Raw genomic sequence first — 288,358 nt, forward strand, 5'->3', positions numbered from 1 at the left:
ATACATCCTATGTTCTTAAGTAGTTAAAATTGAGATTTGGCATTTAGTATGTGAGGAAATGAGGGAAAATAAAATTTAGGAGATGGAGGTTGGGGTTGTTGTTTTTGTTAACTTTTATTTTGCAAATCATTGAAAAAATACAATTTTGAATGAAAAATAAATTAAAAAAATTCTGGCTGTATGGCGACCTTCACGTCGGGAGTTCTGGCAAGAAATTCTAGCCACTTTCACCTCTGGTTATGCTGTTATATCGTCCCTACCAATGTTGAGACCAAACATACGCCCTTGAGTTTTGGTACGCAGAAGCGAGCATTTCACCACAGCTGGTTTGAAAAGCACAACTGGTTAGCTGTTTGTGAAGTTTTGAGTTTGTACGCTACGTTCACTTACATTCTGTGTATCTCCCGGGGGCTAAGCCCCCCCCGTTCTTAAAACCTAGTGACGCCCCTGTGGAGTACTTTTACTTCGTTAATTCCACCACTGATGATAATTACCTCCTCATAACGTTTACGTGCTGTGGATGTTTGCCTAATGTAATGACAAGTTTACATGATCATTCAGTATTTATGAGGTTTAAAAATGGCAGCGGTGTGCAAGTGGACAGGTGTGATATCCTGAATTTGATGATAGTTGCGTGCGCGTGCACGTGGAATGATCGACCACGTGACACACTCTCTCTCTTCCCGTCTGTTTTTTTCCTTCATTTTTTTCGTTGCCTGCAGCTCAATTAGTCAGACAGCCAAACGGTGTCTGATCATCGTCGGCTTCACAGTTACACACAGAGAACACGGAACTGACTCTTCATCCTTCCTCCCCTCTCTCCCCCCGCCAACATGCCCACTTTGGAGCTCCTTTGTGGCTTTTGTTTCTCCCGCTAACTCCCCTTCCCAGCTCCCGGTCGCTGCTGGATTGAATTAAGAAAAAAAAAAGAGCGCAATGCAACATCGGACCCGAGTGTTCTCCTCCCACTGATTGCAACGATTGTCGTCAATTGCCGCTTTTGTTCAGCGAGCAAACGTCGCAAAGCTCTGCAGTCTCTGCAAGAAACGCGGATCCCCTGCACGGAGCCACTGGAGCGCTCGACTTGCAGGCTCTCAGCCATACAAGCAGGATGTCCTCGTCCAGGTTCAAGAAAGACAAGGAAATCATTGCGGACTACGAGACCCAAGTGAAAGGTGAGCGCATGTTTGTGCACGTCACCTCCATTCACGTTGACTAAACGCACACACCTAACTTGCTTTGCCTAACCTCTTGCGACTTCCACTTTTTAAATGGTTGTCATTACTTTTATGTGAAAGCACCCGCTCCTTGTTGTAATCAGCTCAACCTTGCAAACTGCAATAGCATACTTCCTATCAGATCGAAAAATCGAAAAATTTGTTCCCTTCGTGTGCGAATGCATGCTCTCATGTAATCATCCACAGGCTGTTAGATTTTTGCGGTGGATGATGATGACAATGTGGTTAGAATCCTGCCTCTGCACGCTCGTGTTGCCGGGTAAAATAATCTCTGTGTTGAAATGAATGTAGGGTGGCTACATGGCTGCACCTTCAACTCAAAATCTTGATGCCTGTTTGGCTTCCAGCACTGATTTGGGCAATGTTGATGACATGTTTGTTAATGGGGAGTCAAATGTACTGTGATCAAACATTGTTATTTCATTTGAGCTCTCATAATAGTTTCGGGTGAAAATGAATCGGATCATCAAACTGTGATCACGTTTTTACTTGTTTGATCATTATTGGGCTGTTAACCTTCCTGTTACAACATACCATGATGCAAAATTAAAGTGAGATGTTATTTGATTAATTGTGAGGTCACAACTTGAAAAAAGTGTAATGTGTTATCATGGATTTTGTATAACCTTTGTGTAAGAAACCGGTTAAAAATTGTGATGAAAGCTATACATTACTAACATTGCCAAATGACAATCATTTTAGACACCTGTGATCTACAGTATTTCATAGCATTTGATCTAATGTAGACCATTCACAGATGCTGAAAATATAGCAGTTGCAACAAACATAATGACACCGACTTGAAGTACAGTTGAGCTAAAATCACAATACAGTGGTAGCTCTACATACAAAGTTATTTCTTTCCAAGTCCTTGTTTGGAAGTAGAAATGGTCATATGTCGAGCATGATTTTCCCATAAGAATACATTATAAATCCATTAATTCGTTCCACAGCCCGAAAACCTACACTAAATCCTTAATAAATGCTGCTGGTACTATTGCAAATAGCAATTACACAGAGTAAAAAAAATAAATTATGAATAAAAATCGGAATAATAATATAATAATAGTAATATTAATAATAATATCTTTAATAATGTAACGAATCAGGTTCTAATGTGGCGGATGTTTTGCGTGGTGTATATGAACACACCTCGTGGCTGACTTTTTACTTTCACTTTCTTCAGCTGCGGCGTACAGTGGGCATGTTGTGTAGCACAAGTTCTGAAATAAATGATTAAAAACATGACGAAGCTGGCAATTTTTTGGTCATGTTACCATAATAATAATTGTCACCGTAACTTATAAACACTGGCGAAAGGAGTTCGGCGGAGGACCGTCGAGATCGTAGACATTCTACAGCATACTGTCAAGCCACTTCACAGACGCGCGCACCACGCTCATATTTTTCTATCATTTCCATCTTCATTTCAATGGTAGGCCTCACCTTTATACCTTTTTCACCACCTGCACTAACATTTTTGGAACCCATGTTGATTTCCCTCACAAGAAAATCTGCCGTGTGTCCGTTTTGCGGGAAAACAAAGAAACTGCAGCACTGTCATAAATCGTAATATTTCGAGCATGTCGTCGGCTTTAGAAACAAATAGCGAGTCAAGTCTTACGTCGGACGTCGAAAAGATCGTGTGTCAAAGCGATCGTATGTCGAGGTACCACAGTATCTGTTTCATTCCATGCCAAAGGTCATGATTGCGGTTGAGGTGCTTGGAAGTTCCTCCATATCAAACAAATCTCACTAGATTTTCTGAATCTTTCACTAGCCAATGGGTTACTGCAATGCTGGAATGGGTAAAGTTCTGTTATGTTTCCATAAAAAAGTCTGACGGAAAATCATCCTGATTTTGGTGAGAAATGCTTGTAGGTACGAGTAGCCCAACCATTGTTTGATCATCAATTGATTTTGCAGCCTCTCTGAATCAAAATTAGTCACCGTTGTCAATAATGACTAACCTGATTTGATGAAATTGTGGATTTAGAATTTGTTTTCACCCTCAAATTGACCAATTTTGAAGTAAAAAGAAAAAAAGAAAATTCCAACGCAATATACCTGACGGGCTCAACATGCTTGCTGTTTTAAAAGGTGCTATTTGTACCAGCTGATGATATGATATATGATATGGAGGGAAAAAAAACATTAATATGGTAATGTGATGCTGACAAAGATGGACATTGTGAAAGCGTAAACTAAACACACCATTAAATTTGATCCAACTGTATAAAAATGTCAGGTGTCATATTTCTAACATCACACTTTTCTGTTCTTTTGAATCTACTCAATCCTTTCCAATTAGGCAACAATCGCTACCACCAATCAGTAATTGTGGTTAGTCTTGTTTCCAAACTGGCTAGGATACAGTAGCCTAGCTGAGGGGATTGAACATGATATGGCATGGATGATTAATTTGATACCCATCACACGTAAAAGGAAAATGGTGCAATTTTGGAGACTATATATACAGTGCAATTGTGAATGCACTGATCTTAAGCCAGCTTTTCCCGGAGTTGTGCTTGGCTTCAATTTCTAGGCAGTCGTTCCTTTATTAAAACCCAGTGGCTCCATTTTATGTGACACTAGATCCAGGTCCAGATTTATGATCTCAAACTCAAAGTGTTAGAGTTTGGATATTTTCTTTGGAAAAAGTGCCACTATGTCAATGCCCATCTTATTTTCCTTTTCACCGATTTACCAGAGGCCAGTTTTGATGATTCTTTCATCAATTATTCAGCTCTGATTCCACCATGCTTTGGATGTTATACTCTTGTTTCAGTGCCAGGCCCTGTCTGGCCCGGTTTGCATTAGCCAGGGTCCTTGAACAGCAAGAGGAAGAGGGATGCTAATTTATGGATAATTTGTCATTCACTTTGCATAGACCACATACACAGAGGGCTCTCCACCTCCTCGTAACAATGGCCCCGTTTGAGATGAACCAGCTAGTGAGTGAACGCTAATGAAATTCATATTGGAAATTGCACCTGTCTTATTGTGACTTATGGCTTAATGGTTCATATGGACATGGCAGAAGGGGCCCTTGTCATCAGAGTGTCATTGATTGGGTCATTCCAAGATCACAAGGTTGCTTTATTATGTATGAGGCCTATTAAGTGAGCAACATGAACAAATAACCAGTAGGGAAATGGCAAAGCAGAATGTGGCAAACAAAGTGAACACCATGAAGTCAACTTCATTCATGTAATTGTGAAGTGCAATAAGGCGACAAAGTCAAAGCCTCCTTTCCTTCATTCAAGCCATTTATTCTGCTACATCGTGCATTTCCATCTCAATAGTAAGGCTTGTTGAGTGTGAATGACTCAGAATGCTGTGCAGCACTTTGGAGCTCTGCCTGCTTATATTTTTTGCAAGATTTAGGTGGTTTGCTCTTGAGCTTGACATTGAGGATTTTAAGAATGAAGCATGGTGCCATGAATAGTCCTACGCTTTTGCAAATTTACCTGTGTGTAACTCATGGCCTGCGGGCCAAATCTGGCCCTTTGTCATTTATCTGCTCTACAAAAGCTTGCTACATCAAAAAAACCTAATGAAACATGGGAAAAATATGGCAGGGTTCCCACAAAGAACAAATTGGAGCAGGAAGTGTAACTGCCTAAAGGAGCTGATCAATATATATAGAGCAGAAATAATTACTCGAATGATTTGAGTAACTTGATTTTAAAAACTGATTCAGGAATTTCCTCCGCCTCAAGTAATTGTTTAATTTTGGCAGCTCCAAGCATGACGTTTTGCCCGGACTACTTGTAATGTGGCACAACGCGCTGACGTCACGTGCATACAGGAAGAACACAGAAGCGTTGGATCTATTTGATTCCAACCATGCATGTAGATGTAAAAAGTGTGGGAGCATTTCAAGCTGGACAGGGTGTTCAGCCCTTATATGGTGATTTTTTTTTTTTTTTCTTTTGAAATTTGAAGTGGCTAAGTGCTTAATTGATTCCATTTGATAAAGCTATTAACTGAGGAAAATACCAGATTTTTTCATACACCCATTCCCGTGCCTCACTATACCCAGGAATGTGATAACAACTCCCCTTGCATACACAGCCAGCCGAGCCCAGTCGAGTTTGCTGCTCCTAGGTGAAAGCTTCTATCACGCGGCTACAGGGGCGAGAAGCTGATACCTTTATTTTCACATTACATACATAGGCAGACACCACAAAACCAACTGCCGATACGGCGTGCAGCTATAGTGTGAAGGTGCGTTCACTGTTTCTTCAGTAATTAACTGTTGTAAAATAACTGTTTTGTTTGCTTGTACTGTTTGTTCTTTGTTTGTTCAGTATGCCCACTCGCCATACTGAACACGGACCATAAAGTCCAGAATGAGGTCACTAGCGTATGTTGTCACAAGCTGCGATACATGCTAGGCTGATGTAGTGAGGCACGGGTTAGGGATGTCTGAGGTCAAATCATAAACTGTGGTGCAATTGACTTGGGTAGTAGAGCTGACTTTAAACTCAGCCCAACGAATATCACGGCCGTTTGTTTTTCCGAACACCCTACTGGACATCAAGGCGAAAACTGTTTCATGTATTCATTGTAAGACAGCGCTTGCATAACACGACAGAACGTCTTCAATGCTGCAGCTCTACGGAAGGCACCCGGTTTACTCCGAGAGCGGAGGAGTGATACTCGGGACAAGGTAACGTAGCGCGAAAAAATAGGATTAACGTTACTGTACCTTGCTAATATAACATAGATTTCTATTAATTATGACTACTGTCGATGCGTGGCTAACGTGTCTTTCATACAGGCTTTATTTAAGCTGTAAAACACAGCACGGTAGCGTGATGAGGGAGCTCCTTAGTCATTGATGGATAGAACACCATGTAGCACTGGTACCTAAAAATACAGCAGGTATCATACATTTATTTTGAACACTGCAAAAACTCAAAATCCTATCAGGACTTACCATTTAGACTAACTTGAAACTTAAGTGATGTGTGTTATCAAGCGTAATGACCTTTTAAGGTAAGAAATAAGATTTTAAAAAAAAAAAAGTGAAAAAAAAAGTTTTTTAAGTGAAAAGCAGTGAATTTGATTTTTTTGTTGTTGTTGTCACATCACTTATTCATTTGACTAATTTGAATCAACCTCAAATTCCATCGAGTACCGAGATACCTACGAGCTGGAGCATTTGTGAACGAGCATATTTCTTCAGTTGTTTACATCTTGATCTTGACACCTTGTTGGTTAGCCTACAAGTCATTCAAATACAGCAAGGTATCTGACTGACCCTACTGTTTGTCATGTTGGAACCAATGTTGAAAAGACACTGTGGGCATTCTTTCTGTGTCCAGTGTAGGTAAACAGCTGAGTGTTCTTGTGCCCTCCCACTAAGCGTGTTAGACCAATTGTCGGTCATTTGTTTGACCCATGCAAGCAGGTAATCTTAAAGGGATTTGTGCTATAGTGTGTGTGAACAATGCCAATCCATTCGCAGCCAACAAGTTGCCACCTTCACAGTCCCTTTAACAAAATTTGTGTGCTCGTGGGCCACTGCAATTATTTGACATGATGGCACAAGAGGCTGAGGTGGTCTAAATAAAACTATGAGGAAGCAAGAAAACCTCCACTACAAGATGATATAAACTTAAAGAGAAATCAAAGATCTTGAATTTCACCTGGAGACCTCCTTCGATCTTGACTATTTGTATCCATGTATGGCTGCAATGCCCCGTATAAATACATGAAATAGTGTGACTTGGCTACTACCAACTGGGCCTTCCTTGGTACCCCCAGATTTAATCTTCAATGTGAAGGGCTATGTAACATTGTACAACAGGGCATTTTTGATTGGTCATCAATAACATTGTAGCTCCTTTAAACTGCAAACATTGCTCTCTGTGCTGCGGTGCTGTGTCAGAGGCAGCTGCCACTATTTAACTGGATATTTGACCCACACATAATAAGCCTTTACACTAAGTGACAAAGATTAGCTTTTCACACAGCCTCAATCATTTTTGGGTTTGTACGCCACTATTCATAAAATGGACAAAACTCAACTTAAACAGAAGTGGTTTCCATTGCTTTCTCTGTTGTTGGTGCCAGTTGCTCACAATTTCACATAAACACTGAATGTGTTTATGTTGAACTAATCCATAAAACACTGTCTGAATTAGCATTTTACTCCTCAATCAATGTGACTCTTGTGGTACTAGTTTAATATTGCCAAACATTATGCAAACATATAATCATAAGCTATTTCTTGTTCCTCAAACCACCAGCCGGTCAACTACTGGTTATGCACATGCAAAATGGCAAATATTCCTTGACATATTAAAACAATCTCATTGATGAGACATTTATTAGATAGTCCATTTTTGTAGTTTACTGTTTACTTTTTTTTTTTTAATAAAAGCCATCCAGTCATCTCTTTTCTACTGTGTTAATCCTCATTATAGTGGCGGGTGTGCTGGGCCCTCACAGCCTTTGAACTGCGATGACTTTAGTGCTTCATCTGGTGGAATTGATCAAATGCAGAGAATAGAGATGAACAGCTTTCAATTAGGTCTGCAGCTATCGATTATTTAGGTAATCGATGAATCAATCAATTGGTTAGTTCGAATAATCGAGTAATCGAATAATGCATTGCAGAATAAATTATAGGGATATGTAAAACAAATAAACAAACGTTTATGTTTTTAATAATGTTTATTCTGGCTTGCTAAAATAACACTTTCAAAAGAGCATCAAATTATGCAGAATTGCACTTTCATTTCTCAACAGCAATACATGCATTTAAAAATAAATTAGAATACCTGAGCTTAGCTTCATACAATATAAAAAATAAATAATAAAGAGGATCGAAGTACAACAAAAGAACAATTGGCTAACTTGCAGAGCAAAAGTCCACCAGTTTAAATGCTATAAAATGCGCACGTTTTTTTTTTTTACAATGCTTTTAACAAATCGTTCAAACACATATTCCTACTAAAACTGCTAAATATACTTCTAAACTAAATAATGAATGCATAAACAAACATTAGCTCACACAAAAACATGCCTTGTGTTAGTCTTAACAGGGAGCAGCTGGATTCAGCCATGTTAGACGCGTTATGGCATATTCACTGTTGCCACTAGAGGGCAGTGTAACTATCCAAATCAATAAAACTATATGTAACACTTTCAAAACGAACCATTACAATGTCACTCTAATCAAACGAATTCTCGAAGCAGCAAAATTTGATTCGAAGCTTTTTTTCTAATCAAATTACTCGAGTTAATCGATTATTTGTTGCAGCACTAGTTTCGATTCACTTATTTAATCTTAACTACAACAATATAACTATAATATTTGCGAGAGATGTCCTTTTAAAATTCAGTGTCATCTTCGAACAGCTGATCTATAGCATTTAATTGGGTTATGGTATCCATTTAAATGAAGGTGATTATTCTGGGCAATTGGATAACTGTTTTCTCCCAATGACCATAGAACCAAGCTTCTATTTAACTAATAACCTGCAGATGTAAAAAAAAAAAAATATATATATATATATATATATATATATACTGTATATATACTGTATATATATACAATATAGAATTGTCAATGTTTCATAGTAACTATCTTTTAGAAGCTATTTAAGAGGTAGTCGGTAACATTCAACAGGGACACTGTACGTATAGAAATAACGCTCAAACGACTTTGAAAGTCTCTTCATAATTAGGCAAGTTCACTCACATCCGTCAGGTTTGGGACCTGTGAAATTGACGTTATTATCAAGCGTAAGCCTCCACCTCAGTACTCTAAGGATAAGTAAAATATAGGGCAGCTATTCGCAGCTGACAAGTCACTTAACCATCTTTCATGGTGCAGGCATAAGCATTGGACTGCCATTTTTGGCATACTGTTTAAAATGGTTATTAAATACTACCAGAATTACAAGATGAATCATGCACTGGTATTCACTGCTATTAAATTTAATTGGACAGTAGGACAATATTATCATTATGTCACTATACTATAACCTTTGTGTTGTCACAGATTACTTTTGAGGCGTAATCAGTAATTAAAAGTAATCTAGTCACTTTACTGGTTACTTTATTATCAAAGTAACTAAGTGACTTTAAAAGTAATTTATCAGTTACTTTTTACCAATTTTTCTTCCTGTGCTGCCTCAACAGAAGAATGACAACAGAAATATGTTATCGCATGTAATTGGCTTTCCGATAATTGAATTTAAAGGGGAAGATCAGAATTTTTCACATAAGGCTTAATCTTTGTGTTAGCGGAGGTTTAATTAGTTGATAGAGTTGATTTCAACTACCATTGACTTGCGCTAGCTTGGCCACTCCGGAGCCCTGAAACTAACAAATAACTGACAAACTGCATGAAATTTGAACTCCACTGACTAACCAAATCCCACTAATTTGAAGATTAAGCTTAATGTCAAAATTTCTGAATTTTGAGAAAGGGTTTAGGAGTTGGGATTAACAGTGCCAATGTAAAGCAATGTGAATTGACTGAACAATTATCAACAAAACACAAATGAATTGCACAGTGCAATAAACACAAAGGTGTGAGGGAGGGCGTTGAGGTGCGCGCACAACCCACAAGTACTTTGTACATACACGCAGTCAACTTGGCTACAAAACGTGGCGGCAACTAAGCACTATACACTCAATCGGAGTTACAGTACAACACATCCCAAAGATGCTAAACGAAGACGCCACCTCACGGCATAAATGTGCAACACGAATATGATGTAAACAATGCTTGCCAACTTGGAGCAATGACTACCCCGGGCACGGCAAAGCTACGAAACAACTTCACATGTAGGGGATCCAACCTATCGCTGGAACCTTCCAGAATGAAGAAAAACACTCACATTTATTCATGGACGCACACAGATCAACATTCCCTCGCACATCTCAAGAGATGGCTGCACTCGGCTTGAATGTGCACCCGCGCTGGTACACTCCTTTCTCAGTCCAAAAAAACTTAGCACGTGTGACTCAAGACCAAAACAAGAAGTAACTGTGAACGGTTACCATGGAAACGAACGCGTAGTGTGAACCTTTCTAATATTTTCTATTCAAAATGGTCTTCGTACATGACTCCAATATTCTTCATTTTACATACATTATGAGGCAATTACAAAATAGTAACACACAAACACTATGGAAACCAACTTTAATCAGATTACTGGTTTGGAAAGATGAACGCGTTTGATTACTCGTTACAGAAAGAAAGTCATCAAATTGCAGTTAATGATGACACTGACTGTAACGCATTAAACTTCTCATTTTTCCACTCAATACCAGTATGTCCACAAAACATTTTCAGTCAATCAAACAATCAGTCACAAACCTCTTTGTTTTTGGAGGTATGTCCTAATTTATTGGACAGTCTTTCTGAGAAATGTACATATTAACACATTTTCCTTGTAATACTCATCTCACTGATGCCTCAATGGGAAATTAAATTTACACTTATGAGTCCACTGTTTGTTTGGGTGACGGGCCGCCCAAATAAACACTGTTTCATTGTGTTAACTGCCAATCTGAAAGGCTCCTCGATGGTACTCAGAATGTAGCCTAGCATTTCTGTAACAACTTGTTTCAATTTCCTTTGCCCACAGCTGGGACTGGAAAAGTGAGCAGTCAGTGCATGAAATGCCATACTCACACCCTTTCATCAATGCACACCAAAGCAATGGTGTCACTTTAGCTTGACACAGTCCACAAAGAGGGCAGGCATGCAGTCAATATGTTTTGCTATTTGGGCATTAAGGTTATGGCTTATTATTATGATAGCATTAATAAAAAAATTTCTGGCATTCTTGGTACATTTTTATGTGCACAATATAATGACAAGTACAGTGGTTCATCAAAGATTGGGTGATAATTCTGTTTAACCTCCAGCTTGTTCGTATTTAAATTTGCATGAAAGACTGCTCTTTGGTATTACGGGATACAAGTCAGTGGAGCATATTATGCAGGCTGAGCATAATGTAGTTACACACTTTAAATAGTTTTGTTGTTTTACATAGGCACTTATTAATTAATTACAGTATAGCTGAGGGATTCATGTGATGGAATCTTAAGGTATACCAGTGTCATGCATGGGTAGGTTTGCTTTGTTTTGGAGATGTTTAAATTGACGGCTTCTATTTTTCCATCCTTTATGCTTTCCACCTTTACTTTTTTACCTTCTTTGTTTTCATAGATGTTTTCTCCCGAAAACATGTATATTTACTATTAGCTTACTCTGTATTTTAGTATATAACTTTTACTACTCTGTACTTATGAAAACAGTTCTGGTGCTTAAACTGTTCTTGAACCAATAACCCCACCATCCCCACCTCTCATAAAATTTGCACAAACTTACTCAAAAATACTACATACAAGTATGCTGTATAACACTCATGTTACATGAAACAAAGGCAAAATATAGCTCACAAGGGATGCTTCTCCAAGCCACAATCAGCGAAAGGGAATGGTATGGACCACCGTAATTTTCAGACTATAAGGCGCAGCTGTCCTGATTGTATTACGGGATAACACTTTATTTGACAGCGTCGTCATGAGACTGTCATAAGACCATCATGATTTTGACATGACACTGTCATGAGAATTAATGAATGCTTATAACAGATGTCATGTAGCTTCATCCAGCAAATTATCTCACTTTTGAATGGATGTAAAGGATCCAAGATGGACATAAATGGAGTTAGAGACAAAATTTGCCAGATGACACTTAATGGCATTTGTCACAAGCATTCATTAATGCCCATGACAGTGTCATGTCATAATTTGTCTTAGGACAGTTTTATGATGCTGCTGTCCCAAACTGTCTTCAACCCAAATAAATCAACAAATAAGTCGCACTGAACTATAAGACGCAGGATTCAAAATGAGAAAAAAAAGTAGCTGTTTATAGTCCGAAAATTATACAATTGTACAATTATACAATAGCTGTCAAAGTTAGCTCTTCTATTATCAATGACTGGGTACACTATGAACATAAGACGTCATGTGATTACATCTACTTTGTACAGAACGACCTGGAGTTTAGCAAATTAGCGACAGCAAACTGGGAGGGGGGGGGGGCGGCAAAGCACTATGGATACATGTAAGCAATCAAGAACATGAGACAGGGTTTAAAAACAACAACAAAAAAACTCAGGCACCGAAATGTACGTTGTACGTTTTAATTAGGTCCAGTTGCTGTGGAACCAGTACCAAACTGAAACTGGGTTCCAGTACCCAACCCTGAAAATGTAGCTTGGGCAGAGAAGCATCTACACATTTTGTCACATACCTATTCATCCTTCCAAAAAGTTCCATTTCTGGTTCTGTGGTCATGATCACTATTTTGCTCTTTGTAATCACGGTTCAATTCCGCCCCACAATAAGGCAAAAGCAAACCCCGTGTGAAGATAGCTACTGAGATATTAGAACTGAAGTCTAACATTTTAACATTCAAACATTGACCTTCTAACTACTTTTAACAAAAAATGTAATAAATATTGGCAGTATGCACACATAAATGCAGCTATTCTTCACAGATTTTGTCCATAACTATATGTAAAATGGTTCCAGTACGTTTGAAAATTAACGTTGAAAGTATAACACAGTTACACACCAACATCCCTTAGCCTGTGGTTGAGTATACACAGTAAAATAATGCACACACCCTAAGAGTTTGACACGGGACAGGTCAATACAAGTCTTCAAAGCTAAATTCCATAGACTTGCCTTTTTAACTCTTTAGGGTAGCTGTGCACTACTAATAATTAAAAAAATAATAATAATGCACTCCTACCATTGATAATGTACTGTATTTACCATGGTGGCAGTCGGACAACATGGCACTAAATGAATTGCAAAGTGGTGAAGGGGATTTCTTTGATTCACTTATGTCAGTTTATGCCTCCAAGTTTTACCCACTGAGGTTGAATTTATTCTTGAATGGCAGATTTTATAGACTGTTGATCAAGTTGCAACGAAGTGGAAGAGGTCATATTAATATTAAGTTTACTGAACCAGAAAGACCACATTGAAAAGTATGGGATGACGATTCATACTTAATATATAGCATATAAATGTTTTATTTTGTTTTTTTATCATGAAAAATGTTTCAGTCAACAAGGGAAGCAGATCTTTAACAGTGGTAAATTGTAATGATTAATGAAATGTCCTCTTAATTAAGGATCTGCTAATTACTGTAGGTAATTGGCTATTCAGTGCTCTAATTGAGTTGCTTCAGTGAGGTTGCAAAGCTTTTTACTAACTAGGTGTTTCTCTGTAAAGACTTCACCAAATTCACAATAGTTGTTTATTTTCAGATAGCATTGTAGTTTTACCATGATATTTCATTTTCCTGTGCTTTAGTTCCATATTTAGGGAGAATTAGTTGCTTTTTGCATCTGCTACTAGTTTATTTTTTGTTATTTTATAAGCATGATTTCTACATTTTCAAGTAATTTTTTTCTCTGCAACGCTGACACGTGACTTTTCATCCCTTGCTGCCACCTCTCCTCATAAGACACACTTCCTCTCTTCTCCAATAAGATGCTCCTGAGGCGACTGGTGCACACCCATGTTGCCATGGAGACATGTCGCCTGGCCCCACGGAACTGCATCTTGGATACAGTGGTGCTGGAGCGGGTTGTGGCTCACGTTTGGGCTTCCCTGAAGCATTGGGCTCATATAACATGCTAACGTGCTGATGTTTCTGATGATAAAAGCAGTCCAACAGAAAATCAATGGGAGACAGGCCAACTAGAAAATTGAGGCAGATTCTTCTCAACCAATTCCACGATGTATTGGAGATGGCTAATAGTGGAAATTCTGCAAGCTTTTTTGAAACTAATATGTTGATCAAGCATCAGCTAACAAGGAATGAGAAATGGCCAAAGTCTAACGTCACCTCTCGTCTTCTATTGATTTGCTCTCGGCTTATCTATGAGAGCATGTGCTGCAGCCCTCCTAGCTAATGAGGGGAGCAGGCGAGATGGAATGACATCAATGTGCACGCCTTTCTGAACGCAACATTGCCTTTATCAATGCGGGACTGAAAACAGACCAGAGAAGTGGAGGATTAGCACCAAAGTCATTTAATGTCAGGCTCGTTAGAAGATGTGCAGAAAGTGAATTAAAGGTCTGGATAAAGGTTGCTTTTGCATGTGTGTCTTACTTTTCATTTGAATTTGGCACTGCAGCCTAGAGCCAAGATGCTGTGGAGCTGGGTTGGGGATTAAGCTTGCAAATTTGGCTTAGAGTTGCTCTTCTCTCATGTGTATGTGTATTTATATTATACACATTTTTCAAGTCTTTCTTCAAAATAATTTAGTCAGTTTTAAGGAACGTACAGTTGAACATCTGAGGTTCATTGCCTTTGTGTATGAAAAAGGATTTCTCACATGGAGTATTGAAAATAATTCATAATGTCACCTTCATAAACTGAATGGTCATTGTTTTAATTAAATGTATTCTTATATTTTTAAATGCCTTAGTATCGCTAAAATAAAAACGCTAAATTCTATCATGAGAGTTTCTTGTTGATGTGAAATTTCACAAGATTTGCTGCAGTCTCACACAATAAACATGCAAGATGTGAATTTAAAATAATGTTGAACTAGTTATCAAATTGAAATAGTACTTTGATGTTAGACAACATCATGTTGAAATCACCAAAACCACATTTTTTTTTTCATTTGCTCGTGACTGACTCTTTTGTGTTTTTTAAACTTCTTTCGCCTCGATGGACTACTCTATGTAGTACGCACCGAAATGAGCTGCCACACACGCGTCATTGTTGTATTCCACCATAGCACCAGTAGCAGCCAATGACAATTGAGCAGGATTTAGGAGAGATCGAATGAAAGAGAGTTAGAGTGCAAGCAATTATTTTGATATTGTTCTCTCTCTGCTGAGCCAATCATTTGTATCACAAAATGCTGAAAAACAATGCAGCGTAAAGGAGAAGTGCAGACAGGATGAAGTTAAATCTGCAGTGGCTATTGAAGAGGTAATCAGGCAATCAGGTTCACTTAAGAAGTTCTGTTCTACATTGTTGCGTGTAAGTATGTTACAGGAGCAGATTTCCCACTGTCTGGGAGATATATAAAAAAGTGGAATGCTCTTAATAACATGTTGAATATATGACCAGCCACCAATTTTAGTATTTGCAACACGGACGCTTCAGAGAGCAACATGTGGTTGGTCCATGCAACAAAGCAGCGGCGGTGCCTCGAGCATCTGAACATATTTTACAATTCTGCAAAGCAGAGAAGGTGATTGAACGAGCGAGTTGCTCTTAATGTTAGTAAAATTGAGGCCTGAGAGTGATCTTGTTTTCAGAGGTGAAGGTTAGGGTTAGGGTTTACGATACGATATTGGAAAAACTATCGTTTTTTTTTTTTGGGGGGGGGGGGGGGGGTTGCGATATTATATTGTGAATATATTGTGATTATAAAACTAGATGTATTTTCACCAGATAATTTGAATAGCTCCGTTTGGGATAGGCCTGAACGATATTGGAAAAAAATTAACATTGCAATATACGGTATATTGCAAAGGCTCTACACTTACTTTTTGCATTGGTTGAACTGGTTCGCCTAACGTTTTTCTTAAGGTGCACCAGCACAAAATTTAAACGCGCACACATTGCATAACCTTTAATGCCATACATTTAATCTCTCTCCATGACATTCATATTCCTCTTTATAATTTTTAAGAAGTGTAGTTAACTTTAGCCTAAGCCAGTACTTCTAAAATAGTGGGGCGCCTTCCCAGAATGTGCTTTTTTTTGGGCCGTTTGCCTTATGGCTTTGATACAGTGGGAGATGAGGAAAGACCACTGTTTACTGTGTCTAACAATTATTATAGTGGCCAGCCAGAAGCCAAATCAATAATGACGCCACTTAAAGACATTAGACCTCAATCTCATTGATAAGCGGCTTGATTGTTTTTCAGCGAAAATATGCCGAATAATCGTCATGCTTTGTCAGTGTTATCAGTAAACCAGTGAGCACTGTTAGCATGCTCAGTGCAAAATAACCCCACACCATTGCATAGGAGGAGATACTGTGAGCAGCGAAAATAAAAGCTGCCCCTTCTGTCCGAAGACACTTTTTTTTTTCTTCTATTCAGTTTTTTTCGGTCAAATTTTTTGGCATTTTGTTCTCATGTGTTAATGTTTCTAATCAATTTGAATTTGTTATTATTTACTGATTTTATTACATTTTATTTTTCAGTATAAAATGGTCAAAAATGTACCTTGAGTGTATTTTTACAGTTTGAATTTGAATTTTTTTTTAAAATTCAGGCAAATTAATGCTCGTTCAGTCTTTTCTGTTACAAACAAAACAATGTTTATAAAGTTTACTTTATTCTAAGTTGATCTGTTAATTTTTTCTTTAATAGAAAAAAAGGACCAATGTAAGGCAAAGGTGTACTTATAATATTAATATTATAGACAAATGATACTATTTACAGTGGCAGCCGAGAGTTGGGGGGGGGGGGGGGGCGATACATTTTAAAGTTCTAGTCCTAGGCAACCCCCATCCTTAGACCCTCCATGTCGGCAAGGAAAAACACCAAAAACCATTTGGGGAAAAATGAGAAACCTTGGGGTTAACCACAGTCAGGAGAGATACATTCCCAGGAGGGACAGGCTATAGATGCACCATATATACTATATACTAAGAGATAAGCGTTCTTGGACCTCTTGGTTTCTGTAATTGAAATAGTTACACATATTTGCAGTGAGGCAATTTTGTTTATTTCAATCCATATCACAAAAACTGTTCAATCACTTATTGGTGATATCAACCCATCTGACTGAATAGCTTACAAATAGCAGTACAAATTTCTGTTGTCTGTTCCCTATTATGTAGCATTGTTGTTTTATGTTGTGCTATAGTCTTATCGGTGAATCATACAAGCTCTGTATTGTGATAGTATTTCTGATGTTTGATAGTGTCAAAAAGCTGTCACTTCATTACCACTGAATTGACAGACAAATCAGAAATCACAGATTTTTATGATAAGCAGATCGCTCGAGCATTTTATCTTTTCTTTTGACCTCTAAAGGAAAAACATAAAACAATTCAAATACAAAGCCATTTATGGTTGGATGACATTTGGTCAAAAGGCCACCACGCTGTGATGCAGTTGTTAATGCAGGATTCTCTTCTGTGAGTGTCAAGGGTCATGGATTTGATACATCCTGCCTTTATTTCCAGAGGTTTTCCTGTTCTGCGAGGAGAGCAATAACCACCGTGTTACTTCTGCATAGAAACACAGTCAAGGAAACAATGTCATGGAGCAGGTGTTCAATAGAGGGTGCGGGTCACTTTTAATGATGATGTACTGCCTTAAGGGCTGGAAGTTAGTCACTGGCATTAAATATACTACCGGCACTAATAATGTATCATGATGAGCTTTTAGCGATCACTAATTTAAAGCTGGCATAATATATTTGACATTGACATTTCAAACTCCTATAAAGACTTACAGATACTCAGCACATAGAAGTGTGTGTAGAATGATTCGAATAATACAAATACACCTTTTTTTTTTACCCATTGTAAACTGTCTTAGGGAATTGGGCAACGTAAGTCCTTAACTGGTTGCCAATTGCAGGGCACCTAAAGATTTTGCAACACATTTACACCTAGAGAATGGATGACTGGAGGCACTGGTGAATATATCATGCATCAATTGGGGAAAGCGGGAGGAAACCAGAGTACTCGGAATAACCCTCGAAAGCATCAGAAGAACATGCAAACTGTACATAGAAAGAGTAGAGCTGAAATTTGGACACCGAACCTCAGAACTGTGAGGCAGTTGTGCTAACCACAAGGCCCGTCATGCAGACCAAACTCTTCCATCATTTGGCCAAAATCTTTGGTGGAGGAATACATGGTTCTCAAGTTGCACACATTTTTAGCTGTTGAACTACAAAGTTGATGCTTTTGTGTCCACGTTTTTGAGACACCTACAAGAAACACCTGCCATAAGATGAATACTGTATAAACAATAACTTAAGTAAAGTAAGCAGAAATTCTTTTTCCCACATGTTCAGCAGTGCATCATCATCATTGAAGTTGACATTTGATTTCATTTACATTTCCTACATGACAAAGAAAGAATCCAGGCAACCAAAGACACAATTACACAGGAAATGACAAATAAAGAATAAATGGCAATTGCATAATATACATTGATGAAATTTGACCTTTCAGCCAGATTGCTGGAATCACGCCAGCCAAACCACCGGAAACGCGCAAGCGCAATTCCAATGACCCGGGCTGGCCCAATGCCAACGACCCGGGCTGGCGCAACTCTAACAACCCAGCCAAAAGGCCAAACTCAGCGCGTTGACCTTAGTTTCACCCCCTTGTACTGGCTCCATTTTAAAAGCTGCAAAAAGGCTTCGAAACACAAGTTAACAATTTATTCCAAGTCGACAACAACCAGACAGCAAGGCAAAAAAGCAAACAGACCCAGACGAAGAGGAAGGCTGGATCCAGGCTCAACTAAAGATTCCCGAGCAAAATGACAACGATTCGTTTAAACATTCAGTCTTTTAAAGGCTCTGGTGAGGCGGGCTGTGGTACGGAAGAAGGGTGTGTTTGGGCGTTGTTAAGTGTTATTATCTGTTGTGGATTGGGTAGGAGAGTTCAGGCGTTACTGTTGTCAGGGAAATGAGAGTTGAGGATTTTGCCAGCCTCAGCGACACGTGAGTGCTGAGTGTCAACTTCTCAGTTGCGGGTTCCTCCGTAGACAGATTTTCCTTGTGGGAGGAGAGGCTGTCCTTTTCTTGTTCTGGGCTGGCCATTGTTTGGTTACCAGAAGAGCTGATGGTGGGATTTGGTGGTCCAGACCAAAACCATATTCTACTTGTTTTCTTAAACTATCATTTAAATGCTATTTATTTTATATTGGGAAGCCTGGTTAATGTCATACAATCAAACAGGATTCAATCAATAATAAGCTAAATGCATCCTATAGGCAAACAGTTTACTTCCCCCCCCTGTTCAAAACAATATAGTTCAGCCAACTATTAATCTCAGCATCTCATTCTTCCCTCCATCCCTTCTCCCTCCCCCCTTTCCCACCAAACAGATAGCAGATGGCTCCATCTCTAAACAGAAACACAGAATACTGCAGGTCTGCCAGATAACCCGCAGCTTAATCAATTTAAAATGTTTGTTGTTTGCACAAATTCAAATGTGAACTTTGAATAAGCTCATCTGCTCATTTAGTATAAACATTCATTCAAGAATTAGCTTTATTTTTGATTGACTTTTCTCTTCCCTAAGAAACTCGATGTACATTTCAAAGGGGTTCTCTAACTATACTGAATAAACGTAAAGCTTTACAATGTCATTTAAACCAACATAAATTGTGCATTAAAAACCCTCCCTCCAGCTTTAGTGGACGTAGAATTAAAAGTGTAACATTTCAGTATCTTCTTCACATTAATTGCGAACATTCATTCACATCAATTATTGCAAACCACACTTTAGGGACTACCAGCGAGCATCCGTCACTTTGTAGAAACAACAGCTAAAGAAGCCCTCGAAGATATGGGAGTCATTCTTCACAGTGGCTCAGAATTTCTTAACACACTTTTCGTGTGGGTGACCTATTTTTCCAATCTCGTGTTGAATGTAACGCTGCAGCTTGTAGTTCAGAGTTCCTCGTTTTCAAGCATATTCCCTTTCAATCACCCACGCCACTGTCACATGTTTTCCCTTTCGCCTTGCCTGCTGTGATTTGCTTTTTGGGAACTAAAACACAAAAGTAGGGAATGGAGCGCTTGTATGAATAGAAGGCATTCCTGGAAGCTGTATCCCCATGCGCTTTCATGCAGAAGTTGCACACACTTTAAAAGCAAAGCTGTGAAGGGAAAGGGAGGCCCCCTGTATTAAAGGGAGGGCTGGGACAGTGGTTAACCACAGGGTTGAAGCAGGCTGCTCCGAGCTGAACATCACAGGCAGAGAGGGGAAGGCTCCCCTGCCCAACATCAATGTTGCACCTCAAATGACAAGCTTCCTCCGAGCCCGCGTTTATCCACACGGAGGGCTTGGCTGACCAAAATGACACCCTCAGCAGCGTGGAAATCTCGCCTGCTGTGTCACTGCTGCCGTGTTGCTCACCAGTCAGCAACTTGTCTTGCTGTCTGAGAAAATCCAAAAGATTTACAGTTGTTTGCAAATGTCTTCAGCCACTGACTTGACATTTTTTTTTTTTTTTTAATAGGTCTGAACACATAATAGGCGAATTAAAGAAAATAGAATATATCTAAAGAAGGCAATTAAAACATTTGGATAAACACACGTAAACTTACTCAGCTTTCCTTGTCTTGCCCACTTAAACATTGTACATTTAAACCACAAAGTCTCCAACCAAACCATGTCATTTTGTCTATTGAAAGTCTGCTATTTTAGTGCTAATATGAAATTAGCTTAAAACTTATATTATTTATAAACCTTCAAGCCTACCAAGAACATCAGCTCGTTCGCAAGTCTGCTCTGTTGGAAATTTAGTATTTCCATAAATAAGATCCATGACATAGCGGAATGTAAACCATGAACTGTAATTAAAAAATAATGCCAAATACAGCTTCAGTGCAATTTTCAACAATCGTGGCACAATTATACCGTATATGCACTTTGTAAGATTCACATACGAACTCAGTGCAATAACTCCACATTGCCCTGTTTCCACTGACCAGATGTTAGATCATGAAGGTTGGGCATTTGACCGTAGTTCCTTTAAAGGGGAAGTTCAGAATTTTTTACATTAGGCTTAATCTTCGAGTTAGCGAGGGTTTAATTAGTCGGTGAAGTTGATGATAAAAAATTCAGTGCAGTTAGTTATTTATGAATTTCAGGGCTCCAGAGTGGCCAAGCTAGCGCGAGTCAATGAGCCCGTCCTAGCATGCCAATAAAAAAAAAAACATATGCGCGTATTAAATTCACAGATGACCCATGCAATCAATAGTTCTGGCTGTGTTTTAAGAGAGAAGTTATTAAAACTTACCATTTGCATGTCAATAACTAGTATGAACAGCAACATTTTGTAATCCAGTAGCTCTGTAAGTAACAAGCTGCAGAGCGGAGTGATATTTTTTCCACCGGTGTGTTTGTCAGCAGCAAATATCTACAGTTTATATTGTCCCTCGTTCTTCATAGGGAATTTGTGGAAACTCATTTGCCCATTTCTTCTGTTTCCACAGCCTTTAATTGAACGTTTCACTATGTTGCCGTTCTTCAGTCAATACTCCAGACTGATGTTGCATTCGAGCAAGGTGGGAAGTCGGAGTTTTCCAACCTCCGACTTGGAAAAATATCATTGGAACACCACTCCAACTAGGAGGCCCTAGTCGCAAAGTCAGATACCTCGACTTCATGAGTTGCTTCAATCAGCCTTCACTCGACAAAATGTCGAAAAGCCGAGCGTCAATAGTAAAACTAAAGAAGGCAGTTTACAGTGTCGTCTATTTACCTTAGCTGTCGTTTTTCCCTCCACTATTTGAAGGCAGATTTGCTGGAGGTCAACATGTCTTTTAATGGCCAAAATAAAAAATGCTTGTAACACTTTGCGTTCGCAACTGGTACCATACGAGTGGGATAAGTCTGACTTCACACCTTCCTAGAATGCAGCCTGAGTACGGGTGGCCGAAGTTCTACCCTCTATTGTGGTCACAATCCGCAATTAAAAAAATAGTCCCACAGAAATAAATGAATTACGGCAGTTTGGTGTGACATTGTTTTGGCCGCATAGGTATTTTGAACAACTATCTGCATTTTGAATTTATTTGACTATGTTGAATCTGTTAATATCGTTTTTTATTCGCATGCTAGGAAGGGACCATTGACTGGCGCTATCTTAGCCACTAGCAATGCATGGAATTTGTTGAAATCAACTCCTCCAACTAATTAAATAGCCGCTAACGCAAAGATTAAGCCTAATGTCAAAAATTCTGAACTTCGGCTTTAATCAATTTGTTGGCAAAAAAATAACAATTCAGTCCCTATCTGAATGTTTTCAGTTCCCGTTGCCATGCCAGTATTGTATTAGGCGGATTAATGCTGTCTTTGGGAGTTCATAATGCATAATGTGGACGTCGGTCAACTTTTAATAACTGTCATAAAGTTGTTGTAACTTTAAATTAATGTTTGTAAATAAATTTAATTGGTAATTTTCATAATTTATCTCTGTCAAATACCCTGTACTTGCTGACTAGACTAGTCCTATGCTAAAGTGGCTTTACCATTGTTCTTCGCGAGTCGCGACCAGTACACGCTTTGTATTGTGTACCGTATTATTCTGACTACTGCTAGTTCCTGGTTTACGAACGAGACGTAACCAGGATTTCCGCGTAAATTGGAAGTAGTCCTTTATATACCTCTAAACACCCTCTAAAAATATATATCCCAAAACATGTATTATATGTCATTGTACTGTCGTTGCCAAGACGTTGGAGCTAGTCCCAGCTAGACAGTGAGCTAAGCTCTGAACTGACGATGTCAGATGTCCAAATTGTTTGCTGACTTTATTCATCTGCTCATGACATCAACACTTGCAGAATAAAACTAATATAAAATACAATTATATGAAATCTAAAATTTGCGTTTGCATGTAGCTGCTGATACAGCAATGACAAACGATTAGCATGGATCCATTAGCGTCCGCACATCATCAAAAAATAAAAATTACATAAACTCGCCCCAAGTATTCGACCACAATTGAAAATGCACAATAAACAGTACAAAAGGGGTTATACAGTATACAGCCGTCGCCTCTGGATGCTTCACAAGCAACAATTGTGCGCGCAGGTTGTCACCTCTGTCACTCGGCTGCTCTGTGTATGCGTGTGTGAGGTGGGCGCGTCTACATGCGCTCTCGTGTGAAAGGACTACCTGCCCTATGCTTCCTGTGCCAAAATGAAAGCATGCATCACAAAAAAAAAGTCAACACATTACAAAAAAAAAAAAAGAAAAAGAAAAAAATGACGTGACTCCTCAGGCATCGTAAAGTCGAAATTGTGTAAATTGGGTCTGTCGTAACCCGGGGACTATCTGTATAAGGCACACTGTATCATAAAATGAACTATCAATGAACAAGCTTGTTTTCAGACATAAGGCACACTTGATTATAAAGTGCAATATTGCATCAATGTACTGCATTTGTCATTTGCTCTTTATCGTTCAGCATTCTAATGATTGTTTTATGTATTTATTTATTATTTTATTAATGGGTATAATTCATGTGTTTTTATTTTTTGCACTTTATTGGAGCAGTATGATGCAGTCATGATCCAAAAAATAGGTTCGAGGTCATTGAGCACAACCAGAATTCCTACATAAAGTGCACTGAATTTTAATGCTCTCCCTCAATTTTGGGGAAATATAAAGGATTTTAACTGGTGTTATAGTAAAAAAAAAAAATTATGGTATATTTCGGTGCATTGCAATTTATAAAGAAATAAAAACAAAGTGCGTGCACATGTATGTTTTAGCTCGTCTGCATGGAGGAATTCATCTAACTTAAGATGTCACAAGAGGGCTTGAAAAGGACATGATAGAAGTACATCACAACAACTGTTAGAAACTGGTTCCCTTAAGATTTTCTTTACACATGAAGGTACTCAAGATGTCAAAATGACGGGGATAAAGAACATGCCTTTCATCTTTCTCTTAGTTCACAGAAAAACGATGGACGTGCTGCGAAATATTAAGTCTCATTCGGTTCTGCAAATGAGGGCTAAACATTTTATGTGATTATAAAATACTGGTATCCAAGGGCTACGCATTAGTAGCTACCCAGTACTTCATCTTGCCTTACAGGCAGTGTTTTTCTTATGCGAAATGGACCTTTCTCGCTTTCTTGGACAGCATCAGTGATTGTGGCTGATGACAGCCCGACAAAGAGAGGTCAGGTTTCTCTAGTGGGTTCCCACTGGCATCAACTGCAGGAGAAATTTTACTCCACCAGCAGTGGAGCACATACGCTTCTCATTACTTCCCTTCTCACACATTACATGTCTATACTTTGTTTTATTTTCAATCATGCATGAGAAGATATTCTATAACCTGTATTACTGCTTAAAATTAGAGGTGTTACTTATAAAATATATTACAGTATATACAAATGATGCAATGGCCACCCTCCTTAAAATGTAATTTCTATTACATGCATTTATTGTCTGTCTTTTAAAGCCGGATGAACTGAATTATTAGTAGTCTGGCCCCCGGCTATCAACTATACGCTCAGTTGCAAAGAGTACCAGGCATCCTTTGGGGAAGGCGATGTCCTTCAATTCATTTTCTATGGAGCTTATCCACATTAGGGTCACAGAGGAGCTGGAGCTAATCTCAGCTGACTTCTGGCAGGAGGTGTGGTGCACCCTGGACTGCTCACAGTCAATCGCAGATAACTCAACCACCCACCTTCACATGGATAATTTAGTGAATTATATGAACCCAACATGAATATTTTTGTACTATAATGTTATCGTGATTATTACCATATACAGTGGTAGCTCTACATACGAATTTAATTCGTTCCAAGACCTGGTTATAAGTCGAAATGGTCGTATGTCGAGCGGGATTTTCACATAAGAATACATTACAATTTGATTAATTCCTTCCACAAACCCCAAAACTTATGCTAAATCCTTCATAAATTCTGCAGGTACAATTACAAATTACACATAGCATAACAAAATGTACTTTTGCATGCAGTTCCTGAACGCACAGTGTGACTGACGAGAAAGTGAGAGAGGTGCGTTAGAGTGGGAAGATTTTACTTTCTCTTTTCATGTTCTGTTTTTGTTGGCGTCGGCTATGGCGGACAGTAGGCGTGTTGTGTTGTGTTGCACACATTCTGAAACGAATTAGTAAAAACTTGACGAAACTGGCAACTTGCTTGTCGATGTTACAATATTAATAATTGTCACCTTAACTTATAAAGATGAGCGAACGGAGGTCGGAGGAGGACAGTCGAGATCGTAGCCATATTCGAGCCAGTTTACTGAGGCGTACACCATGCTCATATTTTTCTATCATTTCAATCTTAATTGCAATGGTAAGCGTCACCTTTTTTCACCACCTGCGCTAACCTTCTTGGGACCCATGTTGATTTCTTTTACAAGAAAAATCTGCTGTGCTGCCGTCTCGCGGGAAAACAGTGGAATTGCGACGCTGTTGAATATGGTCAATATGGTTGAATATGATACAGAAATTACGAGTCAAATTTTACGTCTGAGGATCATATGTCGAGGTACCACTGTATTGTATTTTTTTTTTTTTTTTTATAATCTCCCTTTCAGCAGATATCAGGTCTTTCCTGTTTTAATTTTTTAACTCTTTTTACCCAAAGCAGAGTGGCTCTTGACCCGAAAGGCGAAAGTCGAAAATGTATGGCGACACAATGTGAATTGACTCGTGAAGTGAACATTAACAAATTAAGATTCCACTGATGAATATATCTCATTTGTGGCTTGTCACAACTCTGCTTTGAAAGCAACAATAATATTAAAATAAAAAAAAATATAGAAAAGCTGTGAGGAGATGAAAAATATTGCTTGTGCTGTGTCAAATTTTAGTGTCATCTAGGCTCCAACAAGACCCTGCTTTTTTATCGTAAGTGGGTAAATGGAGATGCAGCCACGAATTTGAGCTTTTTTTTTTTTTTTTAATTTCATCTCTACAGTCATGTGAAAAAATTAGGAAACTCAATTAAATATTCAGTTCTTTATTAAGAAATGTTCACATATCAATGTCTGACCTTGTTTTTATCACTGGAAAAGAAATTGATTTAATTGCAGGTAAACAACAAAAATTAGCATTGTTTTACTCATTAAACCAAATATATCAACAAAAATGCATATTTTAACTGAGGAAAAGTTATGACACCCTACCACATAATAGCTAATGTTACCCCCTTTGGCTGAAATAACTTCAGTGAGATGCTCTTTGTAGCCATCCACCAGTCTTTGACATAGGTCTGAAGCAAGTTTGCCCCACTCCTCAACGCAGAATACTTTCAGCTGTGAGAAGTTTGAGGGGTTTCTTGCATGTACAGCCCGTTTCAAGTCACCCTACAGCATCTCAATGGGATTAAGATCTGGGCTTTGACTCGGCCATTCCAGGACTCTCCATTTCTTTTCAGCCAGTCCTTGGTGGATATACTGATATGTTTTGGGTAATTGTCATGTTGCAATGTTCAGTTTCGCTTCAGCTTTAATTTTTTCATGGGTCATTCATGTAGCAGGGTCCAGTTTTGCTTCAGCTTTAATTTTTTCACAGATGATCTCACATGTTCCTCAAGCACCCTCTAATACACGATTGAATTCATGCTGGATTCTATTATGGTGAGCTGGCTGTAGCAAACCATCCCCAAACCATGACACTTCCACCTCCATGTTTCACAGTTGAGGTTCTTTTCTAGGAAAGCTGTATTGAATTTACGCCAAACATGTCCTCTGTTCTGGTGTCCAAATAACTCAATTTTAGATTCATCTGTCCAAAGAACATTATTCCAGAAGTCCTGGTCTTTGTCTACATTGACACTGGCAAACTTCAGTCTGGCCTTCGTGTTCTTCTTGGAGAGCAAAGGTTTCCTCCTTGCACACCTCTCATGAATGTTACATTTGTGTAGTCTCTTTCTGATTGTTGAGGCATGCACTTTCACATCAACAATAGCAAGAGCTGTTGTTTTGAATGTCTTCCACTAGACTATTTTCCGGACAGTGGAATGGCAGATTTTATATTCTTTTAAGATCTTTTTAAATCCCTTACCAGACTCATAAGCGTCTGCAATCTTCTTTCTGAAGGCCTCAGATAGCTCCTTTGATCTCACCATGCTGTTTTTTTCTCACTTCAACAGTCAGTTACTGTTGAAAGTATTCTGCGTTGAGGAGTGGGGCAAACATTTTTCAGAACAATGTCAAAGACTGGTAGATGGCTACAAAAAGCATCTCACTGAAGTTATTCCAGCCAAAGAGGGTAACACTAGCTATTAGGTGGTAGGGTGTCCTAACTTTTTCCTCGGTTAGAATATGCATTTTTGTTGATATATTTTGTTTAATGAGTAAAACAATGTTAATTTTTTGTTGTTTACCTGCAATTAAATCACTTTCTTTTCCAGAGATTAAGAAAACATCAGACATTGATATGTGAACATTTCTTAATGAAGAACTGAATATTTAATGGGTGCCCTAATTTTTTCACATGACTGTATGTATGACTTACCTAGAAGAAGAGAGTTGGTTTTACATACTCAATTTTGGTATGTTAGCCTTGTTGAACAACTTCCTTAATCTGATAATGAACATGGAGGGGAAACCTCTGAAGAGCTGAACTGGAATTAGGATACTGAACATTAGCTATTGGTTGCAAACTTAATCTTTTTGTTTTTTTATTCCTCTCTTGGACAGAAATCCGTAACCAGTTGGTGGAGCAGTTCAAATGCTTGGAGCAACAATCAGAATCTCGCATCCAGTTGCTGCAGGACTTACAGGAGTTTTTCCGTCGCAAAGCAGAGATTGAACTAGAATACTCCCGCAGTTTAGACAAACTCTCCGAGAGGTTTTCTTCCAAGATCCGCAGCTCACGGGAACATCAGCAGTTCAAGTAAGTCCACCATTGCTTTTCACCTCTGTCCTCCTCCGGATCACTGCACTTACAGTATGACTCTGCCTTGTTTTATTACAGCGCAGAAAACTAAATATTAAATTATGCTCATGTGCTGGAGTGGAATATCGATTATGATAATCAACATCTTTAAAAGTTGGTCTTACTGGGGCGTATAAAGCAGGACAAGGCTCATTAAAGATGCTAGCAGTGGACAACACAAAGTGTGATTTAGTTTACCACTTCACAAAACACTCTGTGCTGTATCAAATCACATTGTCCATCTAAATATATAAAAGATGCTCCACATTAGAAATTGTGAATTGTATCTCCCTCAGTACTTAAGAGGGTCAAATCAAATCACCTTGTCATTTATCCAAGACAACAGCTTACTGCCCGCACAAAGAGCGCAGTGATGATAGCAATATGTAATATGTCCAAATCAGTGTTGTTTTTGGCAGCCCTTTTAAATGTAGTCCTTAGTCTCCGTCTTTTGGACGATGATACTTATTAGTCTTAGATGTATTTTAGTCATCTCAAAATGTGTGTCTTCGTCTAGTTTTAGTTGATGTTTACTAAAAACGTTTACATCTGTAAAATTTTACTCCAAAAATGAAGAAATAAATAAAGGTTTGACTTTTGTGGCGGGGTGGGGGCAACGTTGATGACCCTGAAACACAGTGTCAGCAATAAAATTAACTTACAAGATATATGCTCAGTTAGTAGCTTAGCCCATGCTCGTAAATACAGGCATCCCGGCTATGTGTGGGTTTGCTTGTCTGAGCACGTGTGTTTTTCTGTGGAGAAGTAGACGCTGATTTTTGCGTTCCATGGAGATATACAATTTAATGCCAAGTTTTTCCAGTCACTCACACCCTTGCGAAACGAATCCTCACTGTGGGGAGTCTGAAAATGGTGGCAGGCAAAACAGGAGACTGCATCCTTTTTGACTGAATATTCCAGCCAGGAATATTTATAATCATACATTGAAAATGAGCGTTTTTTTGTTTGTTTTGTTTCGTTTGTTTTTCATCGTTTTTGAGGGGAATTCTAAATAAGGCTGCTTAGGACAGCTATGCTTTTGGTCTAGGATATTGTCCATTGAATATGGTACGCCTGGTTGTGGCTCTGTTGTACAATTATCGTCTTTAGTGGGACAAACAAACTCTGCTCACCATTTTGGCGGTGCTCTCCAGCGTTTCATGGTCCACATCTTCAATCCTTGGTTCTCGCTCAGGAGTTGTTGTCGCTTATGAAAGCTTAGGTTTGAAAAAACAAATACATACCGTATATCCATTTTGTTTCTTTTATCCTGAGGTGGTTTTGACTAAGCGAAGCAAATGACTCCCTCTAAGGTGCTAGTCACATGAACTGTTCAAAAAATTTTGACCCATTATAAAAATATTTTTTTGTACATTTCGCTCATTTTTGTTGTTTGTTTTACTAGAACTTTTATAGATATAATTTTACCGGTAAAGTCATGCAATGATATCACCCACTCCCGCTCCCTTAATCTCGCGTATGGTCACAGCCTGTCAAATGAGTAACACAACCAGACACTGCTATGATGCAGGCTAACTACACATAAAATGTCACACATTGTTAACATGTGATGGAAACTATTGTGCATTTTAGTCTCGTTCCCATATCGTCGTACGAAAACTGGCATTTGTCTCATTATATTTTAGTCTCCTAAAAACGTTTTTAGCTCATTATCGTCTCGTCATTGTCATGAAAAAAAATGTCCATTGACGAAACATCTTTGTTAATGTCATCGTTGACGAAAACAACACTGGTCCTAATTAGTACAAATTCTGAGGAATTCACACTTCTGAATTTGTGTAGCTATTAAATATATTTGTATCATAGTTGTCCATCTGCCAACCACAGTTATTAGTATATTTTTTATTGTTCAATGCTTCCTCCTCATAATGTAAATCAAAACCAAGCTCTTAAAATGTAATGTTTTGATCGGATATTTTGCTAGAGGTCAGAAATTATCTAAATTTTGGTGTATTGTACTGAGCACACGCAATTGGAGGATGCCGCTTGAGATGCATTGAGGTGATCCGAAACAATACCTATCTCGGTAACTAAGTGGTTGAGCCTTTTCCTGCTCCATGTACTTATTGCTTTTATTCTGTTTTGTTTTCTATCACTTCAACATTTGTTGCTGCGTTATGAAGATGGCTGAAAATGTTATTTTTTAATACATTTGTGCTCTAGTCAGTTCCATTTTATAAATAAACAATGATGTAGCGTCGAGCGTCCAAACTCGCTGGCAAACCAACCCACTTAGTATACCTTCAGAGAGAATGTTCTGATGTCATATTATCATGGCCAAGTTTGCATACTCTGTGGGGATTGCTATGATATGCTGTAGGGATGTCCCGATCCAGGTTTTTGCACTTCCGATCCGATACCGATATTGTTTTGCACTTCTGATCCGATACCGATACTGGCCGATACCGATACTGACCTATCTGAGCATGTGTTAAAGTTTAAAGTTATTTAGCCTCCTTACTTAGTTGTCAGACTCATGTTGAAAAAGGTTTTAGTACTCTTGATAACAACTAGCCAGCTGAATTAGGTGAGTTTGAATAACACACAACGGTTGGTAACAAGAAACTGACCTGTTTATTCAGTGACAAACACAAAACATTATAAATAACAAACAGAAATGGCATAGTCAGTCAGTAGAACGTGCAAATAATATTGTAAACTGTCTTAAAAAAGCAAAACACACCAACAACCTCAGTGGAAAATCCCACAAATCCCCCAAGCTATTAGATGCTTTTAATGTTTCGTGCATTAGTTACAAAAATTGTATAAAAAGCCCCTCAGGTTTAAATAAACGACTATTTCAGTATCAAGTTAACATTTTAAAACGGTAAATAAAATACTCAAGTCCCCATTCTGTATCAGCAGCTTTAAACTACATTCAATTCATTTAATTTTGCAAAACAACTGTTAAAGTTGTTATTCCATAATTTCCCTTCTGTCTACTTTCGACATGTGAAAGTTTTAAAACTGTTTTGAAGATAGTCAAGTCAAGATTTTGCTGATTTAGGAGTATTTTAGATAAAAAGTTAATTAGGTTTGCTTGGAAGATTCACAACAGCCTACTAGGGAAGTCTTCTGCTTTAAGATGGCGGCTGTTTACTAACGCATCTGGTTTTCAATACTTGAATGTTGCTAACGCAGTCGAGTCTGTCGTTTAGCATCTAGTTCTATATAAATATGATATCTATTATCTCCAGTAAAACGACGTTGACGTAGTTTGTAGCGGCTATCAGCAGCAGTCAGGTATTCTTGTGTTTTTTATCCAGCGTAATGAGTTGAGCTAAAGCCGTGAGTTGAGCATTGGCATTACCCGGGTCTATGACAAGCATTCTGTTTACTTTCGGGACGCAATGCGGTCAGTTTCTCATTGCGTCCCGAAGACCGCGCTGTGTATTAGTTCCGCTTTACTTGACATATTTCAATAATCGGAATTTGGATGTTTGTGAATCGTTCTCCAATCTTCCACGGCCGAAACACTCAAGGACGTAATGACGGCTGGGCATGTTGTACCGTGGTTCTAAGTGTTGGATGGTGCGTCTTTACTCATGTGAGATAATGGCTCGTCATCCAGAATGAATTCTTCGGCAATGACTCTTGTTATTCACTGGGCTTTGGGACTGTCGAGTGCCAGTTTGTCACGCATAGCAAAAGTTTCTGCCAGTGTTAGTTGCGTAGGACCTTTCTTTTTGTCTTCGGTTTTCTTAACATACTCCTCATATTGTTTGTGTCGGTATTTCGCTAAATGCTTGATTAGGTTGGTTGTATTAAAACTTCTTACAGCTTTACCACTACGCTTGACTTTATTGTGACTTTATTGTATTATATGTTACACTCTGCCTCTTCGTCTTTGTCGTCCTTTAAGGTGAAATGATCCCACACAGCTGACATTTTTACCGATAGTCTCTCGGTAAATTGGGAGACGGTAATGTAAATGTAGTGTGTTGAAGGTGTGGCTTAAAATGCGGACGGGATTTTAGGGAAACCGAAGCAAAAACTGGAATGGATTATGTAAATCGGTGCGCTGGAAAACCCGGACCGGACTTGAAAAAAAAAAACTGGATCGGAAGTCTGGATCGGAATTTTTCCATGTTCCGATCCGATACCGATGCGCATTTTTTGCCCATATCGGCGTGCGCTCCGATCCAAATATCGGATCGGGACATCTCTAATATGCTGTATTAACCTCATTTCACGTATGTATTTTATTACCATTCAAACTCAGCAACAGGATTTCAAGGTGTGCTTGCTACATTAATGAATATTACCCTTTGTAATTTAAAATGTGATTGCTTGTACAGTTCGTCACTGCTATGAACAACAGGGTCTTTTCAAATGAATCTTTGTGGTGTTGGGGTGATCGTAATGAAAAACGATATGGAAGTGCTTTGAACAACAAGGTCTCTGCGAATGAATATGAGGAAAGTTTCTTCACTGAGAGCCCTAGCAACACATTGTCACCCGACTCACGCAGGCCATGAAATTAAGCTCTGCCACTCCCAGAATCAAGCACCTCAAGGCATGTTGATGTTCTTCCTTCTGAAAACTGGAGCAATAAGCCAGTTGAAATTTGTCAGGAGATTGAACCGGTGCCAACCTGTCATTTCACTCTAGCTCTTATCATAGTGGTGGGAAATAAGGCAACAGAGCAACCTGAACATTGACATACTATATGGCATATATTAGACCTTTTAAAAACGAACACCTCCATCAATGTCGGCGTGATTTTGCTAAGATAAGATCATTATTATTTTTGGTCTGTGTTGCATCAGTCAGGCTTTAAGTTATAAGAAGGATGCACCTCAATGATTCCATATGAACTCACAATGTGTTTGTTATTGCTCCCTGATGGGCAGTAACAGAAATCATGATAAAAATAAATCATTTAAAACTCAACTTAGTTTTAAAAGCAACTGCGGCTGGAACAGTGATGTAAAAAGATGCATACCAGTAAGATATAGAACGATTTACATAAACCTAAAACAGTTCAAACAAAATAAATTCCAAACAAATGACTAAAACATAAGTTGAAAGGCAAAGAATAAGCCTTTTTTTCTGATTTTGTGTTCAATCCCCATCTAAGCTTCAACATAGCTACGAGAAGGTGAGCCCATTGTTAGAGATTGTAAAACTAAACAAACATGAAATGAATGAATGAGCAGCTCCTGAAAGGAGCCAGCATCAAAGGGATGTGCTTCTTCTTTTGTGTTCCAGTTAAGAGTCAAGCAGCAGCATTTATAGTCTAGGTGAGTCAGTGGCTTGACAAACCAAACTTTTTGTAAAAAATATTTCACCTTAATAAGTCCAGGTAAGAGAATGGAGAATTTATTGTATTTTGCAATGCCAATCAGGCTGCAGACAGCCACTTTGATGTCGCTTTGGAAAAAAAATGGAATTCAACACCAGGTCACCATAAATCTAAAAGAGAAATTATGTTAGATTCTGCTTGAATATAATATTTTGGCATACTTGGCACTCCATATTCATAGAATTGGTGCACAATGTGAGTGTTTGTTTAGCAGGGAAAGGTTATGACTGGATAATTGAATCCAGCTGTTCCAGCAGGTTAGATTCTGGAATCTTAAGAATCTCGTCTGAGTTGACAGTACACTTTTGGTGCTACCTAACTGGCTTAACATTTGACCTATACAATGTGTATATATATATATATATATATATTTTTTTAAATCATTATAAATGCATTTACACAGCGAAATAACGCTGGAAAAGTACATACATACATACATACATCATTTTAGTATAAATATATTAATATATATTTTTTGAAAAAAGTCTGCCCGTGGCGACTAGTCTAAAATTGTGCATATACGGCCAACAACAGAACACGGAAAAGTGAAAGTAAAAACTCGAATACACTCTCCCTCACCCTGTCGTCAGCCACGCGGTGCGTTCAGGTACACCAAACAAAATACATCCACCACACCACCAACCCCGATTCGTTACATTATTACAGGTATTATTATAATTATTACTATTATTATATTATTATTCTGATTTCTATTTATAATTTATTTGTTTTGCTCTTTGTAATTGCCATTTGCAAAAGTAACAGCAGTATTTATCATGGATTTAGTGTAGGTTTTTGGGCTGTGGAACGAATTATTGGAATTATAATGTTTTCTTATGGGAAAATCCTGCTTGACATACGAACATTTCGACTTACAAACAAGGTCCTGGAACAAATTAACCTGTAGGGGTACCTAGGCCTGTCGCGATACCAAATTTTAGTGTGTGATAATTTACCTCATAAATTATTGCAAAATGCGATATTATTGCGCCCACCCCCCAATTTTTTAAAACCAATTTACAATAATACAGTGAGAATTCAATATATATTAGTAGACCAAGTACATCCATTTAAACGCAATAAGAAATCACAACTAAAAACAATAGACCATGCCTCTTAAGTAAAAGACAACAATATTAATACCGCACAGAAATACAGAATAAATAAAATGTGTTTTTCAAGAAAAAAAATTGCAGTTAATAACTTAAGCATTTAGGCAAATGAAAACTTTTCCCCTCATAGCTTCTCCAATGGTGTTCCATAGGGATGCAACGATACAGTTAAGTCACTGTTTGGTACGATTTTCGATATGGGGGACACGATTTTCGATCTGATTCAATACATTTAATGCTCTGGTAAAAAAAAGAAGCTATTTTTGTTTTTCTTTTTTGCATACGAGCAAAAATTAAATTGCCATCATATAAACATGAATATAAAAGTGCTGAGAACAATCTTTACTGTTTTAGATTACTGGTTTCTGGTGTCTCACATCACTCTATAAAGATGCGTCTAAATCCCACTTTACTCACGAGAGATAATGGCTCGTCATCCACAATGATTCCTTCGGCAATGACTCTTCCCTGGGCTTTGGGACTGTCAAGTGCCAGTTTGTCACGCATAGCAAAAGTTTCTGCCAGTGTTCGTTGCGTATGACCTTTGTTTCTGTCTACGGTATTCTCCTTTTACTCCTCATATACTCCTCATACTCCTTGTATTGTTTGTGGTGGTATTTCCATAAATGCTTGATTAGTTTGGTTGTATTAACACTTCTTACAGCTTTACCACCACGCTTGACTTTATTGTGGCATATGTTGCACTCTGCCTCTTCGTCTTTGTCGTCCTTTAAAGTGAAATAATCCCACACAGCTGACATTTTTACCGAGAGTCTCTCAGTCATTTGGGAGACGGTAAATGTAGTGTGTTGAAGGTGTGCGTAAAATGCGGACCGGAATTTAGGGAAACCGAAGCAAAAACTGGAATGGATTATGTAAGTCAGTGCACTGGAAAACCCGGACCGGACTTTCAAAAAAACTGGATCGGAAGTCTGGATCGGAATGTTTCCGTGTCGGCCGATCCGATACCGATACGCATTTTTTTGCCCATATCGGCGTCCGATCCGATCCAGATATCGGAAGGTTGGATTTTTGGCACTCGCCAGGTACAATTTGGATTCCTATATTTTGTGTGCGACAAAAAATAGATTAAGTGGACTAAGAATTGTTGCAAAGGCAAGGTTAATAATACATTAGATTATATCATAGCCACCCCAAATAGTGGTTCTGAGCAGCACGGGGAAGAAATCTGATAGAATGCTAATTAATTGCTTTGATCTCCCAAGGATGCCATGTGCTGATCACTGCCACATTTGCGGCCTTTGTGGCCATTATCATGCCTTTTATCTATTTCAATATAAGTGGGGTTTAAGATCGTTGTCCCTGACAAGCCCATCAAAGTAATGGAGCACTGTTAAATGTTTTATTTAGATTCTAAAAATGAAGAAATAGTGTTTTTGCCAGATTTTCTCATGGGTACTGGCCCCATAGTGCATTCAACACATTACAGGGCATTGCACTGTGTCCACAGTTGCAGCTGGGAGTTAAAGGGTGAAACAATTAGGACTGAGGACAAAAAGCCACTGAAAAAGAAATAACTTGGTGTGTGCACTCCTGGGCCAGGCAGAGGCAATCACAAAACCTTTTAATAAGATGTGACACACCCTTTATGTGTCTTTCCTCTCATTGTAGTCTAATTAGTTTGATGGTGAACCCCCTAAACACCAAATGGGCTTGAGGAAGAAAAACACTTTTTCCTTTTTCTTGCAGATTAGAGAGTGTCTGTGGAAATGGTTTGAGAGGGTGTTTTACGTGGTTTGAGGTCAGGGCTCTCCCACATTCTCTCTCTGGTCTAAAACATTTTGCCTGGGGCTCACTTGAGACCACTTCACTTCTCATAAGACCCCAAGTACTTAGTGTTTTTGGCGCTCGAAATTGAGAAGGAGATGCTCAAAAAAGAAAAGGACAACATGAAGAAAGAATTGGAAAAACAAAAAACTTTTGTGTTTATATTAAATCTCTGAATATTTCTTTTCTAGCTAATCAATTTTACTAACATTAAATGTTTCAATCTCTCTTTATAATGTGTTTTCTTAGGGCTGTCAAAATTATTGCGTTAACAGGCGTTAATAATTTTTTTAAATTAATCACGTTAAAATATTTGAAGCATGTAACGCACATGCCCCGCTCAAACAGATTAAAATGAGAGCAAAGTGTCATTTCCACTTGTTACTTGTGTTTTTTGGTGTTTTGCCGTCCTCTGCTGGCGCTTGGGTGCGACTGATTTTATGGGTTTCAGCACCATAATTATTCAATCAACAATGGTGAGCTACTCGTTTATTTTTTGATTGAAAATTTTACAAACTTTATTAAAACGAAAACATTAAGAGGGGTTTTAATATAAAATTTCTATAACTTGTACTAACATTTATCTTTTAAGAACTACAAGTCTTTCTATCCATGGATCGCTTTAACACAGTGCTTCTCAATTATTTTCTGTTACGCCCCCCCAAGGAAGACGTAAATGTTTCGCGCCCCCCCCAACTCTCTGCCGCCACTGTAAATAGTATCATTCGTCTATATTACTATTATAAGTACACCTCAGCCTAACATTGTGTCCTTTTTTTTCTATTAAAGAAAAAAAGTAACATAGATCAACTTATAATAAAGTATAACTTTTTTAACATTGTGTTGCTTGTAACAGAAAAGACAACGCGCATCAATTTGCCTGAAGTTAAAAAAAAAAAAAAAAAAAAAAGTCACATCCAAACTGTAAAAATACACTCAAGGTACATTTTTGACCATTTGATACTGAAAAATAAAATGTAATAAAATCAGTAAATAATAACAAATTCAAATTGATTAGAAACATTTACTCTTCAGGACAACATGCCAAAAAATTTGACCGAAAAAAAAACAAAACTGAATAGAAGGGGGGGGGGGAGTCTTTGGACAGAAGGAAAGTTTTTATTTTCGCTGATTCACCACATTGCTCACTGGTTTACTGATATAACACTGACAAAGCGGGACGATTGTGAAAATTGGCAGTATTCGGCACATTTTCGCTGAAAAATAGTCAAGCGGCTTATCAATGAGATTGAGGTCTAATGTCTTTAAGTGGCGTCTTAACTGATTTGGCTTCTCCGCTATAATCATTTTTAGACTCAGTAAACAGTGGTCTTTCCTCATTTTCCACTATATTAAAAGTCAAAGGCAAACGGCCCGAAAAAAGCGCATTCTCGGCGGCCGAGGGAGAACCGTAGGTGAGGGCGGTGGTCGTGACGATCCCAAGCCGAAAACGGCACTTCTCGGCCGGACACGTGAGAACCGAAGAAGACAGTGGGTCGCTGCGTGAGTCCAGCTCTGCATGAGTCTCTTCCGTGTGCTCTTGCTTACTTCAAAAATACTGCACGCACTTTGAAAATGAGAGCGCCACTGCCACCCACGGAGTGGATGTGCAAGTACACTTTATTCTAGTACGGCAAAAAAAAAAAAAAAAAAAAAAAAGCATGTTCCCCGAGGTCACTCGCGCCCCCCCTGGCATCGCTCTGCGCCCCCCTGGGGGGGCGCGCCCCACCATTTGAGAAGTACTGCTTTAACAGAATGTTAATAATGTTAATGCCATCTTGTTGATTTATTGTTATAATAAAAAAATACAGTACTTATGTACAGTATGTTGAATGTATATATCCGTCTTGTGTCTTATTTTCCATTCCAACAATAATTTACAGAAAAATATGGCATATTTTATCGATAGTTTGAATTGCGATTAATTACGATTAATTTTTAAGCTGTGATTAACTCGATTAAAAATTTTAATCGTTTGACAGCCCTAGTTTTTTTGTTAAAAGATCATCATCTAAACATTTTGTTTAATACACTTTCAGCTGAATAAATAATTAGAAGTACTTTGATATTCATTTGACAGTTACAAAGACAAGTCTTCGAATGGGTTTTTGTTGTTTCCACTCAATTTATTTGAACTACATTTGTTTCCTCCATTTACTGCATATTTTATGGATAAGAAATAAAACAACATACTTAATATCGGTACAAAGATTTTGATGTAAAATTTGAAGCTTAAGCAGGCAAATCCTGCTCTAGAACAAGTAAAGGATGCAGGGTCAATAGTCATTTAACATTTGATTAAATGAGGCAATACACAATTCTTACAAAAGATTTTTGAAACAGTAATGTTGTTTGCCTATGCTAAATCTCCAAGAATGAGCAGGATTACAAGCAGGATACAAGAAAAGTCCGTACCAACAGAAGGCATGTGCCAGCTCCAGTCAGGTACAGCTTGCCCTGCGCATATATTTCTGAAATGCTACCATGAAACATACGCTAGCATGCATGCTGGCGTGTGTGCATGCTAGCGTATGTTTTTGAACAGGCAGCAGAAGCAAAACTAAGTTTGGATGTGCATTATTGAAGTTTGTAACAGTGTATTGCATTACGTTTTGACCCATTATCCCCAAAACCATCAAATTAATCATATTTTGTATCCCATATAAAGAGTTCAGCCAAGTGGGCATGTTCTCCATCCAACGTGTCAGGTTCCCTCTCATTGTCAGAGTCAGACTCCTCGCCGTGCGGCTCTGTGTTAGTGTCTTTTGCGAAAGCTCTAACAACATCGCTAGCAGAAACGTTAGCCCAAGCATCCACAACTATCCATCCACAAATTGTGGTGTAACTCACCCGACGCTGCCTGCTAGTCTTGGTAAAGTTGTGTTCGCCATTGGACATTTATCGCTCACAGGCCACTTGCAACTTTATTTTGAATGCACTGTTTACACTGATGTGAGACACCAGAAACCAGTGATCTAGAACACACTTTAATAGGCTACAAGTTGAATCAGAGTCTGCACTCTGTTGGCAGCACTTTTGCAGTGCAGCATGCCAATATGAATTACAGATAGTGCAGCCACAGCACACTGACCCAACAAGAAGTATTGTGCTCCTCTCCTACATCTCATTTGGCACTGTGGAAAAATGCAACACTGAAGTGTTTATTGGTTAGACCTTGGTTGAACTTTAAACATGACCTGTCAAGATGTATCTCATGAAACTACAGGCTGGTGGCACTGATGCCTGAATAAGAGTAGATTTAAATGGAAGATCACCTGTTTACATGATGCAAAGCAATCTTTTTTCAACTGATTTCCATCTGGAGTTTGGCCACACCACAGCACTGAGACTGTTCTTATCAAAGTCTTAAATTATATTCGGCGGAACAATGACACAGCCAAATCATCTGTTCTGGTATTACTGGATCTCAGTGTCACATTTGACACTGTTAATCATAACATGCTACTCAACAGACTGGAACAGTGGATAGGGCTCACTGGCACTGTGCTTCAGTGGTTCAACTCTTATTCACAATGTCTCAAATAGAAAACATAAGTCTAAACAAACCAAAATCATGTATGAGGTTCCTCAAGGGTCCATTCTCGGACCACTTTTATTTAAAACCTATATGCTTCCTCTAGCTCAAATTATGGAAGGTCACAACATTTCCTACCACACTTATGCAGATGACATACAACTTTACATTCCAGTGTCACCCCATTAGACTATAGACCTTTACTCTCATTGAGGAATCAAATCAACTTATGCCAGAATTTTCCCCAGCTGAAGACAGATGTGATCTTTTTTGTCCCAAAAAAAGGAAAGGTCAGAAATTGGCGCACTCATTAGTACACTGTCGTTGACAGTTACGAATCAAGCTAGAGATCTGTGTAATTATTGACTCAGACGTGAACCTCGACTGCCATCTAAAGTTTTATCACTAAATCAATCAGCCTATTACCACCTTAAAAACATAACTGAAATTGAAGGGATTCCGTATTAAAAAAAACATGGAAAAATGTATCAATGCATTCATTTTAGGAGATTGGATTATTGCAATAGTGCATGTACAAGTTTAAAAAAAATAAAAAAAAATAAAATAAAATAAAAAATCGGGGTGCTCCAGCTAATCCAGAATACTGCTGCCGCAGTCCTCAAAAATACAAGAAAAATGAACTGTATTACCTTAGTCATTGCGCTATTTCCTATTTGTTTTTTGTTTTTTTACTGTGTCTTGGAGATTTTATTGTCTTTTTTAAATCCTTTTATTTATTTTATTGTTTTTATTTCTTAATTGTTTTTGTTGTGTTTCTTTCTGATTTTAATGTGATGTAAAGCACATTGAATTAACCTTGTGTTGAATTGTGCCATATAAATAAGTTGGCCCTGCCTTGCATGTAAGAGATAAGACCAGACATTGAATTGTTATTCAGGTGAGTGCATGTCCAAATGATTGGAAAATGATTTGTTTCCCAAACGTCACATTAGAGCTTTTAACCATTTTTCCAGTTTGGATCTTTTTCATGCCAACTGATATCTCTGTGAAAAAGTATTGACAGATGTGAATTAATCTTCAGAGCTGTTTAATTTTAACAATGTCTAATTAAAGTGCTAATTAGGTCTGTTGTGCCTCAAACGTGTCACACATGAAAGAGCCATCCTAAAGCTATGATGCATACATTTAATATATTTATTTTACAGTGACATTCATATTTAAATAACAGTACAATTACCATACATTGTTATCCAAAAGCGAGTTCTGATTATATGTGAGTTCTTGAAGCTGCGTAGTTAATCGATACGTGCTCATCTCCTCCTTAACCACTGAATTATTGCCTGGTCAAATGCAACCAGATTTTTTCTTCTATAATATTATATATAATTCACGCTCGACATACAGTATGTCATTCGAATGCATCACTTTGGCGAACTTATCCTTCGCTCTTTCAACTATATAATAGCTCTACTGCCATTGAGCGAGCTGCTTGGCTGCACAGTATATTCTATCAGGCTTTACACACTTAGTTTGAAGTATATTTTGGTTTGCCCTGACTGTTGACCGCGGAACCAAAATGTTTCTCAGTCTTTGCCTTTTCTTTCTTGACAAGATAAGGATGAGTGCAAAAGCTTTTTCAATTTTGACCGTTTCATACAACCACTGAACGATGAACACTCTGAAAAGTGACCATTTCTGGGAGGCGCTACAAAGAGTGCAGAGGATGCACTGTTGCCTGAAGAAATTTGTTACACTCACTCTTGAATGTCGGTAAAAAAAAAACAAAAAAACTGGTAGGTTATACATTGAGTAATATGGTACTAAACATTGCTATTCCTTTTGGTGGAGTGTTTGTTTTCATGAGATTTTTTTTAACCTTTAAAAATTAACAAAATGTTCTTTTAAAAATTGATCACATAATTACCGCTAATGCATCTGATTTATTTGCTGGCAGCATTCAATAGGTCACCTTTATCCTAATGCAAAGTGCAGCTGGTGGAAGTCAGCATGTCATGCATCAATAGATTAGCTGCTTCACAGTGTGTTCCTTTTGCAGTTTTATGCCAAAGCTCAAGGCCCCTGTCTGCATGCAGCTGCGCATTAGCAAACATTGGCAGTCTTCCTTCAAAAGCAAAACTGCTGCGTGATGTATAAAACGGTTAAAGAAAAATAGAATGTACAGGATGTGCCCACAAACCAATTTTGCCTTTTGAAACAGTTTGTCTCTTGTTGTCTGGGCTGTTTGGTCGATAAGCAGCAGGCAGACACAGTATGTAGAGGATTAAGAGCATTCAGCGAGACGTCTTTGGCTTGATGGATACACATTTCCTTGTAGGAATCTTGGCTATGACACATCAGAGGATCTGAGTGATTAAGACGATGGCATTCGAACATAAAGAGTGGGTGCGTAATGCTGTCTGTTGTACCCCGATGCGCAATAATGGTGACATCATGAAATGGGTTTATCATTGAATCAAATTACTCCCCCAACACATGCTTTCACATTATACTCTTTCTTATAGCATGTGTACAGTGTGTCAGACAAGGAAATGGGAGAAAAAACTGACAGATGTAGCAGTATCATGGCCCTCACAGTGCATCGCCTTCTCCATGTTAACGATATCCCGTGTATAAACACCCCTGCCATTCAATATGGACCCCACCCGCTGCTCACCATAGAACATCAAACCCTTCACAGCACCAATTGGAAGAAGAGCTGTAGGAGTATCTTTGATGTCAGATAGACCCCTTATATAGAGTATGAAATTCAGCCTATTTATGATAGAAATACAAAATATACTCTATATCAGAAGGTTGGAATATTTCCAGACATGTGGGTCATGCAGCAGTCCAATTAGTGGCCTCCTGCTAGCGTGAAATGAGGGCGATGGCACAGGAAAATCTTGTCCTCTTGTTGCTCTGACTCTAATGTTGCCAAACTATTAATCTAATAAATTGTGTTATTGTGCTTGTAGGTTGCATACAAATGCAGTGCATCTCAAGTATGTGTGTGTAAGGGAAAATAAAGAACCACGGGGCAGATATTGCTTTGGGATGTGATCAGGACAATCCAAACACTTTTAGGGATTATCTGAATTTGGAGGTGCTTGGTACCCATGGCCCCCAAACATACACAAAGAAGCACAAGCACAAAGGAGACTTGCCTGCAACTCATTTAGGCAGTTTGTTTCCTGAAGCGGAATCACTACTAATGAAAAGATGATTTAGGATTTCCCCTACAAAGATTGTGGCACACCGCCACACCAAAATAAAAGTCGCCACGCCTTGAAAATGAGATGTTTTTTTTTTTTTTTTTTTTTTTGAGGCTGTTTCAAGCTAGCGGCCTAGTGTGAAGGCAACCTATTCATTGTGTATTGTAATGTCAGTAACTAGGCGCAAGAGACTTGGGAGCTGTAGGAAGAATGGGAGAACAGGCGAGATAACGGTCGCATGTCGCAGCAGCCCGCTGTTATTTTTTATTCTTTTCTTTAATATTGTTGCCACAATAAAGTGGGTAGGCCAATACCGACTCCTCTCCTTCTTCCCCCCATACGGGGCATTTTGCTTCTGACTTTTTGGCGAAAGTAAGCGGTGGACAGCTATCTAGAACGGAATGGCAAGTTTGAATGAATCTGCACCTAGAGGCGGGGCCCAAAAAAGAGCCTTGCTCTATTTTTAGAGCACCGCCGCGCTAACTTCAACAACGCATCCAATAGTAGAGGGGCAGGCGTACTTATATCTGTGCTATCAGGCTGTTTCAGCAGATAGATATACGCAATCACAACTGACGATACCTAGGTAAATGCGCTTATTTCAAGTTTCGCGGGCTCTGGGACACTCGAGAAATGACTCTCATACCTTTCCTTGCTAAGCTAAATGGTACCTCAATTTTCGTTTGTGTGGAAATGTAGTTCACGAACAACAACAACAAAAAACTATTCACCTTCTCACCCAAACTAGCAAAACTCTTTACACAGCTATTACAATTTCCCCCTACACCTTGAAATGGGCCCGTTAACAGAAGGGCTATTATTGTTGTGGTAATGTGGTACGTATTGATTTCAATTTCAATTTATTCACACACATTCATATTCACAAAGTGTATATCATCTCATAATGCTGAGCTACGATCATGTGTGAGTCAGGTCTCCTTAAGAAGTTACTCAAAGCTTATAGCCAGGAGCCTGCGTACATTAAGACAATCATAAGATAAATTATAAGATGAGCAGAAAGGGTAAATTGTCGCATATTTTACTAACCTCATACAATAACATATTGACAAACAATAACATTAGACACTAAGTTCACACACCCACACACACAAAAGAAATACTTCCCTAGAAGAGGATAATTTATAACCTAGGTATGTTGTAATTTTTATATTTACTGATCAGAATGCTTTTTAGCATTGTTTTAAAGGTGGAGATGGATTTCAACACTTTAAGCTTGTTGTCGAGCTCATTCCAAATTAGGGCCAAATAAAAGGAAAAATAAGGACTGCGACATGTAAGTCGGACTATAGCTATGAGAAAAATAAGGTAGTATTATTAAGTAGGGTAATGTACGTACATGTATCGTACCTGAGAGCTACAACATTAGCCTGGCTAATGAAATATTTCAAATAGATCTTTGTTATGGTTCTTCTTGGGAAAAGAAAATCTCATTTGTCATGATATAACACAATTTCGTCGTGGCACGATATGGTGAGGCTGTCTGACTCCAATGCAGCCCACCAGCACAGCTTAAAAAAAACCTAGGGGAAACCCTGGAGGATGTAGAAATCCATAAATTGGTTCATTTTAAGATTCTCAATTGCTAAACAAAAAAAAAAAAAAAACTTATTCGTAAAGTGTCAGCCTTACTAACAAATTTAGCATATGTTGGTTTCTGTACCAGCAAACGCATTTTGTGTTACTATTTCCAGTTGGCCTACTTTAGATTTTGTATTGTAAATAAAACTAATTAATCATGTCCAGCAGACACGGTTGAGTGTTAGCTTCATTACGTATTTAAATTTTGCTTCATAACTAATTAAAGACTATCAGTTTTCTTTTCATAGTAGTATTTTAACCCTGTTGAAGCAATGCGAATACAGTGAGTTATGTTTATGTATTGAATGCCGTAGTTATTTATGTAGTATTTATGCAATAATAATAATAAATTAAGTACAAATGTTGTGTTGTTTAATGCCTTCAAAGGAATTCCATTACCATTATGATTTCTGCTACCAGTACTTTAGGTAGCACGCTTCATTATACTAAATCGTAGAAAAATCTAAAAAAATTTGAAGATGCACCTGTAAAGGAGAAAAAAGTGATAAAGGACTACAATTATTTTAAGAACTGTCAAAGTAAGCACATGGTTCATAGATTAACTTTTAGGCCATTCTCTCGCACGGCCCTACATTTATAATAGATCATGGTCTTAATGTAAAAATAAAACTACCGTAAGTCACCTGATCTTTAAACCATTCCACCTACATTTCCGTAGCCATCATGTTGACTCGTAAAATGCGGCTCACTGGGCATGTCAGTGCAGCCTGCCATATGACCTTCAAAAATCTAAAAGCTGAAAAGTTTTTATTTTGCACACACAATACAGCTTCGTTGCTTGTAATTTAAAAAGCCGAATGGGAATGCATGTGCTCAAGTTCAAGAACAAAATACCCAAATTTAGAGGCGGTCTGGAGCCCTGTATGTGTTAAAGGAAATGACTGTATTGACACCTTCATGCAGATCTTCAGTAACATCATTGTGTTCTTTGCCGTAGATGACAAGTTTTAAAGTTTTGTGCGTGTCAGTTTTGTGATTTTTGCCTTTAATCCCACTACTAACAAGCAGAACTTCCGATGGCTCTAACGTGACAGTCATGTTAATGGGGGCTTAAGTATTATGCTGATATGGTAGTGTAGTCAATAGTGTAGAGTTACACTATGAGTCCCAGCACTTGTAATTGGATAGCAGCCTCATAAAACGTGATTAGCATTAGCATCATCTCCAGAGGGTCTACTTTGATATTGCTGAGACTGCATAGCATAAAGCACACCCCCCACAAACCCACCACCACCACCAAAACACAGCACTCCGGTCCTGATTTTCAATGATTTCTCTCTCCCTTTCTATCAGGGTTGCTTGAACATTGAACACAGATAGAAATAAGATAAGGGGCAATGGCTATGGCAGCACACTGTGTGTCTGATGTCGACCATGTAATTGTCTGCCAATGCCTAAGCAACAAATCTTTTTGGATTTAAAAGTACCCTTGCCGGCAAGCGCCTTAAGTCTTTTTAAGGCATTCTTCATTATACATTACACCAGTTGATGTCTGTTAATAGGCAGGAATGAAATGAACTAAAGGAAAAAACAAAAGAATGGAGTTTAAGTCCATTTATTTGATTCGAATTGTGGGCAGATAATGTCCAATTCACATTTTTTCACTTTATTACATTACTCATTTTTTTGTTTTACTTAATTATTTTATTTTATCCAGGCATGTGCCGGTATGAGATTTTGACGGTATGCGCTAACCACAGGGAAAAACACCACGGTTTCACGGTATCACGGAATTCCAATTATAGCTCTAAACTGTTATTTTAAGATGTATGGGTTAAAACAATTGTTTCCCATTGAACAGGATTTTCTTATTCACAAATTATTTGCTAATTTGAACATTAATATAATGTTTAAATAAATAAAATAACAAAAAATAAATTCTAACTTATAGACTATAGCCACAGCTGAAGTTGCTCAAGATTAGATCAAGAACAAAAATATTTATTTGCCATTAAAAGTAAAAACACTTCTAAATAAACTTTTAAAAATATAGGCTACTGTTTATACATATATTGCAGGCACTGCTCCATCTCAATATTTTTAGAGACTTGCCCATTTTTCTACATATTTCTTTCTCAGTCCAAATTATGATTCAGCAATGAGAGCATGTTTACCTTTTCTGGGTTACGTTTGGAGCGGTGAGGTGAGAGGAAATTAGTTAGCCGTTTTGGCATGCTAACTAGCATCATTATCTGCTTTGTTAACAAGCTCACGTTATAGTATTTGTTTACCCATCACTAAACATGCTGAAGTCTTGTCACTGGTGGGAAACGTTCATGACAGTGTTTCCTTACCTTAAATTTTGTGTAAAGAGACTGATGTTGGTCACGTAACCCCCCCGCAAGTATATCTTGCACGTCAGCTGTCCTTCCTCCTTTAAATCGGCAGCAGTCAGTTTCTTTTCGGACAGTACTACTAGTACTAGTAATTGTTTTTTTTTGGTTTGTTTGTTTTGGGGGGGGGGGGGGGGGGGCTCAAGCTTTGCCACTTTCAGCTATTGTGTCAACTCTAGTCTGCAGCACAGACAGAATTGCATCACTGACAGATATAAAAACACTCAGGTGACTTGAAGTTCCGCTCTGAGACCCCCAATTTGGCCAAATTTCAAAATTGTCCGATATGCATGCGTGATACATCATTGGAAAGCTTAAAATCTCAATTTTCTGGAGGAAGAAAAATTTTGAACAACAATAAAAAAAAGCATTAAAAAAAAAAAAGTTTTTTTAAACAGCAAAACCTTATCTGGAGGTGAGCGCACGCAAGAGAAGGATTACAGATGCCATGACTTTAACGAGATATTATCACGCACTTACCTTGTTTCAATCCAAAAACTCCATGTAGCATGTATCACTGAGTGTCAAGACACAAGTGTGAATGGCCACAGCTGGATTTTTGGGGGATTTTATGGGTAAAACATGGTAATATAGCAAGGGTCGCGATGCAGAAATCGCAGACATTAAGGAGTGGTCAAGATTTTCTTTTTCATATATTTACCGTTTTAAACGTTTTTTTTTTTTCCAATTTTTTTTTTGTTTGGATCAATTATTTATCATCTAACACAGGGTTCACTAAATCCGGACCTCGGTGCCACTCTTCCTGTCGTGTTTTCCATGTGTCCCTCCTCCAACACACCTGAATCAAAATAATCATGATCAATATCAGGCTTCTGGAGAGGTTGCTGATGACATAATCATTTGATTCAGGTGTGTTAGGGGAGAGAGACGTGGAACCGGGGCACCGAGGTCCGGATTGAGTGAACCCTGATCTAACATATTGGAGAAACATATTGGAGTAACAAAAAATACAATTAAGTGATAATTATTAGGTAGATATCCGTGACTTTTTTACTGACGCCCTTTTTTTCATTGTGATATAATTTGTTCAAAAGTTTAAAATATGTGAGTGAAAATTTTTCTAAAGTTGTTGTTGTTTTTTTTGTTTTTTTTTTAAACGAAATATGAGACATCAATTAATGATTCTAAGCTAAAAACAACAGACATTTTGAATAATAAATATAATTATTTACCTTCATTTGATGGCTGGGTTGCACGACGTCTGTAATCGGGGGTTTTCAGGGTAAAACAGACAAATAAAAAAAGTTCAGGGACTTATTGCGCCATGAATCTGCTATGGCAGCATACTGTATAAACATATATTTCTATCAAACACAACAGTTTTTTTAGCTTACAATACAGCAGTTTCTTTTAAAGAGGCGTGCAAGAGCAGAAACCGCTTTTTCAGTCTTGTCTCTGAAAAAGCAGTTTCTGCTCTTGCACGCCTCTCTGTTTTCTGCCATATATATAATATACACATGAGTTTAAAATAAAGACAATGCTGGTATACTGTTTTCTATAAAACAACAAAAATGATTTAAATGGACAAGAATCCTACAAAGTATCTCATAATGAGTCAAAAATATTTTTTCGACCAGATCATGTGACACGCACCTTAGAGACGGTTACTTGCTTTGCTTAGCCAAAACTACACAAAGAAGGCAAGATGGATAGTTGGAATTTTTGTTTCATGTTTCCCCCCCTCCCCTCCCACAAAAGTCAAACTCTGCATATGATTTTATGTCCATTTTGATTTGTTTTTTTTTTCTAAAGTGATATACAAATATTACAATAATCGTCTTGAAGTGTAGTATTGGGATTAATAGGGATCGAATCGAATTGTCACCTGTGAATCGTGATACAAATCGTATCGCCAGATATGAGGCAATACACACCCCTAGTAACCATTAAATTACTTGGTTTTTCAGCAAGTTTTCAGGATGTCTTTGTGTCTTTGTGCTCATGTGTGTAAGCTGTACAAGCTTATAATGTGAATCCAAACACTAGGCCTCGCCTTAGTGCGCTGTCTCCATCTGCGGTATTTTAGATTGACTCTTGTTAATTCCACTGACACACGCAAACCTGACACATTTGAAAGAGGATAATTTGTGATGTTGTGAGCAGCCCACACTACATTCACCACTAATCAAAGTGGCTCTTCTCATTCCCTTTATACCTTACGTGGTGTTCTAGGCTGCTTCTAATGTACTAGTAGATGTAGTCGACTCAGTTTTTAAGAGAAACATGTCATTCTTGGTCTCTTTTGTGACTTTCTTGGGCATCATACTTTTTCCAATACAACACTGGAATTGAAACAGTTGAGCACACCAACCGTCATAGTATGCATATTTTGGACATTCTTGAAAATAGTAATAATAAGGTTTTGTTTTTTTTTAAAGAAATTTATTTAAACCACTTTTTTTCAAAATAATTATGCTCAAAGGATTTTCAAGAAACTTTCTAAGTAGTTAAAAAATGAGAATAACTTAAAAGTTGCAATGTAAGGAGGGTCATTGTTTTTTGTATGAGCTTTTTTCAATCATCGCCATTGTTCTTATATTATACAGTGAATATGACCTGTATATTAAAAATGTAGCAAATATTTATAATATCCTGGTTTATTTTCCCATTTTCTCAGGAAAGACCAGCACCTGCTATCCTCTGTGAACTGCTGGTATCTGGTGCTGAACCAGACAAGACGGGAAAGTCGTGACCATGCCACACTTAGTGACATCTACACCAACAACGTCATACTGCGCTTGGCTCAAATAAGTGAGGATGTCATCCGCCTCTTTAAGAAGGTCAGTGGGACAAGTATTCTGGTTGAGCCTCACATTTCATTATAAGAATAGAGTAAGACGTTTATTAGTCCCACAATGGAGGGATTCCAGGTGTCTCACAATAACTTGCCCTTGTGATGCTACATTTGCAAAAGATCATGGCCTTATCACCTCCTGGTCTAGATGATTATATTTCCAATGTTTACAGATGGATCAATGTACCCGGTAGGCTTTGTAGGTAACTACATCCACCATGTGCTGTTTCTGAGGCAGAGATGACCTCCATGCAGTCATTTTGTTTTGCTGCTTTGATTGACATTGGTGTTCTTTTAGGATGCCGACATTCTCATCAATTATTCAGTTTTAAAATAATAGAAGAATTTGGTTTCCTATGAAATCAAAGATGATTAATCAAGCAATTCTGGCAAAAGTGCATGACAGTGCTGTTGTTTATGTCACTTCCTATCAGTAAGCCTAATTGCTCTGTTGGACAACACAATCACAGAGTGTACGGCCTAGCAAAACCTGGTGTTAGTCACGTGCATAAGGATATAGATAGCAGAAGGGCATATGATTGCTTGATATCCAGTTTCAGTACAAATACAATGGAATCATTCCAGCTGGTAAATTCAAGTTCAATCTTGGTTTAAACATTTTGCCCCCCACCAAATTCCACTTTCTACCTGTGCGCTTTGCTCAACTGCATTCCAAAAGATGCAATACATTTATATTCTAATCAATACGTGGTGGTCCACATCATCCGCTCAGCTCCGGCCCGGATCCGCTTTAGTCCGTCCTGTCCGGTGCGTCAAAACAGGAACAAAATCTATTTTCTGGTCAGTCAACCTGAAACTGGAATAAGTGCTGCCGTTTAGCATGCACCAAACAGAAAATATAACGGTAGCAAATCCGGTCTTTCAAAGTAAATAATGGATATAAAAATATGAATGAATGAATGGGACCATCGAAAACATGCTTAGAAAATTCCACTCAAATGGATCTACATGAACTCTGCTTTACAATATATATACGTGGCAAATTAGTACCCCCAAAAAGTTTATACTCACGGTTTCCAGTCATTTGTTAATAATTAGCACTTTTGTGTTGGTCTTTTTTTTTTTTAATTTTAAATTTATTTAAACGGCGGAGTAGGATTTGCAGCGCGTGAAGCGGTTTTAGGTCATGTGCACCAATAGGAAACGAGTCCTACAAGTAATGAATATTATATTCAGCAACGTCCTTGGATGGACCCTGCAGAGAAAGCCATCGTCTGACGCAGGCTCTGTAAATTTGCCACTGTTTTTGCGAAAATTCCTGCACGTCTTCGCCCTGGAAAGATGAGGGATGCATATACTAGCATTGTTTTGATGCCTTTTGACTAAATTTGGAATGCAGTTTCCTTATTTTTTGTTCATTTTCGCTCATGTCGGGGCTGCATGCGGTCGACGCCATGTTGTTTTATTATCTGTAACCACGGCAACAGGACTTGTCTCCTAACGGTTGACTGGAAACCGTGAGTATAAACTGTTTTTGGGTACTAATTAGCAACGTGTACATATTATAAAGCAGAGTTCATGTAGATCCACTTGAGTGGAACTAACCAACACAATCTCGCCCAGCCAATACAGCCTAATAGGTCATTTGCATTGAATGTACAGTGCTTGTGTATCTCCAAACAGTAAGATATTTATTTTTAAATGACTAAAGGAAATGACAGTCTTCCTAAAACTATGGCGGCATCACTAGGAATACTGTCGACGCCGCAATGATGTGTTTTGGCCCATATAGACAAGTTTCCTGAGCAAAAATTGGGCGGCGCCAATTTTGACATTTTCTGCCCGGACCTATGGTTTAGACAGAACACCATGAATTCGGTTGAAGTAGACAAAGTTTTAAACTGTCGTATCAAACCAGAGGAAACCATGGAATCTCCAAAAATGGATTCAGCATGACGTAGATGAGACCTTCTGTGCTGTGCTTGGTTGTGTGAACTACTGGAGGCACCTATAGACTATATGCTTGGAAGTGGAATGTTTTGAACAGCGTCCAGCTTCAAAGCGCTAGTGTGGATCTACCTCGCTATACGCCTTAAATCGAGCAGACAATAATTTAAGGATGTGCTTTAAAGCTAAAGGATCCACCTAAAATATTGCATGTTTGTACGCCGGCCACTTGAGTGACCAAAATGAGGCGACATTACAAACAATGTTACAGTTGTCGAATGCAGAAAGGCTGACACGGATTTTGTTGTTACAAGGAAACACTATAAGGTAATTTTCCTCTAGTTAGGTTATAGACCCTACCCACATGACGTCACAACTCCGCTCTCCTGACTGGTGCCGCCCACTTGTCCGTCAACACATCGTGTTGACCTGTTACGGCTACGTACATTCCTCCTATTTACGGCGTGTTTTTCTGCTCGTTAACATTAATAATCAAAATGGTGAAGGCGTGTGTGGCGGTCGGTTGCAATAACAGAGAAGATAGACGGAGAGACTTGAAGTTCTACCGGATTCCGAGAGACACGGAGAGGAGAGAGCGAGATGGGCTGCTGCAATTCGACGAGAAAACTGGGCTCCAAACGATTACCACAGATTATGTAGTAGTCATTTTATATCTGGTAAGATGCATTTAATATATATTTAGAGGGTTTTGGGCTGACAACCACAATTAAGATCATTGCTAGGCTAATCGCCGACAACATACACGTATGTATGTAGTGAGAGTGCTATCGCTAAACCATATAAACATTAAAAGCCCTAGCTCCATTGACAAATGACATGAAATACATTAGACTTGACAGTGGATGTTAGCAAGAACAAAAGATTTTGAATTGAAAATTTCGTAACTCACCTTCCGAGCACAAGATTCCTGCCGAATTTTTGTGTACGAGGACCTGTTTCACCCAACCAGCAACGTAGCATTTATAAGCCTCCAAGCTCTTAAAGTTTTTCAAACTTTCGTGAGAATAGGCTGATTTTGTGTGGACAAGATAGTTGTAAATATCAGGGTCAGGCGAAGACAGCGGGTCGAAAAACATCGATTTAGGCATCAAATATGGATCTGGCGAATGGATAAACTGAAGCTTTTCCACATAACGCCTTTTATGCAACACATCCAGTGAGTTTACGGCATCAGAGAGCACCAGGTCTTCCATGAAATGCATTTTAAATTCCTCGATCAATTGAAACCAATGCTAATACAGAGACAAAATGACGGACAAGTGGGCGGAACCATACAGCGAGCACGTGGTTTTGTGACGTCGGTGGGTAGGGTATATAGTTATGGTACTGTATTATAAGGTCATCGCACCTGTATATATAAATGCAAATAGTATGTCTTTTTTTTTTTTTTTTTATTGCAGATATTAATCGCAATAAAACTTGTGGACAACATGATTCCATTTCTTGTTATATTTAAAAAAAAAAAAAAAATGGTGCATATGAAAAACGGGTCAGTAAATCACAATTTATAAAACTATTAGAAAAATATTAAAGAAAGTGGAGCATAAATCGAGCCTTCCATCATCAAGGTAGAATGCAGGTAGTCTCGATATATGTCCATCAACAAAAGTGTTGAGAGTCACATCAAATCGTCTTCCCTTGGCTTGTAGCGTTTTCCACATGTAAACAAACGGACAAAAAAACGTGTAACATTTGAATTTTTGCATTATCGGTTAAAAGCCCATGTATGACTGGTAGTTGATGAGTGTTTTCCATTTCTTTATCGTTGAAGCTAATGCAAAGCTAATGATGTCTCAGCTGTGATGCAACACAAAATTGTAGTCAAATTGAACATATTTGTACCTGTTATTGCTCTGTGGTAGCACTGTCTTGGTTCCACATCTGTGTTCATGAACATAAAATTCCCATATTCATGTATTAGGACACATTCAACTGGATGCTTAGGAGCTTTTCAGGTCCCTGATTGCGTTTCCATCCACTGCCATTAAATCAATAAAATACAAACTGATTTTGGTTGTGGCAACTCTTAACCATTTCCTCATGTTGTCCTCCAATGTCGCGATAATGGCAGATGGATGCGGCATTTCCAAATGGTCTTTTTTGAGGGATTTTGATGAGTAATTCCACGCCAGGTCCACTGTTTTTTTTTTGGTTAGAGAAAGTGTGAAGCGGAAGTCGCGAGCAGAAATGCAGAAGTAAAGCGGAAGTACCTCCGAAACTTGTCTGTATGTGCATTTTTTTATGAAAATACTGTCCCAATAATAAACTTTATGTTGATCTGATCACGTGGTCTCCTCCCTTTTGCGGATGCGCATCCACAGGTGTACGGATTGCATGAGCAATGTATGCATTGGACATTGGGCATCGTGGCCCGCACGCAATTGGTCCACAGTGGAGCTGAGTGAAGCGCACACGGAGTGAATGGAATTTGGGGGTCAGTCTCCCAATTCATTTGAATGGGACCAAAGTTGAATGTTTTAGCCATAGTTCCAAAAGGTCTGTTCAATAAAAACAACACTCTTCATCCCCAAACAAACAGCATAATTACAGAGAAACGCTGAATTAACCACATCATCTAAGGTCATTTTTAGTTCGCCTGTCGTGAATATAAAATTTTTTATTTGAGTTGTCTAGGTTATAGGTTAATGTTAGAAAATGATGATCAAAGTTCTGGTCCCACTTACTTGTAAATCACAAACATGTGGTATAGTATTTGAACTGAGGTGTGTAGTAGACTTTTGATATACATTGGTCCCTGACATTTTTCTGATTGAAGAACAACAACAACAACAACAAAAACACTAAAAGCTTCACATGGAGATTAATAATTGCTAATCATAAGGAGGAAAATGGAAGGAAAGAAAAGTGATCAAGTTTGGCTTGACTTTAGGTACATTTATACAGTATTTTGCTTAAAAAACATACTGTTGATGTTAAAGTACACCTATCGTCTGAAAACAAATTGATTTAACAATTATAAATTGTTAATGCCGACTCATAAATGTTCTTTATGGTTTTTGCAGTTATTGGAGAAAATGTAAAAATGTGTGGTGTTTAATTTTGAAATACTGGCTGCTACTACTACACTGTACCTTACATTGTAATGTATTGTATATTATTGGATCTTATTACAGTATTTTGACCTTGTTTGTGCTATGAATGATGTTTTGAGCCCTGTGAGAGTGTAAAAGCGGCAACTTTCTGAAAAGTGGGGGCCAGACACCCCTGCAAAAATATTTTGTCGCCTCCATGTGTTAGCAGCATTTAGTCAGCACATAGCAGAGATGACTGAGGTCTTATCCAAACATCACAACTGTGTTCCCACCTTGCACGTCTTCCTGTAGGCGTGCATTTCTGTGTGTTTCCAAGCATAAAAAAGGGACATCCTTCATTTGAAAAATATCATCTCTATAGACCCTACCCACCGACGTCACAAAATCACGTGATCGCTGTATTGTTCCGCCCCCTTGTCCGTCATTTTGTGTCTGTATTATCAATGGTCTCAATTGATCGAGCAATTTATAATGCATTTCATGGAAGACCCGGTGCTTTTGGATGCCGTAAACTCACTGGATGTGTTGCATAAAAGGCGTTATGTGGAAAAGCTTCAGTTTATCCATTCGCCAGATCCATATTTGATGCCTAAATCGATGTTTTTCGACCCGCTGTCTTCGCATGACCCTGATATTTACAACTATCTTGTCCACACAAAATCAGCCTATTCTCACGAAAGTTTGAAAAACTTTAAGAGCTTGGAGGCTTATAAATACTTCGTTGCTGGTTGGGTGAAACAGGTCCTCGTCCACGAAAATTCGGCAGGAATCTATCTTGTGCTCGGAAAGGTGAGTTACGAAATTTTTAATTCAAAATTTTTGGTTCTTGCTAACATCCACTGTCAAGTCTAATGTATTCCATGTCATTTGTCAATGGAGCTAGGGCTTTTAATGTTTATGTGGTTTAGCGATAGCACTCTCACTACATACATACGTGTATGTTGTCGGCGATTAGCCTAGCAATGATCTTAATTGTGGTTGTCAGCCCAAAACCCTCTAAATATATATTAAATGCATCTTACCAGATATAAAATGACTACTACATAATCTGTGGTAATCGTTTGGAGCCCAGTTTTCTCGTCGAATTGCAGCAGCCCATCTCGCTCTCTCCTCTCTGGGTCTCTCGGAATCCGGTAGAACTTCAAGTCTCTCCGTCTATCTTCTCTGTTATTGCAACCGACCGCCACACACGCCTTCACCATTTTGATTATTAATGTTAACGAACAGAAAAACACGCCGTAAATAGGAGGAATGTACGTAGCCTTAACAGGTAAACACGATGTGTTGACGGACAATTGGGCGGCACCAGTCAGGAGGGCGAAATTGTGACGTCACGTGGGTAGGGTCTATATGGTAAAACAAGTCAAGAGACAGTCATTCCTTGGTTTCCCCTTGGCATGGGCTGGGACTTGTCTATTCTCCACAATGCTAAAACGATCCCAAAGATTGAATCTCTTGAATCTTTTGTCTGAACTCAAATTGGGTAAAAAATGACCGAAACCGTTCAAAACTGCAAAGCATAATAATGTGTTTTCAGATATAATAAATATTAACATTCACCCCTAATTTATCATATCAATTCAATTAATCAGCTAGGCCAAGAGGAGGTGGTTAGCTTTACATTCGGCTCAAGATGATTATGATAAAACACTCAGGCAGTATGTACACCTCACCGGTTGATGCCCTGTTTTATTCAACCATGAAAACTACATAGGGTATTACAGTAGTCAATATTGAAATTTTGCTATATTTGATAATATTAGTATAGAATTAATAAATAATGATGTCACACATAACATGGAGATAAAACAACCATTTTCAGATTTTTGCTTTGCTGAAAAATTTGCCAATCAAAAGCTTGTGTCTACATCTACTTCTTATGTTCTTCTAATGTATCTATTAAGTATAAAGTAGTATGGATGCTTTGCAAACAGCTTTACAGATGGTGCATTTTTCATTTCTTTCTAAAGGGGAAAACTGACAACCGTTAGAGGGTCAACATTTACTGTTTACCACAGATACATTCAAACAGTCAATTGCACTGTATGCTTTTCTTTAGCATTAGTAGGATTACTCCAAAATTATTGCAGTTCTTGCAGTGCATTGCATCAACATTTATTCATTTCTTACTTGAACCCTCCCTGCCCCCCTGAGCCTCTGCAGTCTGCAGTACACGCTGCAGTCTGTCTCACTTCAGAGCCACTGATGCGCACTGATGCCATTCACCAACTGCCCGAGCCCTTGTGGGATTTGAAGCATTTATCACATCTATTTTGACACTTGTTTGAGTAGGACTAAATGCCTGCACGTATGTCTGCAACACCTCATGCATCTTGGGATGTACTTACCATCCTTGCCCAACCCTCTTTGATATACTTATGCACTTTAAATCCACTTACACACTCATGTTTTCATGTTGTTTCTTAAAAAACATTTTAATGATCAGTCACACAATTCCACAAGATTCCACTGCATTATGTACATCAACAATTTTAGAGAGTGGGGCAGAGCAACTTGCTTATTTCAATTTGGCGCCCTGAAGCGATGGTTGCTCTGAGGATGGTAGGGACTGACGTCTTCGAGAGGGTGGGGCTTAAAGCTTGGTTCTTAATGTGCGTTATTTATTTTGTGTTTATTTTTCATGAACCTCAGTGAGCATCATGAAGTGGACGAAGTTGGAACGCGCGTTAACTGTTTAAACATTTTTTTTCAAGCGGTCTCTCAATCGTCGCAAGGCAACGTGCATTCCGTAGAAATTTCAATATTGCCCCCCCGTGCCGTGGTCATGTTCCTGCCTGGCAGTCGATTGTTTCATGGATAAACAACTTCAGCCAGGCAGACCGGCGGGGAGATATCAAAACAGGTTGCCTCACCACGTCAATGTTTTGGGGTGTTCTTGCTGTTCGCGGTAGGCCAGGTTTCTTTTTCTTTACATCACCCGTTTTCCTGAAGTTGTTTACCAATGAAACAATCAACTGCCGGCCAAGAACATGACCACGAGGGGGGGGCAAAATTGTAATGCCCACGGAATGCATGATGCGTTGCGAAAATTGAGCGACCGCTTGAAAAAAATGCCTCAAAACCGAAATAGCGTTCCAACAACTAGGGTTCCTGAAGAATAAACACAAAATAAATAACGCACGTTAAGAACCTAAACTTCAAGCCCCACCCTCTCGAAGACGTCAGTCCCTACCATCTTAAGAGCAACCATCGGCAAATATAAATAAGAAAGTTGCTCTTCCCCACCCCGTTTTAGGTAGATTACACACACTTAGATTAGAAAAAGTTATTAATGGAGAGTTCATTACAATACACAGCATCCCTCTTCTTCCCTACAGCGCTTGAATTGGATCGCATTAGATTATCAGGAAATTATATTGAGAAATGTTACCTTCACTTTGATAACACAGTAGCAACTACATGCTTACTGTACTTTTTTGATCCCGACAAATATGTTCAACATATTGTCGTCTTTTAAACACAACCCTCCACTTTGTTGTATTGTTCTGTCTTTCAGAGCAAGGACATTGGAATCCAGATGCATGAAGAGCTGGTGAAGGTCACCAATGAACTCTACACTGTGAGTAAAAGATTGATCTCATATTTAATCACAGCTTGTATCACATCCTTTGATTTGTCTGCATTCTAGTTTTTCTCATATTTAATAACACTTGTGTTGTGACTTTTGAGTGTGGAAAAAAAATGTCCTGAAGCCTCTTGTCTCAGACATGGAATGTCTTCAAGTTGGCACGTGTATTCCTCAAACTGCTTTTCTGATATACAGTAGTATACACACAACCCCTAGCAAAAAGTATGGAATCACCAGTCTCGCACGAGCACTCACGCAGACATTATATCATGTAGAACGAACTCAGATGAAAAGCTTGAAAAAAAAAAATACAGATTCTTGACTATTGTCACCTTGTCCAATGCAGATTCTTGACTCTTGACAAGGTGATGATGCTGGAACTTTTGTTTGGTGCTGTTCCAGTGAGATTTACAAAGATGACTGCCTGAAGAAGACATCAAAATTCCCTCAGTTGTTGATGATATGGGGCTGCATGTCAAGCAAAGGCACTGGGGAGATGGCTGTTGTTAAATCTTCAATAAATGCACAAGTTTACATTGAAATTTTAGACAGCTTTCTTATCCCTTCAATTGAAAATATGCTTGTCATTTTCCAAAATGACAATGCATCATGCCACAGAGCTAAACTGTTAAAGCATTCCTTGGAGAAAGACTAATCCAGTCAATGTCATGGCCTGCAAATAGCCCAGATTTGACCAGATTCAACCCTATTGATAACGAATGGTGAAATTGAAAAAAATGGTCCACAGCAAGGATCCCACCTGCAAGGATGATGTGGCAACTGCAATCAAAGAGAGTTGGCACCAAATTGATGAACAATACTCAAGTCCATGCCTCAGAGACTGTGAGCTGTTATAAAAGCCAGAGGTGGTGCGACTAAATACTAGACATGTGTTTTGATTGTTATTTGTTTGTCATGATTCCATATTTTTTCCTCAGAAGGGTGTGATTCCATATATATTTCCCTGCACCTGTTCTATAAAATTAACATTTACTCACCACCACAATGTTTTTATTCATTTCTTTTAGTGTTTCTGAATGCTAAAGAGTTGCAATTTTTAAATAATTTATTATTTTTTTTAAGCTTTTTATCTGAGTTTGTTCTACATGATAAAATGTCTGAGTGAGTGCTCGTCCGAGACTGGTGAATCCATACTTTTTGCTAGAGGTTGTATATAATATATATATATATATATATATATATATATACAGTGCCTTGCAAAAGTATTCGGCCCCCTTGAATCTTGCAACCTTTCGCCACATTTCAGGCTTCAAACATAAAGATAAGAAATTTAATTTTTTTGTCAAGAATCAACAACAAGTGGGACACAATCGTGAAGTGGAACAACATTTATTGGATAATTTAAACTTTTTTAACGAATAAAAAACTGAAAAGTGGGACGTGCAATATTATTCGGCCCCTTTACTTTCAGTGCAGCAAACTCACTCCAGAAGTTCAGTGAGGATCTCTGAATGATCCAATGTTGTCCTAAATGACCGATGATGATAAATAGGATCCACCTGTGTGTAATCAAGTCTCCGTATAAATGCACCTGCTCTGTGATAGTCTCAGGGTTCTGTTTAAAGTGCAGAGAGCATTATGAAAACCAAGGAACACACCAGGCAGGTCCGAGATACTGTTGCGGAGAAGTTTAAAGCCGGATTTGGATACAAAAAGATTTCCCAAGCTTTAAACATCTCAAGGAGCACTGTGCAAGCCATCATATTGAAATGGAAGGCGCATCAGACCACTGCAAATCTACCAAGACCCGGCCGTCCTTCCAAACTTTCTTCTCAAACAAGGAGAAAACTGATCAGAGCTGCAGCCAAGAGGCCCATGATCACTCTGGATGAACTGCAGAGATCTACAGCTGAGGTAGGAGAGTCTGTCCATAGGACAACAATCAGTCGTACACTGCACAAATCTGGCCTTTATGGAAGAGTGGCAAGAAAAAAGCCATTTCTCAAAGATATCCATAAGAAGTCTCGTTTAAAGTTTGCCACAAGCCACCTGGGAGACACACCAAACATGTGGAAGAAGGTGCTCTGGTTAGATGAAACCAAAATTGAATTTTTTGGCCACAATGCAAAACGATATGTTTGGCGTAAAAGCAACACAGCTCATCACCCTGAACACACCATCCCCACTGTCAAACATGGTGGTGGCAGCATCATGGTTTGGGCCTGCTTTTCTTCAGCAGGGACAGGGAAGATGGTTAAAATTGACGGGAAGATGGATGCAGCCAAATACAGGAACATTCTGGAAGAAAACCTGTTGGTATCTGCACAAGACCTGAGACTGGGACGGAGATTTATCTTCCAACAGGACAATGATCCAAAACATAAAGCCAAATCTACAATGGAATGGTTCAAAAATAAATGTATCCAGGTGTTGGAATGGCCAAGTCAAAGTCCAGACCTGAATCCAATCGAGAATCTGTGGAAAGAGCGAAGACTGCTGTTCACAAACACTCTCCATCCAACCTCACTGAGCTCGAGCTGTTTTGCAAGGAAGAATGGGCAAGAATGTCAGTCTCTCGATGTGCAAAACTGATAGAAACATACCCCAAGCGACTTGCAGCTGTAATTGGAGCAAAAGGTGGCGCTACAAAGTATTAACGCAAGGGGGCCGAATAATATTGCACGCCCCACTTTTCAGTTTTTTATTTGTTAAAAAAGTTTAAATTATCCAATAAATTTTGTTCCACTTCACGATTGTGTCCCACTTGTTGTTGATTCTTGACAAAAAAATAAAATTTTATATCTTTATGTTTGAAGCCTGAAATGTGGTGAAAGGTTGCAAGGTTCAAGGGGGCCGAATACTTTTGCAAGGCACTGTATATGTTTTTTTTTTTTGTTTTTTTATGGGAAAAGTTTTCCCATTTTTCTCAGATCAAAGTGCTGAATTTGCGTCACAGTTTGCCTTCCTAGATTAACGGTCGAGGGTTCATAAGTGTCATTTTGTCATATAGTGCAGCATTTTATTGATCTGTAAAATCCAGCTGCAAGTGGAAGCTTGTAAAAAAAAAACAACAACAACAAAATAATAGCCGAGTGCATCTTTTTTCCTAGACAATGCACTTTTATTTCTTTATTATTCTTTCCTCCATGCTGCTTTCTTTGCTGCTCACATATTACATCTTTTCTCAGCCCTGTCATAAACATCCTTTAGTGTATTTTTATAAGCCTTTTCTGCAAATGTTCTTCTGTTTTTTGATGTGTCACATAAGAAGGTGTACACTAAATTACACAAGCCTAGTGTTTAGCAAATTTATTAGAGGACCTGTCATTAAAAAGTAGAGAATTTGCAGGATGATAAAATTCTTTAATACAGACTTAATTACATTCAGTAAGCTCTTGATGTTTTGCCATGCTGAAAAAAAAATGAATTGCTTTTTTTATTTATAGTCAAATAAGTCTTTTTTTCTTGTTTTTTCATTGTAAACTGAAGCTATTATTATTGAAATTATAAACAAAAAACTGGCTCTACAGATGTAATACAAAGAGGACTTGTGTAACATGCGTGCCCCTTGTCATACTTAACATTCATTCAATTGAAAAAAGGTTCATCACTCATGAATAACTCCTAATGTGCTTGAGCTACCTTTAATCATGATTCTCATCATGTTGAAAGTACTAAATTACTGTCACGCCCCCCAAAATAAATAAGTAAACATGTCGTAGTCCAACAAAAAAATAGGCATATATAAATTATTATAGTTTGTCTCCAACATGCGGTGCCCTAAAGTCATTACTAATCCTCACATTCACTTATCCGAAAGGAATCAACGGATAGAAAGACTTGTAGTTCTTAAAAGATAAACGTTATGAGTTAAAATCATTTGATATTGAAACCCCTCTTGATGTTTTTTTAATATAATTTGTAAAATTAGTTTAACAAGTAGGTCGCCATTGTTGTTGATGTCACAGGGCGGTGACGTCACATGGTTACGCTGCCGGGCTTCCAAAGTATGACTCTTACGACATAAACATGTCATCCATTCAACCCTTTCAATTTGAATCTGAGAGGAACATTAATGAGCATGACAGTAGTTTTGCAAAAGCAAAATGAACAGGAAAGAGGGGATGAGAAAGAGACGAGAGTAGGGAAAAAAAATTGTGTTCTGCCAAAATGTGCTACACCGGCGAAACGTTCTACAAGAGGCAAATTTGACACCCAATGTACTACCGCGTGCTTTCAGCTTGTTTTGTTTAGATGCATACAGACAGGACATACTAAAGATGACTTGAGAAAATACAACAAAAAGGATTTTGAGGCAATAAAAAGGTAATAAAAGACTCAATAAAACACAAATAATAAGTACTCGTCGCTTTTAACCGATGAGCTCGTGTGTTGAACGTCTTGCCGCGTAGAAGGAATTGCAGTAACCCGGTAGTATTCATCGAGTGACCGTGACAATCTACGTCATCACCCCGAGCATCCATTGCGCGCTTAAAACATGGCGCCCTCCAAAGGTCAAAACATGTACTAAATATTATAGATTTTTAAATTAATGGCAATATTTTATGTGTTTCTAATAACATACTTTGGTAAAAGAGAAAAATTGTGACTTATTAGAGCCTACAAGTCTTTAAGTCAGAGGTTCCCTTGATACCTTTCTCATGCGAATTTTGGCGGCTTTGTCTACTTCAAGGAAAGTATTTTTAATTGCACGTGTTTGCTGCAACCAGGATCCTTCACAGTACTGTGAACATAGAATCAGGGTTTGGTTTTCTGCATTTTGAGTCTCGTGAGCTAAAACCTGCTTCATCATTTGCCAGCTGGGGAGAGCATTTTTTTCATCTGTTGCTATGTTAGAGTGAGAGGCCAGTAGGAGCAAAATACTCTAAAGACAGAGTTGCTGATACATTGCCAAAATGGGTTTAATTGACTGACTGATGAACAGTTTCATTTAATCCTGGCTAGCTGGTAACTTATTCCGACACTAGTCCACACACTTCCAGAGTTCCGGTTCGAAGGAGCCCGCCCCCACACGCACACATAATTACACACTTTAAGTCAATTCTGACAATACACACAACAATAAACATAGATTTGTTTTGAGTCCGAACATTTTTCTATGCACACTGCAATCCCATTTTGACAATGGAGCCTTGTGCTAAAACAATGAGTTGAGATGCTGGTCGACCCTCTAGAGGGATTATCCAAGTGTCATAACCTCAGAGGCATTCAACTTTCACACGTCCTTCATATTCATAGGAAGGAATTTTCATAGGCGTTAAAATAATTTTGTCTCAGACTCTGAACTAAACCCTTGTTAGTGTTTCTTTTTTTCAGAAATAGCGAGATCAATATGGTCGTCGCTTTGCAACACATGGTGATTTTTTTCTAACAGTTTTCATTGGCAGGCAAGAAAACTGTGAAATACCCAGCTCAGGAGTCAGACATGAAACGGCGTAAGCTAAAATCATATTTTAAGTCTGCCAAGGCATGAAATGAAGAAGGTGCGTGAAGGCTTTAAAGTTTCCTGTTGATGTTTTCAGCAGCAATTCCCTGCTTCATCTCGTGTTAATTTCCGGCTACGCAGACTTAATATCCATGGTTAGATCAATAAGGTTGATCTTATCTTTTTGATGGACCACCTGCTGTCTGTTGGCTGCTCCCTTGTTCTCCTATTAATAACAACACAGATTTAGAAACTCAGCTGGAGAGTTTGTTTCCTTCATTGCTTCAGTCTGTCATTCATGCGTTTTTTTCCATTCACAGGCAGCAGGAGCACAGTCATTTTAAAACATATATGTCATTGAGAACAGGTACGCTTAGAAACCTGGGTTTTGCCCATATGATAGGTGCAAAAATTCTAATAAAACACAACCGTACAATATTTGTGTATAAAGGATATAAAGATTACTACTAATAATAATTGATAAATATCTAGCAAAAGAATATTTGTCTTTCTAGATTTAGGCATCCAAAGGTGGCGCTTATTGGTTTATTTTTTTTATTTTTATTATGGTTGTGATTGAGAGATCCAGTGTTGTTTTTGGCAGCCCTTTTAATTTTCGTCTTAGTCTTTTGGACGATAATCCATCCATCCATTATCTTCCGCTTGTTCCGGGGTCGGGTCGCGGGGGTAGCAGCTTTATCAGGGAAGCCCAGACTTCCCTCTCCCCAGCCACTTCAACCAGCTCCTCCGGCGGGATCCCAAGGCGTTCCCAGGCCAGCCGAGAGACAGTCTCTCCAGCGTGTCCTGGGTCGTCCCCAGGGCCTCCTGCCGGTGGGACATGCCCGGAACACCTCTCCAGGGAGGCGTCCAGGACGCATCCGAACCAGATGCCCGAGCCACCTCAGCTGGCTCCTCTCTACGCCGAGGAGTAGCGGCTCAACGGTGCAAGCCATCAAGTCCCTCCCGGATGACCGAGCTTCTCACCCTACCTCTAAGGGAGAGCCCTGACACCCTGCGGAGGAAACTCATTTCTGCCACTTGTATCCGGGATCTTGTTCTTTCGGTCACGACCCAAAGCTCGTGACCATAGGTGAGGGTAGGAACGAAAATCGACTGGTAAATCGAGAGCTTTGCCTTTTGGCTCAGCTCCTTCTTCACCACTACGGAACGGTGCAGAGTCTGCATTACTGCAAACGCTGCACTGATTCGCCTGTCGATCTCCCGCTCCCTCCTACCGTCACTTGTGAACAATACCCCAAGATTCTTATACTCCTGCACTTGGAGCAGGATTTCATTCCCGACCCAGAGAGGGCACGCCACCCTTTTCCGACTGAGGACCATGGTCTCAGATTTGGAGATGCTGATCCTGATCCCAACTGCTTCACACTCGGCTGCGAACCAATCCATTGAGAGTTGGAGGTCACGGCTTGATAAAGCCAACAGCAGCATATCATCTGCAAAAAGCAGATATGCAATGCAGAGGCCACCAAACAGGACACCCGCAACACTTTGGCCGCACCAAGAAATTCTGTCCATAAAAGTTATTAACAGAATCTGTGACAAAGGGCAACCTTGGTGGAGTCCAACCCTAACTGTTGTGATGTTGTCACCAAACTGGACCCCCTCAACGCTTCGGCTGCACCTAGAAATTCTGTCCATAAAAATTATGAACAAAATTGGTGACAAAGGGCAGCACTGGTGGAGTCAGACCCTCACTGGGAACGAATTTGACTTACTGCCGGCAATGGGGACCAAATTCTGACACCGGTCGTACAGGGACCGAACAGCCCTTACCAAGGGGCTCGGTACCCCGTACTCCCGGAGCACCCCCCCACAGGACTCCCCGAGGCACACGGTCGAACGCCTTCTCCAGATCCACAAAACACATGTACTGTAGACTGATTGGGCAAACTCCCATGCACCCTCGAGGACCCTGCCGAGGGTGTAGAGCTGGTCCACTGTTCCACGGCCGGGACGAAAACCACACTGCTCCTCCTGGGCGGATCTCATCTACCCCCGGGGCCTTGCCATCGAGGAGCTTTCCAACCGCCTCAGTGATTTCAACCCCAGAGATCGGAGAGCCCACCTCGGAGTCCCCAGACTCTGCTTCCTCAAAGGAAGGCGTGTCGGTGGAATTGAGGAGGGCTTCGAAGTATTCTCCCCACCGGCTCCCGACGTCCCGAGTCGAGATCAGCAGTACACCATCTTCACTATACATCGTCAACCTCGTCTCGTCAAATGAAAACTGGCATTAGGCTTGTTATGTTTTAGTCTCACAAAACACGTTTTTAGCTCGTTATCGTCTCGTCATTGTCATGAAAAAATGTTTGTTGACGAAATATTTTCATTATATTCATTGATGACAAAATCAACACTGGAGAGAGCCATAAGCGTTTCATTCGGCCATTATGGGTCAGAATTTACTGATGGCATTTCAATTGAAGGCTCATTCTCCTCTCAACAAAGCCGCGTCATGACTAGTGACGGGATCTGTCGTTCACTTGAGTAAACGAATCCATTCCTGATCGTTCAGTAAAAAGATTTGTTCAAACGAATCGTTCAACGAATCGTTCGCCCCCCCTCATCTCCCTCCCCGCCCAAATGAATCGTTCGGTTAGTGAACGGGAAGTGACGTTGCCGAACGAATCACCAAAGACCGCTTCGCAGTATAACTGAACGGGAAGTGACATTCTTGGTCCCTCCCTCTCTCTTGCACACAGGCTCCTCATTGACCGCTCGTCGTAGTTTCAGTAATGAGTGACAGGCAATATCATTCTGCTTTCACAGACAGCCTCGTCTCCCTCCCGCTGCTGCAAAAGCGAGGGAGAACTTCCGCGTCGTCTGTCCTAGTTCTATGGGCTCAAAGTCATGGCTCGTGCTTGCATTTCGATTGAGGACACGGTTAAACATTTTCCTTTTGTGGGGGGGGGGTTGGGGTCGGGGGCGCACGGACTTTCTTTAGCATGTTCTTGATCACATTTACAATGCTGCTGCTACCAGCCAACGCAGCATGCTTGCTGTCACGAAAATAAAAATAAATCGAAAGTTTAATTTCTAAATATGGAACGACCAACACATCATATTTACCTCTCGCTCTGTTGTATTTTTGTTTTTATGCTCATCACTATTATTTTTAGTTACTATTGTTAAAACTATAAGTGTAAATAGCTAGTTGTCGAATGTGCTGCTCTGAAATAAAGACAATACTACATTTTGATATTTGACAGTTTAATTGCAAATCAGTATTAAGATGATCGTATTGAATTTTTGCACTGGTATTAATAAATAAAATAATCCGGTCAACTCCCCTGTCATCCCCGCATCTCAGATCGTCAAATGCTGACGAGAAATGATTGCTTGCTCTTTACGATGTCGCCTTTCTACCCTCATTAGTCTGTTAAGAAAAATGTAGACATATTGCGACATCTCCCGTGTCCGCGTGTGTTGTTTTGGGGCGCTTGAGTAGCGCATGATGGACGGATTGACATAATTTGTCAAACCAACCGACACGCTCTGACACGAAAAAAAATAAAATAAAACACTCGGAAAAAATTGACATGTATATACAGTTTCATTGCAAATCAGTATTATGGTGATCGTATTGAATTTTTGCACTGGTATTAATAAATAAAATAATCCGGTCAGCTCCCCTGTCGTCCCCGCATCTCAGATCGTCAAATGATGACGAGAAATAATTGTTTGCTCTTTACGATATCGCCTTTCTACTCTCATTAGTCTGTTAAGAAAAATGTAGACATATTGCGACATCTCCCGTGTCTATGTGCGTTGTTTTGGGGCGCTTGAGTAGCACATGATGGACGGATTGACATAATTTGTCAAACCAACCAACACCTGACACGAAAAAATAAAATAAAACACTTGGAAAAAATTGACATGTATATACCGTTTCATTGCAAATCAGTATTATGGTGATCATACTAAATATTCTTTTTTTCTGTGCACATATGAGGTAAATTTCGCTGCCATGACGCAACCTTATAGTGACAGTTCTTTGCCCCCTTCATTGCCGTCACGCGACCGCAGCTCAGCTTTTGCTTGCCTCGTAGCTACCCGTGTTTTAAATTACTGTAAATTTGATAGTATGTCGTAATAGGTAGTTGCGAGTCTGTTGAGAAAAGTAGTACACTAAACCATGCTCGCTAGATTTGTGTGGTGTTTTTGTCTTTTTGAGCTGCATTTGATAGGCTCCACGTTAACAAATATGTGACCTTTCCTTTCATTTTTTGATTCGTTCACCGCATAGTCATTACTGGAAAGTCAAGTTAGCAGCAAGCTAGGTCAGGAACCGGAGGACCGAGTCACTGAACGGGAAGTGACAAAACTACTCTTGCCCCCCTGCCTGCACGCTGGCTGCTCATTGGCCACACGTGGAAGTGAGTGACATACGCCCTGATTCTGTTTCCGGTCCCTCCCCTGCCCGCGATAAGGCTGGCGTCTGATTGGTCGTGTGCGATGTCAGAAGACGCTGCCGCTTGCTCAACGCCCTCCCACGCAGTGAACAAGCACCAACTTCATAGAACGAATCAGTGCAGATGGTGATTAGTTCGGTCTCGTTCACCCAAACAATTCGTTCAAAAAGAACGAATCGTTCGCGACCGATACAACACTAGTCATGACCCGTCCCCTGCTGAACAAATATGAAATGTTCAATGTCAAAACTTGCAGCGAATTTTTGTATACTAACTTTGATTTCACGAGCGTAATATAAACACGTTTGGATGCAATTTTTCTTGCTTTTCTGCTAAACCTTTTTTTTATTTTTTTATTTTTATTTTTCACTAACCACTGGAGGTACACTTAAGCTCATTATGTCGACCCATTTTATATACACTTGTCCTTCTTAGGGTTGTTGGTTAATTCAGCTCTTCCAGCGTGCATTAGGCAAGACATCTCAAACAACTTACAAAATACTTTTTTGTACAATATTCCTGAGTTTTTGTGAAACAGTTGTGTTTCTAAGTGAACAGTAATCGCAAGCCTTTTGACTAGGGTTGTTCCGATCATGTTTTTTTGCTCCCGATCTGATCCCGATCGTTTTAGTTTGAGTATCTGCCGATCCCGATATTTCCTGATCCGATTGCTTTTTTTTTTGCTCCCGATTCAATTCCAATCATTCCCGATAATTTTTCCCGCTCATATACATTTTGGCAATGCATTAAGAAAAAAATGAATAAAACGGGCGAATATATACATTCAACATACAGTACATAAGTACTGTATTTGTTTATTATGACAATAAATCCTCAAGATGGCATTTACATTATTAACATTCTTTCTGTGAGAGGGATCCACGGATAGAAAGACTTGTGACTTTGTATATTGTGACTAAATATTGCCATCTAGTGTATTTGTTGAGCTTTTAGTAAATGATACTGCAGCCATGCCCCAATGCATGATGGGAAGTGGAACCATGATGGGAAGTGGAACCATGACTGTGCGTCGTGCTACCAATGGATATATATTTTCTGCTTTGGGAAATAACTTAAGATGTGAAGAGAAAGATCAATTGCCACCTTGCTTCCCCACATTGCTTCCCATGACATTTCTTATCATAGGGAGAGGGATTGCAAGGCCTTAGCCAATTGAAGAAAGGCCCCAAAGGCTGCCAAATTTCCCTCTACTCATTTAGCGCTGCCTTGTATCTCTCTATATAGGTAAAACGGCGTCATTACAGATTGAGCGCAACAACGAGTGAGAGTGTCGTGCAGCGCATACATTAATTGCGTTAATTATTTTAACGTGACACATTTTTTAATAAATTAATTGCCGCCGCTATCGGGATATTTTTGATAACCCTACCTTAAGCCTAAACTAAAGACTCTGGATGATTGTAACATTATTATATCTGTAACGTTAAATACAATTAGAAAACGACTTAATTAAAATATATATATATATTTTAAAAAAGGCATGGCCGATATTTTTTTGCCAATTCCGATACTTTGAAAATGACGTGATCGGATCCGATCGATCGGGACATCTCACTTTTGACATTTTTAATATCAATTCAAGCACACATTTAAAGGTTTTGCTTAGCTTTCTCACTTCACACTTGTACGCTTTGTATCTGAATTAACTTAAAGTGAATGAATTATTGCCATTATTAGTTCCTTAGTTACTGACATTTCACAATATGTTTGCACACACTTGTGTCGGTATGATATTCTGACAGTATGATAACCTTAACCTAAAATATTACCGTAACACGGTATTGCAGTTACAGCTCTAAAATGTTTTACTTTGAGATATCTGGGTTTAAAAAAAACAACATTTTTTTCCCATTGAACACAATTTTCATTTTTCAAAACATATTAGCAAATTGATACATAAGTATAATGTTAAGTTAAAATGAATTTTAAAAAAATAACAAAACAATCTAAATAAAATTAGAACAAATGCAGTCATTTAGGTGAGCCTAAACCCATAGCCACAGCTGAACATTATTACATTTGAACAGAAATAATTGATTTATTTTCCATAAAAAGCACGTGTGTATGACTCGCATCATGTTTACATTATACACAGACTCTTTTCCTCAATACAGACAGTTGCCAGAGGGAAAACACAGTTTTACCACCGCTAGACACACTAAACACACTGGAGTTAACTCTTGTAGCTGGTGGGAAACATTAATGACAGTGTTTACTAACCTTTAATTTTCTGTAAATGTGAAATCATTTTGGAGGTATGGCCTCCTCGGCAGCCACCCTCCGCAAATATGTTTTTATGTGTCGGTTCGCCTTCCTCCTCTTCTAAGCTGCGGCTGTCTGTAACTTTTCTGTAACCAAAGTATTCCCATTCCAGTGATTTCATTTTCTTCAATAGAGGGAAAAAGTTCAGGAATTCCACCTGCTCCAGCCATCGTGTTGCACAGCTAACTCACTGACACTGAGCAACAACAGGTGGGGGTGGGCAAGCTGCAAGCGAGGGACTTCTCTATGCATTTACATGACATAAAAAATAGCTAATACCTTAGGGACGGTATGACGGAAAATTTTTGCGGTTTTGAAACCTTGACGTTTTCAGACTACGGTGTACCTTGAAACCGGTAATCGGCACATGTCTACTTGTGTCCTGCTTAAAAGATTTGTTGTCTTTTATATATTTTCTTCGCAAATGTTTACCTTTGAGGTCCATGCTGCTCACTTGCTGTTGTTCCCCTCGCTCCTAATGCACAGCACCCAAACATTGGACAGAATGGAGCTTCTTCAAAGTCAGGAATGGAAAATATTACTATCACAGCCGTTGACCCAAAGGCAGTTGTTAAGGAGATGAAAGGACATGTAGTGCCTAAGTGTACATTATTTAGTGAATCACAGGAAACAAATAATTCACTGTTTATGTTGCCTGTCCAACATTCCGTGGGTGAAAATGCTTTCGGGATGTTTGAAAATGCCACTCACATCTGGATGACAGTTTACAAGGGTGATGAAGATGCATATGGTTAACCTTAACAAAGTTGAAGACTTTTTTTCAGCCTACTGTCACTACAAACCGGTTGTCACCTTGCTGAAATAGTTTTTAAATATCTTAATAGTAGTAGCGATCGAGAAGAGAAAAATATGCTTAAAGCACACTGAAGAGGGTGGATGAGAGGTTGGATTGAAAGTACAACTTCCTGTATTCTGTTGAGAGATTCTTGAGAGATTCCATGTGTGATGACATGTGTGTTACTGCCATATATTTTGCCCTGATTGATGCACCAGGCCACCGTGAAAGAGAAAAGCAGCCTCTGGAAAGAACTGAAGAATTTGGAAGATGACATCTCTCAGAGACTCGTTCTGTTCTGTAAATCATCGATTAGTCTGACTGGGCTCTTTTTAAAAGTGCCTCCTCACTCTAGTGGAGTCAGGCTACAACATTCCATTTTCAAGTTGAAACACCCCCACTTTAAAAACAGACTTTGAATGAATGAACACTTAGGAAGCTAAAAAAGTATTAACGTCACAATATGAGATAACGTAATTTTACCAGCTAAAAAAGTTGAATATTACAGAATCACAGCGTGTACCCCGCTCTTGCCAATGGTTGGCTGGGATAGGCTCCAGCACTCCTGCGAACCTTGTGAGAATAAATGGTACAGAAGATGAATGAATAATAGAGCCACGGGATTGTGAGGAAAATGTGTAGAGCTGTATTCTTCTCTAGATATGTACCATTCTTTTTAAACTCTTGAGCAAGCCTGCGTATAAGCTGCCCCCACTAAATTCACCGTAAAAAGTGAACCCGTTATGTCTATACAACGTATAGTAGAAAGTCTATCGCATAATCGTTATTTTTTTAAAGTTTTATAATTTCTCCTCCACAAGGCAATTTTTTTTTGTCTTTAGCCACAAAAAATATTGTATGTGTGAAGTTTGGTGCCATTTCATACGCAATTACTGTCCGCGCCCTCCATAATCGTGTTTCCCTATTGCTTTCCCCACAATGATCTGAAATAGTCATCCAAAATGAAAAAACAGCGCATTTCTTGTGTGTTTGTTGGTCGTCAAACTGCGTATTTATCTTTTCACTTTGGGTTACTTAGTTGGGAGTTTTATGGTAATCCCTCACCCAGGTGGCAACGCATAGAGAGCGGTCACTAGTGGACAACTTGAGGGCTTGGGTGCGGACACTAAATAAAGGACAATAAATGGGAAACTTTGTGTACTTGTTATTGACTTGGAAAGGAAAAAATATATGTAACCTTGTGGGGCAGCAATTTTCCAAAGTACATTTTTCGGACCGGTCTAATGTAGGTGTAAGCTGGACCTGATAGTTTTCATGCAGTACCATGGTATTCAAAGTGATTGATCCAAAATCTGTTTCTAATCAAGTTAACAACAACAAACCAGCATTTTTAATCATCATTTGTATAAGGCTTCCCTACTGATGTGCAGACACAGTTTTGCAAATCCCACAAGTGGTCCCTAACCGTTTTTGCACCTCAAACCGGTGTGTTTGGGCCTTTTTTTCAAGCACCAGCAACGTGTGGGAGAGAATTACAGTAAAAATAAAATAACACGACGGGGCTAAAAACGAACATTAAGTGCAGGGAAATTGTGACTCGACATATGCTGAATCAACCTTATTTAACAGCAGCCGCTACTAAAACTTGACGGCAAATATCCTTGGTCGCGGGCATAGTGAGTTCTTCTCCAATCGTGAAAGGTTTCTTGGCTTTACCAGTACAGTTTGCCACAAGGTATGATGCTGTCAGCCAACAGCAGCTAACGTTACTGTTTACATTGACTGATGCTGGGTTGCTATAGGTGTGAAAACATCCCAGTCATGGCGACCAACCACTAGAGTGCGACGTACACAACGCTACTCTGATTAGTAAGAGTGTAACGGTACATGTATTTGTATTGAACCGTTTCGGTACGGGGTGCTCGGTTCGGAACGGAGGCGTACGGAACGAGTTTCTGACGTAATGTAACCCTTACTTTTTGAGGCTGTGAGTCAATCGGGTTACAGTTTCTTTGTGTAGATTATATTTACTCCGTCTTCTCTACTATAATGAGGACCAACATGGTAGGACAGTATATAACCCAGAAACGTCAACGGTGCGACAACGTGGCCGCCGCGAGAACGCAGTGAAACGCGGGTGTTAAAGTCAATCAGCGAGTGCACACCAGTCGCAGTACGGCCTAGTGTTAGACGCGTCCCAGAAGCGGCTCAATGCGACGCACGCGAAAAGAACGGCAGAGTTTATTATTTGACCAGAGACGCGGCCCTCCTGCGTCAATACTACTAGCTAGGATCGGGCAGACCGGAAGTCACTCATGTAAAAATACAGTGGATCCGGTTGATTTTCAAACTAATATGCAATCATAACCCACTTTTTGAGTCCATCACATCTCTTGAGTGGTAGATCGGGGAACAGTTGACTTGTCTCTGTTGATTTACTGCTGTCTTCTCCTCCTACCACAACAAAACAAGTAGGAACTAATATTCACATAGGAACTAAAGTTATACAACATAAAATATACAATATAAATGAATACTACATCACATTTGTAAAATCTAAACACATAATAAAATAAATAATAGCCCATTTGAATAAAATAAATTGAAATGAGCTAAAACACCTGTAATTAAATAATAAGAATAATACACAGATGCTGCTTACACAATTAAATTAATTTCTGTGTGGCGCTTTAACTTGAGAAAATCCACCAATAAAGCTTTTGAAAACCGTTCATAAGAAAATGATTCTTTGAGGCATTTCATTTGTAAACTACATGTTAAAATCTTTGTCATTGGGATTGTTTTTCTCTTTAGCACAGGACTTCTTTTTTCTTCTTTCTTTCAGAAAGAAAGCTGACCAATACGCGGGGTCTGAAAGGCAAATTGTTGTTGGATCATTATCTTTAAATACCCGCTACTATTTGAGCAGAATTCTAGCTTTGTATAGGCTAATGTTCCTGTTGTTAAAAGCACAAAATGGTAACTGGTGTTATACTTATATAGCGCTTTTCCACCTTTCAAAGCGCCCAAAGCACTTTACACTACATCGCCATCTACCTACTGGTGACGCAGCACCAGGAGCAATGTGGGGTTCAGTATCTTGCTCAAGGATACTTAGGCAAGTTCATCAGGGCAGAGAATCGAACCCACAACCTCTGGGTTGGGGAACAACTAGTCTACCACTGAGCCACGCCACCCCACTAAAAGTGTGTAATAAACAACTAGCACATTTATATTTTGCATTTTGTTTTCTTACTGTTCCGAAAATGAACCGAACTGTGACCTCAAAACCGAGGTGCGTACCGAACCAAGATTTTTGTGTACCGTTACACCCCTACTGATTAGTCAAGAATCACAGGCTACATTCAATCTTTAACAAATTATTTATTATTTGTCTGCGGCCCGGTAGCTAATGCGCCATGGACCAGTACCAGTCCCCGGCACGGTGGTTGGGGATCCTTGCTCTAGTGTGTTTGCTACCAGTCTGAAACGGTGATGTTTTCGTCAATGATGACGATAACGAAAATATTTCATCAACAAACACTTTTTTCATGACGAGACGATAACGGGCTAAAAACGTGTTTTGGGAGACTAAAACATAATGAGACAAATCCCACTTTATATGCAGTTAGTTGTGATACTGATTTGATGTTCTGCACCCTCCACCCACGAAATTTAAAAGGGCTGCTAAAAACAACACTGGTCGGAAATCACTCAAATCTTTGGCCTATTGTTTTAACCCTTTCGCCATCTCCAAAGATAGGCAATTGAGTCAATCTAATGAGATGATGTTACGAGCATGATGCCAGCTATTGTTAACTTCCACAGGTGATGAAGACATACCACATGTACCACACAGAAAGCATCAGTGCCGAGAGCAAGCTTAAGGATGCGGAGAAACAGGAGGAGAAGCAGTTCAGCAAGTCGGGAGATTTCAACGTGAACCTTCTGCGGCACGAAGACCGCCAGTCCAGACGCAGCTCTGTAAGAAAGATCGAGAAGATGAAAGAGAAGGTTGGTATTTTCAGGGGAGCCATTTGCAATTTTAAAACTGTTCACAAGGTACTAATTCCCTTAAAGTCCTTTAGTTGTCCATAGTAAAACAGTATAAACTAGTATAGGCAAACTGCACATTTTAAAGTGTTCTCTTACCAGTACTTCTCAAATAGTGGGGTGCGGGCCCCCGGGGGGCACAGAGCGATGCCAGGGGTGGCGCATGTGACCTTGGGGAAGATACTTTTTTGACGTACTAGAATAAAGTATACGTGCATATCCACTCAGTGGATGGCAGTAGTGCTCTCATTTCCAGAGTGCGCGCAGTATTTTTGAACCAAACAAGAAAACACAGCAAAGAGCAGTGAGCACTTGCGATATGTAAAGCTAAGACGAGGAAATATCATGATGTGTATGTAGCAAGCGTTTGGCTTTTGGATTTCACTTTTAATACTGTGGAAGATGAGGAAAGACCACTCTGTTTACTAGGTCTAAAAATGTTGGCAGTGGACAGCGGTAAGCCAAATCAATTAAGACGTCACTTAAAGACATTAGACCCCAATCACATTGATAAGCCGCTTGATTTTTTTTTCTCAATGAAAACGTGCCAAGTATTGCCAACAAACGTCCCGCTTTGTGAGAGTTATATCAGTAAACCAGTGAGCACTGTTAGGATCAAATGAGGTTGCATACCAAGTTGCTCAGTGCAAAATAACTCCACACCATAGCAAAGAAGCTAATAGTGTCTGCAGCAAAAATGTCCAATGACACTGTCGTTTTTGTTCTATTACTTTTTTTTTATTCCGTCAAATTGTTTGGCATATTGAGTTAATGTTGCTAATCAATTTGAATTTATTATTATTTATTGATTTTTTTTTTTTTAAATTCAGTATCAAATGGTCAAAAAACGTACCTTGAGTGTATTTACATTTTGAATATATTTTATATACGTATATATATATATATATACAGTGCCTTGCAAAAGTATTTGGCCCCCTTGAATCTTGCAACCTTTCGCCACATTTCAGGCTTCAAACATAAAGATATGAAATTTAATTTTTTTGTCAAGAATCAACAACAAGTGGGACACAATCGTGAAGTGGAACAACATTTATTGGATAATTTAAACTTTTTTAACAAATAAAAAACTGAAAAGTGGGGCGTGCAATATTATTCGGCCCCTTTACTTTCAGTGCAGCAAACTCACTCCAGAAGTTCAGTGAGGATCTCTGAATGATCCAATGTTGTCCTAAATGACCGATGATGATAAATAAAATCCACCGTTGTGTAATCAAGTCTCCGTATAAATGCACCTGCTCTGTGATAGTCTCAGGGTTCTGTTTAAAGTGCAGAGAGCATTATGAAAACCAAGGAACACACCAGGCAGGTCCGAGATACTGTTGTGGAGAAGTTTTAAGCCGGATTTGGATACAAAAAGATTTCCCAAGCTTTAAACATCTCAAGGAGCACTGTGCAAGCCATCATATTGAAATGGAAGGAGCATCAGACCACTGCAAATCTACCAAGACCCGGCCGTCCTTCCAAACTTTCTTCTCAAACAAGGAGAAAACTGATCAGAGATGCAGCCAAGAGGCCCATGATCACTCTGGATGAACTGCAGAGATCTACAGCTGAGGTGGGAGAGTCTGTCCATAGGACAACAATCAGTCGTACACTGCACAAATCTGGCCTTTATGGAAGAGTGGCAAGAAGAAAGCCATTTCTCAAAGATATCCATAAAAAGTCTCGTTTAAAGTTTGCCACAAGCCACCTGGGAGACACACCAAACATGTGGAAGAAGGTGCTCTGGTCAGATGAAACCAAAATTGAACTTTTTGGCCACAATGCAAAACGATATGTTTGGCGTAAAAGCAACACAGCTCATCACCCTGAACACACCATCCCCACTGTCAAACATGGTGGTGGCAGCATCATGGTTTGGGCCTGCTTTTATTCAGCAGGGACAGGGAAGATGGTTAAAATTGACGGGAAGATGGATGCAGCCAAATACAGAAACATTCTGGAAGAAAACCTGTTGGTATCTGCACAAGACCTGAGACTGGGACGGAGATTTATCTTCCAACAGGACAATGATCCAAAACATAAGCAACCAAATCTACAATGGAATGGTTCAAAAATAAACGTATCCAGGTGTTAGAATGGCCAAGTCAAAGTCCAGACCTGAATCCAATCGAGAATCTGTGGAAAGAGCTGAAGACTGCTGTTCACAAACACTCTCCATCCAACCTCACTGAGCTCGAGCTGTTTTGCAAGGAAGAATGGGCAAGAATGTCAGTCTCTCGATGTGCAAAACTGATAGAAACATACCCCAAGCGACTTGCAGCTGTAATTGGAGCAAAAGGTGGCGCTAAAAAGTATTAACGCAAGGGGGCCCAATAATATTGCATGCCCCACTTTTCAGTTTTTTATTTGTTAAAAAAGTTTAAATTATCCAATAAATGTTGTTCCACTTCACGATTGTGTCCCACTTGTTGTTGATTCTTGACAAAAAAATTAAATTTCATATCTTTATGTTTGAAGCCTGAAATGTGGCGAAAGGTTGCAAGATTCAAGGGGGCCGAATACTTTTGCAAGGCACTGTACATACATATATATATATATATATATATAATTCAGGCAAATTGATGCACTTTTCTGTCTTTTCTGTTACAAACAAAACAATGTTCATAAAGTTATACTTTATTGTGAGATGATTTATACTATTTTTTTAATCTTAAAATGACACTATTATGCAGAAGTTGACTTATAATCATAATAATAATTTTAGAGACAATACTATTTACAATGGCGGCACAGAGTTGGTGAGGTCGCAAAACGTTTATCTTTTCCTGCGGGGGCGGGGGGGTTGACAAAAAAATAATTGAGAAGCACTGTCTTAGTCTATCAGTAAGCATTCTTTCTCATCAGCATTTTTATATACCACATTAGGAAGAAGGGATTTTGACAAAAGATAAGTGCTAACACAAATTTACACACATTTGTGAATAATATTTTAGGTCAGTTCAACTTGGGAAGTATGCAACAACAACAACAAAAAAAAAGAGTTCCATTAGTATTTTTGTTCATTTTACCTGGTCTCTGAAAAGGTAACCTTTATATAAAAACATAATGAAACACAATACAAATTAATAAAATTCAAGTTTAACCAATTACATGATAAATGATTTAAAATGTCAACGTGTTTATTTTAAAATAAACTACCCATTTAAGCATTTTTGATTCAAATAGAATTAATCTTTTTATAACCAAATAAATGTATCTTTTGATATTGTTGGGTATTTAGTTGTAGTAGTAGTATAGTTATTATTAATTGAATTAATTGTCCATAGATACTGTAACTTAACAATTAACTGCTTTAATGGATGAATGCAACAAATATAATTTGGCACTCAATTATTTGAATTGCTTAGACAGTTGAATTTACATAGGGACTCTGCCTGATGTGGCTTACGGCTAGTAAATTGTGCACCACTGCTTTCAAGGTGTGCAATCTATTTTTTAAAATTAAATTTAGAAAGAAAGAAATCAGAATACATTGGCAAACCCTTGAAGAATAAAGCAAAACCTTCTTGGCTCAGGTAAAAATACATATAATATAGGAGAGTGTTAAAGAGCAGTAAACTTAGTGCAGTCAAAAACTCTCAGAGGAGACTCCAAGCAAAATGGAAAGCTGAACTCAAATGCTGCTGCGGAGTACCAATACTTTCAACATTTTTCACTCAAGAGCTTCCTCTGGAATTTCCTCATGCAAATGAAATTCCCTTTATATATCAGGTGCAGGAAATCAAAAGGCTCAAAGGATGACAGAGTTTCTGATTTATATGGGATGGCGCTGGTTTGGGAATTGAACACTTTTTATATAGCAGTGCAGCAATGAATATTCCATTCCTCTAGTCCTCTGTTTCTCAGCTATTGATGTTTTTCTTTGCCACACACTTTGAGGTGGAAATACAGCCTACTTAGCTGCCTACCTATTTGGTACCTCTGAAATTTGCATTAAAGTGGCTTCATAATGTACACATAGAAAGAAAAATTCACACGGTCAAAAAGGGAGCAACTAGTATGAAGTAACTACTAAGTACTGTAAAAGGTTACAAGTAAAGCATTAGACCATGCAATTACATTTTGTTAGCTAAACAGCTTGAGGTAAATATTAAATAATATAAATGACTTTCACGTAAACGATCGTTGCTTAAAGAATCTAAATATGCAAATAACAAATATCTTTAACTATAAAAACGGGGAAAAGTTAATGTGACTGATGTGACATCAGTTATACCCTCGCTCCTTTGTGTTGAAGGTACTGTCTCTGAACGCCGGACATGTTCCAAAATCAAATTGTTCTAACGATCAGTCTTTCTCAAGTTACACTGTAAAAACAACCTGTAGAATTTACTCAATAAAATTGAGGTAACAATTTACACTCGGTTTGATTTACTAAATACCGTATTTATCGGACTATACGTCGCACCTGAGGATAAGTCGCACCAGCCAAAAAATGCGCAATGAAAAGGAAAAAAACATATAAGTCGCACCGCAGTATAAGTCGCATTTTTGGGGGGAAATTTATTTAATAGAATCCAGCACCAAGAACAGACATGTCATCTTGAAAGGCAATTTAAAATACAATAGAAAACAACAGGCTGAATAGGTGTATGGTATGCTAACATTACATGACACTAGATGTCAGATCGGGCCTAAAAAAATCCAGCCCGACCCGACCGCCCCGCGGGTATTAAAGCCTGACCGGCCCGAGCCCGATCAATTAACTTGATTTGCTTGCCCGAGCCCGGAAAAACCCAAAATTTTATGTTTTATTTGTATGCACGAGCCCGAACCCTCCCGATATTTTATGATTTTTTTGTAAGGACTCAGGAGAAGGAGGAAATGCGGGGATGTGATGCGTGGTTGTGTTTTGTGTGATGATTGAATAGTCTACATATTTTTATGATCATTATAAATGCATTTACACAACGAAATAACGCTGGAAAGGTTTGTTAAATATATTTCACGTATGAGACCACAGCGCCACATTCGTTTACATTCAGCGAAGCCGACACAGGCTTCCTTATAGCACCTTCAACAATCAATTTGAATCCTTTCCATATCCCACTCCTACCGCAGTTGTTTGCTTTTCAATTCCCCTATCTTTAGTTTGTTTTTCACTCCTATAGCTGCTCCATATCTAAAAGGAAATACCAGGATGCTCACGGAGGGCACCGCAGAGCGCGGGAGGGGAAGATTGAAAAGAGAGCCACTGCGTTCACGTGCGCAGGCATGCACAGCGCCTTCGCTGTTTTATCCAAATTATTTATTTAACATCCACACATCATTTTAGTATAAATATATGATTATAGTATATTTATTTTGAAAAAGTTGGCGAGAGAGAAGTCGGCCCGACCCGACCGTATATAATCTCACACATACAGTGGGGCAAATAAGTATTTAGTCAACCACTAACTGTGCAAGTTCTCCCACTTGAAAATATTAGAGAGGCCTGTAATTGTCAACATGGGTAAACCTCAACCATGAGAGACAGAATGTGGGAAAAAAAACAGAAAATCACATTGTTTGATTTTTAAAGAATTTATTTGCAAATCATGGTGGAAAATAAGTATTTGGTCAATACCAAAAGTTCATCTCAATACTTTGTTATGTACCCTTTGTTGGCAATAACGGAGGCCGAACATTTTCTGTAACTCTTCACAAGATGTTCACACACTGTTGCTGGTATTTTGGCCCATTCCTCCATGGAGATCTCGTCTAGAGCAGTGATGTTTTGGGGCTGTCATTGGGCAATACGGACTTTCAACTCCCTCCACAGATTTACTATGGGGTTGAGATCTGGAGGCTGGCTAGGCCACTCCAGGACCTTGAAATGCTTTTTACGAAGCCATTCCTTTGTTTCCCTGGCTGTGTGTTTGGGATCATTGTCATGCTGAAAGACCCAGCCACGTCTCATCTCCAATGCCCTTGCTGATGGAAAGAGCTCTTCACTCCAAATCTCTCAATACATGGACTCATTCATTCTTTCCTTTACACAGATCAGTCGTCCTGGTCCCTTTGCAGAAAAACAGCACCAAAGCATGATGTTTTCCACCCCCATACTTCACATATGGTATGGTGTTCTTCGAATGCAATTCAGTATTCTTTCTCCTCCAAACACAAGAACCTGTGTTTCTACCAAAAAGTTCTATTTTGGTTTCATCTGACCATAACACATTCTCCCAGTCCTCTTCTGGATCATCCAAATGCTCTCTAGCGAACCGCAGACGGGCCTGGACGTGTACATTCTTCAGCAGGGGGGCACGTCTGGCAGTGCAGGATTTGAGTCCCTGACGGTGCATTGTGTTACTGATAGTAGCCTTTGTTACTGTGGTCCCAGCTCTCTGTAGGTCATTCACTACGTCCCCCCGTGTGGTTCTGGGATTTTTGGTCACCGTTTTTGTTATCATTTTGACGCCATGGGGTGAGATCTTGCATAGAGCCCCAGATCGAGGGAGATTATCAGTGGTCTTGTATGTCTTCCATTTTCTAAGAATTGCTCCAACAGTTGATTTCTTTACACCAAGCGTTTTATCTATTGCAGATTCAGTCTTCCCAGCCTGGTGCAGGTCTACAATTTTGTCTCTGGTGTCCTTCGACAGCTCTTTGGTCTTGGCCATAGTGGAGTTTGGAGTGTGACTGACTGAGGTTGTTGACAGGTGTCTTTTGTACAGGTAACGAGCGGAGCCTCGTTAGACCTCATTACAAGAAGTTAGATCTCTTTGACAGCCAGAAATCTTGCTTGTTTGTAGGTGACCAAATACTTATTTTCCACTCAAATTTGGAAATAAATTCTTTCAAATCAAACAATGTGACATTCTGGGTTTTTTCCACATTCTGTCTCTCATGGTTGAGGTTTACCCATGTTGACAATTACAGGCCTCTCTCATCATTTCAAGTAGGAGAACTTGCACAATTGGTGGTTGACTAAATACTTATTTGCCCCACTGTAAGTCGCTCCAGGGTATTAGACGCACCCTCTGCCAAACTATGGGGGGGAGGGGGGGGGGGGGGACTGCAAATTATAGTCCGAAAAATACAGTATTACCTAAATCCGGCAACAATAATATACTCAAATAATACTCAAATAATTTGAGTAATTTGGGTTTGGTTAACCTTTCGACACAGATTATATCAGTTAATACCGATTAATATTGAGAATTATTTACTCATGGTTGTAGTGTATTGTATTGTATATTTTACTGAATGTTTTTTGATTAAATACATATTAAAATATCAACCGTATTATTACTACTGTAAATTAGATTTGTTTTACTCTGAAGTCATTGTACACAAAAGGAACATTTGATTGTCATTTTTTTTTTTAAATTGAAAATTTGCTCATTAAACATTTAACAAATTGTCTGCCCAACATAAATTGCATGCAAATATTTTTTCCTCAAAGTATGAGTTCAAGTACAGTATTAACTGATGAGTGAAAAACACTAGGGCATCAGTCCAAAATAAGTAATATGCAAACAACATCAGTTTAAGAACAGTTTTAACTGAACAGTGAACAACACGAGTGCATCAAACATCTTTCAGTGTGAGATACAAACAAGGCAAAAATTCTGTACCATAGATGTTTGAACCCCACAAGAGTGCTATGTTGTAGCATGTTAAACTACAATGCAAAATACGTTCATGAAATTAGTGTGCAAATAAAGGAATAAATGAAATTGAAATACATTATTAACAGAAAAGACATCCTTGAGCACATGTCACCAACTCCAGTCCTCGAGGGCACCTATACTGTCTGTTTTCCACATCTCCCTCCTCCAACATTTGACGATACTGTACACCGTAACTGAAAAGTTAATTGGATAATATGGTTAATGTTTCAAGCTAAGCCACAGTATTACGAGCAACTCATGTTGCTATGCTCTGAAAAACAGCTAGCTTTTAGCTAGTGTTGGAGGCAGTCTTTCAGGTCCTCCGCGTGTTCGTTTTCAATTCAGATGAGATGGCTAGACGGGATTGCTAAATAAAAGACTGGAGGCAAGAGATCATTGGTGCGCAGTTTAATTTCAGAAATTTCTGGGTGCATTCGATAACAGAACAAAAGCTGTGTAGAGAAATGCACACTGAACAGAGAGCTCGGCGTTGCTTATATGGTGTACAGATCATCTTGCAAAATAGGTCATAAGCCTTGCTGGTTGGCAGTTAAAGTCCATTATTATCTATCTAAGGCAAAACTAACTGTCAGCGGTTTTCTGTGAAAAACAACTCCATTTATGGACATGATTACATTAGGCGAGATGCATACAAACTTCACTAGCTAGCAGGCATGACTGTCGAAAGCCAGGAATAAAATATTTTTACAACAGGGGCTTCTTAATTTAACACGCAGCATACCAGGCTTGTTAACATTTTCGCCTTGTCAATTTTAAAAGAAACAGTAAGTTTAAACTTGCATGTCATTGTGCGATGCCATCCAAGTTGGAGTGTCTCGTTAAATGAAACGGTCCTCATTTCAGTTTCAAGGAAGATGTGTTGGCGCATGCGCAGCCTTGAGCACACACAGAATATTTTTGGGTAGATACAGTATTATCTTGATTGTTGAAGTTGAAGCTTATACTGGATAAAATTGGGTAAAGAGAGTTAAATGTAACCAATTCAATGCAGTTCACTTGTTTACCTAAATACTTTTAATATAAGTTATACACTATATATGGATCATAAATACTACCCACAAAAATAGAATTTTTTTTTTTTTTATTTTTTTTTTTATATATATATATAGTGTATGTGCCGAAAAGCCACAGCAGGCTATAAGTTAAGAGTTTGAGCCAAAAAGATTAGCTTCTTCATTGGGAGAAGAACTAGGTGTCAACACAAACAACCAACGTAGAAATCAATGTGGGGACATGTCTTTTGCCCTACTTACGTACTTATATTGCACGCTGTTACATATCAATGACAAAAATCCTGATGTGTTGTACACGCTTCGCGATAGCCTACAATGTTAGCAAGCACACATCACATAAATGCTGATGGATTCCGATAAAGTTATGAAGAAGGAAAAATAGACGCACATTCTTTAACGTTATTATATCTGGTCTGGTATTCTCTTTTTTTCCCCCCCCGATCTTGCACACACATGAAGGCTGTTTCACATTTTGGCTTGAGTAGATTTGAACGGTCATCCTATAAAAAATACACTAAAAATGATGAGAGCTAGATTTTGTAACAGGTTTTTGTAGATGTGCTGTAGCTCTTGTATTGCGTTCTGCCCGCTGACTGCACCACCTGTTAAAGTCGCAGCCTTTTTTTTGTCAGCACTGTGCAGTCTCTTGAGTGCAGAGAAACACATTGATGACTAAACACAAGCCTGCCTGCGCCGCTTAACACATGACTAATGTAGATGCATCTTCCCTGGAGTGTTTCCAAACTTTCCGCTTCCATCTCTGCCTCTCGAAGAGTCCCAGAGCTGCAGCTGCCTGAGAGCACGTGCACACACATTTGCTTCATTTACCCAGACTGCTTTTTTTCTTCTTGTGTTCTCTCCTCCTCAGAGGCAAGCCAAGTACTCCGAGAATAAACTGAAGTGCACCAAAGCCCGCAATGACTATTTGTTGAACCTGGCTGCAACGAACGCTGTGGTGGCCAAATATTACATTCATGATGTCGCAGATATGATAGATGTAAGTATGTGACATATTTGTTTACGTGACTCAGTTGAGAGTTAATCTGTATAACTGTGCCAACTCCAGCCTCTCTCTCATGCTCAACCTAACTGCCATGTTGCATGATTATTCAACAAAAACTCTTTATCTTGCTCTTTAAATGCTTCTGATGAATAATATGAATGAATTAATGATTTTACTACACATCATTGCCTGTCAAAGGCATTAGGAACATCGGCACACTCCATTGCAGGCATTCCCGAACTTGGTAAATGTAAACACGGTTGTAGGTATTGACACGATAACTCAAATTGCCTTAGTAGATAGACTGGCTAGACTGACTCTATTAGCTTTCCTTCCGTCTGTATGGTGAAACAATTTGATGGAAGAATCTTTTTCTCTCTAAATGCTGTAGTCGCAGTGTGTTGCGCGCAGGCATTGATCCATCTGTTTTCTGTATGTCTGGTCCTCATTAGGGACGCGGATGAGTTGCAGTCGATCCGAGCGGATTTTGAGTGAGAAATTGATTACAACTTCTAATGCAGGGCACATACTAAGCGATGGATGATTCCCTATCTTTTATAAATGAAAATCACAAGGAAAGCATTGGAAAAAAACAAAATATAAACAAGATGTCACAAAATGTATATGGCGGAAAGCACGAACAAGGCTGAAAAAGCAGTTTTTGCGCTTGCACCCCTCTTTAAAATAAACTTGTGTATTTTAAGCCAAGACAACTGTTGTGTTTGATAGAACAATATGTCTATATGCGGCCATAGCAGTTTCCTGGCACATTATGCCCCTGGACTATTTTTAATTTGTCCGTTTTACTCTGGAGACCCCCGTTTTTCAGACACTGCGCAACCACTTTTGTTTCAACCCAGCCATAAAAAGAAAGTAGGTAAGTATATTTATCATTCCAAATGTCTATCATTTTTAGCTTAGAATCATTAATTGATGTCTAACATTTAGTTTGAAAAAAAAAAAAACGACTTAAAGAAAATATTCACTCACATATCTTAAACTTTTAAACAAAATACGTCACAATGAAAAAAAATGTAAATAGGTCACGAATATCTACCTCCTATCGCTTAATCGTATATTTTTTTGTTGCTGTCACATTTCCCCCAATATTTTAGATGATAAATAATCGATCCAAACAAAGAAAAAAACAAGTTTAAAAGGGTAAATATTTGAAAAGCAAAATCTCAACCACTCCTTGTTGTCTGTGAATTCTGCATCTTGACCCTTGTTATATTACAGTGTTTCACCCCTAAAATCCCCACATTGTCCGGCTGTGGCCATTCATAGCTGTATCTTGACACTCGGTGATACATGCTACACAGAGTTTTTGGATCGAAACAAGGTAAGTACGCGATAATATCTCGTTAAAATCATAGTGTCCTTAATTATCCTCTCTCATGCTCTCAACTCGAGTTACAGGAAAGCCACAAAAAGACATTGCAGTCGAACGCTAGCGAGAGAATTATGGGCACAGCAGGCTAACTGACTAGCATGCTGTCCATTATCTTTTTGACCCTTGTTGCCGTTTTGATTGCTTATTATAGGATGATATGGATGTATTAGATACATTAGATGCTTACTTCATAAAGCCTAGACCCTAGGCTTTAAGGCTAAATACAATAAATAGATAGTGTTATGCATGCACATATATGGTCCCTTTATGCATATGGAGCCTTTTATTCTCAGTGTCTTGCATTCACATTTTTTAATCATAATTGAAGAAATATTTTAAAAGCCCACTGCAAAAATTAAAATATTATGGTATTGAATTTTAACCCCGAAAATTTCCCCTATTTTTCACTTAACTGATTTGACCCACTTTTAAGGTGTCATAAAATGCCCTCCTATCCAAAATTTTTTCTTCTCCCAGAAAATAGAGATTTTAAGCTTTCCAATGATGTGTCACACATGCATGTAGAACAATTTTGAAATTTGGCCAAATTGGGTGTGTCAGAGCAAAACTTGAGTGTTCACCTGAATGTTTTCCGCTATATACATATTGTTAAAAAATTATAACTGCAACCGGGCTACTTCCCAACAGGTTAGAGACAGATTATGTACAGAACAAAGAAACTTATATTTAAAGGAACGATAACATAATATCATAATGTGACCACACCTGTAAATCAAAACACTCATTCCCAAATCATCACCCCCCCATTTCATTGAACGAAAATGTCATTAATCCCCTCACTCCTTAATTAGACATGCTAGATTGCTTATTCCATATATCTGCTACAAACGTATTCAACACATCAATCTGGGAAAGATCCAATCAAGACCTGTTTCATGGGAAGAACCTTAAAAAAATATACGGCTGCTGATGGGATGCTGGTTCTTCTCACGGGTCATTTCACATGATGACTGGGTTGTCGATTGTCTTCGCCGATCGGCAACCCACCCAGCGGCGAACAAGTTAGAGCTCGTTGTTCCCCTGCTGAGGGCAGAGGGTTCGTTTGCGGGGAAGCAGCTGGACAATGACCGCCGGACAAACCGTACGACGTCAGAGGAGTGTGTAGCTCCCAAATGGTTAACACGAATATGGCAAAATAATGCTTTACCACACGGTGAAGTCGTAAACAGCGAAAGACTCAAAGGAGGGCGGCTGCAGTTGTTATGCAGCTAACATGACAATATGTATATGAGGAGAGCTTTTTACATGCCCATCCATGATCAAACGTAAGTAGTGCTTTATTTACAGAAAGTTTGTCATGTTTACTTTTTAATCGCTGTACTGGCGGCTATTTTTAACACAAAGTTGCAATTTCTGATCGGTTGGAAAATTTGACAGAACACCGGACACATGAAGAGGGCAATAAGCCGAGTATAGTGCTCTCCCGGCAGGGGGATGTGCGACAAGCCGCTTGTCGTCGGCTGAGGGGACAAGGAGCATGTCAGCCGCAAATTGCACTCCACCTACATATTAAAATGATCCCAGTCTTTGACATAATACAAAACACGATGTTTACTCACTTCCTTGTAAGTCCCATGGTCCCACAGTAGTAGGGCTTGTTTTGGCCGATATCCACCGGTGAATGGGAATCTTTTGAATCTCCAAAAAGGCTCACACGCATCTCCCTCGAACAGCAAGATTTTTCTGCAGCCGTTTGGCTGGCGTGATGCGAAAAATAAACAAATTAATCCGCAAAATCAACTGAATCCTTAGTCCTTCTCATACAACAGTATGGCTGTATAGTGAAGAGAACTCCTTCTCCCGTACACGTCACAGCGCCCTCTTCCTCAATGCAAGACCAAAGCCGGAAGTCTGTTATTTTCGTAGCGCGGGATTCAAAAAATTGAATAAATACTGTATATCAATCTCTTCTTCAGACATCCAAGTGGTCCATTTCATTCAGGGGCATAAAATACCGCGTGTATTATGAAATAAACATGCTTTTTCGGGTCACAGGCACAAGTGCAATTACATAATTTAATCGATGGGAACACTGGTATGGACAAACAACCATTCAGTCATGGGATATTTAGATGATTCAATTTATTTACAAGTAGGAAACTAGAGTACCCACACCACTGCCCACGCAATTGCTGAGAGAACATGCAAACACAGATGTTCCACACTGACATACGAACCTGTATTTCCTGACTCCCTTATTATGGAGTCCAAAATTATTCCATGCTCAAACAGACATGAGTGGGTTGAAAAATTTACTTAGACTGTTTCAAATTTGATGGCCAAAATGCCCCCATTTAAGGGCAGTCTGGAGCCTGTTTTATTATTTTGACCGTCATTATGTTCCCTGTGGCTGTGCCACCATATGGCACTACATCAGGTGTACAGGGTGACCCAAAAAAAAGTTTACACTCAGTTGACTGCTTGTTTAAAAGCCATTGAAACATATCTAAATAGGTTGTCATGCTTAAGTGATTCATTAAGGTCACTCAATGCAGCTGGTAATCTCTCGTCTCTACAATTCCTGGTCTTCTGCTGAAAATGAAGAAAACTTCAGATGTACCTGAATTTCTGCGTGCCGGTCTGACACCTACTGAGATTGCAGCAAATCTGAGAATATCCAGATGTGCAGTCTACAAAGTTAAAAAGAAACTGAAAGATACTGGAACAGCCTCACGAAAACCTGGGTCTGGAAGTGCCGATCTGTGCGGACCAAAAAGTTGATTGACAAGGTGATAAGTGGCCACCCCAGAGTCCAGATCTCAATCCCCTGGATTATAGCAAATGGGCAACTGTGGAGGACAGTGCCTGTAAGAAGCCACAAACTTCTGTGGCAGCCTTGGAGAGGTCCATTGTTAGATCTTGGGAGAAGATGACAGCATCCTACATAAAGAAGACCTGTCAAGCGTTCCGCAGGCGCCTGGAGGCTGTTGTGACGCTTAAGGGAGGACACATTGAAAAATAGAGTGTACTGTACATGTTCTTTACAATAATGTATAATTTGTGATTAAATTCTAATTCTAAGATGAATAAACATGGCATTTAAGTTGTATTATGGCAGTGTAAACCTTTTTTTGGGTCACCCTGTAGAAGGCAGTGCACGTTTTCCAGGTCAGACATTTAATGTTTCTCTGCATGCATTGATGCAGAGCAGTAAATGTACTTTTCACATAAGTGTCTTTTAACTGTTTTATCACATGTTAATGCTAACCGGTGGTATGGGACACTGATTTATGGCTATTCCAGTCTCTGTCTTGTTCCGCTTGGTTGGATCCAGTGTCTGGATGTTGAATGGCCTACAGCATACAAAATCCCTTCTGAGCTGCACGGAATGAGATTGTAAGGATGTCTACCGTGGCTTCTACTTGGAGGGCAGAGGTAGAAAAGGGTTTGACTACACAGCACATATTTAAAACTTATCATTCACTTAGCAAAATCCCACTATGTCGATCAGCATCAACTGTACTGGTCTTATTTGTTTAGTAGTTATGTTGGTCTGTGGTGACAGCATGAATTTGTATGTCCAAAATGCGATTGTGTGACACCTAATTGACCTTTGTTTAGATTAGAACATGTGACATACTCAGCAGCTGCAGGATTCTTTTAAATGTACAGTACTGACATGTATAATAAGTACAGTCTTATTTTACTCTCCCTCCATCTAGTCAGCTATTTATTGTAACACTTTATCCTGTTAAGGGAACATTTGTTATTTATCATTTTGTTGTTTTGTTATTTCATTGTCTTCTTTTACTTGCTCTGTATTTTTCGTACATTCAGTGGGAGAAACAAAAAATCATTTTGGATTTTTATCAAGCCATTCCCGTCCTCATCCTTAACCTAAAATTTTGGTGTAATGTACTAAATATTTATGTAAACAATCATTTGTCATCATCGTTTGTCGAGAATAAAGGAAAATGGTCAACAGTAACATAAATTATCCTTATATTAGCATCTGCTTCAGCAGACTTGCGTAATTGACTGTGTTGTATTACTCTCGTATTAACTAGAGCAGTGTTTTTCAACCAGTGTGCCATGGGAGATCGTCAGGTGTGCCGCGAGAATTTTATTTATTTATTTATTTATTTATTTATTTTTACGCCGTCGTTCGGAGTTGTAGTAGAAAGGAAGGAGTAGGTAGAAGTTTTCGGTCGTATTCAGATGAGCGAGGTATGGCTCGTGTCATGTTCAAGAACTGCTCGGATTTCTAGCCATCAGCCACCTTGCTGTCCGCAACAATGTGGACCCTAGCACGTCTGCGTTACATCATTTGATTAGACTCGTCAAGTGAATCGATGTACACGAGTGTCCTTTCCATTTCCTCCATATGTGATGACGGTCAACCCCCCCGTTTTTTATTCCAAGACATTGTCAAGGATAGCAAGGTCGCTAGAAATCTGAGCAGTTCTTGAACGCGACATGAGCAGCTATCCAACAGTTGCATGGTGCCAAGCAAGCTTGGACGTCATTTCCCAAAAAAAACACCCGTCACTTCAAAACAAGTCGATTCATTATTTTGTTTGCCTTCGTGAAAGCACAGAGAAACGGGTAACTTTTTTGAGAAAAACTGCAAAGCTAATTATTTTGTTGCCGAACTTGTTGCTAAATCCAAAAAGTCCCACAGTGTGGCAGAGACATTAATACTACCTCCCTGCAAAGCCAGCGTCAGCGAGATGTTCGGCCCTGATGGGGTTAAAGACATTGCTAAAGTCCCCCGTCTTATAATTCTGAGCTTTTCAGGCCTAACTGCTATAAAAGTTAAAACCAGAGAGAGACTCAGAGGTGTTGAAGAAGAGCTTTGTATGTGTCTTTCTTCAATTCCTGACAGGATATCTGTTTTGTATTTATCCAAACAGGCACAGGTTTCACACTGAATAAGTGTAACTATTGGGAAGTCATTCATTCATTCATTCATTCATTCATTCATTCATTCATTTTCCATGCCGCTTATTCCTCACGAGGGTCGCGGAGGTGCTGGAGCCTATCCCAGCTAACTTCGGGCAGTAGGCAGGGGACACCCTGAATTGGTTGCCAGCCAAGGAGACACACAACCATTCACGCACACACTCACACCTATGGACAATTTAGAGTGTTCAATCAGCCTACCATGCATGTTTTTGGGATGTGGGAGGAAACCGGAGTTCCCGGAGGAAACCCACGCAGGCACGGGGAGAACATGCAAACTCCACACAGGAAGGCCGAAGCCCGGGATTGAACCCTTGATCTCAGAACTGTGAGGCAGACGTGCTAACCACTCAGCCACCGTGCCGCCATTGGGAAGTTATTTTATAATAAAATCTACTTGACAGAAAGTAATTTTGGAACATTTTTAGTTTGTTGAGGTGTGCCGCAAAATTTTTTCCAATGTGAAAATGTGCCATGACTCAGAAAAGGTTGAAAAACACTGAACTAGCGCGGGGGTCGGCAACCCGTGTTTTAAGAGCCGTATGCGGCTCTCTAGCACTGCCCTAGTGGCTCCCTGGAGCATTTTCAAAAATGTTAGAAAAAAGAAAAAGATGGTTGAGGGAAATATATTTTTTTGTTTTGATATGGTTTCTGTAGGAGGACAAAAATGACACATTCTTAACATTTTCCAATGCTTTAAAAATGTGTAGAATAAATATTAAATTTAAACAATTCTGTCAACGAAGATTTGCGTCATAGCCTGCGACACACATTTCTATCAGCAAGGTGGGATGCCAGGCAGATGGCTATTGTATACTAGCCACAACACCATTTGGCAGCCGAGTACCCAGTTGGGAGTGAGAGAAAAAGTGTGATTCCCTTACTTCTGAAGAACTTAGGCTAGGTTCATACCACAGGTCTTAATGCACGAATCCGATTTTTTTGTGTTTTTCCGACCCGGGACAAGTTGCATAGAAGTGGACCATTACAAATCCGATCTCGGTCACTTTCGTATGTGGTTTAAATTCGATTTTGGCCTCATTTTTCCAGAATGTCGCAGCGGTCTGAACTGTCAAGTCTCCCAAACCGGAATTCATGCAGCCATTACATCATCAAAGAGCGAGAGAGACAGGGTGCTACGGTAGCGGTACAGCTGAGCGTTAGTGACTAGCTTGCCTTGAACACGACTTTTGGGGAAGGGTTGGGCTTCACAACGATCATAAAACAAATAAAAATGGGTTGAGGATAACCCTGAGAATGCTCTGTTTTCTCTCTGCTCTATATAAGCATTATTTCAACATTGCTTACACGGCCAAGAGACGGGGAAACTGTCCGTGTGTGTGTGTGTGTGTGTGTGTGTGTGTCATGCATGGATAGTGCGTGCATGCTATCGAGCCATATAAACTTTGAATATAAGCCTAAACGGGGATTATTTGTCTGTTATTTGTGTCCTTTTGTAACCAAGATAATAAAGAAAATCAAAGACCTGCCAGGGATATTTTATGCACGTTCCATTTTGTTTTTTGAAACCTCAAAATAAAAACGACATCAAAAATCGGATTTCTTTATTGCATTTCTATAATCATATAAGCAGGGGTGAAAGTGGGCCGGAACGCACCCGATCGGCGTTCTGCCAAGAAATACGATGGCGGAACGCCGTTCTTGCATACGGTGCTTTGATCCCGAAAATATGACTGCAACTGTCAAAACCCAATGTTTAAAAAAAAAAGAAGCCTGCCACGCTGCCACGCACGCATCTCCAATCAGAACAATCTACTGATGTCAGATTTACATACACAAGTGTTAACAATACAAGCCTAATAAAGAGCTTGCTTAGCGTCATCCGTTTTCACTGATTTTTATTATTCATTTATTCTACGTAGTTCTCCCCAGCGTCTCTCTCTATCTGACAAGTCGCATTGCCTGTAGCCCTTTTCACACATATTACCAGGGAATTTCGTATAAGGTAATTCAGGATTTACTCTCGTCATTGCTTTCGTGCATGAAAAAATTCCGAGAATGAAGCCGGTTGGACGCTTTCACAGACTTGACCTGTGTTGCCCACTGGCACTCTCTGTGCGTGGAAGGCTGCTGGGCGATTTTATAACCTGGACGTTACGCCATTTTTGGTCAGCATTGTCACAATGTTGGTCAAATCCTGTCGTGTTTTGTTCCGGAGGGAGCGTTCCCCGACGTGTAACTGCAACCAATTTAAGGTCATCAAAAGGTAAAATTGTGCTTTAAAAAATCCAGCCCGACCCTACCTGGGTCTGCTGGTATTAATGCCCGACCCGCCCGAGCCCGATCAATTAACTTGATTTGCAGGCCCGAAAAACCCCCCAAATGTTATGTTTTATTTGTAGGCCCGAGCCCGGGAAAAAAAATGAAATTTTATATTTTATTTGTAGGCCCAAGCCCGAGAACAAACCCCTCAAAATTCTATGTATTATTTGTGAGGAGGAGAGGGAAGGGATGCTCCAGTCAGACATGGACTGCTTGCTGCTTGGAAAAACCGACTGGTTGCGTTTTGCGTGATCACATTTGGTGACAATGCCTGCGCATTAAAGCCTGTCTTTTGTAACGAATTGTCAGTTGGCAGAAAAAAAACGCAACTTTTCTTAATGTTTAAATAGTCTACATATTTTTATGATAATTTTAAATGCATTTGCACAACAAAATAACGCTGGAAAAGTTTGTAAAATGTAAATAAACAGATGCGGTTTTGCATCTCAGAAGAGAAAGAGTAAAAAGGGCGCATGGCACGCTCTGGCTCTGCAATGACCATACAGCGCCTTGTCTTTTTTATCCAAATTATTTATTTGATAAGTATTCCTTTGTTTAACATCCATACATCGTTTTGGTATACGTATATAAATATATATTAAAAATTTAGCGAGAACCCCGACCCGAACGTAATGATTGACATTTTAATTTCGTTTTGTTTTCAGTTTAATTTAGCCATTTCCAGCTTGCCATGTTTATAGCCCTGCTTTCACACACATCAGGAGAAAACCAATGCAGGCATGGTGAGAACATGCAAACCCCACACTGGAAGGCCGGAGCCTGGGATTGAACCCTGGAACTGTGAGGGGAACGTGCTAACCACTGTGAAACCTGTTGTGTTTTATTGTGTGTTATATTTATAACTGTGCCAAAAGTTCTTGCATTTTGGTGGTTTTAGGAGGTTTAAGCCACCCCCCCCCCCCCCCCCCCCCCCCACACACACACACACAAAAAAGGGCTCTTTGGCGAACTTTATGTTAGGGAGTTCCGGCAAGAAATTCTAGCCACTTTCACCCCTGCATATAAGCAATGAAACAGTTCATTAATATTGGAATGAAGTTAAACTTGAGGTGGCATCATCAGTGTTGTCACAGATTACATGAAGTAATTTAATTACCGATTACTGATTACGCCTGAAAAAAGTAATCTAGTTACTTTACTGATTACTTCATTATCAAAGTAACTAAGTTACTTTAAAAGTAATCTATCAGTTACTTTTTACCCATTTTTCTCCCTTTGCCGTCTCAACATAAGAATGACAACAGAAAAATGAATTTCGCGCTAGCTTAGCCACTCCGGAGCCCTGAAACTAACAAATATCTGACAAACTGCTTTGAAATTTGTTGAAATAAACTCCACCGACCAATTGAACCCCACTAACTCTAAGATTAAGCCTAATGTCAAAACGACTCTGAATTTCGGGTTATGGTTAACAGCATATCAGTGCCAATGTAAAACAATGCAAACTGACGGCACAATAATCAACAACACACAAGTGGATTGTACAGTGCAATAAACACAAAGGTGGTGGCGGGCGCGGATGGGCGTGCAGCCATGCACATTAACAACCCGGAAGTACTCCTCTCAACACACACACGGTCAATTTGGCCACAAAACGTGGCGGCTACTCAGCACTTTACACTCAGTCGGACTTACAACACATCCCACAGATGCTAAACGAACACATCACCTCACGGCATGAATGTGCAACACGCATATGATTTAAACAAAGCTTGCCAACTTGGAGCGATGACTGCCCGTCGTTGCTATGGCAAAGCTACGAAACGGCTGCGCATGTAGGGGGTCCAACCTTTTGCTGATACTCTCCAGAATGAAGGAAAAATACTCACCTTCATTCATGGGTATCCACAGATCAACATTCCCCCGCAACGTCTCAATACTCGGCGCGAATGTCCACCCGCCTCAGTCCCACAACACGTGATGTGAGACCAAAACAGGAAATAGCTAAGAGGTTGTCATGGAAACACGTACCGGGAACCTTTTATTTTAGCATTTCCTATTCAAATGCTCTTCGTACATGACTACAATATTCCTCATTCTACATACGTTATGAGGCAATGAAAAAATAGTAACGCAGAGACACTAAGGAAACTAACTTTAATCAGATTACTGGTGTAGAAAAATGAACACGTTAGATTACTCGTTACTGAAAAAAGTAATCAGATTACAGTAACGCGTTACTAACTAATGCATTACTGACAACACTGGGCATCATACAACAGAGCAGTCACGTGGTGTGTTGGATGCACTGCAGGGAAAATACACATTAAATCGTGAAGGCTCATTATGTATTTTTAGCCGACTTAGTCATCTTGATAGTAGGCTAATATAGCTAATACAGATACATGCAGCAGTGTTGCTTTCATTATTAGGCTTATTTAATGCTCTTAATTTTTTGCGGCTCCAGACATATTTGTTTTTTGTTTTTTTTGGTCCAAAATGGGCTTTTTCAACATTTTGTGTTGCCGACCCCTGAACTAAGGGTATAACAGTTAATGTCATTTTGGTCCGCTTCAGTTTCTTTAAGTACAGTGTACCTCTATTTACGAAATTAATTGGTTCTGGAAGTAGCTTCATAACTTGGAAATTAAGTAGACACATTTTCCATGTAAATGCCCTAATCCGTTTCAAGCCCCCCAAAATTCAGGCATATTTTTTTCATGAGTAAAGGATAAAAGTTAAAACACTCATGTAAGTCTGTTGGAACACACACGAGGGGCGAATGAAGAGGACGCTGGGATACACACATACAGTTGAGGTCCCTTTTAGCCAATTGGATGCCTATTTACTTTGCCCTCAAGTTACCAATATCCGCTGAATACATCTCTTATACGTGTATAGTGCACATCATGATTGAGTAGACTCTCGTTGGAGAGTAAGATTTTAATCAACAGGTTAATGCACAAACAGTTTTCACAATTTTAACATAGCCAAGTTTTGTACAATGCTTGCTTGACTTGTACCATGAAACACAAAATAAAAATTAATGAAAATTGGTTGGTGCAAAAGTGAATACACCCCTAACAAAAGTTGCCGTTTTTTTGTATGACCTCCATGAGTTTTATGGACATCAGCAGGTGTTCGAGGCATTGAATGAACACGTTTCTGACGGATCACAACATCTATATTTTTCCATTCATCAAGAAGGAGCCTAATGTCTTGATGTTGGACGCTCCATTTGCCTCTTCAGAATTCCACACAGCTGCTCGATCGGGTTCAGATCAGGAGTCACACTTGGCCACTGAAATACTCTGACCCTGTTCTAAGAAATGTTTCTGTTGCTTTGGCTGTGTGCCTGAGGCCTTTGTCATGTATGAAAACTGAACGATGACAAGGGCATGGACTGATGTTAGCATCTTCTCTTTAAAATACAACAGTACATCTCAGAATTCATGATTCTGTTGATTGAATGAAGCTCCCCAACACCACCAGCACTCATGCAACCCCATATAAGGACACTTATCCACGAGCCTTTGTCCATTAGTAACTTTTATGGGGTGGCAAAAAAGTGTTCCCAAACAGGAGACCATTGTGAGCTGCGAAGGTCTCTGGCTTAGGGCCCAAATACACCAGATGCATCATCATTCCGGGTTCGGTCCGGCTCCGGCAAAAAATAGCGCCGGAGCCAATCCGTTCCCATTATATCCTATTGTTCAACGTATACCGGCCCCGTCAGCGCTCCGGATTGACTGTGGACCATCTCCGGCGGGCCGGAGCCCGCCGGAGATGGTCCACAGTCAATGCTTTAGGTGTGAGGTTAATGGTTTATGGTTTAGGCTATTTTCTATTTTTGCCGAAGACTCATCCATCAAAATGGGCAGAACCGGGCCTGGAGTCAACAGCCCAGTTGCTTATTCACGGTTTAAACACCAGCGAACATGGACGAAGAACATTTCATCATGGAGGTGGAAAGTCACAAAGTGATTTATGATGCAGCAGATCATTATTATAAGGACAGCATTAAAAAGGAAGCTGCAACATGTCCTATTATGTGTGTTTTTCTGGCAATTATATCAAACACACGACGTGCTGACAACTTTGTTTTTATTAACACGTGGCGCTAACAACACTTCCTCAACCTGTGGCTGTCGGAAGACAAAACAACATCATTGTAGCGTGCACTTCCCGGTGCCTCGGAAAACATGCAATCAGAATATTACACATGGGATGCCATAGCAGAAGCTATGAGGATGGACGGGGAGTTTTTATGCAAGTTATCTAATTTAAAACAGTAATTACATATTACAGAATGGTCGGGTCTCACAAACAAAACACAACAAAATGTCATCAGACTGGACTGACAAAAAGAGCGGGGAAAAAATGCAGCCTATCTGGAAGTGGTTCTACTGCAGAAATTCTGGTGCCCAGCGCACACACAAGGTTGGCTTGTTTACAGAGTTGAGGGGGAAAAGTACGAAAGAGAATAGAGTGGCGCCTACAAGTTTTGACCTGGTGGTCTATTTAAGACATTTCTCTTTTCTCATTCCTACATTTTACTTGACTTTTTGTAGAAAAACCAACAGTTGGCGCTGGGCACAGGAATCTGGAGTGATGAGACACCAATTCCAAGTACTGTTTTTTAGTTCGTGTAGTATATAATTCGCTATCCATTTTATTAATATTACAGATTATTTAACAGTTGTTTATACAGCTCTGAGATGTTATGGGCCATAAATTTCAAATGTGCACAAAGATATAAGCCCACCGATACAACCAAGGGTATAATAGGCCCCCACATCTCAGTAGCCCTGTAGCCACGGAGCCCTGATCTCAACATGATGCAGTCAATCTGGAATTAAGAGACAGACACAACAAAAATACCAATATGCAAGGAAAAAATGTGCTCTCTCTGCTTCTCTGATGTGTACAGACGTCGTTGTTTTAAATGCCACATTATCGCGCGCGATCATGCAAGAGCTCAATAGGGGACAGAGTTGGCGGACTGCAGCCGTGCTCAGCCGGTATGATTTGCCTGTTTTTGACGTACTGCGTGGCACGCAGTCAACACAGAGCCGGATTGGACCCGGAACGATCATGCATCTGGTGTATTTGGGCCCTCAGGCCTCTCACTTGCATTTGTCATGGCTGCAAGCTACTTGCGTGTAGCCATCTTTGTCAGTAAGGCCTGACATTGAGACATCCATGCAGAAACTCAGCCAGCACGGAGCGCACATATCTTGCTAGTCATACATTCTACAAAAAATAATACGTAAAACACAACCGAAATGCTACGCAGGGCAACCAAACATGCAAAACCAAAATGCTTCAATACAACCACGTGTTACACTGTTACTTGTAACATAATATGGTTGGGGGCAAAAAAAGAAAACTAATTTACCTCACCCATTTGAGTGACTTATTTGGGCGACATCAAAGTAAAGAGATAACTTCCTTGTGTTTACGAGCACTAAAGAGGGTTTGCTTAGTGATTTACACAACTGACAGTCCCCCCAGGTCTCTTTAAAGCTCCCCCCAAACATCCTTTTGCTTAATTGAGTGGTATGAAATAGTCCAGTGTTATAAAGCTCTGTAATTATCCCCGGTGTCCTACTAGGCTAATTCTGATTAGGATGCGAACTACATTTTTGGAAGATCAACTTGGGACAAAATGTAAATTTGGCATTCAAATGCATTCCTTTTTCTTTTCCTATTTTCCTGCATGCTGTTCTGGCATAATTTCCAGTACGATAAGCAACATGTTTTGTTTTTTTCCCTCAAATATCTGATACGTCTTCACAGTGCTGCGACCTGGGATACCATGCTAGTTTGGCAAGAACATTTAGGACCTATTTGTCTGCGGAGTACAACCTGGAGACATCTCGTCACGAGGGACTCGATGTCATCGAGAATGCAGTGGACAACATGGACTCTCGCAGTGACAAGCACAAGCTCATGGATATGCATAACCAGGTGTTCTGCCCTCCTATGCGCTTTGAGTACCTACCACACATGGGTGACGAGGTGAGATGATCCCTGGATTCAGTTTCAATTTATGTATTTATTTGTAGGAATTTTTTGTCAAAATAGATTTCCCTGAGAGTGTTGTTTTTGGTAGCCCTTTTAATTTCCGTCTTAGTCTTTTGGACGAAAATAATTATTAATCTTAGTCATTTTTTTGTCATTTTAAAATGTGTTCGTCTTCGTCTAGTTTGAGTTGACGATTACTAAAAATTAGGGCTGTCAAAATTATCGCCTTTAACGTGCGGTAATTAATTTTTTTAATTAATCACGTTAAAATATTTAACGCAATTAACGCACATGTCCCGCTCAGACAGTATCCTGCCTTTTGGTAAGTTTTGCAGCAGGCTTTTTGTGCTGTCTAACAGCGAACTCTTTTCATGCCAGTTCAATATGGCTGCACGACGTCTCGGGCTGACGCCTACGTTGTAATGTTGTGCTTATATGATCCTTGGACTAGATTTGTCCGTAAGTATGGTTGTTGTAAAGAATGTACATATTATGTTACTAAGCCAAATGTTCTATTTTTTGTATGAGACGCTTTTTGTTTATGTTTAGTGAACCTGTATAGCGTGTTAAGCTAACGTTGTTGCTAATGCAATGCTTGTGTACTTTTTTTTGTTCTAGTTTTAATGCAATGCTTGTGTACTTTTTTTTGTTGTAGTTTTACGACGGTCTACAGAGGACAATGGTTTGAGGCTATTTTATTAATAAATCAGATGAAAAAGGGAGAAGTCTGATTATTAAGGCGTCGTTCACTAGCTGTCTAGCTTTGGAAAAAGTAGACGCTTCGGAGTGAGGACAGCATAGACAGATTTAAATGACAGTAGAGTGAAATGCCCACTACAGTCCTTATGTACCGTATGTTGAATGCGTATATATCCATCTTGTGTCTTATCTTTCCATTCCAACAATTTATTATACAGAATATATATATAATTTACAGAAAAATATGGCATATTTTATAGATGGTTTGAATTGCGATTAATTGTGATTAATTGCGATTAATTACGATTAATTAAGTTTTAAGCTGTAATTAACTCGATTAAAATTTTTAATCGTTTGACAGCCCTACTAAAAATGTTTTCGTCTGTATACTTCATGAATAAATTAATAAAGGTTGCCAACAATTTTGAATGAACACTGACAGACGAGCACATACAGTAACTGTAGAGTGTACAAGGACATCACCAACTCTGTGATGATAATACACGCAGCAGGAAAACTATAATTTTTTAATTAACTCACCTGGATGCGACAAACTGTATGTAAAAGTTTTCCAAGAGTTTAAGACGACACTCACCACGCTAAATGCTAATGCTAACCCGAATGCTATGCTAACGCTACACGTTACATTTAGTGTGTGATGATCACTCAGTACAGACCTTTAACGGCGAAAGTAACATGGCATATCTAGCCAAGATAAGCGGGAAAAAAAACTTACCAAGCAGCACAAAAGGAGGATACATGCTCACTCAACGGCCGGTGAGTAAGTGTGTTTGTGTGTGTGGGGGCAGGAGGGTACAGCACGTCACATGAGTGACATGACCAAACACTGCAACGATGCGTGCTAACTAAGAATGCAACAATACTCGGTTTTATATTGAGCCGTTCGATATGCCCTCTTCGATTCAATATGCGAAAATATTCGATGCCAATGAAAAGCTCCCAAAATGTATTTTCCAATTTCTTTCTTGCACGCGCTCGCTAATATGCCCGGGGTGCATCGAAAACTGAGGGCTGTGCCTTGAAAAACTCTGACACAGCTCCACCCCGCAAGCAGCCCTCCTCTCCTACTCCAAACTGCATGGAGAGCTGAGTGAAGCACGCTGCATTTGTTTGTGGCAGAGGTAACAGACAGGACAATCATGGCTAGCAAGGAAACACAGAAGTTTGAGGAGGCGGCTTAAACGTAGTGCAGATCCGCTATTTGGCAGCATTTTGGGTTTGCTGATACGCTATCCCCTCTTGTACATATTTCACAGACACTGTCTTCCCGGATATTTACAACGATGTCCGCCAAAACATTGTTACCGACTTGGCTGCTACGAACAACCTCGCTTCGACAACAGACAGCTGGATACACCGGGACACTGAGTGACACTGAACAAGTGGCAAATTAAGAGCGCTGTACTTCAAACTCGTCCTGTTTATGAAAGTCGATTGTCATATGCTGGTGTTGTGCAGTAATGAGCAGACGTGACTTCTGTGGCGTTTAACTTTTTTTAATGTTCCAACAACACTCGCGCACGCACACACTAGCATCAAATAGCAAACTAGATGTGCTACGTTAGATCCCCCCAAGTTCCATGCCATTGGCTACGTAAGCCCAGAGTGATCATTGGACACGTAGTCCATATACTACATCGATGAATTAAAGACCGCCATGACTGAATGGAAGTTAATCAGGCCAAATCAAGCCATAGCAGTGACTATAGATAATGCTGCAAATATTGTTTATTCAGTATGTGACACAGATGGACTCAGACCAAAAATAGGATGTTTTGCTCATGTGGTAAACCTAGCTGCTTAGAGAGCTGTAGCAATCAACAGTGTGCCCTGCCTCACTTTACAAACAGTAAAGATTGTTCTCAGCACTTTTATACAAATTTCTTCAGAACAGTAAGAAGTAAGCGCATAAATATAGTGCACTAAAATGCATGTTTATATGATGGCAATGTTCTTTTTGCTTTTTAGCAAAATACAAAATACATCGGAAAAAAATTAACACTTGTGTTTTTTTGTTTCAGAGCATTACATGTATTGAATCGAATCAAAAATCGTGTCCGTCGTATCGGAAATCGTACCGAACCATGACTTAACTGTATTGTTGCATCCTTATGGGTAACTACAGGTACGATAAGAAAATGTCACACAATGTGGATTTTATGACTGAAACCATGGAGAATTTTTATCTCGTTCTCATCTCGTCAGACAAAAACTCCATTTAGTTATGCTTTAGTCTCCCAAGACACATTTGTAACTCATCACGTCATTGTCATGAAAAAATTGTTCGTTGACAAAATGTTTTCGTTTATCGTCATCAATAACGAAAACAACATTGATGCTTTACTTTGCAGGAAAATGAAATAAGTCATTTGATTAGGCACAAAACTTTAAATGGTATCACTTTTTTAAAATGCTGTCAAAATGCTTTTTTTTTTTTTTTTATAGGCAAATGGATGGATAGTCAAATGTAAAATGAATTTGTAGAATAGTAATTCTCTAATTCTGTGCTATTTGCTGCAATAAATTGGCCATTTTCATTTCACAAGTAGTAACACCCAGATTTAAAAAGCAAAGAAAGGATAAATTTTGGGGGGGGAACAAAATTAGAGAAAGTAAAGCTAGCTATACTAGCGCTCACTTGATGTGAGCCTGAATTGCTAAATACTTATAACTTACATTGACCAGTGAGGTGATTACCGTCCATCTGTTTATGAATGCTTTACCGCTCCTTCCACTAGGTGTGCCAGGTGAGTGCCCAGCAACCCGTCCAGACTGAGCTCTTGATGCGCTATCACCAACTACAGTCTCGCTTGGCTACATTGAAGATTGAGAATGAGGAGGTGAGGATTTACGGGGGGGCTTTGTGTGTGTCCATCAGCCCCCCTACTCTTCCTTCCAACACCACCTTCCCCCTGACAGTGAAAGGCCAGCCTGCTGTTCCCTGGAGTCACATAGCAGGGCCACATCACCATCTGTCCTCATTGCAATTACTTTTCGCTGACCCTCCCACAGCGGGAACTGAGAATTTATTTAGTGCCCTGTCACAGTGCCAATGTTGTTTTCTGGATGAAAGTATGTGTTATGATGGAGAGGGCATTTTCATCAAAAAGCGACAGACACAAAGGTGCAAATAGAGGTGATAATTAGCTGTGTTCCTGTGCCAACTGCCTTGCCTTTACTCCTTTCCCGTGTCTTCCATTATATGCAATAATTGATGAGGTATGCAATAATTGGAAATAAGCTTTATCAATCTGTGCCCTGCTCAAAAAGTTGTATGCCTTCCAACGGTTTCCTCTTTTGTTTTGACGTGAATTGCGATTCATATCACTGCAATGCAAATATATTTTATCTCACCCTTGGAAAATAAGGTCACTTATTATTTTATCTTCTCATTTTCTTCTCAAAGACTAATCAGGCATCACTTCATTTCAAGTCTGTGTTCCTTTATCACGCTCCTTTTTCAATACAGGTGAGAAAGACCTTGGATGCCACCATGCAAACACTTCAGGACATGCTGACAGTGGAGGATTTTGACGTGTCAGACGCTTTCCAACATAGCCGCTCCACTGAATCCATCAAGTCCCTGGCCTCCGAATCCTACATGAGCAAGACAAATGTAGCAAAGAGGAGGGCTAACCAGCAGGAGACTGAAATGTTTTATCTCTCAGTGAGTTGACATAATGCTATTACAGCGTCACATTTCAATTAAACACGTAACAAGATGAAATGATCGTGGTTCTATTAGCGTTTCTGTGATCTGACTAGTGTTTTGTGGGATTAGAGGGGCCACTCAGGTATTTTCATTTTAATCTCTCTCCTTAGAAATTCAAGGAGTACCTGAATGGTAGTAACCTCATCATTAAACTGCAGGCCAAGCATGACTTACTAAAGCAGACCCTTGGCGAAGGTAAGTGACCCTTACTATCTGTACAATTTCTGCCATCGGGGATAAAGCGGGTGCAGGTTTTATCTAATAATAGGCAGCCGGGAATGAGGTTAGAAACGGATCATTATTGTGGAGAGAGAGAATGTGGAATTGATGGATTCAAATATATTTATAGTAACTTGAAATGTGTTTAAATATACAGCGGTATGAAAAAGTATCCAAACCTTTTTGGAATTTCTCACATTTCTGCATAAAAATCATCTTCAAATAGGATCTGATCTTTGTCAAGATCTCCCAGATGGAAAAACTGTCTGTTTTAACTAAAACCACCCAAACATTTATAGGTTTTCATATTTTAATGAGGATAGTATGCAAGCAATGACAGAAAGGAGAAACTAGGTAAGTGAAACATCACATTTAATATTTTGTGCCCCCCATTTTAGCATCAATAACTTCAACCAGACGCTTCCTGTAGCTGCAGATCAGTCTTGCACATCGATCAGGACTAATGGCCCATTCTTCTCAACAAAACTGCTGGAGTTCAGTCAGATTCTTGGGATGTCTGTCATGAATCACTGTCTTTAGGTCATGCCACAGCATTTCAATGGTGTTCAAGTCTGGACTTTGACTTAGCCACTCCAGAGCGTGTATTTTTTTCTTCTGAAACCATTCTGAAGTAGATTTACTTCTGTGTTATGGATCATTGTTGTGTTGCAGCATCCATCCTCATTTTAGCTTCAACTGTCTGACAGACGGCCTCAGATTTTCCTGCAAAACATCCTGATAAACTTTTGAATTCATTCTTCCATTAATGATTGCAAGTTGTCCAGGCCCTGAAGCAGCAATACAGCCCCCAAATATGATGTTCCTTCCACCATGCTTCATGGTGGGGATGAGGTGTTGATGTTGGTGATCTGTTTCATTTTTCTTCTACACATAATGTTATGTTTTACTCCCAAACAATTCAACTTTGGTTTCATCAGTCCACAAAATATTTTGCCAAAACGTCCAAAGTGTCCAATTGCCTTTTTGCGAACATTAAACGAGCAACAATGTTTGTTTGTTTTTTACAGCAGTGGCTTCCTCCGTGGAGTCCTCCCATGAACATCATTCTTGGCCATAGTTTTACACATAGTTGATATGTGCACAGAGATATTGGACTGTGCCAGTGATTTCTGTAGGTCTTTAGCAGACACGCTAGGGTTGTTGTTTTTTTATCTCTGAGTATTCTGCGCTGAACTCTTGGCGTCATCTTTGGTGAACGGCCACTCCTTGGGAGAGTCCCCCAAATGACCAGATATGACCAGGACTCCTCCCACACATGTCCCAAATGACCAGAAGCAACAGTGCCAAATTCTCCATTTGTAGACAACTTCTCTGGCTGTCGATTGATGACCATCCAGACTTTTAGAGATGGTTTTGTATCCTTTCCCAGCTTTATACAATTCAACAATCCTTGATCGCAGGTCTTTAGACAGCTCTTTTGACCGAGCCATGATGCACATCAGACAATGCTTCTCATCAAGACAATCCTTACCAGGTGTGTGTTTTATAGTGGGTAGGGCAGCTTTAAATCCCTCATCAGCGATTGGGCCCACACCTGACTTAAATAGTTGGGTTAAAAATGGTTTTAATTGCTCTTTAAGTCTCCTTAGGAAGATCACTTACTTATTTTTCCCCGTTCTGTCATTTTTTGCATGATATCCTCATTAAAAAATGAAAATCTATAAATGTTTGGGTGTTTTTTGTTAAAGCAGACACAATTTTACATCTGTGGGATTTTGACAAAGATCAGATCTGTAAAGTAAAGTCTTCAGAACTGGGTCCACTTCTGATAAAAACGGGACAGTGCGACATCCAGTCCTACTTATGGTTGTCTCTTCAATGTTTTCTCAAACATTTGGGGTTCGGGAACATTTTTTAACGGAAACCCCTCACAATTGTAGCACCAATTAAATGCAAATCTACAGAAAACTCAGCTATTTTAGAGAAATGTTTATTCTTTACATTAACCTATTTAATTGAGAAGACATAGTCTTACAAAAGCATTCATATTTTTCTAATAGAAAATATTCTTATTTGGAGTCATGGTTTAATGAGGGAAGAAAGTCATCCTACTTTTTAACAGTGCATTTCAAGAATACAACTTTATTTTCTCAATGTTACACCTTTAATTCTGTAAAAGACATGTAAAAACAGGACTTCCAACCAGGTTAAGATACTACCCCTCTGACATGAACATTTGTAGTCAACAGTGGCCTTGTAAGGTGAGAGGCCATTTGTAGTTGCAGCCTCAGACATGTGACCCCTGAGTGATTGACTGTGATGTTATGTCAAACGGGGACCTCGGTAATGGAGTTGGTACAATATTTTAACTGTATAACAGCACACCAGCAATTCTGTTTTCATCATCTTCTGAATGCTACAGTTAGGTTTGATTGACAACTTTTTTTTATTGCTGTGCTTTTATTACCCCAAGTGTGCTTTTTTTTGCCCCAACTTTTTGAACTGCATAAAACAGGCAATTAAGTTAACCAGTTGAACTAGAGTGCATAGTAAAATTCCCTGTTTTCTGATGGTTAAGCCCACAAAAAGGGTTTGTTCAAAAGAACAGAGAGGGATTGGTTCTTTTGGCCCCTCCCATTCCCATGGGTGCTCTGTTCACCTCAGCCGTGAGTGTTTTACGCCTAATCAATCAGAAGGTCTAGCTCCATCTCTGCAGCTGCTCTTGCGTTAAGCTCTTTCCTAATAGACCAGCACGTCAAACAGCTGAGGATGCATTTACTTACTTGATAACATATTCTGTCCTTCTGTTTTTTTTAGCTCTACTGCAAACACACAATCCTCACATTATACAGTAGTTCCCATCCAACTTTGGGCAGATTTGCGTTTGTTTACCTCTGTGGCGAAACAGCAGAGAGCACATGAACCTGGCATATGGTGTCTCCAGGTACCACCCATGTTTAATTATTCAGGTGATCAATCAGTGCTGCGATGTGCTCATTAGCTCACCACTTGTCCAAACTGTCGCATCTGTGCGGGGCCATTTGTGTGTATATCAGGGGGTACAAGATGAAACTGCGTGTCGCATAGAGCCTAATAAAAACATCATGTCATGCACACATGCACATGTGGCGTTATTAACTCCTTTCAATATGTTGTGGACAAAAATGAGCATTATCATGCTTAGATGTTGTCATACGAATCAGATTTGATAACCTCACTGGCATGTGGGAGTGCTGACGTGGTGTGTATCGTTTCGGGACTCATCTTTGAGGTTTAAAGTATAAACTGTGCGCCGATGACCAGGGCCGTTCCTGACCAATTTGGTGCCCTAGGCAACACATTTTTTGGCACCCCCCCCCCCCTCCCCTATTTTCACCACATATATTTAAACACTCACACTGAAAAAGCGCATTATCTCTTTGTAATTTATTATATAAAAAAGACAACGAACAAGTGCATAAATTAAAAGAAAAATGCTGTAATAACTATTCAAAAGCACCAATAAAAAACACTTCAAAAACAAATGCATTAAATAAAATAGAATTGTTATTACAATATGATTAACACCCACCCACACAAACTTATATAAAGACACACAAAACACTTTAAAATGAAACCTTTTTTTTTTTTTTCACCTTGACCTATAACCTTACCTCACCTTGGCTTTACTGATGCAAAAGCATCTATTGCACTTTCATATGACAGTCGTTTTGGAAGGTGCACTTCTTTCCTGGACTTGGTGGGCTTAGCTTTGTTGCTGATGTGGATAAGTTCGCTGTAAAAGATGGCCCAGGATGTACAGAGGTAGAAGGAAAATAATTCAGAAGAGTATCGACAAAGAGAAGAAAGCTGAATGTTACATTATATTAGTCAAATAGCTGTTGATTATGAAACCAGCATGACATAACCATAATAGCGCCTAAATTCTTGCAGCCTACTGTACTTGTCTATTGGATCCGGCCACTATCTTTGATGGGCGTAGTTTAAAAAAAATAATTCTTGAAGCACGTCAACTACACAGGACTATCCAATAATAATGAATTAAATAATATATGATAGCAAAAAAAACAATAAATTGAATGTTTTTACATGAACATGATCGCCATTTTAATGAATTAATGACACATTTAATAACGGTTTAATAAAGGTTTGCATTTAAATCCATGGCGCTTTTAGTCCCCCATACCACAGAACTTTGAAATGATTATTTCCATATTTCATGGTGTATTTATTAAAAATTAACCTTGGCACTTTTAGGCAAGGCAAATTTATTTGAAAAGCACAATTTAACACAAGGTAAAAGTTGTTCACATCACATGAAATAAGCAAGACAATTTTAGTCTCTCATACAATTTGTTCAAATTTCTCTAAATTTGGAGGGGGAGTAAATTTCACTGAAACTGATCCACAGCAGGCAGAATACTGAAAATATTTCTAAAACAACAGCCTGGCTAATGATACAGTATAATTTTGCTTTAGCACTAAGTCATATACGCTCTATGTAAATAACCACTAGCTTGCAATTGCGCTAAATCTACGTGCTTATGCTGTTGAAAAAAATCATCACAACAAACCTCTGTTTTTCTTCACGTCTTTGCTGTCTTGTTTCTTTTTCTTCTCTGTCCCGGAGGGCTTTTGTCTTTTCATGAAGTTGACTTGTCACCGCAACGTCGCTCAATTGCGGAGGCTAAAAATAGCACCTTCAGGTCTGTTTGGTGGTGAGTGAGACTAGGGTCTGTAGTGAAATTATCGCATCAAAGGAAAAAGTGAAACGGGCAGAAGGCACACTAGAAAAATAATTTCATTATTATTGAAAGACTTATTATGAACGGTTTTGTTGTTCTTTTGTTTTATTGTTTTGTATAATTTTTTTGAATACCGCTATCATCAAATATTATTTGAATATCTTTCTTGATGCCTTTTTGGACACTGGTGCGCCCTTAGGCGGTTGCCTAAATCGCCTTATGGGCGGCACGGGTCTGCCGATGACCCGAGATAAACATGGTAATTAGTCAGTTGAGTGTTGTGTGGGGAAAGTGTATGGCTTAGCCCTTGGTGTGATTATCCATTGTGGCTTGGTGGAAACAGAAAATGTTGAAGTACACCATTGCCATTGTTGCTTTTGTTTTACATGTACTCTCTTCCAGCTTACTCTCACTCAGTTCAAGAGAAATACCTTGATGTTGGCACCAATAATATGTGTTCTTTTGGTTATTTTTTGTTTGTCCATGTTTTAACAAGTAGAACATTTACAAGTTTGTTAGAGCAGAGTGTTACTGTTTTTTCTGCAAGGATAGAAATACACAACATAAATATAACATGAGTTACAACAAAAGAATCAATCAAGCAGCGCAGTCATTGTTCAGTGTCACCACTGGTAGGCCCCCTCCGTTGCTGATGTGCACCCCCCCCCCCCCCCCCCCCCGCCCCTCATATCCTCCACATCCCCTGAGGCTTTATCGTCTATTCCTCAATAGCATTGCCCAACCGATAGTGCTTTTGGTGCTCCATTTGTCCTTCTCAGTCTGGACACTGCAGTCTAATATATCCACTTCCTGCACTAATATAAAACATTTCCCTTTTGTGTCTTTTCCTCAGGGGAAAGAGCTGAATGCGGAACCACAAGGTAAATTCAGATCAGTTTTCAAAGCATGTTTATTTCATTATTCCTGGACTTTTGTAATATTTAGAGATATCAAAGAAGAAAAACAATAAATATATAAAACTGGATTTGTACACTTTTATAATTTTCTTCTGGTAATTTTTCTTTTAATGGTTTTAGACATTCTAAGGACATGGCAGTAGGTACACCTGCACAACAGACTAATTTTAAAAGTTCAACTTAACGGTATTTTTATTGTTGCAGTTTGTTGTGGTGTACAACTGACTAAACGGCACCATCTTGTTATGTGTTTTTATGGTATACATTCTCGCTCATGGATTGTAATTTTCTAACAGATAACAGGATATCAGTCAATCAAACAGTATTACGCATTGCAAATTAGTTTTGTCATGAATGATACAAAACATTTTTAACTCAATATCGATACTCAAATAAATACTTGATACCTGATACCATTTTCGATACTACATAAATAAAAATACCAAAATTAGATATTATTTTTTAATTAAGTCTTCATGCTATTTCACAATGATTGACGTCCAATTATGTAGCATCCAATCATCCCTCTGCTGTGTACTGAAATGAATTTGTCTCTAGTAGACATTTATTTCATTTGAAGTGGGAGAGATACAGTAGTAGCGAATGAACATTCGACCATCAATCACAGTCAAAAAGCTGATTAAAACTAGATCAAAATATCCTGATGGTTACTTCCTATTGGTTTTGGGGCACAGCTGGGTGACTTCCTGTGGATTTAGCTTCAATTCCAGGCCACTTCCTGTTGATTTTGGGTCACATCCTGGCTGTGAATGCTCATCTGTCAGTGCCATGGACGGCGATAGACGTTTTGACTGGTCATAATGGATTGGACATTTATCACCTTCAATGGCAGCCAATGAGTTAACAAGAAAAGTGCAAAAATATCCTCCATTACTATCAAGAGTAGTCCAAAATTCAAATTTCGCCCATGACAACAAATTTCTTGTGGCCTGGGGTCCCGCAAAAACAACTAAATGTGTATCAATAATTTTGCAATTAAATATCATATCCAGATACAACTTTTCAGTAGTGATACATCGATGCTTTTCGATACTTTTGACAAACTTATTGTAAATCAACTCCAAGCCCACAAAAGCAACATATGAAACATTGCCAAAGTAATAACCCTGTGACAAGGTCAATGAAAACTGAGTACAGGGATCTTTCGCTACTTAGCGCTTCAAACTTTGCGCCATAGGTCCATCTCAGATTTTTTTTTTCCCAATCAAAAAATAAATAAATACAGATGAGCTGTCGACCACGTAGTCTCCCTCTCCCTCCCTCTCCATGCACTTTGTTTGTCAGGCAGTGCACTGGAGTTGCTTATTAAAGTTAGCGATGATTGACAGATTTTTGGGTTTCATCTCGCCAGACACGCGAACTTCAACGCACCCGTGTGCGTCACTCATTGTTTAACTTGTTAAACAGTTGCTGTCGCAACTCAATGGGTGCAAATGAGCAGCTTGAGCGGATTTGAGTGGACTCACTCAATGAAGCATTTAATAAAGTCAAGCATTTTTCTGCTTTATTCTTGTTTAAAAGTAATTCGGTGGTACAGTAACTTATAAAACTTAAAATTTATCATAATTATTACATTTGAAGTGCTTACTAACCATTTATTAATATATATGTATATATATATTTTTTTTAATTACTATTATTATTATTATTATACATTAGGGGGGGAAAAAGTGAAAAAACGTGTTATATGTATATCTTTCCAATGCTAAATCTGAATAAATACATTGAACTCATAACAAAAAAGAAATTATGATTATTTTATTTATTTATTGTTTGGGTGGGTGGGCGCTACTTTGCGGTTTTTCACTTATTGTGATGGGTTCTGGTCCCATTAATCACGAAAAACGAGGGATCACTGTATTAACTTGGTCGTGTTTTGATAAAGCTTTTTACTCTATAGGATTATCTGAAAGCGTGCAGTTATACCTAATATTCTGTACAATGAGTGAATTCTTTTACACAAGACCCCCATATTTTCTATTAGGGACTCCTGGATTCCCCTATTGCTGATTTTTATTTACTAAGGATTTTTTTATTTGTTTCTTTAAATATTTCTTTAAATTGTTTCCTTTTTAAAGGGGCACAACCTATGGAAACTGCTCAGTGGTGCTTTACTCCATCTTACAAATATTATTAAAAATAAATAAATAAATTATGCTTTTTCAATGTGAGTCAATTATTAGCATTTTTCGCGATTCATGTTTAGGCGCAGTCCCTATGTCTATGAATAGTGGGGGACCCCAGGTATCTGGATCTATAATCTATATTGTGGTTAACATTGTGTCATAATTGTCCTCCTGTTTCTTTTTTATACAGCCAGGAACACTGATGTAAATCATTCAGAGATGCCACTTTTTTTTTCACGTTTTTTTGCTTCACGTTTTTTTGTTTATTGTCCTGTGGGAAGCCGCACATTTCCATTTTAAGGGTTATTGATTTGATCAGTAATCTGTGTTGTTTTTGCAAAATCACATATTCTGTTTAATGGCTTTATGTTGGCTCATTTCCATTTTTTGCACTCAGTTTCAATTAAACAATGCATTTTGAGTTTGCTGATAAATAATGAAGCTGTATTTTTTTCTGCTGGGAAACTCGTGTTTAGGATTACATTGAGTTATCTATATATTATAGCGATGATATTCCTTTTGTCCATCGTTTCCTAGGCCCCCCACCCTTCCCCCTAAGCCCCAGAAAATGCGGAAGACTAGACCGCGCTCCATCTATAACCATAAGCTGTTTAATGGCAATTTGGAGACCTTTGTCAAGGTACCCTCTTGTGGTGGTGTATGCCTGAACGGCCCCTGAGGGGGAAGTGGTCTCATCTTCCTTCTCTTCCCATTTTGGCCTTTTGTTCCACCGTTTTGCCGCCGCCCTTCGTCATGACGTAACCTTTGATTAACCTCTAATCCGCTTCCTCCCTTCTGTGGTGCAGGCGGAGCGGCAGTTGGCTGTCTCTTTATTCACACACAATTTACTGTCTCTGGCTCACAAATCCAGTCACTTATTTGGTTGGAAGGAGACATCTTGCTTTGTCCCTCACTGCACATGTGTGGCTTCCCTGTTGTTCAGTCCTTGTGCTTGGCCTCCTTTAATCACACGAGCTCATTCCTCATCTAATTGTTTGCTTTAACTTTGTGCTTCTTTGCCCTCCTCTCTCTGCTATACCCTACTGTGTTATGCGGCTCTTCCCAGAGGGAGACGGAATGCTCGTGCTCGCATCCAGGTACCTCTCTGAGAATATGTACTCACTGGCTACTTCATTAGGTAGACCTCCAATAAGATCTAGAGTTGTATTAAAACATTACAAGGATAATGTTTACCGTAATATCTGGACTATAAGGCGCACCTGACTATAAGCCGCCAGCCACCAAATTTGACATGAAAACGGCATTTGTTCACAGATAAGCTGCACTGGACTATAAGACGCAGTTGTCCTCATTGTATTATGGGATATTTACACCAAAAGATATTAACTGGTAACACTTCATTTGACAAAGGCATTATAAGACTGTCATGAAACCAAATGAACCACCATGAAGCTTTGAACCAATGGCTGCAAAGCCTTATTGTTTCAAAAATCTTCATTTGGCCATCACTGCTCCCTTGCGGGAGACAGTCAACCTCTGCTGCCACCTGCTGTCATCCAACATTCCTCCTAGCATGCATTGCGGCACTACAGATGTAAATAATAATCAAAGTTCATGTTCTGTGCTAATTATTTCTTCAGTTACTGTTCCAGTTGTTTCATTAATTGCTAGCTATTGTATTTGGTAACATTTTCTTGGATAGTGGTGCCATAGTACTGTCATAATTATTACATGACACTGTTATAAGCATTAGTGAATGCTTATAATAGATGTCGGTTAGTGTCATCCAGCAAATTATCTCACTTTTGAATGGACGTAAAAGATCTGAGCTGGACATAAATGGAGTTAGTGACATAATATGCAACATGACACATATTGACATCTGTCATAAGCATTCAGTAATGCCCATGATAGTGTCATGTCATAATTATGACGTTCTTATGACAGTCTTATGATGCCGCTGTCAAATAAAGTTTTACCTATTAACCCAAATAAATCATCAAATAAGCCCCATTGGACTATAAACCGCAGGATTCAAAATGAGGGAAAAAAGTAGCGGCTTATAGTCCGAAAATTAAGGTAGTTTTATCAAACATTTTAAATTGAATGTGTTTGTGGTAAGTAGCATGGAACTGTCCACCATCAAAGAGTGTTTATGACTATTGCTTTGTTTTTTTTCCCCTCATTATTATCAGTATTAAATATTGTAGTAAACTATAAAAAATGAGAGCCTCCATGGAATAGGCCCAAACAAGTCATAATCCTGTTTGCGAATTTCTTAGTGTTTTCTCTCCCACAATCATTTGAAGCCATTCATAAACTGAAGAAGTAAACTAACTGTGTAGTCAGCTCTGCTAAAATGAGGGGGCACGTGGCAATGCATGCACATTATGATGCAGGTACTGGATAAATAAGGTAACGTTGTGACCTTACATCGTTGCCCAACCTGCTTGTTTGCAGCGAGATATGAATTCCAGAGGCGATTGCAATCAATTGATAATCATATAGATAAAAAGGCTCAATCAGGTCGCATGCTTGTTATGCCTAATGTCATGGATAAAACAATGGAAAAATATTGGAACACCATCGTAGTTCCCCTTTAAAGGGGATGTTCAAAATTTTTTACCTTAATCTTAATCTTCGAGTTAGCGAGGTTTTAATTAGTTGGTGGAGTTGATTTCAACAAATTCCCTGCAGTTTGTCAGTTATTTGTTTGTTTCAGGGCTTCGGAGTGGCTAAGCTAGCGCAAGTCAATGGTGCCTACTTAGCATGCCAATAAAAAAAGGTTTTTAACAGATCTGACATAGTCAAATAAATTTAAAATTCAGGTCATTGTTCAAAATACCAATGCGGCTAAAACAATGTCACACCAAACTGCCATTATTCATTTCATTCTGCATAACTATTTTTTTTTTAGATGGGCAATGCGACCACAATAGAGAGGAGAGCTCTGGCCACTCGTGCTCGGTGTGCTGAGGAATCCCTTTCGTTTCCACAAAAAAAAAAAAAAAAAAATGCAGTGGAAAAAAACGATGTGATATCACTCCGCCCTGCTTGCCTAGACAGCCTGTTCCATGCAGAGCTGCTGGATTACAAATGTTGCTGTTCATACTACAATTATTGACATGCAACGACAAGTTTTAATAACTGTATCCTGAAAACATAGCCAACACAATATACTGCATGGGTCCAAGGTGATTCTCATGCGTGCACACGTTGTTTTTTATTGGTATACCAAGCAAGCACCATCGACTCGCGCTACCATAGCCACTCTGGAGCCGTGAAATTAATAAATAACAAACTACACGGAATTTGTTGAAATCAATTTCACCAACTAATTAAACTAACTCGAACATTAAGCCTTTTGTAAAACATTCTGAACTTCCCCTTTAAGTATTCAAAATATTAGAATTGTATACACAATTGCAAATTGCAGCCAACACAATTCATGTTTTTGGTACATAATATTTCACATCATTATATCATCTATGCTAGAGTATACATTATTACAGGGGTGGCAACTGAAAAATAATTTTAAAGAACAACTCATGATTACTCAAATGTGTTTTTTCAGAACCCCAAAGAGAATTTATGAATGCCAGAGGTTGGCAGTTTTTAGACTTACTAATGACACAATAGAGTCACCACATATTTCTTGGATGCCACAGTATAAAAAAATTACATTGCATCATCATTCACAGAGTTTGACAAAGTAATGACACCATTGTGACGACGTAGGGGTTACAACATAGTTTTCTATTTTTGGAATATATGGGTTAAAAATGAAAAGTAAAGAAATACTCCAGGAGAGTACAGAAACCTTGGCCATTGTAACTTCTCACCACTGCAGTGTAAGAGAAATTCTAGATTTGCGCATATCTACAGATTCCAGATGTATGCATATACCCCATATACTGTAAAGTCTGTCAGTCCTACTGGTATTGGAGGTCATAAGTTTACGCAGGTGAATCTGATGTTGTGGCTAATGAGAATTCTACACCTTTTTCCCCCCTATTGTAATATCCTACCTGCTGTGCTTTGCCATTTTTGGAACAACAGTCGTGTTTTCTTTCAAATATGACTATCCTCAAAATGCCTTAATATCTCTTCTCTTATTTCAGGATTCAGGTCAACCAATACCACTTGTGGTAGAGAGCTGTGTCAGATACATCAACCTTTATGGTAAGGCTCACATCATGCTATGTCTCTCAGGCTAAATAAGAAATGAAATACTGTAAGCGTTAGTGTTTTTGTGAACTATTGGATGGAGCAGTCTAGTGTTTGTAGCTTCATAAATAGCTGCAGGCACACAGACTTGACCTGCTCCCTGGGGATTTGACAAGCTCGTAACAAGGGCTTACACACACACACACACATGCACACACCCCCCCACACACACACACACAGTTGTGATACCCCACCTTCCCCCCCAGTCCCCCAGCCAGTGCTTTCTGTTTTCTAGCAACCCAACTCCCAATCTCTCTCTTTATAGCTCCTCCCGGTTTACCTTCACATCTGTCTTCTACTCATTGCTTTAGCCTGCAGGCCTCTCCCCTGGATCTGGACCTAATGAAACTCCAGAAAACTGATTAGTAACCTTCTAACTGGAACCACATGCTAGCGCCTCACAAGGGGCCCCCTCCTGGAGAAACAAATAAATAAATGAAATGAAGTATCTCCCGATATGACCAGATGATGCTGCTCGCTCCATGTTGTAAGTTGAACGGATAATGGCAGCTTGCATAATTCTATCTGCAATATATTTATTTCAGGCCTACAGCAGCAAGGCATCTTCAGAGTTCCGGGATCACAGGTGGAAGTCAATGATATTAAAAACTCATTTGAAAGAGGTGAGTCACTTCTTGGTATCGTGTCACCTTTCATTTAGCTTTTTCTGCAGTCCATCAAATGTCAGCTCTGAATTCCCTTTTGTTCTGGTTCATCAGGAGAAGATCCCTTAATAGATGACCACAATGAGCATGACATCAACTCAGTGGCTGGAGTGCTTAAATTGTATTTCCGAGGACTGGAGAACTCCCTCTTCCCAAAGGAGCGTTTCCTGGACTTCATCTCGACCATCAGTGAGTCACAAACATTCAAAGCCATAGCTGCTGTATACGTGTTTGAGTCTATGTGTTTGTCTGCAATCAAAATAGCCAAAAGGAAAAGCACAAAGTCTCCGAGAATCTCAGTTGACGTGAAAATGAGAAGTTAACACATGGAAGCAATCTAAGCACCAGTGCTCCCTGCGTGAAACTTAGGACCAGTAGGAAGAGAGACGTAACAAATGTATCACAGGCTGTAGGGCAGGATGGTGTGTCTATTAAAATGCTAAATAGCTAAATTGACTAGCTAAAATGGAGTTCCACTCAGTATAAACGGTAATGAAAAATTGTATTTACTGTTATTGTTCAGTCGAACTGCGACTGTATCGTTTGTATTGTACAGTAATCAAATATGGGATAGAATAAATAAATCTTCCATGAAGCCAAATGAGGTAATCAGCTCAACTGTCATTATGATAAAGTGCAATATAACCACAATAATAAACATGTTGGTCTTAGACCATCTGTAAGGACTTCGGTTTCGGAAACATATGGTCATAAGTGACTGTTTCCATCATGATTAGGGATGTAACGAAAAACTATGCGAGTGCATTGGTACACGCTACACATACACTGGCTAACGGATCAGTATAAATATACTTTGTACTTTGGAATTTAATTATCCTGAATGTTTTTTACTTTGGAGAGCCTAGTGATCCATGTAAATTAGGAATGACCAAAGCTGCAAATGGACACCTTCTCTAGAGTTCAAAAAATCATTTTGAAGGCAATACTACATTTACAGTCTTGGCAAGGTCTTTCATAATTATAAAACAGAGGTATCCAAACTTTTTTCTCTGATTGCCGCTTTCAGAAAAATTAAAGAATGCCAATCCAAAATCCTATTATAATAAACTCATTGGCTGCCATTGACGGCGATAGACCTGCAATTCGCTGTCAGTCTTCCAATCAAAACAGATTGGACATCTACCACCGTCAGTGGTAGTAAAACATGATCACTCAATGCTAGCCTTCCCAGTTGAAATAGATTTGTTGGCCATTACTGTCAATGACAGTGAATGAGTTCAGAGCTCTAAGCAACAAAATAATCCAGACGTATAAGGATATTGCAATACACATATTTATATTTACACGACTGAAACAAACTTGCGGCTAACCTGCAGAAGAAAGATACATTGTACAGAAACAGCAAAGGGAAAATGACAAACAAGATAGCTCAATTTACCACACAGGATTTTTTTCATCTAAATTTATTTATGTAAAACAAAATATGGAACATCTACACAGTTGCCAACATTGATTCAACATGTCAGGTTTTGACCCCTAAGATAATGGAGAGTCACTAGTCGCTTCATCTAATGTAAAGCTGAGAAGTGCAAAAATGTAGGCCAAAGTTGTGCTGACCGTATACAATGATGTCTACATAATTTGCTGTGGGCCAATAAAAACGGGGCAGCGGACCACAGTTGATACCAAATTCCTACAACAAAACATTGGATCAGAACCTCTCAAAATGAATCTCCTGTTGAATTGTACTGCCAATGAATCGTATTTAAATTATAATCCCGCTGCATCGAACCAGTTAGAATCACTGCACTTTAACTCATTGGCTATTTACCAACCACTCCAAAATGAAATCAGCATCTTCATACAGCTTGCCAGGCAGTGTTGTTTTTGACAGCCGTTTTAATTTTTGTTTTAGTCGTTTTTTTGGACAAAAATACTTATTAGTCTTAGTCATATTTTAGTCATTTCAAAATGTGTTCTTATTCGTCTAGTTTTAGTCGCCAAATTTCATACAAATTTCGTCTAGTTTTAGTCGATAATTATTCAAAATGTTTTAACTTTAAAATTCAAAAGTTTTTGTCCAAAATTAATAAACGTTTCCAACAATTTCGAATGAACATAGACAAACAAGCATATATTGGAGCGTTTACAATGACAACACTAACTTGGTGGTGATAATACACAATCAGCAGGAAAAGCAGTCCATTACTTTCAATTAAACCCACCTGGAAGCCACGATCTGTATATAAAAAAAAATGTCTGTGCGTTTAACCCTGAGAAGTCTGGGATTTTTGTTGTTGTTGTTGTTGTTGCTAGTCTTAGTCTAGCCAGAAGTTGTAAGCAATCAGTATTTCCCAGTAATGGCTCATTTACCAAACAAAACAGTTGAAGTGGGTCTAAATGCAATTTTGCCAATTGGCTCTCCTCTCAGCTTACTGACCAGAAGAGCCAAGTCACCCTGCTTTAGACAAGCCAGTGTTTAAGAGGACACTTGCCTTTCTGAATCTAATGCTAACATGAATGCTACGCTAACGCTAGGAGTTAAGTTTAGCATCTGATGATCATTTAGCACAGTCCTTTAAAGGCGAAAGCATCATTGCATATTCTCTCTTGCCAAGATAAGAAACAAATCTTACCATGTTTCCAAACAAGCAAATGGAGCGCAACTTAGCTTTAGACGCAACCGAAACTCGGGTGAGGAGAGTGAGGGAGAGGTGCAGCACATCTCATATGAGTGACATGACACAAACATTGCTAAGATGCAAGCTACCGTACACCACCTAAAATATGAAAATGTCACGCACTGTGAACATATGTCAGAAACTATGTCACGTTTGTTTCATTATGTTCTAGTCTCCTGAAGGAATCTGACCTTTTAGCCAGATTGCCGGAATCACGCCAGCCGAACCACCGGAACCGCGCTAGCACAATTCCAATGACCCGAGCCGGCGGAACCCTAACAACCCGCCGGAAAGGCCAAACTCCGTGCGTTTACCTTAGTCTTAACCCCTTGTACTGACTCCATTTTAAAAGTTGGAAAAAGGCTTCAAAACACTAGTTTACAATTTATTCCAAGTCTGCAGCAATCATACAGCAAAGAGAAACCGAGGCGAGGAGGCAAACTGGATCCGAGGTCACCATATCAAAAGTCAACAAAAGATTCCTGGGAAAAATGACAACGATTAGTTAAACATTGTCTTTTAAAGGCTCTGGTGAGGCGGGTTGTGGTCCGGAAGAAGGGTGTGTTTGGGCGTGTTTAGGATTATTGTCTGTTGGAGAGGACAATTCGGGCGCTACTGTTGTCAGGGCAAGGAGAGTTAAGGATTTTGCCATCCTCAGCACCACGTGAGTGCTAAGTGTTTACTTCTCGTCACGGGTACCTTCAAATCAGATGTTCGTTGTTACAAGACAAGATGTCCCGCAATTTGTTCTGGACTGAGCGGAGAGCCGGTTGCGGGATTTGGTGGTGCAGACGTGGGCTTGTAGATGTCTTGCCTATCACCTGCCTGCCAGCATCAATCTTACTCAGTCAGCTGCATGACGTTCGCGTTGGGCTTCCGTGGTCAGAAGGCGTCCTGTATGTTTTGCCCTCATCTGCCCGTTGTCTTGGCGCAGCAAATTCTATCATTTCAAGTCCAACTGTTCATAGTATCAAATACAGTGCCTTGCAAAAGTATTCGGCCCCCTTGAATCTTGCAACCTTTCGCCACATTTCAGGCTTCAAACATAAAGATATGAAATTTAATTTTTTTGTCAAGAATCAACAACAAGTGGGACACAATCGTGAAGTGGAACAACATTTATTGGATAATTTAAACTTTTTTAACAAATGAAAAACTGAAAAGTGGGGCGTGCAATATTATTCGGCCCCTTTACTTTCAGTGCAGCAAACTCACTCCAGAAGTTCAGTGAGGATCTCTGAATGATCCAATGTTGTCCTAAATGACCGATGATGATAAATAGAATCCACCTGTGTGTAATCAAGTCTCCGTATAAATGCACCTGCTCTGTGATAGTCTCAGGGTTCTGTTTAAAGTGCAGAGAGCATTATGAAAACCAAGGAACACACCAGGCAGGTCCGAGATACTGTTGTGGAGAAGTTTAAAGCCGGATTTGGATACAAAAATATTTCCCAAGCTTTAAACATCTCAAGGAGCACTGTGCAAGCCATCATATTGACATGGAAGGAGCATCAGACCACTGCAAATCTACCAAGACGTCCTTCCATACTTTCTTCTTAAACAAGGAGAAAACTGATCAGAGATGCAGCCAAGAGGCCCATGATTACTCTGGATGAACTGCAAAGATCTACAGCTGAGGTGGGAGAGTCTGTCCATAGGACAACAATCAGTCGTACACTGCACAAATCTGGCCTTTATGGAAGAGTGGCAAGAAGAAAGCCATTTCTCAAAGACATCCATAAAAAGTCTCGTTTAAAGTTTGCCACAAGCCACCTGGGAGACACACCAAACATGTGGAAGAAGGTGCTCTGGTCAGATGAAACCAAAATTGAACTTTTTGGCCACAATGCAAAACGATATGTTTGGCGTAAAAGCAACACAGCTCATCACCCTGAACACACCATCCCCACTGTCAAACATGGTGGTGGCAGCATCATGGTTTGGGCCTGCTTTTCTTCAGCAGGGACAGGGAAGATGGTTAAAATTGACGGGAAGATGGATGCAGCCAAATACAGGAACATTCTGGAAGAAAACCTGTTGGTATCTGCACAAGACCTGAGACTGGGACGGAGATTTATCTTCCAACAGGACAATGATCCAAAACATAAAGCCAAATCTACAATGGAATGGTTCAAAAATAAACGTATCCAGGTGTTAGAATCGCCAAGTCAAAGTCCAGACCTGAATCCAATCGAGAATCTGTGGAAAGAGCTGAAGACTGCTGTTCACAAACACTCTCCATCCAACCTCACTGAGCTCGAGCTGTTTTGCAAGGAAGAATGGGCAAGAATGTCAGTCTCTCGATGTGCAAAACTGATAGAAACGTACCCCAAGCGACTTGCAGCTGTAATTGGAGCAAAAGGTGGCGCTACAAAGTATTAACGCAAGGGGGCCGAATAATATTGCACGCCCCACTTTTCAGTTTTTTATTTGTTAAAAAAGTTTAAATTATCCAATAAATTTTGTTCCACTTCACGATTGTGTCCCACTTGTTGTTGATTCTTGACAAAAAATTAAAATTTTAAATCTTTGTTTGAAGCCTGAAATGTGGCGAAAGGTTGCAAGGTTCAAGGGGGCCGAATACTTTTGCAAGGCACTGTATATTCTGCTTGTTTTTCCTAAACTGTGATATAAATGCTATTTATTTTATTTTCGGTGTGTTAGAGTAATTCAAACGGTCAAACAGTAAATATGAGAAAAGATACTATTCTCTGATTGATTATATTTTGTGTGTTAGAGTAATATAAACAGACAAACAGTAAATACATGAAAAGAAACTATTCCCTTCATCTCCCAAACCACGTTTTTAGCTCGTCATCGTGACGTCATTGTCATGAAAAAATTGTTGGTCGATGAAATATTTCCGTTATTGTCTTTGTTGACAATGCTGTTTTCAGGACAATAAGGCATGATGTCCCCTTGAAAATCCTTGTGTTCATTCAACTTCTTTCTTTTCTTTCCTTTTTCCCCCATTATCTCATGGTTCTACCAGCATTAATTTCCTTGTGTGTTTCAGAGCTGGAGTCAGGAGCGGAGAGAGCACATCACATCCAGCAGATTGTTGTGACGCTGCCTCGGACTATCATCATTGTCATGAGATACCTCTTTGCTTTTCTCAATCAGTAAGTTTCTTTCCATTTCTTTCTGGCATGTACACATGAGTTTCTTCTTTGCTCTATTAAACCATTAAAATACATAATATGGAGAAAATCAACTCCGACATCTACAGTTGCAAGTACAGGGAGTTTTCTGGGTAGAATTTATAAGAGATCATTTTGGGGTAAGCTTAAAGATCTTTTCACACTAGTGGTAGCAGTGCACAGTTTGCTGCGTGGTGAGTGTTTGTGGCCAAAATAGACGCAGGGGCAAAGGATGAGTATAGTTGCTGCGAAGGGGCGTGTCCCAAAATCGAGACTCGTTGTATTTCAGAGTGGCAAAATGAGTGCATCCAATAGACAGGTGCTGTCGTACTAATATCTTGCTGTTTAGGCAGACTGATACACATATGTCAACGTAGAGGAAACTTTGATAAATGCGCTTTCTTGAATTTTCCCAAGCTTTGGGACAGGTGCAAAATACAGTAGCTCTGTCACCTCTCCCTGCTTAAGCCTAATGATATATAGATGCGCTTTTGTGTGGCGCTGTAGTTCACGAAGGACAAACTATCCACATTGTCACTGAAATTAGTACATCCCATTTCATGGCTGTTATAATCTCTCTGTCCTCCTTAAAATGAGAAATTTTGTGGCTTTCTTGTGTACCAATGAAAAAAAAAAGAATAACCTGGCGACATCCAACACTGCCACAAACTGAATGGCGATGCAACTTACTACGAAGCTACGCAACCTTGAGATGAATGTTCGTCGGGAGGCAGCAAGGAATGAAAACTGCGACGAGGATTAAGTCGACGAAATGGGGGTGGCGGACACGGCCTGCCATCGTTCCTCAGCTATTCCCTATCTTCTGGATCGAATCAACTGAATAAACTAACCACTCAATTATGAACTAATCTACTGGATCAAATCAACATAACGAGCACATAGACACGATCGACAATGGACTATTGGGAAAATGAACAATCAAGGAGGATGGTTAAATAAAAAAAAAATTTAAAAATTTTTTTTAAATCTTGTAATCACTACGCAATCTGAATGGTTATTCGATATTTTCTGCATCCTATGGTATACTGCGGGCGGGTCTCACTCTCAATAAGCTTCTCCCGTCTGCCCTTTTCTTTTCGGGTTGAATTAATTGTAAACACATATAAGTGCTGTATGTTTGTTGGATTTGTCATGCCTGAAGGGGAAAGAAAGAAAACGAAAGAAAGAAAGAAAGAAAGAAAGAAAGAAAGAAAGAAAGAAAGAAAGAAAGAAAGAAAGAAAGAAAGAAAGAAAGAAAGAGAAAGAAAGAAAGAAAGAAAGAAAGAAAGAAAGAAAGAAAGAGAAAGAAAGAAAGAAAGAAAGAAAGAAAGAAAGAAAGAAAGAAAGAAAGAAAGAAAGAAAGAAAGAAAGAAAGAAAGAAAGAAAGAAAGAAAGAAAGAATGAATGCATTGGTACTTGGAAGAATCACTCTTCACTTCCCAGCTGCGAATTCGTCACTACTACGGATCTCCTTCCTATCTGTCATTTTGCGCTTTGCCCCGGTACCCTTTGACACTGCGCTGCCACTGGTGTAAGCCTTAAAAAGGCTTTCACATTCTCCTCAACAAACTCATCCAAGCATGCTGTAATGGGTATTGTGTTGTGCACTGGGCCACAACCATAGCATGCTACTATATTCTATTGTGTTCAGTGATTTAGAACAAAGTATTAAGTTCTAGCCCTAACTCTGATTGAGTTAAGTGATTGAAAAAAATATTTTGGCACGGTGTAAATGAAGTCATGTGTAAATGGTTTAGACACACGGTTTTGAGTTAAGGGCTGGTGTACATCGAACTGATTTTTAGACCTTCATATGTGCCTGAACAGCAACAACATATAAAGTAAAAGTAGCCGGCGTACTGGAGATAATTTTTATGTGATATATGCTTATTAATAATCGTGTTTGTTTGTTAGTCTCTCCCAGTATAGTGATGAGAACATGATGGATCCATACAACTTGGCCATATGCTTTGGTCCGACGCTGATGCCCATTCCCGACAGCCAGGACCCAGTTTCATGCCAGGCGCATGTGAACGAGGTCATCAAGACTATCATCATCCACAATGAAGTCATCTTTCCCAGTCTACGTGACCTGGACGGCCCAGTCTATGAAAAGTGCATGACTGGGGGAGAGCAATACTGGTGAGTGAACTTTCAAAGTCAGTCAACATCATGAGCAGTGTTATTTTTGGCTGCCCTTTTTAATTATCTTAGTCTTAAATCATATTTTAGTAATTTCGAAATGTGTTAGTATTCGTCTAGTTTTCCTCAACGAATACTCAGAATGTTTTCATCTGTAAAATCTAAAAGGTTTTAGTCCAAAAGATGAAAAACAAAGATAAAGGAACAAAAAAGATAAAGGGTTCCAACAATTTCGGATCAACATTGACAGAAGAGCACCTATTGTAGCTTTTACAAAGACAACGCCAACTTCGTTAGTAGTGGTGTCAACAATAATTGATGCGGCGATGCATCCCGATGCGGGGCATGGACGATTCGATTCGATGCGGGCAACAAGCCGAATCGATTCAGCGCATTTTAAAATATATAAGTGCGTTCAAAAATCTTCCCTGCGCAATTCCGGTGATGCAACGGATTTGGTTTCCCAATTTGTATTATTATTCTCATGTTTCATTTTTTACACACGCATAACTCTGTTCAAGTTTCCCACCAAACTCGGAGAAGCCAAAATGTCTCCAGATGTCTGCTTTCAATGTCTTAGGTGCATCAATAATCTTTCTCACTCCCTCTTTCTCCGCTTCAGCCATTGTTATGTTATGTCCTATCTCTTAGAGGTTAGATCTTGTGCCTGAACCCGATTAACATTTTGGGCAATTCGGGTCGGGTCGGACCGCCGTGCCAAACTAATAAATTATAAAAATGTGCTGGCCTAATAAATTATTTAAAAAAAAAAAAGGGGGGGGGGGGGTGATAAAACCGAGAGCAGGCTCCCTGTATTGTGCATTTGCTTGTGCACGCACATGAACGCCGTGGCCCGCATGTTTTTTTTTTTATATTTAACTTTCCCAGTGTTATTTCGTGTGTAAATGCTTTTATAATGATCATAAAAATATGTACACTATTTAAACATTAAGATAACTTGAGTTTTTTTCTGCCAACTGAGAAGTCGTTACGAAAGACACTTTTATTTATGCACACAAAGGCAACACAAATGTATCCTTTTGAATCTTTTCCTCTGTGTGTCTGCAAAACTGCATGTTTTTTTTTTTTTTGTTTTGTTTTTTTTAACTTTCCCGGCGTTATTTGGCTGTGTAAAGCCTTTTATAATGATCATAAAACTATGTAGACTATTTAAACATTAAGAAAACTTGCGTTTTTTTCCTACCAACTGAGAATTCGGTACGAAGGACACTTTTATTTATGCACATAAAGGCAACAGAAATGTGATCCTTTTGAATTTTCTCCTCTGTGTGTCTGCAAAACCCAAGTTTTTTTTTTTTTATATATTAAACGTTCCCAGCGTTATTTCATTGTGTAAATTCTTTTATAATGATCATAAAAATATGTAGAGTATTTAAACATTAAGAAAACTTGCATTTTTTTTCTGCCAACTCGAAGAAATGAAAATAAATTGCCGCTGCTGCGTTTTTTTTTTCTTTTCGCGTCACTCCGACAAAAAAAAAAAAAACGGGTTTTTCGGGCTGGGCTTGCAAATCCTGCGGTTTTTTTTTTTCTTTTCGCGTCACTCCGACAAAAAAAAAAAAAAAAACGGGTTTTTCGGGCTGGGCCTGCAAATCTAGTTAATTGATTGGGCTTGGGCCGTGTCGGGTCCGGCTGGATTTTTTAGGCCCGATCTAACCTCTATTGCACGTACATAATGGGCTAGGCCTACATTTTACTTTTGTTCGACATTGCAATTTAGTTGATGTTTTGTTTGCAACTGAACTGATCCCTTGATTGATATTGCGATAAAGATGCTGCTGCACTACAATATTTTCTTTGTCGTTTTCTTTAATATTTTCTTGAATATTTTTATTGATGGGTCGTTGTGACTAAAATACAATGATTGTTATTACTGATTTTGCACAGGAGTTCAGATGTTGCACTGTGTGAAAGGCTGCTACTGTGTGTAAAAAAAAAAAAGAGAGAGAAAGCCCTGGTCTCATTCAAAGCACTAATTCAATGCTGTGATCTGTTTTTTTTCTAATATATATATATCTGAAAGTATTTTCATTTGACTTCAACCAGGAGTGACACAAGAGCCAATGAAAAGTTGTTTAATGTCTGACCGCTTGTGTTGCCTCATGATTCATGAAAAATATGCTTTGCTTTAGAATTTTAATGCATCCCAGGCTTTAATGCATCGCAATGCATTGTCGAATTGAACCGAATCAAATCGTGACCCTCTGAATCGAATCGAATTGAATCGTGGCCCTCCGAATCGTAATCGAATCGAATCGTGAGGGCAGTGCCGATGCACACCTCTATTTATTAGGGTTTTCCAATGATTTTTTTTCAACTGAAAGTATGGAGCACTACTATCGTAAGCTGTAGCCGATGGCAACAAAACTAAAACAACACAACAACTGTTTAAGAGGACTCTCGCTAAGCTAAAGTTAATGCTAACTCTAAAGCGAATGCTATGCTAACGCTACGGTATATGGTGTATGTAGTGTGTAATAACTCACTCAGCACAGACCTTTAAGGGCTAAAGCAGCATTGCATTTTCTCTCTTGAATATGAAATAAATACTGCTACAATGCTGGCTGACTAACTGCACGTAGAAAATGTCACGCATTGTAAACACATGACGGAAACTTTGGCGCATTTTCATCTCGTTGCCGTCTCGTCAGACAAAAACTGACAGTCTCATTGTTTTTAGCTCGTTATCATCTTGTGTTCGTCATGAAAAATTTGTCGAAGAAATACTTTCAGTATCATCGTTGACGAAAACTGATCACAAGCACACTAAAATTTACTTTTTACATCGGAATTCACCGCTCTTCCCTCAAAACACATATAATTAGCTTATTAACCTGTTAGGTAAACCTTTTGTTCTGTTTCTCTGCAGTGACAGCCCTCACAGTGAGCCAGGAACCCTTGATGAAGTTGACAATGGAACTGAGCCACACACAAGTGATGAAGGTCAGCACCATTATAGCAGTCATCGTAGTAGTCATTTGACCTAATCGGGAACACTTTATTGCTGGAGTTGCACCATGTCATGATTACACTCACGAGCAGTTAGTCATTGAAGCAGGTGTTTTGCTTATCTAACATACCCTTAAACCTTTGGGATCCACTAAAAAAAGGTTCTTCATTAGTATATACTAGTACATATACTGTATATATACTGTGAGGAGAAGAAGTATTTGCACCCCTTGTGATTTTGCAAGTTCACCTACTTAGAAAATAAGTAGGTGTCTGAAATTTCAATCATAGATACATGTCCACTTATAGAGACATAATCTAAAAAAACTCCCATTGTATGATTTTTCAATAATTTGTAATTTACTGGGTAAGTGCGTTATAAATAAAATGTATTATTATTATTATTATTATCATAAGCATCTGTACCCCTGAGAAAATCAGTGCTAATATTTAGTACAGAAATCTTTGTTTGCAATTACAGAGGTCAGACGCTTTCTGTAGTTGTTCACCAAATTTTCACCTATGGAAACAGGGTTTTTGGCCCGTTCCTCCAAGCAAATCTTCTCTAGATTTGTCAGGTTTCGGGGGCTGTTGTTTCAGCTCCATTTAATTTTAATTTTCTATTGGATTGAGGTCTGGAGACTGGATAGGCCACTCCAGAACCTTTGATATGCTTTTTACGCAGCCACTCCTTGGTCATCTTGGCTTTGTGCTTTGGATCATTGTCATGTTGGAAGATCCAGCCACGACTTATCTTCCAGTCTCTGACTGAGGAAGGAGAGGTTTTCGCTCAAAATCTGACGATACATTTCACTATTCATCCTATGCTTTATGCAGTACAGTCCTCTTCCCTTTGCCGAAAAGCATGAGGTTTCCACCCCAATACTTCACAGTGGGAATGGTGTTCATGGGATTGTACTCCACACACGATGAGAACATTTTGCACAAAAAAGTTCTACTTTGGGCTCATCTGCCCACATGACTTTCTCCCATGACCCATCTGCATTATTCAGATGGTCCCTGGCAAACTTCAGACGGGCCTTCACATGTACTGGCTTCAACAGGAGAACCTTCTGCAAGACTTTACCATTGCTTCGTAGTGTTCTACTGACAGTAGCCTTTGAAACTGTGCATCCAGCGCACTTCAAGTCATTGACCAGATCCTCTCGTGTAGTTCTAGGCTGAGCCCTCACTTTTCTCATCATGATTGATGCCCTATGAGGAAAGATTTTACATGAAGCCCCAGTCCGAGGTAGATTATCAGTCATGTTTAGCTTTTTCCATTTTCTATTCAATTCAATTGCTTCAACTTTTGATTTATATTACCAAGCTGTTTTACAATTGTTCCATAGCCTTTTTCTAGCTTTGTGGCACTTAACAATTTTTTCTCTGATGTCTTTCGAAAGTTCTCCTGTCTTGCCCATGGTAGCAGTTAGATTATGGTGGTGTGCACAGGTGACAATGTTGAGCTCAAAAGAGTGGTGGGTGGGTGGTTACCCATGGGGTAAAGGTGGACTTTTTTTTTTTTTTCTAAGGTAAACTGACAACTCTTTGAGTGTCATTATTGCTGATTCTCAGGGGTACAAATACTTATGAACTGCAATAATTTACAAATAAATTATTTTAAAAAATCATACAATGTGATTTCTGGATTTTTTTTTTTTTTTTTTTGATTACGCCTCTATAGGTGGAAATGCATCTATAACTGAAATTTCAGACCTCTACCTATTTTCTAAGTGGGTGAACTTTCTAAATCACAAGGGGTGCAAATACTTCTGCTCCTCACTGTATGTATATATATAATATACATATACAGTGCCTTGCAAAAGTATTCGGCCCCCTTGAATCTTGCAACCTTTCGCCACATTTCAGGCTTCAAACATAAAGATATGAAATTTAATTTTTTCGTCAAGAATCAACAACAAGTGGGACACAATCGTGAAGTGGAACAACATTTATTGGATAATTTAAACTTTTTTAACAAATAAAAAACTGAAAAGTGGGGCGTGCAATATTATTCGTCCCCTTTACTTTGAGTGCAGCAAACTCACTCCAGAAGTTCAGTGAGGATCTCTGAATGATCCAATGTTGTCCTAAATGACCGATGATGATAAATAGAATCCACCTGTGTGTAATCAAGTCTCCGTATAAATGCCCCTGCTCTGTGATAGTCTCAGGGTTCTGTTTAAAGTGCAGAGAGCATTATGAAAATCAAGGAGCACACCAGGCAGGTCCGAGATACTGTTGTGGAGAAGTTTAAAGCCGGATTTGGATACAAAAAGATTTCGCAAGCTTTAAACATCTCAAGGAGCACTGTGCAAGCCATCATATTGAAATGGAAGGAGCATCAGACCACTGCAAATCTACCAAGACCCGGCCGTCCTTCCAAACTCTCTTCTCAAACAAGGAGAAAACTGATCAGAGATGCAGCCAAGAGGCCCATGATCACTCTGGATGAACTGCAGAGATCTACAGCTGAGGTGGGAGAGTCTGTCCATAGGACAACAATCAGTCGTACACTGCACAAATCTGGCCTTTATGGAAGAGTGGCAAGAAGAAAGCCATTTCTCAAAGATATCCATAAAAAGTCTCGTTTAAAGTTTGCCACAAGCCACCTGGGAGACACACCAAACATGTGGAAGAAGGTGCTCTGGTCAGATGAAACCAAAATTGAACTTTTTGGCCACAATGCAAAATGATATGTTTGGCGTAAAAGCAACACAGCTCATCACCCTGAACACACCATCCCCACTGTCAAACATGGTGGTGGCAGCATCATGGTTTGGGCCTGCTTTTCTTCAGCAGGGACAGGGGAGATGGTTAAAATTGACGGGAAGATGGATGCAGCCAAATACAGGTACATTCTGGAAGAAAACCTGTTGGTATCTGCACAAGACCTGAGACTGGGACGGAGATTTATCTTCCAACAGGACAATGATCCAAAACATAAAGCCAAATCTACAATGGAATGGTTCAAAAATAAACGTATCCAGGTGTTAGAATGGCCAAGTCAAAGTCCAGACCTGAATCCAATCGAGAATCTGTGGAAAGAGCTGAAGACTGCTGTTCACAAACACTCTCCATCCAACCTCACTGAGCTCGAGCTGTTTTGCAAGGAAGAATGGGCAAGAATGTCATTCTCTCAATGTGCAAAACTGATAGAAACATACCCCAAGCGACTTGCAGCTGTAATTGGAGCAAAAGGTGGCGCTACAAAGTATTAACGCAAGGGGGCCGAATAATATTGCACGCCCCACTTTTCAGTTTTTTATTTGTTAAAGAAGTTTAAATTATCCAATAAATTTTGTTCCACTTCACGATTATGTCCCACTTGTTGTTGATTCTTGACAAAAAATAAAAAAATTATATCTTTATGTTTGAAGCCTGAAATGTGGCGAAAGGTTGCAAGGTTCAAGGGGGCCGAATACTTTTGCAAGGCACTGTATATTTGTGAGTCACAAATGTCTTCATTTGAAAAATGTTGCACTTTTTAACTAAATTTAGAATCACATTTACACTGTATTTCTGATTATTTTGTATTGTGATCTTTAGTAAAAATTGAGATTGACCCCAGACTTCCTAATCTGTATTTGAGGGTAGCAAAAATATTGTCAACATCCTTTTGTAAAATATTGCCTCTATATTGTATTGTATAGCATTTTCTTTTAAGCAAGGAACATTTTCAATTAAACTATCATTTCGGTTTTGTTAGCAGACATAATTGATCTTGACATCACTTTCTGAAAGTCTTTTTTTTTTTTTTTTTTTTAATCTTTTTAATTGAAAACTGCCAACAAATAGAATGATTGATGTATTTTGATTAGATTAGGAATTACAGTAATAAAAAAAAAGCCTGAAGAACAGATTCACTTTATTTTTAAATGTCTTTGACAGAAAGGTGAAAGAGGTCTGTGCTGTATTTTCTTGTGATTGGAAAGACTTTGTACGGGTAAATAGTGCAGGCTTGCAGCACTGTCCTTTACATGTCTCTCTCTGTGTTTCTTCCAGCACAAAGCCTTCCTCCCTCCTTGCCCGGTCTTTGTTCAAACCTTAATTGACATTTTATAACTAGTTGTAACCTCTTGTTCGTCATCTCTTGTTGTACTTGACATTCTTTCTCTCATTTAGGTTATGAAAAATCAAATTTTTTCTATCTATGTATTTAAAAATAATGATAAATAAAATGCAAACAATTCAGCCTGCAGTTACTTCAAATTATTCCTTATCAGGAATATGAAGTAATTATTAATTTAAGTGTTATATTTTTGTATTAGGAATGTTTTGTTGTAAATTACACAAGGATGTGGCAAGACATTTTTGTTTCCTGAGATATTAAAGGAAAACACAATTTTCATTTAATATTTGTTTGCACTTTAAAAATCAAATATTTTCTATGATTGTATTTGAACAGGTTCAAGAGAAAAGCGTTCACTGTGAATTTCCAGCATAATCTAGCATATTTTATTCAGTTATACGTAGAGTATTTTAATGCAAAAGCATGTAATGAGAAAAGTATAAAAATATTATGCTCAAAGAAACGTATTTCAACATATAAAAACATTTCAACATTTTAAAACAAGTCCATGTTTACCTGAATTCATAATTCCTAAATTCATAATGCCGCTTATTACAAAAAAGACACCCACTCATCAAATACAAATATTATTTGCTCAAATTTACCAAATCATGCACCAAATCATTTGGTGACTTCACAATATTCACCGTAATCTGTCATTTGCTGAGATGGCTGTGACATTACTTAACCACTGCTGACCTCTTCTGGTTAGTTAAGAGAATGCAGTGTTATAAACTGGCAATTTTGGTAAGCAAATTTTGTTTGCGTTTACATGTATGTCATTGATGCAGCCATTTTCTGAACTGCGCATACTCAGGCAATCATAAAATTTAATTATATTCAATTTTTAAAAAATAATAATAAAATAATAATAATAATATTCAATTTTATATTCAACTCTTCTTGAAAAGCTAAATTGGGGAGTGAAAATCACACTTCATATTCGTACATTGAGATTTAATGGAGCCTTTTGGAACTTCTTATGCAGTAAAATATTTTTTTAATCTTTTCAGAGGTCGAACAAATTGAGGCCATTGCAAAATTTGATTATGTGGGCCGCAGTCCTAGAGAGCTGTCGTTTAAGAAAGGAGCCTCTCTGCTTCTCTATCATCGGGCATCTGAGGACTGGTGGGAGGGTCGACACAACGGTGTGGATGGGCTGATACCTCATCAGTACATTGTGGTGCAAGACATGTAAGTGACAATTAGTGCATATGCACGTACATGCACAAACAGTACATCTAAACGCCACAACAAATCAGTGTATCCGCCTGATCTTCAATACAATGCTGAAGATAATTTTCAACACAGACCATATTATTACATTACAAGTTGTGGTGATGGGATGAGAGGCAGTGTACACCCCATTCTGGTCACATTTAAGGTAGATTAATAACCATTCACACTTCGTCACACCTAGGAACAACTTAATGTTTGTGCTACAGTTCAAAAACTCATTACTGTCATGCTGCTACTCCTTCAGGGATGATGCGTTCTCAGATAGCCTCAGTCAGAAAGCAGATAGTGAAGCCAGCAGTGGGCCACCCCTAGATGATAAAAGTTCATCCAAAAACGACGGTCCTTCACCATGTGAACAATCACCCGATTATAGCTTTGGAGGTGTCATGGGCAGGTCAGTAAAATCGATGATCTCTTTTTAAGCCATTGGTTTGTTATGTGACAATATGTGTGGTTGATGCCTCGCCGTAGGGTCCGATTACGTTCCGACGGAGCAGCAATTCCAAGGCGTCGCAGTGGGACAGACACTCAGAGTCCAACCAGAGTGCCTGACACTCCTCCTCGGGCTACTGCTTGTCCCAGCAGCCCCCGTAAGATGTCCGTCAACAAGGCACGAATTGAAAGCCCAGAAAAAAGGCGACTTGGGACATTTGGTAGTGCAGGAAGTATAAACTATCCTGAAAGGAAGAACTATCCTGAGGGTCATCCGCTGAGGCCCATGTCAGGGGCCACTCGTCACAGCAGCCTTGGGGACCACAAAGCACTGGAAGCTGAGGCGCTAGCTGAGGTGAGACTCTGGTGTTTCTTGTGAGTTTAAGCAAATTCTTGTGAGAATGTTTTTGTAGAAAACAAAAAAATATGCAATATATTTACTTTGATCGACATAATGCTTCAAATTCAGGTATAACCGTAACCTAAATATTGATGTCTTGAGATACAAGTATCTGTTTCTCCGTCTTAAATGCAGAAGTGTGTAGTAAGTTAGTAAAGCGTTCAATTAACTCAGTTACATTTGCTTGGGTAACTTTTTGGGAAAATATACTTCTAAGAGCAATTTTACCACACCATACTTTTTACTTGAGTAGATTTGTGAAGTAGAAACACTACTCATACTCAGCTACTTCGGGCTACACTACAGTTGTTCTATTCTTTCTCGTTATTTTACATTAATAGAGTTTATTTTTGCTATAGATGCCGACAGTGGCTCTACCTGTTTAACATAAGTCGGCCGGTTAAATCTCGTGTCACTTTTAAAGCGCCGCAAAAATTTAAGTATCTGACATAGTCAACATTACTTAAAAGCGCGCATTTCAACAACTCTCCCAGTTTTTATTTGGCACCGATAGACCATGAATACCAGAGATGTGATTGTTCTAATTTCATGGTAGGAAATGTTTTTTCTCCACTAGAGGGAACTCATGCTCTTTGGGCAGGTAATGTTTCATTTTTGTGTATTTCTTTGTAAGAGATGTAAGATGTAAGAGTCTAAGTACAGTATTGTATAACAGTTCATGAACATGTGCTGAGAAAAAAAATACCTTTTTAAAAATAACATATCAGACTAAGCAGTACTCGCAATGTTACTCATTATTTGAATATTCCTTTCACCTAATACATTTTTACTGGTACTTGAGTATATTTTTGTGGTGACTACTTTTTTACTTTCACTTGAACAATATTATTCTAAGTAACACTCTTACTTGAGTAAAAGGTTTGACCACTCTACCCACCTCAGCTTAAATGTGGTAGTTATAGCTAGATAGAGTACACCACACTTGCCAACGATGCATCAATTTATTTTTCACGATGTCATTACAAACAATGGTTAAAATACAATATTAATGAAGTATGTAAACATTTGGGTTGACTATCGTTAAAACTTTGTAATGATGATTAATCTCATGATTTTCATAGTGGAAACACAATAATTGCAAACTAATCACTGTTTCTTTTTTTGAATTTATAATGAATTATATATTTCCATTTTTGTTCTTACTTGTTTGTCGTTGTGTTTTTCAATAACCAAATTTCCATGTTGATTCCTCTTAGCATAAGTGGACAAATAGTATATGCATGTAGCAACCCGCGGTGCTATAGCCGCATGCGGCTATTTAGCGCTGCCCTAGTGCCTCCCTGGAGCTTTTCCAAAACTTTTTGAAAATGGAAAAAGATGGAGGAGGGACATATTATTTGTTTTAATATGGTTACTGTAAGAGAACAAACATGATACTAACATTCTTCCAGTTCATTAATACATATTCTAATGAAGTTAAACTTGAGGCGGCATCGTACAACAAGTAGTCACGTGGTGCGTCATTCTCTATAACAGTGGTCTCCAACCCAGTCCTCAAAGGCCCGATGTGGGTCATGTTTTTTGTTCCTGCCGATCCAGCACAGATAGTTGAACCAATGAGGTTTCTGCTAGCAGCACCTGACTGCAATCAACTGATTGCACTTGTAAAACGCCAGATTGGTGAAAAAGTGTTGTCATTTGTCTGGGTGGAATGAAATCCTGCACCCATAGCAGGCCTTTGAGGACCTGATTGGAGACCACTGCTCTATAGGATGCATTGCAAGGATTATACACATTTAATAATGAAAGCTCAATATGGATTTGTAGTATAAGCGGAGTTTAGGGGGGGGGGGGGGCAGGCCCCTCCTGGTGGCCGAAAAGTGTCATTGCATGTAATTAACTTTCATATATATATATATATATATATATATATATGTTGCAAAACATTAAATGAAACAGAAATGAATGAAATGAATAAAAAAGATATTTTTATAATGAAAAAAAAAATATATATATATATATATATATATATTTTTTTTTTTTTTTTTTTTTTTTTGATTGAAGCAACTTGTTTGGGGATTTAATGATTTAGACACCAATGTCCTACCCATAATATGGCCCCTACACGAAAAGGATTGCTAAAATCAAAACTTTTTTAATTAAAAATTAAATGTGTTCAAATGCAAATATTTGAGTTTCAAATATTTTTTTCGAATTCAAAAACATTTTCTCTATGATTGACATTTTTTTTTTTTTTTTGGATTGAAGTGATTTTTCGTTTGAAAATATATTTTTTTTTGTTTGAAGCAACTTATTTTTTGATTGAATAATAAAGACACAAATGTCCAACCCAAAATTTGGCCCAAACGCAAAACAACATTGCTTCAATTAAAAAAAAAAAAATTGACTTCAATCCCCCCTCAAAATTCAAAGAAAAATAGCTTTCAAATGCATTTTTTTTTGTTTCAAATTTATTTTTGCATTCAAACACTTTTTTTTGATCGAATAATGAAGACACATATCTACCTCCATATGGCTCCACCCAGGGGATACAATTTTTGACTGGGGTAACTACATTGGCAAGACACCTGCGGGCGTACCATATTCAATGAATGACGATCTTTGCTGAAAAGTATAGCTGTCCTAAGCAGCCTGATTTAGAATTCCCCTCAAGAATGATAGGAAACAAAAAAACACTCATTTTCAACTTATTTTTATAAATATTCTTGTAAGTTAATTTTATTGCTGACACTGAGTTTTGGGGTCATCAACATGTTGTACCCCCCCTGCCCCAAAAGTCAAACTCCGCCTATGATTGGTAGCCAACTTGGTCATTTAGATAGTAGGCAGTAGGTAGTATGTTGCCTTCATTGTAAGGCTTATATAAGGCTTTTAATTTTTTGCGGCTCCAGACATATTAGTTTTTTGTTTTTTGGTCCAATATGGCTCTTTCAACATTTTGGGTTACCGACCCCTGAGTTAACACTACAACCAGTTCTAGCTGTTCTCCTGCATACAGCTGTTTTCTCCTCAACCAGGACATAGAGAAGACCATGACAACAGCGCTACATGAGCTTCGTGAGCTAGAGCGACAGAACTCCGCCAAGCAAGCTCCTGATGTGGTCCTGGACACCCTGGAGCCCATGAAGAACCCAGTAAGCTCCGAGCCAGCCAGCCCCTTGCACACCATAATGATTCGCGACCCAGATGCGGCCATGCGCCGGAGCAGCAGTTCCACATCCGAGATGATGACCACCTTCAAGCCGACGCTCTCAGCCCGACTCGCCGCTGGCACTCAGTTGCGCCCCCCGCCCATGAGACCGGTTCGCCCCCCACCTACCCAGCATCGCACGAGCAGTTCAAGTTCTTCTGGGGTGGGCAGTCCAGCTGTCACGCCCACAGATAAAATTTTCCCCAGTAACAACGCAGCAGCCGGGTCCGGCATGAATGTGTCTCCTGATGGTGCTGACAAATCTGGCACCATGTAGCAAAGGTCAAAAGAGGGCTGGAAATGAGCCTGAAACTCATTGGCTAGTATGTTGGTGATTGATTTAATTTGGATAACAGAAATTAATGCTGAGTGAACAGAGACATTTCCTACAGCTCAGGGAGATGACAGTCCAAATGACAAAACATTTTATTAAAGAGTACATGGTGAGTAAAATCCGCAGATAAGTCACGCCTCATTCAGCAGCACTATCTCTTTAGTTTCCACCGTTATAAGTTTAGCTTTTCAGATGCCGTATCTGCTCTTGATGTGGTAATGTTTACTGCCCCATATGAAAGTTCATAGAGGGAGGTAAAGAATCTTTTTGATGTTCAGTGTTAATTGTGTGAGGAAGTAGAGAAGCTGGTACATAATGATATGAGGAATTTTTGATTATGTTGGGGAGAAAGAACAAGTTTCAGATATAATTCTATTAAAACAGCCTGTTGCCTCTCACATCGTTTAGCTCTCCAAATGCTTGGGGCGATGTGCCACAAACTGTGATGTTTTATCTCAGTTTTCTGCCTGAATTCACTCGACTCTGTCAGAAGCCCCTGAAGTGAAGAGTTGCTATGGTGATGCAGATGGGTAGAGGGCTGCAAAGGTGCGATAGTTTCAAGCTTTGCCTTCTTTGGAACTACTTCTAACCACAATGTATGTGCATAACAGTGTATCAGTTTTGACCTCAAGGCCGACTCACCAAATCTGTCTCCATGGAGGCTGGACATTTGGACTTGTACACTTCCCAGTGCACATTTAATGCATCAAGTGGGCTGGTGAAGACATTGAGGCGCGGCGATACTTGAACTATTAAGTCGAAGAGATAACACATTTGTGGCAATAGGCTTGTCAACCATTGGAAGCATACCTAAGTAGGACATGTATTGTAAAAGCACTTGCGGTCGCTATGGCCACAATATGTGGCCTGTATATGATAGACCCAAGTAATGCTTCCACTAATTGTTAAAATCCTGTCGTAATTGTGTAAATAGTGTGGGTGTTTTTTTTTGTTTTTTTTTTTGGTAAATGTTTTGATTTGGCATAGACTTAATACAGAAGAGGGAGGTGGTCGACAAAAGGGTACTTGCAAAAATGTCGACCAAACAACCCTTTAATTGTTTTCAGTACAATCCAAAAATATTCTCTGGCTTTTTGAACTGAAATACTGCTGTACTGTGAATACAATTGCTCAGTGTGTACTGTGCATCCAGAAAGAAGGGTAAACAATGGGCAATAGTACTGCTGGACTACAATAAGGACATAACATTAAGCCCTCAATACCACTGACCTTAAACTTGATTGATCAGAGATTGGGACTAAATGTCCCATTGAGTCTAATGCCTAATGTTACCCTATTCACAGAATTTACCCTCACATTTTATTATGTAACAGCCCCATGATCCCAATTTTTTAATCACAACAGCTCATCTTTAAAAAATTTAAAAAGGGTTTTTCATTTTCATATTTCTGAAAAATATATAGCATAAGAAATTACATTGGCAGAAGTATTCATAGTCTTTGCTTAATACTTTAGTCATGCACTGTTGTGCGGTAATTACACCCTCAAATCTTTTTTTTTTTTTTTTAAATAAATATTACACTACAAGCTTGGCTCACCTATATTTAGACATTATTGCCCCTTTTTGGTAAAAGTGATTTATTAGTTTATTTGCAAATAATTCCCCAAAATTCACATCGTCACATTGTCATAATGTGGTGGTGTGTGTTGATTTTTGAGAGGAAAAGAATAGATTTTGTCTTGAATGATGAGACTGCTACATAAAATCTGTAAAAAGCGAAGCTCTGTGAATACTTTCAGAATGCATCCTGCACAATGCTGGGAACTGGATTGGTTCACCCTTCTTGGTAAAGGTCTTAATTTGAAAACTTGAAGTATGTCAGGTCAGCACGATGTAGGAGTATCTCATCTAATCCACCTCACTGTAATGCGATCTGCAATTGGAAGCCACCCTTCCTGCTTAGACTTCACATGTTCTCCCTTTACTGTTGTGGGGGTTTTCCAGGTACTCTGGCTTCATTCTACATTCCAAAAAGATTTAAGCTTAATTGAAAACACTACATTTTCCAATGTCTAAATGGCTGGTGCCAGTTCAGGGTGAAGCCTGCTCTGCCTCGTGCCTAAAGTCAGCATCTTACTACTTCCAACCACGGTGAGCACAAACAGTATAGAAAATGGATGAACTTCCTGATGTTCTACTCCTTGATTTATAAACTATATATCAGTTAAATATATATGACACATTGCTTTAAAATGGAGAAATGTCACATACGGCATTAAAGTTAGCTGTATTTATAATGTCACTACAAAGATCTTCTGAAGCACCATTAAATGTAGTTGTTATGCTCTGATTTTCTTTGGAGTGTAATGGCTTTTATCGCTTGTCATTACAACAACTCTGGCATCAGGATCTTAATGAGCCTGTCTGTAGTGCATGGTTTCTGCAGTAATATCAGCGCTAATTAAAAATAAAAGGCTTTTATGATTGGCTTTCGCAGATCAAAAAACATTCATTTTACTCCAAATGTCTTGATTTTCCCTAAGCGTATAGTGGGAAAAAAATCAGCTTGTAGCAGTAGCTCAAATAGAAAAATGTGAAATACTCAAGCATGCAAACCAGGCACTTATTTTATGTGTTTTATTTCCTGGCATGTAGACCTACTGTCAGGTAAAGTCCATCCCAGCTTTCTCGAGTTATACAGGGCACTTTGCTTCTCCCGCTGGTGGCTGATTGTACAGTCAGCTAATTTGAAAAAAAGGATGTTCAGTACTGGACTGTACTTTAGTTATGTATGCCTGTGTTAAACATGACTTTGCACCTGTTAAATTGTATGTACAAAATATGCGAATGTTCATAAGAGAACATGAAAATGACAAGAGGATAACGTTAGACTGTTTTATTTATAAACTAATGTGCAAATGTTGGACATTTGAGTGCCTTTTGTGCACCACGTTTTTTTGTTGTTTTTTTCCCCCTAGTTGCATTTTTTATACATTGTCTATTAGTTGTCATATTTATTATGAATGTTACTTTTCTATTATTCCTTTCTATTGCTATTTTTGCAATAATTTGTCCAGGGTCATAATGAACTGCTTTTCTGTGCAGAATCAGAGGGGAGGAAAAACATTTCAACCACTATGCACCTAAGCTACTGGTTTCCAAGTTCAGTAGGTTCCTCTCAGAATATTTATTGCATCTTTTTGTTTTTCTGGTGATGTGTCTGTGCTGTGCCTGAGCCATAAACTCAGATTATTGTATAAAGCAAACAAATTGGAGTATTGATGGAAAGCAAATGCAAAAATGAGGGATTCTACTTGTTGAGTTTAAGGCACATTGTTACTTTGTGTTTTCCTTACATGTGATGTAAAAGCTCATTTACTCTCCTGAAATGGTTGTTGAGCAGGTGCATTATGATGCTGATATAAAAAATAAGACACAAGATATACAAAGCATTACTGTAAGAGAGACGAATGTTTTTGCGTATTTGTGATGATGACGTGTGAGTTGTCAATTTTCTCTTTTAATTGTTTGTCTTGTTGTGAGTGTCTGGTCTATTAGAAGCCTGTGATATACCTTACCACTAAATGGATGTTGAAAATATGGGCATCCAAATAAAACTATTATTGATCATTGGACTTATTTGGGTGATTTTTTTTTAAAAGGTTGATCTAAATTCCCTGCATATACAACCCCCTAGCAAAAAGTATGGAATCACCAGTCTCGGACGAGCACTGACTCAGACATTTTATTATGTAGAACAAACTCTGATAAAAAGCTTGTAAAAATAATTAGTTCCAAAGTGCAACTCCTTGGCATTCACTCTAAAAGAAATGAATAAAAAAACATTGTGGTGGTCAATAAATGTTACTTTTATAGAGCAAGTGCAGGGAAATACATATAGAACCACCCCATTCTGAAGAAAAAAAATATGGAATCACTCCATTTTGAGTAAAAAGTACAGACAAACCCAGTCAATAATCTTTCCTTTATTGGGCCCCTGCCTCAGATTAGATCTGCTCGTTAGTCAGCAGTTAAAAACAGTGCAGTTATCACACCTTGGAGGGCTGCTGGATTCACAAGAATCATGGCTTCAATAAGAGAGATGTCTCTTGAGACCAAGGAGAGGATTATCAAACTACTTGAAGAAGGTAACGCTACACATATGGTTGCCAAAGATGAGGGCTATTCACAGTCAGCTGTATCAAAAATTTGGACCAAGTACAAACAGCATGGCAAGGTTGTTAAAGTTAAGCGTACTGGTCGACCGAGGAAGACATCCAAACGTCATGACAAACAACTAAAGGCCATATGTCTTGAAAACAAGATGTACAACAAGACAAATGAAAAAGAAATGGGAGGAAGCTGGAGTCAAGATATGTGACTGAACTGTGCGAAATCGACAAAAAGGAAATGGGATTTTCATACAGGAAAGCTAAAAGGAAGCCATCTTTGACACTTAAACAGAAAAGAACAAGACTGCAATGGGCTAAGGAGAGGCAATCATGGACTGTGAATGATTGGATGAAGATTATTTTCAGTGATGAGTCAAGAATCTGCATTGGACAAGGTGATGATGCTGGAACTTTTGTTTTGTGCCGTTACAGTGAAATTTACAAAAATGACTGCCTGAAAAAAACATAAAAATTCCCTTGATGATATGGGGCTGCATGTCAGGCAAAGGCACTGGGGAGATGGCTGTGGTTAAAGCTTCAATATATGCACAAGTTTACATTGAAATTTTGGACAGCTTTCTTATCCCTGCAATTGAAAATATGTTTGGGGATAATGAAATAATTTTCCAAGATGACAATGCATCATGACACAGAGCTAAAACTGTTAAAGCATCCTTTGGAGAAAGACTCATCCAGTCAATGTCATCGCCTGCAAATAGCCCAGATCTCAACCCTCTTGAAAACCTTTGGTGGAAATTGAACAAAATGGTCCACAGCAAAGCTCCGACCTGCATGGATTATCTGGCAACTGCAATCAAAGAGAGTTGGCACCAAATTGATGAAGAATACTGTTTTTCACTCATCAGGTCCATGCCCCAGAGACTGCGAGCTGTCATAAAAGCCAGAGGTGGTTTAACTAAATACTAGAGATGTGTTTTCATTGTTATTTCTTTGTTTCTCATGATTCCATATATTTTTCCTCAGAATGGAGTGATTGTATATTTATTTCCCTGCACTTGCTCTATAAAAGTAACATGTACTGACCACCACAATGTTTTTATTCATTTAGTATTTCTGAATGCTAAAGAGTTGCACTTTTGAAGTAATTTTTTTCCCCAAGCTTTTTATCTGAGTTTGTTCTTCATAATAAAACTGGTGATTCCATACTTTTTGCTAGGGTTTGTATATGCAATATATTTGTGTACATTTGCCAAAATCAAAACATGAGCATAACTATAAACAGTAAACCATACAAGTTTTATAGACATACACACTATGTGCGTGTGTGTATACTAAATACAGTGGGGCAAATAAGTATTTAGTCAACCACCAAGTTCTCCCACTTGAAAATATTGGAGAGGCCTGTAATTGTCAACATGGGTAAACCTCAACCATGAGAGACAGAATGTGGAAGAAAAAAAACAAACAGAAAATCACATTGTTTGATTTTTAAATAATTTATTTGCAAATCAGGGTGAAAAATAAGTATTTGGTCAATACCAAAAGTTCATCTCAATACTTTGTTGTGTACCCTTTGTTGGCAATATTGAAGGCCAAACGTTTTCTGTAACTCTTCACAAGCTTTTCACACACTGTTGCTGGTATTTTCCTCCATGCAAATCTCCTCTAGAGCAGTAATGTTATGGGGCTGTCGTTGGGCAACACCGACTTTCATCTGCCTCCACAGATTTTCTATAGGGTTGAGATCTGGAGACTGGCTAGGCCACTCCAGGACCTTGAAATGCTTCTTACGAAGCCACTCCTTTGTTGCCCTGGCTGTGTGTTTAGGATCATTGTCATGCTGAAAGACCCAGCCACATCTCATCTTCAATGCTCTTGCTGATGGAGATTTTCACTCAAAATCTCTCCATACATGGCCCCATTCATTCTTTCCTTTACACAGATCAGTCGTCCTGGTCCCTTTGCAGAAAAACAGCCCCAAAGCATGATGTTTCCACCCCCATGCTTCACAGTGGGTATGGTGTTCTTCGGATGCTATTCAGTATTCTTACTCCTCCAAACACGAAAACCTGTGTTTCTACCAAAAAGTTCTATTTTTGTTTCATCTGACCATAAAACATTCTCCCAGTCCTCTTCTGGATCATCCAAATGCTCTCTAGCGAACCGCAGACGGGCCTGGACATGTACTGGCTTCAGCAGGGGGAGACGTCTGGCAGTGCAGGATTTGAGTCCCTGCCGGCGCATTGTGTTACTGATAGTAGCCTTTGTTACTGTGGTCCCAGCTCTCTGTAGGTCATTCACTAGGTCCCCCTGTGTGGTTCTGGGATTTTTGCTCAAAGTTTTTGTTATCATTTTGAAGCCACGGGGTGAGATCTTGCATGGAGCCCCAGATCAAGGGAGATTATCAGTGGCCTTGTATGTCTTCCATTTTCTAATAATTGTTCCCACCGTTGATTTCTTTACACCAAGCGTTTTACCTATTGCGGATTCATTCTTCCCAGCCTGGTGCAGGTTTACAATTTTGTATCTGGTGTCCTTCGACAGCTCTTTGGTCTTGGCCATAGTGGAGTTTGGAGTGTGACTGACTGAGCTTGTGGACATGTGTCTTTTATACCGATAATGAGTTAAAACAGGTGCCATTAATACAGGTAATGAGTGGAGCCTCGTTAGACCTCGTTAGAAGAAGTTAACCTCTTTGACAGCCAGAAATCTTGCTTGTTTGTAGGTGACCAAATACTTATTTTCCACTGTAATTTGGAATGGTTGGGGTTGGGGTTTACCCATGTTGACAATCACAGGCCTCTCTAATCTTTTCAAGTAGGAGAACTTGCACAATTGGTGGTTGACTAAATCAGGGGTTCCCAACCTATTCCACTAAGGCACACTGTGGGTGCAGGATTTCATTCTTACCAAACAAGATGACAACACTTTTTCCCCAATCTGGTGTTTTACAAGTGCAATCAGTTGATTGCAGTCAGGTGTGGCTTGTTTTAGCAGAAGCCTCATTGGTTCAACTGTCTCTGCTGGATCGGCTGGAACAAAAACCAGGACCCACAGTGTGCCTTGAGGACTGGGTTGAAAACCCCTGGACTAAATACTTATTTGCCCCACTGTATGTATAAATATGATAATTATGTGATAGAAAGATTGGAAAGAAGATCTTAATCACGTAAAGTAACTGCAGAATTTTTTTTCTATCGTTTTTTTTTTTAACTACTTTTCACTCTGAATGAAATTTAAATAAAATCATTTTCGTAAAACAAAAAAATAATAGTACCAAAGTTTATGACTGCAGTATGCGATTCTCTTAAGGTGTAGCAGTTGAGCACACTGTGGTCAAATGTATCGCTTCAGAAAACGTAAATCTCTTGATGTCACCCATATTTGAGAACTTGTAGTGAGCTTGCAGTTAATATTGTAGCCACATGGTGGAGAAACTGAATTAGTGCAGGGTAGTCTATAAAGACTTGCGGGGGTGAGGAGCCTACCCAGCAGCTGAGTGCACTCTGCCACCTGGAAGATGACGAGCAGTGTTCAGAAAATCCTGCATGAAATATTCGATTTTGTCTCTCTTAGAAATTGCTTTCATAGTCCACTGGTTGGACTGACAGACAAGTAACAAAATCCCATTTGTTCCACCTGCTGAAGACAAGACCACGTCCAACAAAGAAACATAGGTTCACCTAAAACTACACATTTGTGAGAGACTACTACATTTAATACTTTCAGTTTGGGCTAGTAACCAGTTCAGGGTGTACCCTGCCTACTGTCCGTAGTTAGCTGGGATAGGCTCCAGCACCTCCGCGACCCTCGTGAGGAAAAGCGGCATGGAAAATGAATGAATTAATGAATCAGTTAAGGCTAGTTTTTTTTAATAGATTGTGTTGATGGAAAGCTAAAACATTTTATGTTTTCTCTTTTTGTTCATTCAATTTATGCATGTTATCCTCATCAGGATATGGCAGAAAACACAGACAAGACTGGAAAAAGTACTTTCTGCTCTTGCACTCCTCTTTAAAAGAAACTGCTGTATTTAAAGCCAAAACAACTGTTGTATTTGATAGAACAATATGTCTATATGCTGCCATAGCAGATTCATGGCGCATTAAGCCCCCGAACAATTTTTAATTTGTCCGTTTTACCCTGACAACCCCCGTTTACAGACATTGCGCAACCGCTTTTGTTTCAGCCCAGCCATAAAACGAAGGCAATTATATTTATTATTCAAAATGTCGTTTTTAGCTTAGAATCATTCATTGATGTCTCATATTTCGTTTTTTAAAAAAAGACTTTAAAAATTACTCACTCACATATTTTAAGCTTTTAAACAAATTACGTCACTATTAAAAAAATGGCGTCTGTAAAAAAGTCACGGATATCTACCTCATAACTATCACTTAGTTGTATTTTTTATTTTTTTGGTAACTGTCGCATTTTCTCCGATATGTTAGATAATAAATAATCGATCCAAACAAAGAAAAATTGAAAAAAAAAAAAAAATTTATAGGGGGAAATATATGAAAAACAAAATCTCGACCACTCCACGATGTCTGCGATTTCTGCATCGCGACCCTTGTCATATTACCATGTTTCACCCATGAAATCCCCAAAAAATCCAGCTGTGGCCATTCATAGCTGTGTCTTGACACTCGATGATACATCCTTCAAGGAGTTTTTGGATCGAAACAAGGTAAGTATGAGATAATATCTCATTAAAGTCATGGCGTCTGTAATTCTGCTCTTGCGTGCTCTCACCTCCAGATAGGGTTTTGCTGTTTAAAAAACTTTATTTATTTATTTTTTTAAATGCCCTCCTGTTCAAATTTTTTCTTCCCCCAGAAAATTGAGATTTTAAGCTTTCCAATGATGTATCACACATGCATTTCGGACAGTTTTGAAGGTTGGCCAAATTGGGGGTCTCAGAGCGGAACTTCAAGTCACCTGAGATTTTTCCGCCATGTATATATAGATATATATATATATATATATAATATACAGTGGGGCAAATATCCTCTAAATCTCCTCTAGAGCAGTGATGTTTTGGGGCTGTCGTTGGGCAACACGGACTTTCAACTCCCTCCTCACCCCGTGGCGTCAAAATTACAACAAGAATGGTGAGCAAAAATCCCAGAACCACACGGGGGGACCTCGTGAATGACGTACAGAGAGCTGGGACCACAGTAACAAGGGCTACTATCAGTAACACAATGCGCCACCATGGACTCAAACCCTGCACTGTCAGACGTGTCCCCCTGCTGAAGAAAGTACACGTCCAGGCCCATCTGCGGTTCGCGAGAGAGCATTTGGATGATCCAGAAGAGGACTGGGAGAATGTGTTGTGATCAGATGAAACCAAAATAGAACTGTTTGGTAGAAACACAGGTTCTCGTGTTTGGAGGAAAAAGATTACTGAATTGCACCATACCCACTGTGAAGCATGGGGGTGGAAACATCATGCTTTGCGGCTGTTTTTCTGCAAAGGGACCAGGAAGACTGATCTGTGTAAAGGAAAGAATGAATGGGGCCATGTATCGAGGGATTTTGAGTGAAAATCTCCTTTCATCAGCAAGGGCATTGAAAAAGAGATGTGGCTGGGTCTTTCAGCATGACAATGATCGCAAACACACAGCCAGGGCAACAAAGGAGTGGCTTCATAAGAAGCATTTTAAGGTCCTGGAGTAGCCTAGCCAGTCTCCAGATCTCAACCCCATAGAAAATCTGTGGAAGGAGTTGAAAGTCCGTGTTTCCCAACGACAGCCCCAAAACATCACTGCTCTAGAGGAGTTCTGCATGGAGGAATGGGCCAAAATACCAGCAACAGTGTGTGAAAAGCTTGTGAAGAGTTACAGAAAACATTTGGCCTCCGTTATTGCCAACAAAGGGTACATAACAAAGTATTGAGATGAACTTTTGGTATTGACCAAATACTTATTTTCCACCATGATTTGCAAATAAATTCTTTAAAAATCAAAAAATGTGATTTTCTAGGTTTTTTTCCACATTCTGTCTCTCATGGTTGAGGTTTACCAATGTTGACAATTACAGGCCTCTCTAATATTTTCAAGTGGGAGAACTTGCACAATTGGTGGTTGACTAAATACTTATTTGCACCACTGTATATATCAGGAATAGCTACTGTTGTTTGTTGTCTACTACTTATGGAATAACAAACTGTTGAGATTGTTGCAGCTTGACGTAGCATTCGCAGGAATGAACGACGGAGAAGTTTTCTTTCAGCCAAAACTCTGCGTGTTTAATTGTTATAACATGCGGCTGCAGTCTCTCTGCTGGCCTCACTGTCACTAATCGATCGTGTCAGGCTACCTGACTGCGACAGATTGCTGTGCATTCGCAAACCGACGCCATTTTCACTCGAGCGATGAGTGCAGGTATAGATATGCATGTGTTAGATTAAATTATAAAAAATACTTTTTTTTTTTTTTTGAAATCATCCAGTGATTATGCCGTAGCTAGAAGTTGAAACCGTTTAATATATGTAGAACATAAACTATATTCACATATGCAAATATAGGACTGAAGCCTTCGTACATTTGTACAACAACACTGTTTCTTACATATATCTTATCAAAGACTAAAAGGCTAGTTCAGCTATAGCATAGACTTCATAATGATATTGACGGGACACACTCTTCAGGCACTGTGCCACGCCTTTAAGTAGGGGGCCATTGTCCCACACTCCGGTTCAGTCGGTTATAGTCGGTCGCAGTTTATTCTCACATGCAGCGATCCAACGCCGGATTTAGGTTGAAAAAGTACGAAAGCTGTACAGGACAGGAAGGATTGTCTCAGGAGTGATTTGTTTGGGAATTCAAGGTAATTATCATATTTTTCTTACCATGCATGCATTTTGAAGCATTGTGAAAAAAATCAATGGGAGAAATTAACCGCTACGGCATTGGCGTCATAATTCGCATTTAGCAAGAATAAATGCTAATTACCTGGTTCTTTGCTCTTTTAACAAAGAATCGAGACTGTTTTACGTCCATAATTATGAAGAACTCAGGGATTTAAGCATTTATTCACAAGGATTTCCAACATAAAGGAATCAAGACTTTTGGTGTTATATTTGTATAGCGCTTTTCCACTTTTCAAGGGGCTCAAAAGCGCTTTACACTACATCACCATCTACCAACTGGTGACGCAGCACCAGGAACAATGTGGGGTTCAGTATCTTGCTCAAGGATACTTAGGCAAGTTCATAAGGGCAGAGAATTGAACCCACAGCCTCTGGGTTGGGGGACAACTACTTTACGACTGAGCCACGTCATCCCCTATGCAGCTCTCAGTATCTCTATTTTTTTTTATTTTTTAGAGGAGTTAGGCTTGAAAAGCTCAGAATTATCAGAGCATATCGCTGGCAATGGCTTTGCAGACAGGTAGCCTGCCACAGTGTGGGACTTTTTGGATTTAGCAACGAGTTCAGCAACAAGGTAGACAATGTGTTGGAATAAAACACGGGTAAGATTGACCGTCGTCACATATGGGTAAAATGGAAAGGACACTTTCGTGTATATCGACACTTGATGAGTCTAATCAAATGATGTACACGTGCTGGGGTCCACATTGTCACAGACAGCAAGGTGGCTGATGGCTAAAAATCCGAGCAGTTTTTTTACACGACACGAGCAATACTTTGGTTATCTGTACACGACCGAGAACTTTCTCTTCTCTCTCTTCTCTCTCTCTTCGCTTTCTCTTTCCTTCCTACTGTAACTTCGCGCGATGACATTTAAAAAAAAAAAAAGAGAGAGCTATTGGATAATTTCTCATGGCACACCTGACGATCTCTTGCGGCACACCGGTTGAAAAACACTGCTATAAAGAATTGAGGCATTTATGCATTTATTCACAAGAATTTTCAACATAAAAAGCTCTTTGTCTGTGTTTCCACTTGGTCAGCTTTGACGGAGATAGGCTTTCTATTAATCGGCCCCACGCCCTGTGTCCCGTCAATATCATTATGAAATCTACAGTATGGCTATAGATATCTGAAAAACCTTGTGTTATAACAAAGTCTGTAACGTTTAAAGATTTTGTTTGAAATTTTACCTGCGTGAATAGCACTTCCTCCAATGGCTTTATGCTTATAAACGTGAGAGAGTTGGATATATAAATTAATTATTCATCAAATTGTCTGGCGTGTGGTGTATAATAATGTTTTTATATGTCTGAATTTAACATATAAATCACCTTAGGGACATTATGGCGTGTAAAAAAATCTTCTTTTGATTCAAGGCAGATTGCAAGCAACTTTCAGGTGCATACCACAATGTAGTGTACAAGAATATACATCACCTATGCCTTCAGCCTTATGATCTATACATAAACGTAATATCTTTCAAGAATTTAAACAGTGCAGTTTAAACAGTCTTCCACTACCCACACCCCAAGTAAACCCTTCAGAGACCATTATCACAAAAAAAGAAAGAAAAATGTACATTTATTGTTTAATCTATAACGTACATATCTACATCCGCCGTAATCGCTTGAGAGAAAATGGCGTGGGTTTGCGCATGCGCAGAAGCTATCTACCGTAATCTGGTAGCCCGTCACGATGGGGTAGTGACACTCATAAGCAATCAGACAATATAAAGTCAAACCATTATGACGTAACTAGGTTTCACACGTTAGAAAATACAGTCCCCAACTGCCATCTTGTGATGAAAACAATATCTGTCAATAAGCAAGAAAAAATAGGGAACATGGAACAACACTACAGGTATTTTACATCAACTGAGGACACATTTACTGTATGTATTTAACGCCTTTCTCTCAACACTAAGACCCCGCAATGATGTTTCAAAATGGTTGAACACGGTCTCACAGGTGGCTCTATTTGCTCCATCTTAATTAAAACGTTAACCAATGCAAACGCAGCAATAATGTAGAGCAAGTCACAGTGGAACAAAATGATCGTAAATGTGCTTCCTGCCTCTAACTTCACCTTCTTGGCCTCGTCAACAAGGAGGCTCTCTTCAATTATGGCTTCCCTTGGGGTTTTTGGTGAGCTTGGCGACCATTCATTTTCCTAATCACAATGAAATCATGTAAACAAGTGGAAGTCATGTATAATTTATTTCATTTCCGTACGCATGTTTGCATGGTAAGTAGCGCCTTGTATTTTCAGGTGAATCCCATTAAATGATAGACTGTGATGATGAAAGTGATACGAGGCTAACATTTTAATTATAACAAATGAAGGTTCAGTGAGCATGATTGCACCATCTGTAGCTCCTAATTCCTACGTGACTCTAGCATATTTGTATTGTTTATATACTTTGTAATTCTCAAGGTGAAACGGTGGAGATTTGATAAGCACATCTGGCTCACAGTTAACAGTTCTAGGTTTGAATCTCAGCTTTTAGTGTGGAGTTTGCACACGTTTTATTTATTTTCTCCAGGTAGTCTGACTTTTTTTTTTTTTTGTAAGACTTCAAAACATGCATTTAGATAGATGGAGGGATGTACATTTTATATTCGGGGTGAAATTGACAATTGAAACAGAAATCGTTTCAGGCTATACCAGGCATCTTGCTCAAAGTCAGCTGGGATGGGCTCACCCCCGTGGCCCTAATGAGGATAAATTGGATGAACAAAATATTAGAAATAAAACAATGTTTTGGCTCTCCATAATCACGAACTATTACAAAAAAAAAGATTATTGTCTAAAGGTTAACATGGTGTGCCTTTTTGTGCCTGTTGTCTTAGATGAGTGCAGCACACATCTAAATGATGTATGCTCAAGGGCAGCCAAGGATTGTACTTTGATGCATTTTCATTAGAAAAAGAAAGGCTGCTCTTACAAGTCGCAGACTGGTAAATGAAAAGAATCACGACTCACTTGAATGGAAAGAACATCACACTTTCAAGGACTGTACATTTACAGCCCACCAAAATATACAAAAATATCACGCATACTCTACTGTAATTTCAAAAGGCAGAACATGGTTTGCATGTAACATTCAACACAATATTATTGTTTCGTTTAAGAACCAGATCAAAATTGGGTTAGACTTTGAAACAGCAGCTTTAAAGTAATAAAATCAAGAACAGATGGGGCACTTCTGAAAGGTCACAGGCAAATTTTTTGTCATTTGGTTCTGATGTTAAAATATTATTTAAACATATAAAAACATGCACAAACCACATGTTAAAAGCTTCATAATCTAATCAGCTCACAGTGCAATACAGTCATGACACTGATATGTTGTTTCATTCCAGATTCATGTGATACATTTGTTGGTATGCATTTGCAGTAGTTCCGGCCAAATCCCATGCAGGTCACACCTGTGTACTGCATTGAATAACAAGGCTGGATCACAACTAACTTGTGTGTGGCTTCAAAAGGAATCTCCCTATAAGGAGTTTGAATTTTTATAATGTGGTGTTCTATGTTTTTCCACATGCCACCACTTTAGATTTTGAAAACTTTGAAAGATAATCTCATGCTGTTTGGAATTTATTTCACAGGAGGTCTACGTGGGCATATGAAAGTTTATGAATTTGTTCCACTGATCCATTATGTGCCGCTGGAACTTGAGAATACATTTAAGTGAAAACTCATTGTCTGCCTTCAGGTACCCTCAACATAATGCTGCAAGAAATCAAGAGCTTCAGAGGATGTTTCCTAAAGCCATATTCTACTTTGGAGATAAAACATACTCTTTCTGGTGAAGATATATATATATATATATATATATGTATATATATATATAAATCTATATTATAAAACACATTGATTTCTACTTTGATTAGAAACAGCAGAAACATTGGTATAGCAAACAACAAAAAACATTGGTGACAGGACCAGTGGATGAGTAGCGTGACCAGATGTCCAACTTTGCACAAGACATTCCCGCATAAAAAGCATTTTTTTCACCCATGCCTTGCAAATGCCTGCATTTCTGTTGATATGCTCTTGTTTTGTTCCATGAGATTAAGAAACTGCTTGTGTAGCCCATTTTCAAAATTCTCAACTTGTAGATAGCAAAGATAACGTCAGTTGATCACTTCCTCATTTTGGGTAAATAATAAAGAAATAAAAAATGGAAGAGCTCGATTAGTCTCTAGTTGTCAGAGCAAGGTAATGGCTAAAACTATACTACTACTAACTACTACTACTAAAACACTATTAATAATAATTGATGTGTGCCAGAAAGGCTCAGTGTGCCAAATTACAGCATCTTGTGTCCGGCTATAGCCATACTTCAGTACTCGTTCTACTTTAGTCCAATATGTGGTTCTTTTAGAATGAACACATATTTGTTGTAGATTTGTACAGGGGTTCTTTCTTAAAACACTCAAAACCTTTTGAAGCACATTAAATGACAGGGAAATACAGTACTCTACTGTATTGTCTGTTTATTCTGGTAAAGTAACTTCGGAAAAAATTGGGATTTCTTGGAACTTGAATTTTATAATATATTAAAATATAGGGCTAACGGCCTACAGTGTTTAAAATAATACATTTATTAAATTTAACTAAAGCGTTTTTTCCTAAACATTTTCCTAAAAATAAGTCGTTTTTGTCCCACACTAGGTTAGTTCTGGTCACTCTGGATGGCTGGTTAACACTACACATTAGGACTGACATCAAGTGTTCCATCCCAGGCTGGCCTTCCTTTGTGGAGTTTGCCTGTGTGGGTTTTCTTTTGGAACTCCAGTTTCCTTCCACATTCCCAAAATGTGTATGACAATGTTATCATGGTAAACAATGATTGGCTGGGAACAAGTTCCGGGCAAACCTTCCTATAATTAGCTAGGGTAAGCTCCAGCAGACCCCTGACCCTTCTGAGGAAAGGCAGTATGGAAGATGTATGAATGGGTGAACGTTAGCGTCATCAGATGTCCATTCTGTTATATCTAAATGAAATACACCTGTTGTAATGGGTTAAATGTGCATTAGTTTACCTTACCTGCAAAGCTCTAAGCTTGACAATTTTATTGTTATTTCATTTCATATCAACTCAATATTAATATCTTCAGTTTTGCCAGATTCAGTCAAGCCATTCTAATGTCATTACTTTTCTTTACTGGACTGCATTTAATGTCATGCTTTTTAAATGTTCACAATTTACACAACCCCCTAAACTCAAGTGGAAGCGCCTACTTTACCACAATGGCTACTATACAGAGAAGTTTCCGAGGTACTTCCACTTTACTTCCTTATGTCTGCCCGCAACTTCGGTTTTCATTTTTTTTACCATTGACTCCAATGGCGCTGGACTGGCATCACTCACTAAAAACCCTGAAAAAACACGGTTTGGAAATACCGCATCCTTCTGCCATCTTGACATTGAAAGAGAAGATGAAGAAGAGGCCGAGGGTGACCACAAGTAAAATATTATCATATTTTATTGACTTTATGGGAGTGGATGGAAACGCCATCAGGAACCTGAAAAGCTCCAAGGCATTCCAGTACCTGTACACCCACAAAGTTGGATGTGTCCTCATACATGAACACGGGAATTTTGTCTTCAAGAAGGCAGATGTAGAACCAAGCCAGTGCCTGAATGCTCCGTACCACGGACCATGGATGCTGGTACGCCGGAGGGAGACGTCGAAACTGCTGGCTGTACATGTATCGCGGCTCCCAGGCGTTCGTTTAGTGATGCTGGTGCTGTGTTTTAGAAGGTAGGTGCTCCAAAAATACGGAACTTAAAATCTGGCGTATGAAACGACTTGTTGCCTTTGCTATTAATATTATGATGATGATTGTATTTATGAAGTTTAATAATTTTTACTACAACTACTGCTGCTGCTGCTAGCCTGTTGCTATTCAGTACGTGTTGGATCGCACCGCATAAATGCAAGTGTTACAAGCTTTTTGTTCGTTTGTTTAGAGGTGGAAAATGCTGTTAGACAAGGGAAGATACAGTATGTTGATGTGCCTCACAGGCAACACTTACTGTACGTTGATGGACATATATCGAGACTACGTTGTTCTACCTGGGGGCGGCCGAGAGGCTGGGGCTGGAGGGGGTGGCTCAACTCGCGGCGGACTGTCGGCTCGATCCCGAGATCCAACTACGAGCTGCTTAACTGCAGCAACTTTAATGTGCGTACAACAGGATAAAAAAACTCTTAAATAGCATTATTATGTGAATTAGAATCATATTTTGAGACGATTTGGCTATACACAACAATTTGGCAAAGCACAGATGATGAGAAATTCGTTTTTTAATCTGCCGTTTAGCCACGCCTACCATTATAGGGCTCTAGCATCCCCAACAGGTGGATGACGTCGGCAGGGTAAGTCTTATTTTCGCAATTCAAAGCGAAAAATCACACAAAACTAGCTTGGATCATGTCACACAGTGGCGGGGTTGTCGACCGGCAACGACGATCGGCAAACCGCCCGGCAGCAAGCAAGTTAGAGCTCGATGCCCTGCTACAGACAGGAGTGCTTGCCGGGGAAGCAGCTGGAGAGTACCGCCGGACAAACTGGCCAATGTCGGAGGAGCGCGTAGCTGCTCCTGGTCACCGAAAATATAGCATAAAATAATGCTTTACTACACGGCAAGGACATAAACAGAGAGCGGCTTGCAGTTGTTTTGCAGCTAACATGGCAGGATATGTCTCAGGAGAACTACTCTAAATGTCAGTTCATGATCAAACGTAAGTAAATAGTCTTTTATTTAAAGGAAGTTTGTAGTGTTCACGTTGTAATCGCTGTATTCGCGGCCATTTTTAACACAATGTTGCAATTTCTGATGAGGTTGAAAATTTGACAGAACACCGGGCACATGAAGAGGGCAATAAGCCAAGTATAGTGCTCTCCCAGCGGGGGGGGGCACAAGTCGCTGGTCGTCGGCCGGTGGAGAATCAGCCACAAATTGCAATCCACCTCCGTATTAAAACATGTGCCATGATCCCAGTATTTGACATAATACAAAATACAATGTTTACACACTTCCTCGTAAGTCCACTGGTCCCGCAGTAGTAGGGCTTGTTTTGGCCAATATCCGCGGTGAACGGGAAACCCAAAAAGGGTCACACGCCTCTCCCTGGTGCAGCAACAATTTTCTGCAGCCATTTGGCTGGCGTGATGCGAAAAATAAACGAATTAATCTGCAAAATCAGCTGAATCCGCAGTCCATCTGCATGCTATAAAGCAATGCTGTATTGTGAGATGCTGACCCGGGTGACGTCACATTCGCATTCGTCCCAAACCTGAGACTGAAGCTGGAAGTCACTCATTTTCATGGCACGGGATTCAAAAACTGAAAATATAAAACGATCGCTTCCACACACATCCAAGTAGTCCATTTCATTCAGGACCATAAAACACTGCGTGAAATATGATATAAACAAGGTTTTGTGTGTCATAGGCACTATACCCTGTTGGAGCTGGAATTACCGAGAACAGTGGGAGAAAGCCCATCTGGAGGCCGTAATGTCGGAAGAAAGTTTGGCGAGGCTCCGGGGCTCTGCTGTCTGATATCACATTCTCGTAAGATATTTTTCCAATAATTTTATAAATTGTGATTTATTGACCTGTTTTGCACATGCACCAATTGTTCTAAATAAAACAAGAAATGGAATCATGTTGTCCAAATGTTTTATTGCGATCAATATTTGCAATAAAGAATCAATCAATCAATCAATCAAATGTATTTCTACAGCCGTTTACAAAAACCTGACAGGCCCTCAAAGTGCTTTACAACAAAGACTAACATGGTTCATGAAAGATAAAAGGAAGAAAGGTACTATACTATGACAATAAGAATAACAAAACAATGCATCACAATGAAAGTCAAAACAGAAAATAAAAAAGATAAAAACTGAAAACATTGAAATCCATTCCGTGGGTTCCTCTGGCTTGATTTCGCAGTTTTAACTTCGTCGACACCAGTGTTGTTAATAACGGCGTTAGAGCAGAACGGCATTACTAAGGGCGTTATTTTTTTCAGTAGTGAGTAATTAATTACTTTTCTCATCTTTGCAACACCGTTAACGTTACTGAGGATGTAAAGGCGTACGTTACTATGTGTTACTACGTTGGTTGAATGACGCGAGAAAAGACATGGAGAGAGAAGAGCGGAAGTGGGAAGGAGTGAAGGGAATTGTGACGCTGTTGCAAACGCGATGCTAGGCTAGGTGGTCCCAAAAATATCTGATTGTAGCCGACAGTCTACAAACTACGCCCACATGATGCTACGCTAGATATCACATGTATATAGAACTAGATGCGAAATGACAGACTCGGCGGCGTTAGCAAATGTATAGAGAAGTAGATGCAAAATGATACACTCGCCGGCGTTAGTACATAGCCGCCATCTTAAAGCAGTCTTCTCAGGAAGGCTCTGTGGTAGGGAATCTTCCTAGCGAACCTAAGTAACTTTATATCTAAAATACTCCCAAAACAGCAAAATCTTGACTTGAATCTATCTTTAGATGATGAAACAGTTTTAAAACCTTCCCATGTAGAAAGTAGACAGAAGGGAACTAATGCAATAACGATTGATTCACAACATTAAATGACTTCTGATCTAAGTACGTGTAAGGCCGAGACTTGAATGGAACAACACTTCTTTTTTCAGTGTGCTTCTCATCATATATATCCCAAAGACATAACAGAGATTCCTTTGTATACTGTAATACCACACCCACAGGAAGTGCACACTATGGCAACAGCAGTGTGACATAAATATGTCACATCTCCTCCCCCCTTACATAACATGTCCCAGAAATAAACACAAAAATACCTCCTGTTTTCCCCTCATTACTTATTACTTATAAATCCAATCTATCAGGCGGTCGCCTGTCGCGTGCAGGATAACGACGTTCAACAGTCACTTCCGATTTCCCACTTGTGGAAACAGGTTCCGATACCGTTTCAGGTTCCGTTTGTGCATTGGTTGAATTAGACACAGTTACAGCAGGATTGTTTGGGTTTGACACATCCGGTAAACTAGACATTTCTGGTATTTTTGGCATATCCGGTAAGCTAGGCATTTCTGGTATAATTACACTGCTAGCATCATCACAATAAATAGACAGTTCTGGAGTAGTGTCTGATGTTCCCAACAATTGATCCACATGGCGATGCCAAACACCATCAGCTGTCTGAACGGTGTAGGAAACAGGCCCGGTTTGAGCAATGATGGTGGCAGGGGCCCACTTTTCCTTACTCTGGTAACTCCGGGCCATAACAGAGTCACCAGGTGCAAAAACTCGGTTCTTGGAATGCAGGTCTCTGTACTTGACTTGCTTCCGTTGATCCATTTGAACAATCTCACTCAGGGTTGGTGGTTTCAGAAGATCCATGCCAGTTCGTATCTCTCGAGAAAACATGAGGCTCGCTGGCGATACTTTGCTAGTTGCATGCACAGATGTTCGGTATTTGAGGAGAAATTTGTGTAGTCTCTGATGGAGTGTACTTTGCCCTTGTGATGCTTTGAGAGCATGTTTGAGGGTCTGCACAAACCTCTCTGCCAGGCCGTTGGTTGCCGGGTGATAGGGAGCCGACTTAATGTGTTGAACCCCATTGGCTTGCAGGAATTCAACCATTTCTTTTGACACAAATTGGGCCCCATTGTCTGAGACGAGTTGTGCAGGGGCTCCGAAACGACTAAACATCTCCCCTAACTTCTCAATTGCCTTTTCCGATGTGGTTGATTTCATGATAGCTACCTCTGGCCACTTACTATGGGCATCGATAGCAACCAGAAACATTCAATTTTCAAAAGGCCCCTTAAAGTCAATATGAATGCGGTGCCAAGGGTCCTGAGGAAAATCCCAAGGATGAAGTGAGGCTGCAGGTGGATTGTTGCGAATCTTCTGGCAAGATGAACAACTTTTTACCGTCTCTTCGATCTGTTTATCTAATCCTGGCCACCAAAAATAACTTCTCGCCATTTCTTTCATTTTAACAATACCACTGTGACCTGCATGCAGTTGCGCAAGCATTTTAGCATGCAATGACTGTGGCACAATCACTCTCCTCCCCCACAGCAAACAACCCGATTGAACAGAAAGTTCCCACCTCCTATCCAAAAAAGGTTTGAGAGCGGTGTTCTCACACTTGGTTTGTCCTTTAATTACCATGTCCATGACGACTGACAGGTCGGGGTCGTTCCGAGTTGCACGTTTTACTTGCGACGCTGAAATTGGTGCATGTTCAACATTTCGGAAATAGAATATGTCCACTGAGGTAGGTTCATGTTTTGTGACAGGAAGCGGCAACCTCGAAAGTCCATCAGCATTGCAATGCAAATCAGATTTACGATACTTGATGTCGTATGAGTGAGCTGATAACAACAAAGCCCACCTCTGAAGATGTGCAGCAGCCAGTGAAGGGATTCCTGCATGAGGTCCCAAAATCGTTGTCAGTGGTCTGTGATCCGTTAACAGAGTAAACTTCCTTCCATACAAATATTGGTGGAACTTCCTCACACCAAAAATAATGCTCAATGCTTCTCGTTCCAATTGAGCATAGTTTGACTCTGCTTTGTTAAATGTTCTCGATGCGAAAGCAATTGGTCTTTCATCTCCGTTCGGGAACACATGGGAGATGACAGCACCCACCCCATAGGGTGAAGCATCACATGCCAGCTGTATTGGATATGAAGGGTTGAAATGAGTGAGAACATCTGATGAAATCAGGGCGTTTTTCGCATTTCGAAAAGCTTTGTTACACTCATTCGTCCATTTCCATTTTACATCTTTGCACAACAGCTCATGCAATGGTTTAAGAAGTGATGCCAAATTGGGAATAAACCGTCCATAATAGTTCAGTAGACCTAAAAAAGATCTAAGCTGACTCACATTTTCTGGGGCGGGTGCATCCACAATTGCCTTTGTCTTTGATGGAGCTTTATGTAGTCCTTCGTGGTCTATCACATGCCCGAGATACTCCACCGATGGTCTCAAAAATTCACATTTTTTCCTTGCGCACTCGAAGACCATACTGCCTTAGCCTTTTTAAGACAGCATCCAGGTTGGAAGATGCTCCTCGTCGTTGGCACCGGTGCAGAGAATGTCATCCAAGTAACATTGTACTCCTGGCAATCCACTCAAAATTTGATCCGTAGCCCGTTGAAACAGAGCAGGAGCAGATGTGATGCCAAAAGGCAATATCTGAAAAGTCCCTTGTGCGTGTTAATTGTCAGCCACTCCCGTGATTCTTCATCCACATGCATCTGCAGATAAGCTTGGTTGAGGTCAATTTTGCTGAATTTTTAACCACCGCTCAGACCTGCAAACAAATCATCGATCAATGGAAGTGGGTACTGCTCCACACAAAGCACCGGATTCAAAGTCACTTTGAAATCGCCACATGTGCGAATTCCGCCATTCTTTTTCGGAACCGGCACAATTGGTGTCGCCCATTCGCTGGTGGTGACTGGTTCCAAAACCCCACTTTTGACCAACGCATCCAGGTCAGCCTCGACTTTGTCACGGATAGCATACGGCACTGTCCTAGCCTTCATAAACACAGGTTTGCTTCCTGGTTTAATGTGCAATTTCACTGTAATGTCCTTCATGCTGCCCAATTCCTCACGGAAAACCTCTTCATTCTTGTCCAGTATGACTTGTAGTTGTGAAGAACCGTCTGACAGCTGCCGAACTTCTAGCCAATTTACACGAAGTGCATTAATCCACAGTCGTCCCATTATGGAAGCAAAATTCCCTTTTGTGACATGCACTGGAAGTATAGCAGTTTGATCCTTGCATTGCAGTAATGTCAGTCATTCCTTTCATGTGCACTTTGTGTCCAGTGTACGCTTTGAACACAGTGTCTGACGGTCTTAATGGAAGGTGTCTCAAACACTGTTTATAGACTTGGTAAGACACAAGCGATGCCTGTGATCCAGTATCTATTTGCATTTTGACTGGGTGACCCAAGTTTTTTCGTGTTGAAACAAGTTTCTCAGTAAATTGAAAGTCTTTGGCCCAATAACGCTCAAAAACGTGGGCACCACTTTCTCTTCCGCTATTTCGTTAGCTTCCACGAAATAGCCGAACCGCTCTGTGTACGAGCTCCACTGTTCCACAAGCTCATCAAAAAGACCAACAGAGGCGATAACTCCCGCCATAGCGCCTGGTTATACAGCACCTTCAAGCTCCTTTTGAAAACTCCGCTCGTCCTCCCCACGAAGACACGACGTGGAAGCTGAGGTCGGCGCCGTCTGTCCCCAGGAGCACCGCGACCCGCAGTAAACTCCAAAAACAGCAAGTCCAAGCTGACGTAGGTCCAGACGTCCTCGTCGCCACTTTTGTTATGCACTTCCCTGATCTAAGTGCATGTAAGGCCGAGACTTGAATGGAACAACACTTCCTTATTCAGTGTGCTTCTCATCATATATATCCCAGAGACATAACAGAGATTCCTTTTTATACTGTAATACCACACCCACAGGAAGTGCACACTATGGCAACAGCAGTGTGACATAAATATGTCACAACTTCCAAACATAGCAAAGGTTACTATCTAGTTATTGCAATAGCCACAATATCAATGTGTCTCGTTAAGTTTAGGGTTGAAGCGGTATGCAATGTTAAGAGTCTCGCTAGCTCGTGCTATTGTGTCCAGCCGGTAGCTCTGCTACCCTCTGTGAACTCTCATGAACTCTGAAATGAGCCGGAACGCGCGCGGCTCTTGATTGTCTGTGTCACGTGACTGGCGTAGCCGGTAACGCGCTCGGCCAAATGGACACACAAGTACGGTGGGTGAATTATGCCAAACAAAGGGTCACCACAGGGTAGATAATTGGGTAGGGTGGATTTTCCCCAAATCCCCTTGAACTTCACATAGTGTGACCTGTTTTTTTTTTTTTTAGTGGAAAAAAAAAAACATGAAAGTAGCACCACTTATTATGCCAAGTAACTAATTACTCTTACATTCGGGTAACTGAGTTACTAACACAATTACTTTTTGGTAGAAGTAATTTATTACTGTAATTAATTACTTTTTAAAAGTAAGACTAACAATACTCAACACACTGCTAACTTCAGCCGCAACTCATGTGCTTTTATTCTAAACCGGAAGTTCAAGGCAGACATTGTCCAAGATGGCGTCGCCCGTATTACGCTCAGGAAACTTGTCTAAACCAAACCAAAGTGGCTACTTTTTACGAAAATAGACTTTATACAATTAAAAAAACAAGAAAAAAGAGATTATGAAAAAAAGATCATTGTGATGATCATGGACAAAAGTGTAGTAAGATTTGTCAAGTAAAAAAAAAAAATCAAACCTAGCGCTGTCAATGATGGATAAAACAGGGGGGAAAAATAGCCAGAACTCTACAAAGCTAATAATAACTACCACAAAATATATTTAATACGTACTTTAAACGCCTCTTAAACAAAGTCCAATCGGTCTTTGTCAGTCACGTGCCCAAACTAGCGGACACGCCCCCATGCGCCATTTTGAGTGTATCACGGATGTAAACAAACCAGAACAGGAGTAGCTCCGACGCCACATTACTGCCTCCAACTTCATCGCTGGATATAAAAAAAAAAAAAAGTCCCTCGTTTACGGTATCAGCACTTACATTTTAAAAACTATAAATCTCTCGAAGCTCACGGACATTTAACGAATGGCTCGGTGCAGGATTTCGCATTTCGACCGCAGGACTGCGACAACACAGTCGTCACTCGTTGCTACTCTCAGAAACATGATACAGCTCTTACTTGAACATCCTTGAACTTGAATTGTACCTTGAATATCATCTTAAACATCACATGACTAAAACAGGTGAAGGAACTGTCATAATGACATGCAAATTCATGTATATTGCACAATATATTGTTTGTGTTGACATTGCCATGCAAAGATGTGCAATAGGGAATGGGACGTACTACGTCATTGTTTGGACGCGCCTCCATGCTGGCAATATGATTCACTTCCGGGTCGGCAGACTCAATGCGGATTGTAACGTGTGGTCGTGCTAAGCTAACTCTTTCGGTGTTTTAGAAAGAAATTATGGGTGTGTATTGTTGTGTTACCGGGTGCAACAGCTTCTCCTACGACTAAAAAAAGGGCGAGGAAAACTGGACTCACTTTTCACCGTTTTCCTGCATGGAGGACCAAATATCAGATCGCGAAGGCACGACTGATGGCTGGATTGCAGCGGTTCGTCGGAAAAGCATTTCTTATGATCATATTTCTGCTGGAATGAGAGTATTCCCCTCATCTCTACTCTTGTAAATTGAACGATTTATCCGTTTTGGTTTCAATACGGTTTTTTTTTGTGTGTTTTTTTTTTTTACTGTTGTGTAAATCTGCCTCGGTAGCAATGCTAACCTACTCCTCCTCCCCTACCTGTTGTGTTACTAGGAAAACCTGCATATGAAATGCTGACAACACATCCCGATTGGTCACCATATCTCTTCTTGGGTTATTCTGAGGTCAAGCGCACCACATCGGAGCGTTATGAGAGGTTGGAAAGGCGAAGAGTGCACGCTGAAACTTCAGTTTGCTCTGCTCTTACAAACACGATCCCAAGTGTTGTTGTGAAAAGTCAATAAAATATGAATACCAAAACATGACTTGAACAACTTCTTGACAAACTGTAACTGCTTGTTGTTTACTTCAGGTCTTCATAATAAACAGGTGTAATAATTACAAAGTCAGGTGACTTAATTTTGTTATTCTATTTGGAATATGCATTGACAATTTTTGGACAGTGTGTAGACAAGAACTGGGACTGATAAGTTGCAATAGATTTATTTCAAGTAATGCAATTTCTCCAATACGATATTTTAATTGACAGTTTAAAATCTTTAAATTAGTGCAAACAAGGCCCACCCTCTGACGGTGGCAGCAAATATTATATAATTATAAGTAATACACAAATACAAGATCACAATAAACGTGTCTTTGTCAAAGCAGTTTAAAACACTATTTACTGGCCTTGGGTAAATTGCCAGACAGCATAAATATGTGCTTTAAAGTTCTTGCATTTCCATTTTAAGTATTGCAAGTACTAGTCTCCAACACAGTATTTGAACTGACAGTTTAAAATCCTTTTAGTACAAAATGGCCCACACTCTGGCAAGGGGCAGCAAATATTATAATACATAATACATTATAAAAAGCTATATACTATATAAATACAAGATCACAACAAAACCTGTATTTTTTCAAAGCAGTTAAAAAACATCCAGTGGCCTTAGGTAAATAAAGGTGTAAAAATATGTGCTTTACAGTTCTTGCATTTCTATTTTAGGTATTGCAACTTTTCCAACACTATTTGAATTGACAGTCTAAAGTCTCCATAAGTGCAAATAAGAATATTATAATTTAAAAATAATAATAGAATATATAAATTCAACATTACAATGAAACGTGTCTTTGTCAAAGTGGTTTAAAAAAAAAAAAAAATAATAATAATACGTCACTGGCCATAGTTAAATAGCCAGGCAGAATAAATATGTGCATTACAGTTCTTGCATTTTCACAAGTTAAAAGCCCGCAGTTCATCGACGAGAAGGGCAGACCCAGATGGCGTCTGCAGCAGGGGCTTGTTTGAGTCCGACACAGGACAAATGGAACCACTCCATTGAACAAATTTTCTTTGTCAAATGATCCAAGAAGAGAGATGGTGACAAATCGGGATGTGTTGTCAGCAGGTTTACCTAGGAATACAACAGGTAGGTGAGTCGTAGTAGGCGAGCATTGCTACCGAGGCAGATTTACACAACGGTGTAAAAAAAGAAAAACGTATTGAAACCAAAAGTGGATAAATCGTTCAACTTACAAGAGTAGAGATGACAGGAACACACTCTCATTCCAGCAGAAATATGATCATAAGAAATGCTTTTCCGACGAACCGCTGCAATCCAGCCATCCGTCGTACCTTCGTGATCTGATATTTGGTCCTCCATGCAGGAAAACGGTGAAAAGTGAGTCCATTTTTCCTAACCCCTTTTTTTGTCGTAGGAGATGCTGTTGCACCCGGTAACGCAACAATAAGCACCCATATTTTCTTTCTAAAACACCGAAAGAGTTAGCTTAGCACTACCACACGTTACAATCCGCATTGACTCTGCCGAACCGGAAGTAAATCATATTGCCAGCATGGAGGCGCGTCCAAACAGTGACGTAGTACGTCCCATTCCCTATTCTCTCAATGCAGGACTTATAATGTGAAGTGGGACAAATTTACTAGTTATTTTACTTCATATGCACGTTTTATATTTCCTTGTATTGCTATTTTCTGTTTACCATTCAGCTGCTGCTGCTGTTTTTATTGAATTTTAGTAAAAATTATAAATCCCCAAAAAGTAAACCTGTCAAACATCTCGTTTTGTTAGCAAACATTGTATTTCCTATTCAGTGTTTATCTCCACAAAATTGTTTGAATGTAATTAGTGGAAAAAAAAAAAAAAACTTTTCATTATCAAAACCAACACTAGTGTTTTACGTACCTAAGAGAGGCAAGGAGTCAAGACTTCAAAATTGTCACTGACATACTTTATTAAACAGGTTTAAGTCATCTACAAACGTATAAAAAACTGCTTGTACAAACACTACGAAAAGAAAATTGTACGATACTACTGTTGGGCAATGGCTTATCAGGGCACAGCAGAAAGTGACCTTATCCAACATTGTGGCTTCTTCACCTTCACATTGAAGAATCATGTTTATGGGTATGGTTCCTGTTAAGATCTTATACTTCTGACAAACATTTCCGATGACCCTTTCAACATGGATTCTCAAATGTGCTGACAGCGGCCTTTTGTAAATGCTGGGAGTTTGACATCTGAACACTACATGCCCACACATTCTTGTATGTCAAAACCTCTGTCAGCCAAGACAATGTCCCCAGGTAACAAATGATCAAAAAAAAAAAAAAATCACTGTTCAGGGTTATATGTTTGTCACTTGTACGCCCTCCCCAGCCTTTTGATAAGAAACAAATGGCTCCCTTGGGTGTAATACATATTAAATACTTCATAGTGTGGTGGTGCTTGTAGCTGGAAAACATTTGGGCACGTGCTTTCAGATCTGATGGGTTTTCTGTGAAAATTTCAAAACGGTCAATAATCATAGTCTGTGTCACATCCTGATTGGTGTTGTGCGTCTCATCCTCTGTGATTAGCTGATCACCTTCTCCAGCTTCATGTGTCCCCTCTTCAGTCTGTAGCTGACCACTTTCTTCTCCAGCGTCAGGTGTCCCTTCCTCATTCTGTTGGTGACTGTTTATTTCACCAGGCTCAGATGGTCCCTCCTTGGTCTGCAGTTCTTCAATGTTTGCATCCTGCTGGACCCCCATCTCTGGTGCTTGCAGTGTCCCTTTCCGTAGCTGCTCACGTTCGTCTTGCAGAGCGTGCAGTGTTTGTCGGTGTAACAGATGTGTGTCCCAGATGTAGGGATGGTGCCCAGTCTGGGTCAGTCTCCATCATTTCATAAGCTGGTTCACCTGCAATCACAGGTTTTATTTAGAAAGCAGGTAAGATTGGATATTTCCATGGCTTTTCACTTTCATAAACACTTAATCAGACATGTTACCATCCCATCAGATCTCTCAGATCACAAAAGGAAATCTCGCGCATTGATAAATATTTCTGTGCATTTTTGCTGTTTACCTTCATCTTTTAAATCATTCACTCTATAATGTTTTTATAAACGATGACTGAATAAATTAAACACTGATTTATCACGTACAGATTAACCCATTTCAACTGCCCTCCCTCTTTGCCTGTAGTTTCAAGTGAGGCTAGCTAGCTAAGGTTAGCCAATGAGAAAATAGCGACTTTAGAAAGCAAAAAAAAACAAAACAGCATATTCAGTATCAATACTTTGAAAAAAACTGACTTGCCTTTATGAAAATGCCGAGAGCAAACACGCCGGAAGGGAGATATGGTGTAGAAAGTCGTTTCACCGCTGCGACCCAGGCCATCCGACGCCGCTTCGTTAGTTCCTCAACCTGCTGTCTATAACCTCTTTTCCAAGAGGGAAAACGAAAAAATCTTACGTCGTGGTCAACTTTGCTGCCATTTTTGTCGTGTGATTTAGTATGGCAGCCTTTCAAACAACACGAGTGTCCCATTTATCAAAGACAATGATGAAAGCAAAGACGATTCTCACTGCTCAGTTGTTTACAATAAGTGTACACTCAAAATGGCGATTCAACCCACAATGCACTGCGGCTTTTGACAGCGTTACGTCACCTGACAAAGACCGATTTCAGGAACTCCGACGTAGCGGAAGTCGTCAAATGACGTTGCTGTTTTTTTCGCTTTCGGCGGGACGAGGTGTGTTCTGGAAGCACCCGGTACCCAAAAGTTTACCGACAACGAGACAATTATTTACATTATTGTCATTTCAGTATTATTCGAGTATGGCCTTCCAAGCGGAGGCAGATATCTCACCGGCTCTCACGCATGTGAAAGTAAGTTGGAAGCATTTATTAGTGTAACTGGGCTAACATTCTCGCTAATACTAGCGGTTCATCAAAGTCAAAAAGGAAAAACAACTGATTAAAGTCTAAACTTGTCATAATTTAATCATGTTTGTGTTCTTTGCAAGTTTTAGTGCCACTACCAGGTTATTTTCTTTGCAGTTTATGACGGACCACTTGCACTAGTAGTCAACGTATTTATTGTTTCGTTTGTCCTTTTTTTCTAGGAAATCGATGCCCTGTTACGGTGTCCAATTTGTTTTGACTTTCTCAACATTACAATGATGACGACATGTTCCCACAACTGTAAGTACGGCTGTCGAAATAACTAGGGGAATGGCATTGTTTTGCTTTTTAATGTTTTTGCATGTATTTATAGTTAGAACTTCAGACTCTATGTTGTTGCATCATAATACTTTGTATATTGTTAAAAAACAACTAGATTTCCACCATCAAGACCTTACTGTATTTCACCTAATGGTTGACTTGTTTTTGTGTTTCATTTGACAGTTTGCTCCTTGTGCATCAGGAAATTCTTTTCTTACAAGCTTCAGTGTCCAGTATGCAATGCCGTAAGTCTGAAGCGTTACATGAACTTGCTCTACAGAAGTCTCATTAACCAGTTTGAGGTTGTGGAACTGTATTTCTTTTTGTAGGGCAGGGGTCTTCAATTAAAAATTAGAGGGGCCCAGTAAGGGCTGCAGCTATCGATTATTGTAGTAGTCGATTAATCGATGAACTAGTTAGTTCGAATAATCGAGTAATCGGATAAACATGAAAAAAAAAAAACTGAGCTGGGCCTCAAACGGTATAAAAAAAATAATAAATAGGGATCTAGTTGAAGCCCCATTTGAAGCCGGGGACCGTGTGCTTTGGTCAGATGAGACCAAGATTGAGCTCGTTGGCAACAAACACTCCAATGCCCTTTCCCACTGAAACTAGTGGGTCAACGAGCGTTTTTCCAAGCCGATGCAACCCACTAGCAATTGGCATTTGGCACCTTTCCCATTGACAAAAAGCTGTGTCTTTTTTTTTTTTTTTTTCATACCCGTCGAACCCCCCACCCCTCTTCAGCGGTGAAGTAAGCTTACGTGACGTCACCACGCTAAAATGCGCGTCGACAAATACGACTGAATTCATTCAGTTCAAGGAAGTAAACAATGCAGAGCAAAATGTAAGCCTCCTTTCCGTTTGTGTTCTGTTTTCTTGCTTTTTACTTCCCTCAAAATGGTCGAAATGCAGCAAAGGATCAACACTCTGCTTGTGTTGAGGCGACGTGAATTTTGGTTTGAAATTGAAAGGAGTCGTGTGGGGCGTGTTAAATGAGAGGCGACTGGTACGTTGTTATGACTAGAGGTGTGCAAAATTTCCGATTCTTAGATTATTCGCGATTCGGCCGTGGAAGATTCGAGAACGATTCACAAACATCCAAATTCTGAATATTGAAATATGCCAAGTAAAGCGGAAGTACAACACACTCAGCGCGCCGCGCGGTCTTCGGGACGGAACGGAGCGAGAGTAGCTAAACATCATGCTTCTCATTACCTGGCCCCTCGGGTAATGCCAATGCTCAACTCACGGCTCTAGCTCAACTCATGCCACGAGATAAAAAAACACAACAACATACCTGACTGCTGCCGAAAAGCTGCTACAAAGTACATCCACATAATGTTACGGTAGATATCATTTATATAGGACTAGATGCAATTTAGATTCGGTAGCGTTAGCAGCACATCTACAAAAAGCTAGATGCGGGCGTTAGTAAACGGCCGCCATCTTAAAGCAGTACACTTCCCTGGAAGGCTGTTGTAGCGAACCTTCCAAGCAAACCTAATTAACTTTTTATCTAAAATACTCCTAAATCGGTAAAACATTGACTTGAATCTATCTTTAAAATAGTTTTAAAACTTTCACATGTCGAAAGTAGACAAAAGGGAAATTATGGAATAACGGGAGCAATTTTAACAACTTTAACGGTTGATTCACAACATTAAATTAATTGAATGTAGTTTAAAGCTGCTGATACAGAATGGGGACTTTTTTATATAATGTTATTTTTGGATATTTGTTTACTGCTATATGTTAACTTGATACTGAAATAGTAGTTTGGTTTAGCCTGAGAGTATTTTTGAACAATTTTGGAACTAATGTACAAAACATTTAAAAAAAAAAAATTAAAAAAAACAAAAAAAATAAAAGGGAGCGGGGTGCATCAATAATCGTTTTATAATCGAATCGGAGCCTCTGAATTGTAATCGAATCGTTAGGTGCCCAAAGATTCCCAGCTCTAGTGACACATCACGTAAGAGCCTACGTCACCACGTAGATTAGGGTGTTGACTGTTGACCCAGGGTTTTGCTTTCACACTGCATGAGGATCGGAGCCGAGGTGATTTTAATGCGGGTCGCTTGGCGGGTTGATTGACACGGGTTTTTTGGCCAGTGGGAAAGGGGTATAAGTGGGTCTGGCGTGCCACGAAAGATGCGCATGCTAAAAAGCACCTCATACCCACTGTGAAGTATGGGGGTGGGTCAGTGATGCTGTGGGGCTGTTTCGCTTCCAAATGCCCTAGGAACCTTGTTAGGGTGAATGGCATCATGAACGCTTTGAAATACCAGGACATTTCAAATCAAGATCTGTTGCCCTCTGCCCGAAAGCTGAAGATGGGTCATCACTGGGTCTTTCAGCAAGACAATGACCCTAAACATATGGCCAAATTTACACAGAAATGGTTCACTCGACACAAAGTCAAGCTCCTCCCATGGCCATCTCAGTCCCCAGACCTTGTTTTGTTGGCAAAAGGGGGTTATACAAAGTATTAGCACCTGGGGTGCTAATAATTGTGACACACATTATTTTATGTCAAATAATTATTTCTTTATGTGGGATTTTTTCCCCCACTGAATAAATGCACTTGTATTGAAGGTTGCATTTTTTCACTTCTTTTCCATTAAGGTCCCATATTATTTGAATTAAAAAAAAAAAAAAAAAGAAGCTAAAAAACACATCTTAACCAGGGGTGCCAATAATTATGGCGGGCACTGTATGTACAACAAAAGAACAATTGGCTAATTTACATAGCAAAAGTCCACTAGCTTAAATGCTATAAAATACCAACTTTTTAGTTTTTTTTTTTTTTTTTTTTTTTTTTTTTTTTACAATGCTCTTAACAATTGGTTCTGACACATATTCCCACAAAAAAATGGCTAAATATACCTTTAAACTAAATTACGAATACATTAAAAAACATTAACTTAAACAAAAACCTAGCTTATGTTGGTCTTAACATGGAGCAGCCGTATTTGACCATGTAAAATGAGGCAGACTAGAAGGCAGTGTATCCACCCAAATCAATGAAACTAAATGCAAACATTTGCAAACATTTTCAAAAACAAACCATTACAACGCCACTTTAATTAAACGAATACTCGAAGCAGCAAAATTTAATTTGAGTGTTTTTTTTCTAATGGAATACTCGAGTGAATCGATTAATCGTTGCAGCACTACCCAGTTCCAAAGATTTTCTCAGAGCAAAAGTACGACTTTAAACATTTTTCAATTTTTGCTGCCAACTAGTCAAGCAAAGAGAAGAAAGGTCTCATTTCCTGAACATTTATTCCTGGCAACACAATAGGATGATCTTTTATACCGTCATAGTCTATATATCTTGCGTTGCATCATTGTAGTGTGTAAGGATATCCCCAATCCGATCACATTATCAGAAATTAGGCCGATCGGGGTTTTTCAGTGGATCGGAATCGGGTGAAAAGATGGGGGGGGGGAAAGCATACACGTTTTAGACTTCGCAACACTCTCGGAAAAAGCGGAAGAAGAAGTACTGTAAGCTAGGAGTAGAACCTCTTGTTACCTCACGATAAGATACGATTTACGATACAAAGCTCACGATAACATGATCTGACGATATGGCGATACAACGATTACCGATACATTGGTCAGGAAATCATTCTAGGATATTCTACAAACAACTAATAAACAGAAAAACAAGCTTGCTGTGAATGGCGTACCTCACGCAGGCTATTTTTAGACCGTGACGTCGCATCGTAAAGCGGAAGTAAAGCCGAAGTGGGACATTATAGACCCGCCCTCGCATTGACCCAACCTAAAAAGTGCTACTTTTCTCCGGTAATCTTTCAAAAACGAACATGCCGATCACGCATTGCTTTTTTGGAACTTGTAGAAACGACTCTAGACATTACGACACATGAAGGATGTTTTCTTCATACGTTTCCGGAAACCAAAAACTCGAGAGGAAAAAATGTGAAGACCGAATCAACTTGCGCGGACTTTAACACCAGCTCGGCGAATCCATTCACGTTTCATATGCAGTAAACATGTTGGGTTGGCATGGTCTTTCAGAGGACAAAGAGGTAAGCCATTTTTATATTTTTAACTTATTTTTTTAGCGTAACGTTGTGCCGTACTGCTTCTGTCTGACAATGAATGACCTGAAAAGAATTACAATGGTATCTGACTGCCACTGTTACCGTTTCTGTTATATATATATATATATATATATATATGTATATATAAAAACTTTAGTAAGGGGGAAGTGTAAGTAAATTATAGGATTAAGATGTGTTATCAATGAAAACATTAAAAGTGTTCATTGGCTGTCACTGAGTAGCATTTGCGATCGCTACACAAAGCTAACTAAATTACCCCCAAGAACGGTAAGAGACGTAGGACAACCAAGCATATATAAGAAAGACGGGGCTGATGGTAAAGGATAGCTTGTTGAAACAGAAGAATTTCATTGTCAGTCGCGTCGATAAAAAAAGCTAAAGCTATGCTTAGGTCGGCTTGTTTTTTTCGTCTTTTGCAGCCTTCGACACTAAAGCCATCTCTTTACCTGAACATTTTTATGTTCTTCCACATCTTTGCCAGTGAATTTGGCACCAGGCACATCATTTTCGGAGAGAATTGGTAGGTTTAACTCTGTAAACATCTCCCTCGTACACGATTTCCATTCATTTCCTATTAGGGACAAACGGTGGCTTGTCCTTACTTTAGCAACAGTAGCTAATGTCATGAATATTAATGAGCGGATGTGACGTGTTGCTTGCGGTACGCCATTGGAATGAGTTTAGCACTAGTAGACGTCCAATTTGTTCATTCGCTGCCATCCCTCCCACTTCAAACGGATTGAACGTCTATGGCCGTCAGGGGCAGCCAGTGCCAGGCAATGAGGTAATTTTGGGCCGTTTAAGGTTATTTACCTGTTTATTTTCAGATACTTCCTGTTGATTTGGGGGTATTTTATGGGTCACTTCCTGTTTATTTTGAGTTACAGAACAGGAAGTGACCTGGGAATCACCCAAATGATTAGGTACTAAGCCTGAACGATATATCGTTTAAACATCGCCATCGCGATGTGCACATGCACAATAGTCCCATCGCAAGGATGTGCGATAGTTTTTTTTTTTTTCCCAATCCACAAACCTTTGTTCTGCTTCCCTCGCTCGCACAGCCTCTCGCACCCCCTTTCCCAGCTCTCAGTCACTGCGGCACTTGCTTATTAAAGTTAACGATGGCTTTGATCTGTCCAAAGAAGCCGGGCAGCAATCTGTCAATCATCGTTTAACTTGTTAAACAGTTTCTGCATGGAAGCGCGGGCTGGAATTAATGTGTGTGTCTGGGGGGGGGAATGTGGAGACGTTCGAGACATATGAAATAAACGCCAGAAGTGATTATGAGGAGTTTGTAATTTCCATATGTCACTCCAAGAGTCACAGCCATGTTAGGTAAACAGAAGCATTTAATAAAGCCAAGCATTTTTCTACCACAGTACTTTATTCTTGTTTAAAAATGATTCAATGGGACAGTTATGTTTAAAACTGATCATAATTATGACATTTGGCGTTCTTAAAAAGCATTTATTAATCTATATATATATGTGTATATATATTAAGCCTGAACGATATATGTGCGCATGCGCGATAGTCCCATCGCAAGGACGTGCGATAGTTTTTTTTTGGTTTTTTTTTTCTGATCCTTAAACCCTTGATGTGCTTCATTCGCTCGCACAGCCTCTCTCACCCCCTTTCCCAGCTCTCAGTCACTGCGGCACTTGCTTATTAAAGTTAACGATGGCTTTGATCTGGTCAAAGAAGCTGGGCAGCAATCTGTCAATCAAACTGTTTAACTTGTTAAACAGTTTCTGCAAAGGAGCGCAGGCTGGAATGAATGTGTGTGTCTGTGGGGGAGAATGTGGAGACGTTCGAGACATATAAAATAAACGCCAGAAGTGAAGTAACTAGTGATAATTTTCATGTTTTAAAAGGTCACACAATGTGAAGTTTAAAGGGTTTTGGGGACAATTGGCCCTAGCCCAATTCTTTACCCTCCACTTAACCAAACACAAGGGTATTGCGATAACTAGATAGTAACCCTAGCTATGTGTGGAAGTCATTTAAAGTTGTGAATCAACCGTTAAAGTTGTTAAAATTGCATTAGTTCCCTTCTGTCTACTTTTAACATGTATAAGCTTTAAAACTGTTTCATCATTTAAAGATAGATTTAAGTCAGGATTTTGCCGATTTAGGAGCATTTTAGATTTAAAAAAAAAAAAAAAAAAAGTTACTTAGGTTCGCTAGGAAGGATCTCTACATCAGAGCCTTGCTGAGAGATCTACTGCTTTAAGATGGCGTTTGTTTACTAACACATGTAGTCCTTAAAACATGTTGCCAATGCAGCCATGTCTGTCTTTTGCATCTAGTTCTATAATATGTGATATCTACCGTATCATGTGGGCGTAGTTTGTAGGCTATGGCTATAGTCAGCTATTATTGGAGCCACCTAGCATCGCGTTTGCAGCGGCGTCTTCCCCACTCCTGCTCTGCTCTCTCGTCTTGGTGAGTCCGTCTCTCTCAGACTTTTTTTACTCAACCAACTTTGTAACGCATAGTAACGTACGCCTTTCCCGCCTCAGTAACGGTAACGGCGTTGCCAAGATGAGAAAAGTAATTAAGTAGATTTCTCATTACTAAAAAAATATAACGCCGTTAGTAACGCCGTTATATTCTAACGCCGTTATTAACAACACTGTCGGTGACATCTGTCGTCTGTCTGTCTTTTGACGGGGGTGGGGGAACACGGAAATAATTACTCAGTGGGGCCTGCCTCTTTGACATTTTGAGAAGTGATTTTCTCGTGTCCGCCGCAAATACAGTGGTCAGCCATCGGTACGCAAAAGCGTATGGAAGCGTTGCGCGCATGCGGACCACTTATGTGCACCCCTGTATATATACTGGACTGTCTCAGGAAATTAGAATACACAATATTCTAATTTTTTGAGACAGTCCTGTGTATATATACAGGACTGTCTCAGGAAATTAGAATACACAATATTCTAATTTCCTGAGACAGTCAGGAAATTAGAATGTTGTGTCTTCTAAAAATTAGAATATTGTGTATTCTAATTTCCTGAGACAGTCCAGTATGTTTTTTTTAAAATCATACTTTGGGGGGGAAAAAAGTGAGAAAAGCATGCCTTATTTGTATCTCCTTCCAGTGTTAGATCTGAATAAATACATTGAGCACACACACAAAAAAAAAATGAGGTGGGGTGGGGGTGGGGGTTATGTGCTACTTCGCGGTTTTTCACTCATCGCGGCGGGTTCTGGTCCCTATTAACTGCGAAAAACGATGGAATACTGTACACTGTGGTCATGATGAGTCATCCAGTCTTTGCAAACAGCTATTCAAGTCATCTAGTAAAAAAAAAAAAAAAAAGATATATATTTTTTTAATATCGCAATATGATGTCGCAATATATCGCAAACCCCCCAAAAATCGCAGCAATAGTTTTTTCCAATATCGTTCAGGCCTATTAGGTAGTCTACCTCATTTTACATGGCTGAATCCATCTGCTCCCTGTTAAGACCAACATAACCTAAGTTTTTGTTTGAGCTAATGATTTTTTTGAATGCATTCGTCATTTAGTTTAAAGGTATATTTAGCCATTTTTGTGGGAATATGTGTCTGAGCCATTTGTTAAGAGCATTGTAAAAAAGCGTTAGCATTTTATAGTTTTTAAGCTAGCGGACTTTTGCTAGGTAAGTTAGCCAATTGTTGTTTTGTTGTACATAGATCGTCTTTTTTTATATATACTGTAGGGCTGCAGCTATCGAATATTTTAGTAATCGAGTAATCGACTGAAAATTCTATCGATTAATCGAGTAATCGGATAAAACAAATGTATTTTTAGGTGAAGAGCAATTATAGATATACATGAGAAAACAAGACATTTTATTATTTTCAGTCAATCAATGTCTTTATTTTTGATGTATATTGTTGAAAACAGCCAACAATTGCATCTCAGATGTAACTAGAATTAAAAAAAAAAGACTAATTCACTGCTTTCACTCAAAAAACCTTTAGATCTTATTTTAAAAAAGTATATATATATATAAACACCTAAAAATGCCTTTACGCTTGATAACACACATCACTTAAAAGTTAGGATTTTTTCCCACGTTTTTCAATTGAATTTCTATTTGTGTCAAGCCATTTTTAAGTTCTAGTTAAGTTTTAAGTTAGTCTAAACTGTAAGTCCTGATAGGATTTTGAGTTTTGCACTGTTCAAAATAAATGTATGATACAGGCTGTATTGGAGCACATTAGGGACTAGTGCTACTTGGTGTTTTATCCAGCAATGACTACTGAGCTAAAATTGATAGTTAGCATTATTGAGTTTTTATTTGACACCCTCATCACTCCACAACGCTATGTTATGTTAAAGCCTGTATGTAAGACACGTTAGCCACGCATTGAAAGTGGTCTTAATTAATTGAAACCTAGCCCTCCGCAGTTCTAACGTAAGGTAAGCTAGTAGTGACAGTAACGTTAATCTTATATATTAGCGCTTAGCGCTCTTTATTAGCGCTTAGCGCTCTACTGCTTTAAGATGGCGGCGGTTTGCTAACGCTGCCCAGACGCGGCCTAGTCTGTCATTGTGCATCTAGTTCAACATACATGTGATCTCTGAGACTCATTGGACGCCAGCTGCAACTAACGTAGCATGTGCGGGCTAGTATTTAGCAACGTCGGCGTCGTTTGTAGCGGTTGTCGGCTGCAGTAAGTTTTTTTTTTTTGCTTCTTCCTCTACGCACGTGACATCAGCGCGTTGTCCCGCATTAAAAGTAGTCCGAGCAAAACGTGATGCTTAGAGCTGTCAAAATAAACGATTACTCGAGGTGAATAAAATTACTCGGATCAGTTTTTAAACTCGAGTTACTCGAGTTGCTCGAGTATTCGTTTCAGCTCTAATATACTGTGTGAGGCTCTGCTCAGGTATTTTAATTTTTTATGTACCTTATTCGATTACTCGATTATTCGAAATAAATAGTTCATTGATTAATTGGCTAATAAAATAATCGATAGCTGCAGCCCTATTTCGAATGAACGAACGTTCCAGTCTAAATGGATTGTGCGTCGAGCACCATCAATGGCAGCCTTAGAGAGCATACGACACGAGAAAAAAAGTCTTAATTAGCCTTACTATGTGAATTAGAATCATATTTTGAGACGATTCGACTATAAACAACAATTTAGCAAAGCAGAGATGACGAGAAATTAGTCTTTTAATCTGCCGGTTAGCCACTACTACCATTATAGGGCTTTAGCGTCCCCAACAGGTGGATGACGTCAGCGGTAGACTGGGCTCATCGATTTTACTATTCAGCCCATTGAGGGGGAATTATTCAGAACGAGGAAAACGCGACAAAGAAAGCCGCAAAATGTCATTGTTTCAGTCTTTCTACTCCAATATTTTTACAGGATATTCTTTTTATCCAAGTATTTTTCCCCAATAGCTATATAAATGGCTTGAGAAGGACCAGTCAGCCCGTCGAGGGGGAACTATTCACAACGAGGAAAACGCGACGAAGAGAGCGGCAAAATGTCATTGTTTCTGTCTCTTTACGTCAATATTTTTACAGGATATTCTTTTTATCCAAGTATTTTCCCCAATTGCTAAATAAATGGCATGGTCATGACAAATAACAGTCTTGTGCTGAATGGAATATGAAATAATAAGAATGCATTTATTCAGGACGACATGGCAAAATTACTCCATAATGGTCAAAACTGTCGACTTCACCTTTACTGTCGCACCTCCCGAACGATATTTTATGACACCTAAATCGGACATATGTCATTTCCCTTCCCCGGCTTCGGAGAATGTAAACAAACCAGAAGGCGTGACAGCTAGCCGACATGCTAACCCGAACCGAGTGATGTTTCAGAGTCTTCAAAGCAGAAAATCACACATAACTATCCTGGATTATTTGACATGAAGACCCGGTTGTCGATTGTCTTTGCGGATCGGCAAACCGCCCGGCGGAGAGCAATTTACAATTCGTTTCCCGGAGGAGGGTGGCTGGAGTTGTTGTGCAGCTAACGTGCTGCTGCTAATGAGCATTAGGAGAGTTTTTTACATGCCTATCAATGATCAAACGTAAGTAGTCCTTTACTTTGTAATCGCTGTATTCGTATTTGACATAATACATAACAAGATGTTTTCTCACTTCCTCGTAAGTCCAATGGTCCCACAGTAAATATCCACGGTGAATGGGAACCTTTTGAAACTCCAAAAAGGCGCATACGCCTCTCCCTCATACAGAATGATTTTTCTGCAGCCGTTTGGCTGGTGTGATGCGAAAAATAAACGTATTAATCCGCAAAATCAGCTGAATCCTTCGTCCTCATACACAACAGTACACTGTAGCGTGAAGAGGACGTCTTCTACCGTACACCTCACAGCGCCCTCCTCCTCAATGCAAGACCGAAGCCGGAAGTCACTCATTTTCACGGCGCGGGATTAAAAAAACTAAATAAAAATAGCGATCGCTTCCACACACATCCAAGCGGCCCATATCATTCAGGGGCATAAAATACCGCGTGTATTATGAAATAAACATGCTTTTTCGTGTCACATGCACTTTAGATTACCTGAGACACTATTATGGTGGAAAATTTTAGTAGTAACTTGTTGGTCCCCCCCTTTTTTTTTTTATTTTATTTTATTTTTTTTTAACACTGACACCTTTTTAAAACAATATCTCGATTCTTGGCAGGAGCATATCGATAACCTTTTGGGATACAAAGTATCACGATATATCACCATTACAATATTTTGTCACACCCCACTGTAATTTGAATGATGCTCAAAAGGAGCGGGCAGAAGCTGAGTCTTATGGAAGCCACCCCTTTTTCAAAATTCATCGTTATCAAGTAAAACAGCTCGGTTTTTGCAAAGGTAACATTCAACAAAAGGAAAAAAAATACAGAAATGGTGGATATACATTTAATTGAAAACCGTTTTGCTGTCCTATAAATGGATTTCCCATTCGGGGTGTGGGTGTCTAATTGTGAATGTAATCTTAAAATGCATCTTCCCTGCTATTGGCATAAAAGTGGAGTGTTCTGTTTGTACCTTTTATTTGAATGGATTAAGTGAAGTGCCTTTTTTAGGTCTTCCTCAAGATCATTCCATAAATCCACTCCCCTCCTCGTGATAATTTTTTTTCATAGTAGTACGAAATCCAAGTTCTTGAGAGTTTGTATTCCCTGTATTTTGTGTCTGTTGCCAAACAATTTTTGGTTTCTAAAGGAAGCAAATTGAGTGTTGCCTTAAACAGAGTCTGCAGTACTTTAAATGTAACCATATCATCTAGTAATAACGCACAGGATTTTGCACTGCAAATTTATAATGTCTTAATCAGATTATTTGACTTAAATCTAGTCAAATAAAGTTCTCCATCTTGTTTTGAGGGTTAATGACTATTTAATAGATTAATGCGTCAGATTATTTCAATTACTTTAAGTTAATATTACTATTCTTATTAAGCTCAATCATCTAAAAGTTAGTACCGTAATTTCCCGAATACAAGGCGCACCCGTGTATAATGCATACCCCAAATTTACTTGTAAAATCTAGGGAAAATTATTGTACCCGTTTATAACACGCACCCTAATTTTAGCACCAATAAATAGAAGAATACAAAAAAACAGAGGTCGTGTACAGATACAGAAATGTAATTTTACTGACTGGTGAAACACAGCACAAGCATAGCACATTGGTAGTTCAAAACATTACCATAAACTGACAATATTTACGGTAATAATGATTTGACAACTTCTCCAACTTACCAGAATCTAGGAGAAAACAAAACAGATGTGACTTTTCTTTTAAAGGCTGCTGTATAACTTGCTTGGTTCATCATGATGAATAAATGTTTCTTCCATGGATTGATACGGTAAAATGAAAGAACGGAAGTCGGAAATCCGTGAGAGCTCATCGCTGTCAACACGACAGTAACAATAGGAACTATTGTAATTTGGGTTTGAGTTTCCCGAGGGACAGATATAGTTGACGGACGCACACAGGAAGTCTGTTGTTACGTTTGTTATTGTCCGAGTTGCGGAGCTGCAATAAACGTTGACTCAAATGAGTTCAAGAAACTAAATTCTGTGCTTTATGAAGAGTGGAAAAAAGCAGAATTTAACACAGACGAAATTATTCGGCCGATTAGAGTGAAGTATTACCGAAACAAATTGGTGACGTCACGTACCGTAATGGTCGGCAACGGGTCGCCGCATACGTTTCTTCAACACAACGTGGCCGTGTCAATAAAAAAAAATCGGTTATATATATATATATATATATATATATATGTATGTAATATATGTATATTTCTGTCTCCATCCATGTACCCATTTATAATGCGCACCATGATTTTACAAGTTGATTTTTGGGGAAAAAAGTGTGCGTTATATTCGGGAAATTAGGGTAAATTTTCATCGAAATCAAGAAAAGTTTGCTGTCAAATAATGTTTTGGACAATATCTATTCTTAAAAACATTTCTGACAAACACGCGTTTTAAGATTAAATATACTAATTTATTGCTTAAAATGAGTGTTAAACTTATTTTCAGCTAGCTATTTTTCTTTAAGAAATCTTGAGTAAAATTTACTACAAGCACTAGCAGCTAATTTCACTTATTTCTCGTAGATTTAAGCTGAAAACAAGGGAATTTAACTAGTTTTAAGGAGGTGTGTTTTTTCAGTGTAGAAAGAATGGGGTTGTGTGTTCTCTCTAACCAGTGCTGTGTATGATGCGTGAATAAACAGGGTCTATAGATTTGATTTATAGGAACTTCTCCAAACTTCAATTCAGTATGTTTAATATGGTAAATCAATGTGCAACAAATAGTATAAAGGTTTTGCAAATATATTTCAGTTTTCTCATAATTGAGATGGATTTCGCCATCTTTTTCCTAGTTTTGACTATATGGGGCTTCCAGGACTGGTTTCGGTCAGGTATTATTCAGAGGAAATTGTGACTATACGCACTCAATGTTCTCATGATTTATTGTAATACTTCTATTCATATTTAGTTTATTTCCACAGACCATCAGTTATGTTTTTTGTTAAGAGATAGTTTGTTGTAGTTGAACCAATTTTATAATTTGTCCATTTCAGCAGTTATATCAACCAAAAGCTGTTGCAGTTCCTTTCCACTGCAGAGGTTGGTTGTGTCATCGGCAAATAGGACCATTTTGATGCGAAAATTAGGAACCATGTCACTCAAACTGAAGAGGACGAAAACAACTCAAGTTGTTGACAGCTCTCAGTTCAAAAACTAGTGTCTGTGATGGCATGGGGCTGTGTTAGTGCCACTTGCATTGGTAACTCATACGTATAGGAAGGCACCATTAATGCTGAAAGGAACATACAGGTTTTGGCAAAACATGCTGCCATCCAAGCAATGTGTTTTTCATCATGGCCGCTCCAGCTTATTTCAGCAATACAATGCCAAATCACATTCTGCATGTGGTACAACGGTCGGTGTGGCCTTGAAGTATAAATGTGAGTACTAGACTGGCCTGCCTGCAGTCCAGACCTGTCTCCTATTAAAAATGTGTGGCGCATTGTGAAGCGTAAAATACAACGGAGACCCTAGACTGTTGAACAGCTGAGGCTGTACATCAAGCAAGAATGGGAAATAATTCTACCTACAAACACAAAACGTCACTGAGTGGAAATCGATCCCACGCTGCCTGCGCCAAAGTCAGGTGAATATATGTAATGTGTAAATGTCTCTGCAGCAGATTTCTTGCCGAGACAGATGTTAGACTAAAATTTTTCATCATCCCAGATTTCTTACAAGCATTGAATCACTTAGATTTGATCACCAATGTATATTTTAAACCTCTCTCTAAAGCTCCCCTGATCTTCACATGTTAAATTGTTTATATATTAAAGATTTCAACAGATAAAGGTTCCTGGCGTCTTCACTGCCCGCCAACATGTTTGTGTTATGCGGCATACCCAACCAACTGCGCATGTGCTGTAAATATGTCAACCAAGATCCTCCTATTGGGAAGCTTTGTGTTCGCTGTAAACAACACAACAAATGAAACTATTTTGACCTTCAAAGACAATACATGAGCAAATGGAAACACAAATTTCCAAACATTCAAAAATATAAAGTGCTTTCTAAACATACATCTAAGCCCTTCAAATCTGTTCACATTTAAATGCAGAGAACACTGCCACAAAAGTCTGAACCTGCAAATTAAGACTTAGGCTTCAAGTAAACAAGGTAGATATAATTAAAAAAAAAAGTATATATGGAATGTGTTTTAAGAAAAATGACACATTTTCGTTTTACCAACAGTGACTTTTAAAGAAAAAAATGCCTTTTAAGTATGACATGCAACTCGTATAGAGATAATACCTCACTTTCCTAGTGAGAGAAATGGGCATGCTCTTCTAACAATGACAAGCCGTAACAGCTTATCCTCCACTAATATCTCAGATCTTTACATTATAGCAACTGACATTTGTACTTGCTAGAATAATGTCACAGACAGAGCTCCTCTTTTTCTTTCTTCGATAAGTGTTTCGACATCTGCATTGGGTCAACTGAAATGTTGCTAAATAGCCTCTTATGTTGCCCCTAAATCCACACAATGCGAAACGAGCCTTCAGATGATTTTTTGTTGGGCTATAATCATATGAGTTATCAGTGTCGTTGATCTACCGTATTGAGCTCTCAGTTTGCATATGTTTGTTGTTCTGGCTTCTGAGATTAGCGATTCGGTCGAGCTAGCTATGTTTAGTTTGGAAATGCCTCTTTTCGTACCTGCTTTAAATTATTGCCACTCTCACAACATACAGTATATGGCACAATGGTCTCACATTGCTTGCTGAAACATTTCAAACATTTGAATGAAAGCCAGTGTTTTTAACAAAATGGTGTATCTAAAAGATGAAAATGCTCAAAAGGGTTTTGCGTTTTGATCTATTTCGATTTGATTGTGCTTAATTACTATAATTTTTAAACCTATAAGAGTACACCTGATTCTAAGCTGCGCCACTCAAATTTCTCAAAATAATAATAAAACTTTCTTAATCAACTACATAAACATCCATCAACAGACCAAGTTCTGTCATCCTGCTGCATATGCGGCGGCTTGTCACTTGGAGGAGCTAGACACTACATGTCCCCCCACTTGTGTTTTCTGGGGGAAGTCTGAAACCTTAAAGGAACACCTAAGTTTAAAAACAGGCCACTGGATTTACAAAGAAGAAAAAACCAAACTCCTACTTTATTGTCTTCTCAAAAGTCAAAAGTCCTCTAAAAAAATCCCCACCATAGCATCTGATATACTCATGGATAACTGCTATCAGCACTTGCATAGAAGCTTTTTGTAGCACACTTGGCAATCTGTCCCCTTTATAAAAATCAAAAACAAAGTAAAATACCCAGGCACCCTTAAACTGTTCTTCTGTAACGGGATAAAGCATCAGATGGAGCCTTCCTAGGCAGTGAAGTCCTCTGAGTGCTGGTTGAAAACGGCTAATCGGTGCTAGCGCATTCATTGTGTAAGTGAGAGGTTGTTCTCGGCAGCGTGAGCGTCAGCGTGAGTGAATTTTAGTGGACTCACTTAATGAAGCATTTAAAAAACAACCATTTTTCTACGTTATTCTTGTTTAAAAATAATGCACATTATGAAGGCGGCTCAGTGGTTAGCATGTCCACCTCATAGTTTTGGGATCATCAAGTTTATCTGGCCTTCCTGTGTGGAGTTTGCATGCTCTTCCCGTGCCTGCATGGGTTTCTCCAGGGTCTTTTCCACATCCCCCCAAAAAACATGCATGGCATGCTAATTGAACACTCCGAATTGTCCGTAGGTGTGAGTGTGTGCATGAATGGTTATGTGTTTACATGTGCAACCTGTTCAGGGTGTGGTAAGCTTTAGCGCCCCTGCAACCCATGTGAGGATAAGCGATTCAGAAAATGAATGAATGAATTACAGTGGGGAGAACAAGTATTTGATACACTGCCAATGGGAATACCCATTGGCAGTGTATCAAATACTTGTTCTCCCCACTGTATATGAATGTTATGGAGAGTGATTGAAAGTATGGCGTCAAAGGTGATGCAATGAAAAATGTGGGTGGGCCTACATTTCGTGCAGGTGCACCTTACGAAAAAAGGTAGGCGCACCTGTACAACCAATGCAAATAGTAAGTGTGGACCCTTGGCAATATACAACGGTTGGACAAAATAATGGAAACACCTTAAAAAATCAACAAAAACTAATTTAATATGGTGAAGGTCCATATTTTGCGGCAATTACAGCCTCAATTCTCTGAGATATTGGTTCATACAACTTGTGAATTGTTTCCAAATTAATTTTAAGCCATTCTTCAGTTAGAATACCCTCTAACTCTTTTACAGACAATGGCGGTGGAAATCAACGTCTTCATTGAATCTCTAAAACTTACTATAAATGCTCAATAATGTTGAGGTATGGGGATTGTCCCGACCATACAAGATGCTCAACTTCATTAAAATGTTCTTTAACAATTATGTTCAGTGATTATAATGCCAAAATATTAGGTGTTTCCATTATTTTGTTCAACCCCTGTATAACGCAATGTTCATTTTTTTCCAATACTGTTGAGGCCATTCCAAACAGAACTATTCACATTATCTGGTGAAAATTTTTCTAGTTTTAATATTACAATATATCGCAAATCCCCCAAGAAATCGCAATGAGAGTATTTTCCGATATCGTTCAGGCCTAATTTATATATTTTTAAAACTTCTTAAGGGCTGAAAAGTAACAAAATAATCTAGAAATACAATGGCATTGCCAAAAGATGCATAAATATATACGTTTTATACTGCGCAACACTCCCGGAAAAAGCAGATGAAGAAGTTCTATAAAAAGTACAGTACTGTTACATGTTTGGAACTTTTGTTCAAATAAAAACAAAAAAAAACAAACCTTTTTGGTATCGGATCAGGACTGCATTGGCAGATTCTCAAAATCAGGTGACTCGGGTGCAAAAATATGCGATCGGGACATGCTTAGAATGTTCTATTACCTTTTTAATAGTTTATTTTTTTCTACCTTTAGAAAGCGACAGAACAAGATCTACGCAACAACCGCTTGCTGGATGACTTGGTGGTAAACTTTCGTGCTGCAAGGTAAGCAGACTTTAATTGAAACGGGAAGCTACGATCTCCAGTACAGTAACATATAAGCACACTGGCAAAAAATATTGAATTTGGTAATGCATTGGCAGCATCCAAGAAGATGATTTTATTCCGCCGTCTATTTTAAATTCACTTACCGACTAACATGTACGTACATGCATAAAGAGGCTATCTTTGCTCTGGTCAATGGACCCTCAGTCTAAACAATGTAGGACAGACTTGCCAACTGTGTTCATATTCCAAATGAAATTTTACCATACAGGAAAGATATGAAAACTCAAAAGTAAATCACCTGTTGAGAAGTGCAACTTTGGTGTCTTTCGTACATTTTTTCTTCCCTCCCAGTTGTCTTCATTGATCGAAAACATCTCCAATGCATATCTTTGTATTATTACCGACTAGGAGTATGGCAGGAGTATGGTATTTTTAATTTGTGCTAAATGAATTTATTGATCAGTATGGCCCGGCCTTGCTCTGTTGAAAAAGCAGGGGTCCGGTACGCCGTTTTGGTAAAAGATCCGGGGCCGGAACGGTGCTTTGATCCAGAAAATCTGACAGCAACTGTCAAAACCCAATGCAAAAAAACCTGCCTGGCTGCCACACACGCACGCAAGCACGCACGCACGCACGCACGCACGCACGCACACACACACACACACACATCTCCAAGAAGAAAACAATCTACTAACGTCAGATTTACATAAACAAATTTTAAGTCAAGCCGGATAAAGTGCTTGTCATCCATTGCCACCGAAATTTCTTATTTCATGGAGTTGTGTCAATCAGATCTGTCTCACTAATCTGATGAGTCACGTTGACGTACGCATGCGCGCGGCAAATCACTCTGGACTCAGTTGTCCGTTCGATTGGCTGAAAGACTGACATCTGATCAGTACGGATAGTTAGCTCTGATTGGATCAAATGCACATGTTTTCTGCGACAGCAAAAAAAAAAAAAAAAGAACAAATATGACGTAACGAGCGAACTGTGAGGCAGACATGCTTGTAATGCCTTCGAATGAAGGCGAGGAAGTTGAGGGATCAAAGATGGCTTCTCTCATTTATTGAGGCAACAATTAAATGATCAACAATTAAGCTGCTGTCAAGTGTCAACCTCCATTCAACCCTCACAGCCTGCCCTACTCGCTCACTTCCTTATATGCCACTTTACAAGTCCTGAGCTCCTCTTAAAGGAAATGCATATATTGTAATTACAGATACAGTGGTACCTCTACATACGAAGTTTATTCGTTCCAGGGCCTTGTTTATAAGTCGAAATGGTCGTATGTCGAGCAGGATTTTCCCCATTGGAATAGATTATAATTCCATTAATTCGTTCCACAGCCCAAAAACCTACACTAAATCCTTAATAAATACTGCTGGTACTATTACAAATGGCAATTTAAACATAGCAAAACAAATAAGTTATAAATAAAAATCAGAATAATATAATAATATTGATAATAATTAATAATGAGTCCTGTAAATAATGTAACGAATTGGATTGTAATGTGGCGGACACTTTATGCTGTACTTGAACGCACCGCCAGGCCGACGTCACAGTGAGATAGGTCGGTGCGGTAGAGATAATACTTTCGTTTTCTTGAGAGCACAGTCAACTGCGGAGGACAATGGACGTTTTGTGTTGGATAAGTTCTTAAATAAATGATAAAAACGTGACGAAGCTGGTGATTTCCTTGGCGATGTTAACACAATAATAATTGTCACCTTAACTTATAAAGACTGGCGAACGGTGGTCGGAAGAGGACCGTGGAGCTGTATTGTTGAGGCAGTTCACGGATGCGCACCAATGCTCATATTTTTCTATAATTTGCATTTTCATTTCAAAGGTAAACATCACTTTTTTCCTTGTTTCACCAACTGTACCAGCTTTTTTGAAACCTGTGTTCTCACAGGTTTCTCACATAAGAAAATCCGCCGCGCGTTCGTTTGCGGTGCTGCCATGTCGTCTTATTCCGAGCATGTCGTCGGATGTAGAAACAAACGGCGAGTCAAATTTTACATCTGATGTCGAAAAGATCGTGTTTCGAAGCGATCGTATGTCGAGGTACCACTGTATTACAGTATTCACGATGTTTTAACAGACGATAACACTATTATGGGAGCGCCTCCAGTGTTTCAAAAAAAAGAATTCGACGCCTGAGATAACCGATTCCTAGCCTTGTGTTTGCTAGGGGTGTGCCATCTTAGGGACCCTACAATTCGATTCGATTACGATTGAGGGTGCTACGATTCGATTATTGAACTATGATCACGGTATTGACAATGATCACGGTTATCACGATTATCGATGCATCATAAATTACTCATAAATAAAGTAGCCAAGCAAATTTATGTCCATTATTTATTTAAAATATCCAAATGATTCAACCGGAACGATGGAAACATGCCCATGCAACAAAAAGCTGCCCTGAAGCTGGTTTTTTATTTACTTATTTTTACAAGAGAGTGCAAAAACATTAACCATTTTAAAGGGAGTGCTTATTTCTCTCAACAATACAATAAAATGTACACAGGTGGAATGAATTCCACATTTTCTGGAAACAAAGTGTCCTCAGAAATAAGACTTCTTTTAACCAATATACTTTGTTTTCACAAATTTCTGTACTGTTATGCATGTTTGTAGTTTTACCGCTGTACTTAATCATGGTTTTACACGTTCTGCATATGAAATACAAATTAGCTAGCGAGATGCATCTCAAAAAATGCAACAATGAAGGCTAAACAGTTCGTGTACTCCCCTCCTATAGACGCGCCCGGGTCTTAGCAACACACTCAGGACATTTTTCAATTGACATGACTTGAAACTACTGCTGCACAACTGAAAAACAAGGAGCAACGAACTATCTCTTTCCTCTCGCTCTAAAAAATGACTCTCGCACAGAAGCGCGACCGCCTGTCTCATACGTGCCTGTCTCATACACAAATATATTTTTCAGTCTTTTGAAAAGGAGTAAATCTCCCGCTCAGTAACCGGCAGCATCCATCATAACGTTGTGCGTGCGTCCGTTAAAGGTCCGGGCGGCAAACGTGTCTTGAATTTCATCCCGTTACGAGCGGCTGTCATAAAGTTATGAGGGAAAATCGTTTTTGAACCTTTATGAATCTTAATCGAGTCATCACATGACGAATCGCGATGCATGTAATAATTGATTTTTTTGGAACTCCCTTAGTGTTAGCCCAACAATCGATACACTACATCTCTGGTTTACTGGCACATTTTGTATTGATTTAACCCTTTTTTTCCCGAAAAAAAATTAAATTTATGGTATACATCACTTATTATAAGTTTATTGCTATGATTCCTGTGAAAGATGTCGGACACATTGTCCCAATTGGAGTGAGAGGGTTAAGGGGCAGGCCATCATGTGCTTGTGTTTCTTTCGCCACCCAACGAATATGTCGTAGGAGTGGGAACCTCCGGGCACCTCACGATACGATACGATTCGCGATACAATGCTCACGATAACGATTATCTCACGATATCACGATACAGCGATTATCGATATATTGGTCAGAAATTTATTTACGATATTACTGTTGAAAGGGAAAAAAAAGATATTTCAAAATAGAAAAAGAACTGTTTAAGTCATTTATTAAACTGTGGCACTTTTCTGTGCAACATTGCTGTAAAATATAAATCTACTGCAAATTGTGTACCTGCACATATAGAGGAAACAAACCACAACCACTGATATCTCTTGGAGACATCATGATGAAGGGCACCCTTAATTTCTTTAAAGTTTTAAATCTTTAGAAAAAAAAAAAAAACAGAGCTTGGAGTGGGGCAATGATAAAATTGGTGGGTCATTTCTTCGTATATGACCTTTGTTGCCAAAAGCATTGGTTTGAGCACTCCCACCATCTACTTCAGCATTTGAGATGTCAGACTCAGTCAGTCACATTCTTCCACACCTTAAAAACAACAAAATAAAACAAAAAATATTAGTTACTTAATAGCTTTTGAGTGTGTTGGAAGTATTGAGTGAATTAAAAAAATATGAATTGAATGTATAGAAATTAAAAATGCAATAATTACCTATTTTTAATATGTAGACTATATTAGTTTGGCGAGGCAATGGAAAACAACTTCTGAACGGCTTCGAGGAAATTCTGGTCCACCATCCGTTGTCTGCGGAGAGGAAAGCAGTGCACCACTAACACTGTATATAGTGAAGATGAGGTACTGCTGACCTCAATTTGGGATGTCGTGAGTCAGTGGGGAGAATACTTCGAAGACCTCCTCAATTCCACCGACACGCCTTCCTTTGAGGAAGCAGGGTCTGGGGACTCGGAGGTGGGCTCTCCGATCTCTGGGGTTGAAGTCACTGAGGTGGTTGGAAAGCTCCTCGGTGGCAAGGCCCCGGGGGTCGATGAGATCCGCCCGGAGTTCGTAAAGGCTCTGGATGTTGTGGGGCTGTCGTGGCTGACACGCCTCTACAACATTGCGTAGACATCGGGGACAGTACCTCTGGATTGGCAGACTGGGGTGGTGGTCGCCCTTTTTAAGAAAGGGGACCGGAGGGTGTGTTATAATTATAGAGGGATCACACTCCTGAGCCTCCCTGGTAAAGTCTATTCAGGGGTGCTGGAGAGGAGGGTCCGTCAGGAAGTCGAATCTCGGATTCAGGAGGAGCAGTGTGGTTTTCGTCCCGGCCGTGGAACAGTGGACCAGCTCTACACCCTTGGCAGGATCCTCGAGGGGGCATGGGAGTTCGCTCAACCAGTCTACATGTGTTTTGTGGATTTGAAGAAGGCGTTCGACCGTGTGCCTACGGGAGTCCTGTGGAGGGTGCTCCGGGAGTACGGGGTACCGAGCCCCATGGTAAGGGCTGTTCGGTCCCTGTACGACCGGTGTCAGAGTCTGGTCCGCATTTCCGGCAGTAAGTCAAATCCGTTCCCGGTGAGGATTGGACTTCGCCAAGGCTGCCCTTTGTCACCGATTCTGTTCATAATTTTTATGGACAGAATTTCTAGGCGCAGTCGAAGCGTTGAGGGTGTCCGGTTTGGTGACCTCAGCATTGCATCTCTGCTTTTTGCAGATGATGTCGTGCTGTTGGCTTCATCAAGCCTTGACTTCCAACTCTCACTGGGGCTTTTCGCAGCAAAGTGTGAAGCGGTTGGGATGAAGATCAGCACCTCCAAATCCGAGACCATGGTCCTCAGCCGGAAAAGAGTGGCAGGCCCTCTCCGGGTCGCGGATGAGATCCTGCCCCAAGTGGAGGAGTTCAAGTATCTTGGGGTGTTGTTCACGAGTGAGGGTAGGAGGGAGCGGGAGATTGACAGGCGGATTGGTGCAGAGTCTGCAGTGATGCAGACGCTGCACCGGTCTGTTGTGGTGAAGAAGGAGCTGAGCCAAAAGGCGAAGCTCTCGATTTACCAGTCGATCTACGTTCCTACCCTCACCTATGGTCACGAGCTGTAGGTCGTGACCGAAAGAACAAGATCCCGGATACAAGCGGCCGAAATGAGTTTCCTCCGCAGGGTGTCTGGTAGGCCTGAACGATATTGGAAAAAACTATTGCGATTTTTTTTGAGGTGTGCAATAAATTGCGATATTATATTGCGATAGTAAAAAAAAAAAAAAAAAAAAAATATATATATATATATATATATATATATATATACAATTTTTTTTTTTTAAAAGAAATTTTCACTAGATGACTTGAATAGCTGTTTGGAAATACTTTGCATGACACACCGTGACCACAGTGTATTCATATAATACCGTTTCATTTGTGAATGATTAAGATTGCTGTATTATTATGAAGGGATCCAGGAAGCAATGTCTGCACAAAATAGATAATTTATTGAACACAATATTTGACACTTCAACAGCAGCAAATACATTAAATGACAAATAAAAGAGCAGGTGCATTCGTCCCCTAAGTTTTTGACAAAATATAACAATAAATAACAACTTCTGTAAAATAACAACAAAGTTGTAAACATAGTTGAACAAAAATATTAAATATGACAAATAAGAGTTGTTCACAAACTATAACAATAAATAAAAACCTCAGTAAAACAATAAAGTTGTCAACATATTTGAACTTAAATATTAAATCTGTCAAATAAAAGTGCAAGTGCATTAGTCCCCTGAGTTGTTTACACAAAATATAACAATATAAAACTGCAAAACTGCAACAAAGTTATAAAAATATTTAAAAAATATTAAGTATCAAAACTTTATGTGCAGCTGTACTATAGTTATTTGAAAAATACGATTTACAATTAATTTAAATATAAAAGAAACAGAAACTCAATTGAACTTGTAAATAAATGAACTGAATAACAGCAAATAACTGATGAATAACAGAACCATTTTAACTCCCAAATTTCCTGCCTTCCTGATAGCTGTCACATGAATAAAAAGAAAAGACATTCCTGCAGCTGTGTTATGTATTTGTCTGCATATCGTCCACCTTCCTTGCTCAGCAATTCTCAACTGGGTCTCATAGGTTTTTGGCCAAGACTACTAGTTTATCCACCATTGCAGGCTTGAGACAACAACGTTGGCACGTAACAATGTTCCCAGCTGTACTAAAAAGCCTCTGATGGGAAGCTCGTAGCAGGAATGCATAGATACCTGCGTTTTAAATGGTCCCACATGTTCGACGGATTACTTCTTGTTGAGGCAACCATGGCGAGGCACTGTCAACAGGGCTGTTTTTTGTTCCTTATATTCTTGTCGATAGCCAAAATACTTCCAAAACTCCTTTTGGAGACAGTCTTCCCTAGTCAACGTGTTGCTTGCTTTCACTTTGAAAACGGCCCCTCCTCCCTCCGCTCTGCTGTTCGGCCCCTCCTCCCTCCACTCCGCTGTAGCAGGGGAGGGGGAGGAGCCGATGACTGCGAGTTGGAGGGAATGAGATGAGAGGCTGTGCGCTCTCCTTCGCGCTCCTTCCTCAAAACAAACGTTTGTGGATTTTAAAAAATGAAATGAAAAAACTATCGCACGTCCTTGCGATGGGACTATTGCGCATGCGCACATCGCGATGGCGATGTTTAAACGATATATCGTTCAGGCCTAGTGTCTGGGCTCTCCCTTAGAGATAGGGTGAGAAGCCCGGTCATCCGGGAGGGGCTTGGTGTCGAGCCGCTACTCCTCCGCGTTGAGAGGAGCCAGTTGAGGTGGCTCGGGCATCTGGTTTGGATGCCTCCTGGACGCCTCCCTGGAGAGGTGTTCCGGGCATGTCCCACTGGCGGGAGGCCCCGGGGACGACCCAGGACACGCTGGAGAGACTATGACGCTCGGCTGGCCTGGGAACGCCTTGGAATCCCGCCGGAGGAGCCGGCTGAAGTGGCTGGGGAGAGGGAATTCTGGGCTTCCCTGCTAAAGCTGCTGCCTCCGCGACCCGACCCCGGACTTAGCGGAAGATAATGGATGGATGGATGGATGAATGGACTATATTAATTATCATGCACATGACCTTATATATCTTGGAAGCTATTCAAACCGTTTTTATAGCTTATTGCATGAAAATGGCAGTAATAACAGTAAGGGTGTCAACAATAATCGATGCGGCGATGCATCCCGATGCGGGGCATGGACGATTCGATTCGATTCGATGCGGGCAACAAGCCGAATCGATTCAGCACATTTTAAAATATATACAGTGCCTTGCAAAAGTATTCGGCCCCCTTGAACCTTGCAACCTTTCGCCACATTTCAGGCTTCAAACATAAAGATATAAAATTTTAATTTTTTGTCAAGAATCAACAATAAGTGGGACACAATCGTGAAGTGGAACAAAATTTATTGGATAATTTAAACTTTTTTAACAAATAAAAAACTGAAAAGTGGGGCGTGCAATATTATTCGGCCCCCTTGCGTTAATACTTTGTAGCACCACCTTTTGCTCCAATTACAGCTGCAAGTCGCTTGGGGTATGTTTCTATCAGTTTTGCACATCGAGAGACTGACATTCTTGCCCATTCTTCCTTGCAAAACAGCTCGAGCTCAGTGAGGTTGGATGGAGAGTGTTTGTGAACAGCAGTCTTCAGCTCTTTCCACAGATTCTCGATTGGATTCAGGTCTGGACTTTGACTTGGCCATTCTAACACCTGGATACGTTTATTTTTTAACCATTCCATTGTAGATTTGGCTTTATGTTTTGGATCATTGTCCTGATGGAAGATAAATCTCCGTCCCAGTCTCAGGTCTTGTGCAGATACCAACAGGTTTTCTTCCAGAATGTTCCTGTATTTGGCTGCATCCATCTTCCCGTCAATTTTAACCATCTTCCCTGTCCCTGCTGAAGAAAAGCAGGCCCAAACCATGATACTGCCACCACCATGTTTGACAGTGGGGATGGTGTGTTCAGGGTGATGAGCTGTGTTGCTTTTATGCCAAACATATCGTTTTGCATTGTGGCCAAAAAGTTCAATTTTGGTTTCATCTGACCAGAGCACCTTCTTCCACATGTTTGGTGTGTCTCCCAGGTGGCTTGTGGCAAACTTTAAACGAGACTTTTTATGGATATCTTTGAGAAATGGCTTTCTTCTTGCCACGCTTCCATAAAGGCCAGATTTGTGCAGTGTACGACTGATTGTTGTCCTATGGACAGACTCTCCCACCTCAGCTGTAGATCTCTGCAGTTCATCCAGAGTGATCATGGGCCTCTTGGCTGCATCTCTGATCAGTTTTCTCCTTGTTTGAGAAGAAAGTTTGGAAGGACGGCCGGGTCTTGGTAGATTTGCAGTGGTCTGATGCTCCTTCCATTTCAATATGATGGCTTGCACAGTGCTCCTTGAGATGTTTAAAGCTTGGGAAATCTTTTTGTATCCAAATCCGGCTTTAAACTTCCCCACAACAGTATCTCGGACCTGCCTGGTGTGTTCCTTGGTTTTCATAATGCTCTCTGCACTTTAAACAGAACCCTGAGACTATCACAGAGCAGGTGCATTTATACGGAGACTTGATTACACACAGGAGGATTCTATTTATCATCATCGGTCATTTAGGACAACATTGGATCATTCAGAGATCCTCACTGAACTTCTGGAGTGAGTTTGCTGCACTGAAAGTAAAGGGGCCGAATAATATTGCACGCCCCACTTTTCAGTTTTTTATTTGTTAAAAAAGTTTAAATTATCCAATAAATGTTGTTCCACTTCACGATTGTGTCCCACTTGTTGTTGATTCTTGACAAAAAAATTAAAATACATATCTTTATATTTGAAGCCTGAAATGTGGCGAAAGGTTGCAAGATTCAAGGGGGCCGAATACTTTTGCAAGGCACTGTAAGTAGTTTCAAAAATCTTCCCTGCGCAATTCCGGTGATGCAATGGATTTGGTTTCCCCATTTTTATTATTATTCTCATGTTTAATTTTTTACACACCGCGTAACTCTGGTCAAGTTTCCCACCAACCTCGTAGAAGCCAAAATGTCTCCAGATGTCTGCTTTTAATGTGTTAGGTGCATCAATAATCTTTCTCGCTCCCACTTTCTCCGCTTCAGCCATTGTTATGTTATGTCCTATCTCTCTGCTCTCTCGATTAGAGCTTAGTTCGTGCCTAAAAAATCCAGCCCGACCCGACCCGACCCGGCCCCGTGTATTAAAGGCCGAGAGCCCGAAATTTTACGTTTTATTTGTAGGCTCGAGCCCGAACCCCCCCCCCCCCCCCAATCCCCCCCCGAAACACGAACACCACGAACTTCACGATGTCCTGCTTAGCACGAAGAGGTGCAGCCCTTGAAATAAATGATAATAACAATGTTTGACTAATATCTTTTAGGCCAGTACAGTTTTTAAAATGCCTGCTCAGCGTCAATGTGCCAAAGCGCCACATTTGTTGCATTCGGCAAGGCCGACAGTTTTCTGTAACATCTTCCACTATCAATTTAAATCCTTTCCACACACCACTCGTGGATTCTTGCCTTTTCAATCCCACCATCTTTAGTTTGCTTTTCACCTCTTGCGGCTCTATATTGAAATTCAAAAAGAAAATACCAGGATGCAGCGTTGCAGACTCACGGAGAGCGCCAAGAGCGGGTGGGGAAGATTAAAAGGAGGGCGGGGCCACGGCGTTCATGTGTGCAAACAACGCACTGGCTCATGTGATTACAAAAGCGCCTTCTCTCTGTTTCATCCAATTTATTTATTTTATAACAAGTATTCCTTAGTTTAACATCAATACATTCTTTTAGTATACAAATATATACTTATTTAAAAAAACGTTAGCGGGAGTGAAGTCCGGCCTGATCCGACCCGACCCGAACGTAAATTGACATTTTGGGCCCGACCCGGCCCGAAATTCGGTCGGGTCGGGTTCAGGTTCCGGCTCAAGATCTAGGCTCAACTGTAGAGGGAGCTACTTTACATTCAAATATCAATCAATTCCCTGGATTGTTATTGTGATAAAGATGCTGCGGCACTACAATATTTTCTTTGTCGTTTTCTTTAATATTTACTTGAATATTTTTATTGATGGGTCGTTGTGACTAAAATACAGTGACTGTTATTACTGATTTTGCACAGTTCAGATGTTGCACTGTGTGAAAGGCTGCTACTGTGTGCAAAAAAAGAGAAAGCACTAATTAAATGCTGTGATCTGTTTTATATATATATATATATATATCTCTGAAAGTACTATTTTCATCTGACTTCAATCAGGAGTGACACAAGAGCCAATAAAAATTTGTTTAATGTCTGACCGCTTGTGTTGCCTCATGATTCACGAAAAATATGCTTTGCTTTAGAATTTTAATGCATCCCAGGCTTTAATGCATCGCGATGCATTGCCGAATCGAACCGAATCGAATCATGACCCTCTGAATCGAATCGAATCGGATCGAATCAAATCGTGGCCCTCCGAATCGTAATCGAATCGTGAGGGCAGTGCCGATGCACACCTCTAAATAACAGTTTATGTCGTAAACTAGATGGAAATTGGTTCTCAAATAATATCAAATAAATCAGTAAATTCATGTAGGCTTGTTCGATATTCATTTTCATCCAGTTCAGGGTCCTGGTTTATTTTATATCACTCAACAACAAATGCCATCAAAATAATACATGTAAATTAAAAAATCAATTACATTGCAAAACTTTCTTACCTTAAGTGATGAAAGCGAAGCAGTGAAGAAATCCGTGTCCACTTCGTCACCAGCTGCCAGTGAACCTTATTTTTGTTAGACAATTCTTGCATACAGCAAAGTCCTTGTTCACCTTACTTCCTTTCTTGTTGGTGTAAAATCTAAAGTGTGTCCACATGTGTGATTTGTAGCAATATTTTTGTCACTTTTTCCTCCACCGTTCCCACGAAGCTTTTTTATTTTTTCAACCCACTTGGAGCTTCCTCTCTTCTTCTCTAGACAACTTGTGCGCACTTTACCTTCACCGCCACGCTTGACCACCCCTAGTGGACTGCCAAGGAATTGCTCAACAAACGTTGAGCAGTTTACAGCATCCAATGGCCAATATTCCAAATAAAAGTATCGATACATGGCAGGAGCATATCGATAACCGATCGGCTTGCAAAATATCGCGATATATCGCTGTATCAACACACTGTCACACTCTTAATCTGTTGGGTTTTTTTTTTTTTTGTCAGAACTCTACTAATTTTATTATTGTTGTTCTCTATGAAATACAACTAGTTTTAGTTTACTGCAATTCACCAGCACTCTTAATAGTCACACTTGCCCAGGATAGCCTAGTAGTAATTCATTTCTAAATGAAGGATTTAAGGCAAATCCATAGGGATTTTGTTTTCATTAGCTGAGGTCACGTAACATAGCATGTTGTTGTATATGCACTGTAGCTTTAGGGATAATGTTGCTTCAAGGCCCATTGTTGCCAAGCTGGTGGTCCCAAGGAAATTGTCCAGCATTTTTAAATCAAAGTTCATTTCAAATGGCCCTGACTACATGGTTTCACTTCACTTTTCTCATATATAATTCATATGTACTTACACATCCAAAGTTGAATGCCCCCCAAATGGTTAATTATATGGTAGAGAACAGCATCAGTAATGAAAAGGTCTAAACATCATGTTGCTGGAACTTACTGAGACTACTGGTGCACGATAATTATTGGTCCGATAATTATCGGTCCGATAATAGGAATTTTGATGTCATCCCAATAAATCCAATAACATAATTAATAGGACCGATAATACAGTATGACCTGTGCTCGCTGGCTGGGAAATCAGTGGACCATTTGCGGGGCATTGCTGCCACCTGCCGGTCAGAATAATTCGCTGCATCTATAATTTGGCCCACAAACTAATTCACTTTACACAGTGCTGTGTCTAGCATTAGCATTGACAATCAATTGAATGCTCTCTGTTACTTACGTTTCCGCCTTGGAAATATATGTCTGTAAGTATTTATGTTTACTGTAACATATGGATGTGCAATATATGTTTACTTAGGTGGTGAAGGGTCATATGTACAGAACTTCATAAGTTGTTGTGTTATAGAAGCCAGCCAATGCTTAAGGCTAGTAGCTCAAGCTACTGTGCTATGCTATACATACATAAAATAGTTGTCGTGTAATGTTAGTCCTGTCAGCATGCTTGGTAGGATTTTATACTATGCAGAGAATAAACTTCATACTTTATTGAATATGGGTTCACTCTAGGGCTGTCCCAAACGACTAATTTCCTCCCGATTAGTCAGCCGACTATTTTTAGGATTAGTCGACTAATCTAATATTTTATTTATTTTTTTACTACTTTAATAATGGCATTTTTGTTCAAGCTTATTAATTCACCAAAAAACATTTTGGAACACCTAAATTCTATATTAACGTATAAATAAATAACAAATACAAATAATACATTACAAACAATGAGGTAAAATGCTGCTGGCATTAACTAGTGCAAAAAAATGTAAACGGAAACACTGTGACTTCACCTCTTTAACAGGAGTCAAAACAATTCTTACTCTTTTTGTGGTATGTCGTTGTCTATATTGTTCTAAATGTTAAAATGAATTGCAATGTCCCGGACAACTATTTTCAGAATACTTTGTGTGAGTTCAGGTGCTTTTTGTGGTGTGCATTCCGCATTTTGGGGGGATGGGAAAAACTGTTCAACTTTTGTTTGTTTTAACCTGAAAATAGATAAAGTAAAGGGACACTGAAATATTACAATTATTTTGAATGAAAGGCACACATACCAACAGTAACAAAAATTAAATATATAGTATTAATTTTATAGTATAGTATTATATGTAATACTTTATAATATTAAGTAACTAACATTAGTGCAGTCATGGATTACAGTAAGCGGGCCAGTGCTGTTTCCATATATATTTTTATTATGTATATACAGGATATAGACCCTACCCACCGACGTCACAAAATCACGTGCTCGCTGTATGGTTCCGCCAACTTGTCCGTCATTTTGTGTCTGTATTATCAATGGTCTCAATTGATCGAGCAATTTATAATGCATTTCATGGAAGACCCGGTGCTTTCGGATGCCGTAAACTCACTTGATGCGTTGCATAAAAGGCGTTATGTGGAAAAGCTTCAGTTTATCCAGTCGCCAGATCCATATTTGATGCCTAAATCGATGTTTTTCGACCCGCTGTCTCCGCTGTATTTGCCTGACATCTGCTAGCTACCCTGAACTGTACAACTATCTTGTCCACACAAAATCAGCCTATTCTCACGAAAGTTTGAAAAACTTTAAGAGCTTGGAGGCTTATAAATACTTCGTTGCTGGTTGGGTGAAACAGGTCCTCGTCCACGAAAATTCGGCAGGAATCTATCTTGTGCTTGGAAAGGTGAGTTACGAAATTTTCAATTCAAAATCTTTTGTTATTGCTAACATCCACTGTCAAGTCTAATGTATTTCATGCCGTTTGTCAATGGAGTTAGGGCTTTTAATGTTTATATGGTTTAGCGATAGCACTCTCACTACATACATACGTGTATGTTGTCGGCGATTAGCCTAGCAATGATCTTAATTGTGGTTGTCAGCCCAAAACCCTCTAAATATATATTAAATGCATCTTACCAGATATAAAATGACTACTACATAATCTGTGGTAATCGTTTGGAGCCCAGTTTTCTCGTCGAATTGCAGCAGCCCATCTCGCTCTCTTCTCTCCGGGTCTCTCGGAATCCGGTAGAACTTCAAGTCTCTCCGTCTTCTCCGTCTATCTTCTCTGTTATTGCAACCGACCGCCACACACGCCTTCACCATTTTGATTATTAATGTTAACGAGCAGAAAAACACGTCGTAAATAGGAGGAATGTACGTAGCCGTAACAGGGAAACATGATGTGTTGACGGACAATTGGGCGGCACCAGTCAGGAGGAAGGAGTTGTGACGTCACGTGGGTAGGGTCTATATGTATATATTTTCCCCAAGTGGGAGCTTCCATGACCCTAATAAATAATAATTAAAAAAAATATATAATTATATATCAATTACTTTGTTAAATAAAAATGCACGTTGATACGACGCACATTAAGGCAAATTCCATTAAAAAAATCGTTGGGAAGTTGTATGGACTTACAATCCGCTAGCTTGTTGTTTCTTGTTGTCTTCGAAAATTAATTACACTTGGGTGACGGCGCTTCAAGTGTTCGTTCATAGCCGACGTGCTACCGTTGTATGCGAGCTCAGCTTAGCAAAGAGTACACAAAGTGGCACCCTCCATATTTTCCTAGAAATAATTCCAGGCTCTGGCTATTCTGGTCCTTTTTTTTTGGCTTTATGCCGCTTTCACATGTTACCAATCCTGCCCTTTTTGGTAATTTGCGGTGTTTTCAACTCCTCGCCGTAACTTGGCTCGTTGTTGTCGGTTCGTCCTGGTTCGTCCGATTTCCTCCTCAGGAAGGCGGTGGCGTGCATAAAAACACCGAGAGGCGTCGGATGGCACTTTATGGATACTTTTATTGACCAAAACAAAAACTTGGGGAATGCAGCCACTCAACGCGATGCAACCCGCACACTTTTCCAACTCACCGATCTCGCTCTGTCTCTCACTCGCTTGCCCACTTTCTTCCTCTTTGTTCAATCTGACAACGCCGGTGTAGGCGCAAGTGGATAGTGAGGGGAATAGGATAGTGCGCCTATACCTGTAACATTGAAATAACAGCGGTCCCCTTGGGGGTGCCAGTCACAACCGCCTTTATTGCGAACGCCCGCCATTCTAAACTTTATCCGCATGTAATTTTTTTTAACCAGTCATTACCCGTCGACGTTATGTTTTGCCCGTAGACGCATTTATGTCATCGATGACGTCGACAACGTCGACTAGTCGGGACAGCTCTAGTTCACTCACTGCCGTTTATATTGATTATTATAAGGCAAGCCATTAATCCTTTTTGTTCTACCATATTTTTGTTATGAGGAATGAGTGACAAACCTTACTATATAATGTTTACAGTGTTACTTATAAGTTAGTAAGTTATTGAGAGGCCTTTTGGTTATTGATAGGCTTGCTGTCCTAACCTTTCTCCCAGGTTAAGAAAGTTGTTTCATGGACCAAGACCACAACAGTCTCCTGTAGCACCAAATATTTTTATCTGATGACAAAGCACAATACCTGTTGGGTTTATGTTTTAGTTCAGTGCTCATTGTTCAGGAAACACATTTTCAATTATATTCACTAATTGATTGTGATTGACTCAAATTATATTTATTTGAAAAAATAGATATTGGCACTTTATTTGAAGTCAACACTGTTCTGGTCTTTGTTTTGTTTATTATAATAATGTTCATGTCATTATGAAAATTCTGGTGAGATCAAAGACAAATCTATGTTGAATCCACCATTATTTTTTTAAACCTCCAGGTGTTCAGAAACTCGGGTGAATATACATTAAAAAAAAATATATATATATTATCGGTTATCGATATCGCTATAGACTTTGAGGAGCAGGAAGTTATCGATATCGGTATCGGTTTTAAAAAATGGATATTGTGCACCCCTAACTGTGACATAGGAAACATCACGACTGTTCAGTGGGGAAAAATCCCACATAAAGAAATAATTATTTGACATCAAATAATGTGTGTCACAATTATTAGCACCCCTGGTGTTAACTTTTTACAACCCCCTTTTGCCAACAAAACAAGGTCTGGGGACTGAGATGGCCATGGGAGGAGCTTGATTTTGTGTCTGGTGAACCATTTCTGTGTAGATTTGGCCATATGTTTAGGGGTCATTGTCTTGCTGAAAGACCCAGTGACGACCCATCTTCAGCTGTTGAAGCCTGGGACCGTGTGCTTTGGTCAGATGAGACCAAGATTGAGCTTTTTGGCAACAAACACTGTAAGTGGGTCTGGTGTGCCACGAAAGATTCGCATGCTGAAAAGCATCTCATACCCACTGTGAAGTATGGGGGTGGGTTAGTTATGCTGTGGGGCTGTTTCGCTTCCAAAGGCCCTGGGAACCTTGTCAGGGTGCATGGCATCATGAATGCTTTGAAATACCAGTACATTTTAAATCAAAATCTGTTGCCCTCTGCCCGAAAGCTGAAGATGGGTCGTCACTGGGTCTTTCAGCAAGACAATGACCCTAAACATATGGCCAAATCTACACACATAGAAATGGTTCACCAGACACAAAATCAAGCTCCTCCCATGGCCATCTCAGTCCCCAGACCTTGTTTTGTTGGCAAAAGGGGGTTGTACAAAATATTAACACCAGGGGTGCTAATAATTGTGACACACATTATTTGATGTCAAATAATTATTTCTTTATGTGGGATTTTTTCCCCACTGAATAAATGCACTTGTATTGAAGGTTGGATTTTTCTCTCTTTTCCGTTTTTCCATTAAGGTCCCATATTATTTGAATAAAAAAAATATATTAGAAGCTAAAAAACATATCTTAACCAGGGGTGCCAATAATTATGGAGGGCGCTGTATGTGCAATAAAAAAATTAAATGACTTGCCAAAACTAATTAAAAATAGAATTACGATTGGGAGATCTTGAGCTTAATTAGATAGATGTAAAAGTATGCAATTAATGGAAATTACAACAGTGGAATTCAACCAGTGTCAGAAAGGAGGTTGTTTGATTTTTGAGATTCTCTTATATTCTGTAAAATAATCCCCCCCTTCAAAACCCACAGTGAGTTTGACACAGTTGTTTTTTTTTTTTAAATTGTTTTTTTTTTTTTTTTTATTAGTCGCAACATTTGTATTTTTAGTCGTACTAGTTAATTGTCTGACTTGTCAGAAATTTTTTTTTATCATTCACATTGTCTGTTCTGGAAATGAACATAATCCTTTCAAATAGTGGACATTTTTTTTTCAGCAACCAAGTAAATAACAGAACAAACCGAAATCGAGTTGGTGTCACAATGACACTATTTTATCAGAGGTAAGCTATAATTCCTTCATCAATCATCTCAAGGTTATCAGTCCTGTGAAGGATCTCAGTTTAGACTGTTGACACTCTGAATGAACTAACGGCCTCATGACGCAACTGGTCTTTTAATTTCCTGTCAGCTTGATTGCCAGAAAATGTATTTCCACCTGGAGAAAAAAGACATGAACTACAAAACTAGAGCCGAAATGATTGTTAGAATAATTCGAGTAAAGGCCGAGTTATACTTCCGCGTCAGATCTACGCCGTCAAGGAAGAATCGAGTTACGACCCTACGCCGTAGGCTTGTGCGCGCCTCTCGAATTTTCTAACCTTCGCGTCACCTAGACGTGTATGACATGGCGAAAACGGACTGTGATTGGTCCGCTCAGACTGTTGTTTCCGGTTTACCGCGAAAACACCGCCATTGTAGAATAGAATGAAACATTATTTTCTACACGCAAAAATGCACCAAGCCGACGGGAGTATCATCGAAGAGCAAGTCTCGTCAAGACATTATTATTGTGATTGCCAAATGGCAAGGTCGGCGATTGGAAAAAAAAAATGGAAGAACCACCGAGACTTGGGTGTTCGGAATCGAGTGGCCACACGAAGCGGTGACCCAGTCGGCCAAAAACTGCCAACTTTTTATCACTTTATGTCGTATTTTTGGTTGGTGCACTTCATCATTTACTGTGTACATATGTTTCAAGTATATGAAGAATAAAGCACAGATTTGGTGTCAAAAGAGTTATTTTGATCTTTAATTTTCAATAATAGACAGTTCATACACACAATACATCATCACTGATTGAGAGTGCCTCGGTGCTTTTTATGATAACCTTAAAATAAAGCCTCCCAACGCAGTTTGGGAAGTTCCCTAGACGCCAGAAATCTGCTATGGCTTCCCACTGGCTGGTTGTAGGACACGGCAAACAAATCAGGCTGGAGGGCTTTGCAGACCTTGAACGCAGTGCTCGACGCCAGTTTGAAGCTAGCCGCCACAGCTAGCTCTCTCCACCCGAGTCTAAAACTCTCTGTGCGGCATCAAAAGTCGGCCAGACCGCCTCGAAACCGTCTTCTGCGTCGCCTGCCCGTCAACATTTGTATGTTCAATATTTATTCAGTGTTGATGAGCAGAATATTTACTTTCAAGAGTTCCATCTTGCATTGTTTATTTTTTCTCCGACTAGCGGAAGTAAACAAGCATGCCCCAAAACCGTACAAACATAACGCCACATCCCTCTAGTGGCTTGGCGGTGAATTACAGAGCAACGCGTTCCCTCACCGCAGAACTATCGAATGTCGAATGACGCCGTAGTCGCTACGCCGTCACCGCAATGCGGGAGTATAACTCAGGCTTAACTCTATTTTAAAAATTGATGGAAAAATTTTCTCTGCCTCAAGGAATCATTTAATTTTGCCAGCTCTAAGCATGACGTTTTGCCCAGACTACTTTTAATGCAGCACAACACGCTGACTTCACGTGCGTACATGACAATCAGAGGCCATTCTTGAATATACAGTGCTGCTCAAAAGTTTGTGAACCCCCTCAACATTTTGGAATTTTCTATTATTTCAACCTGATTTCCTAATCAATCAATCAATTCAGTAGTTTTTTTGTTTGTTTTTTTAACAGTTGTGTTGTCGAGACTAAATTAAAAAGAGTTTTCATCAACTGATGTAGGTGCAAAATTGAACTGTTTGGTCACAACCAAAACCGCCATGTCTGGCGAAAAGTCAACACTGCATACCACCAAAAGAACCTTCTCCCAACAGTGAAGCATGGAGGTGGGAATGTCAAGATCTGGGCTTGCTTTTCATCCTCAGGACCTGGACAACTCCACATAGTCCAGGGAATCATGAATTCTGAGGAATATTGTCAAATCCTAGAACATAACCTGACGCCATCTGTTTTGAAGTTAAAGCTTGGCAGAAGGTGGATCATGCAACATGATAATGATCCAAAGCATTCCAGCAATACAACCAAGGAATGGCTGAAAAAGAAGAAGATTCGTGTTCTGGACTGGCCCAGTCAAAGTCCTGACCTAAATCCCATTGAAATGCTGTGGCGGGACCTGAAGCGAGCAGTTCATGCCAGACGCCCATCAAACCTCTCTCAACTGACTGCGTTCTGCAAGGAAGAATGGGCAAAAATCCCCCAAAGTAGATGTGAGAGGCTGATTAGTCACTACAGAAACCGTTTGGTTGAGGTAATCTCTGCAAAAGGAGGCGCAATATCCTATTAACTGAAGGGGTTCACATACTTTTGCACACATGATATCTGAGTTTTTCTTAAATCAACCACTTTTGTTAAATAAAGAATGACAATATAACTATTTCTTTTGTTTCAGTCCATTATTTGGAATGTCAGTATTGTGGATTTGGGTATAACTTAACATTTAATAAGGTTATTTTAGTTTTTTTTACAAAAAATCTGACCATCGCTGTGGGGTTCACAAACTTTCGAGCAGCACTGTAGAGGTAACAATTAAGAAGCCGATGAAATCGAAAAAAAAAAAAGGTACCAAGAAAAAGTTGATAATGTCAAAAGTGTGGAGCATTTCAAGCTGGACACCAAAGCAAACATTGTTTCATGTATTTACTGTAAGACAGCGCTTGCATAACACTACAGCACATCTTCAGCTCCACCGACGGCACCCCGTTTACTCAGAGAGCAGAGGAGCGATACTGGGGACAAGGTAAAAATTAAGTTACCGTAGCGCTAATAAATAAGATTAACGTTACTGTACCTTGCTAACATAACGATAGCCCTGCGGAGCGCTGGGTTTCTATTATGAGTACTGCGTGGCTAACGTGTCTTTCATACAGGCTTTATTTAATCTTTAAAAAACAGCGTTATAGAGTGATGAAGGTGTAAAATAAAAACATAATAAAGCTAACTGTTAATTTTAGCTCAGTAGTCATTGATGGATAAAACACAAAGTAGCACTGGTGCCTAATGTGCTCTAATACAGCGGGTATCATAGATTTATTAGTGTAAAAACTCAAAATCCGATCAGGACTTACAATTTAGAGTAACTTAAAACTAGAACTTAAAAATAGCTTGACACAAATGGAAAGTCAATTGAAACGTGGGAAAAACACCTTACTTTTAAGTGATGTGTGTTATCAAGGGTAATGACATTTTTAGATGAGAAATAAGATTTTACCGCGGTATTTTTGCTTAAGTTTATCATACCGTCAAAATCTCATCCCGGCAAATGCCTACATCCAGAATACGTAAATCTTATTTAAATAAAACTCACAAACTATATACGTTTTTCACAATAATATTGCATATCGACAGTAATTAATGAGGAAAATGTATCACCCACTTATATTTGTTATTGCGACAGGCCTACCTTAAGATGGGACAACAGATGGGAGGATATACTTAAACTCACGATATGATGCACCTTGATATGCCAGGGTCATGATACAATATGTCATGATACAATATCAAAATATATATATATATATATACAGTGGGGAGAACAAGTATTTGATACACTGCCGATTTTGCTGGTTTTCCCACTTGCAAGCCATGTAGAGGTCTGTAATTTGTATCATAAGTTCTCTTCAACTGTGAGGGGCGGAATCTAATACAAAAATCCAGAAAATCACATTGTATAATTTTTAAATAATAAATTTGTATTTAACTGCATGAAATAAGTATTTGATACATTACCAACTAGTAAATATTTCGGCTCTTAGTTCTTTTTTAAGAACCCCTCCTGTTCTCCACTCATTACCGGAAGTAACTGCACCTGTTTGAACTTGTTACCTGTATAAAAGACACCACAAACTCCAACCTCTCCACAATGGCCAAGACCAAAGAGCTGTGTAAGGACATCAGGGATAAAATAATAGACCTGCACAAGGCTGGGATGGGCTACAGGAAAATAAGCAAGCAGCTTGGTGAGAAGGTAACAACTGTTGGAGCGATGATTAGAAAACGGAAGAAGTTCAAGTTGACAGTCAATCTGCCTCGTTCTGAGGCTCCATGCAAGATCTCACCTCGTGGGGCATCACTGATCATGAGGAAGGTGAGGGATCAGCCCAGAACTACACGGCAGGACCTGCTCAATGACCTGAAGAGAGCTGGAACCACAATCTCGAAGAAAACCATCGGAAACACATTACGCCGTCATGGATTAAAATCCTACAGCGCATGCAAGGTCCCGCTGCTGAAGCCAGTGCATGTCCAGACACGTCTGAAGTTTGCCACTGATCATCTGGATGATCCAGAGGAGCAATGGGAGAAGGTCATGTGGTCGGATGAGACCAAAATTGAACTTTTTGGTCTAAACCCGGCTCGTCGTGTTTGGAGGAAAAGGAAGGATGAGTACAACCCCAAGAACACCATCCCAACTGTGAAACATGGAGGAGGAAACATTTTTTGGGGCTGCTTCTCTGCCAAGGGTACAGGACGACTGCACCGTATTGAGGGGAGGATGGATGGGGCTATGTATCGCCAGATCTTTGCTGACAACCTCCTTCCTTCAGTGAGAGCCCTGAAGATGGGTTGTGGCTGGGTCTTCCAGCATGACAACGACCCAAAGAACACAGCCAAGGCAACTAAAGAGTGGCTCCGTAAGAAGTGTCTTAAGGTCCTGGAGTGGCCTAGCCAGTCACCAGATCTGAACCCGATAGAAAATCTATGGAGGGAGCTGAAAGTCCGTGTTGCCCGGCAGCAGCCCCAAAACCTAAAGGCTTTGGAGAAAACCTGCATGGAGGAGTGGGCCAAAATCCCTGCTGCAGTGTGTGCAAACCTTGTCAAGGACTACAGCAAACGTTTGGTATCTGTAATAGCAAACAAAGGTTTCTGTACCAAATATTAAGTTCAATTTTTGTGATGTATCAAATACATAAATTTATTGTTTAAAAATCATACAACGTGATTTTCTGTTTTTTTTTGTTTTAGATTCCGTCACTCACAGTTGAAGAGAACTTATGATACAAATTACAGACCTCTACATGCTTTGCAAGTGGGGAAAACCAGCAAAATCGGCAGTGTATCAAATACTTGTTCTCCCCACTGTATTAGGGGTGCACGATATCCATTTTTTGAAACAGATACCAATATCGATAACTTCCTGCTCCACAAGGCCGATACCGATACGATAACCGATAATATATATATATATATATATATATTAATTTTTCAGTGTATATTCACCTGAGTTTTTGAACACCTGTAGGTCAAAAATACTAGTGGTTGATTCAGCTTAGATTTGCCTTTGACCGAACCAGAATTTTCATGATGACATGAACATTATTATAATGAACAAAACAAAGACAGTAACAAAACTTTGAATACTGGAAAAACAGGAGTGGAAACAAACGCACAAATCCCAATCCGACACCGTGCCAAAAATATTATTAATAGGGCTGATAATATATTATGTTATCGGATTTATTGGGATGACGTCATAATTCCTTTTATCGGACCGATAATTATCGTGCACCTCTAATATATATATATATATATATATATATATATATATATAATATATATATAAAGCACTGTGTAATTATAAAAAATTTTGGTTCACATTTTGTTGTTTTGGGCTACAAAAGAATGTTATGTAGAGCTAGTAACATACTTTCCAAAAAAAAAAAAGCTAACCTGTAAAGCCAAATAACAAATTAACCTTATCCCTTTAATGCCTGCAATATGAAGCAATTGTCAGAGAATCACAAAATTAGGTCTTAAAAATAAGGTGTTAATGAAACCTTTTTTTTTCTCTCAAATTTGTTAAAAAGAAAAAAGAATATATGTAATAAGCTCTAATATCTATAACCCTTGCTAAATCCTGTTTTTTTTCTCATGGAACCTGCAGATGCATGAGTTAACTTGCATCTATCTTTTTTTTTTTTTGTTTTTTTTTTTGAAGGGGAAGATATTTCAAAATTCTGAATTAGAATGTCATGATTTTGAGACTAATAAGTGTATCAAAGGTGATACGTTTGGCAAGAAAGGGTTATAACACTTGTTGCATTTTATTCATACATATAGTTACACAAGCACATGCATATTTTCTTAAATAGCCATTGACGTCTCAACACTGTTGGTTCTTGGGCTTCAAGACCACTTTATAGTGACAGACAACCTCTGATGCCATCTGCTGTCACACTATTGTCGTCCCAAAATATTGCAACTCATGCCTCTTTCCAACCAGCATGCAATGTGGCGTTGAGGCTATAAACAACTTTCAAAGTTCATGTTTTGTGCTAATTATTTCTCCGGTTAGTGTTCCAGTTATTCCATTAATCTATAGTTATGCTATTTACTTTGTTATCATATGATAATTTTAGTTTGTTTTAAACCAAGTTTGACGTTAGATTTAATCACCTGCTATTACGACTACATTCAGACTGTAGACATTTCTAAAGCCAATCTGTTTTGTCCTCAAATCCGATTTTTAGGGCTGGCTGTTCACATTTTTTAAGCAAGTGTCTAAATCGTAATTGGACTTGTTCAGACGGGGCCACATTATTGAACCATCTGACGGGTTGCTGTGGCAATGAAGGTTTCATCCAGCGCGTGTAGTGTTTGACGTCATAAAATTGCGACCGTGGCAACAAACATGCAACAAGTATCTACAAGGGAGGGAACATTACTTAACCATTATATTAGCCAGTATACGGTAAACACTGACATTACTAAACTGCATTGAAATTATTTGCCGTCTTTGCCATCTTCATGGGGTAAGCAAAATCAGTGGGCAAACGCTGCACTTGTCCCCAAGAATGCCGTCTAATAATTCATAAAAAGGGCACTTGTTTCGCTCTGCCCCACTTTTCTTGTTGCATGTGTATATACACTTACTGGCCACTTTATTAGGTACACCTGTCCAACTGCTCGTTAACACTTAATTTCTAAGCCAATCACATGGCGGCAACTCAGTGCATTTAGGCATGTAGACATGGTTTAAGACAATCTCCTTCAGTTCAAACCGAGCATCAGTATAGGAAAGAAACGTGATTTGAGTGACTTTGAATGTGGCATGGTTGTTGGTGCCAGAAGGGCTGGTCTGAGTATTTCAGAAACTGCTGATCTACTGGGATTTTCACGCACAACCATCTCTAGGGTTTACAGAGAATGGTCCGAAAAAGAAAAAATATCCAGTGAGCGGCAGTTCTGTGGGCAGAAATGCCTTGTTGATGTCAGAGGTCAGAGGAGAATGGCCAGACTGGTTCGAGCTGATAGAAAGGCAACAGTGACTCAAATAACCACCCGTTACAACCAAGGTAGGCAGAAGAGCATCTCTGAATGCACAGTAAGTCGAACTTTGAGGCAGATGGGCTACAGCGGCAGAAGACCACGCTGGGTGCCACTCCTTTCAGCTAAGAACAGGAAACTGAAGCTACAATTTGCAGAAGCTCATCGAAATTGGACAACAGAACATTGGAAAAACGTTGCCTGGTCTGATGAGTCTCGATTTCTGCTGCGACATTCGGATGGTAGGGTCAGAATTTGGCGTCAACAACGTGAAAGCATGGATCTATCCTGCCTTGTATCAACGGTTCACGCTGGTGGTGTAATGGTGTGGGGAATATTTTCTTGGCACTCTTTGGGCCCCTTGGTACCAATTGAGCATCGTTGGAACGCCACAGCCTACCTGAGTACTGTTGCTGACCATGTCCGTCCCTTTATGACCGCGATGTACCCAACTTCTGATGGCTACTTTCAGGAGGATAATGCGTCATGTCATAAAGCTGGAATCATCTCAGACTGGTTTCTTGAACATGACAGTGAGTTCACTGTACTCAAATGGCCTCCACAGCCACCAGGTCTCAATCCAATAGAGCGTCTTTGGGGTGTGGTGGAACGGGAGATTCGCATGTGCAGCCGACAAATCTGCACCAACTGTGTGATGCTATCATTTCAATATGGACCAAACTCTCTGAGGAATGCTTCCAGCACCTTGTTGAATCTATGCCACGAAGAATTGAGGCAGTTCTGAAGGCAAAAGGGGGTCCAACCCGTTACTAGCATGGTGTACCTGTTAAAGTGGCCGGTGAGTGTATATGTACATGAAAATCCATGATTTAAAGAAAAAAAAGAAAAATGTTTTAAGGTTTCAATTACTATAAGATATTTTTCTTCCATCACTCTTTGGTTCATTGGATTTTTAAAACCTTCCCTTTTGGGGGGTCAACAATAATTTAAGTATCCATTAAAAAGGCTTGAGACAAACATTTACCCAAGTCACATTATTTTTAATTTCAATCCCAGGCCAAGAGCACTTCGTCCAAAACGGATGAATAAACCTGATCTACTTCCTGCCACTGACAAATGGCCTGTTGATAGAATCTGCTTTAAATCTGGTTTTCTTCATCCGGCTGGATATTTAAAGTGAGTGAAGACTGATTGCACTGCTGCGGGAACACTGAACACATTTTTTTGGGCTCCCACCTCAATGCAACATGTGGATTGTCCTCACTTAAAGGGACCTCTTTGATGATTTGTTTCTAAATAAATGAAATACATTTAAAGATTCTTGCTGACAACATGTACAGGTTTAATGGAATTTAGTGCTGAATTGTGTTATAGGTAGAAACTATTTTTTAGCTCCTCAGACGGCAGGAATTATGTGTGGGCCTAATCAGGGTCCCTGTATGACGTCACTTAGAACCTTGCTTCCTGACCCACGCCTACCACTATATCAGGCTAAGCGCCATCAATGGCTTTCCAGCAACGAGGGTAAATTCCTCATTATTTCTCCATCAAACTTTGACAAATGAAGAGAGCTGGATACTTGCATAACAATGTCACATCGTGACTAATTTAAAATCCTTTATAGAGTGATTTTACTTCCAAAAATAATTGCAATCACTGCATGGATAACGCGTTTCAACCATGGCACACCTCTATTTTGACCTACTTTAACCACTTTGCTGTACAAACAAATTATTTGGCTTGAAAGGCACATGACAATTATGTGTTCAGTAAGGCTGCAACAACCAGTGTTGGGCACGTTACTTTAAAAAAGTAATTAGTTACATTACTCATAACTTTTTCCAAAGAGTAACTGAGTTAGTAACTGAATTACTCTATAGTAAAAGTAACTAGTTACCAGGGAAAGTAACTATTTCCGTTACTTTAAAAAGAGCTTGTTGTATGTCAAAGAATTTGAAATTTTCTGAGCAGTATTCGAGTCAGTGGAATAGAGAAGAACAGACAGGTAGTTAACTTGTTAGGTGCTTCAGCAGATTTGAATTGCTTACCACAGATGTCGACAAAGGCTTTGCCCCGGGACATAAATTACACATTACATGCAGGTTCTTTCTTTTAATTTCGACAAACTTGAAATAGTGTCGATATCTCCACCTCTTAAAGGACAATTTTTTTTCTGAATGCTCTGCCATCCCGACCCTGTGCATGTTTTGCGTGTGTGTGTTTGCCGCACCCGCTGTTCCGGTTTGCTTGTGAAATCACCGGCTCTGATTGGCTTATCACGTCACATGACTCTAACCCTCAGCCAATCACAATCACTTCCAGGCTCGTTTCCCGACAATTCACATCACCTTCAAAGCGTCTGCCGTCCTCAAGATGGAAGCAGAATTATTGCTGGCTGACAGTGGGAGAGGGGAACGAAGCTAGCATCAGGTGTAGCAAACACAGAAACGTTACCAAACTTTGGAAAGCATTTTCTAATTGAATGAGCAGGGACAAACAGCTTGGAGTCAGAAGTACGTGCGCTGTTCTCGAACCTGAACGCACCCCAAGTCTTGGATGACAAATCAACAGAGCAGAGAGTCGACTCGACACGGCTGGTAGTTTCTTCAATTTATTCAGAGTAAGTAACGCACTGCTTTTGACCGTCAGTAACGGTAACGGCGTTGTAACGGCGGAAAAAGTAATTAGTTAGATTACCCCGTTACTGAAAAAATAACGCCGTTACGTAACGGCGTTATTTATAATGGCGTTACTCCCAACACTGGCAACAACTTATCGATTCATAAAGTACCGTATTGGCCCGAATATGAGACGGCCCTGATTATAAGACGACCCCCCCCTTTCTCAAGACTCAAGTTTGAAAAAAGACTTTTTGAACACCAAATTAATTTTATACAGAAAATATTTACAGTACATCCGAAACAAATGATTATAACAATATATTTGAAAGAAAAAGCATGTTATTTTGCCTCATTTAAATCTTAATATCTGAACATTTAAATATGTAAACTAAAGTAAAATCACATTCGTAAATGAATGGCTTCTGGTTTTTGAAATGGAAATAAACCAATCTATCGTGATAAAGCAACAAAATTACAATGACTGCATTAACCATCAAAGTGAAGTCTAACTGTAACTGCAGTCTTGAAACAAATCTGAATAAGGAAAAACATTGCAATAAAATAATGCAAACTTGTTAAACTTGAGAGAGCTGAGATCTGTCATGACAGAACATCACTTCAATGATATATGGCGCCATCTAGCATCACGAATGGGGAGAGTAGTTGAGATCTGTCATGACAGAACATCGCATCAATGATATCTGGCACCATCGAGCGTCGTGAATGGGTATAATGTCTAGACCGCGAATATAAGACGACCCCCTCTTTTTCAGTCTTATTTCAATGCAAAAAACACCATCTTATATTGGGACCAATATGGTAGTTGCCACTGAATTTGATTGTTGATTTTTGCCGGCAGCTATGACCAGTCCTGTTTCAGTCCTTGTGTGTGTGTAATGTGTAGTGACAACGTGGCCGCCGCGAGAACGCGGTGAAACACGGGCATTAAAGTCAATCAGCCAATGCACACCAGTCGCAGTGCGGATGCGTCCCAGAAGCGGCTCAACGCGATACATGCGAAAAGAACGGCAGAGTTTATTATTTGACGCGAGACGCGGCCCTCCTGCGTCAATACTACTAGCTAGCAGACCGGAAGTCACTCGTGTAAAAATATGGTGGATCCGGTCGATTTTCAAACTAATATGCAATCGTAACCCACTTTTTGAGTCCATCAGATCTCTTGAGTGGTAGATCGGGGCACAGTTGACTTGTCTTTGTTGATTTACAGTTGTCTTCTCTGCTATAATAATAACCTACATGGCTCTGTGTTCAGTACAAAACCCTCCTACCACAACAAAACAAGCAGGAACTAATATTCACATAGGAACTAAAGTTATACAACATAAAATATACAATATAAATGAATACTATATCACATTTGTAAAATACAAACACATAATAAAATAAATAATAGCCCATTTAAATAAAATAAATTGAAATGAATTAAAACATCTGTAATTAAATATTTATTAATTTCTGTGTGGCGCTTTAACTTGAGAAAATCCACCAATAAATCTTTTGAAAACCGTTCATTAAAAAAAAAAAAAAAAAAATTCATTGAGGCATTTCATTTGTAAAATACATGTTAAAATCTTTATTGGGATTGCTTTTCTCTTAAGCACAGGACTTCTTTTTTCTTCTTTCTTTCAGAAAGAAAGCTGACCAATACGTGGGGTCTGAAAGGCAAATTGTTGTTGGATTATTATCTTTAAATACCCCGTGCTTTTTAAGCAGAATTCTAGCTTTGTATAGGCTACTGTTCCTATTTTTGAAAGCACGGAAGTGTGTAATAAACAACTAGCACATTTATATTTTGCATTTTGTTTTCTTACTGGACCGAAAATAACTCGAACCGTGACCTCAAAACCGAGGTATGTACCGAACCGAGATTTTTGTGTACCGTTACACCCCTATTAGATAGTAAAGTTGTCTCATTTCTTTTCACATAGAAACCACACACATAAACTTTCATATAACAACTTAGAGTCTCCTTAGTTTCAACACAAACTCCCATTCAAACTGTAAATTGTCATACAAGAGAGTGGGTTTTGAATTTGCATTATATTTACGAACAACTGTTTGATAAAGAAAACTGATTCATTACAGTCTACCTACTCCCCTATTCTTTTTGTTGTTTAGTTTGTTTAAAGAAAATATATGAGCGCTTTGCCCACTGGAAAAGTCAATCAGCAGCACTTTTTTTAAATTTGAATGAACAGAACTTTTGTCTTATATGTGTACTGAGAAATTATTTTTGTTTCATATGCAGAACCTTGATTAAAAACTTGAACAAGTTTTTTTTGTACTTAAAACATTACAATTGTAGACTATAGTTAAGTCAGGAAGCTGTAATTAAATATTATTTTTGGAGGAAATTGTCATCCATTTTGTCTTTACTTACAACATGCCTAAAACAACTTCAAATTAAATTGTGAAGGTAATTAAAAAAAGTGACATTTCTGAATCATCGATGAATCCTTTAATTAATCGTCCGAGTAATCGATTATAAAAAGTAATCGTTAGTTGCAGCCCTCGTGTTCAGGATACAAAGCACCAGAATATATTTTTCAGTAATATATATTTGAGATTTGCTTTTGCATGTTTTTCAGCACACTAAAATAAGCATTTCAGGTATTTTTTTTTATTATCCTAGTCACTAAGCTTATGCTTTCAGCTGTATCCTATTTTTAGTACCATCTGAAAGGATAAAATAATTTTGTTGATCTTGATAAATTAATTAGTTTGATGGTTTCCTAGCACAGTTCATTTTCCATTTTGATATTTGTGATCCTGTTTTGCCATCACTCACATGTTTCTATGGTTGTGGCTTCCCAAAACACTGAAGAAAAAGCAGAACACTCCTGCACTTGCAGACCTAGTTGAAGTCTCACAGGATTTGGACATCACACACATCATTTTTGTCTGACTTTTAAGATGCATTTCAGGATATTTTTTGTACAACTTGTTGCACAATTTTGAGGACCTTTTGAATTTTCAACTTCTACTTTATTTTTTTCTACATTAAAAAAAGTAAAGCATGTTAGAGCTCATAAATTTTAACCTTGTTCACTTAGTGAGTTTGAGAGAGTTGCATAAATGTACGCATGTGTGCGATATCTGTCAGCCAGAGCTAATGGGCACACTGAGTTCAAGTATAAAGCTTTAAATATGGAAAGCAAAGCGGTGCACACCTCATTGATTTGATTTTATTGCTCCGTAATGGACCTGTTGCCATTTATTTGCATCTCACATTTTGAAGACTAGACAAAGTGTCGCCTTTTTCAATGTGTATTAAAAGGGATTCGTTACTTGGGCTAGTAGGTATTGCAGTTAAAGGTCTCGACTCAATGACTATAACTTACCAGTATTTTACCTTGCTCGTGTGTTATGTCAATTTACATTTGGTACTTTTGTCACCGTTTTGTTGCATTGTGACATGGGAGAAGCAGAGTGTTCATGTAGTGCTCTTTAACTTTCTACAGGTTAGATCTCCTTGTTGTCATTCCATGCACATACTTTTTTCTTTTCTCTTTTTTTTCCAGACAACAATTGTCAGAAACACATTTTGGCGCTCCGCCTATGTCCCCAAAGCACCCAGCATCAGTCAAAACCAAAGAACCCAGATACAAAGATCAGATGTGCAAAAACTCTGTTGTGAGTCAATTTTTCCAAAAGAGGCCAAGTCAGTCTGCCAAAGCTGACCATACTGGACGTACTGGCAATTCAAATGACATGGACCTGCACTCAATAACTGTGAAAAAAGAGGCCATGGATGTAGGAGAAGTATCCCCGGAGGATGCGGTATCTGTGAAGCTAGAGGTCACAGAATTGCACAGCATCAGCGAAGAGTTGCCGCATACTTCTTCATCACCGCCAACAGATACAAAGCCTGTAATCAAAGGTTAGGAATACATCCAGTTTCTACTAACAATTTTGATAATACTGTGCATGACACGTTGTGAGGCCTTTGGTATTGTAAAGGCTGCCTTTAAATCATATGCGGATGTGTACGAGTGGGATTGTTTTCACCCACTGCTATGAAATCTACCGGGATAAGTGGTTGACAGAATAAATATGCTTTAGTTAAAGACAAAGATAATTCATAGAATATTTTTGGGAGGGGTGTAGGGGGTTATCCTTTTCTTTGCAACATGACATTAGTGCGCACCAACTTAAAGGAATATTAATAATTTTGATCAAATGCATCCGAGCAGAAAGACCCATGTTTAAGAATTTAAAAAAAAAAAATTCTGCTGTCGAGTAGTGGATAAAAACATCAATAAATGCTAATATTTCCGGGAAGTAGGCTAAACTTTAGCCCGACTAAAGACTTTGTTTACGTCCAAAATGGAAATAAGAAAGAACGCAATACCAGAAGAGGTATAGTAACTTTAAGGATTGTGCACCTATTATTATTGCTTTCTACCTGTATTTGGGTCTGTCAATGTTTCCATACTGTAGGATAAGAGTGCCTGCTCTTGTTGCTAACAATATCCATAAACATCAGAATATTTGTCATTGATATGTAGCGGCGTGTAGTATACGTATGTTCCATAAGTATGATAAATGATTCGTCCCAACGTTGATTTCTTGTTTGCGTATGATAATTCTTCATCCCAATTAATTAATTTATCTTCTGAACTGCTTATCATCACGAGGATCGTGGGGGTGCTGGATCCAATTGTGGTCTCTGCTGGACTCAGCACAAACTGTTAGACTGCAGCGCAAACGCTTCTGGCATCCAATTCATAATTGGAGAAAAGACTTATGGCTCGAAAAAAAAACTTCGCCATTTTAATTTGCCTAGCACAGCAAAAGTGATAAGCCCGCAGCCTTCACTGGCATTTTGACATCCTGGCTGACTGTACGTAAGTTGCGTCCAGCACAAAGGAACTTGGGAGTATTTGATGTCACATTCGTCCCAAAAAAGTCAGCCCTTAGGAATGTACTACTTTCTGTTTAAACATTTTCTCCTTTATCATGGTCCTAATAAATTCTCAATTTGCATATTTAGATTCCTTGAGCAACCGGCTTTTACTTCAAGGTCATATATACTACACAAATACTATTGCTTTAATTAACCTGCCAGTTTTGGCACTGTTACCTGCTGACAGCGAAAGATGAAGTTGCAAATATATCCTGGATTGTATCTAAACAAAAATATTAAACATTTTCTTTGATTGTAGTGTACATATATTTTGAAGCTATTAAACGTGTTTTCTTGCAGTGGAGTGCCCTGTATGCTCTGTATGTGTGTCTCCGATGTTCATCAACAAACACCTGGACATGTGTCTCACTAGCGAAGAGAAGAAGGAAAGCTTAAGGAGGTAAAGTAACTAAAATTAAACAGAGAATTCTGACAAGCGACCCAAAGAAGTACAGTGGGGCAAATAAGTATTTAGTCAACCACTAATTGTGCAAGTTCTCACACTTGAAAATATTAGAGATGCCTGTAATTGTGAACACGGGTAAACCTCAACCATGAGAGACATAAAGTGGAAAAAACTCCCAGAAAATCACATTGTTTGATTTTTAAAGAATTTATTTGCAAATCATGGTGGAAAATAAGTATTTGGTCAATACCAAAAGTTCATCTCAATACTTTGTTATGTACCCTTTGTTGGAAATAACGGAGGCCAAACGTTTTCTCTAACTCTTCACAAGCTTTTCACACACTGTTTCTGGTATTTTGGCCCATTCCTCCTTCAGATCTCCTCTAGAGCAGTGATGTTTTCGGGCTGTCGTTGGGCAACACGGACTTTTAACTCCCTCCATAGATTTTCTATGGGTTTGATCTGGAGACTGGCTAGGCCACTCCAGGACCTTGAAATGCTCCTTACGAAGCCACTCCTTTGTTTCCCTGGCTGTGTGTTTGGGATCATTGTCATGCTGAAAGACCCAACGACGTCTCATCTTCAATGCCCTTGCTGATGGAAGGAGATTTTCACTCAAACTCTCTCGAGACATGGCCCCATTCTTTCCTTTACACAGATCAGTCGTCCTGGTCCCTTTGCAGAAAAACAGCCCCAAAGCATGATGTTTCCACCCCCATGCTTCACAGTGGGTATGGTGTTCTTCGGATGCAATTCAGTATTCTTTCTCCTCCAAACACGAGAACCTGTGTTTCTACCAAAAAGTTCTATTTTGGTTTCATCTGACCATAACACATTCTCCCAGTCCTCTTTTGGGTCATCCAAATGCTCTCTAGCGAACCGCAGACAGGCCTTGACGTGTATTGGCTTCAGCAGGGGGACACGTCTGGCAGTGTAGGATTTGAGTCCCTGTTGGCGCATTGTGTTACTGATAGTAGCCTTTGTTACTGTGGTCCCAGCTCTCTGTAGGTCATTCACTAGGTCCCCCATGTGGTTCTGGGATTTTTGCTCACCGTTCTTGTTATGATTTTGACGCCACGGGGTGAGATCTTGAATGGAGCCATAGATCGAGGGAGTTAGCCTGTCGCAATATGCAATAATTCCATTTATCGCACGGTAAATAAAAATGAAGGTGGTAATTTTTCCGCTGCGATTTATCGCCTCGCGTGCGCCTGCGTAGCTGACGTGCTGTTAAAAGTTCGGCTTCCTTGTTACCAACTATGCAACATTCATTTTCGTTCTGGGTCCAGCAGAAAATAGCGCCGGAGCCAATTTGTTCCCATTATATCCTATTGTTCAACGTATACCGGCCGCTTCAGTGCTCCGGATTGACTGCGGACCATCTCCAGCGTGCCGATGTTCTGTCAAAATTTGCTCCCTTATAAAATTTTTCTCCCAAAGCTTTTATGGCGCTGAAAAAGCCTTCTTTTACATTCAGTTGGACTCTCAATGTTATCCAAAGGTGTTGACTAAACTAGATACATCATAAACATACATGTGCAACACGAAAATGGCGTAAATTAATACATACATAACGACACGACGAAGTCCTTAACAGTGAGAGCGCGGGGTGCAGTTGCTGTGTGCAGCTAACATTGTAGGATGTGTCTGAGAACTTTTTTACATGTCTTTACATGATCAACCTTAGGTAAATATTCCTTTCTTTAAAGAAAGTTTGTAGTGTTTGCTTTGGAATCGCTGCATTCGCGGCCATTTATAACGTTAAGCACATGCAAAATTTGTCAGAACACCGGCAATGTGCGGCAGGAAAAAAAGGTTTAAAAAAAAAAAAAAAAAAGGTTAGTGCAGGTGGATGTAGTATATGGACTACGTGTCCCATGATTGCCCGTGGCTCGCGCAGCCAATGGCATGAGACTTGGAGTGAACTAGCGTAGCGCATCTAGGCGGCTAGTTTACGATATCTAATGTGAAGCTCGCAAGTGTTACGGCATTAAAAGAGTTCATATACGCCACAGAAGTCACGTCTGCTCTTCATTTAACATCACCAGCATATGACATGGTGTCAGAAGTGGTGCATTACGGCATCAAAAAGGAGTAATCTCACGTGACCACGGATGGCTACGCATTAAACTCCCCACGCTGCTAGTGTTGCTAAACTGCTCGGCACTTTGGTCTGTGAGTTGCTCGTTTCTTGCCTCATACGATTATGCAGTCGTTCACACAACTGTCGCCGTTGCTGTTGACTGGGAACGTCGCAGAAAATTGGCGAAAATGGGAGCAAAGGCTGCGCCTATAGACCCTACCCACGTGACGTCACAACTCCGCTCTCCTGAATGGTACCGCCCAATTGTCCGTCAAAACATAGTGTTAACCTGTTACGGCTACGTACATTCCTCCTATTTACGGCGTGTTTTTCTGCTCCTTAACATTAATAATCAAAATGGTGAAGGCGTGTGTGGCTGTTGGTTGCACTAACAGAGAAGATGGAAGGAGAGACTTGAAGTTTTACCGTATTCCGAGGGATCCAAAGAGGAGAGCGAAATGGACGGCTCCAATTCGACGTGAAAACTGGGCACCAAAAAAATCACCACAGACTATGTAGTAGTCATTTTATATCCGGTAAGATGCATTTAAGATATACTTAGAGGGTTTTGGGCTGACAAATAACCACAATTAAGATCATTGCTAGGCTAATCGCCGACAACATACACGTATGTATGTAGTGAGAGTGCTATCGCTAAACCATATAAACATTAAAAGCCTTAACTCCATTGACAAACGACATGAAATACATTAGACTTGACAGTGGATGTTAGCAATAACAAAAGATTTTGAATTGAAAATTTCGTAACTCACCTTTCCAAGCACAAGATAGATTCCTGCCGAATTTTCGTGGACGAGGACCTGTTTCACCCAAACAGCAACGAAGTATTTATAAGCCTCCAAGCTCTTAAAGTTTGTCAAATTTTCGTGAGAATAGACTGATTTTGTGTGGACAAGATAATTGTAAATATCAGCGTAGCAGATGTCAGGCAGACAGGGCGAAGACAGTGGGTCGAAAAACATCGATTTGGGCATCAAATATGGATCTGGCGACTGTATAGAACGAAGCTTTTCCACATAACGCCTTTTATGCAACACATCCAGTGAGTTTACGGCATCAGAAAGCACCGGGTCTTCCATAAAATGCATTTTAAATTCCTCGATCAATTGAAACCAATGCTAATACAGAGACAAAATGACGGACAAGTGGGCGGAACCATACAGCGAGCACGTGGTTTTGTGACGTCGGTGGGTAGGGTCTATATTTATCAGCGAGTGGACTTGATGACGAACCTGAAGACCGCAAGATAGCGGTGCTGTTACACTGCATTTGGGAGGATGCGTTGGAAATATACAACACACTAGAGATAACGTATGCGGATGCTGACAATAAAACGATGGAAGAAGTGCTCATAGCCTTTGATAAGTACTGGGCGCCGAGGAAAAATACAGTGTTTGAACGACATCAGTTCTGGACGCACCCACTCAGCGACCATGCCTCGATTGACAAGTTTGTCACTGGACTGAGACAAAAGTCACGAACATGTGAGTTCAAACAAACCGAGGACCTGATGATAAGACAAAATTGTGTTCAGTGTGTCGGACACCAGACTTGGAGAAAAATTGTTATATGTTCCCGACTTGTCTCTCACGAAACCCATTGACATTTGTCGTGCAAGAGAGGTCGTTACAGCTCAGGCCAAGTTGATGTCAGGTGACTCGGAACAGACAGTGCTAGCTGTGGAGCAGCATCACCAACGGCGGGCACTCCCACCGAAACCACGAGCAGTGATATCGTCTGGGGAACGTCAATGCGACAGATGTGGGAAATCACACCGGCCCAGGAACTGTCCGGCGTTCAATGTCGTGTGCCGGAAGTGCGGAAAAAGGAATGACTTTGCGGCAGTATGCCGCTCGACTGCTGACGTTGCTCCAGTAGATACTGAAAGCATGGAGGTGGACGCAGCTGACGTTGCTCCAGTAGATACTGAAAGCATGGAGGTGGACGCATTGTTTATTGGTGCCGTCAAACGAGCGCAGTGTCGCTCTAGGGACACCGGGTGGCGCATGGCGCTGCATCTCGGGGGTCAGACAGTCAGCTTCAAACTTGACACAGGGGCGGAGGCTAACGTGCTTCCCCAATCTGTAGCCAATTCGCTTACTGAGGCGGGTAAAATGGCTGAGACTGACACTGTCCTGGTAGCTTATGGTGGCACCTGCATCAAGCCCAAGGGCATATTGACTCTCCTGGTTCACACCAGAGACAAGCAGGCCCTCTTGCAGTTTTATGTGACCGACAGCTCTGACACGCCTATATTGGGCAGGGAGGCATGTGTACAGCTCAATTTAGTCAAGAAAATCAACACAGTGACACACAATGCTCCACCTAGGACCAAAGCAGAGCTGCTTCAGCGTTATGCCTGTGTGTTCAAAGGGCTGGGCCAGTTTCCAGGTGAACATCACATTCATGTGGACCCTAAGATACCGCCAGTTGTTCATGGATGTCGGAAGATTCCCTTTGCTGTGTTAGACAGGCTGAAAGAGACACTCGACATCCAGGAACCGAGGGGTGTGTGCCGTAAAGTGACTAAACCTACGCCATGGGTGAGCAGCCTGGTCATAACTGAAAAGAAAAACGGCAGTCTGCGCGTGTGTCTCGACCCGAGAGACCTTAACAGAGCCGTGCTCCGCCAACACTATTCCATACCAACACCGGCAGATGTGCAATGCAAGCTGGCGGGCATGAAGTTCTTTACAATTCTTGATGAGAAGGATGGCTACTGGCAGATAAAACTGGATAAAGAATCAGCTGATCTGTGCACATTCAATACCCCTTGGGGAAGATACCAGTTCACTCATTTACCATTTGGCATTAAAAGTGCCAGTGAGGTATTTCAGCGTATAAACACCGAAAGCTTTGGCGACATAACCGGAGTTCATATCATTGCAGATGATATGATCATAGCGGCTGCCACGAAAGATGAGCATGATCGGACACTGCAGCAGGTGATGGACAGAGCAACAAAACTAAACATCAAGTTTAATGCGGACAAAATCCAGTATGTGGTGAGTGAAGTCACATACATGGGGCACATTATTAGTGCTCATGGGGTCAAAGCTGATAATTCGAAGGTTGCGGCAATTACCCAGATGCCGCCACCTGCAGACAAAAAAGGCCTACAGAGACTGCTGGGCATGACCCGGTTCCTTGCCCAGTACATTCCACATGAGGCGACGCTTACCGCACCGCTAAGGACGCTCCTCAGAAAAGACATCATCTGGCAGTGGCATCCTGAGCACCAGGCGGCGCTAGACAGACTGAAAGCTGCAATCTCCTGCGCGCCGCTTCTGAAATCCTTTGATCCACGGGAGGAGATCGAAATACAGGCTGACGCCTCAAAAGACTGCCTTGGGGCGGTGTTGATGCAGGCACAGCGCCCAGTGGCTTTCGCCTTCAGGTCCCTCTCTGCAGCTGAGCAGAACTATGCCCAGATTGAAAAAGAGCTCCTCGCCATAGTTTTTGCGCTGAAAAAGTTTCACCAGTATGTTTACGGTGTTAAAAGTCCAGTATGATCACAAACCACTTGAGGCGATAATCACCAAGCCCATCGGCAAAGCACCTGCTCGCCTACAAAGGATGCTTCTTCAGCTGCAGAAGTATGACATACACATCGCATATACGCCTGGCAAGGACATGTTGGTGGCCGACACACTCTCCAGGGCCGCCCTCTCTACAACCGCACCAGATAGCGGTGTCCTGGGTGATGAAAAGGTGGTGTACGACATTGAGCCACAGGAACCCTTGAGTAGTGCGATCATGGAGCAACTAAGAGCTGCGACAGCAAGTGACGGTGAGATGCAGACGCTAATGAAACTGCACAAGGAGGGCTGGCCAGACAGGAAGAAAAGCCTGCCACTAGCTGCGCAACCATACTGCCATGCAAAAAATGACATATACATTGAGGATGGCCTGCTCATGATCAATCTCCGCATGATAATTCCCAGAGGCTTCAGACCCGAGATGCTAAGGAAGTTGCACACGGTGCACCAGGGTATCCAGCGCTACCTTGCGCATGCCAGATCCCTGATGTACTGGCCAGGCCTCACTGCAGATGTTATGGGAATGGTGGAATCCTGCCCGGCATGTCAAGAGAAACTACCAGACAATAGAAAAGAGCCTCTCCTTCCTCATGCCGTCCCTGACACACCATGGGCGAAAATAGCAGCTGACATCTTTGAGTTTCAAGGCCGTTCCTTTCTGCTCATTGTGGTTTACTTTTCCAAATATCCTGAGGTGCTTAGGCTCTTCGACAAGACTTCTGCTGTTGTCATAGCGAAGTTCAAGGGTGTCTTTGCAAGGCATGGCATACCTAGTGAACTGATAGCAGACCACGTGCCATTTGCCAGTGCTGAGATGGGCAGGTTTGCCAGGGACTGGGGCTTTAAAATTACACACTCCAGCCCAGCCTTCCCTCAGTCAAATGGGTTGGCTGAAAGAACAATCCAAACGGTGAAAAACATGCTGAAGGCGTCATCACAGACTGGGGTAGACCCCCACATGGCTCTCCTGCACTTGCGGAACACCCCCACTTACTGGATTGAAATACTCGCCGGCACAACGGCTCATGGGGCGTGTTCTCCGCTCTAATCTTCCGGCAAGCAAGAAGACCCTTCTGCCGGCGACACCTGTGAATGTTCAGCAGAGCCTGATACAGAGACAGCTTCAGCAAAAGAGGACTTATGACAAAGCGGCATCGTCACTGCCTCCCTTCGAGGTGGGTGAGAGAGTATGCATGAAAACTAACAATGGATGGAAGCCAGCGACAGTGCAGAGAGTCAGGGATGAGCCGCGGTCCTATGACATCATCTCATCGGATGGAGCACAATACAGAAGGAACCGCAGACACCTTAGACCTGACAGGGTGGCTGCGCAGAGAGTTAAAAATCACATCACAGACCCTGCTTCTGACTGCGACCAGGAGAGTGAGCAAGAGGAAAGCGAGGAAGTCGACATTCCCGTGCAGGACCCGGTGCCAGTCCCTGAAGCCACCTCAGCCCAGACATCGAGAAGTGGACGAAGTCTGAGGCTGCCCTCTAAACTACAGGACTATGTACTATCTGAAATCACCACCGACGGAAGTGGTAGGGAAGCATCCTTAGCAAATTAGTTTAAAGGATGATACAGTTAATAAGAGATATTGTGTTCTTGTTGTTGTTATAAGTCTATTAATGTGGATTTGTTAGTTAGACTAATGCCAATATAATTTTAGCTTTAATGATTGAAGAAATGCGAGTGTTATCCTCGAAGTTCAAGAATTTGTATTGTTAAATATTGTTACAGTAAAATGTTTTACAATATTCTTTTTCTAAGAAGGGAGATGTAGTATATGGACTACGTGTCCCATGATTGCCCGGGGCTCGCGCAGCCAATGGTATGAGACTTGGAGTGAACTAGCGTAGCGCATCTAGGCAGCTAATTTACGATATCTAATGTGAAGCGCGCAAGTGTTGTTACGGCATTAAAAGAGTTCATATATGCCACAGAAGTCACGTCTGCTCTTCATTTAACATCACCAGCATATGACAGTGGAGAAAAAAAAAAAAGGTGACGCTTACCATTGAAATGAAGATGTGAATGATAGCAAAATATAAGCATGGTGTGTGCATCCAGGAACTGGGCTGACAATCGGGCCGTAGAATGCCGATCTCGGCCGGCGGTCCTCCTGACCTCCGTTCGCCAGTCTTTATAAGTTAAAGTGACAGTTCTTATTGTGGTAACATCGCCAAAGAAATCGCCAGCTTGGTCAGGTTTTTAATCATTTATTCCATCAACTCGCCGAGTGTCCACTGCTGTTGACGCCAGGATCGAAACAGAAAGTAAAATAGCGCTGTCCTGCTCACCGTCAGCCCCGCGGTGCGTTCAAGTACAGCAAAAAAAGTCCGCCACATTAGAACCCGATTCGTTACATTATTACAGGTACTGTACTGTGTTATTATTGTTATTGCTATTATTATTGCTATTCTGATTTTTATTCATATTTTATTTGTTTGGCTCTTTGTAATTGCTATTTGCAATAGTAACAGCAGTATTTATTAAGGATGTAGTGTGGGTTTTTGGGCTGTGGAACGAATTAATGGAATTATAATGTATTCTTATGGGAAAATCCTGCTCGACATAAACCAATTTCGACTTACTAACAAGCTCCTGGAACGAATTAACTTCGTATGTAGAGGTACCCCTGTATTACACATGGAACGCCATAGCAGAAGCTATGAGGCGAAAAGTTTTCATTTGCCTAGATCAGTGCTTCTCAATTATTTTCTGTTACGCCCCCCCAAGGAAGACGTAAATGTTTCGCGCCCCCCCCCAAGTCTCTGCCGCCACTGTAAATAGTATCATTCGTCTATATTACTATTATAAGTACGCCTCAGCCTAACATTGTGTCCTTTTTTTTCTATTAAAGAAAAAAAGTAACATAGATCAACTTATAATAAAGTATAACTTTTTTAACATTGTGTTGCTTGTAACAGAAAAGACAATGCGCATCAATTTGCCTGAAGTTAAAAAAAAAAAAAAAAAAAAAAAGTCACATCCAAACTGTAAAAATACACTCAAGGTACATTTTTGACCATTTGATACTGAAAAATAAAATGTAATAAAATCAGTAAATAATAACAAATTCAAATTGATTAGAAACATTTACTCTTCAGGACAACATGCCAAAAAATTTGACCGAAAAAAAACAAAACTGAATAGAAGGGGGGGAAAAAGGTCTCTGGACAGAAGGAAAGTTTTTATTTTCGCTGATTCACCACAGTGCTCACTGGTTTACTGATATAACACTGACAAAGCGGGACGATTGTGACAATTGGCAATATTCGGCACATTTTCGCTGAAAAACGTGGCGTCTTAACTGATTTGGCTTCTCCGCTATAATCATTTTTAGACTCAGTAAACAGTGGTCTTTCCTCATTTCCCACTATATTAAAAGTCAAAGGCAAACGGCCCGAAAAAAGCGCATTCTCGGCGGCCGAGGGAGAACCGTAGGTGAGGGCGGTGGTCGTGACGATCCCAAGCCGAAAACAGCACTTCTCGGCCGGACACGTGAGAAAGACAGTGGGTCGCTGCGTGAGTCCAGCTCTGCATGAGTCTCTTCCGTGTGCTCTTGCTTACTTCAAAAATACTGCACGCACTTTGAAAATGAGAGCGCCACTGCCACCCACGGAGTGGATGTGCAAGTACACTTTATTCTAGTACGGCAAAAAAAAAAAAAAAAAAAAGCATGTTCCCCGAGGTCACTCGCGCCCCCCCTGGCATCGCTCTGCGCCCCCCTGGGGGGGCGCGCCCCACCATTTGAGAAGTACTGGCCTAGATGCTTAAATTATTAAGTGGAATTTTATTTTTTTCTTAAAAAACACATTTATTCTGTGTTTCTGTGCAGTATTTATATTGTTTTCTTTTACTTAAAAGAGGCATGGTCTATTGTTTTTAGTTGTAATTTCTTAAAAAGTATTTTTGAATTTAAGAGTAAACATTTATTGTGTTTAAATGGGTCTTCGTGATCCATTAATATATACTGTATTCTCACAGTGTTATTGTAATTTTTTTTTAATTGGGGGGTGCAATAATATCGCATATCGCAGTAATTTATGAAATTATCACCCACTAAAATTTGTTATCGCGGCAGGCCTACGAGGGAGATTATCAGTGGTCTTGTATGTCCTCCATTTTCGAATAATTGCTCCCACAGTTGATTTCTTTACACCAAGCGTTTTACCTATTGCAGATTCAGTCATCCCAGCCTGGTGCAGGTCTACGATTTTGTCTCTGGTGTCCTTAGACAGCTCTTTGGTCTTGGCCATAGTGGAGTTTGGAGTGTGACTGACTGAAATTGTGGACAGGTGTCTTTTATACTGATAATGAGTTCAAACGGTGCCATTAAATTAATACAGGTAACGAGTGGAGCCTCATTAGAAGAAGTTAGACCTCTTTGAAAGCCAGAAATCTTGCTTGTTTGTAGGTGTCCAAATACTTATTTTCCACTCTAATTTGGAAATAAATTCTTTAAAAATCAAACAATGTGATTTTGCTGTTTTTTTTCCTCCCACATTCTGTCTCTCATGGTTGAGGTTTACCCATGTTGACAATTACAGGCTTCTCTAATCTTTTCAAGTAGGAGAACTTGCACAATTGGCTGTTGACTAAATACTTATTTGCCCCACTGTATATACTACAAATACTTTATAAATACCACAGAACACAATTTTTAATTGACTACTTTTCATTACAGCATTATTTTTAACAACCTCTATTTAAAATGTAACAGCATATACAGGACTGTCTCAGGAAATTAGAATATTGTGATAAAGTTCTTTACTCTCTGTAATGCAATTAAAAAAACAAAAATGTCATACATTCTGGATTAATTACACATCAATTGAATTCCACTCTAATTTGGAAATAAATTCTTTAAAAATCAAACAATGTGATTTTGCTGTTTTTTTTCCTCCCACATTCTGTCTCTCATGGTTGAGGTTTACCCATGTTGACAATTACAGGCTTCTCTAATCTTTTCAAGTAGGAGAACTTGCACAATTGGCTGTTGACTAAATACTTATTTGCCCCACTGTATATACTACAAATACTTTATAAATACCACAGAACACAATTTTTAATTGACAACTTTTCATTACAGCATTATTTTTAACAACCTCTATTTAAAATGTAACAGCGTATACAGGACTGTCTCAGGAAATTAGAATATTGTGATAAAGTTCTTTACTCTCTGTAATGCAATTAAAAAAACAAAAATGTCATACATTCTGGATTCATTACACATCAACTGAACTATTTCAAGCCTTTTATTATTTGAATATTGCTGATTTTGGCTTACAGCTTAAGAAACCTCAAAAATCCTATATCAAAAAATTAGAATACTTCCTCAGACCAAGTAAAAAAATAATTTTATAACAGCAAAACTAAATCAAACATTTGAAAATATCCATTGATGCACTCAGTACTTGGTTGGGAATCCTTTTGCACGGATTACTGCATCAATCCGGCGTGGCATGGAGGCAATCAGCCTGTGGCATTGCTGAGGTGTTATTGATGCCCAGGATGCTTCGATAGCGGCCTTCAGCTCATTTGCATTTGTAGGTCTGGTGTCTTTCATCTTCTTCTTAACTATACCCCACAAATTCTCGATGGGGTTCAGGTCAGGGGAATTAGCAGGCCAATCAAGGACAGTGATGCCATGGTCAGTGCACCAGTTACTGGTGGTTTTGGCACTGTGGGCAGGTGCCAGATCATGCTGGAAAATGAAATCCTCATCTCCATAGAGCTTTTCAGCAGATGGAAGCATGTAGTGCTCTAAAATCTCTTGGTACACAGTTGCATTTACTCTGGACTTGATGAAACACAGTGGACCAACACCAGCAGCTGACATGGCTCCCCAAACCATTGCTGACTGTGGGAACTTCACACTGGATTTCAAGCAACTTGGATTTTGCTCCTCTCCAGCCTTTCTCCAGACTCTGGCGCCTTGACTTCCAAATGAAATGCAAAACTTGCTTTCGTCTGAAAAGAGGACTTTGGACCACTCTGCAACTGTCCAGTGCTTCTTCTCCATAGCCCAAGTCAGACGCTTCTTCCGTTGTCTTGAGTTCAGAAGTGGCTTGACCATGGGAATACGGCTATTGTAGCCCATTTCCCGGACACGTCTGTGAACTGTGGCTTTTGATACCTGGACTCCAGCTTCAGCCCACTGTCTTTGAAGCTCCCCCAAATTCTGGAAGCGGCTCTTCTTCACAATTTTGTTAAGGCTGCGGTCATCTCTCTTGGTTGTGCAGCGTTTCCGGCCACATTTTTCCCTTCCAACAGACTTTTTGTGGATATGCTTTGAAACTGCACTCTGTGAACAGCCTGCTCTTTGAGAAATGTCTTTTTGTGTCTTACCCTCCTGATGGAGGGTATCAATGATGGTCCTCTGGACAGCAGTCAGATCAGCAGTCTTCCCCATACTTGTGATTTAGTTTACTGAACCAAGCTGAGTGTTTTTAAGGCTCAGGAAACCCTCGCAGGTGTTTCGAGTTAATTAGATGATTCAGGTGATTAGTTGAATAGCCTACTTGTATACTTTTTCATGATATTCTAATATTTTGAGATAGGATTTTTGAGTTTTCTTAAGCTGTAAGCCAAATTCAGCAATATTAAAATAATAAAAGGCTTGAAATAGTTCAGTTGATGTGTAATGAATCCAGAATGTATGACATTTTTGTTTTTTTAATTGCATTACAGAAAGTAAAGAACTTTATCATAATATTCTAATTATCTGAGACAGTCCTGTATGTTATCAATTATTTCTTTCAATATGCTAAAAAGTGAACCTTGTTGCTCTGGCTCATGAAGACATTTGAGATTTCTTCCAAGCCATCAGAGTCTCACATTTTCTGGGTGATTAATATTGCACTGTGTGCAGCAGGTCGATGGTCTTTTAATGACTGGTTATATTTTTGCGCTGACAGAGACCACTTATTCTCGATGACACTTTTAAGTCACAGTGAAGAATGGTGTGGGCTGTAGTTTCCATTATTTTTATTCATTAATCATTGGGTGTTTGGATCAGGATCTTCATTCCTATAAACTGTGATGTATAAACAGTGGTTAATTGGAAACCCTAATTGGCACGTGAGTTCATCAAGCCTTGAACCTTATAGAAAGACGCTTGCAATCATAAGATAATCAAGATAATCAAAAATTGGTTTCAATTGCTCTTCAAGTTTTTTTCCCCCTTCTGTCATTGTTTGCATGTTATCCTCATTAATTAAAATATGAAAACCTATAAATGTTTGGGTGGTTTTAGTTAAAGCAGGCCCTGTTTTACATCTGTGTGATTTTGACAAAGATCAGATCACATTTGATGGTGATTTTATGCAGAAATGTGAGAAATTCGAAAAGGTTCAGATACTTTTTCATACCACTGTAGCTCTAGAGAGGCTTATGGTTTATCTTACCTTTCATGAACTCCAACTTGTTTGGGTGTTTGTGGTTATATTAGTATTGGATTAGTTTGTAGACATTTCCATCATACCAATCCCTGCAGGAGAGAACATTAGTGTGGCCAATCTCTGGATTAACCAGTACCCTGGTAAAATGCTTGTCTGTTGCAGCTCCTTTGGAAAGACAAGGCACCCAATGGGGAAGCTGGTGTACCACCTGCTTTCACTGCAGGAGTTGAAGAGGAGGCTCAAGGAATGCAACCTTTCAGTGCAAGGGTCCCGAGATCAACTCATTAAAAGACACAAGGAGTTTGTGCATATTTATAATGCACAGTGTGACTCACTCAACCCCAAACCAGGTGAAGGAAAGCAGTCCTACAAAGCCCGCCTATATATGATTTCTCTTCTAAATTAGTTACAGCACATATTTACCCTTTTTCTGTAATAAGGCTTTAATTCCAGGCTGTCATGTCATTTGCCAAAGAGGAAAAGTTTTCAATTATGTTTCATGCAATGACAAAAACTGTTCTATTGAAATTATTGATGTTATCACAGGCCTACCTGCAGTTTGTAATTTTTCACTCAACTTTGCCTGTGTCAATCACTAGATGTTCCTTATCTTGACAATTTCTTAACTTTGTATTTCATACTTAATGAATTTTTTAGTACAAACTACAAAACACATAAATTGAATATTTGTAGTATTTGGAATTAAACAAAGTGTGAAGTATTTACTACCTATGCAAACCACTAGTGATGATAAATACGAGCTGGAATTACTGTATGGATATAGTTTTAGGACATTGAATGCACCGTGAATTGCACCGTTTTTTTTCTCAGTTTGGCAGGGGGTTCCCACTTTTACTCCGTGCTACTTCTATATATCTGATATACTGTATCTGTTAGTGGTAATTTTGGCCTAGTTCTTACAATTCTATGTTATATGGTCTACCCGGTTCCCCATCACAGTCTGGGGCAATACTGTGGACTCCAGAAAAAAAAAAAGTGTAGGGACCCCTTCGCTAGAGTTATCCTTTAATCCTTCAAATACTGCATCTTTTGGTCATCAGTGATTCATTGAACCGTAGTTACATTCATATTTTTTTCATTTAGAACATAGGATCGAGGAAATAATCTAGGTGTTCTTTCAAAGCCTGGTGGATATTAACAATTTAATGTCCCATTTCTCAACAGCTGACGAAATTGTTAAAGAGGTGGAAGCCAATGAGAAGATTAAAAATCAGCTTAAGGACGAAGTCAAACCTGTGAGTGGGGAGTGGGACTTCTTGGTATCTGGCGGTTGTAGAAGTGATGTAGTAATTGTATTTTTTCTGATCTGACATTTTTTAGTTTACTAATGCTGTTATTAAATGTGCAGGTTATGGTCTTCTCAAAAAATCACTCTGAAGAGGAAATTGATGAGGTTCATTCAACATATAGTAAGTGGTTTTGTTGATATTTGATTACTGCTTACTCTGGGTGTAACGGTACACTAAACTATAATTTCGGTTCGTTTTTTTAAGTGCTTGGTTCAGTTAATTTTCAGTACAAAGAAGGCAGGAAAAATGTCAACTAAAATGGCAATGAAAGACCTAAAATAATTACACTATACTCGTGAGACAGTTTGTGCACTTCCTAAGCTTCTGTACTAACTCCTTCGCTGCTATTGAAGGCATTAGACTTAAAATCCATTTTTACATGGAGGGCTGTTGGGTGTATGATCACAGCCAGCCGTCTGTCAAAATTAGCTATAGACAGATTAACGGCCCTGCCGATTATCGGTGCCGATATTTGGAAATTTGACGTAGATCGGTCAGTGTCAGCTTTTTTTTTTTTTTTTTTAAATATCTGACCGACCGATATGAAAAAATAAATTCAAAACTGTTGTTTTGGCTCAGATGCAGCCATGTCTCTCTTTTCTGCCTGCTGTCTGTTGCACTAGTATTCATCCTTACACTTGTGTTGCACCTTTCAACGTTTTTAAGGCCCTCAAAGGGCTTCACACTATATCCTCATCTACCTACTGGTGACGCAGCACCAGGAGAAACGTGGGGTTTAGTATCTTGCTCAAGGATACTTAGACAAGGTTATCAGGGTGGAGAATTGAACACATAACCTCTAGGTTGGGGAACGACAACTCTGAACAACACTGAACCACGCCACCCCCAAACGACAGAGGCAGACCCTCTGAAGAAGAAGCTGTCCTCACGCACACTGGAGAGTGAGAGGAAAACTTTTCTTATGTGAGAAGCTCCAAACAGAAAACTCTGGAGCAGTTTTGTTCTTGGTAGCCATTTTAAAAATACTTATTAGTCATATTTTAGTCATTTCAAAATATGTTCGTCTTCGTCTAGTTTTAGTCAATGAAAACTCTAATTTTGTCTAGTTTTAGTTGACAATTCTCAAAACTTAACTTATAAACAAATAAATAAAAGGTTTCTAACAATTTCAAATGAACATGACAGACGAGCACATAACTATAGAGTCTACAAGGACATCACCATTTTCTTGATGATAATACACAATCAGCACGAAAACAGCACATTATATGCAATTAATTAAACTCACCTGGGCGCTACGAACTGTATGTAAAATGTTTTCCAAGAGTTTAAGAAGACAGAGTCACCGCGCTAAATGTTAACGTGAACGCTATGCTAACGCTACAAGCTAGTTTAGTGTGTGATGATCACTCAGCACAGACCTTTAAAGGCTAAAGACATGGTCTGTGGTCTCTCAACCTAATTGCATTGGAAGAAGACGAGTAAGTGTCGTAATTAGAGATGCATCGGGGTTGCTTACCTGTTTAGTTAGTTGCTCAGAGGGGGCAAGAAGAGAAAAGCGGTCCTTGTGGGAACTGAATGGCGCGAGTGGACGTACAGGGTGACCCCAAAAAAAGTTTACACTGCCATAATACAATTTAAATGCCATGTTTATTCATCTTAGAATTAGAATTTAATCACAAATTATACATGATTGTAAAGAACATGTACAGTACACTCTATTTTTCAATGTGTCCTCCCTTAAGTGTCACAACAGCCTCCAGGCGCCTGCGGAACGCTTTACAGGTCTTCTTTATGTAGGATGCTGTCATCTTTTCCCAAGATCTAACAATGGACCTCTCCAAGGTTGCCACAGAAGTTTGTGGCTTCTTACAGGCACTGTCCTCCACAGTTGCCCATATGCTATAATCCAGGGGATTGAGATCTGGACTCTGGAGTGGCCACATATCACCTTGTCAATCAACTTTTTGGTCCGCACAGATCGGCACTTCCAGACCCAGGTTTTCGTGAGGCTGTTCCAGTATCTTTCAGCTTCTTTTTAACTTTGTAGACTGCACATCTGGATATTCTCAGATTTGCTGCAATCTCAGTAGGTGTCAGACCGGCACGCAGCAATTCAGGTACAGCTAAAGTTTTCTTCATTTTCACCAGAAGCACAGGAATTGTAGAGACGAGAGATTACCAGCTGCATTGAGTGACCTTAATGAATCACTTAAGCATGACAACCTATTTAGATATGTTTCAATGGCTTTTAAACAAGCAGTCAACTGAGTGTAAACTTTTTTTTGGGTCACCCTGTAGTAAGTGCTGTTCCACTGTAAGTGTAGTTAATTGCGCGTATTCAACAGACCAACTTTCACTGGACATGTTAGCTCTAGTATCAAGAGAGGGGCACGCAACTTTCTTTTTTCCCAGTAATGTTATTTAGAAAAAAATGAATAAATAAAGCATTTCAGACCAAAACGAAACCACATTTTTGTCACATTTCAGCTGAAGTTCTTTGACATCCGAGGCATCTCTAGTTTTTACTTATGGGGCGAATGTTAAACATGGATTACATGTAGTCCCCGGGTTATGAACCATTCCTACGCTAGCGAAGTAACTCGAATTCCCGTGCAAGTTGGAATTAGGAATTAAACCTTTAATACACCCCAAATCTCAAAATATCCAAAAACATGTATTATACATCATTTGTACATCATTGTACTGTCCTGAGCAAGACGTTGGAGCTAAGTCCTTGCCAGACAGCGAGCTAAGCTCCGAAATCGTCATGTCAGACGTCCTTGTGGTTTGCTGACTTTATTCAACTGCTGATGACATCAACACTTGACCATTTTTTTGTGTGTACCTCGATATGATGTGTGAATGAACTGAAACTGAATGAAACTAAAATAAAAATGAAATTAAATCCGTTTCATCTTCAATAACAGCAATTCAAATTTGTGTTTATAACTAGCTGCTGATACAGCAATAACAATCCACACAAACGATTAGCATGTATCAGTTAGCGTTCGCTCATCATCAAAAACAATCAAATAAACTGCCCCAAGGTATTTGACCACAATTGAAATCACACAGTAATAGATGTGTATATTGATATGTTATATATATGTTGCCTGTGTGGATGCTTCACAAGAAACAAATTTGTGCGCAGGCTCTCACTCGGCTGTGTGACTTCTTCTTGGGCGCTCTTCTTTGTGTGTGCAAATACGTTCTTCTTCGTGTGTGCATGCACTCTTACTCGCGTGTGGAAGTACTACCTGCTCTATAATTCCTGCGCCAAAATATAAGCATGCATCAAAAACAAAGTCAACATTATTAAAATAATAAAAATATAACGACTGGAGACAAATTGGCGGACGAGACTCCGGCGTCGTAAAGTTAAAATCACTTAAGTCGGTTTCGTCGTAACCTAGGGACTACCTGTATACCATTATAGAATATTTTCTGGTGAACGGCCATGTTGACAAGGACATTGTAGGGAGAAAAAAATGTTTACAAAATAATTGAAAAATGAATATGACTCAGTGGAGGCGGCTTCTAATAATAGCTGCACTGCTGTGATAACCTCTTGATTTATCACAGGAGGATGTGTATGAGTCACACTGGGAGCCAGCAGATAGGAAACTATTTTGTCATCACGTGCGCTTGCAGTCTTTTGTCATAATATGCCATTTTCCCTTTCATCAACAGCTGCTTATTGGACATTTTCAATAAATTTGGAAATATAATGCGGGATTGCAAACTACACCCACAATTATGAACATAGTTACTACACCCATTTACAGTTTCAAACTGTGATTTTTTATTATTCAAGTGCTTCATTTAAAAACCTTGTAATGTGTTCTACATTGTTTATGAAGAATCTGAAAGTGCCTCATTTATAATGTAATCATTTAAGCAGTTAAATATTCAGAAGCCTCTTTTAATGATATACTTTGCCTAAGACAAGATTGACCGAACAGCCTTTTAGGTATAGTCTGCCATCCAATCATATGACCTTGTCATGCATTATTATCTTCTCAGGGAAACAGCACAGCAGTGACTTTTCGCGACTGGTTGCCCAGGTTCGCGGTCGCCTAGATACAACCAAGAAGACTCGCATAAAACAGGAGGTGGCTGCAGGAGGCGAACAGGCAGAACAAACGCCTTCAGCAGGTATGGTGACCCTTAAGATATTCTCTTGCATAGGGGAGTTTTTAGACCTCAAGCTCAGTCTTATCAAGTAAAAGCTTGCTGTGTCGTTGCCCCTGTCATTGATGCTGATTTTCTAAACCAGTGATTCTTAACCATAGGGCCGCGGCCCAAACCTGGGCCCCGAGCGCCACCTAGTGGGTCGCAAAAAAAAATCTGTTTTGTACGTGTGGGCCACGAGGGCCGCGGGACGCAATAACAACTCCGGACCATTTAGTGGCGCTAATGCATCAGTCAGTTGTTACTTTAACCAGCTCCATAAATAAGGAGAAGATGTCACTCAGCTAGCTGTAAACAAACAAGATGGAGAAATATTTAAAACGAAAAAATGAAGACGACCTTCCGCCAAAAAGTAAATTTTTGCGCAAGTACAATCCCGACTTCATTAAGTATGGCTTCGTAAATGGAGGTAGCGAGGCAGTGCCGAGAGCCCAGTGTGTGGAGTGTGGGTTAAGGCTGTCTAACAAAGCACTTAAGCCGTCAAAACTACAGCGGCACCTAGAGACCAAGCATCCGACGCTTGTGGGAAAGCCGGTGGAATTTTTCAAGAGAAAAGAAGATGGGCTGCAGATGCAGAAAAGATCGATCGTGCCACTGACTGGCAACTCTAAAAGTGCACTGAAAGCTAGCTACCTCGTAGCCAGACGTGTGGCACAAAGTAAGAAACCATTCACCATAGCGGAGGAGTTGGTTCTGCCTGCTGCTGTTGATATGTGCCGTGAGATGATCGGAGAGGCCGCTGCAAAGAAGCTGCTGACCATCCCACTCTCAAACGACACTGTGAGTCACCGTATTGCAGACATGGCCTCAGACATACAGCAACAACTCATTGAAAGAGTAAAAAGTAGCCCATTTTTCTCTTTGCAACTTGACGAGTCCACTGATGTCACGAATGCTGCGCTGCTGTTGGTTTTTGTTCGCTATCGCTGGGACAGTAGTTTGCACGAAGTCATACTGTGTTAATGGGCCCTGGGCCAATCTGTACTGAAAAAAAATGGGCCTCAGGGTCAGAAAGTTTAAGAACCCCTGTTCTAAACGATCCCTCAGAAGCACATTTACCCTGTAGTTGACAGATTATGGTCTGTTCAGGCTTGGGTAAAAATGCAAAATGCTATTTACTAGAATGTTTAACAGACCAGCATTTGTATTGCATAAACTATTGTATCTTTTAAATGCTTATTTACATTCTTGTAATTTCCTCTGATTTTTCAGCGCACCTGATGCTATTACAGTAAATTGTTGACGAGCATGATATGTCACTGAGGACATTTATAAAGTAGGGTAATGTAATGAAAATATATTTGTATCATTTAGCTCAAGTCACAGAATCAAGGAATTCGTTGGACATCAAGCCTGAAAGCGAGGAAGAAACAGGGCCTTCTACAAGAGGCATTGTTTTGTCTAACAGCCCCACTTACAGTGATGTGTCTATCAGCAGGTGAGTCTCCCTAAGGTAGTTTAGTGAGTGTGACACCCCAAAGCATTCTTGTGAGGCTTCCTTGAAGTCCAAATGCCTCTCAAGCCCCAATGTTGCTAAGTAAACTTTAAATCTACTTGAGGACATTGCTGGCTGTCTGTACTATGAGAGATTTGTGGCATGCCTGGCAGAATGCTTTTGGACTTTTTTCACTGAGGTGCGAAACCACAAATGGACTCCTAAAGAGATGTCTCCATTGCGGGCACTGATAATATGCTGCACATCATAAGAACTGTATCTAAGGAGGGATTTGATAAGTCTTTTAAATTCATACAGCGGAACATGTACAGCAAAACATGTATAGTCAAATGTCCCTGAGGTTAAACAATTCTTAATATGTCCAGAAATATCTAGTAAAAAAATAGTTATCCAAAACTTTTGAGATCAGACTGATGCATCTTCCTAGTCTTCAGTGTGTTCTCACATGAGCTTAGTTCAGCTAGTAAAGCATTCAGGGTTGCCCCCCCCCCCCACCCGAGGATCAATAAGGGATATGGAAGTAGGATAATGTGAGAAGATGCAGAAACAGAGAAATATTCTCCTTACAGAAATGCTGTACAGAATCTGTTTTCACAAATACACAAAAATATGAACATACCTCTCTGAAATGCTCTAAAATCTTATCTAATTAGGGAAGTGTTAAAATGTCATCCAAAAGGGTCACTTCAATTCATTTATATATATATATATATACATATATGTATATACATATATATACATATATATATATATATATATATACATATATGTATATACATATATATACGTATATATATATATACATATATGTATATATATATATGTATACGTATATATATATATATATGTATATATATATATATATATATATACGTATATATATATATATATATATACGTATATATATATATATACGTATATATATATATATATACGTATATATATATATACGTATATATATATATATATACGTATATATATATATATATATATATACGTATATATATATATATATATATATATATATACGTATATATATATATATATATATATATATATATATATATATGTTACGGGTCCCAAAAATGGTACCAGAAAACAAATACAATAGTCTGTGGAACAGACAAAAGTGCATGAGGAGCGAGGACACGATGTTGCTCACGTGCTGTCCAAATTCAGTCTTTTTAATTTCAACATCATGACTCCAACATCACATTCACATCCCCTTAAATTAAATGTCTTCATGCTCAATAAAACGAAAATCTATTCAAAATAATATTTGCAGTTACAAGAATACATATTCTTCCAACCAATAAGTCTTGCTTTACTGTGATGGATACAACTGACATCTGTTGTCCTTTTCAGCTGTACGACATACTTTCGCCACAAGGGGACGCGCGCGGACAAATATAACGGTTTCATTGTCACTCTTTTCTTTTCACATCAACAAATAATCATTTTACACGTTCTTGAACAACACAGATAATGTACAGAAAGTTCGCTAAATACCTTTACGAAACAACATGTCCGCTATATACATTTATTGAACAAAGGTGGGAGAGTAGTGACTACAAGTTTTGTATGACGCAATCTATATCGCAATCTACAATTCTACAGCAGAGGGCAAAATAGCCGTTGCTATCACTTCGCCATGAGAACGCAGTTTCTTTTCACTTTCTTTTGTCAATTAAACTTCTTAAATGACCATCATACTTGATCTTAACATACAATCAATACAACAAAATTACATTTGACTCAAAATTAGTCAACATTGGTGAATACTGACCTGCGGAACAGACAAAAGTGCATGAGGAGCGAGGACACGATGTTGCTCACGTGCTGTCCAAATTCAGTCTGAAATATGGGCGGAAGTCCACATCTAAGACGAGGCCAGACGGCAGCATTTCCGGTGTCAAAAGTTCCACTTACTTTTCCCTTTTAATTATACAATTAATAACAAAATGAACCTAAGGGTGAATTTTGTTCCTTGTGAAACCACAATTTATATTAATATGATTACATATTTTTGTAGTTACTACACACTCCCCCACAACAAAAGTGGCTCCCGACACTTGCAATAAACAACTTAACTTAATACTCTTTTCTTATTGCTATACCTGTAACGGTGCATCGAACTTCAAATATAAGACTAAAGTATCTGTGTGAAATGTACAGTGTGTGTAAATGGTTAATAAGATTGAATAGGATATGGGAATGTCAGGTGTATGGGTGTCATGACAGGTGTCAGTTGGTATGACGGAAAGAAAAGCTGTGGATACTGGTGGGCATAAACTGTGGGTTGAGCTGATACTGTACTGACTACAGGGCGTTGTACATAGGTTGGATTCCCCCGGGATCTGTAAGTGAACATTTGGCCAGGACGCCTGTCTCTGGTGGATCTTCTCAATGTTGGCTGAGTGTCTGACTGTATCTCTGGGCTCTCTCTACCAAGATTTTCAATCTGAGGCAACACTCTTTCGTCATGGGTCAGCTCCTCTTCAGTACCAAGCTCATTTTCGTCCTGCACTTGTCTTTCCTCATAACCACTGTTACTTTCAGATGCAGACTCGACAGGACCAGTGTCATCTGGGTTTGTTTCTGCCAGCTCGTGGTGTTCCGATACCTCACAACTCGGTCGAGGCATAGCACTATCAGTCTTTGTCGGTACTCTTGGCATGCGCAGCCAGTAACTTGGGCCGTCATCCTCTTCATCTGATTCACTCGTGTCATGATTCTGTGTCCGCTCAATTGACCTTTCTGCTTTCTTGGATGGTGTGTTTCTTTTCCAAACAGGTGGATTCTCTGCTTGCAGCTCTACAGGTAAGTCATTAACTTGGAATAACATGTTTCGGTGGAGAGTTCGGGTGGGACGACTCCCTGTCTCAGGACTGACTTTATACACAGGATTATCACCAACCTGTTCCCTCACCACGTAGATCGTCTTCTCCCAGTATGGCTTCAATTTGCATGGGCCACCTCTTTCAACGACATTACGGACCAAGACCCTGTCTCCTATCTGTAGAGTCACACCTCTGTTTCTCTTGTCATAGTAAAATTTGCCTTTAGCACTTGATTGTTGACTGTTGGTGCTAGCTATTTTGTAGGCTTCAGTCATTCTTTCTCTCCACTTTTCTGCATATCCTCTAGCAGTGGTTGCTTCTCCCTCTGTTAACAGTCCAAAAAGGAGGTCAATCGGAAGGCGAGGATGATGACCGTACAACAAGTAATATGGGGAAAAGCCCGTCGACTCGTGTTTAGTACAGTTGTAAGCGTGAATGATGTGGGCGAGGTGGTCCTTCCAGTTCTCTCGTTCTTTTTCTCCAAGTGTGCGGAGCATTTGTAACAGTGTTCGGTTTAACCTCTCCACAGGATTGCCTTGTGGGTGGTAAGGTGAAGTTCTGGAGTGCTGCACACCAGAGAACTGTCTGAGGGTTCGGAACAATTCGTTTTCGAACTCCCTGCCTTGGTTTTGGTGAAGCTTTGTTGGATATCCAAACCGTGGGACGAAATCATTAAAAATCTTGTCTGCAGCTGTTTTGCCTGCTTTATTTCTGGTGGGATACGCCTGCGCAAACCTGGTGAAGTGATCCATGACGACCAGGATATATTCATATCCACCGCGGCTAGTTTCCAAATGGAGGAAGTCAATGCAAATGAGTTCAAGGGGTGAGCTTGATGTTAGGCTTCCCATGGCTGCTCGGTCATGCATAGCTGGCTTTTTCTGTTGTATACACCGACACTTCCTTGTGATGTATTGCTCAATATCATTTTTCATAAAGGGCCAATAAAAGCGCTCTCTGGCCAGGCTCAAAACTCTTTCCACACCCACATGTCCCATGTTATTGTGCAGGTATGTAAGGGCTGTTTGCAAAAGACCGTTCTCTACAGCTAGTCGGTTCCACTCCCTAGAGAGTTTTCTGGTGGGTTTGTCCAATGACCTGCGTTGGTTCTCCGTTATTACTGCAGCGTTTTTCTTTAATTCTAGGATTTTCCCAATGGCTGGGTCTTTCTGTTGTTCACTGACTAGGTCGCTGTGTGCAATCACTGGAAAGGGGTCTGTTAGCGTTGGGGGGTGAGAGGCCATGGTTAGAGCTGCCACCCATGCTACTTCTCCTTGCTGCGCAATTCTACTACCTTCCCAGGCTGCACATACTGCCTCCTTTGACAAGTTCTCACTACACTGACCCATATATGCATTGATGTCGAAGGGATAACGCGAGAGCGTGTCTGCATCAACATTCAATCTGCCAGGTTTGTATCTTATCTCAAAGTGAAAGTCTGCAAGTTGTCCTACCCAGCGATGACCTACAGCGTTAAGCTTAGCTGTACTCATCACGTAAGTGAGAGGGTTGTTATCAGTATAAACAACAAAATGAGGGCCATAAAACAAATAGTCCCTAAATTTGTCGCATACCCCCCATTTCAAGGCTAAGAACTCAAGCTTACCACTGTGGAGATGGTAGTTTTTCTCTGCTGGAGTGAGTGTACGGGACCCATAGCCGACTACTCTCATTTTCCCACCCTGATTTTGGTACAGGACTGCTCCAAGGCCTTGCTGGAAAGCATCAGTGTGTAGTACAAAGGGCTGGTCAAAGTCTGGGTATGCTAGCACTGGAGGGTTGGTCAGAACATTTATGAGTTCTTCCAGGATCTGCTGATGTTCATTAGTCCACTGTACCGGGGTGCGAGAAGGCAGTTGCGCGCTTTTTGTTTTGTTTGTTTTGCTTGGCCGGCTTGGGTGGTGATGGACTGGACTTTACCTGGAGGAGCTCATACAGGGGTCTTGCAATGCATGAAAAATCTTTGACAAATGCTCTGTAGTAGCTCAGAAAACCTAGGAGTCGTCTGACATCTCCGACTGTGGCTGGAGTTTTGTCTTGCAGAGCCTGTACTGCCTCGACATCCTTCGGGTCCACTCTCACACCATTTTCAGATACTAGCCGTCCAACATACCTGACCTCTTTTTTAAATAACTCACACTTTTCTGGCCTCAATTTTACACCATGGCTCTGTAGGGCTTGAAGAACGCGACGCAACACTTTGACATGTTCTCGGAAAGACTGAGAGAAGCAGAGGACATCGTCCAGATAGGGAATGCAACTCTCATCCCTTAGTGTGTCGAGCATTTCTTCCATGCTTCTTTTGAAGGCTGCTGGTGCGTTTGTCAATCCAAATGGCATTCTTACCCACTCATATAAACCCCATGGAGTTATGAAAGCAGTAAGATGCCTTGAACCCTCAGCAATAAAGCCCTGATGATAGGCTTTGCCCTGATCTAAAATGGAGAACCAGCTATAGCCTCCAAGGAAATCGATCAAATCTTGGATGCGAGGAAGGGGATGTCTGTCAGGCACAGTCTTTTTGTTGAGCAACCGATAATCAATACAGAGGCGCAGCGATCCGCCTTTTTTCCTGACACATACAATCGGTGCAGAATATGGAGACTTGGATTTGACAATCCACCCCTTGACTAACAATTCTTGGACATGCTTTTTTACCTCCTTGTACAGTGGCTTGGGGATCGAGACATAGGACTTCTGTACAGGAATGTCATCCTGAAGCTTTATTGACATCTGTAGAGAGGGGATGCACCCAATGTCACTGTTGTCACGGGCAAATGCGAGAGACTCTTCAGACTTTTCTCTACTAGCTGTTGTTGCTCTGGTTCAAGATGGCTTAAGTTGACAGGTGGTTGCCAGAGGCCAGTTGCGGGTGGCACTGTGGTGGTGACGTTTACTTCTGCCTCAACAGCCTGAACAGGCATCATCTCATCTGACTGTGACGTGATCTTTCCCTTTGGTGATGTGCTGGATAGAGCCTAACACGGTTCTCTTCGGAAGTACGATTTCGTGTTTTGTGTGGTTGGAGATGGGTACGTGAATTTGAGGCCACCTGCTCTGACTGATATCTAAAAGACCTTCCCCAATGCTTAGTTGTTCTAAGCATGTGGGCTCTTCTGGTGGTTCATAAAGCACGACAGGGTCTGATGTATCGAGTGTAGGTGGGAATCTACAACGTACATTGACAGTTTTCCCAGCTGGGATGCTTACATCTTTACCCACTCTAATCGTGGCAATGATGTCATTTGAAGTTTTCTGGATCTGAGTAAAATTCACCATGGCTGTTGCTTGTTCTTCCTCAACTCCGGGGGCCTCTTGAAGAAGACTGATCACCATCGAATGTGTTTCGGCCGGAGACTGTGGTCCATTAACCATTTCATCAAGAACATTTGATCCAATAATGGGCTGTGGAAGGTGAATCTGACTCACTAAGAAGGGAACCTGTACTGTGAGAGCTGGATTGTCGTTACCTGGCAGATTGACCATCAGCTCCACCCAACCATCATACGGGATTTCCTGCCCATTTGCTGCATATAGGCGGAAGCTTTCCCCTGCATCAAGAAGGTCATCCAGTGGATGCACTGGATGATTAGGAATAAACCTTTCCCTCCATGGCCTGTCAATAATGCTTACTTGGGAGCCAGTGTCAAATAATACTGTTGCTGTGTAGCTATTTATGAAACACTTGAGCAGATTTTTCTTTCCAATCAGGGGTACTTTATGGGTGACTTTGTGGGTTTGTCTTGTGTCTTGAAAGCGGGGTTCATTAACTTTCTGCTGTTGTGTTGATTGTTTTGAGCGTCGTGTGTAGGTTACTGAGTGGGACTGGAGCTGTGAATCGGCCTCTGGTTGTCCCTCAGGAAAGGCCGACTCCCGTTTCCCTGTTGCCTTCCTCTTTTGGAACAGCCAATAGCTCGGTGTCCTAAATCCCCACACACAAAGCAATGATCACAGCTCTCTAAACCATGGCGCAAACAGTCATTACAGATGGGCACCTTACTCTTTCTCAGACTAGAAGGCAGACCTGGTGGGAGCGGCCAAGGGATGGAGTTGGGCCTGTGGCAGTTCAACTGGCTTATATTGTGGGCCTTTAAATTAGCTGTTTGTGCTACTGCTGTTGCTGTTTGTTGGTCCATCAAAGCGGCTACCATTTTCGTCAGACTCTCGACCTGAGCGCTGAGGTTTTGAAGCTTATCCTCTTCTCTCTTGTCCACATGTTGGTCTGTGTTGTTCACCTGGACACTGTGTGCATGCATTGCTTTTGGTTTGGAGAATAACCCAAGCCGTCGCTGATGTTCATTTTCATCACTAATTATTTTTGTCACCCATCCAACAATGTCCTCATCAGTGATTTGCTGATTTGAGAGAAGTGGTCTTAATTGTTGCCTGACGTCTGAATATTTGGAGCTAAGACCCTGGTAGATGGTATGTAAGAAAACTTCTTGGATGGTCTTGGGGTCATAGCGAATATCTGTGTTGGCCTGCGTTGACTGGAAGAGGATTCGCTGTTTAAGCCCGATCATTCGATATATAAACTGCTGGGTGGGTTCTTGTTCATTCTGTTTTGCACACATTAATTCCTGGAACAGTTCTGTACTTGCCTTTTCACCTAGATGAGATCTGAGGAAGCCCTTCAGCTCACAGAGAGTTATTTTGTCTTTGTTGGTAAGCATGTCTTTGAACGCCCCAGGCTTAATGATCTTTAAAACGCCACAGATAACTTCTGCCTCAGTGAAACCCTCTTTGGCGCCCTCATCAATTTGCTTACAAATATTGTTATATGTAATTTCTGAATTTTGATCCCCAATCTGCCCCCCATACACCTTAAAATCCCTACGCTGGAGATAAGGTAAATCTTTGGGAGAGATTACAGTTGGTGTGCCATTCATAAAGTGTGTGTGACCTGGTGTTTGTATGTTATGTGGTGTGTTCATGCTGTTCTGATAATACTGTAACTTTCTGCCCAACTCATCATGCATAGCTTGCAGTTGGTCTACACTATGAGCGTTAGTATCTTGGTTGTCAACAATGGGTGTAGGATGGCCCCTAGTGGCATCTATGGGGAGTGCTATGTTTGCTGCTGGTGTGATTTGGTGAGCATATGCTGGTGTTGTGAGTTCTGTTGGGACGTTCCTAAGTGTCTTTTGCTGTGGTGTAACCCTAGCTGGGCTAGCAACTGTATCGTGATTTTCAATCATTGTATAAATTTGCTCATCTAACACGAGTAATTGACTTACTCCCTCATCTTCAGACTTAATTAAAGCATCAGATTGCATGTAGGCAAGGATGTACTCAACACAAACTTCTTCATCAGCAGACTCCAGATGAGTTGACTCTTGTCCATCTCCTGCAATGTCTTTGGCCAGTTCGTGCAGTTCTCTTGCTGAAAGTTTAAACAAGTTTTTCTTTATGGCCCAAACGAGCCGTTTTCGTGCAGAAGACATGGCACGTGCAGGTCTGAAGTACAGCGGTGCAGTTCCCTTGGCTGGACGAAATCCCTCTCCTGGATTCGATCTCCACGGCTGGACACCCACCGACTGTCGTCGCGGCTGCAGCCACGTCTTCTCGCGTTGGCCTCGTGGTTCTTTTATCACTGGACCTCACTCGTCTCGGTGTTGAATGGAGCGAGATCCCGGACGAGCCCCCAGAATTTGTTACGGGTCCCAAAAATGGTACCAGATAACAAATACAATAGTCTGTGGAACAGACAAAAGTGTTATGACGGCAAGCCGTTAATGTGGATCCAAAAACACAGACCAGGAGATCAATAGAGCAAATGTTTGTGTTTAATTAGTATAACAAAGGGAGCACGCTAGAAAACGCGAATGTAACAAGTACAACTTAGGGAGCACGCTAGAAAACGCGGATATAACAAGTACAACTTAGGGAGCACGCTAGAAAACGCGGATATAACAAGTACAACTTAGGGAGCACGCTAGAAAACGCGGATATAACAAGTATAACTAAAAGAGCACCCAAGATGGTGTGAGTATAACAGAGTACAAAATCCTAACTACAAAATCCAGAAGAGCACAAAAGTAAATAAGATCAAACCAGAACACGACCGAAGAACGTCGGAAGGCACCGAGGATGACGATGAGCACACAGCGGTAAGCAAGGCAGGAACAAGCATATGCAATAGTCCGACACTCGCAGACGGTGACAGGAGTCCTTAAATAATGAGCGCTCCTAATGCGCCACAGGTGTGCGGCCACGGCCCCGCCCATCCAGCTGAATCAGATGCTGGAAAGAAAAAACAACTGAGAAGGCATACACATATGACAGAACCCCCCCCTCAACGGACGCCCCCTGGCGGACCACCTGGTTTCGAGGGATGAAGGGAGTGGAAATCCCGCAAAAGCGATGGATCGAGGATCCAGGAGGGCGCTCCTCAGGGCCATAACCTTCCCAGTCGACCAGGTACTGCACCCCCCTTCCCCGCCTCCTAGAATCGAGAATAGTACGCACCGTATATACCGGCCCACCGTCAACCACGCGAGGGGCAGGAGGAGGCACTGGTGGAGGGTTCAGGGGGCTAGTGGAGACTGGCTTGAGCAGAGACACGTGGAAGACTGGGTGGATCTTCATTGAACCGGGAAGCTTTAGCCTGACCGCGACGGGGTTCACCACAGAGTCCACAGCAAAAGGGCCCACGAATCTAGGGCCCAACTTCTTGGAAGTCCCAGCAAGGTTCAAATCCCGCGTTGATAACCAGACCATCTGGCCCGGACGATAGACCGGAGCGGGTCTTCTGTGGCGGTCAGCAATCAGGCGGTTGCGGGCTGCAGTGCGGACTAGTGCAGCCCTAGCGTCCCTCCAGACTCTATGGGCCCTCCGCAGGTGCACTTGGACGGACGGCACGACGACCTCGGCTTCCTGAGAAGGGAACAGTGGCGGTTGGAACCCGTATGCTGACATAAAAGGCGACCTCCCAGTGGCTGAGCTAATGAGGGTGTTGTGGGCATATTCCACCCAAGGCAGGTGTGAGGCCCAAGAGGCCGGATGCAGTTGGCAAACGCAACGGAGGGCAGCCTCCAGCTCCTGGTTGACCCGTTCTGTCTGTCCGTTGGACTGTGGGTGGTAGCCGGAAGACATACTTGACGTGGCCCCCAGAGCTTTGCAGAATGCTCTCCAAACCCGAGACACAAACTGGGGTCCCCTGTCAGAAACGAGGTCAGACGGAATGCCATGGGTTCGAAAAACGTGTGTTACCAGCAGGTCAGCGGTCTCCAGGGCTGAAGGCAACTTGGGGAGAGCGACGAAGTGCGCCATCTTGGAGAATCGGTCAATCACTGTCAAGATGACGGAATATCCCCTTGAGCGTGGAAGGCCAGTAATAAAATCGAGTGCAACATGGGACCAAGGACGAGATGGAACAGGCAACGGACGCAGAAGTCCTGCTGGAGCTTGATGGGCTGATTTGCCCCGAGCGCAGATGGAACACGCAGAAATGTAGTCCATGACGTCCTTTCGCATACCCGGCCACCAAAACCTCTGGGAAATGAGGAAGAACGTGCGGGACACACCCGGGTGGCAGGCGAACTTCGAGGTGTGCCCCCACTTCAGCACTCCTGCACGCTGAGTTTGTTTTAGTTCAATCGACTCGTTGCGAGGCAAATCATTTGACTGATTGCCATAATGTACGAACCTGGTCCCCCCTCTGGCGAGAGGAACCCCAGGGGCCGAAGATCCAGGACGACGTGAAGAGATCGCGTCACAGGCGGCAACGTGGTGCCCCGGCAAGCCACAGTAAAGATTTAAAAATTTTAATCGTTTGACAGCCCTAATATTTTTTAAAAAATTTATTTCATTTTTTTACTGACTTTGTATTTTTCTTTATCTTTTGTCTATTGTTTCAAATATTAAGAGTAAGAGTAGTAAGTATTCACTTTAGCAAATTTCTTTTGTTAATATTTACTTACTATTTGAATTAAATGTTAGCTATTCTCTAGTTTCCTGTGTTGTTGGAGATTCTTTAAAACTAGCAGTAAAAAACAATAGAAAACCCAAGTCAAAAAGAAATCATGAAAAGAACTGAAATCAGGTGATTTGAGAACATATCGTGATTTTTGCCCAGATAGCTCACCCTACTGTACAGTAAAATATATATCACTCTCTTTAAACCATACTCCAAAATCAGCTTTATTAATCAGTGGGCTATAGTTTTATTATGATAGTTTGACCCTAAAATGAGTTATTTGTGGAGCCTTTATTTTTATTGAAATGATTTACTTCCTTCTATACTTCCACTCGTCCGATTATTGAAGTTTTGCTGCATTATTGATCTTTTAATGTGCCTTGAAATGTCAGGAGCGCATAATAAGAGAAACGTGTTGAACATTGGAGCATGGCAGAGTTTCACGCTGCGTGTATTTAGTGTGACGTTTAGTTTTATAACTTCTGGTGTGAAGTCTGGTACCAATTAAGTCCAGTGCAGTCTACAAAGTTGATTAAAGCCTTGTGTTGCTACAGTAAAAGCACTTTATCAGTAAAATTAACTTTTTCTTTCTCTTTTTTTTTTTCCGGCCAGTTCAATTCCTGACATCTTTTCACCAGAACGTTCGCAAAATAAGTAAGTCTCATCTCCAGTGTTTGTGGTTTATAATTGATTTATTTCTTCATCTCATTATTTTGGAAGATGTGAGTCCCCTCTAATCACACATCTTTTGAGCCATAACATTGAACAAAGCATGTATAAAACATTTACTTTGACTGCACCTTGTTCCCAAAATCTGTAGTCTGACTGTATGTGAGCGTTTCGTCTTTGTTTTATTGAGGACAATGGGCTACGTGGTTGCATTGGCTCTGTATGGAAAGCGGAGTAGCATTTTCTCATAGCCAATGTTTTTGTTTTGTGACATTAGCGTATCCTAGTTAATTGAGCCAAGGCACCCATTTCACATTGGAAAAACCTGAACAAAGGCAAACAAATGTTACAAAAAGTGAACTAATGATTCTGTCTGTTTACTAATTTACTCAACTGACTTACTAATGTAAAATCTAACATAACAAGATTAATAGTTAAGAGTGAATATACCACAAAGCATACTCCCAACACACTTTAATACAATTTCAAACTCATTTTTTAAAATTACCCTTCCAAACTGATAGCTTGCAAATATTTGCGCGTATATGCACGACAGGTTCCTATTGAACAGCTTATGCTAAACTTGGCTCCACTGTCATATAAAAAAAGTCTTTGTCTCTCACTTTACTCTTGACATATGACTTTACAATTAGTGCTGCAACGATTAATCGACTTTACTCTTGACATATGACTTTACAGTTAGTGCTGCAACGATTAATCGATTAACTCAAGTATTCGATTAGAAAAAAATATTTGAATTAAATTTTGCTGCCTCGAGTATTCGTTTAAAATGGCGTTGTAATGGTTTGTTTTGAAAGTGGTTGCATTTAGTTTTATTGATTTGGGTGGATACACTGCCCTCTAGTCTGCCTGATTTCACATGGCTGAATCCCGCTGCTCCCTGTTAAGACCAACATAAGCCAAGTTTTTGTTAGAGCTAGTATTTTTTTTATTTATGCATTTGTAATTTAGTTTAAAGGTATATTTAGCCATTTTTTTGTGGGAATATGTGTTTGAACTATTTGTTAAGAGCATTGTAAAAAAAACCTTGGCATTTTATAGCATTTAAACTAACGGACTTTTGCTAACCCTTATCCGATTGCCTGATTAATCGAACTAACCAGTTCATCGATTAATCCAATCGGCCTATTTACAATACTTCCTAGATGCCAATTACTACTTTTCACAATGGCACAGGCTTTGCGGCCATCTTACGGCAACTTCAGGTGTTACAGAAAGATTTTGAAGTATAAAATTTGGAGAGTTTTCAGAGCAACTAGCTGAACATAAATTCTAGATGTTGGAGGGGGGTGTCCAATTTAGCATGGCCTCAATGACGATGCTAATGTTTCGCAAAAAAAAAATTGTCATGTATATGTACATTAGAAAATTCTCTCCTGAACAGTTTTGTTGCTTTTTTTGGCTATAAAATGCTGACAAACAAAATGGACGCACAACGGTGTGAACAATTATATTAGTAACCACATTTTTTGTATTGGCCAGCTCACCTCTTCTTAATGCCTCAAATGATGAAAACAATGTCACTAATGTTTATCTTTTCAATTACTACCACCATGGCTTTAGATGCACTGGGTCTTGTCAGCTTGTTGATTAATGATCTGTTTACCTTGAAAGCAGGCTTGTTGCTCAGGTCAGAGCAGTATTTTCTTCTTGCACTGTAAATGTCATGTTTGTGAAGTTATCAATAGAATGTCAATTGAAGGGTTTGCTCACGTGTAGCATGTTGGCCTGCCGAGCATAAGATAGGTGCACTGTTAGAGTCCATACACTGTAGGGCTTTAGTCTTGTGTTTTTAAGCTAAACGTTCAAAAATAATAAGTTCAGACTTAGTGGAGACTTGGAGATTGGGTGTGTAAGTGCCCATCACTTCCAAGGAAGGAAGTGGGAAAGAAAGAGTCTAATCACTACATTGCAGATTGTAATAGTTGGCAACTGAACTGTTTTTTTCTTTTAATAGACAGTATATCTTTATATTTTGCATGCACTTGAGCCCATTGCCCGTTCACTAGTACACTCCGTCATCACTTAGGCTTCCACTTGCTACGTGTGGACTTGTGACCCAAATTCCAGTAGTGGAATGTTATTTTTCTTACCAATACATTCAGGATAAAGAGACACGAGACTCCTTGTCAAAGTCTGTGAGCTGATTTCAATCTTTACTCCTGCGTGTGAACTTTTAAGGGTTTCCACATGTGGCTGTTAGAGGTCTTTGGTGGTTGTCTCATTGACACGATCCCTGGGCGACATGACTTTGTCCCCGAAGTGATGTCAGGAAACATGCTCATACTACTGGAACTTTTTTCCCCCAAAAAAAGGGTTACCTTATTTGATCAAATACTGTAGTACTTCTGACTCTTATACAGCGGTTGCTGTGTCTCGTTGCGTAATTCTTTATTGGACATTTTCACCAAGAGTCCACATGTAGTACACTTCATTGTTATTTGGTTAGCTTTTACACTACATTATAGTAAATATTTTAACCCCTTCAGACCTAAGCATGCTGCTGAAGGACATGACTCGTTCGCATCTCTAAAATACACGGAATTTAGTTGCTACTGCCACTTCTGGCAAATGATTGGATGAAACTTTACCCATCAAAATCAAATCATGAGGTTTGGCACGCTACCTTTGCTATTTGTGGCTCTTTGAAAATGGTTGACCAAACGCAGCTTTAAAAAGGATAATGCAAATGGCTCATTTCACATTAAAAACACATTAACATTGAAAATAACCAATAAAAGCATGAAATAGCCCCGAACAAAAAATTGCACATTGTTCTGGTGTCTGAGTAGAGTAAAAATCAGCGCTTTTTTTTTTTTTTTTCCCCAACAGAAAAAATGTAGGTCTAAAGCGGTTAATTTTCTTAATATTTTTTTTTCTTAGCCCTGCTTTGTGTGCTACCAAAAAAGCAGGTAAACAGTGATGACATCAGTGAAATTAATGAAAACATTATAAAGTTTAAATTAGGGCTGTCCCAAACGACTATAATTTTCTCCCGATTAGTCAGCCGACTATTTTTACGATTAGCCGACTAATCTAATCTTTTTTTGTTTGTTTGTTTTTTTTTTACTACTTTAATAATGAAATTTTTGCTCAAGCTTATTAATTCACAAAAAACATTTTGGAACACCTAAATTCTTTATTAACGTATAAATAAATAACATAAATATCAATAATAAATCACAAACAATGAGATCAAATGCTGCTGGCATTAACTAGTGCAAAAACAATGTAAACGGAAACACTGTGGCTTCAACTTTTTAACAGGAGTCAAAACAATTCTGACTCTTTTTGTGGTATGTCATTGTCTATATTGTTCTAAATGTTAAAATGAATTGCAATGTCCCGGACAACCATTTTCAGAATACTTTGTATTAGGCCTGAACGATATTGGAAAAAACTATTGTTGCGATTTTTTTTAGGTGTGCAATATATTGCGATATTATATTGCGATAGTAAAAAAAAAAAAAAAAAAAAAAATTTTTTTAAAGAAATATTCACTAGATGACTTGAATAGCTGTTTGGAAATACTTTGCATGACACACCGTGACCACAGTGTATTCATATAATACCGTTTCATTTGTGAATGATTAAGATTGCTGTATTATTATGAAGGGATCCAGGAAGCCATGTCTGCACAAAATAGATAATTTCTTGAACACAATATTTGACACTTCAACAGCAGCAAATACATTAAATGACAAATAAAAGAGCAGGTGCATTCGTCCCCTGAGTTTTTGACAAAATATAACAATAAATAACAACTTTGGTAAAATAACAACAAAGTTGTAAACATATTTGAACAAAAATATTAAATATGACAAATAAGAGTTGTTCACAAACTATAACAATAAATAAGAACCTCAGTAAAACAATAAAGTTGTCAACATATTTGAACTTAAATATTAAATCTGTCAAAAGTGCAAGTGCATTAGTCCCCTGAGTTGTTTACACAAAATATAACAATATAGAACTGCAAAACTGCAACAAAGTTGTAAAAATATTTAAAAAATATTAAGTATCAAAACTTTATGTGCAGCTGTACTATAGTTATTTGAAAAATACGATTTACAGTTAATTTAAATATAAAAGAAACAGAAACTCAATTGAACTTGTAAATAATTGAACCGAATAACAGCAAATAACTGATGAATAACAGAACCATTTTAACTCCCAAATTTATGTATTTGTCTGCATATCGTCCACCTTCCTTGCTCAGCAATTCTCAACTGGGTCTCATAGGTTTTTGGCCAAGACTACTAGTTTATCCACCATTGCAGGCTTGAGACAACAACGTTGGCACGTAACAATGTTCCCACCTGTACTAAAAAGCCTCTGATGGGAAGCTCGTAGCAGGAATGCATAGATACCTGCGTTTTAAATGGTCCCACATGTTCGACGGATTACTTCTTGTTGAGGCAACCATGGCGAGGCACTGTCAACAGGGCTGTTTTTTGTTCCTTATATTCTTGTCGATAGCCAAAATACTTCCAAAACTCCTTTTGGAGACAGTCTTCCCTATTAAACGTGCTGCTTGATTGCTTGCTTTCACTTTGAAAACGGCCCCTCCTCCCTCCGCTCTGCTGTTCGGCCCCTCCTCCCTCCACTCCGCTCTAGCAGGGGAGGGGGAGGAGCGGATGACTGCGAGCTGGAGAGAATGACAGACTGTGTGCACTCTCCTTCTCGCTCCTTGCTCAAAACAAACGTTTGTGGATTTATAAAAATGAAATGAAAAAACTATCGCACGTCCTTGCGATGGGACTATTGCACATGCGCACATCGCGATGGCGATGTTTAAACGATATATCGTTCAGGCCTACTTTGTATGAGTTCAGATGCTTTTTCTGGTGTGCATTCCGCATTTTTGGGGGAGAGGAAAAACTGTTCAATTTTTGTTTTAACCTGAAAATAGATAAAGTAGAGGGCACACTGAAATATTACCACAATTATTTTGAATGAAAGGCACACATACTCACAGTAACAAAAATTAAATATATCGTATTAATTTTATAGTATACTACTATATGTATATACACAATAATACTTTATAATATAAAGTAACTAACATTAGTGCAGTCATGGATTACAGTAAGCAGGCCAGTGCTGTTTCCATATATATTTTTTTATTATATTATGTATATAAAGGATATATGTCTATATTTTCCCCAAGTGGGAGCTTCCATGATCCTAATAAATTTAATAATAATTAAAAAATATATAATTATATATATATAATAATTATTTTATTAAATAAAAATGCACCTTAATACGACGCACATAAAGGCAACTTCCATTTAAAAAAATCGTGACAAAAATGTATGGACTTACAATCCGCTAGCTTGTTGTTTCTTGTTGTCTTCGAAAATTACACCAGGGTGACGGCGTTTCAAGTGTTCGTTCATAGCCGACGTGCCACCGTGGTATGTGAGCTCATCTTAGCAAAGAGTACACACAGTGGCACCCTCCATATTTCCCTTGAAGTAATTCCAGGCTCTGGCTATTCTGGTCTGCTTTTTTGGCTTAATGCCGCTTTCACGTGTTACCAATTCTGCCCTTTTTGGTAATTGGCGGTGTTTTCAACTCGTCGCTGTAGTGAGGAGTCAACTGGCGATTCACTTGGCTCGTTGTCGTCGGTTCTTCCGATTTCCTCCTCAGGAAGGCGGCAGCGTGCATAAAAACAACGAGAGGCTTCGGATGGCTCTTTATGGATACTTTTATTGACCAAAGCAAAAACGTGGGGAATGCCAACTCCGCGCTACCCGCACACTTTCCCAACTCACCGATCTCGCTCCCTCTCTCTCGCTCGCCCACTTTCTTCCTCTTTGCTCAATCTGACAATGCAGGTCACATTGAAATAACAGCGGCCCCCTTGGGGGTGCCAGTAACAACCGCTTGCATCGCGAGCGCCCGCTATTCTAAACTTTATCCGCGTGTAATTTGTTTTTTAAACCCGTCATTACCCATCGACGGTATGTTTTGCCCGTCGACGCATTTACGTCATCGATGACGTCGACAACGTCGACGAGTCGGGACAGCTCTAGTTTAAATAAACTTGTTTTAGTATTATGTACTGTACATTGAAGACATGCCACATGTTTGTTGTTATCAATTGATCACATTCATAGTGTTGGGAAGATGAATAAATGAGTCCAGGTCAGCTATAATTCTCTTTAACTGACCTCTATATGAAATGATAAAATCAAGATGACATTTCACCACTTCAATAAAAATAATTCAACATGCCAGTGAAAAATGATTCCCAGGGCACACGTTTATTAATTACTGTCCTGCATCACCTAAAGGACAAGAAATATTGGCAGAATTATGTGTGAATATATCATAAAAATAACGTCATTGGTAATTGTCATTTAATTAGATTCATACACTCTTGTCTTCGCAGGGGGAGGGGTTAGACCTTCCAAGGAACCATTTGAATAATAAATTGCTGGTGGCGAAATTTGGAGGCCGTTTGTTGAGATTGACTGTCTGCAATAATTGTTCATCCCCTCACCACCCGCCACCTCCCGCATACTAATCAAACACATATTAACTTGGCCCGAGAAGATCATGAGTTTACTTTTTTACTTAAAATTAATTAGAAAAAGTTTTTCTCGTCAGCAGGTTTCTGACGTTCTATTTATTCAGGAGACACATTTTACACTCATCTCAATTAGTCTTTTTGTTGAAATAAATATAAGCTCATAGATTTGAACCACAGAAATGATCATCAGTGATCACTTTGGGCGTTTGCTGGTACTAAATGTATTTCAATGTCAACGTTTTAACTCATATCTTGTAAATTATCAAGTAGCAAATAGCAGTTCTGCTTTCAAAATTGTCAAGTGCAGTGGTGGCTTGAGTTGTGAGTTGAGTTGTGCGTTGTGTTTAATTCATTGCTGGTAACTCCAAACTAGGGTTAATGACACACAAATGATTTTGAAAGTTGACGAATCATTGAGGGTTTTTTTCAATTAGTCATCTAATCGACTCAGACTCTAATGACATTGATTCTTTAGGCTTAACATGTTCAATGTCTATTAGAATCCAAATATATGCACTGAGGAAAGTTGGAAATACTATAGAACTACTATAAAACTCTGCATCACAGTTTTCCACATCAAAAACGGATGCTGCTATCGCAAACACCCCCCTCCCACACCCACCTACACATATACACACACCTGTATGTATTTATGTGTGTATATATATATATATCAGGGGTCGCGTTAACCGAATATTTTCCGTCGTTGACCGGTTTTTTAAAACGGTGACGGAAAAAACTGAAGTCCATCCGTCATTTTGACAGGTTGCAATTCACACCCACAGGGTGGCAAGTGAGCATATTAATTAGCTATTGTCTCTCTTGATGCATGACGTCGTTGGCCTTACTCGGAAAAATGTTAAGGCAACTGAGTGTTTGCCTTGCACGGCCAGACTGTTCTCCCTGTATTTTTGAAACACTGAGAGAAAAGTCTGGGACACAGCCTCTCGAGAAGGTACAAAATCAATCGACAAATCAGATTTGTTTATTTGCGTGACGTGTTCTTCACGAGCAACGTCACTCTTGCCCGCCGAAAGTCGTCTCTAGAACAACACGGATGGCGAACGGGAGGGCCGAGAATATGTCCCAATCCGCGGTAAATTCAGTTTTAAATAAGCTAAAACACAACGAGTCATTGACAAGTCTGTCTCTCGCTAGCCATGTTGAATAAACTCCGTTCTCCTCGTATGTTTACTTCCGCACGCAAGTCCCTCGTCCTGCCCTTGTCGCTTTGCTAGCGGCACGTCTGCCCGTCGCTGATTGGGGAACTCCGCTGTCTGTTTGCCTCTTGTTAAGTGTAGAAAAGGCTACAAAGTTATGTGATTGTTTGCTTAAGAAGTTCACAGTTGCTCGTTCAATGCCTTCAGCATCATTTGATTCCCACATTTGGCTGACGTAAATAGGTGAAAAGTTGGATTGCGCATGCACCGTACCAGAATGCGGATGTCAATAGTAAGAAAGTCACGCGTGGATGCACGACATGAGCGTGCGTCTAATTGTGTGTTTGTTCATTGCTGTGCGTAAATGCAAAGTGAGTATCACAAGCAGCATTCATATTTACGTAGACAATTTGTTATGATTACCTTTTGCTGTTGTTATGATAGTTCGTCCGATTGTTTTGCGTGGTAGTCCGTTAGCGTGTTGCTATGCTGCGATTCTAAAATAGCGACAAGTTGCGGCCTAGCGCACCGGAAAAAGAGTGAATCCGCCTTCACAATAAGTGCCCGAAACCGGAAGTGCTTAGCTGGAGCGTAGAAAATAGTTCAAGCTTAACTTCGAATATTCCATCTACATGTTTAAATGTAATTAACTTGAATTTAAGCAATATATATTTATTTATTGTTTCTTTTCATGTCTTTTGTACAGATAAACCACACACACAGATACACACATATATACCCACAAACACCTACTCAAGAATATAACCATTTCCACATCTACATGGACAGTTGGGATGAATGGACTGTATAAAGTTGATTTAAGAGGATGTGCATTAAAGAAAAAGGAGAAATCCAGCCACCTGTCCAAGTGCCGTGATTGCCTCTACTTTGAGTGGGCCTTAAGTGGTGTTTGGCCAACACACTGACGTGAACACAGCTAAAATCAACCTGAATCAGCGAGAATCCAGTTTTCTCCACTACATTAAGCTTATTCGGACAGAATATTAATTAAAAATGAATGAAAACTAAATACTATAGAATATGTCATTATTATCAGTTTAAAAATGTAAGTGACTGGTAAAAATAGATTATGACCGGATTTTTATGACTCTGTCAGTCAAAATGACAGACAACGAAAAAGTCTAGCGCAACCTCTGATATATATATATATATATTAGGGCTGTCAAAATTATCGCGTTAACGCGCGGTAATTAATTTTTAAAATTAATCATGTTATAATATTTGACGCAATTAACGCACATGTCCCGCTCAGACAGTATTCTGCCTTTTGGTAAGTTTTACATTAAGGCTTTTTGTGCTGCAGCACAGCAGCGAACTCTTGTGGTCGCTTTGCGACATGGTTTATTTTTTTCTTGCCAGTTCATATGGCTGCACGACGTCTCGGGCTGAAGCGTACGTTGTAATGTTGTGCTTATATGATCCTTGGACAAGATTTGTCCGTAAGTATGGTTGTTGTAAAGAATGTACAATATTATGTTAGTAAGCGAAATGTTCTATTTTTTGTATGAGACGCTTTTTGTCTATGTTTAGTGAACCTGTATAGCGTGCTAAGCTAATGTTGTTGCTAATGCAATGCTTGTGTACTTTTTTTTTTTTTGTAGTTTTATGACGGTCTAAAGAGGACAATGGTTTGAGGCTATTTTATTAATAAATCAGATGAAAAAGGAAGAAGTCTGATTATTAAGGCGTCGTTCACTAGCTGTCTAGCTTTGGAAAAAGTAGACGCTTCGGAGTGAGGACAGCATAGACAGATTTAAATGACAGTAGAGTGAAATGCCCACTACAGTCCTTATGTACCGTATGTTGAATGTACTGTATATATCCATCTTGTGTCTTATCTTTCCATTCCAACAATTTATTTTACAGAATATATATAATTTACAGAAAAATATGGCATATTTTATAGATGGTTTGAATTGCGATTAATTGCGATTAATTACGATTAATTAATTTTTAAGCTGTAATTAACTCGATTAAAAATTTTAATCGTTTGACAGCCCTAATATACATATATATACATGTATATATATATATATATATATAATGTGTGTGTGTGTGTGTGTGTGTGTGTGTGTGTGTGTGTATATGTATGTATGTGTATACCGTATTGGCCCGAATATAAAACGGCCCTGATTATAAGACGACTCCCTCTTTTTCAAGACTCAATTTTGAAAGAAGACTTTAGAACACCAAATTAATTTTTATACAGAAAATAATTACAGTGCATCTGAAACAAATGATTCTAACAATATATTTGAGAGAAAAAGCATGTTATTTTTGCCTCATTCAAATCTTAATATCTGAACATTTAAATATGTAAACTAAAGTGCAGTCTCATTCACTAAAGTGCAGTCTCATTCGTAAATGAATGGCTTCTGGTTTTTGAAATGTAAATAAACCAATCTATTCTGATAAAACAACAAAATTGCAATAACTGCATTAACCATCAAAGTGAGGTCTAACTGTAGTCTTGAAACAAATCTGAATAAGAAAAAACATTGCAATAAAATAATGCAAACTGGTTAAACTTGAGAGTAGCTGAGATCTGTCATGACAGAACATTACTCCTGAAGTTCAGCATTCGCTTCAATGATATCTAGCGTCGTGAATGGGTATAATGTCCATCCATCCATTATCTTCCACTTATTCCGGGGTCGGGTCGCGGGGGCAGCAGCTTCAGCAGGGAAGCCCAAACTTCCCTCTCCCCAGCCACTTCAGCCAGCTCCTCCGGCGGGATTCCAAGACGTTCCCAGGCCAGCCGAGCGACATAGTCTCTCCAGCGTGTCCTGGGTCGACCCCGGGGCCTCCCGCCGGTGGGACATGCCCGGAACACCTCTCCAGGGAGGCGTCCAGGAGGCATCCGAATCAGATGCCCGAGCCACCTCAACTGGCTCCTCTCAACGCGGAGGAGTAGCGGCTCAACACCAAGCCCCTCCCGGATGACCGAGCTTCTCACCCGATCTCTAAGGGAGAGCCCGGACACCCTGCGGAGGAAACTCAATTCGGCCGCTTGTATCCGGGATCTTGTTCTTTCGGTCACGACCCACAGCTCATGACCATAGGTGAGGGTAGGAACGTAGATCGACCGGTAAATCGAGAGGTAACACACCACCAGGTGGTGATCAGTTGACAGCTCCGCCCCTTTCTTCACCACAACAGACCGGTGCAGAGTCCGCATCACTGCAGACACTGCACCGATCCGCCTGTCAATCTCCCGCTCCCTCCTACCCTCACTCGTGAACAAGACCCCAAGATACTTGAACTCCTCCACTTGGGGCAGGATCTCATCCCCGACCCGGAGAGGGCATGCCACCCTTTTCCGGCTGAGGACCATGGTCTCGGATTTGGAGGTGCTGATCTTCATCCCAACCGCTTCACACTCGGCTGCAAACCGCCCCAGTGAGAGTTGGAGGTCACGGCTTGATGAAGCCAACAGCACCACATCATCTGCAAAAAGCAGAGATGAGATGCTGAGGCCACCAAACCGGACACCCTCAACGCTTCGGCTGCGCCTAGAAATTCTGTCCATAAAAATTATGAACAGAATCGGTGACAAAGGGCAGCCTTGGCGGAGTCCAATCCTCACTGGGAACGAATTCGACTTACTGCCGGCAATGCGGACCAGACTCTGACACCGGTCGTACAGGGACCGAACAGCCCTTACCATGGGGCTCGGTACCCCGTACTCCCGGAGCACCCTCCACAGGACTCCCCTAGGCACACGGTCGAACGCCTTCTCCAAATCCACAAAACACATGTAGACTGGTTGAGCGAACTCCCATGCACCCTCGAGGACCCTGCCGAGGGTGTAGAGCTGGTCCACTGTTCCACGGCCGGGACGAAAACCACACTGCTCCTCCTGAATCCGAGATTCGACTTCCCGACGGACCCTCCTCTCCAGCACCCCTGAATAGACTTTACCGGGGAGGCTGAGGAGTGTGAGCTGGTCCACTGTTCCACGGCCGGGACGAAAACCACACTGCTCCTCCTGAATCCGAGATTCGACTTCCCGACGGACCCTCCTCTCCAGCACCCCTGAATAGACTTTACCGGGGAGGCTGAGGAGTGTGATCCCTCTAAAATTGGAACACACCCTCCGGTCTGCCAATCCAGAGGCACTGTCCCCGATGTCCACGCGATGTTGTAGAGGCGTTTCAGCCATGACAGCCCTACAACATCCAGAACCTTTAGGAACTCTGGGCGGATCTCATCTACCCCCGGGGCCTTGCCACCGAGGAGCTTACCAACCACCTCAGTGACTTCAACCCCAGAGATTGAAGAGCCCACCTCAGAGTCCCCAGACTCTGCTTCCTCAAAGGAAGGCGTGTCGGTGGAATTGAGGAGGTCTTCGAAGTATTCTCCCCACCGACTCACGACGTCCCGAGTCGAGGTCAGCAGTACACCATCTTCACTATACACAGTGTTAATGGTGCACTGCTTTCCTCTCCTCAGACGCCGGATGGTGGACCAGAATTTCCTCGAAGCCGTCCGGAAGTCGTTTTCCATTGCCTCACCGAACTCCTCCCATGTCCGAGTTTTTGCCTCGGCGACCGCCGAAGACGCAGTCCGCTTGGTCAGCCGGTACCTGTCAGCTGCCTCCGGAGTCCCACAGGCCAAAAAGGCCCGATAGGCCTCCTTCTTCAGCTTGACGGCATCCCTTACCCCAGGTGTCCACCAGCGGGTTCGGGGATTGCCGCCACGACAGGCACCAACCACCTTACGGCCACAGCTCCGATCGGCCGCCTCAACAATGGAGGTGCGGAACATGGTCCACTCGGACTCAATGTCCCCCACCTCCCCCGGGACAAGGGAGACAGGGGATTCTGCCAGACGTTCCCAGCAGACCCTCACAATACGTTTGGGCCTGCCAGGTCTGACCAGCATCTTCCCCCACCATCGGAGCCAACACACCACCAGGTGGTGATCAGTTGACAGCTCCGCCCCTCTCTTCACCCGAGTGTCCAAAACATGCGGCCGCAAGTCCGATGACACGATCACAAAGTCGATCATCGAACTGCGGCCTAGGGTGTCCTGGTGCCAAGTGCACATATGGACACCCTTATGTTTGAACGTGGTGTTCGTTATGGACAATCCGTGACGAGCACAGAAGTCCAATAACAGAACACCGCTCGGGTTCTGATCGGGGGGGCCGTTCCTCCCAATCACGCCCCTCCAGGTCTCACTGTCATTGCCCACGTGAGCGTTGAAGTCCCCCAGCAGAACGAGGGAGTCCCCAGAGGTGGCACTCTCCAGCACACCCTCCAAGGACTCCAAAAAGGGTGGGTACTCTGAACTGCTGTTCGGTGCATAAGCACAAACAACAGTCAGGACCCGTCCCCCCACCTGAAGGCGGAGGGAGGCTACCCTCTCGTCTACTGGGGTAAACCCCAGCGTACAGGCACCAAGCCGGGGGGCAATAAGTATGCCCACACCTGCTCGGCGCCTCTCACCGTGGGCAACTCCAGAGTGGAAGAGGGTCCAACCCCTCTCGAGAGGACTGGTATCGGAACCCAAACTGTGTGTGGAGGAGAGTCCAACTATATCTAGTTGGAACTTCTCTGCCTCACACACCAGCTCGGGCTCCTTCCCCGCCAGAGAGGTGACATTCCATGTCCCAAGAGTTAGCTTCTGTAGCCGGGGGTCGGACCGCCAAGGCCCCCGCCTTTGGCTGCCGCCCAAATTGCTACGCACCCGACCCCTTTGGAGCTTCCCACAGGTGGTGAGCCCATGGGAAGGCGGACCCACGTTGCCTTTTCGGGCTGTGCCCGGCCGGACCCCATGGGAAAAGGCCCGGCCACCAGACGCTCGCCTTCGAGCCCCACCCCCAGGCCTGGCTCCAGAGGAGGGCCCCGGTAACCCCCGTCCGGGCAAGGGAAACTTGGATCCTGTAATTTTCTCCATCATAAGGGGTCTTGTGAGCCATTCTTTGTCTGGCCCCTCACCTAGGACCTGTTTGCCATGGGTGACCCTGCCAGGGGCTTAAAGCCCCCAGACAACATAGCTCCTAGGATCATTGGGACACGCAAACCCCTCCACCACGATAAGGTGATGACTCAAGGAGGAGGGGTATAATGTCTAGACCCCGAATTTAAGACGACTCAGACTTTTTCAATATTTCAATGCAAAAAACACAGTCTTACAGTATATTCGGGCCAATACAGTATATACATATATACACTACTGTTCAAAGGTTTGGGGTCGCTTTGACCCCAAACTTTTGAACTGTAGTGTATCATATGGGATTTTTCGTAATGTACAATCTGGTTAGTAAAGAGTTTTACTAGTTACAGTGCGAAGGTGTATAGTTTTTTTGTTGTTGTTTGTGAACTACATTTCCACACAAACGTACATCCAGGTACTATTTAATTTAGCAAGGGGAGGTATGAGAGTCATTTTTCGAGTGTCCCAGAGCTCACGAAACTTTAAAAACACATTTATCAAGGTTTCGTTGGCCGGGATTTGCGTATATCAGTCTTCCGAAACAGCCTGATAGCACAGATCCCGCATAAGTTCGCCTGCGCCTGCTGCAGTCTGTAAGGCCAAAAAGTAAGCCAGAAAAGTAAGCCAATCAGCGCAGACCTCATGGTCAAGGAAGCCCAAAAAGTAAGCCAACTGACCAATCAGCGCAGATAACATGCGCAAGTAAGCCCAAAGTAAGCCCAAAAACTAAGCTAACTGACCTGTCAGCGCAAACCTCATGGTCTCTGTTGAGACAATCGCGGCCTGAGCTGGTGGGCTTATTTATCGGCCGTTGTCATCGCTTCATCACAAGTTGTCAGAACTGCCTTAGCGCACGGTAAGTTTGAAAATATTTTTCCCTGTTAACAGATAAATGTGTAATGTTATACTCATTAATGAACTCGTTCATTAGAAATATTGAGTCTCATCATATCTATAACGTACATCTCCATTTGGTTCAGAGCGCCAAACGGTTTAGCTAACATAAGCGATCATAATGCGTTTATTCCCACTGAATACAGTACACTGATCACAGTACTGTCCTTTTATTAATGATCAACAACGCTATATTGGGTGCATCCCATAATTTTATGAGATCATATATCCCCCCCCCCCCCCCCCCACTAAAATAAAGAACCAAAAAATTACCCGGTATTCTACAAGCAAGTGCCATATTATCAATAACTTGACATTATTACTTAATGAATTCATTCTAAATATTACTATATGTGTGTTTCATATATATATATATATATACACACACACACACACTCGGGTTGGACCCCCTTTTGCCTTCAGAACTGCCACTTTATTAGGTACACCTGTCCAACTGCTCGTTAACACTTAATTTCTAATCAGCCAATCACATGGCGGCAACTCAGTGCATTTAGGCATGTAGACATGGTTTAAGACAATCTCCTGCAGTTCAAACCGAGCATCAGTATGGGGAAGAAAGGTGATTTGAGTGACTTTGCACGTGGCATGGTTGTTGGTGCCAGAAGGGCTGGTCTGAGTATTTAAGTAATTGCTGATCTACTGGGATTTTCACGCACAACCATCCAACCAAAGAAAAAATATCCAGTGAGCGGCAGTTCTGTGGGCTGGAAATGCCTTGTTGATGCCAGAGGTCAGAGGAGAATGGCCAGACTCGTTCGAGCTGATAGAAAGGCAACAGTGACTCAAATAACCACCTGTTACAACCAAGGCAGGCAGAAGAGCATCTCTGAACGCACAGTACGTCGAACTTTGAGGCAGATGGGCTACAGCAGCAGAAGACCACGCCGGGGGCCCCTTCGTTCAGCTAAGAAAAGGAAACTGAGGCTACAGTTTGCACAAGCTTATCGAAATTGGACAATAGAAGATTGGAAAAACGTTGCCTGGTCTGATGAGTCTCGATTTCTGCTGCGACATTCGGATGGTTGCGTCAGAATTTGGCGTCAACAACATCAAAGCATGAAGCCATCCTGCCTTTTATCAACGGTTCAGGCTGGTGGTGTAATGGTGTGGGGAATATTTTCTTGGCACTCTTTGGGCCCCCTTGATACCAATTGAGCATCGTTGGAACGCCACAGCCTACCCTTAGTATTGTTGCTGACCATGTCCATCCCTTTATGACCACAATGTACCCAACTTCTGATGGCTACTTTCAGCAGGATAATGTGCCATGTCATAAAGCTGGAATCATCTCAGACTAGTTTCTTGAACATGACAATGAGTTCACTGTACTCAAATGGCCTCCACAGTCACCAGATCTCAATCCAATAGAGCATCTTTGGGATGTGGTGGAACGGGAAATTCGCATCATGGGGGTGGTGATGCCATCATGTCAATACGGACCAAACTCTCTGAGGAATGCTTCCAGCACCTTGTTGAATCTATGCCACGAAGAATTGAGGCAGTTCTGAAGGCAAAAGGGGGTCCAACCCGTTACTATCATGGTGTACCTAATAAAGTGGCCGGTGAGTATGTATGTATATATATGTGTGTGTATGTACATATATATATACAGTTGTGGTCAAATGTTTACAAACACTTGTGAAGAACATAATGTCATGGCTCTCTTGAGTTTCCAGTTATTTCTACAACTCTGATTTTTCTCTGATAGAGTGAGTGGAACAGATACTGCTTTGTCACAAAAAACATTCATGAAGTTTGGTTCTTTTATGACTTTATTATGGGTGAACAGAAAAAAGTGATCAAATCTGCTGTGTATGTATGTAGTGTATGTAAACTTTTGACCACAACTGTATATATATATGTGTATATATATATATATACACCCCCCGACCCACACACACACACACACACATATATGTATAGATACTGTATTTATACGAAATAAAGTCCCATTCCTCCTGAAACAAAGTGGTTGTGGTTTGGGGCCTGCTACTGTCAAGCGAGCTTGGGTAAAATGTTGCCTATTTGTAAATTTTTTGACTGCTGAGTATAAAAGGGGAAATATAAATTAAGTGTTTTGATTCATGATTTCAAAGAATATAAATGTTTATGGTTGTTTCCTACCAGAATATGTATGCATACTCCGTTTGGCGCCAAATTCCTCAGGGTCAACTCCTCATCTAATCAGTGTTAAGCACAATGTTTGTTTTTTATATTGATATTTTAGTAAAAAATTTAGCAGTCATTTGTAATGTTTACTTTTTATGGCTGCAGGTTTAAACGGGAGAACTCTGAGGAGCAAAGTGTCCTTTCCCAAGGCCTTGCTGCGGGACAGGCTCCTAAGTTGCGACCGGGTAGACGACTTGCTAGTGCCACTGCCGTGCGGCCCATTGCTCCTGCAGCTCCTCCTGTTCCCCCAGCTCCTGCCGCACTGCCCCAGGTCATTGTTATATACCCTGGGGCAGGTGGGCCCTCAGCTGCCCCTGTCTTGGCTCTTACTCCTGTTGCCTCAGTGGCTCCTGTGTCCCGCTCCACACTGAGGAACAGGCGGCGCAGGGCAGAAGAGGAAGCCAGTGGAGTCCAGAAAAGGAGGTATGTCCGTGAAGTGCCATTTAACAAGTGCTCAATGTGTGGGCAGGCCAAAACTAAAGAGTTTGGACACAGCCGCTTCGGCAGGGCCACTTTTTGCCCCAGTTCATCTGGAGGCAAAACTTTAGAAGAGTGGCTGAATGAGCAGCGCCAGCAGAAAAAACTGGGAAACCCGCCCCCATAAAAATAATTTGGATGTGGACACAGTTGGAAATAATGTAGAATAAACTATAAATATGTGAACCCATTTATCCCACTAAAATGTAAATTCTATTACCCTTTTCCCCTGTAAATATTATGTCATGTTTAATTTTATATTACTAAATACGGCATTATATTTGTACAATGTTTTTTGCATGTTGCTTGTTTTTTACCCCAAATTACTAGGGTGTTCATTATGGCAACTGTGTTATGTTTTGCATATTGTTTTGTAAATAAATACTGACTCAGATTCTTTGTGCTGCTTTTATTGTCCGGGGGCTGGAGTGTTCACTTAACTAAGGCAGTGTAAATCACACCTGTTTGTTTCTGAATACAAGGCTCCTGCTGGGGGTCAGAAGGAGGTCAGGACAAGTGTTGATGTTTGAACTTTTCTGTCTCCTCATTGATGCCAAGGTTTCAAAGGCTTATGCCAATAAGGTTGCACTTTTACATTAATAACAAAGGAAGCTCACGTGCTCCTTTTCTATTTGCATGAATGGATAGATAAAACCAATAGATAAAACCATTGTATACCAGTTGGCTAAACAATATATTTGTCAAGTAATATAGTAGTACTGGGCATTAAATTAAACATTAAATTGTAGAAATCAAGGTTGGTCTAATTTTTTTCTATGACTATATGTCATTTAAAGTGAAAAATTTGGACTGCATTTTGTACTGTTAATTCACTCGGCCTATTAGACCATTTATAAACTATACATAGTGACACATGCAATGACAAATGAAATGACACTATAAAAACATAACAAGTCTCTATTTTGGGCACCCGCTCCTCGGCGAAAATTCGCTTAAGACTTTCCAGTCTGTCCAAAAGGATCGATGCCGCTCACTTTCGCCGAGAAGTCCCCTCCCTCATACAGAATGAAGGGGTTGCCGCTGAACCCTTCACACTAGGCTGCCACTAGTTTGAAATTGCTTTTACAGTTAACCCTTTAACACCGAACGTGTCGGCAGCGACGCGTTTACACATGTCGTCTTTGAAGCTTCGTCACGCTGTAATTACGTCACCCACGTGCCGCTGGTTGGTCTCATTTGAAAGTACGGAAGTTGATGTCCACACCAGTTTTTAGTTGAAGTCAATCGACCAAGAAAAATGGGAGATAATGTCATTTGAGTTTTATAGTTTTATTGCACTCATAAATGTGCATTAAAACGCTGCATGGACCATGTATCTATCTCCATATTTCCATCATTTCTTGTCCTTTTTCAAAACCGAATGCAGCACAAAAGACTACATAGAGCCGTTGTGATGTCAAGAGGGACGAACCGAATGTGGACATTTTTAATAACTTTCCGAGCGAGGCGCCAGCTAAGGAAGAAGAGGCATGCGAAGGAAGCAACGGCCGGTTGGTTTGAGCGAGCAACTTTGAAACGTGCAGAATGAATCTAAAACTAAATTTAGCGCAAGCTAATGCATTATTTCATTAACTCAAGGAAGAAGATGAGCTGTATTTGTCGTTGTTTTCCTGGGATGAGTCGGCGTCTCGGCAAGTAGAAGTGACAGGCTGACAGCAGTGCGCAAACGGCGAAAGAGTAGGCTGTGTGACCTTGTGTGTGACGCAGCTCCGTGACCTGTTCATGCAGAAGCTTTATGGAGTTTGCAAAAAAAAAAAAAAAAAAACTTTATTGGTCGTATGCCAGAAAAATTTGAATTGAACTGAACTACTTGTCAATATTTTTGAAAATTCTTTTTTTCAATGATATAAATGTTTTTTCTTCACTATAATCTTTTCAATTTTTATAAAGATGAGTGGTCGAGAAGCTTGATTGCATGTACGTATATACTTTAGATAAGGTGATGGGTATAATACCTAACTTCACAAAGAGATATCCTCCAAACCCTTTTTGTGTTAGATGATATATATTATTTTTTTCTCACTATTTTGCACTGTATATAACCCGTTTTGACGGTAGTATGTGTAAAGGCCAAAAACGCCTATGACCATACTTGCTGTTTGTGTTGAATTGTCAAACATAAAACTATTCAATCTTATTTTTTTCTTTTGAATGTTTATCCTAACAAGTAGAATACATATTATCAAGCTTCAAAATGGTTGGTCGAACATGTTTGGTTGTCAATGGGACATCAACATTACAAATTTTGAAAAAATATTTTGGGATTTTTTAATCTTTTTGGATCCAAAATGTGGATTATAATTGGTCAGTGAAGAAAACAACAGTTTGGACATGAAGTTCAAGGAGTCCTTAAAAAAGGGACCCAACTTGGCTATTGTGAACAATTTTTTCTTTGAAATATAAAGGCAACATCAAATGCATGCAAATTTGGCCAAAATAGGCTTAGGTGTTAAAGGGTTAATTTGGCCAAAGGCTTAGGTGTTAAAGGGTTAACACCTAAGCCTATTTTAAGATTAAGGTTAAGATCCGAAACAAACAAAAATTTGGGTTAACAATGTCGATAAATGATTAATTAATTCTCAAGATAGTTGATAAACGATTAATTGTCCATTAATTGCGGCAGCCCTATGGCTGATTGCTTAGCAGGACTTCTCATAGCTCTTATATCAAGGGTTTAATCACGTGCTTCGGTCTTCTTGTGTGGGCTTCGCATGCTTTCCATGTGCCTGCCTGGGTGCTCAATGCGTTCTCTGGTCTCCAGCCACATTTGAAAAATATAACGCGAGTTTTTATTTTTCCCCATCGGTGTGATAGTGAGTGTGAAAGGTTGTTTGTCTCTTTGTGCCCTGCTCTTCGTTATCTAGGATAGGTTGGTTAAATATAATGTAAATAATTAACGAGTTTGATGATCATGAATAATTTCCAGCTCCATTTGGTCACAGAGGTGAAATTCAGTATGCAGACACAAAGTATTCCAAAACTATTGTCTCACTTAGTCGCAATAATATTTGTTGATTTTTTTTTTTTCCACAGAGGATAAAGAATATAATCCTGTGTGTACTCTACAGTATATAGACCCAGATTGAGCGTCTTGAAAGGTGGAAAAGCGCTATACAAGTAAAACACCACCACCACCGTCACACAATTACGTGATCGCTGTATTGTGCCGCCATATTGTCCGTCATTGTGTGTCGTATTGCCAATGATCGTAGTTTGTAAAGGTGGATTCACTTGCAAATTATGGAAGCCCCGGTGCTTTCAGATGCTGTAAACTCATTGGATGAGTTGCATAAAAGCCGTTATTTGGAAAAGCTTCGGTCGATCCATTCGCCAGATCCATATTTGATGCCCAAACCGATGTTTCCTCCCGTGCGTCAGAGCTCGTCCTGAGACCACAAAATTTCCAATCATACTCCAGTTTATGTCACGATGAGGAGTCGGGTACCCAGAATCGGCACCGGCCCGAATATAAACGACATTTGGTCAGCTGAGCGTCACCGTTGTCATGATTGTAAAATGAAACTTGATCGACAACGGGCCGGTGTGTGCCGAAAAATAGCTGCCCCGCGTGAAATGTCCCCCCTGACGGGAGCGCTTATTTATAACTCTTTATTGACGTGAAAACATCAAATGTTTTCATGGACGCATTACAGTAATGGAGTTACGACTTTAAGATCAGTTTTAAATAATTAAATTACACAAAATATTAGTACTGTATTTTAGTAAAAAATCGTGGACTGGGCCACATAACCATCTTTGAACAGAAATGTATTAGTCTACAGGTTTTCACGACCATATCCCAATGACAATCACACAGGTATGACATTTATTAGTTTAAGCAGAGTAAAATAATACATATTCACGGTACAAGAAAGTCGTTACCGTGTGGGCGCTCCCGTCAGGGGGGACATTTCACGCAGGGCGGCTATTTTTCGGCACAACATATGTTGTTGCGCTTACCCTCTTGCTGCGCGACTGTGGCGACGAGCTTCGTAGTCTTCGTCAGATTATGTCTGAGATCGTGTTGGCATCACCACTATTGATGTTTTCGCCGCTGTCTGACGGCTGTCGAGACAAACGCATCATGGACCGAGATAAACAAACCGTGCTGCTTTCGAGATTTGCCCTTTTAACAATGGGCACACAGCAACTATTAAAATGACTGTTTATCTTCTCTGTTAGTGCAACCAACCGCCATACGTGCCTTCACCATTTTGATTAATCAATGTTAACGATTGTCAGGAAGGTTTTTGGGTTCGTTTACTAGGCGGTGATTCCTTAGACAAGCAGAAAAACACGCAGTAATAGGACATGGTACCCGCGGGTTATTAAAAGTATTAAAAAAACATTGAATTTAGTTTTCCATTGTTAAAGGTATTAAAAGTATTAAATTAGCTGTTGTAAAACCCTGCAGGCAGAAGTATTGTGGATTCTGAACACCAAAACAGACCACCATTCATATACTTCAAATGAGTCCATTGGTGATCTGTTTCGGATATTATGTCATTTTTGGTCGGCATTGGCTGCCACAATGTTGGTCATATTGCGTTTTGTTCCAGAGGGAGCGTTCCCGATGTCTTAACTGTCTTTTGTAACGAATTTTCAGTTGGCAGAAAAAAAACGCACATTTTCTTAATGTTTAAATAGTCTACATATTTTTATGATCATTATAAATGCATTTACACAATGAAAAAACGCTGGAAAAGTTTGTTAAACATAATGTTGGTCAATTCGTGTTTTTTTCCGGAGGGAGCATTCCCGACTTCGTAACTGCAGTCAATTTAAGCTCATCAAGACTTTAAGATAGAGGTAAAATCGGGCCTAAAAAATTCAGCCCGACCCGAACTGGTCTGCGGGTATAGCCCGACCCGCGTTTTGTGTGATAACATTTGTGACGATGTCTGCATAAAAGTTTCTTTTGTAACGAAATCTCAGTTGGCATAAAAAACAAAAACACACATTTTCTTAATGTTTAAATAGACTACATATTTTTATGATCATTATAAATTTATTTACACAACAAAATAACGCTGGAAAAGTTTGTTAAATATAAATAAACAGGTGCGGTTTTGCGGACTCGCAGAGGGGAAGATTAAAAAGGGCGTATAGGCACGCTCTGGCTCTGCAATGACCATACAGCGCTTTTTTTTTTTTTTTTAATCAAATTATTTATTTTATAACAAGTATTCCTTAGTTTATCATTCATACATCGTTAATATATGGTTATTTCAAAAAGTTAGCGAGAAAGAACCCCGGCCCGGCCCGACGTAATAATTGACATTTTAATTTTGGTCATGTTTTCAGTTTAATTTAGCTGTTTCCAGCTTGCTATGTTTATAATTGCGATGTTTGTTTACTGCTTTTCCTCTTACTGTGAAGAGGGAGTAAGTTACATCGGCCGCCGCTATGATATTTAAGTCATCAGCCATCTGCTGTGACCCAAGAATTTAACGCCTGCTTTAACGCACACTGCTTCCCATGTCAGTCGACACGGGAAATTGTTTTCACACACAACTGCTGCACGGTTAAGTCCCAAGATATTCCTGTTGTTTTTGAGAGACTTTATAATGTTACAATTAAAACACATTTAAAGTATCTTTAATATATGTGCATTCTTTTGTCAAACACACTTAGTAATTGAGGTTAAATTTGATGTTCAGTGCTTTATTTATTTAATATGATTCAATATGATCTAAATAATGGGTGCAACAAAAGTATTAATTTTCAGTTGAAATGGCATTAAAAAGGTCTTAGAAGTCCTGAATTTAGATTGATCAATTCTGGGTGGATCCTGTAGGAGGAATGTACGTAGCGGTAATATGTAAACATGATGAGCTGACAGACAATATGGCGGCACTAGTCAGGGGGGTGGAGTTGTGACGTCACGTGATTGGGGTCTATCTTGTCTCTACGTGAGTTGCTGGTTGCATGGTTTTCAAATAGCTTTTTTTTTTTCACCACCGGATAGACTCCTGTAAATGGTGATAATTAGCATTAAGTTAATGAACGCTAAGGCAAAGATATGTGGCTATTTTAAGTACTGAAGTTGTAATTCTCTTTTTTATATCATTCTGTTACTTTTAGTGGAATTGAGCTGAGTTTACAGCCACTATAAAAAAAAAAATCTCAAATTTTGACAATAGTAAACTAATCCCTGCCTTTCAAATAAATAAATAAATAAATAAATAAATATGCCAAAAAAAACAACACCCATCTTAAAAAAATGCTAAATAATGTCTTTTGTAACTCAGGGCCCACTGAACCCTTATACACTCAATCCCAATAAACAGTACTGTACATGTTCCAAGAGTATCTACAGTAGCTAATAGATTCCTGGAAACAGGCACAAACATTTAGTAAATGTCGATAATTACTTCAGATTGGTACAATAAAAGCCAGACTATTTACCCCACAACAGTTAAAGGGATCCATGGATACTTCTTAAAAGATTAATGTTATTGTGAGTTAAAAATAATTTTGTATGAAACCCCTCTTGATGTTGTAATTTTTATACAATTTGTAAAATTTGTTTAACTAGTAGGTTTCCATTGTTGTTAACGTCACAGGGCAGTGAAGTCACATGGTTACGGACTTCCAAAGTATACATAAACATGTCATCAGTTCAACCTTTTAAATTTGAACCTAAGAGGAACATGAATGAGCATAACAGCACTGTCGATATTTCACAAAATGAGCAGCAGAAGCAAAATGAACAGGGAAGATGGGATGAGACAAGTAGGAAAAAAACGGTGTTCTGCCAAAATTCTGCTACACCGGCTAAACGTCCTACAAGAGGCGAATATGACACCTAAAGTACTACTGTATGCTTTCAGCTTGCTTCATTTAGATGCATACAGACAGAGCCTACAAGTCTTTAAGTCCGGGGTTCCCTTTAAGCATCTGCTCTGTGTAGCTGATATTCCAATAAAACTTCCCCTTCAGGCAATGTCTTTTAAAATAGATGTTCAATACCAACCTGCCTCAAGATTGACCAAATGTTCTTCTTAACAGTGTCACTGAGAGGACATCCGTCAAAAAGCAGACATCTTGCTCCCGGAGAACCAGGGCTCATTCTTCGACCGCTTTAGGTAAACGACGGCGTAAAACATGACAAAGGCTTTATTGAATACGGAGGAGTCCAGACTGCAAATTTGAGACAAGACACTGTAAAATTGGAACAATTATAAGATCATTTTTTTATGTGTGCTTTTTTTTTCTTTTTCATGTGTTTGTGTGCTTAAATGTTAGGCAACAATTGCTGCCAAAGTGTATCATTGTCATTTTTGACTCATAATAAAAATTCTGAAAGGTACTCATGCAACCTTTTTCAATTATATGCTACTAGACAACTTAGAGGTTTTCATTTTTTAAAAATAATTTCCAAGTGCTTCCTGTTAAATGACATCATCTGCTTCCTGCTCCTACTCGCAGAAGACATGGCAGATGCAAATCTTCCTGGAAAGAGGTAATTTTCATGCATTTCATATTTTAGCCCCAAACATATTAATAATTATTTAATCAAGTCTCTTTTATTGCCTTCCTCCCAAAAAATGTACTTGGATAAATATGTTTATGGGTTTATATCTTCAAATGGCAACAAAATTGCCAGTGGGCAAATAGTGTCACTTAGGCTATGTTCATACTACAGGTCTTAATGCACGAATCCGATTTTTTCGTTTTTTTCCGACTCGAGTGAGGCATTAACTTGACAGTCTGAACGTGACAAATCGTATAGAACTGGACCATTTCAAATCCGATCGGGGTCACTTTCGTATGTGGTTCAAATCCGATCTGGGCCACATTTTTCCAGACTGTCGCGGCGGTCTGTACTGTCCAGTCTCTCAAATCGGAATTCATGCAGCAATTACGTCATCAAAAAGCGAGAGAGACGCCGCGGTAGCGGTGCAGCTGTGCGTTATTAGCGCCTAGCTTGCCTTGAACACGGCTTTTTAGTAAAGATACACGATAATATCGGTCACCGATAATTATCGGCCGATAATGGCAATTATGACGTCACACAGATAATCCAGATAATAAAAAAATTCAACCGATAATGCAATCCGATAATTATATAATTGATTTAGCCTCCAAATGTGCGCAACCGAAGAATTCAGCACGCCGCCTCCTCAACCCTTCCCCTCTCTGAAGCCCCTGAGCCCATAAGGGAGGAGGGGTTGAGGAGGCGGAGTTACACGACAAGAAGTAGTTGAATATTATGGCGGCTGTTACTAATAAAACGACGCTCTCGCCATCTGCGAAACGTACCGTAGAAGTTCCACGAGGCAGAAAGAAAGCGTCCTCATTTAAAACCACTAACCCAGCAGCCATTTAAAACTGCATCACAAAGATTTTTGGAACGAATATGAGGTTGCTGCTATCGGTAATGCTAAGGCTATTGTAAACACAAGCTAAACTACGGTGCTTGTGACAATACAGAGTCGGGCTGTTTGGGAATGCAGCCCAAGGCGGGTGGTAAATTCGCATCTAAGGCTAAACACCGGCTCGACTGGAGACCGATAGTCGGCAAGTAGCCGTCTTCCGACGGAGCCCGCCGCTCTGGCCGGTCCGGCAGGCCGCCGCCGCCTCGCCGTAGGTGGGGCGGGCCGAGCCCGGTTCCCCGGCTTCGGGACCTCCCTCCGGCGAACACCCCGGTTTCTCGAGCGTTCCCCCACGGCGTGCGAGCAGAGCCAGGACCCGAATACCCCGCGGCGAACCGGCCGGGGCAGGCAGATTATCCGGTACGAACGTAGCCGCCGCCGGGACGAGACACGTTTATTTTATTTTTTTTTTTTAACCTAAATGACCCGAGAACCAAAGCCCTGGATAAAAAAATAATGCAGTTTATATGACCACCATTCTTCATGAAAAAGTGATGTCCAGTAAGCGAGCTTATCATGACAGCACAGTGGTTAGATGATCATTTAAACATGGAGAAAACGAAGTCAGCCAGTCAATAATGCATTCAATATGTAAAATGACGAGCGGTCAGAAGACTTTGTAACGCTGCCTTTATTTTCGGTTTAAAAAAACTCAGGCACAAAACAACACGCACGTGGATGCGAGCTCCAACTCCGTCCAAATAGTACTGCTGTGTAGCAGTTTAGCTGCTGTAAAGCAAATGCCGTGAAAGCCGCAAATGTAAACAAAGCGCTGCAGAATGGGTACATGATATCTCGCTCTTTTGAGTTAATCATTTTCACAGTGTGCAACAAAGCATATAACATTAGCAATCACTTTTCAAATTATTTAACTTATTTCTCTGATCAATTACAGTCACAGTGGATAATTAAATTCTTAATTTAACATTCTGTAGCCACAAATATTATTCAAAATATTTCTTTCTTCCAAGTTTTTGTTTTTTTTAGGATTAAGTATAATAATGTATTGCTTAAAACAAGGCTGTTAAGATTATTTTCAGCTAGCTATTTTTCTTCCAAGAAATCTGAGAGAAATACACTTGTAGCGATGGCAGATAATTTCACTTATTGCCAATAGATTTACACTTAAAACTGACTAGTTTTAAGGAGGTGTGTTTTGTAGTGTATTAATGTTATATATATTAGGAATGGCTTACTTTTAAAGGCATTTTTGTGCAACTTTGGTATTTACTCTGTAAGTAATTGTTGCCAAAAGTTTACCATTACACAATGTCAGACAATCTGTCATTATTCAGATGTTTGAATTGACGACTTGTTCATATTTTATGTTGAAAAAAAGAGCAATAAATTATATTTTTGCACAGTAATATTTTTTTGGTGTATACTTTAAAATTTTACATAAATCTTTTAATAGAATTATCGGCTTGACATTATCGGTTATCGGCTGGAATGAGGAGGAAGTTATCGGTTATCGGTATCGGTTGGAAAATGTATTATCGTGCATCACTACTTTTTAGGAAGGGTCGGACTTGACAACAGTCATTAAAAAATTGGTTGAGGATGAGCCTGAGAATGATCGATTTTCTGTCTGCTCCATATAAGCAATATTTCAACATTGCTTACACGGCCGAGAGTCGGGGCAAACTGCGCGTATGTGTGTGTGACATGTACAGACAGTGCGTGCATGCTATCGATCCATATACTTTGAATATAAGCCTAAACTGGGATTATTTATGTCTGCAATTTGTGTCCTCTTTTTGAAAAGCAAAATATATCCCTGGAATGACTGATGACAGCCAGCGTGTGTGGTCATTTGTTTTGATGCTTCTGCGCATGCGGGTCGTCTTGCTCAGCGCGTCGGACTGTGAATTAGTGCGCATGTGTAATACTTGAATGGTCTCAATGAACAAAGGCAGTCTGAACGTGCACGCCAAAAAAACAGATATGACAAAAAAATCAGATTCGTGCATTAAGACCTGTAGTATGAACGTAGCCTAAATGAAAGAAAGCAGTGTCTGCAGGATTGCACCTTTTGTTTTCTTCAAATTCAGTTTCTCTGCTTTTTGCAGATGATGTAGTGTTTGTTGGCTTCGTCAAGCCGTGACCTTCAAATCTCAAGTGTGAAGTATTCGGGATGATAATCAACACCTCCAAATCGGAGACCAAGGTCCCTAACGAAGGAAAAGGTGGAATACTCTCTCTGGGTCAGGGATGAGGTCCTTCTCCAAGTGGAGGAGTTCAAGTATCTCAAGGTCTTGTTCACGATTGACGGAAAAGGAACGGGAGATCGACAGGCGGATCACTGTGGAGTGCCGCATCTGTGGTGTTGCGGACTCTGCATCGGTCTGAAGAGGGAGCTGAGCCGAAAGGCTCTCTATTTACTGGTGGAGCTACGTTCCTGCCCTCACCTATGGTCACGAGCTGTGGGTCGTGACCAAAAGAACGAGATCCCGGCTACAAGCAGCAAAATCAGTTTCCTCCGTAGGTTGGCCGGGCTCTCCCTTAGAGATAAGGTGAGAAGCTTGATCCTCCGGGTGGGGCTCGGAGTGGAGCTGCTGCTCCACTGCATCAAGAGATGCATTTGATCTGATTTGGAAGCGTCTGGTGCGCCTTGCCGGTGAGGTGTTCCGGGAACCTCCCACTGGGAGGAGGCGCTGGGATTGACCCCGGACACGATGGTGAGACGATGTCTCCCGGCTGGCCTGGGATGCCTTGGTATCCCTCAAGAAGAGCTGGATGAATTGGCTGGGGAGAGGGAAGTTTGGACTTCCTTGCTGAAGCTGCTGCCCCGCGACCCAACCTCAGATAAGCAGGAGAAAATGGATGGATGAGTGGAATTTCTTCAAATTGTAAAATGATATCTACAATGGATCATTTTAGGCACTTTAGAATACTCTTTCTAGTTAAATAAATTTACTTATTTCACAAAGTCCCCCTTTTTTCCTCTGTTATGCCATTTATGTAAGTATTTTTCATCTAATAACAGGTCTAATTATAAAATCAATCATGGAGGTTTTCTTGTCCTTAGGTACACCATAGCAGAGATCATGGCCAGGCTGCAGGACTCTGAAACTGGCGGGTATCACAGTTGTGCCTCAGTCAAAAATGCATTTCTGTCACATGACAGACCCCCAAGGTCAATCTGAAGATGAAGCCACTAAGTGACCATACACTGCTACCTATCAAAATTATTTTGCCGCTGCTTCAAAAAGTACCATGCGGTCAATGAGTAGAACATGATTAAAGGATGATGCAATATATGGGAAGAAATCAGGCATGAAAATCTCTCACCTTTCGGCGAAATTCGCCGTTTTGAAGTCAAAAAGGGCGACCTTCGTGAATTGCGTAGATCCGAGGAGAAATTCTTTTTGGGAGGGGGGGGGGGGGGTCGGGAGGTTTTATTTAATCATTATTATTATCATCATGTGATTAACTTAGTACGTAAACTGAGCACTTAAGAACACAGTCAGCAAATCCTTCTAGATGCTTCGCTGACGAGAACCAATCATCGGCCCAAGCTGCGTTCCATTATTCCAAACGCGCGCACTCCTTACGCGTGTACACGGAGTGCTCGGAGAGCCTTCGGTTGCATTGCAAGGCTAAAAAGCAGGCCTTATCCACATCGGGGCAGACCAGAGCGCAGCATACACACTTGCCTGTATTTGCCAGCAGATTGAATTTGGTGAGTAATGGTTTCAATCGTTTTCACGTTTTGCGATATAAAAAAGTTACTGCCATTCGTTGCAGCTTGCGTTGAACACTGCCAGAGCTAGCCAAATCTCCCATGAAAAAAAATAGCTCCCGTTAAATTGGCGTCAAGCTTGTGTATTTAACGGTAATATTGTTACAATATAAACGAAGAAACACACTGTTGAGTCAAATTAAGCGGCATTCTCTCGGATGGAGGGGGCGCCTCACATCGCTCCCGTCGTCCGCCGGAGACGCGTTATTTTCGGCTTGGATTTGAGCTGACGGCCGGTGTCGGCACAACAGCGGCCCGACGAGTGGTGGTACTGAGTCCTGCTTCAAGTGAAAACCGCGAAGTAGCGCCCCCCCCCCCCCCCCCCCCCATTTTTTGGTGCGTGTTCAATGCATTTATTCAGATTTTACATTGGAAAAAAGATACATATATATAAGACATGTTTTTTCACTTTTTTCACCAAAGTATCATTTATAAATGGTTTTCAAGCACTTCAAAATGTAAGAATTATGATAAGTTTTAAACATGTTACTGCCCCACCGAATTATTTTTAAACAAGAATAAAGTAGTTAGAAAATGCTTGGCTTTATTAAAAGCTTCATAGTGAGTCTACTCAAACCCTCTCAGGCTTTGGTAAACGGTGATTGGCACATGTGCAAAGTTTTTCTTTTTATATATATTTTTTTGTTTGAAGCAACTTATTTGATTGAATAATAAAGACACAAATGTCCTAGCCAAAATGTGGCCCAAACGCAAAACATTACTTAAATGGAAACATTTGTTTCAATCAAGAAAAATAGTTTTCAAATGCTTTTTTTGTCTCAAATTTATTATTGCAATCAAAAACTTTTTTTTTATTGAGGCTACTTTTTGGGATTAAAAGTATATACTGTATTTTGATTGAAGCAACTTTGTTTTTGATAGAAGTAACTTTGTTTTTTGATTGAATAATAAAAACACAAATCTAACTCCATCGTTATTGAGTGAGAAAGAAATTAAGAAAGCTTTAAAACTAAAAGCCACCGGGGAGTCTGTTTGTTTGTTTAAATATTTATATTTCATTACATAGACATGCGTCGTAGGGAAGGGAGATTGATGGATAAAAAAAGGAGTTAGATGAGGCTGCTAAAGGCAGTGGATACCTCATCAGCTGGGTGAATAGCAGACCTGGTAAGAACAAGTTTGCAAGGATAGTCGGGTATTAAATCCAATTATAAACACAATTACAATGTTATTTTTCTATAAGATTTTGATGTCATTGCTTTATTAATCATTAGGTGCTAGAGTTGTTAAGTATGGATAATAATGAAATAATAGTTTTAAGAAAACTGTGCTGTTGGTGGCTCAGTGACCATCTGATGTGGTTTGTTCTCAGATGAACAAGTTGAGGAAGGAAGTTTTGATGCAGAGGTTGAAGGAAGAAAAGAGGCAGACTGACTGAGTCACAGCCAGAAAGTGTTGATGACAGTTTTGATTTCTATTCACTGTTGCCCCCTCCCAATTAAAGTGTGTCACAGTCGCAGCCAATTATTATCTAAAGCTGGTTAAAATTGAAGTTATGTTGTTTTAAGGTGTATTACGGTAAATACTTGTTTATGTGCCCCTTTTGATCTACGAGCACCCACCCCTCCACCGGTCTCTGCATGGCCCTGCTGAAACACAGTGTGGGTCGACAGAGCTCAATATTTTGTTGGGGTGTACAATACAGTGTACTGGAATATATTTCCTCCACACCCTTCTCACCTTTTTAACCCCTGACCCATTTTCATGCCTGGAAATAGACTATTTATTATATTTGTGTGAGAGAAGAAACTAATGCTAATTGTTTGTTGTTTGGAATTTTATATATATATATGAGGAACTTGAGGCTCCACATTCTTATTATGATATTTATTTTGTCATTATATTATTAGTAATAGTATTATTTGCTATTACTAGCTGATGTCCTATTGACAAGCTATGTCACCGCTGCCAACAATTGTTATTTATTATTTTTTTTCCAAAACAACATGATCCAGAGGGCTCAACTGATGAAATGATGTGCAATACAATTCTTTTTTTTATTACATTGTACAAGTCATTTTTATTAACATCCCAAACCATATGTATGTCAGTATACTTGTAAATAAATCAACGTTTATTGCTCCATTTTAAGTATACTGCGCTTTTCTGATATATGAATGATTCAGTATTATCTCTGACTTGTGCACAATCGTTTTTGTATAGCATGTGCGAAAATCTAAACTTTTGGACTCATTCTAGTTTTTGGATTTGAAGCTGTATAGGTGATACCTATAATAAAGACAAGACAATGAAACTAGATGAGAGCGTTACTCATGTTTGGGTTATTGTCTGGCCAAGTTATGAGAGTTCACTCTTTCTCGAAGCTGATAAAAGCACTCAATTGAATTTTATCCTCTTTGATGGAAAAATGACTGAGGTCACTGTAATTCAATCAATCCAACACTAATGGAACACTTGGGTCAAAGCAAGTGTGTCCACACTTGTGGAGACGTTAAGTTTATTTAAATATTAATGACAGACAGAGAACCTAATCTTGATTGAAAACAGTTTGCCTGGAGCCGGAACAGAGAGCTGCAGACTCCTTTCTCCTACATGAGCCAGAATAGTGATGAGTTGATGGACAAAAGCTTGACTTAACTGCACTTCTCATTACACCTCTGATCTGGTCTCCTTTGACTTTTCCTTCACACCGTACTGTTGTTTATCTTTCTTCCAATTAGCATGGATTTCACTTCGGCTTGGAGCAACGCTTAGGTCCCATCTGGCTTCTGACTCATACCTTATTTGACGGATTCCAAAGACCTAACAAGAATTCCATGTCGTCTCGGAAAGACCTGTAGAAACTAGCTACTAATAAGATGTGTCGCCACTGTACTTTTATATGTGGTCCTGCTTATAAGATTAATAATATGAAAAACCTCATCGTTGTGCTGGAATCATGTCGCCTCTCTCTGAAATACTCTGCAGAGTTGTGACGGTCTCTTTTTTTTTTTTTTTGCTCCTTATCTCCCTATCCTTTTAGTCTTTTGGAATAGCAATGTATTAAATTCATAGTCATGTTTTGGACTATTGTCACCAGTGACATACATTGCATCCACCTTATCAACAGCGATAATTACAATAGGTCAAGTAGTATTGGCATAATTCTGTTGGAAAACAGCACATCGGGTGAAAGTCATTAATGCACAGGATGTGCTTAAGTTTAATTGAGTAAAAGACATTGTTGTGAAAGCTAATTACTTAAAATAGAAGTTGTGCAGGGTGCTTTAAAGATCTGCAAAATCCTATTAAACTTTTTGTTTTGCGTTTCCAATACCCCTTACTTATTGATATTCATGGTGACTTAAGAAATAATTGCATGATATCCAAAACAAAAAAGCTTGACCCGTATGTTTATGTGCAACTGAAAGATGATTTTAAACACATTCATTCCACGCTGTCGCCAAAATATCTAAATGTGGCAAATCCCATTTCTTTTGATGAGCCAAGCACTGATTGCCCGATCTCACCAGACAGTGTTGACAGTGATAATAATCGAAGGATGGGTTATGTAAATCAAAATGATCTGCTTACATTCCTGACTCCTGACACATTCTGGTTGACATTTTTTTGGAAGGGTCCCCTGCAGCCAAATTTGAGCATGCTATCTTTGGCCTGGTTGTTATTGACCTGTTTGACTGCTCTTAGCTTTCTTGAGTCCTCAAAAAGTATGTTTATACTATAAAAATGATCATATTCGATAGCCATACTCGAGTCAGTCTGTTTTAATCTCACATTGACACATTTTTACAATTTCATTTTATTCAGATTTATTTTCCCTTCTAGAATTATACCTGATGACTTCTCACTTTCTAGGACATTGTGTCATAGTAGGGTCAATGATGGTGTAGCGGTACGTTCAGAGGACTCTCCAGCAGGGTTGTTTTCGTCAACAATGACGATAATGAAAATATATCGTCGATGAAATTTTTTTTTTTTTTTTTTATATATATGACGATGAAGAGCTAAAAACATGGCATAGGAGACTAGAACATAATGAGACAAATGCCAGTTTATTGCCAGAGACAAAAAAGCGACATAGTTTCTTTTCATATGTTCACAATGCGTGACATTTTCATATTGTACGTGGAGTACATCAGCTGCATTGTAGCAGTGCCTCTTCCTTCTCACCGGAGTTTTGGATGCATCTCAAGCTAGGCTGTGCTCCATCTTGCTTGTTTGGAAACACGGTAAGATTTGTTATCTTGACAAGAGAGAATATACAGTGCTGCTTTTTAGCTTTTAAAGGTCTGTGCTGAGTGATTATCAGACGCTAAATGTAAGTCGGCGCGTGTGCATAGCATTCGTGTTCCCGTTAGCATTAGCTTCAGAACCCAACAGCCCACTTCAGCTGTTTTTTTTTTTTTTTTTTTGGTAAATGAGCAATTACTGGGAAATACTGATTGCTTGCAACATTTGGCTAGACTCTAAGAGTAGCCAAAAAAAAAAAAAAGTAAAAAATCAGTTCCCAGTGATAAACAATCGAACAACAATTTTGTCATGCAGTTTGTCGTTTCCAGGTGGGTTTAATTGAAAATGATGTATTGCTTTTCCTCCTGAGTGTGTAATATCATCACCAAGTTGGCGTCCTTGTGGACGCTACAATACGTGCTCCTCTATGTTCATTCGAAATTGTTGGAAAACTATTTATTTTTGGACTAAAACCTTTGAATATTACAGACGAAAATATTTTGAGTAACTTGACTAAAACTAGACAAAGACAAACACATTTCAAAATGACTAAAATATGACTAAGACTAATAAGTATTTTCATACAAAAGACTGAGACTAAAACAAAAATTTAAAGGGCTACCAAAAACAACACTGCTCTCCAGGTAGCTTGGGTTTCATTTAAATAACACTTTGCTTTATTTCTTTAAGGAAATACATGGGTTAATATATCCAAACAATTAGTTGTGCAACATTCTTAAGAAAACAATGTCCCATTACTAGTGAACTATGTTGGAACAGACCTGCAGGCTACTCACATGGTCCTTGGCGTCACGTAGATGTGACCTCTTATTTACAGCCAGTCAAGGAATCCTAAATGGACACCAGAAAAACTTCTTCCAGTCAAAATGGAAAAACATTTAATTAAAGTTGTTATTCATACTTTTAGTGTTATCCATTTGCATGGTGGATGGGGCCATTTCTATTGCTGTACATCTTCACTGCATTATAATGAGAAACATTTGAGGGTGTTTTTTGTTTGTTTGGCACAGGTTGATGCCTGAAATCATGCTGCTATGTAAGTGGATGACTGCAGTGTCCAAGTTAACTTAATTATTCTGAGTCACAGTAAATGGACTGTTTTACCATCGGAATAATTTGCAAACAGTCCAGTTTGGTATGAGGAACAGTTCTGTCTATTGTGATCATTTTCACTAAATAACAGTTCGTAAAGTGTAACTTTTTGTGTATGGTGTATTTGTAAAGTATTCAATGTGGTTTACTATTCGACATTTATTAAATTTAATTGATTAGAATTTTTTGTTAAAATCTGACCTATAATACAACACCACATAAATTATTTGAAAACAAATATAGTCATTAACATTTGCATTAGACTTCATAGCTTTCCATAAAGCTCAAAATTGAGCTTAGATACATCCTCTTTCCACTCTGCTCAGACTCGGGCGATGGTTAATTTCTCAGCCGGAAGTCACTAAGTACCCAGCCAAGATATCAAAGGTGATTCCAGGACAACTCTTTGAACACTGCATAGATCTAGAAACCACTGTGCACAGGCATTCCTCTTCCAGTCTTGTAGATACGGAGGCCAAAACGTAGGTTATGCAAATTTAATAAAAATCTTTAATTTCATTGTTAGTGACTTTAACAAAGCATTGATTTCAAAATAAGGTTGTTACTCAGCTCAATTGTATTTACAGGATATACACTTTAGTACCTGAAGCTGCAACAAAGAAACATACATGCATACATAATATTGTTTAGAAATAGACAGGGCAAATGGATATTAATAGGGATAATGTCAGATTGTATTCTATTTAAATTGGTCTGAATAACCAAGAATGCAAAATCCATATTCCATAGTAATGCCATATCACGTGACTTATTTTTTAAAGTTGTTGCGAGGCTCGATCATTGTTCATATGTGATGTAATGTTTTCTAGACTTTTCCTAGTTTTTTTTTTGTGTCTTTCAAGTGAGTGTTCAAAATGTAATTACAGTTAACGGAGAACAAAAATTTCCCTTGACGCTAGTCATGTTTCTTAATGGTTCCTTTTACTCTATTCTTTGACATCCCCGTGACGAATAGAAATAGACAAGCCTTGGATCAATAAATGCCCGTACGTACAGTGGGGCAAATACTTAGTCAACCACTAATTGTGCAAGTTCTCCCACTTGAAAATATTAGAGAAGCTTGTAATTGTCAACATGGGTAAACCTCATATTGGCCCATTCCTCCATGCAGATCTCCTCTAGAGCAGTGATGTTTTGGGGCTGTCGTTGGGCAACACCGACTTTCAACTCCCTCCACAGATTTTCTATGGTGTTGAGATCTGGAGACTGGCTAGGCCACTCCAGGACCTTGAAATGCTTCTTACAAAGCCACTCTTTTGTTGCCCTGGCTGTGTGTTTGGGATCATTGTCATGCTGAAAGACCCAGCCACGTCTCATCTTCAATGCCCTTGCTGATGGAAGGAGATATTCACTCAAAATCTCTCGATACATGGCCCCATTCATTCTTTCCTTTACACAGATCAGTCGTCCTGATCCCTTTGCAGAAAAACAGCCCCAAAGCATGATGTTTTCACCTCCATACTTCACAGTGGGTATGGTGTTCTTCGTATGCAATTCAGTATTCTTTCTTGTCCAAACACGAGAACCTGTGTTTCTACCAAAAAGTTCTATTTTGGTTTCATCTGACCGTAATACATTCTCCCAGTTCTCTTCTGGATCATCCAAATGCTCTCTAGCGACCCGCAGACGGGCCTGGACGTGTACTTTCTTCAGCAGGGGGACACGTCTGGCAGTGCAGGATTTGAGTCCATGCCGGCGCATTGTGTTATTGATAGTAGCCTTTGTTACTGTGGTCCCAGCTCTCTTCAGGTCATTCACTAGGTCCCCCCGTGTGGTTTGTGGGATTTTTGCTCACCGTTCTTGTTATCATTTTGACGCCACGGGGTGAGATCTTGCATTGAGCCCCAGATCGAGGGAGATTATCAGTGGTCTTGTATGTCTTCCATTTTCTCATAATTGCTCCCACAGTTGATTTCTTTATACCAAGCATTTTACCTATTGCAAATTCAGTCTTCAACAGCTCTTTGGTCTTGGCCATAGAGGAGTTTGGAGTGTGACTGACTGAGGTTGTGGACAGTTGTCTTTTATACCGATAATGAGTTAAAACAGGTGCCATTAATACAGGTAACGAGTGGAGCCTCGTTAGACCTCGTTAGAAGAAGTTAGACTTGTTTGACAGCCAGAAATCTTGCTTGTTTGTAGGTGACCAAATACTTGTTTTCCACTCTAATTTGGAAATAAATTTTTTAAAAATCAAACAATGTGATTCAACACCCCCCCCCCCCACACACACACACACACACACACATTCTGTCTCTCATGGTTGAACTTTACCAATGTTGACAATTACAGGCCTCTCTAATCTTTTCAAATAGGAGAACTTGCACAATTGGTGGTTGACTAAATACTTATTTGCCCCACTGTAGCTACGTACTCACATACCATATATATGTATATGCCGGAAAACACTCAGGTGACTTGAAGTTCCGCTCTGAGACCCCCAATTTAGCCAACTTTCAAAATTTTCCGATATGCATGTGTGATACATCATTGGAAAGCTTAAAATCTCAATTTTCTGGGGGAAGAAACATTTTGAGCAGGAGGGCATTTAAAAAAAAAAAAAAAAAATTTAAACAGCAAAACCATATCTGGAGGTGAGAGCACGCGAGAACAGAATTACAGACGCCGTGACTTTAACGAGATATTATCGCATACTTACTTTGTTTCGATCCAAAAACTCCATGTAGCATGTATCACTGAGTGGCCACAGCTGGATTTTTTGGGGATTTTATGGGTGAAACATGGTCATATAAAAACGGTCGCAATGCAGAAATCGCAGACATCAAGGAGTGGTCGAGATTTTCTTTTTCATATATTTACCCTTTTAAACGTTTTTTTTTTTCAACTTTTTTTTGTTTGGATCAATTATTTATCATCTAAAATATCAGATAAAATTCCAGTGTAAAAAAAAAAAATGCAATTAAGCGATAGTTATGAGGTAGATAGCCGTGACTTTTTTTACAGACGCCAGTTTTTTCATTGTGAAATAATTTGTTTGAAAGTTTAAAATATGTGAGTAATTTTTTTAAGTGTTTTTTTTTTTTTTTAAACAAAATATGAGACATCAATGAATGATTCTAAGCTAAAAACGAGAGACAGTTTGAAAAATAAATATAATTAATTACCATTGTTTTATGGCTGGGTTGAAACAAAAGCGGTTGCGCGACGTCTGTAAACGGGGGTTTTCAGGGTAAAACGGACAAATTAAAAATAGTTTGGGGGCTTGAATCTGCTATGGCAGCATATAGACATATTTTTCTCTCAAACACAACAGTTGTTTTGGCTTAAAATACAACAGTTTCTTTTAAAGAGGAGTGCAAGAGCAGAAACGGCTTTTTCAGTTTTGCCTGTGTTTTCCGCCATATATATACTCACCGGCACTTTATTAGGTACACCTGTCCAACTGCTCGTTAACACTTAATTTCTAATCAGCCAATCACATGGCGGCAACTCAGTGCATTTAGGCATGTAGACATGGTTTAAGACAATCTCCTCCAGTTCAAACCGAGCATCAGTATGGGGAAGAAAGGTGATTTGAGTGACTTTGAACGTGGCATGGTTGTTGGTGCCAGAAGTGCTGGTCTGAGTATTTCAGAAACTGCTGATCTACTGGGATTTTCACGCACAACCATCTCTAGGGTTTACAGAGAATGGTCTGAAAAAAAAAAAATATCCAGTGAGCGCCAGTTGTGTGGGCGGAAGTGCCTTGTTGATGCCAGAGGTCAGAGGAGAATGGCCAGACTGGTTCGAGCTGATAGAAAGGCAACAGTGACTCAAATAACCACCCGTTACAACCAAGGTAGGCAGAAGAGCATCTCTGAACGCACCGTACGTTGAACGTTGAGGCAGATGGGCTACAGCAGCAGAAGACCACGCCAGGTTCCACTCCTTTCAGCTAAGAACAGGAAACTGAGGCTACAATTTGCACAAGCTCATCGAAATTGGACAATTGAAGATTGGAAAAACGTTGCCTGGTCTGACTAGTCTCGATTTCTGCTGCGACATTCGGATGGTAGGGTCAGAATTTGGCGTCAACAACATCAAAGCATGGATCCATCCTGCCATGTATCAACGGTTCTGGCTGGTGGTGGTGGTGTAATGGTGTGGGGAATATTTCCTTGGCACTCTTTGGGCCCCTTGGTACCAATTGAGCATCGTTGGAACGCCACAGCCTACCTGAGTATTGTTGCTGACCTTGTCAATCCCTTTGTGACCACAACGTACCCAACTTCTGATGGCTACTTTCAGCAGGATAAAGCGCCATGTTATAAAGCTGGAATCATCTAAGACTGGTTTCTTGAACATGACAATGAGTTCACTGTACTCAAATGGCCTCCACAGTCACCAGATCTTTGGGATGTGGTAGAATGGGAGATTCGCATCATGGATGTGCAGCCGACAAATCTGCACCAACTGTGTGAGGCCATCATGTCAATATGGACCAAACTCTCTGAGGAATGCTTCCAGCACCTTGTTGAATCTATGCCACGAAGAATTGAGGCAGTCCTGAAGGCAAAAGGGGGTCCAACCCGTTACTAGCATGATGTACCTAATAAAGTGGCATGTGAGTGTGTATATATATATACAGGGGTGCACATAAGTGGTCCGCATGCGCGCATGCGTACTGGACGTAGACAAACGCGCTGGCCCTCAACGGTTTCCATACACTTTTGCGTACTGATGGCTGACCACTGTATTTGCGGCGGACACGAGAAAATAACTTCTCAAAATGTCGAAGAGGCAGGCCACACTGAGTAATTACTTCCATGTTCCCCCACCCCCATCAAAAGACAGACAGACGACAGAGACGTCACCGGAGCTACCGTAAAAAAGGACTTTTGCTGAAAAGTGGCTACAGGAGGTACCATGGCTAGAAGCAAATGATGCTTGCTCGGAAATGCGTTACAAAATGTGCCGTGAGAATCCCAATGTCGCCGATAAGAGCAGCGCATTTTATGTAGGGTCAAAGGATTTCAGCCATCCAAACTTTGAAAAGCACGAAAAAAACAGAGCATGTGGCATTTAAGCAAACTATCGATGTCAGACAAGTGGCGGAATAGGGCGGAATAAAGGTAATGAACAGCGACATGCACTGACAAACGTGTTTTTGCTCGCATTTTACAAAGCTAAACATGCACGTTCAATGAGGTCTTATGAGGAGGACATCCCACTTTTAAAAAGGCTTGGAGACATGGAGTTAATGTGGGAGCCGCATAAGGCCCTTTATTTTGAATTGGTGCTTTTATGTTTATTTCTTTACATTTCACGTCAAAGTAATGGCAGTTTTGTTGTGCCAGTTGATGTTAATCAAACATTAATTGTTAATATAATGAATTAAAGTTAATTGGCTCTAAGTAAAGCTTGTCATAAATTTATCGCATCAGGCGGGTCGGCTCTCAAGCTCAATGAGGACCAAGTCACATCTCCAGGTCCTCCTCTGAGAACCTGGGCAAAAAAATTATGTGCACCCCTGTGTATATATATATATATATATATTTATTTATTTATTTTCCCTGAATACTCTTTCTTTTAGCTCAAAAGGATGACACATATTCTGCCTCTTACAAACTAGCCCACGTTTAATCAGTGGGAT

At 39.9% G+C, this 288,358-nt stretch overlaps 2 protein-coding genes across 7 annotated transcripts in view; both read left to right on the plus strand.

Annotated features, from left to right (window-relative positions):
- Positions 1-457: 457 nt before the first annotated feature.
- srgap3 (SLIT-ROBO Rho GTPase activating protein 3) lies at positions 458-140,771 on the plus strand. 3 transcript variants are annotated; one of them, XM_057846139.1, is made up of 23 exons: positions 458-604; positions 723-1,175; positions 27,679-27,874; positions 49,442-49,604; positions 58,118-58,180; positions 74,895-75,080; positions 84,641-84,769; positions 99,135-99,356; positions 102,821-102,922; positions 103,552-103,749; positions 103,905-103,989; positions 109,573-109,600; positions 112,321-112,423; positions 115,866-115,926; positions 116,517-116,594; positions 116,691-116,825; positions 122,295-122,400; positions 124,333-124,560; positions 127,451-127,524; positions 132,619-132,799; positions 133,089-133,238; positions 133,316-133,631; positions 136,676-140,771. In XM_057846139.1, the coding sequence occupies exons 2-23, from the start codon at positions 1,112-1,114 to the stop codon at positions 137,123-137,125; spliced, it is 3,318 nt and encodes a 1,105-aa protein (XP_057702122.1). In that variant the 5' UTR covers positions 458-604; positions 723-1,111; the 3' UTR covers positions 137,126-140,771. The 3 variants fall into 3 exon arrangements, with proteins under 3 accessions (XP_057702122.1, XP_057702120.1, XP_057702123.1); XM_057846137.1 differs by lacking the exon at positions 458-604 and having other exon boundaries at positions 678-1,175; XM_057846140.1 differs by lacking the exons at positions 458-604; positions 112,321-112,423 and adding an exon at positions 112,850-112,880 and having other exon boundaries at positions 678-1,175.
- Positions 140,772-166,056: 25,285 nt separating this feature from the next.
- rad18 (RAD18 E3 ubiquitin protein ligase) overlaps positions 166,057-288,358 on the plus strand; it is a 136,013-nt gene continuing 13,711 nt past the window's right edge. Inside the window, exons 1-13 of one of the 4 annotated variants that reach the window (XM_057845121.1) lie at positions 166,057-166,641; positions 166,878-166,956; positions 167,161-167,222; positions 184,108-184,178; positions 214,846-215,204; positions 216,531-216,630; positions 229,849-230,036; positions 230,872-230,942; positions 231,056-231,116; positions 234,984-235,115; positions 236,466-236,589; positions 247,978-248,019; positions 264,907-265,778. In XM_057845121.1, coding sequence (XP_057701104.1) covers positions 166,267-166,641; positions 166,878-166,956; positions 167,161-167,222; positions 184,108-184,178; positions 214,846-215,204; positions 216,531-216,630; positions 229,849-230,036; positions 230,872-230,942; positions 231,056-231,116; positions 234,984-235,115; positions 236,466-236,589; positions 247,978-248,019; positions 264,907-265,405 — 2,163 coding nt within the window. In that variant the 5' untranslated portion in view covers positions 166,057-166,266 and the 3' untranslated portion in view covers positions 265,406-265,778. Of the gene's footprint in view, positions 166,642-166,877; positions 166,957-167,160; positions 167,223-184,107; positions 184,179-214,845; positions 215,205-216,530; positions 216,631-229,848; positions 230,037-230,871; positions 230,943-231,055; positions 231,117-234,983; positions 235,116-236,465; positions 236,590-247,977; positions 248,020-264,906; positions 265,779-272,310; positions 272,690-288,358 lie in introns of those variants that run through there. The other 3 variants (XM_057845122.1, XM_057845123.1, XM_057845124.1) reach the window with 3 other exon arrangements.

The sequence above is a fragment of the Corythoichthys intestinalis genome, chromosome 9 (assembly GCF_030265065.1).
Source record: "Corythoichthys intestinalis isolate RoL2023-P3 chromosome 9, ASM3026506v1, whole genome shotgun sequence".
NCBI classification, from domain to species: Eukaryota; Metazoa; Chordata; class Actinopteri; order Syngnathiformes; family Syngnathidae; genus Corythoichthys; species Corythoichthys intestinalis.

Excerpts from the sequence above, each read along its gene's own strand:
- srgap3 (XM_057846139.1), top strand. The coding sequence starts at position 1,112 with ATGTCCTCGTCCAGGTTCAAGAAAGACAAGGAAATCATTGCGGACTAC. Across the intron at positions 1,176-27,678 it reads CTACGAGACCCAAGTGAAAG|AAATCCGTAACCAGTTGGTG; the intron begins GTGAGCGCATGT and ends TCTCTTGGACAG. Across the intron at positions 127,525-132,618 it reads GCCACACACAAGTGATGAAG|AGGTCGAACAAATTGAGGCC; the intron begins GTCAGCACCATT and ends TAATCTTTTCAG.